The 288358-nt window shown below is 43.2% G+C and overlaps 2 protein-coding genes across 2 annotated transcripts; both read right to left on the reverse strand.

Annotated features, from left to right (window-relative positions):
- Window positions 1-6151: 6151 nt before the first annotated feature.
- Window positions 6152-6952, reverse strand: LOC104039199 (uncharacterized). The gene has a single exon (XM_009493797.1). The coding sequence runs from the start codon at window positions 6950-6952 to the stop codon at window positions 6152-6154; it is 801 nt and encodes a 266-aa protein (XP_009492072.1).
- Window positions 6953-16399: 9447 nt separating this feature from the next.
- COL22A1 (collagen type XXII alpha 1 chain) lies at window positions 16400-235827 on the reverse strand. Its single transcript, XM_075705826.1, has 64 exons — window positions 235737-235827; window positions 231365-231931; window positions 180603-180677; window positions 164781-164892; window positions 156242-156365; window positions 153491-153766; window positions 152350-152430; window positions 151626-151739; window positions 150995-151039; window positions 145654-145707; window positions 144828-144863; window positions 120150-120203; window positions 118725-118778; window positions 113773-113826; window positions 111608-111652; window positions 106840-106893; window positions 104993-105046; window positions 104507-104515; window positions 103227-103262; window positions 100396-100425; window positions 99431-99484; window positions 98453-98506; window positions 87260-87313; window positions 78276-78329; window positions 77845-77898; window positions 76806-76859; window positions 75217-75270; window positions 74772-74807; window positions 71438-71500; window positions 70360-70413; window positions 69268-69309; window positions 67326-67358; window positions 64786-64839; window positions 64223-64276; window positions 63016-63069; window positions 60920-60973; window positions 59278-59331; window positions 58135-58239; window positions 57492-57536; window positions 55289-55366; window positions 50786-50821; window positions 49809-49862; window positions 43941-43985; window positions 43443-43490; window positions 41458-41571; window positions 41226-41279; window positions 38911-38964; window positions 38039-38092; window positions 36441-36494; window positions 35120-35173; window positions 34262-34315; window positions 33143-33196; window positions 32511-32555; window positions 31493-31546; window positions 30401-30454; window positions 28384-28437; window positions 25787-25858; window positions 23940-23975; window positions 23635-23679; window positions 23142-23321; window positions 19539-19605; window positions 17994-18176; window positions 17549-17626; window positions 16400-16587 (listed from the first exon to the last, which is right to left on the reverse strand). The coding sequence occupies exons 1-64, from the start codon at window positions 235825-235827 to the stop codon at window positions 16400-16402; spliced, it is 4800 nt and encodes a 1599-aa protein (XP_075561941.1).
- Window positions 235828-288358: the final 52531 nt, after the last annotated feature.

Genomic DNA, 288358 nt, shown 5'->3' on the forward strand with positions numbered 1-288358 from the left:
GCAGGGACAAGTGCAAGGTTACAAACCAGCTTATACAAACACACCAATACCAAAATATGACCACAGCAGCTCTGTAGCAAAGTGTGGTATCACAGTAGATGACAAGCTGAATTGCTTGTGAAAAAAGAGAAATCACCACCATACAAGAGTGAAGAAACAGGGTTATAACTTTCAAGATGTGCAGTACTCCTTACTTTGGCACTGGAGAGACTTTGGGTGCCATACTGTATTCAGTTTTGAATGTGACTGCTCAGTAAATTTGCGTAGCAATAGTCCAGAGGAGAAGAGCACTACCAGACATGCGGAAAACATGACCAGAACAGAAAGACTGACAGGCTCAGTGCTTGTTTAACTTCAATAAGTTTCATAAGAAGCTCTTCAACAACCTTAATGTATGTAAAAGATTTGTTGCAAACAGGAGTAAAATAATCTGTTTTCTAAGACTCTGGGGAACGGAACAACAAAAAAAAAAAGCTTGCATTACAGGAAGAATTTTCAGTTTGAACTTTTCAACACTGAGATTTGCCAAGTACTGGAAAGATTCCTCTTTTAAACGTAACTTTGTGCTAATGGCCTGACCCCAGCTGAACCAATACCTTTGATATGAGAGTCATTGCATCTTATTGAATGCAAGTCCTCATAAAGTTGACCAAACAATTGGATGCGGGATCACTTTGGGAGTCTCAGCAGCAGTGTGCTCCAGGCTGGCTTTATCAGATATTTAAGTCTGGCAAAATCCTGTGACTGCAAAGACTCAGTGTGGGCTATTCCATCTGGGCTTTGCTTGTGACATCAGTCTCTATCCCTCTTGCTATTTTCTTGCTGCCTGAACTGTTCAAGGAAAGTTTGTTTGCATGGCAGTGAGAATGGCAACATGTTTTACACTTTCCCTAGGGTGGCAGAAAAATAAAAAGCTTCTTGACAACCATTGAGATCTTTAACAAACACAAGAAATCCATGGCTTGGATGTGGTATTTATTTAAGCACCATTTACTACCTGTCTCTTGGTTCATGGGCAGAACACTCTGCGGAATTAAAAACCTTTCTTTGTATGGCTTAGAGTGATCTTCATTAGATATGCTACTTAGGCTTTCATTGCAATTTGATGTGCTGAATGATATGGCACTTGCTCGTGATACAGTGCCTTTTTTCTCCTATGGTACCATTGCTCAAGTGTAGGGAAACATGTTCTGTTGAATCTGGTACCTCTGACAGTGACTGATTGTATGTAATCAATGATAATTAAACCTATCGATCCCATAGATTCATGTCAGACCTAAGCCTCTTGCACTGACTCAGTGTTGCATCACCAGAAAATCATCATTTCTCAAGTCAGACTGTCAAGTTCTGAGATGAGGCTACAGAGCACAGAGGAAGACAGAAAGGCAGGTGGTGTTTGCGTCCGTCCAGCTAGCAGGAACAGTGGCCTCTCTCAGTGATGATGGCCTTTTGATTGTGTACCCTCCTGGACTAGGGAGCCATAGAAAACATCTGGAAACAGATCCCTAACAACTGCGCATTCAGAAGCTCTCCTTTCAGATATCAAATATGTTTGTATTGTATGTAGGACACTAGCTGCAGTGTCTTTTGTTTTCTGGGGGGCCTGCAAAGTTGTATTTCCTTTGATGTCTGCTAATATGGAATATATTTGATTGATCAACCACAAGACTTTCAAAGACCCGAAAAACTGGTGGGTGCTAAACTCCACTCAAAGTGAACTCAGGACCAGTCTTCCATTTGTGAGCCTGGAAATCTGCTGCCGACTCCAAAAAGCATGAGGAGAACAGCAACTGCCACTTCATTTTTGTTTTGCCAACTCATAGACTCCACCACTGAACATGAGAGCCCTCTGATCAGTGCTCCTGGTTTGGTGACCTTCAATTCTTTAAACATTGCTCATAGCCATTGAAAACTAAAAAGCTAAAGTTCACGCAGAGGCAAATTGAGGGAGAGCTAAGTAAATGCTGGGATCTAATATCTTAGATTTATGGTAGCCATAGATTGTAGCCATATACTTTTAAAGGCAGAAGGAGTCTTTATAACTTTCACTTTGCATAAAACAAGGTGTAATGTTATAGTCATACCTTTGGGTGAGCTAGAGTGTGGGTTTTACAGACTTCAGGTGGTGGAGAATCTGTCATATCCTCAGGTGAACTCTCCAGCATTAAAAATATGCAGCTTATCTGTAGTCAGAACTTGTCTGACTTGAGCTACCAGCCTGTGAAGTGTTATGCATTTGTATGTTAAATTAAAGAGCCCTCTGCCCTTATATATATTATTCTCCTGAATTTCTATTTGGAGCCTTTTTCACTCACTGCTTTTACATTTCATTACTGTTCTGCTGCAAGAGTTTGAAGTTTACAAATGAAAGTCCTATGCAATTCCAGGGCACAAGGCTCTTCTCCTACGCCAGTCTGTCTGCAGTACAGTATGGGATGAAGGGAAATGCATGCACAATTCCCATCAACACTGAATGTCAGCTTTAACAATTCTCCCCTCTCCCTCCTCCCGCCTACCCTCTGAGTATGGATTATACCTAGGTCTTTTTGTCAGGGGCCTTGTCCTGGTTTCAGCTGGGATAGAGTTAATTTTCTTCCTAGTAGCTGGCATAGTGCTGTGTTTTGGATTTAGTAGGAGAAGAATGTTGATAACACACTGATGTTTTTAGTTGTTGCTGAGTACTGCTTATGCTAGTCAAGGACTTTTCAGCTTCCCATGCTCTGCCAGGTGCACAAGAAACTGGGAGGGGGCACAGCCAGGACAGCTGACCCAAACTGCCCCAAGGGCTATTCCATACCATATGATGTCATGCTCAGTATAGAAACTGGGGGGGGTTGGCCGGGGAGCAGCAATCGCTGCTTGGGAACTGTCTGGGTATTGTTTGGTGGGTGGTGAGCAATTGCATTGTGCATCACTTGCTTTGTATATTGTTATTATTATCATTACTATATTGTTATTATCATCATTACTCTTTTACTTTATTTCAATTATTAAACTGTTCTTATCTCAACCTAGGAGTGTTTCTCACTCTTATTCTTCTGATTCTCTCCCCCATCCCACCAGGGCAGGGGCAGTGAGCGAGCGGCTGCGTGGTGCTGAGTTGCTGGCTGGGGCTAAACCGTGACAGGCCTATATCCTAGCAGTTTGCCATTCTCTGATATTAACGCTTGAAGTTTTAATGAGCACAGGCAAAGGAGGGTGCTTAGCAACAATTCAGATAGTACAACAAATACAGGATAAGCAGTTTGAGATTAGATTTTAATGCCATCTTAATGACAACCCCAAGATCTAGTTATTGCTCTGTGTAACTGTGCCATTAACACAGATGCCAGAATACTGCAGCACATATGCACTCTTGGGGTTTCCACTTTGGGAACTGGGATTTCAGAAGCAACAAGGACAAAGGGAGAGGAAGAGGTGACAGACAGCATGGTGTCAGGATGGAATTTCTTCTAGCTGAATAACATATTCAGTCTGCTCAAGCAGCTTAGTGGTATAGTCAAAGTGCCCTCACTTGCATTAATTTCTCAGAATTTCTCTTGATCTCAACAGACTGGAGAATTACAGCAAAGGTATTGGTACTATTTATTAAAGATTACATTTTCTTGCAGGCTTTAACCCCCTTTTTAGCTCCATTCACTCCCAGGAATGACAGGTACATTATTAACAGATACAATGAGGCTTCAGAAATTATGTCTGCATTTTTTTGAGAGACGACTAGTTAAACTAAGTGTGTGAAACCTGGTTGGCCAAAACCAAAGTGAAAGCTGTGAGATGCTATAAACTCCCTAAACAAGCTAAAGTCAGCTTGCCTTTTGGGAATCACTGGCCAAGAAACAGAAACCAGAGGTAGACAAAATTGGAAACAGATCCTCAAGCCCAAACCCTGCTCAACGTAGAAGAAAAACAGTGAGATAGGATCTGAAGAGTTTGACATGGGACATGAGAAATTGTCCCTCTTACCTCTTGTCTAAGATGATGCCCTGGAAGGATTCGGTGTGTTAGACACAAGCCTCTAAAGACGACCACTATTACTAGAATTTCATTCCCTTACATGTCCCAAAACAGGGGAATAACCTTGTCTTGACATGTGCCCCACTGCTAGTACTGCCTTTATACCATGCCCTATATTAGACAAGCTTTAGAAAGGCAGGCTGACTGCACATATTGAATGGGGCAGAGGGAATGGGGAAATAAGGCAGCAGACCTGTTTGAGTCCAAAGAATGGATCAATGGCAGAACAGGAACAAACCCCCAGTCCTTCAACGTCTTTAATGTTGCCACCTTGATACACCCTCTGTCTGACCTAGCACCAGCTTCAGCAGCTTCTTCACACACAGTCTCTTATCATGCTGTAAATCTCCTCTGAAAAACAACCAAGTGCAAAGGACTTACAGTTCCTTGTCCCGCTCTTCCATCTCTGATTCTCCACGCTGCCACAGAAAAAGCTAAGTAAGCAAGGCACCATGGTCCCTTTATTCCCTTCTTTCTTATGTCACACATCATAGAAATAATCAGCAACAGGAAAACCAAACAAACTGGTGTGACGTTATTGCATGCCCATTATTGCCATGTGGTGATTTATCACTATGTGATGTACCACTTCTATACTGAATCTGGTTACTGTACCACCAAAAAGTGATGGCTTTCGAAAGCTTCACAGAGGTCAGCGGCAGACTCAGTGTCAGAGCAGTGTAAAAATCAGTTCACGCTAAGAATATCTGGAGTTGTGCTTTTGTCACCCAGTAAAATTTCAGCATAGTTCAGATCTCTTATTCTCCTTCTGCTGTTCTTTGCTACAAGGAGAATAAAATGACTGAACAAGAGACTTAATGGTCCATGCATCAATGTCTCAAACCCTTTCTCTCTCCTTTCCTCTGTGAGCCATGGAAGCACATGTTCAAATCCCAGCAGGCCTGACTCAGGCCCTTCTTCTTTCCAGGAAAGACACAAAGTTGCAGCTTTCTGTAGGTTGGCCAAAGGCGAAATAGGAAACAAAGGAGACAGAGGGCAAAGACAAGCATTTATAACTGAATGAGAGGCTTTTGATAAGAAAATACTGAAACAGGAAGATAATGTCAGAGGGAGTAGCCACAGAGAAAACATCCACAAAGAGCAAAGCTAAGGAGAGGTGGGAGGAAAATGGTGATGAGAGGCTAAGGGGAAGAGAGAGAAAAATGAAACAGAAAGGAGTCTCAGCAAATTTCCATAATGTAGCACTGATGAAGCCTTTTATGATTATAGACAAGGACTGTCAGAAATGTTCCCTTGCAGAAAGTTTGCATACCCATATTTTAATATCTCTGAACACTTTCCCAGCCTCAGTAGAAGTGGAAACCTTTTTGCTAGTGCTGCATGCTCTAAATATGGGCTACCCCTGTGCATCACCAGGCTCTGTGGAGCAATATCAGTGAGGTCTGCTCTGGAGGGACTGGCACATCAACTCCAGGTCCATGCTGCCTCCAAAGAGTGTGATAGCCCTGCACTGAAACTGCTCTTCAGCAGAAGCAGGGTAAGAAATACGCTACGTCCTGCCAGAGCAAAGGAGACATTGCTTGCATGGTACCATGTGGGACCTGGACACAGCTTGGTTGTTATCCACAGCTAGACAGAAGCCTGAGCTGATTCAACCTGTGTAGTGGATGTAAAACACCATGGATTCTGAGCTACCTGAAGCAAAAGCAAATCCACAAGTCTGTATGGCCTTAAATTCTACCAGAAATCTCAGCCTGCACATACTTCAAGTCCAGACTCAAGCACTGACCCAGTGTGCAAAGAAACAGTACGCATTATTGCTATTTATGTACCACCAGTTGTTTACCTGACTCTATCCTCTCAGACTAGCTATTGTTCATTTTCTCAGACTGAATATTTGGCCACAACATTTCCTGAGATAGATCTAAGCAACTATAAATAACAAAAAGATTATAGTTGTCCCTGAATGGATTTTTGAAAGGTGCACACTGCTATTCAATACTAGTGTCAAAAAAAAAGACTGCCAGAGAAATCACCTTGCAGCAGAGAGGAAGCTTTTGAGCTTCACAGAGTGATTTTTACCAGACTTTTCCACCTGAAACACATTTTGCTTGTGCAGTTGATTTGTACAGAATAAATCCATCTCAGTCACTTCCTGAGGACTGACACCAGTTGTCTAGTCTCTCTGAGTCCTACAAAATGACAAGAAATAGTCTCTGATCTCTTCAGGGCCTCTGCTGCAGACTTCAGGGGGAGGACTTTCCAGTGGATTCCCCTCAAAGTTGCATGAACAGTAATTGTATCCCCAGTCCAGGTTCACCAGCTCCCCAAAGCTTGTTGGAAGGGATCGTAGATGGTTGTTTCCCAACCAAAGCGTGTGCAGATTCTTTAAAAGACAGACATCCTCTGGCAGACTCTCCAGTGAGTTGAAGAGCAATAGCAATGTTTCCAGTTTCTCCAGATGCCGAATACTGGAGGGGATTGTGCCTATTTTATTGTCACTCACATCTAGAAAGGTGAGGCTCCTCAGCTGGCAGAGGGGTGCAGGCAGTTCGGTGAGGCTGTTGTTGGCCAGGTGCAGGCTGTGCAGCCTTTGAAGTGCCCCCATTTCTGGAGGCAGCGAGCTCAGGCTGTTGTTGCTTAGAGTGAGCCTCTCCAAGTGACTCAAAGTTCCAATTTCGGCAGGGATTTTCTTCAAGTTGTTGGAGTCCACGTAGAGGCAAGTTAGGTTCCTGAGGTGGCTGATCTCTCGGGGGAGCAGCTCCATCCGGTACCTCAGGCAGCTCTCTCGTTCTGGGCTCATCTCCAGGACCTGCAGTTGGTTGAAGCCAAAGACCTGTGCAGGAACCGACACCAGCTCTCTGCCTGAGATCTTGAGTTTCTTCTTCCCTTCATACCTCGGATCATGCTCTGTAAGGTACCTCCAGAGTGGATCAGGACCTGTAGAGGTACACGCAAAGGAGGTGGCTGTGTCCATTGACCCACCAGAACCGTGGCTGGTTGAACTGAGACAGTCGCTGATGGTTTGTTGCACGCTCTGCAGACAACCTTTGAGGTTCTCAGCTTTCCTCTCTGCCAGGCACGTTACCAACACACATGCAGAGTGTTTGGGTTGCTCAGATACATCCCACTGAGTAAACACTTGGCATTCTCACTTGATCAGGTGTTTCCCTACCAGCTCTGCAGCATGCACAAAACCCAGCTCCTGGGCTATGACATTACCTCTCACGGTTGCAGCCAGTGAGCTGGTGGCAAATATCTGTTGGTGTTTAGAAAGTGAAACACCAGTGCTGTGCCTGCACTTTTCAGCAGATTGGTTCAAATACTTGTGTGTAGCTCTGTCCTTCTAGGAGCACCTAGGGTGCCATTCTTTGAGGAATTCACATTGGTCAGTCCCAAGGGATTGTAATGGAAGCAGGAAGGCTGGGTAGATGAAGCACATGGTAAACAGGACAAGAAGAAGACAGACTCATAGAACCATAGAATCGTTTAGGTTGGAAAAGACCTTTAAGATCATCCAGTCCAACCATTAACCTACACTACCAAGTCCACACTAAACCAATCAAGGGTAGACTAGACTAAACCATGTCCCAAAGCGCCACATCTACCTGTTTTTTGAACACTTCCAGGGACGGTGACTCCACCACCTCTCTGGGCAGCCTGTTCCAATTCTTGACTACCCTTTCCGTGAAGAAATTTCTCCTAATATCCAATCTAAACCTACCCTGGCATAGCTTGAGCCCATTTCCTCTCGTCCTATCGCTAACTACATGGGAGAAGAGACCAACACCCACCTCACTACAACCTCCTGTCAGGTAGTTGTAGAGAGCGATAAGGTCTCCCCTCAGCCTCCTCTTCTCCAGGCTAAACAACCCCAGTTCCCTCAGCCGCTCCTCATAAGGCCTGTGCTCCTGTGCTCCAGACCCTTCACCAGCTTCGTTGCCCTTCTCTGAATGTGCTCCAGCACCTCAATGTCTTTCTTGTAGTGAGGGGCCCAAAACTGGACACAGTATTCCAGGTGCAGCCTCACCAGCGCCGAGTACAGGGGGACAATCACCTCCCTGCTCCTGCTGGCCACAGCATTCCTGATACAAGCCAGGATGCTGTTGGCCTCCTTGGCCACCTGGGCACACTGCTGGCTTATGTTCAGCCGGCTGTCGACCAACACCCCCAGGTCCTTTTTGGCCAGGCATCTTTCCAGCCACTCTTCCCCAAGCCTGTAGCGCTGCATGGGATTGTTGTGCCCAAAGTGCAGGACCCGACACTTGGCCTTGTTAAACCTCATACAGTTCACCTCGGCCCATTGGTCCAGCCTGTCCAGGTCCCTCTGTAGGGCCATCCTACCCTCGAGCAGATCGACACTCCCACCCAGTTTGGTGTCATCTGCAAACTTACTGAGGGTGCACTCAATCCCCTCATCCAGATCATTGATAAAGATATTAAACAAGGCTGGCCCCAAAGCAGAGCCCTGGGGAACACCGCTCGTGACCGGCTGCCAACCGGACTTAACTCCATTCACCACTACTCTCTGGGCTCAGCCACCCAACCAGTTTTTTACCCAGCGAAGACTATGCCCGTCCAAGCCATGAGCTGCCAGCTTCCCGAGGAGAATATTATGGGAGACGGTGTCAAAAGCTTTGCTAAAGTCCAGGTAAATGACATCCACAGCCTTTCCATCATCCACCAGGTGGGTCACCAGGTCATAAAAGGAGATCAGGTTGGTCAAGCAGGACCTGCCTTTCAAGAACCCATGCTGGCTGGGCCTGATCCCCTGGTTGACCTGCACTTGCCTGTTGAGTTCACTCAAGATGAACCTCTCCATAATCTTTCCTGGCACCGAGGTCAGGCTGACAGGCCTGTAGTTCCCCGGGTCCTCCTTCCGGCCCTTCTTGTAGATGGGCGTCACACTGGCAAGCCTCCAGTCATCAGGGACCTCCCCTGTTAACCAGGACTGCTGATAGATGATGGAGAGTGGCTTGGCAAGCTCCTCTGCCAGCTCCCTCAGTACTCTCGGGTGGATCCCATCTGGCCCCATATACTTGTGAGCATCCAGGTGGCATAGCAGGTCATTAACTGCTTCCTCCTGGACTATGAGTGCTCCATTCTAGTCCCCATCCCTGTCTTCTAGCTCAGGGGCCTGAGTACCCTGGGGATGACTGGTCTGGCTGTTAAACACAGAGGCAAAGATGGTGTTAAGTACCTGGTGGTTTCGCTGGTGGCTTTGGAGCTAGGAACCATGAACAGACCCTGTCCTCAGGTCAGTTAGTGACTTTAACATTCAGCAAACACAATAAAGAATAAATTTTGAAATCTGCAAGTCCTTCTCCCTCCTGCTGAGTGTATGAACCCCTACACCACAGAGATACTGTCTTTCTTGTGCTGCACCTGCTCTGGCATATTCAAGAGCTAATTTTTACTCCTTGCTGGCACAGCTTTTGTAGGAGACATGTAAAATGCCAGGTTTATCACAAGCCACTCAGCACAGCATGCAATGTAGAGAGCAGGGCATTTTCCTGGAAGGAGAAAATTGTGCATTTGAAGCCTCAAGCTGAGAGCGCTCATCTCTTTTACTTCATTCTCTAATCCTTAAGGCTTTCAGCTAAAAAATGCTTAGCACAACCATTTCAAATACTTTTCAAGGAGAGGGGGTCTCCACAGCTTCCCACAGGCTACTAAAGGTAGAAGACAATGTGTTAGAGGTATGGTGTAAGCAGGTCTACCAGGTCAGGTCTTGTGAAGGCAGGGCACATCAGCTCTGCCTTCCAACCTGCTCAGTTCTGATCTCCAGGATGGTGCTGACTTTCCAGGGAACCTGTGTTCCAGCACCAGGGGCATGTGTGGCTGCACAGATGAGTGGTGAGTGCTGGGAGCCCTCTATACAGAAGATGCTGACAAGAGGATTTGGGGATCATTGTTCAACCCTCTCAACTTACACTTTAGGTTCTGCTGCTTTTTAATTGGGTTTTGCCCTGAAATGCAGATTTTCAGGGCTGTTGCATACTGTCTGTTACTCTTGGATTCAGAGTGCAAACACCATAATCCTATTGAAATCAAGCCTTGAATTTCCTCTAGATTCATTTTCAAGCATCTGTAAGAGAAAACTATATCACTTGCCTAGTATCGAGCAGTGTTGTGAGGCTGATTTGGCACTATAAGCTCCTGGGATGCTGGTGGCTGGAGACAGGCCTGCTGGGCTCCCCAATAGGGACTGTGCAAGCTGTTGAGCTGGGGCTACCACAGCTCAGTGCACAATGGTATGAGCAGACCCTGGGGACACTTTAGGGTCCTTTAGGGTCACCATTAATGTCAATATGGTCTGAAGGCTGTGCTAGCTTCATCAAGAAAGGGTGGACATTTTACAGGAAAAAGATTCAGCAGAACTCAAGAAAGTCTAATCGTTGTTCATAAGTAAGAACGGGTACAATAACTTGGAAAGATATGTACATTGGAGATGAATACAGCAGCCAAGGAAAAGTGAGATTTTCACTCACAAGAGAAAGCTGCTTACCAGAAATTACAGACCTCACAATTAACCACAAAAATAAGGCTCAGAGTTAAACTCAACTCCCATGAAGAAAGTGCTGAAGAAGTTATTGCAATGACAGTCATTTCAGGCTTGGATGAAAGCCATCTTCCACATTACTAAGGGGAAAACTGTATTTCTAAGAACACATTGTCAAATACGTCTGTCCTGTGAAATAAACTGAATTGCTGTGTGTGCTGCCTTCTGCTTAAACATGCCTATCTCTTCAAATCAAAACCCGAGTCTTTCAGACAGCATGTCATGCAGAGCCACAGCCATGGTCAGAGTGAGGTTTTTGTGATGTTGAGCACTCTTCTCCTGTTGCACTTTTTCAGGGCTGGTCTTTGACCCCGGGTTTTCCTTTACCAAGGTGGCGGGTTCTTTTCTGCTCCATCTTGTAGGACTTCCTTCTTCCTGACGCTGATCAGGAATGTCAGAGTATGATAAATGTCCCTCCATCAGATTGCTCCCTCGTGCTTTCTACATAAGGCTCATGATCCAAAATGTAAAATAACAAGAAAGAGACCGTATTTTCAACACATGATCCCGCTAGAGACTCAGCAGGATATTCTCATTCCCATTTCAGACAAACCCCTATGAGAATATTGCCAGCATTAATATTCTTGAGTCAAGCTATGCAAGGTATTCAGAAGTTAGCCATTACAGCAAAAATCTGCTTCGTAAAGCAACTCTGAAAACCAGTCTCCTGTTCGTCATGTCTTCATGCTTTTCTAATCAGTTTTTCCCATTTCACAATTAAGACAAAAATCTATGTTTGTGACTTCCAGGTTTAATGCAGATTGATGAAGCTAAGCAGGCTTTCTTTTCTTAATTCAACTTCACCATTTACAAAGGCGTTGAAAGGAAAGTCCAGACTCTGATGGACCCTTATTACCCTAAGGACCTCAGGCAGGTACTGAAATTGAGACGTAGGAGGCAATTTGGTGGCTGATGCAGACTATTCCCCCAGCAGCGCTGGCTCTGCAGAGGCAGCAGCGAGGAGGACTCCTCATGGTCTCTGATGGGTGCCCGCCCCTATGCAGGGCTGCAGACTGGGGCCAGAGCCTGCCTTCACCCCCAGGCTGGCTCTGTCCTGCTGCTGCTCTTCCTCCCCATGCAATGGAGCAGCAACCTTAACCCTCAGCAGCAGTGGACTCCAGCTCACGGAGGCTGAAAGAGGTGGTAGTGGATTTTTTTCAGTCTATGTTGTTACTGTTGAGTTAGTGCAGTCATTTTAAGAAAATTTTCCTGTTATTCCCTGGCACAAGGTCAGTACAGGTTTGTGTCATAACCTTGTCCCTCTCCCTCTGAGTTGCCTGGCTGCTAGTCACGTAACACCCAACACCTCGCCATCTGTCACACATACATCCCCACAGCAGCTCAGTGGGAACGTGGGTCAGTAATGGTGGAAGATAAAGACAGCTACCAGAAGATTTTTCCACAAAGACCTAGTTAATGTAGGCGATACAGCCCAGAGTGCTTCAGCTGACTACTTCAGAATGAGCTGAATCGCTCTCCAGGCTCCACAGCTCACACTGGAGCCACCAAAGCACAGGTGCCATGGCCTGACACAGTGAATCCCACTGTGAGAGACTGAGCGTGGGATTCAGGTACCTAGACATAAGCATATTACATCATTAGACGTTACACATAATCTATCCTAGGGTCACCCACTGCAGATCTGGAAAGACTCCCCTAGGTCCTACATCATATCTGCTACTCCCCCGTTGGTGTCTCTGGCACCCAAGGCATTGTCGGATGGTGACACCCAGCTGTGCCTAGGCATCAAGTCCTGCTCCAGAAGCTGCCAAAATGCCATCTATAGTAGGGCTGAGCTTGGCCAGTTTCCACATTAAAAGACCGAGCCATCAGTAAACTCTATTTTTTTTTTTAAATAATTTTAATTATTATTTTTTTAAAATTGCCCAGAATGTAAAAGCTGTGCTCATCTCCCAGCCAGTTTTGTGGTCAGAGCACAGAGCTTGGGCTTAGCTGCTACAGCATTTTATTGTTTCTCTGGAAAAAAACACAAGCATTTGGTTTAGTCATGAACACAGTAGTCTTGCTTTGATCACACATCTCCAAATAAACATGCAGAACAGAGTTCAGCCTTACACAGTTTAAATATCCCATATTAACAGCAAGAGGTGGGGAAAGGACAGCTCAGGAAAACAATCACAAGGCTGTACTGAGAAGAGCCACTCACAAGTGGCAAAAAAGGGAAATAATCTGTTCCCTGCTACAGCTTCCAAGAAGCAGCTAATTCAAAACTGTTTAGAAAGCAAGTATAAATTGTTAAATAATTTAACACAAAATATATTCCTCAGATGGTCCTGTTTTGGGGGGTTTATTTATTTATTTATTTATTTGGCAGGCAAAAATTTTAATGGAATAATGGTCTGTTTGCTATAATTGCAATAATTTACACACTTGATTTAAAAACAAAAAACAACGCACAGTGATGCCATAAAACCCATGTGTCATTAGCACCTTTTTAATATGTAAATAATACATTGTCTGGCTCTCTAATGCAACTTTAACAGTATATCCTCTCTTACTACAGGACCAGCCAAAACAAAATCCAACAAAACTATCAGCGTATTCCTGGGTTTAAACCTCAGACTCAGTGAACAGACGTTATGGTGATGTACCAGCCGCTTTGCTGCAGAGACAGAAACATTGAGATGCAAAAGCCAGAGCCCTCCCTTATTCAAGAGCAGTCAGAGGAGAGGCCATCAGCACTGTCCCTGCCCTACCTGCCACCTCCTGCCTGCATGGGCACCTGGCAAGATGCTGGACAGGCAATACATGTCTGCTTGTCACCTTCCAGCACACACAGTCACCTGCTCAGGCACGGCGGCATCTGCATTTTCTGGAGGGCAGCTTCTGACCATGCCCAGGGCTGTACTTGTAGGTTTACTGTATGCCCAGATGGCAGATCTAATTCGGAAAGTGATCTCAGGCCACCTTTCCAAAGACTGCAAATACCCATGAACAGACTGAGGCAAAAACTGTTGCAGCTTTCAGTGTTTGAGCATGCAGGGCAGAAATCCTGCAAATACACCCTCCTTTCTTACCTTTTATTGCAGGTGACGTTTTAGGCGCGTTCACATAGGGCTTGCTTCTATAAGAGGTGGCAGCTATAGGAGCCGCCCTTTAATGACTATACCCATAGAAACTGGGTGACTATAAACACAGGTGTTGATCTGGGTCCTCAGCATGTCTTGTACTCCCCTCACTAGCGACAGATTATGCTTGGTAAATGCCATTTAACTGGCTGGAGAGAAAAGGAGATTTAAGAAGAAGCAGGGAAATGGCACCCACCGAATTCGGGGCACAGAGACAGTCTGGGGTGTCTCCAGGAACAGACTGAACAGACAACCACATGCTAGGGAATATGCTGGAGCAAAGGGAATTAGGCTGCATCCCCTTTTCTGGGTGGAGAAGCTGCAGAGCCGTAGCCTGTGCCTAACCTATGCAGACCTTTCAATTGCTATTAAAGATACAGGTGTGTGTCCCAGGTTCCTAACACAGACTTGTGGTAATGGCTCCAACAGACATTCAAACGAAAAGGGTTATCCAAAAAAACCCCCTAGATCTTCTTCAGCTACATACCACCACACCATCTCACCCACTGGGGGTTGGGCTAGATGAGTTTAAAGGTCCCTTCCAACCCAAACTATTCTATGATTCTATGAGTCTCTGATCTCACAGGGATGAAAGACCCTGAAATTTAACAGAACTTTGTTATGTATCTACCCTTCACATGGTGCGCTGGAGGGTATTAAAGTCTATGCCATGCATGGCACATGATGAGAGACAATCTACAGGGGCTGAGGAGTCATTGTCATGACAGGAATTAAATGTCACATTAACGTGGCCCAGTTAACAAGTTTGACCTCCATGGAACATGCTCATTGCTATCACATTTATTCAAAACAATGTCTCGTGACATGTTGGGAGGTATCTCTTGCGTAGAAAACCTGTTCTGCCTCACCACTGGAGGCATGAAATTTCATTCAGCCTGGACTAGGAAAAATGGTGCTGTTAAATACAATGTGATCAACATGCTTGCTTAATACTGAAATATAGCAGGCTGACCTAAGATGCAGTACCGTAACAGATATACCACTGAGATTTACTTAAAAGTGGTTAGCTTTTCACTTCATGGTATTTCCACTTTGATTGGTCTTTCCATAGCAAGAAACATAGTAAAATCAAATCAAAGAGTTTATTTGCATAGGAAGTAGCAAAAATAGCACCACTGAGAACCACACAGTAAAGACTTTGTTTAACCCTGGCATGTGAACATGTTATTTAATTTCATTTTTCAGTAAAGCAGAGGCAAATTTTATCTGCTGCTGGGTGAGAAAAAGACTCCAAGGCTGGCAAATGGTTATCTCTGAGTTTTAGCAGTGGGGTCTGATTCTGGGGTGGTTATAGACAGCTGTGGCTTATGCTCAGCTTAGCCAGCTTGGAAGCACCATGCCATATGGTGAACATGCCAGCAGGGCAGGGTGCCTCTCTTCTGTCTCCAAAAGACCTGATGAGATTTCTAAACACATTCAGCACTTAGTGCAGAAGAGTTTTGAAAATGCAGCTGCTTTGCTGGCTGGTGCATATGTCTGAGGCCTGATCACCTCTCAGATCTGCACCTTTGTGGGTGGGATTGTCTTGGTCAGAGGGTTAAAATCACGAATGGCCTATTGTGAAGGTCTTTTCAGGTCCATCCCCTCTTTACTTTTTCTTTGCATTCTCAGGTTGATTTTGGCAATTAGCTGAGAGGGGAAAAGGGAGTGTCTGACTTTTTGCTTTCACCCTCAAACAAAATTGCCTCTGGGTTTCTGAAGACCTCTTTGTTCTGACCCTTTCATCAGAGATCAACCTTCTCCTAGACCAGCCTGCAACTTCTCGCCTACCCTCTAAAACACGACCCTGCCAAGTTATAATCATAGTGGATCATCCAAAACAGTGAACTTGAGTCACATTTGGCTTCCTGAGCTTTTTAATGCCAGGTGATTTTCTACACTGCCCTGGCTGATTTTTGGGTGAAGCAGTAGTAGGGAGCTGTGTGTGCACTGACAATGAATAGGGGATTTGGCATCCTTGAGCTGATTGAGGACAGCATTGTGGCTTTTTGCAGAGGGACAAGACAGAAGGAAGCTAAACTCCCTCTGGTAGGACCAAACCCTCCAAGTACTGAAGTTCTTGCACAGGGAGCAGTGAGGAGGTTTAGATCACCTCTGCAGTTTCTTCAGGTTTTACTGTGACATCCCACATGGTCCCATAAAAAGTAGCTCCTATAGGATGCAGATTCACTTATGGGCAGAAGAACATTAAATTTATTAGGGAATTTCTGAGAAACACACATTGGCTGTTCACAATGTACCAGAGACCTCTTCCCCAGCTTTGGCATGGCTTTGCCTTCCTCCCCTCAATGTGGATGGCAGATAGCACCAATAATCCTGCAAGCAGCCTGTGTCTCACTGTTAATGCCCCGGGCTGCACAGTGCAGGGTTTTATTTCAGTTTCAAGGGTGAGGGGTAAAGCTTTGGAAAGAATTAACCAGATAACAGGCAAAAATTTTGGCATCGGAATGGTTTTGCATAAACAGCTACACAATGCATCAATACTGTATGCTCTTCAAAAGAGGAAAAAACCACTTATTTTTAATATGTTGTAATATGCCCTGATGTTAGAGAAAACAAAAACAAATTCACATATCACATCAAAGGTAATAACAATAATAATTATAATTCATAAAAATAATCTGACCGACCGGCAGCATTTGTTGGCTTTAGAAGGCCTCCCACGAAAGAAACAGTTGAAGACATCTGAGACCTCTTGGCAGGCGTGATGAATTCAAGTTTTAAAAACAAGTCTGGGGATAATCCCTGCATGCTAGGGCCCCTTGACGTTGGCAGGTCTGGCAGCCAGGCTTGCATAGTAAGCACACTGAGTGGGGTCACACTGTCCATTGGCTCCGGGAGGTCCCTGTGGCCCCGTGAGGCCAGGCACACCAGCTTCGCCTTGAGGGCCGGGTGGTCCTGGCATCCCATCTTTGGCATAGCCAGGCTCCCCTGGGAGTCCTAAAATAAAAAAAAAAAATGCCCTTGGTCAGTGACACCCCCAGGGTGCAGTACTCAGCAGTGTAACATCACACGAGATGGCTTTGCTGCCAAACTGGGATGCAGACATCAGCTTCCACAGATTTGGGTCTGGCTAGCATGTATCTACAAGGATGTGACAAGTGTGTCTCCTCTGAAAGAAATATTTCCACCCCCTATGGCATCCTCGGGCTGTACAACTCTGCTGTGGCTGCTCATGCTCTAACACCACATTGAAGTTGCGCAGCTGCACTAGCCAACTTAATGACATATAGTCCTCATAGAGAGGAGGTGAGGATGGGAAAGCTTGAGGCAAGAGCCAACTTTGGGACATAACTCATTGATGCAGAGCATAGTGTGTCTGTTGTTATTGTAAGGCAATACAGGGCCAGTATGCCAAATGCAGTCCATGGAGTTATGAAGGCTTCCCATAGTTTCCTTCCCCAACAAAGCAGGGTGAAGGCAAAACAGATCAATGGCTCCTAATTTCAAATTAGAAACAAAATATATTTGCTGCTTCTTTGTCAGCAAAGGTAAAGCATGAGCTCTATGCCTGAGGCACAGGTGTTGGATGTGACTTTTTATACCATCTGAAGCTGCCTGGATATCTGGGTTCAGCTTGGTCACAACAAGATTCTGGCAAGGGCAGACAGGACACTTCACAGTGTATCTAGTAATTAAAGCTTCACTTTGGATTCGTCCCAAAGGTCAGTTAGCCTGGCTGTTACTGAGATGGATCATTATACCTGTCAATCAGGCTGAGGAAACAAAGGTGGCCAGATATGATGCTAGTGATATATTTCCTCCTTTTGGGCCACTTTCTGCAGAACTTGTGTATGCTGTATTTACGTTATTCCGATCCTCTGTCTAAATATGGCAGAGACCTGTGTCCTTGTAGCGGTTCCGAGTGATGTGTTTTGTGGGGTGTTCTTAATAAACACACCTGGAATTCCTGGAGGACCTATTTCGCCTCGTTGGCCTACGCCAGTGTCTCCTTTTTCACCCTTTGCTCCTCTTTCTCCTGTGGGGAGGGAAAGAAAAATAATGAACTGATGAGCTTGATCTACGGTACTGAAGAATACTACCATAGGTCTTCTGTCCACACTGAAGGACTTATATTTGCTAAAAATAGTTCCTAATTGTAGCCAATCCTCTGAGATGGGACCTTAAGTGGGAATGAAGACTCACACCACTCCAGTTCTGGCCAGAGGTGGAACACACCAGCAACTGCTGGTCACATTCACAACCTCTGGTTCAACAGACTGAGGCTGCTTCTAACACACGCATTTTGAGGACCACTTAGATACTACTAACAGGAGAGGTGGGTGCCAAAGTGTGGTGGACACATCCCTTTATCGGACTGCCCAAACACACCAAGTGTCACTCACCTTTGGGACCAACCGGTCCAGGTGGCCCTTCAGACCCAGTCTGTCCAGGCCGGCCAGGCTCTCCCGGAGGGCCAGTTCTTCCTGGGAGTCCTTCCTTCCCAGGGGGACCAGGAGGTCCTGGTCTGCCATGGGACGCTTTTACATGTGCAGGCTGTATCTCAGCCAGGAGATAGGCTAACCTTGCTGTGAAGAGAGAGAAATAGGATTGTTAGACTAGAAAGTCAGTGCTCCAGTAAAGTCCAAGTATTGTCACAGATCAATTTTTCAGGGCCACCCATTTGTTGTCCTCATGCAATCCTTCCCCGTAAGCCATGATTGTGCCTCCCTGACCCTCTCTAAATTATTTAAACCTCATTTCTCAGTAGCTTTAAACTTCTCATTAATTTCATACTTAATCCTAAATACTTCTCTCATCCTCTGCTCCTTGTCCACCAAGGATCTGAGATGTCCTTTTCTTTAGCTGTACACCTGGTTGATTTCTGTCAAACTGGAATCATTGCTGCTCTGAAAAGAAGAGCCTATTTCCACTGCTTCCGCTACATAGAGCGAGATGTTACATGGCTGCTCTGTAGGGACAAAGCTTACTTCTCTTGTTCTGGGCTGTTACACATGTGGAGTTAAAGCTAATGTATCCATCTCTGGCTGTGAAGTCAGAAACTATAACTAAGACAGCTCCCTGTGTCAGCATATTCTCCAATTTCTAAGCAGTCACATTGCTTGCCACTTCCATATTAAGACCCTGAACAGCCTAGAGAGCTCTTAAGACATAATCAACATCACAAAAACATCCTACAGCACAGAGGGAGAAGGGCTTTCTGCCTTCTCCTCATTGATCCAAAATCTTGAATGCTTTTAGATTGGCATGGAATTTGAAGTCTGAGAGTGTGAAATCCTTCAAATAAATCACTCCATTGAACCATGATCTTTAGAATGAAGGAAAATGCCTGCACCTATATGTCAGCTGCACCAATAGCTGTCTGAGAAGAAGCACTACAGCTCTGCATTTTACTGTAGATGGGGTCAGTAGTGGTCTGCAATTCATGTACTTTGAGAGAATCAGCAGCCCACATCCATTCCACCCCCTCTTCTCATACTGATGAGTATCAAATGCCACAGCCAGAAATCGGGAACATTTCTCCTCCAGCTGGGACTTCAAAAGAAAGTTTATGTCCTACTCTGATTACTTTCTCTTCCAGGGCCCCAAATTAATCTGTTCAAATTGGTATCTTCTCTTGTCCCACCATCTCAGCTCAGGCATCTGCAGGAACAAGTCTGCAGCAAAGCTGTTTTGGTAGCAAAATCCATGAGGTGCTTAGCACAGGCAATGGCCTTGTGTTCAAGAAGACAGAAAGCCCCTCTGCTATTGCTGGGAAAATCAAGCTTGGGGAATGGTAAAGCTTGCTAAGCACATTTCATTTTACACATTCCTCCTTCCAGGCAGGCTTGTTGCAACATGGCATTCCATAAGCAGGAGAGGTTCAACTATGGAAAGTATCTTTCATACTCTCAGAAATATCTTCTGGCTTCCCAGAGCTGATTACTTACCATCTAGCTGCTTGGCTAACTCCTCTTGGATGAGCCTTCTCAATGTCTCTAGAGATGGGGGTTCCCCCTAGAGAGTAATAATCACAGCAATAACAAGACACAATAATCACAGCCAGGGGATGTAGATCATGGAACAGATCCGCCTAGAAGCTATGATCAAGCACATGGAAGACAGGGAGGTGATTTGAGACAGCCAGCATGGATTCACCAAGGGCAAGTCCTGCCTGACCAACCTAGTGGCTTTCTATGAAGGAGTGACTGCATCAGTGGACAAGGGAAAAGCAATGGATGTCATCTACTTCGATTTCTGTAAAGCATTTGACACAGTCCCCCACAACATCCTTCTCTCTAAATTGGGGAGATATGGATTTGACTGTTCGGTGGATAAGGAATTGGCTGGATGGTCGCATCCAGAGGGTCGTGGTCAATGGCTCGATGTCCACATGGAGACCAGTGACAAGTGGGGTCCCTGCGGGGTCCATACTGGGACTGGTGCTGTTTAACATCTTCATCAATGACATAGACAGTGGGATTGAGTGCACCCTCAGCAAGTTTGCAGATGACACCAAGCTGAGTGGGGTGGTTGACATGCCAGGAGGATGAGATGTCATCCAGAGGGACCTGGACAAGCTGGAGAGGTGGGCCTCATGAGGTTCAACAAGGCCAAGTGCAAGGTCCTGCACCTGGGACCCCCCGATCGGGCAACCCCCGATATCAATACAGGCTGGGTGAGGAAGGGATTGAGAGCAGCCCTGTGGAGAAGGACTTGGGGGTACTGGTAGATGAAAAGCTGGACATGAGCCAACAATGTGCGCTTGCAGCCCAGAAAGCCAACTGAATACTGGGCTGCATCAGAAGAAGTGTGGCCAGCAGGTTGAGGGAGGTGATTCTGCCTCTCTACTCTGCTCTGGTAAGACCTCATCTGGAGTACTGCGTCCAGCTCTGGGGCCCTCAGCACAAGAAGGACATGGACCTTTTGGAGCGGGTCCAGAGGAGGCCACCAAAATGATCCGAGGGCTGGAGCACGTCTCCTATGAGGCCAGGCTGAGAGAGTTGGGGTTGTTCAGCCTGGAGAAGAGAAGGCTGCGAGGAGACCTTATTGAGACCTTCCAGTACTTAAAGGGGGCCTACAGGAAGGATGGGGACAATCGTTTTAGCAAGGCCTGTTGTGACAGGACAAGGAATAATGGATTTAAACTAAAGAAGAATAGATTTAGACTAAACATAAGAAAGAAATTTTTTACAATGAGGGTGGTGAAGCACTGGAACAGGTTGCCCAGAGAGGTGGTAGAGGCCCCATCCCTGGCAACATTCAAGGTCAGGTTGGACGGGGCTCTGAGCAACCTGATCTGGTTAAAGCTGTCCCTGCTCACTGCAGGGGGTTGGGCTAGATGACCTCTAAAGGTCCCTTCCAACCCAAAGCATTCTATGATTCTATGATTCTATTAAACCCTCCACAAAGGGTTTAGGGGGTGGCATTTCATCACCCACAGCATACACAGGGCTGCAGGGACTGCCTGAAAGAATAATGTAAAGGGACTCAAAACATCCACAATTCCCAACCTGCTGGCAAGCCACGGGCTCAACAGTGTAAACAGGGAACCTGGTCAGAGGGCATAGTTGGGCCACTGTCCCTACCTCCTTCTTAGAGAAAATCTCGTATACACTCATAGGAGAAGTAGTAGAAATCGAATCAGGACACATCCTCTGCCCTACTAGATCATAGTGGAAAGCCTACCTCCTTTTCCAGCATTGCACCTTTCCTTGCAGAAAGAAGCATGCGTGGCCCCAGGGTACCTAAGGTGGGTACCTAGACTTGCTATAAACACTGATACTGAATGCACTGCCTGCCAACAGGCCTCATCTTGAGGAACAGAAGCCAGTTTACACATACGATGCCCATTCTTCCAAATGAGTACAAGGTTCTGCCTGATTTCAGGCTGTTGAAGAGAGACAGGGGATGTGGCTGCCTGGCCTTGGTCCCCTACCCAGCCAAGGGACAGTATCTTTCATCCCCTCTCTCAGCTCTTTTGTGCGACGTTGCTGTTGAACAGCTGTAATAGCTGTCAAAACTCAAAGCTATGTGAACAGTAAGTCTGGATGATGCAACTGAAAAAAAATGATGAAAGCATTTTTGGTAGGTGGAAGGAGAATTTTTTAGGTTTTGGCTTTCCAAGAAAATAAAAAAGTGGTTTTAGGGTAACCAGACTCTTGTCTTTGCATAAACTCAAAAGGAAAAATGTAGCTATATTTAAAGAATAAACCATTTTGAACCAGCAAGATCAAATGTTTTCCTTTGTAAATCATAAAGTGAGATGTTTCACTTGAAATACACTTTCCATTCTTTGGCTAAAATTATTCTTTGTATTTCTGCCAGTTTTGAAAATACTTCTGGTCAGCCTAAAGACTGCATACTTTTGTGTATGAGCTATTTGCATGAAAGTATTGCTTTTCCCTCACACCAATCCTTTCAACGTACAAGGATGCCTGTGTCCTCTATGTTCATAAAAACCTCATGAGGTCTTCTGAATCTGAAGTTACTCTTCATTAAGAAATGTAGATTTTATTAAATAGCTAAGAGACATTTCAATTTTAACCAACAACATTGCTGGTAAGTACAGAGTTGGTCTATTTGCTGCCTTCTTCCCAATACAAATTTTGCATGAGAAAAAGATGTGTTTGTTGGTGACAAAAGAAAGAATTTTGTCATTAAGTACTAACCATTTGTGATGGATCTTAGTGAATATCTCAGTAAGTAAACATGACTGTGGAACATACTTTGAAGGCTTACAAATTATGTTTTCAAACTTTAACCCTATTAGTTGCATTAAGTATCCATAATCATCATTGGATTTCATCAAATCTCTGTGTTCTTGAGACACACAAAGAAATGCTTTGTCTAAAATTCACCCAGCTTTTATATCAGAGATTATTTCACTGTTTATTCCCCTCTGAGGTAATATCAAATTCACCCTCAGGATGGGCATAGCAGCTTCACTAGTGTTGGTAGTTTTTCTCATTCTTCTACATACATTACCCTCAGGCACACTCAGTAGAGAGATTGTTTCCCGTTAGGGGAAAAAAAGAAAAAAAAAAAAGAGAGAGAATATTAAACAAAAGTAGGATTTCATGAATTCTGATGAGCTGACTCCAGGATTTCCAGGAATAGAGCAGTGACCTTTCCACGGCTCAGCATTTTGTCTCTCATAACAACCAGCAGCAGCAGAAGGCGTAAGACCTCTGTATGAAATGCTACACATTAACACCCTTATAGAAAGAAGCTTTTTCAGACTCCAGACCCATGGCCATAGTCACATGACCTGATTTAGGCTTTTAGGGGTATTAGGTGTCAAGGCCTGGCCACCCTGGCTGTAGGTCTGGATTGCTCAGCTCTCCTGAAGTTCAATCCAACACCCCCACAACACGTCCCTGAGATACGCTATAGTTCTCTTTTTCATATATCAGGAGATAAAAACAGTGCCTCCCCATTATAACACACACTTGCTCTGGTTTCTATCAGCCTTCCTGTTATCTTAGGTACTTTTCTGATCACACACTGTGGCAGTAAAATTACTGTACCAAGAACTTCTCTGGCAGTCTTACCCTTGGTCCTGGAAATCCTGGCTGTCCTGGAGGACCAGGAGGTCCAACTTGTCCAGTGTCTCCTGGGGGTCCATGGGGACCCATCAGTCCTGGATGGCCTTTATGACCAGGTATCCCAGGATCACCTGGAGGGCCCTTTTCTCCTTGAGGGCCTTTTTCACCTTTGATGCCAGGCTCTCCCTAAGTGAAAAAAACAACATTACCACCACAAAATAAGAGGCAAACTTCTGATTTCCAAGGACAGTGAAATGCAAACAGCTGAGGTGGCAAAGTTACTGAATACAATGTCTGGTGCATTACAAATGCATTTTATTACAAGTTGTTATTATTACAAGTTATTACTGATGGAGAATGATTAAAGGGAGGGTGGGGAGCATGGCAGATCTCTACAGGCTGTGCTTCACTCTTGAATGACCCCTTCCTTGGCCCCTAATTCAAAATAGCTCTCTTTATTTCAATGTAATGAAATAAATAATAATATTCTCCAACCTACCCTCTCGCCTTTGGAGCCAATTTCACCTGGTTTCCCTGGTGCACCCTGCAACAAAGTAAGGGCGAGCATGAAAGAACTATCCATAATAACAGTAAATAATAAAGCGCATGCCTTTGCAATGATTCTTATGACCTAGGGAAAATTTATTTTCCTGTCAGTCCCACAGATTCCTGAGAGCTCCCTGTTTGCTCTCAAATATCAGCAAATCAAGAAAAACATCAATTTTTTGCAACACAGGTAGCATCCTTGATGTTTTTTTCCCAAGACACCAGCCCTACTTTGAAACAAGTGGGAATTTAACTTACCTCTTTTCCGGGAGGACCTTTCTCTCCTGGTTCTCCCTGAGAGATACAGAGAGTGAATTTAGCACCACACTGCAAGGAGTTGGAAGAAAGACCCTACCTAATAACCACAAGTCCTGCTTTCTGTTTAGAGCCCAAGTTTTCTGCTACACAGCAGCAGGTTTGGATGATTTATCTGTATCCTACTGCTATAGGTCACTCCTGGAAAGACACATCCTTCTATTTAGAAAGCATTTTTTTAGTAAAGCTGCATACTGTGTAAACGTTTGTAAATAAAAGGAAGTAATTTCTACCGAATCAGCTGAGATCAGTGCAGATGTTTTGTTGAAAGTGTGTTCCTGTTTTCAATACCATTTATTCCTTTTTCTTACAGATGTTTCACAAAGCTTGATACACTTTATTTGGACTGGTTTAGCTTAAGCAGTGCCAATGTTACAGCCGTAACCATCTAAAGATGTAAATGAAGGAAATTTTGTAAGAAGAGGTAGCATTCTGTATTACACCAGCTGAGATAATGGATACAGAGCCAGCGATAAAGCAAGTTTGAGCCTGAAAGCTTGTCTGTGTTTCAGAACTACATCATAGAATCATGGAATGGTTTGGGCTGGAAAGGGACCATTAAAGGTCATCTAGTCCAACCCCAATATCAAATAATGGCAATGTAAACAAGCACCCTATTAGGATTTTTTTTCTATACTCTGCATTTATAATGTGATAATTAGGCAACACCGTCTTTGCATTTTAGCATTTCAGTGAAAAAAAAGTCACTGCAGTCCTGAAGTGCACTGATAAAGCAAAGCAAACATTAAACTCATTATTGCTAAAATTCTGCCCACTTTCCCATATCATGAATGGAAAAATTCATCTTTACAGTTCATTTACAATCCACACACATGATCATCTATAATGTGTGCATGCAGGTGGTCTTTTTCCCATAACCTGGAAACACATATAACAACTTTGACAGTCCTAGCATACATGCATGTATGCATGAGCAATGTAACTAATCACAGATGTGTGATCACATCAGCTCCAAATTAGGCAGCATCAGACTCACTCGAGTATTCCTTAGGGCCACTTCAGTTTTAAATGGCCACCACGTTTGCTACTTGAAATTAATTTTCCAGAGAAATATTTCTTTCTCCTCTTTTCATCATGAAACTCCCTTTCCAATCATAAAAAAAAAAAAGAAGAAAAAAAGAATCATCCTGTGGAAGATTGAGCTCTGTTAGATTCATATGAAAACCTTTTAAATCTCATTTTAAGTCACAACAGAGCTAGAAACAAAATTATTTACCTAACGTTCACTTTTTCCATTCTTCCAGTGGAATGTAACATATTTTACTGGCCTTGGAAGGGCTAAAAGTATCGGATTTCAAGGCTGTGATATTTTCATGTGTATAGGTATTATTTTAGCTCACTTTGGGAGATATACGAATGCTTTAATTGCAGTGTACCTCTGTTGCTGGTAAAATATCTATATTATTATCAGCACTTAAAATTTCCCTATTTAGCCCTTCTGGGGTCCATGCAGAGATATAGTCTGAGTAACTTAAATACCCCATACCCATATTAAGAAGACTGTTGAACCAGCTTGATTAATGTGCACATAACCAGGGCTGACCAACAGGTACCAGCTCAGTAAATGAGATTATGGATGTTGGTCCATAAGAAAAATGCTATTTTTGCAGTCCAGTTTCCTTTAGAAGTAAAGATTTTGGTTTCTGGATGTGTCAGATCTCCTGCCTATGTTTTTTACCCAATTTAAAGATGACTATGTTCCACCTTCATCAGTCCAACATTTAAAAGCAGGCCATCAGTGGGTCTAATCCATCCCCAGACATACTTACAGGTGGTCCTCGGGGTCCTATGAAGCCAGGGAGTCCTGGGCTGCCGTTTTCTCCTTTATTTCCTTTAGGACCCTTAGGACAGAAATGAGACAGACACTAGCAGCCCTTTCTCCAACATCTCTTTTCCAGAGCATGCATTTACAGATACATTGGAACTGGGAAATTTCACTGTAGCAGCAGGACTCCCAAAACTGACAAGGAAAGGAAGAACAAAGTCATTTAGAAAAGCAGATTGCAAACACCATATTTGCATTATTAATAAGCTATGTGGGGTTCCTGTAAAAAGATGAAAAGGAAGTGACAATTATGGAAGTGACAGGAGGTATGTTGAGTGGTTATTCTGGCGCTGCATGGTTTATGAGGTGGTGTTGCGGAGTGGAAACGCTGTGATGTGCGATGACAGGGAAACATTGCAGATGGTCGTACTGCTCGAATCTGAGAATACAATCAACAGACAGCTACCGAGTTGCTCTTTTGCCTTTATTTCCAGATTCAATTTAAAAAAAAGTCTTCCTTTTATTTACCTCTTGTGATATTCTGCCAGACTATCCCTTTTTCTTACATATTTTTCTTACAGATTTCTTGCAGCTTAAATGGCAGTTCATGATACAGAGCCATTTCATGTACACTTCTGATTTTTTTTTTCACTCTTATTTTAACCTTTTCTTTCACACTTTGTCCCCTACCTTCTAATTCAGAACACATCCCTTTTTCTTCTTACAGTAAACTTGTCTTCATTTTAAGCCCGTCTTGTGTGAAGCAAGCACCAACAAACCTGACAGGCACAAAGCACATGGCTTTCGGGTATGCAGTCAGCCCTGGAGGTTTCAGGGGCTGGGCTGCATTGCTGTGTGCAGGCTTAAGCATGAGCACTGTGAAGCGGGATGGGCACTGGCAAACAGCAGATGCAAAAGGAGAAGGCTCCTGGCAGGTTTTACTTTGTGATTGCAGGTCAGCAACGGTGAAGGTGGAAAAGAAACCTTTATTGCCATGATAACTTTTCTCGCTTCTCCTTTTTTTCAAAATAGAAATATATCAGCTTGTCACACCACATTGTGAAGGAAATTAGTGCATTTCCAGACAAGGTTGGAAATAAATGGACTTGTGTATCACACAAGGAAATACTTCCCATACTAACCTTTATGAAAGGGAGGGGATTCATTTTAATGACAGAGGAGGATATGATGAGATGATTGTCTGTTCTGCTGACCAACACTGTCTCATTGACTTTATCCTTTTTCAATGTCTTATGTTATTTTTGGACTGTAAATCCTCTGGAGCAGACTGCTGTAGTTCTCTGTGCAGCAAGCTGCATGGTGGGTCCCTGGGTCACTAACTGACTGTCTAGGTAATGTGATAACATGATGACGATTAAAAAATAACCCCCATTTGGGTTATTGCCCTCACAGGGCATCCCAAAGTCACAGTGACCTGGTGAAAACCCAGAAAGCCAAAAAGCAGTAACAGGAATTGGGAACAGGGGTGGGCACGATGAGAAAAATAAATGAAGGTTGAAAAAGCCAACAGTGGGGATCCACGGGGTAAGAAGCAATGGCAATGGTCCCAGGAAGGTAAGAAGAAGTTACGTCAAGGAGAAAAAAGCAGCAGCACTAATTCTTAGCTGCAGAAAGGCCGCGAGACTGCGCTACTCCTACCCCACCTGTAATCTGCGAGTTATCACGTCCCCATGCAGAAAGGTGTTGCTTGCTTCACTGAGACCACTTAGGAGGAGACATCCCTGCAGCAAAGCAATACGTGCTCAGGGCACAAGCCTGCCATGAGGCTGAGGTTTCTTTATGGCATTGCAAGGGCCACAAAGAGTGCGGTCCTGCTGCAGTTTTTCAGATTCTCCTGCTCTGCCTTTGTTTCTATTTGAATGTAACAGCCCAGCAAGCTGTAATGTCTAGGTGGACAAAGAGAGGGAAGAGCCCTGCATTGCAATAGGTGCTACTGGACACAAAGGTACATTTGCATGGATTTGCTGAATCCTGAACAATTTTCAGCAGCAGAACAGAGAAAAAAAAAAACATAAAAAACCCCAAACCCCTCCTTACTGTCTTCCTTACAGCTCTTCATTACCATGCTGTTCTTCCACACAGGGTGGCCCCTGGGGGCTTCATTCTGCTTCGTGATCTTGGTTTACTGCCCATTGTCTGCTCTTTCCCCAAGTGCCTAGGGGGGATTTTTCTGCTGCTGCTATTCCTCAATGGCAGTCTGCCAACTCCCGGAGGCCCTCTCCTTCCTTGTGACAATTCCCTGCTGGCTGCACAGTCTCTGCTTGGCAAAATTAAATGTACTGGTGAAGATGAGGCATGCCAATCTTTTTTCTATACCAGGTAATCAATCATTTCCTTTTTCTGTGAACACTTAACTTTTGCTAGGAAAAATGATCACCCAGCTAGCAGCTCAATTCCAGGAACATAGCCAAACCCCCTTCGATGTCGTGGCTAGCCAATGATTTTCAGATCACCTATCTTCAGACATGGCAACTTCAGGGACAGTAAGCAGCTACACATAATCGACTCCATCTATACTTCATCAGTCACCTCTCCTTGACATAACTCCTTGCTGCACGAGTTTCCCTTTGTGGTACTTACTGGGTTACCTGCTGGTCCAGGTTCTCCTGCAGATCCAGGCAATCCATTCTTGCCCTATGTCAGAAGGAAAAAGGTTAGTGAAGTAACATATACTACAATTAAAAATATCCACCCTACTGCTACACCAGCAGGGATTTCTTTAGCATTGTCCAACCTCCTCTTGTGGCAGACTGCAGAGTAAGGATCTCTTATTTCCAGTTGACCCCACAACTCCTGCATCCTTGATTGCACAGCTGACCCCATCTCAGGACAAAAACTGAGAGATGTGGACCCAAATCCCCTAGTCCGAAGAGGACCAAACCAGCACTCCTCCTCTTCCTTTTCTTCACCCTTATCCCTATCATATGCAGCATCCTCCTGGACAGATGGAGCCATCTACTATGGCTGCTCCAAGTCACCAGTGTTCAGACAAGCCCCTTTAGTCCATGTTTGAAGCACGTCTTGGCAACTTACTGATCAATGTTAAAGTGCTCTGCATGAGCTGGTAGATATCTCCAGATCCCCCCACACCCTCCTGTGTTAGAAAACTTCCTCTCTCCAGTGACTGAGGTAGGTCCTGCAAATTACTGCCTACCATCCTCTTCTCAGAGCTATCATCTGAATCAGGGTCAAGAGGCAAGGCATCTATTTTTTAATCATCTCAGAATTCCTCTTTTTGGGGGAATGGAGAGAAACACTTGTCCTAAAGCCTTGAGGCATTTGATATTTGCCTGACACCAGACAACTCAGAATGAGCCAAATCATCCTTTAAAAGGACCTGTTTCCTATCATTCCTTATCAAAGTAGCTGAGCTGACCATCTACACTGACTAAAGTTTGGTGAGATGAAGTTCTACACCCTGCTACTCTCTCCTCCCAATTCACCATGCAGAGATGTTTTTCCCTGCATTGGATTTGACCAAAAAGACCAGCCCTTTTACTGGCAATATTCAAAATGATGCCTCACCGTCCTTATTACAGAAGAAACAAAGCAGAGGAAGAACAACAGAAACTGATACTTTGCCCTCCAACATACAAAACCTCAAGTATCTCTTCTCCAAAAGAATGTGGCCTGCAGTTATGATAATTTCTGTCTCCTCAAGTCTTTTTATTCATTGCTAGTGTTGTGCAGGGGCATGACACGTTAGTGAGTAATGCCAGCAGTACAGGAATAATGAGATAAATTACAAGGTAGACAGAGGAGCTCTCCATATGTTCCTGCAGTCTAATTTAAACCCCTACCCTCTCTGCTCAGAGGGACCTGCCGCTCCAGCTCCTGGCATTGCTGGCTGAATCAGCATTTTGCCCTGATTATGGAACGTGTTGTAGAATCTGTTTCACTAGCAGGTTTTCCAAGAAGGAAAAGAAATCACTCATTGCAACATATTAAAGACATGCCTAGGTTCAGCAACAGAGACCTGCATTCAAATTTGGAAATGGTTGATTTTTAAGAGAGAATGAAAACCCCCTGAAATTAATAAAAGTAATTTCTCAGCCATCCCAAATGACACTTTCTGAAATGTCAACTCAATTGGCATTTCTCCACTCAAGTTGTAATAAAACTCTACAGGTGTTCAATTAAACAGACCTCTTCCTAAAATTATGCACTTTTTTTTCAGAAAAAATTACAGAGAGCATGACAAAAATTAATAGTATCACAGCTGTACCCCACATATCTCAAACTGGGCACCTGTAATTAGCGTCTGCCTTTGAAAACTGAGGCCATGTAAGAAGCAAGTGAGATGCCAGAGACAGGACTGGCATATGAGCCCTTCTGACACTGCAGTCCCTGCAGAATACATGAAACTATTCCTCCCACCAAGTCAGCAACCATCACTCCACTGCACTATTGTAAGGCTTCATCAGTTTCTGGCAATATCATTCTCATTTGTCGTTCTCAAAGTAGGAAAAGTGTTTTAATCAAACATCACCTGAATCTTGCTTAAGAGTCTTCTCCCAAAACAGAGTTCTGGACCGCAGGACATTCCCACTATACACAATGTACCTCCAGAAATGGCTTGTCAGGAGAGAAAACTCACCGGCTGCCCTCTGAGTCCTCGAGGGCCCTGTGGTCCTATAGGACCAGTATCACCCTGAGATGAAGAAAAGTATTCTGGTGAGTGAGAAAGATCTGACATGGAGGCAAGCAAGCAAACAAACATTTTAAAATGTTCCTGCTGAGTTACACTGTTAACATATTACGGGGAAACAGCATTAAAGAAGTCTCACTACCAGCTTCCAGTGATATATGAGGAAGACCAACCTTCTGAATTTTAAACATCTATCACTAAATGCAGTCTGATTACAGGCAGAAACCTTTATCATCAGGTTATCTTAAAGCTAGATTTCTCACAGACAGAGATTCTCCAGTATTTCTCAAGAACTAACCTCTTTGTTCTCTCCTGAGGGAGGCTTAAGACCTGCTTCTATCTTCTCTGAGGGGTTCCCTTAAGTCTATCTTCCATTTTACTTTGTAGGGTACCATTTATAGCACAACGGTTTTCCAGTGATACAAGGGGGTGCAAATGAGAAACTGCTTCCCCAAGTCCCATGGCAATGGCACATCAGCCACTTGGTGCATTGCTCATCAGCTGCTGCAGGATCCCACATCAGGTGCACTCTCCCAGGGCTTTGTGATGTGACTGCATTTGGCACTAATAATGTCAGAGGATCTGTTTGTACCATCTCTCTTTCCTCTCAGCAGCAGCGTCTTATTCCATAGGTATTTCACAGATTTCAGTGGAGCCATGCACGCAGTAAGGTACAGCTTTTGCAGAGGAAGTGTGACAGAACCTGGCCCAGTGGGAACTGCAGCATGAAGCACTGCTCGGAGAGGGGTGACAGAAAGCAGGTCCGTGGCTATGCGGCACAGCCTGGGATTCAAACAATGCAGCTTTCTCTGCTTTTCCAAAGATATAGCTGGCATTTAAGTGTCAGCAGCTGAGCAGTGACAAAGGCCTTCAAATTCTTTGTTACCCTAATGATCTTTGCACAAATCACTCCCTGTGCAGCGCTGCAGTAATTCACCCTTTATTGCAGTTTCTGCAGCTGTTTTAGGTCAGGGTTGCTGTGAATTAAAATCTTCATTTGACAGGGAGAAGATTAGTTTCTGCTCAAAACGCTACACTTACATCCTTCCCTCGTGGCCCCTCACGCCCAGCAGGACCTGTCGCACCTGGCTCCCCCTGCAATTCAGCAAAAAGGAAAGAGATATCAGCTCAAGGTCAAAGACAGACCAGTAACACCACTGTAAGTGGTATGGAGTTTCTGCAATATCGGACTGAGCTCCGTGAAAATTTGTTAAAGCCAACAACAGCCTCGTACATCATACGTGACAAACAGCTTATAAACATAACGCAGAAGCATCTTCTGTAAGTGATGCACAAGGCAGTGCACTGCTTTCCAGCAGAATATTTGCTACTGCTAAAGCAGTCACTGAAAACCACCAACCTATTAATGATACAGAAACTACCGTAACAAGGAAGAGATGAGGAACTCTAGCACTGGATTTTTCAGCTAAGCTCCTGTAAGCAGAGAATTTTATTTCCCTGTAAAAAGCCAGAATTAGGCAGAAGGACATTCAGTTTTGTATTCCACTTTCTACACCCAGGAGCTTTTTGTACTGCATTGCTCAGAACTGAGAGGAGACCAACTTTTCGTACAGGATTTGAGTTTTGGGTTTTATGATCCAGAGGCAACTAAGTCAAAGGGCTAGAGACTCTTCTACCTGCATTTCTGTAAGTTTTGTCCCTCAACTTACTTCGCACTTCTTAGGCATTTTTGGAGGAGAGCTGATACTTGTCCAGCAATTGCAGTAGGGTTCCCCACCTTGTATGTCAGCATTTGTACCAGACAGATGTGGTATAGCGGCATCCTTGAAACTTTCTCACAAAGGGCTATCTCAAAGGGAGCATCAGAGGACTCAGCTCTACCAGCTGCCTCACCTTACCTGGAAGCAGAACTTCAGCAAAGGGAATGAAGACAGCTGCTGTGATTTTACCATGGCTGTGGCCCATGGAATTGCAGTTGAAAACAGACGTGTTAAACACAGACCTGTCATCACTTTTACCTATTGCCTCAGATCGGTCAACTTCAATTCACACAATCTTTTTCCACAGGATCATCATGCATGAGGTATGTGTTACTTACCCGGGGACCTGGGGGACCTGTATCTCCTCTCTGTCCTTTGAAACCCTACAAAAGAGAATGAAAGCAACAATCACCCATTACTCTGATGCATGAAACACTAAGAAAACTCTAGCTTGAATGTGCACTTAATAACCTTTCCAGTTTTGCCTCAGATTACTGGGGAATGGTCAGCATTGAGCTGCTGTGTTCCAAGGAGTGATTAGGAAGGGCCATGTGACAGGGAGAGAAAAGCCCCTTCCATAGGTCCTTAGGCTGCAAGACCAAGACTGTACTGTGTGTACTCCTGGTGTGACCAGCCCATAGATTATTTAGCCCTGAATTTCATTGTCACCATCCTTTCAGAGGATGTGTAACAAAGCACAAGGGCTACAGCTGTGGCCATGACTTCTGGTTATGTGCTTTAACTTCTAGGTAAGGGACCTACTCTTCTCCAAGTGCGAAGGATTTGGAAATGCCTATGTTTGATTTTTGTTGACTATTTATTTATTTATTCACAATGCCATGACTATTCTTAGCCAGCCCAGCTCTTTAGTTACATGTTTGCATCAGTAAAGGCCTTTATATGCCCAAGAGAAGCTTCCCAGCTACAGTACGGAAGACTGACTGATTGAACCCCTCATAGCAGCACCTACCGGTAAGCCTCTTGCACCCTCTTGGCCTGGAAGCCCTGGTTCTCCAGGCTTTCCCTATGGGAAACAATCATGTTCATATTAGTGGGAGTCTCAGGTCCATCTCTCTGCTGTTGAAAACCTCCTACTCTTCTCCCTTAGATGTAACAGCACTGAGAACGGTCATTGCCCAGGGTTTCTCCAGCAATGCTGGAGTCTGAGCAGGCAAGGAGGACAGCAGTGACAGACATTCTTATACATACCCTTACCCACACTGTCACGAACACGGCCTTTGAGGAGCAAAGGCAGCTTAAACCTTTGGACTGGTGCACCTTTACAGTGTTTTCATGTCAAAGGTGTAATGCAGAGAACTGCACAAATACCTAGTAAGCACATACAAAATCTGCATGTAGAAACCAGGTGTTTTGATGCAAGCACACAACCATCTGCAGCTGCTGTGACAAGGGCTGCTGCACATACCAGTTGTCCTAATGACTGGGGACTTGGCTCTTCACAGAACCGCTGTCCCGTTTCACAAGTCACAGAAAGAAACTGGCAATGCCAGATACTGGAAGAACATTCTTCATATAACAAACACAGCTGAAAGGAATAACATTCACTGCCCAATTTATTAACATTTCCTTTTGGCTGACAACATCATGGCTCAGCTTTTTTCCCCTCAACAAATGCAAATATAGACTAAGTAGAGAAAATCAAGCATAAAACCTCTAATCCTGGACAACTGAACTGTCACAGAGCAATCCAAAAAAAGGCTTCTTTAAAGACACCTCCTCTAAACTTTTTATGCCCCATCATCTTTTACCTAAAAAATAGGTGACTAGGTTTAAAGTTACAAGACAACCTTCTTTCTCTGCAATATTGACGGTAGCTGTAAAAGTGGAATCACTAAGTTTTAGTGTATTTATGGTAGCTGTAAAAGTAAAAGAACCCAGTTTCTTTTCAAAATTGCTAGTGTGTGACTCTTATAAATTGCTCAAGACAATATAGTCCTTCTGGTGTTAAAAAAAGACGTGTAAATAGGCTCCCTGCCCCTCCTGAGGAGTCCATAGATAGGCAGCTCCAAAAGCAATAACTGGATGCAGGCTCTGATTGCCTGAATGAAACAGTTTTAAATTACATTACCGGTTCCCCAAGAGATCCTGGCTTGCCATCTTTGCCGTCATTCCCAGCAATGCCCTGTAAATGAAATGCAAGACAGGGTATAAGGAAGGAGTCGATAGGGAAGATTTTAGTGGTATTTGTCAGTGTGAGAGTTTCACAGTGACAACTCTGCTTCATTGTGGCATACCTAAGTTTGCCTAATCGTCCAAAAACTACCTTATTTCAACAGCTTAGCCATAAACCTCTCCTTGCCACACCACTGTAACAGCATAAACTCTTTCCCTTTCCAATATGGCAAGTCTAAGGGATTTCCTCATTTTCAGCAAGGCAAGCACTCCAACAATCTTAAAACAGGATTTTAAAACCAGCTGTTATAAATCATTATAATGCCATTATCTTCATTCAGCTAGGACTGGAAATAGGTCTGGCCTTATCCCTATGACAGGTTAAAAATACCCAAAATGTTGTACTAATACATTTTCCAGAAGAGAAAAGTCTATAACCAAGACACACTTGAACTTGAGTCAGTGCAAAGGAATTATTGTGTGGATTCAGATTAAGACAGTATTGCAGTCTATGAATTTTTGTGCCCTTACACTGGAGCTATTTTTGTGCTCTGTGTAAGAGTATTTCTTCCCATGAGGAGGCAGATAAGGAACAGACCTGATTCACATTGGTAATTAACACTTAGCTTTAAAGTGATCAAATACAGCACTCGCACGGTCCTGGACCAAGGACATAGCATCAACATGACAGATACCATCACAGATCATGCACAGCTTTCAAAGCACCTCAGAAATTCCACCTCTTTGTTTTACACACCTATGTGTTTATGAACAGTTTAATGTACTGAATTAGAAGGAGCTGAATTTCACTCACTGGAAGTCCAGGCAACCCTGGTGGGCCCTGTGGACCTGGAGGGCCATCTTTACCCTGCAAAGAAAGCAGAAACACTGTGGGTCTAACAAGCTCCTCAGACGTTTCTATCAGATGAAGATTTATCAAATGTAGAGTCTGACAACTATGAGAAGCTGGTCTTGTAGCCATGTCACACAGTGTACGAGGTTTCCTTGAATTCCTTCTAGTTTAAACTGGAGGGCTTTCTTTTCACAGAAAACATCCCGTATTAATTATAAGTTGTTACAGACGGAGAAACCACTGAAATCACTGGTAATTTTTTTCTGGTTTAATTATATTGAATATTTAGTCCTTAACTTCCTGCATGAGGTGTCCAGCCAGAGAGCAGAAGATCTGTATTTTATACCCATCAAATGAGTAGTTATGAGAAATGCCTTGCTGGCAGTGCCAAGAAATCCCCATATTCTACAGGACTGAGCAGTAGCATCCCAGGTCTTTCACGGTGTCTCAACCTTCATCATCCATTTGAAAGGGAATTTCAGCCAGCCTGTCCATGTAGTCTCTGGCCTCTCTGCTGAGAGCGCTTACTGATTTCATAACAGACATCAGAAGGACCATCACTATTCACTTTATGATGAAGTTCAGGTTGAAATGGATCTGCAAAAGACACCTTGCTCATTAGGAAACCCTGCTCTAGAAATTAATCACAGAATTACACAGTCTTAAACTGTTCCAGCTCAACAGCATGCATGACTCAGAGAAGGTTCATTTTTTCCTTTTCAACCTGAAATTGATGCATTACCATAAAGTAGCATCTGAACACCCTTCAAATGAAACAGCAGTAGCAAAATTCTTCATGGGCTTCTCAAAGGTTACATCTGTATCATTATTTTCAGTGGTGCCAGGGAATGGTCTCAGGCCCTGGCATCTGAGCAGTCTGTGCTCTGACATCCTTCAACAGGTTGCTGGTTTCACTTTGACAATCCCCACGCACAGTTCAGGTGTTAGCCTGGGTCATGAAGCGTACTAACAGATTTAGTCAGCCTGTTCTAGATGTTAATAGCAAGGACAGGCAGACAAGAGGTACAAAAACCTCCTTAGAGGTCCCATGGACTGGATTGTGCTCTGGCTAATTTGGAGTTTCTTTTGGTGAGTAAACAGAACTGCAAGAACAGAGTAATCTGTAGTTATCTGTGGAGGTCCTACTTGCAGGTGTAGAGTTGATTCAGGCTAAATAGTTTGGGGAGTTTTCAAAGGACATTAGATGGGTTCCAGCTCAGCTTTACTTCACAGAGCTAAATATAGGTGAAGCTGGTGGTGAAACACACAGCTTAGAGCTTACTATGTCTCCTGGGTTTCCTGCTGGTCCTATTTGTCCTGGTGCCCCGTCTGGTCCCTAAACAAAATAAACCAGCAACAACATGAGTGATTAATGCATTTGGTACATTTGTCAAAACACTCCCTACCACAGCTGGCAACACTGAAGTTTTATTCAGTCACTCAGTTCAGCATTCATTCCATCATTTCTTCATTCATCACAGAAAAGCAGTGCCAACCTCTGCCTTCAGTCAGCCTCTGAAGCTAGAAATAGTGAAAACAGAAAAAATTTGAGTTTGGTCCTGGCCCTCCCTTATGAAAATAGGGGACAAATAGGAAAAAGCGAATCTTGTGACAAAAATAACTCTGAAGAACAGAAATGATGGGAGCAGTCTGAAGCACAATCTGTGGCAGGCAAACTCCTGGAGCCACAGGTCAACGCACACACAGGAAAAAGTCAGCAAAAGTTGAAGAAAAAAAATATCTGGGGGGACATCACATTTTGCTCTGCTCTGACAGGCTGTTTTACTTTGCACATTTCCTTTGACTGTGAGTCTATTCAGAGGGTCTCATAGGACAATTTTAAGAGTTTTAATCCTACTGGTGTAACCCTATGGCTGCGGCAGTATGAGGTTAATACAGACACAGTAAATGTGTCTGTGTTATTAGCTTCTCCTAAAATAATGCTCACAGGAGCACGAATGACCCACAGAGCAGGTCCGCATGCTGGCCCCGTGGCAAAGCACTCAACATCCTTCAGGCACTGCTCCCATCTGAAAACAGAATTTTAATCTAATCCTCTTTTCTGGTGCCTCTTGTCATTTAGTCAGTGCGATGTAAATTCAGCTTTGAAGAGACTGTGCTGATCCCCAGCACAGACGAAGGCTGCATGCCCTTAGCATGGCAGAGACAAACTGCACCGTAAGCAGCAATGAGTGGTGATGACTGTGGGCAAAGACAGGCGGTTTGGAAAGAAAAGCCCTTTGCTCAGGAAAAGTCCCAACTCTTGGAGGGGAAAAGCAGTGATACCACAAGCAGGAGAGCCAAGTTATTTCAGCCCTGCTTCTGCACTGTCACCCCTTTTTAAATACAGAGAAGCATAATTGTATTCACAGAGAGAGTAGAGCTAGGAATGAGAAGGACTGTGATGGAGAGGGACACATGTAAAAGGCCTTTTAATTCAAAAGTAACCCACAGGATATTAAAATTGGAGAAAATCCAGTCTCATACCACTGTGTAAAATTGAGAACTAAAATACCCCTAGATCTGCTGGTTCTAGACTGACAACTTATGCCACATGTAAGAAAACACCTATACACATATTACTAAGTAGTCTCTGTGGAAAAGTTTTCATGATCATTGCCTTGTATAAAGAGAGTGACTGAAGCTTAGCATCAATTTACAGAGTGAGTTGAAGCAATCATTGAAAAGTGGCCAATGTATTAAATAGCAATTATCATGAGTGGGGAACTCTATGACACTCAGGGGACCATTAGGAACCCACTGGAAAATGCAAATGCAATGCACAGACAGGTGGGAATGGTCCTTTCTTCCATATGGAGCTCGCAACAGCCTTTATTAGTACGGAAAATACAGGACCATCTTTGCAACAGAGGAACTTACAGGTGGACCAGGGTTTCCAGGAGCCCCTGAGAAGCCAGGTATTCCAGGGTGGCCCTGCAGAATGAAAAGAGAGACTTTCTTTATGCATTATTCACATATCTAGCTGTATAAACGTTAACTGGTGATTGAACATTGTGAGGTAACATCAAAATGAGACAATACACAGAGAGCAGGTTATAAGGAAATAAGGAACCATGGCTTTTTAAAGCAAACCCTTGGTTTTCAAACCATGCACGTCAGAAATAAACTGTTCAGTTTAAGGTGTACTTTAGTCTATACTAATGGGAGATGAGAACAGATATTGTGGAATTGTACAAAGCGGAAGATCAGGCAGGAAACCAAACCTGTTTAAAATATCCTACAAATCTCATTGAAAAGGTGTTGATTTGCACCTTAAACTATTGACTCTGCCCTTGGCAAAATTAACTATGAAAGTCTGCTCTAATTTAGATCATTCTCCTCTTTCCTGTGCCATCTCAGTCCCTCCTAAAAGAGGTCAACCTTGCATTCACCCTCTAGGACAAACACTGGCTTTTTCAACCCAAAGACACCTGCCCTCCTGGATCTCATCTAGGCATTATCTGGGGAAATGACTAAAGGTTAGGTAATGTAGAGAATTGCATGCATCCAATCTAGAGGCGAGGAAACAGATCATAAGGGAAGTTTTTTACAGGAGATGGGGATGCAAGCCTGTGGATGACTGCTACAGTTCCACTCTTCAGCATAGCCCATTTGAGGTTTATCAGCGATGAAGAGCTCCCATCTTCCTCTTCTGCCTCTGAGAAGGGTATTCCTCTACTGACATCATAGGAGTTATTGATGAAGGAACAAACACAGTGACAACACTGTTGGAAACCACACTCTGTTTTTACCTGTTCACCTTTTTCTCCTGCATCCCCAGTCATACCACGGTCTCCTTTAGCACCCTTATAATGGGAAAAAAAAAAAAAAAAAGCCATTGAAAGTCACTTAGATTCAGTATTGTATCAGCTTTTTGACCTATTTCATAAAGCACTTGGACATTTGAGCATAAAACACATAAATTAGGACTGAGTCCTACTTGCCCTCCTCTTAAATTCTTCCTTAGACTTTCACTGCTAGTGTTGGAGCCAGGAATATATGTGAAGAATGGCCTTTGAGCAGACCCAGCATAGCCCTTTTTTATGTTGTAGTCGCATGGACATGAAGAGGATTTCCACATCCTTAGGAAGTAGACAGGTTGTTAGGAACTTCACTACATCAGATCTCGGTAAGGCATCATCTGGCCCAACAAAGGCACCCACAGTATAAGCTAGTAATCTCTCCCTTCAGGGACAGCAGCAATAAAAATGGCATTTCTGAGGTGCAGTTAGAAAATTCATATCCAGAAAGTGCCCCCATCTTTCCCTCTCTCTTTCTGTCCCAGTGACATAGAACAGAGGCAGCTAGCTCAAATGTAGACGTCTGTATTATCAGCGCTTAAAAGTAAGGCAAGATGAGTCTCACACAGTGAAAAATACTGAGATGATGGGGAACAAATTATGAACAATGCACAGAACAGTAATGAGTTGCTGGCCATGGAAACAATACTCTGGTTTACTACATCAGAGCTAGGAGACAAGTTGGGGAGTGAGGGCTGCTATTTATTAATTAAAAGAGGCCTGATTCATATTGCCAGAAGGCATGAAGCTGCTCATGAGCAACTATTTGCAGTTCTACTGCTCTGTTTCAGAATGGGACCTAATACCAGTTTGGATAGTGTTGGTAAGGACAATATACTACATCGTCACAAGTGCAGAGCTCTTTGGGTCTTTCACTGAGAGGACCCTCCTAATGTATTTAGAAAGGAGTCACAAAGACTGTCTTTGTGATTGCACCTTCTTAGGGATCCTACAATATTTTCTTTTAACATATGCAAACTCTGTGAATCTGCCTTTCTACTGAATACAAGTTAGACTATTTATAAATGACTTAATTTTATTTTATGCACATATGCAGTTTAAAATTGGTCCTGTTACTTCACCTAATCATTCAGTCTTGCTGCCCAAATCTCTGCTTTCTCATAGCATACAGGCAAGCAGCAGATGTGGTATGTCTCAGACTGCTTGGCATTTCTGCCAGTTATTGTCTTTATGCGCTACTAATTCTTTTGCAAATTTTATCCTGGAACATACTTTCATTTTGATCAACGCTATATTTACTTTTAAGACTCTACTGGTCTCCCCACCACACTTTTAACTGCAAGATATAAAAATAATTCATGAATCTCTACTAGCTTGTCCTACACTCAAGTAAGTGCAAATACAAGTATGTTAAAATAGCAGAAGCTGGTTTAGACAGTAGGTAAGTAATGCAGGGAAGTCTGGAGGAAACTGTGGTCCAGCATGAAATCACCTTCTCTCTCACTGATTTGTTTTGATCTATTTCACATTAAGCTTTTGTAATGGTTTTGATTGTGACGAGGCACTGGCATTGTGAGCAGACTGATGACAGACCTGTTCATGGGAAATGCTTGAAATGTGACATTATTGGAATCCTTCAGACACTGGAAGTTTTATGTTCGGCCTATGTCCCTAGACAATTAGGCAGAAACATATAGCTGAGACAAGGAGTTCTTCATATAGCGTTTCAGGAAACTGATTCAGAGTCTGTGGATAAAACCACCGTGGCAGATAGTGGATATGGAGCCCAGCAGCCCATTGAATCACCCTTAATTTAAGTGATTCAAGCATGTAAATGTTAGGTTAATGGTTGGACTGGATGATCTTGAAGGTCTTTTCCAACCTAAACGATTCTATGATTCTATGTAGGATTCAAAGAGGAGAGGAACAGGCAGGGTGGCTACTGCTGAGGCTTTAATTTCTTCCTTACCTGATTTGCATTGAAACTTACTCTCAAGTCCTTATCCATCATCAAAACACCAATGCACTGAAATTCAGTATCAAGAAACAGGCCCTTACCTCTGTGTGTGTCTCTGTGTGAACAAAAGGATGGTAGAAGACACTATTTAAGTGAAACAGTGTTCATGCGGGGAGGTGTGCAGTTCTGTGTGCATGCGGCACTCCAGTGAACTGCCAGTACAGGGCCCACCCAACAGGTCAGCCCTACCTTTTTACACAGAGATGGATGCCGTCAAGATCCTGCTTCAGCTAGCGTACAACTAGTCACAATTAAGTTTTCATTAGACAACTAAATAAAACCAACCAACCTTTGGGCCATCCAGCCCAGGCGGACCTGCAGGACCTCTGGGACCAGCATTCCCCTGCAACGTAGAAGAGGTAGAGGTAAATACTAGTTTAGTCCGTTGACTCCACAGATATCTAAAAAAAGATTCAGTAGGTTGTTGATGGGAAAAAAAAAAAAAAGTCAACCATCTGAAAATGTAAGAAAAACAATGTGACACCTCATTCAAGGCATGGTCACTTCCCCAGCTCTCTTACCATTTTCCCATCCTGGCCATCTCTACCTGGTGGTCCTCGGAGACCTTTATCACCTTTGAAACCTGGGATTCCTGGCAGCCCTGGTGGGCCAGGAGGGCATTCACTGCACACGTCCTAGCAGAGAGCACAGATAAATAAATTAGCAATAAACTGAAGGCACTTAGCAGACCCTACAGACACCCACTATGAATGCAGCAGCATGGTGCTAGTATAATACATAAGCCCTTGCAGTTTGGCCATGCTAGGTAGGATCTGGGTTACTTTGCCTTACAGAACTGAAATAAGTGCAATGTGGAGCAGAGTGATGGTCAGCAGCTGAGCTCACACATGCTCGCATGGGGAGTTTCCTACCAGTACTAGTTGGACAGGTCCTAGCTGATCATCCAGGATCAAGAAACCAAGGAAAAGCTTTCCTTAAGGGGGAGGTCAGAGAGCTGAAAAGCAAGACTACCAAGAACAACCTTGTTTTGAAGCTACAAGACTACTAGAAAACTGTGTCTACACCAGTCTGAAAGAGCTGGGTTGCTGCTCAGAGGGCAGATTGCTAGATAAAACCCAGGTGCAGCACAATGTCAGAAAGGGTGTTCTGCAAAGGAAACTGTATTCAGCAGCTAGCATGGCCAAGGAGAACTCATCCGATGGAGCTCATGAAGACCAACAGAAAGTCACAGTGTCCTGGCCAAATTCTGTCATGGAGAATTACTACCTCCTTCCTTACAAAACTCTTTAAAGCATCATCTCAGTAGTCTTTTTATTTCTACTGTCCTCAGGAAATTAAATACCATGGGTATGACATTTCCATTTCAAAGGCAGATTCCCTTCAGCAAAAGGGGAGTGAATCCTGCCTATAACAGACAGTGTAGCACAACAGACAGATTATCAGGCCAAGAATTAGGAGACCTTGCTCCAACACCCAGCTCTGTCAATGATCCGTTGCAAAATTGTGGGGTAAACTGTCTTTCTAAGTCTCAGTCCCTATGTGTATATTTATCTACTTACAATGTAAGTGCTTGAGAAACACTCAGAACAACAGAGCCCTAATTTCATCTGGGATTTCAAGGTGCTGCTTTACATAGGTCTGTACCAAGCGTGGAGTGAAAAAATACCAAGCAGAAAGAATATGCAAGGCATGTGAGTGTGTTTAACCATAACATAATCAAAGGAAGAAAACAAAGGAACATCAAAATGACAGCCGGTACCCAAGAATCAGTCTCTTGCTATTGTCCTCATCAGAAATCCCAAACAATACCATGCAGTGAAATCTCCAGAAAAATACTTGGCTCCATAAAAAAACCCAGCTCTTCAATGAAGGCATTTCACAGTAGCAATCTTAAAAGGGTCCTTTTGTTAATGGGATGGGTAAAAAAAGGTAATTCTTTAGTTTCTTTTAATCAATAAGAAAGGATTTCTTGCCATGTCCCAAGACTGCTTAAAAATCTACCAACTCAGCCCATGTAAAAAGAGAGTAAAAGCAAACAGACAGATCATTACTTTTGCAACATGGGTGCATCTGGGGTTAATTACCTGCATCCTTTTAGATGCACTATGCAAACTGACTTTGCACCCACAGTTCAAAACTACTCCAGTCACTGTTGAAGGTGTATGTGAAAAATCAGGCATTTTATTAAAACAGTTTCCATTTTCTGCTGTAGGTAATACAATTTGACAATGTTTATTTCTCCTTGGGACTGCATGCCTCAGAAAGAGCTGAAAAAGTCTCAGAGCTTTTGTAACATATGCCATGTTATAAAGACCTTTGTAGGTCATTTCACTGCTGGGCATGGTCAAAAGGCATTGGATTTTCATCTCTAGCATGTGCTCTACTGTCCCATACCAGTGCAAGTAGGAGACCTGCAAGTTTCAAGCTCTGACAGAGTGTTTAAAGGCACCTTTTGCACTTGTAGCACACTTTCCCATCACAGAGTGTTAGTCAGTTCTGAATCAAACATATAGTTAAACTCCCACCATCACCAAGGGCTGATTACCTTTACTAAGAGATTTATGTCCTCTGGAGAGAGCAGGGGTGAGGAACCCTGTGGAATGAGAAATTCATTATCTCAGTCAATTTTAAAAGGCATCAAGTATAAGAAATTTTTCCGAACATGCTCTCATTTCCTGAACCAACTCTTCCCTTGCCCTGCCTAGGACTCACTGGGCCAAACGCATACTTCCTGCCCTACATTATCAATGCACTTCATCACACCTGAGATGAGTTCTTGCTGAGAGTACTGCATAATGGTGCTAAGGAAGTGCCTTTAAAATTTTGGCTTTTATTTACATGCAGGATACCCAGTTATTTTCATAGTGTTCCAAAGCCATCACAGACATTTTTATCATAACCCCTTAGTGGTTCTTAGTGTTTTCCTGGTTGCTCTGCTGGGAAGAGCAGCAGTGGAAATACACTGAAGTGCACTTCTGAGGTGAGGTATACAGGTGGAAACTGAGTTAAAAGTAAGATGTAATACAGAAGTGAAGTTACATACTGGTTTTCCAGGAGGTCCTCTTTCCCCTGGATTTCCAGGTAGACCCTGCAGATCAAGAGAAATAAAAAATTGTGACATTATGATAAAATACCCCCCTGGTTGCTCCCACACTCTGCTGGCTGCACACATTTTACTTTCTGCCACTGAGCACCACTGCTTCTTGCATGTGACAAACAGTAAACTCCTTTAAATATCTGCAACTTTCACATCCTCTGAACACCTCCTAAATCTCACTTATCTACCATGTGACCTTGTAAATTTGAGTCACACAAAGACTGAAATTGCTTTAGCTTGTCTTCTGGTCACAGGAAACACTACAAACTGCAATAATGTGAAGGATGAAGCTTTAAATCCCTGAAGACACCTGTAACGTGCAAAATCAAGACCTTGCTTTGCATGAGCCTTGCAAACAGGTCCCTTGCACCTGAAATAGCAGTGAGCCTGTTTGCTTGTGGGGGTGTATTGGTATCAGTTTTCAGGAGATGAAAGCATAGAAATGACCAGCATCCTTAAAATTTAAGGTCCAGGAAGTCATGGTTTGGAAAAGGGATACCCACCCCCCATAGGCATCTCGTGCCTGTCATTAGCAAGTCATTAGTTTGTTTAAAAAAAAAACAACACAACAAACAAAATAAAAAAACCTAAAGATTATTTTTTAATCTTTTCATAAAGCAATGCTCACATGGGAAACCGAATCTATTAATAGGACAGTTGGTTACTGTCCAGATGGTGACAGAAATCTGCATTGCAAGGATCGTTGCAGTGGTGTTTTAAGTTGAACTGGGTGAGATTTCCCCAAACCATTCTCTGCTTTGGACTCCGCTTCCAGTTGCCTGATCTCTGATAATGCAACATGCTCAAGTGCCATCATCCTACATCTGGTTTGTTCATCTCAGCTCAGACAAGCATTCTTCAAAGGACGGTCTTTTTTTACACTCTTGTACCTTTCAATATTTGACTTTTCCTGAGGATGCAGTGATTTTCAGATTTGTCAGCCATGGCACATAGCTTAATTTCTTATCCTGGCTTATTTGCACCCTGTTAAAGACATCGCCACCTCCACATCACATAGCATTCAAGAAAACAGGTCTGTCCCTTTTGTCTCAAGGCAATCTGTACTCTGGTTTGGGGTGTATATACCCTAGAACAAACACAAAGACTCCTTGGAATTGTCCTTCTAACTGTATGGGAAAAACAACCCCAGAACAGAAACCTCTGCTTTTCAGATCCAATGGCAGTAATGTATGCATCCACAAAGTTTTTGTAATTATGAAAATAAATGCAGGGGAAGATTAACTTCCCGGTAATACTGGAACTTAGTTATCATAAATAATTAACATAATTAAAAAGTGATTAATTCAGTGTTTATGTTAATTAAAATTATCATAATCAAAATACAGAAAGAGCCTATTAAATGGGTGCCCTCACTGCTAATAGTAGGACAAGACAATGTCTCATTCAGATTGTTTTCTAATCTAAAGGAACTAAGTAGGTAGTTGAACATAAACATTTTATCTCCCAGCAGACAGTCAGAGGAGAGTGGGTGCTTCCTGAAAAATGTGTAGTATAAGGGTATTTGGCCAGAGAGTTACTGCTCCTTTAGGGCTATCTGGTCAAGGAGTTTTTTCAATGCAACAAGGGAAAATAAGGAGAAAGCTATAAGAAAGAACATACAGGGACACAAACCTGACCAACAAATAAGGGAGGCAGTAATGGGAACCAAACCTGGTCAGTCACACTAATTGATGAAGGGAGTATGAGGTTTATTCCAGCAAGGTTATCTGATCTGGGACCTTGACAATTTGGAAACTAAGGGAAAAGGAGGAAATCAGAAACAAAATGTACCAAGACACAGACCTAACAAGAAACAAACCTTGCCACTCACACTAACTGATGGGCTATCAAGAAACCACAGGCTGCAATTCCAGGAAGATCAACCTGGACTTTGCAAGTGATAAGACTGTAAACCAAGGGGAGCCTGAACTGGGAGGGATGCAGGAATCGATAGACCTGTGGGGATGCATGAGGGGACGTGCAGGGGAAGGGGGAGCAGAGAGGAACAAGCAAGGGGCTAGACAGAAAAGGACATAAAATGGGACTGGTCAGTGCACTTGTCTGGCTGAGCCCCACACCTGATCACCATGGTTTGTCCTATCACCTTATATCTTCTTATCAAACCTGTTCTTAACTATCTCTCTGCATAATGTGTATGTGTGCTGCAAGTGCTGGCTACTGGTGAGACCTGTATGTACGTGTAGTGAAAACTGGTGCCAGTGACTGGAGTCAGACCAGGGCTGTAGGCTCCCCCAGCCTCTGTTGCAGCTGCTGGAGTGGATGCAGGGGTCTTTAACCTCCAGCCACTGGGGTGGGAATGGTGTATGTTCCCAAAACCACCTACTGGGGGGACCAGCATGAGCTGGGATGAGGTGAGTGTCTGTATCTTCCTCAGTCCTGCTGTGTGTACAGGGAGGTGTATTCATCAGCAAACTTCAAGCTGGACCAGCTGGCAAATAGGGGGACTTGGGTCCAGGCTGAGGTATCAGTTGGGCAGGGGGTTCCTGCTGGTATGCCCATGGGGAACTGCGAGCGTGGAGAGCATGAGGGACAAGTGTATGAGCGTTGCACATTTGCAGTGAGCGTCAGGCTGGACCAGCAGGTAAGTAGGGGACCCATGGGGCGCGTAAGGGGGTCTGGAAACTGGGCAGGGGTGCCAGGACAGAGGGGCTGCGCCAATGCTTGAAGGATCTGCAAATATGTGTGTGTTTGAGAGCCTAGAGAGTGGGGGGGGGTGTGTGTGCCACCACCAGTGACCTTCTGTCTCTGCCAGCTGAAGAGAAGGAGGGGACTTGGCTGTCCGTGCTTGTGTTGTATGTGAGTCCTGTAAGTAGGTGCTGCTGAAGGCAGTGCGTTGTGTATGGCAATCTGTGTGATCAGCCATGTCAGTGTCCTCAGCGTCTCTGTGTCCATGTCTGTATCTCTCAGATTCACGCGCAGCTTCATTACTGGTTGAACCTGCAAATGGGAAAGCAGCAGCCACATCCCTGCACCTGGGCAGAGACCCCGAGTCCTTGGCACCAGAGGCCAGGCAGGAGGGACCTGGTCTGCAGCAGCTGGAGGAGGCAGCCATGCACATAATACCACTTAACATGTAGAAAAATTTTTCTCTAACTCTCAGAATATGAGATTGGCCAATTTCTCTGAAAGAAGGTACTTGACTACACTTTTTTAATACTCAATACAGGAATACTGCCAGCTTAAAATGTGATTTGGATCTTTTTTTTCCAAAAGCAAGTGCAAGTAATATTTGAAGTAATTGAGGGCATGCAAGTAGGCACAATATGTAGTAGTGCTGTTATGGAAAATTAGTCCTACTATAGGGAAAAACAAAGACCACAAAAAAGCCTAGAGAAAGCACTTTTCAGGCTTTAAGAATTGGAGCATTAGTTAATCAGAAAAAAAATGCAAATTTAAAGACAAGAAAATAATGTGTATGGGACAAGACGATATGTCCCAGCTTTGTCCCAGAAGAGGAGAATCTGTAAGGATTTATGGACATAGTGAACTCTAGAGGACAAATAAACACCAAGCCTTTTTTCTAAGATGAACAGAACAAAGCCAAACCAGCACGACTGTACTGTAAACCTGGACAGGGATTTTCAAAACCTAAATTTTAATAAAACAAGACACTGTCCTGAGAACTCTTGATATTTGATTGAATTGCCAACAGATGTTTCAAAAGGTGACCTTGGGCAGTTATTGCAAAAAATATGGCACATGCTTTTAGGGCACTAGAAAGATGCTAGAATGTAGTCATGTAAAAAAACCCAATCTATTCAGCTATGGGAGATAATTCTGGCCAGAGCTACTGCAAAAGAAGTATTGACTCTTCCACCTCTCCAAATACAACTATAAATCTGATTTGAAGTATCAGGGAATACAACAACTTATAGCAGATACTTCCAAGAGCATCTGATGCATCTGCAACTGGAAAAAATAATGCAGAGAAAAACATACTGGATGTAAATGTGATTTAAAAGAATTATTCAGTCTCCGAAAAAAACCATGGAGTACATTTGCAAAGGACACAGCAAAAAACAAGACATTGAGGCAAGTCATTAAGGCTATTGACACTGAATGGCTTGGGAGTTGCATGGCAAAATCATATTAGCAATTCAAATCAGAGCTTTCCTAACTGATGACATACTGTTTAAACACAACAGACTACAAAAATGGGCATGCTTCAGAGAATACAGGAATACTACACTGATATACAAGAGTGCAAAAGCAGAACAAAACCCCCTTTGTATTAGTCATAAATGAAAATGGAGATCAAGAAACTGCAAATGCATGATCTTGTCAAAATAGGGATCCCTGCTGTTATACCAAGAAACGTTGGAATGTGCCCTGTAGTTACATTTACACTTCCTGAAACACAGGTATAATTGCTTAATAGGTGATGAACCAGAATACAGAGAGCTCCTGAAAGACATATTGAGTGCAATTAAAACAGTTAGTGTAATAAAGGATGTGTTTTATAAGTACCATAAGGAATGGTTCTATTTGGATAATTTTCTGTGGGGAAAGGGAAAGATGTAAAGACTGTAGTACTGCCTCTCCAAGAGCTGACCAGTCAATGCTGATCTGAGTAAAGCCAGAAAGAGACTCCGAAAAGCTGGCTCTGGCACTATCCTCACACAATACAGTTGTAGTAAACCCATCCATTGTATCTCCTGTTTAAAACCTCTTGATTAAAAATCTAAAACTTCTGAGACAAGGTGAGGAGATCTAGGGGAAGTCAACAGGACACAATCAATCCTGAATCTGTGGCTGCTCAGGGACACAGGGTGATGGAGGCAAAGGACCATTTCTACTATCATGGGCTGTGGAGGAATTCCCTGGCCATAATCATTTGTCTTGTGACAAAAGTAGGTGGGCAGAAAACTTGACCTTCTTCTCCAAATACTGCAGGAGGAAAGGAGATCCATCCCATAGGAAAGTACACCCTTTAGGCCAGCTGATGGACCTCAATAAAGCCACACTAGGGTTGAAAAAATCTCTTGCCATGGACTTTGTGAAAACTGGTATCCATTTCAGACATGACAGCATCATAAACCAGTGCTGAGAAGGAGAGTTACAGAAGGCCACTGCCCCCTCCCCACCGCGTTCCCTCAACAGGCACAAATCCAAAGATCAAGGCTTTCAAAATCTTCATAGCCTCCTTGCTGGTTTTCCTCCAGGACTGGTTTCCACATTACAGAGCTGGCTGACCAGCAGATTAAAAAAACCACTTCTCTTTCTGATTCAACACTGCGACAAAGCTAGGCTGTGAGAGGGGTCAGCTTTCCAGCTGGGAGTGTGCCACGTTTCTCTCTATCCCTCAGCTCTATGACTCATCCACTGAGACGGCAGGAGTGAGGACAACGCACCAAGAGGTTAAAATGTCATCTCTCATGCACAGTAGCAGCAGCAAAATGAACTCACAAAGAGCTTTTTAACAGCTGTGGCCCTGTTTTCATAGAAATATTACAGGTTACTTATCTCAGCAGCTTGAAGTTCCTAGACAGCTTAACAATCATCCTTTTCCAGTGTGGGATCATTCCCCAGTGTAGGCTGCCAAGTCCCTTCTCCAGCATAATTTTAAAATGGTTCAGTGGTAAAGTCCAGCACTTTCCTCACAACAACCCTCCTTAGCCTAACTGTTTCCCCCCTGGCATCCTAACTTGTAAGAGCTCCACTTCTGTGAATCATCTCCCTTGGGCCATCCTAGTAACACTCTATGACTGCGGTTGAATATGAGCACAATTTTTAGGGAAATTAGATTCAAGCATTGGCAAATTTCTTGAGCACTTACACTTTTATTTTACTTACATCCTGGCCAGGAGGCCCCTGTGGCCCAGGGATACCAGGTATACCGCGGGGACCCTAGTAGGGAGAGAACAGATAAACCCAATAATGTGAACAGTACTTATGAGGTGCTTCTTAGCTGAAGAGAAGAAATCCTCAACCCAATAGTTACTGGGAAAAAAAATAACTAGTAGTTAAACAACTATGAGAGAATTTAAGAAAAAAAAAAAAATCTCATATTGCACTATCACCATATCAGTCATTTCTGTGCCTCAAGGGACTTTACGTGCACCATTAAAGTCAAGCCTCACATACCTTGATTGGAAAGGTAATAACTACTATTTATAGGAGGCAAGTTTATGAACAGGGAGAAAATATGACTGAGCACAGGACTGTAGAGGAGAAAAGAACGTCCAGCTCCTCAGTGCCAAGCTAGTACACTGGATAGGAGTGGCTGTCATGCTGGAAATTCATGCCAGTGTATACTGAGACCATGGTACACATTTATTTGTTTCACACCAATGGATTGCTTCATTGTAAAACTGCCCTGTTGAGAAACTAAGTGTGTTTGGTGAATGCTGAAATGCAGGGTTTTCTGTAATATTTAAGTAAGAAAAAAAGCTTAAAAATGGTTTATTTTAAACCTTTGAGGCCTTGGCTATAAGGTATATCAGTGTGCCTTGAATGACATGCCTTGAAATACTTTTTTTGAATGAAGGGTTAAACAAGTGTTAAACAAGGGTTAAACAAGTTCTTTTGTAGGTAAGGAAAAGTTGTCACCATGCCAAGAGTCTCCATCAACTCTCACAACTCAATATAGCAGACAAGTAGCTGGTAATGCACAAGACCCTTTGGAGGGTCATCCACCCTGTGACCCTACCATCTGTGGGCAAAAAAGAAACTAATTAAACATGCCTTCATGAAATCACCAGTAGAAACACAATTAATGTGGTTTTCCCTTCCCCATAAAATCTGGGTGTAGTTAGAAAGACATACTGTACCAATGACCCTTTGTCTCCTGGGGGTCCCACAGGGCCCTGCAAACAGAAAAGACACAGCAATCAAAACACTTAAAATTAACACCCCCCCACCTTGGCTGATCAGGATGGGTCCTGAAGCACCAAGATAAAAAAAGTTGGAGAAGGAAGGGTGAGGAAAAAGAGCAAGTCTGATAGGCAGCTCACACAGACATTGCTGGAGTGTGCAAATCTCACAGCAGGACGTTTAGGGAAAGAAACAAAGCCAGAGTAAGGAAGAAATTGAGGTGGATCATGGAGGAAAACATGTGAGGAAAAAAGAGAGAAAAGAGACCAGAGAGATCAGCTGTATGCTAACATGGTGCTTGTCTGAGCCCTGCACTTCATCACCAGAGTCACAGAATCGTAGAATCACAGACTCATAGAATATCTCAAGTTGGAAGGGACCCATAAGGATCATCAAGTCCAACTCCCTGCTCCTTGCAGGACTACCTAAAACTAAACCATATGACTGAGAGCATCATCCAGCTGTTCTTTGAACTCTGACAGGCTTGGTGTCATGACCACTTCCCCGCTGAGTCTGTTCAGTGGCTGACCACCCTCTCCATAAAGAACCTTTTCCTAATGTCCAATCTGAACTCCCCCTGACACAGCTTCATCCCATTTCCTCAGGTCCTATCGCCGGTCACCAGAGAGGGGAGATCAGCACCTCCCCCTCCGCTGCCCCCCGTGAGGAAGCTGTAGACTGTGGTGAGGTCACTCCTCAGCCTTCTCTTTGACCTCAGCCGCTCCTCCTAAATCTTGCCCTTGAGACCTTTCACCATCTTGGTTGCCCTCCTCTCGACCCACTCTAATAGTCTGGTGTCCTTCTGTTGAGGATCCCAAAACTGCACACAGTACTCGAGGTGAGACCGCACCAGTGCTGCGTAGAGCGGGACAATCACCTCCCTTGACCAGCTATCTATGCTGTGCTTGATGCACCCCAGGACACAGTTGGCCCTTTTGGCTGCCAGGGCATGCTGTTGCCATATTCAACTTGCCATCTACCCAAACCCCCAGATCTCTTTCCACAGGGCTGCTTTCCAGCCTCTCATTCCCCAGTTTTTACGTATAACCAGGATTACCCTGTCCCAGGTGGAGAATCCTGTGCTTGCTCTTGTTGAATTTCCTACAGCTGGTGATTGCCAAGCTCTCTAGTCTATCCAGATCTCTAAGGCCTCTCTACCTTCGAGGGAGTCCACAGCTCCTCCTAGTTTAGTATCATCAGCAAACTTACTTAATGTGCGTTTGATCCTTGTGTCCAGATCATTTATAAAAACATTGAAGAGCACTGGCCCTAAAATTGAGCCCTGGGGAACCCCGCTGGTGACTGGCCGCCAGCCTGTTGTAACCCCATTTACTATATTCTCATTAAATCCTACTTGTAATGCTCTTCAGCGTGGGTAAGCTCATGAATCTGATGAGCTCGTGTGGTTGAATGTCAGTGAGCTTCAAGCCAGAGGTGGTGGTGAGTAGGAGAGGTCTGGGTGCCAGCAACTGGGCTGTGAGGCCGTGAACCCAGGGGACTCACAGGTCTGGGTGCCAGCCACTGGAGGACACTGGGGTGCAGAGGCCTGAGTACTGGGCAGAGTGGGTGTCCAAGACCAGCTGCTGGAAAGATCCACATTTCATGTATATATTCCAACAGTGGCCTTCAAACCTTATCAGCCAGAGAGGAGGAGAGAGATTGAGACAGTCTTGCTCATGGTTCTGAGTGCTATTTAGGTTTGTACGAGTGTTGATAAAGGCATTACTCTCTGCATTGGTCTGTGTGGCCGCATGCATGTGTGCGTATGTATGTGCATTGCATATGCACATGCCCATTGGCAATCCGTGCTCAGCCTCGCTGCTGGCTGGACCTGGGGACACAGAACCACAGCACCCTCACATCTATAGGGCTGGGACAGGACAATTCCCCCAGGTCCTGAAGACCACTCTATTCAGCTACCTCTAACACAAGGAAAAGCATCCCACAGAACCTGTGTGTTCTTTAAATGAGGTCAAAGCAGGGAGTCCGTTGCCCTTGTGTATGCTATTCATTTGGGGATGCAACTTCAAAAAGGTGCAACTGAGTGACCCACTAGAAGTTATCCGATTCTATAAGAACACCACAGAAGTGACGCAGTACCCATATCCAGCATGGATGAGTCAATCTGGCATTCCAAACACACCCAAAACAAGGCTTGACCTCACATATCTAGGGCTGTGTTTGAATAAATTGGCTCACACTATGACTTCTCTCCCTTTGGTTTCTATTTCTGGCACATTAATTCACTAATCCTCATACGGTCCCCCATGCAAGACGCCTTAATGCTCTGCTCAAGCAAAGGCTAAATACATAATTCTGAACCCATAGTAATATGAACAGGGCAAGGCACAGCAAGAGCAAAACCCTTCTACTTATGCAGCACACGCGTCCATTAGGCAACTTCAGCATAAGCATATGAATTCACCCCATTCCTCCAAGCAGTCCCCTCTTCTGCTTATGGTTCAGTTGGGAAGAACACACTCTGCTAATACTCAGTTTATGGCTCAGTGTTATGTAAATAGTAACTCAATACTTTAGCAGACAAAGTAAAAAACCCTCATCTATATATATCTTTTATGAAGGGAGCAAAGCCCGAAAGAGGTTAAAGGCACAGGAAGAAACAGGGTGAGGACTCCAATTAAAAAGAATTGCTGGCTCTCAGCTCTGAAGCTGAAAGTATTATACACACAATTTTGTCACATCGCTAAAAAAGGTATAGGCTGACACATTTAATTCAGTGTGTAATATGCACTGAAGCAGCTCCACTGACTTTATTCTATTTTTTTCTGTGGGACTCAGTCTTTGTGAAAGTCTGACGGATTCAAGGTTATACAGTGTTTTGTCAAATTTCAGAGTTCTTGCACTAGAGCTGAGGTTATGATGAATCTACAATGGAGAAAACCATCATAACAGTTGTTAAAAAAAAAGTATTTAGTGAAGCAGATCAAATAAACAAAACCAAATCAATCGGGAATGGTGTGGCATGTAGGTGGCTACTCGTCCTGACAGTGGTCAAACAATGATGACACAGAAAAAAGTAATCTTCCAGTGTGAGACAAGTGATGTCTACATTTGGAGTCAAGTCCTTAGTCATTTGTGTTCATGGATATGTGGATGCTTAAGACCCAGTGAAGAATAACTTTGTCATCTGGTGTACATCAGGATGCAGAAGTGAACTCATCCACCCCTGTACTGAATCTAAAAATCAGTAATTAAAAACTAGCCACAGCCTAGTGACTTTCAAGCAAGCCAGATACTCATTTGCTAATTTCATTTTAACTTTAATATTAATGACTGAACATTAAGAAATGCACGCACATCACTGTTCCTTAGATAAATCATAACAAATAACACCCAGCAAATCTTCAGTCATTGGTAACCCTGTGAGGACCATGAAGGCCATGACACAGTCACAGTGTGAAACGTGACTGACCCAGTCTGCTTTACCTGATAGAGTATTCAGCATGGTAAAAGCTGTGGAGATATATTAACTGGAGGTATACCTCAGAAAGCTAGACTTGTCAACCAGTATTACACAGCAATATGACTTATCATTTCAAGGTATTTTGCTGTACTAATTGGGAAACTCAGATGTAGATAACCAGAACATGAAAACATTGCCTGTGATTGGTACAGTATCATGGCATGTACAAGGGGTCGCAAAGGAATGCAAGGTCTCAGATGTCCTCTAGCGATTACAGCTAGGAATAAAGTCTGCTTCCTCCTAAACATATTTCACTTGCAAACTGAGTGCATATCTGGAGGACCCTGAGCAGGGCTACAGTCAGAGCACTCCCAAATCCCCCTCACCTCAAGAGGACTTGTACATGATGAGCACTGGAATGATCAAACCCCAGCGATATGAAAATCCAAACTTTCCAGGGCAGACTCCCAGACACACCTTGTGGCCTACTGATAAGCAGGAGGTGAGGGCAGAGCTGGATGAGCTCCAACTAAACATTTGTGGGAAATTATGGGGATGATGGCTCTCTTGGAATGCAGCAATTTAAGCAATCTGATTTTATATTTCCCTATCAGAGTGCTGACTATGTCACTGATGTGGGCACGTGTGTCACACTTATCCCTTCTGATAGGGTGACAGCAAGGTTATGTCTGCCCAGTAGACCACACCGGCTGGATCAGCACCAATCTCGATTCACATCCACAGCCAATGTGTCAAGATGATGCAGAAAAGTCAGGAGTAACAGCCAGTGGTATCAATCACTCCTATTGCACTTCTCTGCCTTTCTCTTTCAACTAAAACCAAATGCATCAAGAGCCCTCGTAACAGACGTGTAGATATCTGAGCCACAAATGGCAGCCTCTGGACTAGTTTGCATCTTCAGAGGATAAAATGTCCCACTGGCTCTTGGCACAGCTGAGCCCGGGGAACCCATTCCGCAGATGGCGATGGGTAAGCTTTCACCTTGTCACAGGTTGCAGCAGCATCTGCTACTTACAGGGGGTCCAGCCAGACCGATTCCTGGCACGCCTCTGTCCCCTGGCTGTCCAGGAAGGCCAGGAGCTCCCCTCTCACCCTGAAACAAAGGAAGAAGTGAAAAGCGTAGTGCACTGTTGAGAAAATGTGCTGAAGTGCAATCAGGTTTTACAAGGTGACATACCACTGATAACATCCTGACCTGATCCTGCCCGCAGAGGCACGGTATCGGGTTGTGGCAGCGTGGGGTACGGCACGGTTACTGTCACAGTATGCAAAGAAAACTGCCCCCTTCCTTCACATGAGCCCAGCCCACCTCTGTGAGCTCTCACACAGTGTCAGTGTGTGCCACATCACATAACTGAGAGGGAACACAGCCTCTACAAGTATTTCAATTTATTTTAGTGCACAGCATCCAATTTCCGGCATTTGTAATTGCCTGCAGGGTATTAGGCACTCTCCTTGGCTTGGGGCAACACTAAGCACCATAATGGGCTTTTCTTTTTCCGTGTTCCTATGGTAGATGGCTAACTTGCAAATGTGCTAAATACCAATTATTTATCCAGGGAAGACAGAATTAGGGATGTTTGGTTACATCTTAATACACTCCCTTCCTTTACCAGCACAGCCCTACTCACAGAAGTGCATGAATAATTTTTTGTAAAAAAACAATTCAGCAGTTCTACCACTCTCTCTAAAGGACTATACTACAAAAGGAGAGATCTCCCTTCTAGAAAACAGGATTTTCAATAGGAAAACCTGCAGAGCACAGACAGCTACTTGACACTGTTTAATGGGCATTGCAGACAGAAGGTTAAGAAAGAATTCAGCTGCAATGCTTAAATTTAACTTCGGCTCTCTTGTTATAGGGAGAAATCAAATAAGATTTTTACGGATTATATTGCCGTTATGAAATTCAGTCTCACATTGGCAGTAGACTTATAACAAGGAATCTTATTTATATTATTTATTAATACACTATTTCCAGCTATGTAGAAGCATGACAGAAAAATTGTTACCTGTGGATTCTGCCCACCCAAAATTCAGTCTGCAATATGTCCTAATTTTTTTCCCTTTCTTTTTTTCGTCTTAAACTAATCTTATATTACAAAGAAAAAAATACTGCAAGGACAGTGAGAGAAAATGTATTCTGATTAGTTCAAACACTCTGGCAGAGCCTTTATCTGTTATTTTATTCAATAACATAATTTCAATACAAAAATTTCAATAGTATTTCCCATGCACAATTAAGATTCTTACCATCTTGTGTTGATATTGAATAGAATATTTCATGAGATTTCTTTTAGTGTTTTTTTTCTCACTTTTATATTAATTCTTAGTCTATTATTGTGTGTGTGTTCTGAACTGTCAAAGATATATACAACAGGCTACAATGCATTTATACACAATGCAGCAAAACCGAAAGAAAACATTTCATAGCAGTTTCGTTATTTCAAAAATATGGGACCTAGATGGATCTAGTCTCATACTGCTGTATTCCTACTTATATCATTTACAGAATCAATTTCAACATCCTATTCTTATTCCAATCCAGATCAGGACACAGTCATTTCAAAGAGGAGATTTTCTGACATATTTGATTGAAGATTCAATCAAGCACAATCCAGATGCTCCCAGAAGCAAAGGTTTTTGCTGTTTTATTCCTTTCTTTATTTGCTGTGTACTATTTTCAGCTTAAATTAGTGTCATTAACTTAACTCGCTACTCTTTGCCTTAACTACAATATAGGAGGGCTAACCAGGACTATCTGGTCCCATTGGAAAATAATTCACATACTCCTTGAGAGAGGTGAAGGAAATGAGTGCTATGGAGGAGTGCTCTTTGAGGGGCTGACAAACCATCTCAAGAGTAGGTCATCCTTTAGCTATGAAATGTCTCTGCTGAATGGATTAAAGGTCTCCAGTCACAGTTTCCCTGAAAAAGTGTGCGGTATTTAGTCCTTAGTCCATGTTGAATTCACATAATGTTGGAAGAAATTTTAAACATGGAAAGTGAGCACAGCTAATTCATATCTCAATATTTACATCTACACCCATATTAGAATAAGAAACAACCTCCTAAAAGGCTAGAAGTCCATTTTTGAGCGAAAGTTTCACAAACTCTATATGCCAGTGAAAAACAGACCATGTTTTCACCATAACTTTTTCTCTGGTTCCAGTGATGGAGAGAAGTAGTCCACAATGAACAATAAAGCCTATGCTCACCTTATGTCCAAAGGGTCCTGGCAAGCCTGGTGGGCCTCTTTGCCCCTAAAGTGACAGATCCAAAACCAGAAAACAGTCACCATACAGCCAAACATGAGCCTGGACTTTGACACAGTCAAGGCAGCAAGCATCCCCACCCACCACCCCCCTCTTTGCCTCACAATGTCCTGGCAATATTTTACTGATAACATGTAAGCAAATTAAATAATCTGCTAATTTGGCTAGAATTAAATGATTTTAGAGAACTTCCATCAAGCTAAGCGATTCTGAGCTGGTCACAAGGACTATAGTTACTCCTTGTGGAGGTCTCCATTTTCAATGGCCACCACGGCACACTGAAAGGAGTTTAATGTTCAGAAATACAGCTTCAGTTCTCTCTGCATTTTTAGATGCAGCACTATGATCTGCAGCATTTTGCACAACCAGGACTTTCATGTCTTCAGTAGATAGCCTGCGAGCACTTGTGACAACGCAGCCTAACTCTGCCAAAAATCCACCGTTCTCCTGCAGAAGTCATGCTCGTCTAGAATCATAGAATCATAGAATCGTTTAGGTTGGAAAAGACCTTTAAGATCATCCAGTCCAACCATGTGTCTATCTCACATAGAACTGCTCAACTGCAGAGCATACCAGCAGTACTTACCTGTTCTCCATCTTTACCCTTACCAGGCAAACCTGGCTCTCCAGCAGGCCCTGGCTCACCAGCAGGACCAGGTAAACCCACTTTTCCTTCTTTTCCAGGATCACCCTGTAGAAGACAATCCAGCAAAACTCCTAGTAGCATACCAAAGACCATTCCTGTCTCAGGTCTTTCTTTGGGACTGAAAGATGTGTTTTTTCTAGCCTTCTCATCTGAATTTCTCTCGGTATCATAGGAAATCCTCTTTTACAGGAAGCCTTTTCCTTCAGTAATCTCAAGGCATTTGTAATTTTCTTTAAGGAAAGTAAAAAGAGACTTCAAAATGTTTTGGGAATCAGCTATATGAGAGCGCCCTTGGTCCACACATCACCCTGAGGTAGATCTCAGTAATCTGGAAGATTATTTGACTGAACACACCCCCCCCCCCCCCCCATATATATATGCATACATGGGGCCATGTTTCTGATTAACCATTCCTACTCCAGCAAACAAAGATCCGGACTCCAGCATGCTGGGCACTGTGCAACATATGAGCAAAATTACAGACCCCTGACCTCAGAGAGCTCATTGCCAAGCTATGAGATGGGACATAACAGGCAAGGCAGGCAGAAGGCCAGCGAGGGTGCACTGGAAAGCTGAACTAATGGTCCAGTTACAACAGCTTATCAGGAAAGCAGAAATCTGTTTCCTAACCATGAAAGCCAGTTTTTCTTCCAGCTTTGGATTTACAGCGGTGAACATGAGGTATTTAAAACACCAAATGCCCAATCTCATCAGGCAGTGAGGACAGTAGAAGATCATCATCACATAAATGTGTAGCAGTGACCTCACTGTATCCAGTTGTATCTCAGTGGTTTTATTAGGTAAATTATAAAGCTGCAACAGGGTGAAATCATAGAATCATAGAATCGTCTAGGTTGGAAAAGACCTTTAAGATCATCCAGTCCAACCATTAACCTACACTACCAAAAAGTGTAAAGCCTTATAGCATGTCTAATGGAGGAGGTCAGATGACATCTAATGAGCCCATGTGTCTTAACCGTCCACAAACCTATGAAATCATTTCCCAGTTCAGACTGCTTCTGTCCCAGGTTACTTAAAATGCCCAAGAAGGAAAGAAACAAATCCATGAAAGAACAAACTCACCTTTTCACCCTTTTCTCCCTCCTTTCCTGGTAGTCCACGGTCACCAGGCACACCCTGGAGAGAAAAAAACTTTAAAGCTTAAAACTTTATTTTTAGGTGTTATTTGATCCTAAACCAAATGGATAGACCTGTGGGTTCAGTACAATCTATCTCAAGGATTAGTATCAGTTTTACAGTTCCCAGTACAGACAACCTGTAATCCAGAGAACACCACAGAAAAGCTGTGTGCCAAGTGTTTAAAGCTGGGGCGGGGGGGGAGGTTCAATATAAAAAAGAGCTGAACAGCAAAAGCAGAAATTGAGCTGATCCCAGATTTGTGCATTCTCTTCCTACCAATAACTATTTTTTTCATTCTGTGAAATCCTTAGCAGTTCCAAATCCATTACCAACAAGCACCCAATCATCACCTCTGTATCAGAGAAGCCAAAAGTCTCACAATATTAATTTTTTAAGGTTACTGCTCTCCAAAGCTATGCATTGGAAAACATAGCTATGTTCATTTTACCCTCTGTTTCAGTTTTCAATCCTTTTCATGTCTTGGTAGATCTCAAAGGATTCCTTGTCAAAATATAGACGATTTAGAACTCCAGATTAAATACTGTAACTTCCTAACTCACCAAAACATGAGTTAGCATTATGGTGTGCTACTCCATTTTAAGATGTGAAATGGTGTCTTGGCACCAGTAAGTTTGAATTGACCTCCTCACAGGATGGATGTGATAATTATTTTCTTTTTTGCATCAGTAAAGATCATTTCCAACTACATTAGCTTTTATAGGTAATATATTGGTATTACTGATATAGAAGTTTGCTTAAAGGAATATGAAATTGGAAAAGGTCTTCATGTCTTATATCATCTTTCAGTTTGAAATTAAATCACTACGTTAATACAATTAAATCAAATGTATCTTAACAATTAGTAGAAAGGCAATTTAAGATTTCTTGGATTGCCCAGGTAATAAACTCTGCCTTAAAGAGCCCTCCATGCTAAACCACTGTGCCTGAAGACATTATAACATGGGGTCTAACTGCTGTTTTTTACTTAATCTGGTGTAAACCCAGAGAACCCCCAGTCACTAGAAAGAAAATTCCTGGTGGAGCAGGGAGTAGACTTAGTCCAAAGATTTTTTTGCAAACATGAAAAGCTGTATCATGCACAACTTAGTAATGGTGATGAACATCTACTGAAGTAAGGACACTGTATTGATTTCAAGGCTCTGATTGTAGGATCAAATACTTACATGCTTTCATAATAAAAATGGGGGTTTACCATGCAATTTTTGTATCAAAAAGTTATGTTTTCAAAAGGAAAGGACAAACAAAAATAAGGCAAAGGAAACAAAACCAGAGACAATAAATATTGCAACTTTTCTCCTGAAGAGCTGGCAGCAAAAATTGCTTTTGACAATTTGGTGAGGAGTGAAGCAGCTCCATGCCTCCCTCTTGCTACAAATGAATATAAGAATGTTTCATAGATACACCACTCCCAGGTGCCTCCAGATCTTTCGATTCAACCATAAAAAAAGTGTAATGAAACACGCCTTTTGAACCTGATAGTAAAGCCCGCGGAAGGGAAAACTGAAGATATTAAATGAAGAAATCAGGCACAGATGGGAAAACAAATACACTGGTGCATACATACCACATTTCCTGGCAAACCTCTTGGACCTGGGGGCCCTGCGGGTCCAGTCACACCCTGTTTTAAGAAAATGAAGTGTGTGTGCATATATAATTCACAACTTGTACCACCACAGGAACAAAATGTTCCAAGTGAGATTGGAGCTCATGTCAGACAAGGTGTTGTACAAGCACAAAGCAAAAAAAAGCATTTTTGTGAAACACTTTGTAGTGTAAAGAAGCATGAAACAATACAAAATGGATGAAGACTCTCTTTGGGAGCTTAAAATTACCCTCCATCAAAATAAATCCTAAATCTAGCTGAGATACAGGAAGAAAAGTCTGGGCCTGAAACATCAAAAGAACAGAGGAAGGTATGTTGATTTATCATTAAAATAAAAATCTAGGTCGACAAAATATGCTTTGTTGACAATTCTACCTTTCTCTCCTCTGGGGAACAAAACCTGAAAACACTCATTTTCACTAAATAGCTGAACAGCTCAAACCATTCAGAGTGTTATAGTTCGGAATTGCAGGTAATTTCTGTCTGCAAGTGAAAGCTTTTTAGGGTGGGAAAGCCCATGTGTGTCCCCAAAAACGCATGGGGGCCATGAAAGGACATAAATCTGGGGACTTATGTCCCCACAGAGATGTATGTTTGGGGTTACCAGGCTATGTTTAGACATTTTCCTCTATACCTGACCATATCAGGTTGAAGTTGCTACCTCTGTAGTTGCTTGGCACCCTGCACTGGCCAGGGTTCACCTGTCATCACAGCTTTGCAAGGAAAAGGATTTCTATTAGCATACCTAATCCATTTAGGGCTAAACCAGACAGGTTATCTAAAAACATCTGCATCAGCAGACTGAAATAATCTGTCTGACTTGAGAGTAGGGTACAGAGAACCCCTTCTAATGGGAGGGCTGGGCAGTAATATCTTGCAGAAGGAAAATGCAAAGAGATGATGACAATCTTCCAGAACACAGCTCTTCACAAAGTGAATGTCTATCTGTTGTCTTTGGCTTACTAAAAGAGAATTAAAGGTTTCCTCATTTCTATGTTATTTACAGTCACTGGTCTACAAGCCAATAGAAACATTTGGAGCAGTGGCAGTCTGTGAAGAGATGGCAATAAAAAGGATGCCCGCATATGTCTGCATTTCCATATCATTAATATCCTCCGAGCCACTAGGTTGTACAAAGAAATAAACCCAACGGATAGGTTTGGTGAAAGGGGGACATTTTTTGCCTTTTTTTTTTTTTTTTCCTCTCCAAAAAGATTTAGGAGTCCTTCAACAAACAGTGAAAGAGAGCTGGGGACAGGCAGTTCAGAATTTAGGGTCAAAGCACTGCTAGAGACAACGTCTAAGCAAAAGCCCAAGAATGAAAACCATGAACACAAAGGTGGAAGAAGACATTTCAGTGCTCTAGGATGCTTAATTTGGATTTTCTGTTCCCTCCTTCTCCCAGACACGGCCGTCCTCTCTCTCAATAGTTATTTCAAATAGTTCTTCAGTCTTCTTTCTCTGTTTGCAAAGAAAGTATGTGGCCTTTTATTCAGCTGCAAAGGGCTTACACACTCTCACAGTAATAAACCAGGACTTGAATCCTTTGCTGTTCTTCAGCACACAGTCAGACAATAGCAGCACACCCTACAACACATGCCTCAAAAAGTGGTATGTGATGATTCCTCTGGTGATGAGACTGCATTAAAGAAAGCAGAATTGACTAAGAAGCCTAAAACCAACTGTGATCAAAAACTAATTCAGGCTGCTGATGAGAAGTGAGCTCCCTGCACCAGCTGGCTGCCTGGGCTTGGCTGATATCGCAGTGCAGTAACAAGCTCTGCCGGCACCTCACCCAGAAAAGAGGGCATTTTCTTAGAGAGGGGGAGACTTGGCCAACAAAAGATGCACAACTTAGGGCTGGGCTGATTGGGGCATTGATCTGTTTGGTGCAGCTGTGCCTGTTTGCCCACAAGCAGCAAGTCTTCCAGCTGCAGCTTAGGATGAGCCCTGTGCCCAAGCAGCCTGGGACTGTGAATCTGCAAGGCATTGACTTCAGAGCCCCTTCAGGTGTGTTACTGTCAGGGAAAAATGCTGCAAGGGAAGCAGTTACTCACAGTCTCTCCAGGGGCTCCGGCTTCACCTTGGGCTCCTTTCTGCCCCTTTGTGCCCTGTGCAGAAAGAAGAGAGATACCAGCTGATTAGAGATGGGACAGGACTGCCTGCCAGAGAAAAAGATTTCAAGATGCCTGAATGTGCACTACACGATGTTTTTCATTAATCAATTCACAGAGGAGTTTAACAGCTGAGGAAATGGCTCCCAGTTCTCTGTGCAGTGACAAAATGAAATATAAAAGTAAAACCCTGAGACATAAGAAGAATTACTAATGACTGATCAGCTCAGAGGCTGTTTCTCAGCACAGGATGCTGAAACTTGCAGGCATTCATTTGGGTGAAATTCCTTCCTATCCTCAGGCTTACAAGCTACTTCATTTCCAGCTCAACTCTGAAGGTCTCCCTGCACAGAGGAAGTTTTGCCTGCAGTTCTCAAATACAAACAACAGCCATTTAGAAATGGTCAAAATACGTAGTTCAGAGGGTTTGTCCCAGCCCTACATACCACATAGCCCTTTATTAAAGATTTTGGCAGGGCACAGTCTACTCACTGAACAGTCCTCCATTTAGCAGATGTTAGTTAAAAGTTGCATGGAATTACTGGTTTTTTTCATAATGCTAAGACTGCTGTTAACCTGGTTAAGCTGTTGATACCCAAGTAATAGCTGACTATATGGCCTGGACACAGCACAGTTGATGGCAGAGTGAACACCCTCCCATGTTGACATGAAAACATACCTAGATGATTCCTGGAAATAGTATACGTGAACCAAGAAATTTTCAGACGATAGCTGAGACTATAAAACCATTTCACATGAGCCATAGTGCATTCAGGGTCAAATGGGCTGAGGTTGAATCTGAATGCTCTGCAATGTTTTGCCAATGTACTGCAGTAACTTATCTGTGAGACCTGTGGTTCAGTAGCATCAATACAAGAAGCCCTCTTGAAGGATCCTGAAGTTGGAAGGAGTGTCTCAGACAATACTGATCATGCTACAAAGATGCCATGTTTCTGCTTTGATTTTCATCATGTTTTCCTGATGTCTAGCATAAGAAAATACTTCTAGAGAAGTCCTTTAACTTACAATGATAAGGAAGGAGAAATGGGCCATTGGTGTATAGGGGAAGAATTACTTTCAGTGATATAGACCTTGAAGGCACCCCTCTCTGTTCATGTCAAAGATTTTCTTCAAGGCTGGGCCCTCTTACCTGTGCTCCTGCAGGTCCTGGAACACCTTGTTCACCTGGGACCCCAGGTAATCCCTGCAAAAACAGAGTGAGAGGTGAAGGAGCTGAAGCAAACTGCTCCTTTCTTCTCCTTCCTCCCACTGAGAGAAGAAAGGGTGGTTTTTACAGAGGCTGTGACTGTACAGGACTCGTCTCTCCTGGGGGCTCTGTCCAGAACAAGAGCAGTCCAGAATACAAATGGAGTAGCCAAATGCAGAATTTAGCTGGGCCACATCACTTCAAAAGCCCTTAATAAATCCTGTACAACCTTACTGTCCGCCAAGCTCTGTCGAGCAAACCCCACAGTCCCCTTTTCCACCACAAAGTCCCAGAGCTATAAATTAGGTACTTAAATTCATATAGTCATGTAGCTTCCTCTACAGTCAGTACAAAGCCAAGCACCACTGTGGCTATTTCTGATGAGAGAAGCATTCCAGCTATGGAAGGAGCATGTCGTGTCCCCCGCCTCTCCAAAACAGGCAGCTCTTATGTCCTCTCCCTGCTAAAGTTCAAAATAAACTGAAGAAACACTTGGCTGTGCTTACAGGTTCTCCGCTTGTTCCTTGATCTCCTTTCTCCCCTTTTGGTCCAGGCTCACCCTGATATAAAACAATAAGATGAAGAGAGAAATAAAAGCTATTTCCATGGATGTACATCACACTAGTCCTGTTTTGTAAGAGGGCTCTTTCAGTCAGATATCAATTTCTAATATAGAGTAGCTTCCTTAAAGGACTTTGAGGTCAATGAATCAAAATGATGATATCACATACTAAGATTTGGAGATCTTTGTCTAGACTTCTTGGACTGTTATGATAGTAATTGCAAAAATGTTCAATTTAAAAAGAGAACAGTTTTCCCTCATAGAGAATAGTAGTTAAAGACTCTACCATTCCAAAATTTGATCAGTTCATCTCCAATGCATTAAAAGGCCAGATGATATGACCAAGAGCAAAGTGTCAGTGCCACTGCACTGGCTCTCTGTAGGACCACAGACCTAATAGCATCCTACAGCTGGGGAAATTATCCCACATACAGACAGTTCCCTATTCTGCCTTACAGGTATGGGGTGTTCAGGGTCTCATCTTGTGCACTTCCAGAGATGTGCATTAGACAGCTTTTCTTGACCTCTAGTTCTGTTAACATCTCCATACGTCCATGCAACTTCCCCTCCCTTCTGCAATGTCAGTACATTATTTCATGCACCACCATCATTGACTAATAGGATTAATTTATTCCTTTTCTTCCTCCTTACAGGAAATTGAAGATGCTTTCAGACAGTTCAGCAGCTTTGTTCTGAGCTCTAGAACAATAGTCAATAAGTCCATATTTCTGCTTTTTATAAATTGAAAAGGAACAGCACACAATTATGGAACTAGCTGGAATAAACCAGGCACTACGTGAATACTCACATTTGTATATTTATATGAACATATGTATTCAGGCAACAGCAATCATTACTTATTCATTATTTATCATACAAGGTGTTTCAATTATGCAATCAAGGAAGAGTAAGAACATGAGTGATTTAAGCTACACACACGCAAGGAATAGTGATCAGTCAAAATGCAAAGCCCAAGACAAATCATCTTGAATTTTATTCACACCAGCTATTTGCCAATCATTTCTGCAACACCTGGGAATTCAAAGTCCATTTGCAAATGATTCTTTAGCAGACAAAATAAATGTAACTGCATAAACATTACTTATGTCTGTATTTATTATGCATTATGAATAAATATTGTCATCTGTGATAAATAATAGGAGGAATTTTACTCTACAAGTAGCACCCCATTGTATCAACTTTTAATCAGGTAGTCCCTTATGCCATCTAGTGGCCTTCAGAAAGGTAATGGGACCACCTAAAGTGCAAGCACAGGGTCCTGTGGAACGAACCTGTATGGTTGTGCCTGGAAGTTTTTTTGCATAATGACATTTCAAGCTCTGAAACCCTTTTGAGAGAGCAGAGCAAAAAAGCACAGGCATACCGTAATACATTTGTAGGCAGGGAATAAGGGCACATTTTACCAGGGAAAACAAGACTGCAAAGGGAAAAAGTAACTCAACAGGTAAAGGGAGGAAGCTTTTTTAATATTCTCCTTTCTCCCACTTTTTCCTTGATACTTGACTTGCATGTTAGCAAAATTCCAGTCTAATGTCCTTGCACAGCCACAAACATGGGTAGAAGCAGCATTTCTTAACCCAACCTGCCAGCAAGTCTGCTTGCGAGTCCTTCCAAATTTGCCGAACCCACGACTATCTGCTGAGACTGTTAACACTGTCTGATAGTGCTGCACACTGTGGAGACCTCTGCCCCCAGCAGCAGGACTTAATCCACTGCCACCCATTTCTTCCCTACAGCTCAATGAACAGGAATGATGTGGTGACAGCTAACAGCTGCTACCAACCTGAGCCAGATCAGTGCTTACAGCTGTCTTGACCTGCTCTCGGCAGTGTCCTCCTGTAGTCTCAATTAACGCGTTAGTCATTTCTGTGCCACTTAAAGGAGAGAAAACACAGGAGGGGCTCAGCTGTGCCCAGCTGCAGTGGGGGAGAGAAGGCAAAGTGAGGAGTCATCTCCTGTTTTACTGCACTTGCCTCTTCCCAGCAATCATACCTGACCCCCACTGTGGCTCTCACACACCCTGTCACCAAGAAATATTTAATGATTTTAACTCACTGGTCTAAATGCACTTTATTTTCTAATAGCACTCTTACAGCCTACGTCTGCCATTAATACATGCTGTAAAGCCTCCTGATCCTTAACAAGCTTATTCACATACCAATGGTGTGAACCTATATAATGTCAGATATTTCCCACTATGTGCTGTAAGCACTCTTCATTTAAGAGGTGGGGACAGCATACAGCTGTGTCCCAGCCACAGCTGGCTTGGATGCTGCTGTTAGCAGGACAGCCGTGGGCTTCTCATCGTGGCTGGTTACAATGGTGAAGTTGCCCAGAACCATTCTCGAGCTGGGCTCTTTACTGAAAGCATTTAAATAACATGGGAAATAGTAAGGTGTTGTGTGTCTATCAGATACAAGAGGTAATAAGCCAGAGGCCATGTTTATTAGAGATGTTACTTACAGGAATCCTAGGGTGTGGGGTGAAGAAGGCTGTCTGGAAGAGAAACCGGAGTGTAAAAAGAAGCATTGCTTATTTTCCTTGAAATGCAAAAACTTATGTATTCTCCTTGTCATTACAGATTACACATTCCGTATATCCATCAGTAAGTTTATAAATGAGCAACTCATTGTAACATCTGGCTGTTTGGAAAACAGCCCACAAATATCAGACATTTCCTCGAGTATTTGAAATATGAACATAAACTCAAAAATGTCCTGTATGTCCCACTGCTTTGAAAAACCAAACAATCTTTAACATTGCTAGCAAGTTTACTGTTAGCAATCTCCAGCTCACTTTTCCACCTGGAACCATCTTTAGTATTATTAAATTTCCTAACTCCATGGCTGAGCTTGGTGTGTTCTTTCTCTGCTTTGGACCACGTACAAGACATATGCACCTCAACATAGCTGTCTTAGGATTACACAGTCATCCTGAAGGACTAACCACACAAAAAAGGATCATAAAACCACACAAAAAACTTTGTAGAGAAAGGCAGTATCTTTTATCAAGTGATAAAATTAGGAAGAAAAATTTAATCCTTGATGAAACAAGGATATGTCAAAATCATCACCTACTTTTACAGCTGAAATAGAAATAATTTCTCCCAACAAATACAGGAAGCTTGAGCAGTTGGGCATATCTTCTCTACATTTAGCCGTGTTGTACTGTGTAAGCTGCCTTCTCTGCCTTGACTAATACAGATTTATCCTTGGTGTTGTGACTGGATCATTCTTGTGTGATAGACATGGGGTCTTCCTACATGATACCATAAAGTACCCTTTGGCACAGAATGAAGAGGCCCAACTAATGGCAGGGAATAAATTATAATACCTCCTTCATTGCTGTATGAAGGTCTATAAGCACTTTAAAGTCTGTAAGCCAACAGACTGATTAAAATTCTCTCCATAATTTGACTGTGGCAGCTGTAACTAACCAGTGGTGGTGAGCAAAGCTGAAAAGTGGATAGCTGCCATTTTTGGAGGATCTGTGGCTGGAACCAGCTCTCCTGTGGCAATGATAGGCTTGTTCCTAGTGCTTACTCCAAGTTCTTACTCAGATTTTGCTGGAGGGAACTGTGAGGTTTATGTATTTACATTCAGTGGATGCTGGTTTAATTGCCTGTAGTGAATTTTGTTGTAATTTTGCTCATGGTCCCAGAAGTAATTTTGCAGGCTCATTTTTAAAACAATAAATTGATGTTTTCTTGGTCTTTTTCTTTTATTAGCAGAAAGGGTACATGCAATCAGGTATGACTGGTTTGCGTGTTGGATCCAGTGCTGAACCCACAATGAACTCTGGCATGAGAGGGTCTTTCTGGGCACACAGCACAGCATGGCACTGTATGTGACGGAGGCTCTGGGAGGCTGCAGCATCACTGAAGATGAATGCTTCACCCCATAAGTTCATGTCAATGAGAAGTGGAACCCTCTGCTCTTCCTGGAGAGAGGTGAATTGTTCCCCAAGAAGACAATTCTTGGGGTTGTTCACCGATATCTGTTCAGAGCCAGTCTTATCCTGAGGTCTCAGTTGGAAAAGTCTAGCTCACCCTGGAAAATCTGTAAGAACAAACTCCCTGTTTTCAGCCATGACCTTCTTCGGACAGCTCCCACAACTGCTAAACAAATCACGAGTTCAATTGAAGTGCTACCACAAGGCAAGGGCATACAAAAATGCTGTTTGCAAGGAGGCAGAGGAGGACACAACCTGCCCCAAAAGTAAAAAGGCCAAATGCACCTTGATATTGCTTCTCTGAAACAAAGGGAGATAATCTCAGAGTTAATGGGTCCTAAAGTTTCTGCAGAGAACTAGGGATCTTGAAAAGCTTTGTTTCTGAGGAATTTGTGTGGAGGAAGTGTGATAAAGCCTTAAATATTTTTACAGCAGAGAACAGAATCTTACTTACTGTTCCAGGTAAGCCTGGTGGTCCAGGGGAACCCATGTCACCCTAGAGAGAGGAGAAAAATATAACTAAGGATATAAAAAGATGCCCCAAAACCCCCTCAATTTTATCAGCTAGCAGATGCAACATTACCAGACGAAAAGTAACTCAGTGACAACCTGTCAGGTCAGCGACACTGAAAATCCCATAGCACTTCTCAGATGGGTGGAATTTACCCCATTGCTCTGGCCAGAATTTCTGCTGTCCTTGCTTTGTTGCATACAGGATTCTCACTTTGTTGTCTTTATCACTTTATGACTTTATCAGTGATGTGACTTGTCAGGTCAATGAATTTCTAATGTTACCCCATCCAGTGTAGGAGTGATACAGAGTTTAATTTGCATTTTAAGTTAAAGTTGATGAAAACTCTTGATTGAAAAACATGTTTTAGCTGAACTTTGTGGATCGAAAAAAAAATCCTCTGTTTTTCATCAAAAATATAAGTTTCTAAATCCAGTTCTCACCCTCTATAGATGGTGAATGTCATTGGAAAACTGAGGGCTGATGTATCCTAGGAAGAAGAACAAAGTAGTACCCGCTTCCTGATGGCTATTGCCACTATAATGAGGGCAAATTTCTCACTATATGACCATAGGCATCTGCAAGGTCAGTGCTACATCTTCACCTTCATGTTCACAGTGGTTGAATGTAAATTTTGGTGGACATCACCTTTGTCTACTTCTCTCATTTTCACTAAAATTAATAGTACTGTGATGGCAGAAACCCAGACCATTCCTTAAATTATTGTTCTAGCACATCACAGGCAGGCACAGAAAAGTTCTTTAGAATTTAATTCCAGGTTCATTTCTATCAGACAATTTTAAAACAAAGAGTTTCCTTGAATTAAAGAATCTGTCCTTAGATTTCATCAACTGCTTACTATTCCTTGCATATATTTGTCACTGTCCCACACGCAGCTTTCTCTGCTGTTTCTCGGTAAGGCTCAGCTAACAGACTCCTAATCTTCCTCAGATATTCTCCTCTGTCACTTGTCTCTGTGCCCTTGCCTCTTTTCCTCTCTTGTCTAAGGAGGAACATGCTCATTTCATGACTCACCTTTTCTCCTCTTTCACCTTTCAATCCTGGGAGACCATCTTTTCCTTTTTCTCCCTAAAAGCAGAGAAAAGAAAGCAGGAAATATGCATGTTTTGATTTGACTGCATCTGTCCCACTAGAATATTTTACACTTTCAGTTGATCTTACCTGTCCTCCAAGATGTAGCTCAAGCAATTAAAAACATAACATTTTGGAGATGGCTTCATAAAATCCACACTATTTTCAAAAGCCAATGAATAGCAACTAAGTTCATGGAAAGGAAAGCACCAATCCTAAATCAACTTTCATGTAGAAGGTCCTACTGCCTGATGCAGTTATAAAACCCAGATTTTTTTCTAGTTGGACAAGAGAGGCACCAGAACAGGAGTTAAGACCCGAAGTAGACATTCATACTACCAGTTTTGTTTATGGTAAAGATTTCTGAATCATCCATTCACTAGTGCCTACCTCTCTATTTTGCCCAGGTAACCTGGTCATCTGAATGGGAGATGCTTAATAAGGATGATGTGAATACTCCTCAAAATGCATACACAAAACGTATTTATCCTGTATTCAGATAGGACCTATCTGACATACATTTCTCTGATTTTATGTATAGAGAGAATATATTCTATATCCTGTGCTCTACAATACATACAATATAGCAAACTGCACAGTAAGACTTCAGTTGATTTTAGATCCTTCTTGCATACATTCAAGCATGCAGTCAGTTATCAGGAGTACAGGCCTCATTTACATGGCTAAATTTACTGTCAGGCCCCTGATCAAACTATTTCCCAGTGTGTAAATGCCTCTGGAGGTCTGGAGCTAGCCAGGAGAAGCAGTAGACACCAGGACTTGGATGGAAGTTAGGCCATCAGAAAATGATCTGACCATCTGGAGCCTTCTCTGGGGCTCATTGACAAGGGGGATTTGTGATTTGTTGTTGTTGTTAATCTTTTAGTTAGCTGCTGGATGCTTAGCAGCTGCTCACCACAGCAATCGCACTAAGAGAGAACATCACCTGTGGATGCTCAAGATAAGACCTCCTGGCACCAAATGGCCCAAAAAAATCAAGCTGTGGTTCAAAGTCACTCACCTGGTCTCCTTTTTCTCCTCTCAGTCCAGGTAAACCCCGAGGACCAGGAAGACCTGCTTCACCCTGAAAGTAAGACAAAGAATTGTGTGATATCTAGGAAGAGGCACGAGGCATAGCTTCTATTAATAAACCCTGTTACTCTCAAATATAATTAAGAACAAAAAGGCAGAATGGTGGACCAAACTCTTCTCACTCACATCAGTTAAAAATGCATCACATCTTCTCCTCAGGGTAGGTTAATCTAGCCACAGTGACCTTAGGCTGGGAAGGATGAAACCTTGATTTAGCAGTCTATCTCTTTTTATGTCTGATACTAGACTGATTTTTTCAGAACTCATAATGACTGCAGATGTTTTCTTCTTGATACCTAGTGACACTATGGTATACATGGTCTATGCTGTAGGCCAGAACCTGCCCCAGTTTTTTCGTGGGGCGTATTATAGATGCAGTTTGCTGAGAGAGATTAGCTTGATTATCAAATGATTTCTTATTCTTGAAAAATCTTGACTTAAAACAGCAACTAAGACCTCTCTTTTTTTGCTGTTACACTGTTAACTGACACCATGGAATTTAGGACATGTTTTCTTCATGCTGCTCTGTAGCAGGATCAAGCAAGCAAATAAAAGCAGCTTAAAAAATGAAATCTAACTTTTATTTTCATTTTTAATGATATGGTATAGTCTGGAAATGCAAAATCTGCACTGTATTAATCTGAATGGTATAGATGTTGCCTAATGAACAGATCTAGAATTTTCTGGATGCACTAGTGCACATTTGGATTTCTTTCTGTTTGAACCTTACGTTTGAGTTTCTGCTTTATAACACTTTCTATTGGAGTAATTACGATCTCTGTGTCATGTGATTTGTTCTAAATATATCAAGTATTCTAAAATTTAGCTACAGGTTGACCCAGTTTGTCATCTGTAAATAACCATGTGGTTTCCTATTTATAATTATTCTGCTGTCTGCATTTGTAGTGCAATATCACAAAAGATCTCAATCATAGACAGGACCCAAATGCACTAAGTGCTGTATGAATACTGAACGAAGAAAAGGTGATCCCTGCTTTACAGATATTATCTCTGAAGCATGGGAAAAGTTGAAACATTATCATGATATGGGTTCAAGGAGTCTGCAGAAGAAATCAGGTGAGGAACAAGATGCTGTGGTGACTGAGTATGACTAGGGACATCAGGGTGATGTTTGGGGAATTCTGAAGACAGTGACATGTGGTGACAGAGGGAGTGGTGCTTTATGAAAGCCACTGCAGGATCCTGGCTGATGATGAGATCTGAGAGATCATGAGGACAAACAGAGGGCCTAACATTAAAGAAAAAAGGAGAATTTGGAGGAAAAATAAAAACATGTGGTGTAACTTTGGCCTCTGGAAAGGTACTGAAGCAAAACGTCTATGAGTTTGTGTGAGCACAAGGACAGAAAGATAATACAAAACAGCCAATGTGGATTTGTTAAAAACTAATCATATCAAACCCATCCAGTTCCCTCCCTTGACACAATAACTAAGCAGACAAGAAGGAAGCATTTGTATGATGTATCTTGACATTAGTAAGACATCTGACACAGGCCAACATGACGTTCTCATTAGCAAACTACAGAAATGTAGTGTAGAAGAAGGATCTCTGGAGGATGGTGTACAACTGACTGAAGAAACTACATTCACACACCTGTTATTAGCTGTTTCCCGTCAAATTCAGAGGATATATGAGGTGAAGTCCTCTAAGGGTCTGCACTATTCAATATTTTAATTTATGACTGAGGTGGCAGAAAAGAGAATATTTATGAAATGTGTGGAGAACACCACGCTGTGGAGAGAGAGGCAAATGTTTTGGAAGGTGGTATTAGAATTCACAACAGCCCTGTGTGGGGAGATGATCCAAAACCAAGTGGCAGTGCTTTGGTCGGGGGTCCGCGCCTTCATTGCACTGAGCCTGAGCTTGCCTGGTAACTGCAAGCCCAGCAGTTTTTTTGCCTGGCAACAGTGAAATGACACCGCTGGACAGTGACCACGGGAACCACCAAGAAAGGGTATAGAAACCGCTCCCTGAGAGCCTGATGCAAGCGCTCCTGAGGAATGGCTGGCCCACGCCATGGTGCTTTCCCCTTACTTGGGACAGCAGGTAAGCATACTTTCCTGGGAACTGAGTCATACCTATCAGGCAGATTACAAGGAATTTTAGAATAGAAATAGAATAGTCCCCACTTGCAGGATGGTGTAATTGTTATCCACTCAATAAGTGCCTTATCCCAACAAACCTCACTTTGTACCTCAGACTCGAAACCTTATTCCTTCAAGGGGAAGATAGCAGCAGGGAGTCTGACCACAGCACCCTGACAAATAGGAAAAATAGTCAGCAATTCCTAAAATTTAATGGTCATGGAGAGACTGCCACGGCTTATGGAAAGCTCCTATATGAGACTCCTCATGGACAGCTTCTTCCCTTACTCCCTCTAAGTCCAGTTTGTAGTGCGTGTTCTGCGTTATTGCACAAGACAGCATGGGAGCAGAGGTCAAGACCATTCTCCCATTTAATCTATAGCAGTAGATTGGACTGAGACTGGTAGGAGTAAGAGAAGACTGAGGCTCTGAGACTCTTCCATTGCTGGCATATACTCTGTACCCCAAAATCCTAAGATGTATGCCAAAGATAGAAGACTCTCTCATACAGATTTCTCTTTCTACAGATTTTCATACTACAGTTGAAAAGTTGGCATGCAGATGACAACGTTAACATCTGTGGTTAGTGGTCCTGACTCCTCTAGACAGCTGTGTGCTTTAGGAAATTGCAGGACATTTCCCTCGTTCTTCACCGAGTTCAGCAGTTGTCTGCTGAAACCCAAATCCCAATACAAAAAGACTAAGATAACGGTGTAACATCTAACAGTCATCTGGGGTTATTTCCTAGCAAGCATTTACAACTTAGAAATGAAAGCATCACCCCTTGCATCACATAGTTACAAACAAGTTCCTCATCTTCTAGAACCAGCAGCCTGCGTTAACATGAGGTGAGGTGTGAAGGAAAACAAACACTTTTAAGCCACTCTACCTTCCTTTTCTTCCCCATCCACCAGGAACAAGATGATTGAATTTTCCAGGATACAATCAAAAGTTGGATTTAGCATATTTTTCATCTGGAATTTTTGCATTACTCTGTCCAACCATGAGTCTCATCCACTTATCTGTTGCATCTTCAATCGCAGATGCAAATGATATGCACAGATCTTGTTATTGGCAAATGGCTTTGTTATTGCATCTGGTCACTTTATATCACTCTGACAGGTAGACCTTGCTGCTAAGACTATTTTTCCTGCTCACCTGCTCACCACGTTTGCCACGGCTCCCTGGTTCACCCTGGAAAAACAAAAGCAAAACTTTAACATTGCAAGGACCTGACCCTTTTGTAAGACACTTTCTCACTAGTAAAGTGCGTCCCCTATTGTCCTGGCCCGTGTTGTTCCACCTACTTCCCATAAGGCACTGAAATTGCTTTCTTGATGGCTTGGGAACCCAAACCACAGGGAGCCAATGCAAGGGCCAGGTCAGATCTCCCTACACATGTAGACTTGAGAGAAGTGCATCAAACAGGGTTTGGCATTTTGGAACACCATGAACTCTGAAAGGCAATGAACTGCATCTGTTCATCCTCTTATATCTGCAACTTTAGAGGAATCTTACTCTCCTGACTTCAGTATAAGACCTTCTAAAATCACACCTTGATTGACACAATGGCTACAGCAAACTGTGAATAAAAATTCCTTACCATAGGGCCAGCTTTTCCAGGAAAGCCTTCCTCACCCTTTTCCCCTTGTTCTCCCTGAAGGGAACACAAGAAGTTAATACACAAACTCCTCTGGTAGTGCAGCAATGTTTGCAGGCAACGGCGAGGAATATTTTGTCTCATATCCTCAGTATCAGCCTGAGGATGTAAGTGGAGCCATGTGAGAATATGTTTCCTGGAATGTTTTTCTATTCTAGTGCTGTTCGCAATCACATCTCCAGCACCGAACACCCTACTGGAATATTTCTGGAATAACACAAAGTCAACCACTGTTACGTTAAAGATGTCCATTTATGTCACCTGAAAAACAAAACCTCAATTCAATTTCTTCAAACAATATGTGGTTAGAAAATCTACATTATTTCTGTTAAGAACAATAAATAATTGTGGGATTGGGACCTTGGCCACTGGGCCTCTTAGGTAAATACTTTGAAACTGATCTTTCAGTGCAGGTTATGTCAGCATGGAGAGCAGAGACTGCACTGGATTAAGAGCTGAAACGAGCTACATAGCTGTGAAGGGCAGCAGGTACTACACAGGGCTGTGGGTAAAATCCAAAGTTTATTTAGCCTCAGAAATTTGTTATAGGCTCCAAATTCCTCACTTTTATTCATCAATAAATGGGAACTGGGGACTCTGCTAGACCTGGGCTTGAGCACCCAGTGCACTCAGTTGAGAGAGGCAAGTATAAATGTAGTGTGTTACTGGAACAAGTAGGGGTCATAATGCTCAAGTATCAGAGGCAAGAAGACCGCTGCCAATGCAATCCAAGGTGGTAGATGGTTAAGAGCTGTTGTCCTTATTCCAATATAGTGCCGTCATCCTCAAAGCCTAGCTTGGCCTTCATAGTCATCATAGAATCATCATCATAGAATCATCATAGAATCATCTTCATAGTCAAACTATGTCACATTTCTTTGACACCTACTTACATAGTGATGGCAAGTCAACCAGTGTGTCTCCTACCTCTGAGACTCCTATCTTCCTTCTCCCACTGCAGAGACAGCAGAGGAGACAACTTTTCCCAATCTGTCATTTGTAGAAGCTTTCAAATGGGGCATAAGAAGTAGAAGATAATGAAGAACCATCTTTCTGCCATACAGACCTACAGAAGCCTTAGGGGGATGGCATCTCTTCTTTCCAGCCCTTTAGGGAGGAAAAAAAGGAACATCTTTGGAGCCTGCCATACATCTTTGTTCTTCTTCTTTGTGCCTTGGACACATGCCTTGACTTGCCAGTGTCACTGGCTTTCCTGAGTGACAGTAGAAGCTTCTCTGTTTGCAATGCTCAGCTGTGTTTGCCAAATAGGATGCAGTAGTTGAAGACTGGAAGAGGATCTCTCATCCCTGCTGTATTTACAACCAGCTCCATCTTCCTAGCAGCTCAGTACAGTGCAATCACACCAGCCAACTTGGCCTTGGAGCTTCACTGGTGGCTCAGTGATGTGGGACTGGTGAGGTGGTGGTTGGCTCTGGAGATGTGCCCCCTTTCCTGCTTACGCTTGCTAGCTCACCAACATAAGCTGCTCAGGTTAGTATCTTAATACCAGTGTATTAAGTGGTGTCACTTGCCTTTTGACCTGGAAGCCCAGGAAGCCCATTGAATCCATCTTTACCAGGCAACCCCTAAACAAGAGAAAATCATAAGCTGTAAGCGCCTGCTCTTTAAATCATTAACAGCAAGCTCAACATAAGCACACTCAGTTTGTCCCTCTTGCCACTGACCTAAATTCAAGAAAACAAGAAAAACCTCCTGCATTTTGTTCTGACTTTTTCCCTACTGTAACTCAAAATATACAAAAGTTCTCACAATGCACTTACCTGCTCTGCCCTTTTTCCAGTATCCCAGTTTTGGTGCATGACCACTGGATGTCAGTGTTGTTACAGAGAAACAACAGTGTAGTGCTTTCAGGCACTGCGGATTCTTCAATAGCTTTAAAAATTACTTTTTTACTTATCGTTCTCTAGAAGTCTCTATTATCTGTAGCTATAAATATGATTTAAAGTCTATTTCTCCTTTCAAATATTGGTACTTTCTTATACAATACATAGACTCCTAAAGTTAAATTATACAGCACACAGTGGCAGAATTGTTCAGCAAGATAAGAATTAAAATTACTTCCTGTAACGCATTTAAAATGATGAGAAAAAGTTTTATCCCCTTTCTGAGTGTCAGTCAATCCCCAAACACTGCAGGCTGTAGGTGACACTGCTTAATACTTCATAATTCACCTTTCTTGACTTAACAGCCAACAGAAATTGCTATGCTCTGCTAAATCTGAGATTTTAATTTCAGTTCTTTGGCCTAATTCAGGGAACTCCAGGTTTGGAAGAACAATATCTTGCCAAATGCAAAATGACTTTTGAAAGGTATCATAGAAAGAAAACATCGTGGTCCCAGTGTGTAGGAATAGCGGAGCTGTGACTGGTAAAATTCGTGTTCAAAAAAGCACCAAAAGCTAAGGTCTGCATTAAAGGCCACAGTGTTGGAGCCCACATTAAAACCTTGCATGCAGACAAACTGCAGGAAAGGAGGCAAATACTTGAGTATTAAAGTATCTGAAGTCATGAAGAGCATGGAGGCAAAGGGAAGCAGTTCCTCAACACTTACAGCGGGTCCCGGTGGTCCAGTTTTACCAGAAGCTCCAATCTCTCCTGCCAGTCCCTGAAAAATTAGATCAGAAGAAAAAAGAAAAAAAAAAAAAATCGGTATTTCTGTCCTTTGCAGCAACGTCACTGGAGGTTGCTGCTTTCAATTTAAATGCAATTTTTCCTTCCATGGCAGTCAGGTCTCTGCCGTGGGGAGTCCTGTAGACATTGACTTATCCCCAGGCAGCACCGACTTGCTTTCAATGCTTGGCACAGAGAAGCTGTCCTCTAGGATCAGCTGGGGCTTTTCAGTGAGAAAATATAAGAGAAAAACACACATTACCAGAGGCCCTGACTCAGTTCCTACAGAAACCCATGGCCTAAAATTCTCCCCAGCTGTTTCTTCTTCTCCTTGATATAAACAAAAAAAAAACCCCAAACTTGTTTTCTTACTGGTGTTCCCGGTAGTCCAGGGGGTCCAGCAATGCCTGGGGGCCCTGGAGGTCCCTGTAAGAGAGGAAGGAAAACCACTTTATCAAAACCTCTAATAGTGGCTGAAAGCCTCAGGACATTCCCTGTGCAGTCAGGGCCCTATTCAAAACAGGCAAAAGCACTGAGCTTTATTTCGTTAATTTCTACCAAAAAAATACAAGAGGCCAAACGGAGCTCCAAGGGAACCATGCTCATGAGCAGAACAGGATCTCCTGCTTAAGCCGCTAATTACTAGTGCTGCAAGGTAAGCTCCATCCTCCACTCCACTACAAGAGATGGAGGAGTTCAAGGCCATCAATGGTAACGTACAACACAAAGTAGAATCACGTGTAGCATCCAGCCTAATTTAATCTTGATCAATTGTTGTTTCAAAGTGAACAATTTACCTCTGCAAAAAGATCTCTAAAGTAACTAATTAATGGAACAGGCTTGTGGTTTGGGCTTTTTTGGGGGATATGAATCCAAGAGTATGCAGAAAGAATGTAGTGGATCAGGTGTTTTAAAACAAATGCACCACCATTTTAGTGCTCTGCACTAACTTTGTTGATAGTAGAAGGTCCCCACAAACTCATACTTCAATGCACACATTCAACTGGAAATGTCCTAACAGTCTTTCCTGCACCAGCTGTTTCTTTTAAGGAAAATATTCTCTCAATAGCCATCCAATTTTCAGAGGGATTTGTTGTTGTGTATTGAGCAAATTGTTAAATTTGGCTTCCTAGCTGAGAAACTTGTGTCCATACTTGACAGATCTTAACAGGTTGCCTGAGATGCACAGGTGTTTGTTACTTCCAGCTTCCACTGTAGACAAGATAGGATTTCTCCTGTGCTCAGAATGAAGCATGTGTTCATGTATTTTTTGGATCAGGACCTAAGCAAACAACATGAGGATGGATGTGAGAAATGGATATATGACTGAGCTGAAATTTTACCCTGGCTGTTTCTTTCTGTCTTTCTAACATGATGATTTTATTAATTTTCAGTTTTCAGCACAGGGGGAGTTCTGGTGTGTTTGTATTTAAAAAAAAACAAACCAACAAACACCACCCCCGTACCCAAACCCTATGTAAAGAATTGAAACTGAGCAACTGATACAAGACAGAAAATGGCCAGTCAGCAATTCCTCAGCTAGACCTGTGTCACCATTCAATATCACAAAGCACAGCTTTTGTGATTAAGGTATTATGAGTCAGTATTAGCATTTCACATTAAAGGAAAGAATGTAGCTGAAGAGAAGAAAATGGTGTAAAAAAGTGAGGACAAGGAGTTATTTGTGGCATGGTTTGACAGGGAAGGTAGCAGATAAGCAGTCTTTTTAGTATACTGGTGTAAAATCGAGCCAGAAGAGAAGACAGCCTCTCACCAATAGATGGGGCAAAGCGACCAAAAAAGGGACCTGCAGATGCACTTGGCTCCCATGATCTGCTTTCATTGCAACTCAGAACAGACATGGAGTCATCTCACTAACAACATTAGCATTTGCAGAGTGCCTTAAATGTGAGCACAACTAAAAAATACCTAGAAAAATGTGCCTTGAGATGCACTGATGCTGCTGACATAATTCCTAGGGAGCCCTGCATCAGCTTCTGGGGACGTTGGTTTAGCTGCTATTGCAGAATGGTCCTGCAATAGACCAGTGCCATCAGTAGATACCTGGTTGAGACCATCCATCACTTAAAAAAGGCTTTGCCATTCAAAGAAAAGAATCAACGTACAAATTAGCCCAGCACAAAAGAAAATACCCTGCTGCAGACACAACTGGATGGAGTGACCTCAGAGGCCAGGGACCTGGAAGTTCTGCTTGGCCCTACTCCACCTCTACAAGGATGGTATTGCTGAGACACCCTGCAGAAGATATGGGCTCCAAGAAGGGGCTTCTGTGAAGAGTGCATGCAGTGCTGGGAAAGAAGGCAAAGGTACTTAGAAAAACAACAACAAACTGATTCAGCGGCAGAGTGGACTATGCCTAAGTGCAAGAAAGAAAGTGCAAAATTTACCTTTGCATATTTTCCTTGCCAATTCCATTGGTTCCTCCCTAATAGCCTAATTTTGCTCTCTCTCTGCCAATAACTGAACCACCTCCCACCATCAAACACATATTCTCCAAGACCCTACATGGAGCTTCTATCAAGAGGTTAAAAACCCCAGCCAGGACCAAGCCTCAGCCCAAGCATCCCCAAGCATGATGCAGGTTACCCCACACAGTACAGATGGGTCAATCTGACCTAAAAGCAAAGTGTCACTCAAGCATCTGTCAGCAACCAGCTTGATCCCTGAAACATGAGGTGCGACATCCTCCTCATCCCAACTATTTCTCCTTATAACTCTTGCTATTCTCACTATCCAAGACAATTTCTAATTATTCTCTTAAACTTTCTACATTCTGGACCATAATAACCTTATGCAACCCTAAGTCTTTAAATGGAAGCACACCGATCCTTACCCTAAATTGCCACTAATAATTCTGTTTCATTGCTCGCCATAAGAGCAATCATCCGGGACATCATGCCCAAGACTGGTTTACTCATGTAGCTTCACCACATGTTGCATCAACAAACGTTACACCCGTTAATGGAAAGCTCTTCTGATAAAAGCCTCTCTGAGATGGATGCAGAAAGAACAGTTTTATATAATGACCACCAGTATCCCTGGGAGATGCATGGGATACTGGTGGCCTGCTCCAGCTGACTGTGTACACCAGTACATCTACTGTCCTACTGGATTTCTTGCTTTCTGCAGCCTGGGCTACAGCAAGTGACTGGGACACAGAGAAATAAAATGGCACGATCACATGAAATTTGCAAAAATACATCTTAAATGTCCTTTATAGAGCCCTCCCTTTTGCTACTGTCCAGAGCAAATCAGTTTCACTTGTATATAAATTTCTGTTATTGTAGCCCTTCTCCTGACTTCTGAGTATACCTCAGAGCAAGGACTATTCTTTTGAAGTATTTAAAAAGGACAAAACTGACAGCATTTATTTGTGATTTAAAAAAAACCCATAAAACAGCAGCAGCAGGACAGCTTGTAATACTTAACCCAAAAATCTCACGCCATCTGTTTTCTTTGCTTCCCTTTTTTAACTGAATCCAGATGAAAGTACCTGATTTAAAGGATCACCTTTTTCAGAGGTCATTTGATGAACTGTACAGATGGGAGTCCCTGTCCCAAATCCAGTCCCCAGTGTTGTCCCTTTAAAACTCTGATCTAGAAGTAAATATCATGGAGTGGTTTTTTTCTGTCTGGTAAAGACTCTGATGTGTGCTTCCTAGATGCTGAAGCAAAAACTGATATATGAAAACTTTATTCGAAAACAGGACTACACAAACTCAGTTTGGAAAACAAATGCAAAACATGGATCTTTTATCAAAATGTTTAAACCAGAGTATTTTCAAACTGTTGTTTTGAAATAAAAAGATTTCAAATGTTCACTAAAATCCAAATAGTGTGTAGAGGGGGCTGTGTGTGTCGTGGGGTGGTACATCTTTAAAAACATTGGGGGGGGGCATTTTTTCAGGCTTGTGTTTCATCCAGCTCCATTCCTTAGACGATGTAATGCAGGGACAGTTCTCAGGAAAGAAATCTGACACTCTACGTATTGGAGGAACAGCTGTGCCTGTCCTCCAGGATCCACTAAAGGATGCTCTCCTCTTCCACTGTGTACCTTGCTGAAAGACAGGCTGGAAAAGGCAGAGCTATTAAGAATTAGGTTCTGCACTCCCTAAGGAAGCTCTGAAAAGGAACAAAATCTTTTGTCTGTGACTACATCAGTAGGCTCCTTGGACTAAATCTCTTTTCCATGAAAGAAGGGATGGCTATGTTTTAGAGGGAGGTGAAAAAATGCCATTCCAAGACGGAAACTGAAGTCTGATGGCTTTTCCAGATATCTGCCTCTGGAGGCAAAGCTTTCACAGACATATTTTCTGTATATTATTCCATACTGATGACTGGATTCTCTTACACTATAAGAAAGGCTTAGATAAGCCCTTAATCCATATAAAACCAGACTGTGGTCTGGGCTTTTTAGGCAATGTGCCAGCTTTATGAACAAGAAGAACCTCTGGGACATGCAGGATCATCCTGTCTGCTGCCATAATGATAGCAAAATGCATAACTACGGTGCTGACAGCCTTTTCCCCTCCAGTGTCTGTGCTTGTCTCCACTTCAAAACCAATTACTCCCTGCAACTTCGCCTCTCAGAAAGTCCCCACAGCCCCTTCCTGTTGGCTTTGCACTGTCTCCCCTTTATTTCCACTTCTCTCCCATCAGAAATGAGGCTGTTGCAGACAGTTTTGTGGAGCAGTCCATGTGTCTCACTATGTCCCTTGCTACTCCAATTCTCCAATTCTCCTCTGCTGCATCTGAATGGGTTCTGGGATCAGCTCCTCAAATCTGCTCTTCATTTCTCACCCCAGGCACTACAGTATCCACCAGCACAACCACTGTGAATTATTTTCAGTAATGCTGTGTTAGAGCACCATATTGCTCTCTGGTGCTTAAATCCTACCTTACAAACCAAGACAAAGGTAAGAGGATACAGAAAAAGGCTGTTGCTGGTGACACTGAAAACCAAAAGCCTAAAGAGCCAACAGATCTGAGCATTTACCTATGATGCATGCTCTATAGTCAGCTTCAGTGACAGTGCCATAATTCATAAGCAGATGAGGTCTCCAGTTATTTCACCAGGTGGCATTGTAATTGGAGTACCAACATTATTTTTTAAAATAAATATTTTTCAACAAAAATTCTCGGAACTGTCTTTCTGGCTCTGCAAAAGTACTGCATAAAGTTGACTTTGTGCATAGCAGTCTCTCCAGAAGAATTTCTTGCTCCCAGTGAAAGGCAGTATTTGTTTAATTTCATCACTTAGTGTAAGATATGGACATGATCTCTTTTGTCTACAGAGGAAGATTTATTTCCCTATGTGTTTGCTTTGAGTTTGTTTACTGAGTCAGTGCAGCAGATGAGAAAAACAACAAAAAAAGTCCCTTATGGTCTTTCATTTCAGTATTACTAGTGTTCTGCACAGGTGAAGACCTTTTTTTAAATTTTTGTTAAAGGTACAGATATTATTAAAGATAGCTCTGAGCAATATCTTCAACTTTCAAGCAGCACTGGCATGGTTTGAATTCAATCTGAGCTTTGCAGCCGAAGCCTATATTCTTTTCTTACACTGTGCAGTATTAACTTGCATTATAAAAAGGACGTTAAGGACACCATGCATTCAAAGGATATAATTTATCTCCGGAATTACTTAAGAAAAGCTGGTCTTGAGCTCACACCCTACAGACAAGTCTATACTAATTAAATCACTGCCAGCCATGACCATAAAAGGCACAGCTTGTACTGGTCTTCCTCACAGGTCTTCATTATACCACCAGGATATCCAGCATAAGGCAAACCTCAGTAACAGCCAAGAGATGCTGTGAGTGTGAGGTATGGCATTTTTGTTTAAAACACTAAGAGTTTTGATTTGTTTTGCTATCTCACAGGTGGACAGCATGTACCTGCTCTGCTCAGGGAATCTAGAGAGCGGCCCAGTGGACAATTTGTTGGTACGTGCTTTAGGAGAGCTTCAGGCTCCACTGATGATATTAACCGGATCTTCACCAACAGGAGCTCAGACACCTGCATCCCCATCCTTAACCCAACAAGTGCTTCCATTTGGAGCTGAATCCCAGCCCTGGTAATTCAGTGATAGACATCAGAGTGTCTGAGCCCTTGGTTAGCACTGGGGCATCAGCTCCCCTCTCTGCTGAGCCTGCAAACACAGCTCACAGCGTACACTGCCTAACTGCAGATCTCCTTCCTCCTCAGTATACCCCTCATGCCTAGAAAAGCATTTGCAAAGGTACCTCATCAACTGCCTTCAGCCCCTTCTCTGAACTCTTGCTATCAACAGATGATGGGATAGGCAACGTATACCGAGATCTTGGGCGACCATGCAGAAATGCATAGCCTCGTTGTTTCCTGTGCTTGGTACCCATCCATCTATTTCAACTGAAAGTGCTTTACAGAAATGCTCATTTTTCAGTCTGCATTTGAACAGTCTACTGCAATAGAAGTTTGGCCCATGATTAAGGTTCCTGGAAATGAAAATAGTACAAATAAATAATAACAACATAAACACATTATGAGTTCAGATGTCTGTGTCCTTGCTGCAGGAAAATCATTCATATCCAGAGGGGAAATAAGACCCAGAGTGTCTACTCCATGGCTTAATGATGTTGCAAGATGCACCATTTCTAAAAGTCCCTGGAAAATAAATACTCATTTTTGGAGGTGCTGACTGGACAACATGGAGCAAATAAGCACATGGACTAGTTTACCACCACAGCTGATTTAGAAGGAAAAAACCATTTTAAAATCTTTTTGGATTAAAATTTAGTTTGAGTCGGTGTGTTCAAGGAGAGAGGCAAAACTAGGGCTACCCTATTGTCACAAAACAGGCTAGCTGAGAAGTTGCCTCCTAGCTGCTGCTTCAGGATCTGACACTTAAATTAACTCTCAAATGTGACTACACTCAGTCAATGGCCCTTGAGAGTCAGACTGACATGGTCTCAACTGCGTTTCATCACTGGATCTGCTGACCCTGCTCCAGAGTAGCCCTCAGGTTGGTTCCCTTGTACAGCTGCCTGACACTTCTGTGGCTTCTCAGTTGGACTGAGCATGACAGCAACTGTTTTTCTTGACAAAGTCCAATAATAACTTCAGACGGTCTTTTCTATGTCTTTCAGCAACAATGTACCATCTACAGCTGCTGTATCCACTCCTTCCTTTTGCCCGTACAGCTATCAATGGGGGGGAATCAGGTCAGAAAACAAAAGTATATTTAAATTTAAAATAGCAGAGGAAAGGGAGGTTATTTTAGTGTTCTAATCTAGTTCATGTATGGCCAACTCAAATCAGCTGGCCCTCAACACCATGGAGATAGCACAGGAACAGGTGACACAGACTTCCAGACATGACTTGGAAGAATATCCACGTAACTACAGCATAAGGAAACTGCTTTTCTTCTTGGCTATTTTTGGGGCATAGTCTGATTAAGAAAAAAAAATGTTGACAAAGTAAGCATTTTCTCCAAACAGAAATATGGAAATCTGCAGTAATATGTCCAGAACAGAGTGCCACTGCAGGAATAGGAACAATATTTTTTCATTTTTACAGTTAGCTTGGAGGAACAGTCAGTTTAAGTATCCCTCGATGGGGCTAGCATTATATGCGGTTTTAATTAACATAAAATTTGCTAACTTTATTTAGCCTGTGCAGAAAGGAAAATTACTTAATGCTATGTCAGCAATTTTCTCAGATACATTTATAAAATTGCTAACACATGCACATATATTTTTTAAAAGTTGCAGGGAACCTGAGCTGAGCAAGTGTGACATTGTTTGGATGGATAGTGTTAGATATCTGAGAAATAATGCATGGAGAAAAATCTTCCCCAAAAGCAAGGAAAAGCCTCTCCCAGTGGTTCAGAAGGCTTGAGGGGACCTTTTAATGTTATCCAATGGCAGGGGGGAAGAAATCTTTTAAATCTATTAGAAGTACTGTCTTCATTCCTCTTGAAGGCTGTTGATTAAATACTTGCAAACCAGACACTGTATCAAAGGAAAAAGTCTTAAAAATATGTAAACCAGTATCAAGTGGTGTTTTGCAGGGTAAGGTTCCCAGCTGGACGCAGGGGCCCTCACCTGCACAGAGTGGCAAGCCCTTGGATTGCCTCTCTGACATCCTCCACAGACATGTGAAAAGCTCATTACAAAACGTCTGCCACAGAAACCATTTCTAGATCATGCTTTCTGGTTACAAGGGCATAGCTTGCCAGAGGAAATAAATGAAAAAACAGCATCTGCTGTCCAGCAGTGTGCTGTTTGTTGCAATACATCACCAACAGCTGTAGTAATGGAGGCTTTTCATTCCTGCCCATAATTTAACTGATTATTGAAGCAAAATCCCAAAGCCAAAGATCCAGTTTATTAATTTATTATTGAAAAGGGAATGAATGAAATGCTCAGTTTTATCCTGAGTGGTCAGTTTAAAGTGAGGTTTCATCTTTCCTGCTTGAGGATACTCCCGTAGATTTTTTTTTTATTGCATGGTTGACCTTACAAAGTGACTTTCGTCAGCTGAATTTGGTTACAAAGTTAGCAAGAAACCAACCCAGAGGCAAGTGGCAGTGTTATTATAATACAGGGCAGAATGGGTTGATCCAAGGTGGAGCCAAATCCTCTCTGACGACTCTTAACACACACAGCACTATTTTGCCCTTATGATGTTACAGATGGTGCAATTTGGAGCACTAAAGCCAAAAGTTTTTAAAAAAAGGAGCTAAGGAGTCATTAACTTAAGACATCCTTCCTCACGGGAAGAATAAACATTTAGTTTTAAACCCCTGTCTCTACATTCCCCAATAAGCCAACACCTATCACTCTATAACAAGTAGAAATGTGAGTATCAAAGCCACAAAAAGAGTCTTGTGCTCAAAGACGTGTGCTTTCTGAATAGCAAATACCTTTTAAACTGCTTCTTCCCTCAAGACTGCAGCACAGGAGGTATATCTGCAATTGCCAATTCACACAGCCAACAATTAACTGAGATACTGCCCTAAATATTACAAAACACAAATCATTGTTTTCCCTCCAGAATGATACTGCTCTATACACAAACAATGGGGAAATCACATACAAAACAGCTCCTTATGTCCCTGTTCAAAGATGCTGAAAAACTGTGGAAGGTAAAAGTAATTGCTGCCAGACAGGCAGACTTCTCTCAATCACAACAGGATAAATTAGTTTGGCTCTTAAAGGAGAAACACCAACTTCAAAGACTGCGAATTGGAAGAGAACAAGGTCACGGCATGCTGCATTGTGGTTCCAAGTCACCTGTTGTCACAAAATATGTTTTTCCGCATGTTATATGAAAATGAAGAGATCATCACTTACCTGAGGGCCGATCAGACCATTGATTCCTGGGAATCCAGGTTCTCCCTTTTTACCCTGCGTGTTCAACATAGAGAAAATATTAGACACCAGGGCAAAGACTGCTACTGACTTTCCAAAGTCTTTCACCCCAAAACTGGTAAATCACCATAATGTGGGCACACAAAACATGAAGGCTAGAAACGAAGGCAGCAGACACCAGTTGGATGTAAAACTCCAGTTGACTTCGGCAGGTCTGTATCTCTCCAGATTGTGATAACAGCTCCCACAGATGAGCGTTTGTCTCATGCACGTCTTGGCACCTCTTACGCTCTGCAGCCCCACCTGGGTGCTGCCCACAGAGGGTCAGAGAAGCCGCAGTGCTGAGATGCAGCCAAGGGAGGTACCACGTGTAGACACGCTGAGAGGCACTTTCCTTGCTGCAGTCTAGCCCTTCACACCTCCCCAGCAAAGCCAAGCAATGCCCCTTGTGTTCCTTGCACTGCCTCATGCATTAAGAAAGAAAATAATTAACAACTCTGGTGCATGGGTGAACATAAAAGATTCACAATCTCTAAGCCAGAAAACAGGAATCCATGAGGCATCTCTAACGAAGGCTGGCATTACCACCAAGGGACAGAGCTCACTGACTCCTCTGCAAACAAAAGAAGATTCCTCCAGATGAACCAGAGAGCTTCACCGGTGCAAGGGAAGGACAAGCCAGGACCTGGAGTATACCCTTAAGATAAGTTCACCTATACGGATGCTGCGGCACCGGTGTTCCCCATGGGTTTGACCTCTAATAGTTCACAAGGAAAAAGTCCTACATAACAAACAAAGAGGAGAAAGGATGTAGTAAGGATGCCTGAAGCACTGAAGTCAAGGCAGAGGTTGGATTTGCTTCTGAACTCAACAGATGACTTTCTGCGTTACTTTGGGCAGGTCACATATTTTGCGACTCAGCTTTCTTGTAAAAAGAATCCTTCCTTCCCTGCCATTTAATAGGCACTGAATCATTAATACTTCTGAGGTTGCTAGTAATATACTAGCAGGGTACAAGAGGAGTCATGTAAAGATCTGAGAGACAGAGAAAAGTGATTTCCCCCCCCCTCATTTCTACTTCTCACCCAAACTAATTTTCTTTTTAGAAGGATAGTAAACTAAGCAAGTTTCATGTCACTGGTGATGTGATTGGTCATACGAATCAGATATATAATTTTCCCTTTATTTTTCTTTATTAAAATATGTCCTGAAACAATTTATATTATTCCTTCTGAGGTAAATGAGTGAAAAAAATAAAAACATCATGAAACCCCTGAATTTTCATCATCTTTTCCCTGGTTTTGACTGAATTTCATTACCTGGTGTGTCAGTATCTGATCTTTTGCTTATTTTTCTCATAACAAAAAAAGCAGCTGTCATATACAGAAGAATTTAAGAAAAAAATTAAAGGAGTGATTATAAGGCCCTTGGATATCAGAAGAATTTTGTAGTCATTTCCAGGAAGTGACCTTTTTTTTCCATTTCCCTAATACCAATAAAAATCTGCATTATATACTCAAGTACATGCACTATGTGCATGCACTCTTGTACACTCATGAGTGCTCCTACTTTTTCAAAATCCATCACTTCTTTGCTTGTCAAAGCCAAAAGGAGCCCATTTTTAACCTGAAGGACTCACGTCACCACATGATTCAACATGTGTTTCCTAGTTAAAGATGCTCATTTTGCCAACTGCCAAGGTGACCATGCAAGGGACACTGTTAAAATCTGCATTTAAATAAATAAATAAGCTTATGAATAGAGCATGCAGGGTGCAGCGTGTGTGGCCAGACATGGGAGATGAGTATGACTGCATGCCACCTCCAGCTTCAACATGGGAGCCGTGCATTAAGGTGTCTGGTTCCACAGCTACAACACTGAGGCCAGCATACAACACTGTGTAACTGATTCCTCCATGTCCCACCAACCTCGCTGGTCACTGGGCATAATTACAACCCGCCTTATACCTCCCCTTGTAATGTTTTTGCACCTTCTTAGACTAATTCAGAGACTGCACTAGAGGCAGGAATTGGATATACACACTTTTGATAACCCTTTGAAGGAACGTAATGGAATTAGCTCCGCAAGTAGTCACACACGTATTGCAAGTTGGAGAGCATGAACACACGCTGTTGTGTACTCTACACAAAACCACAATGGGTGATACATACATTAGTGTTCAGGGCACAAAATCTCAATGAGCCTTGTAACCTTGCAAGTGAAGAGACGTGACTAGTACACCTAGACCTTATTTTGGAAGTCCACAAGGGTGTGGCTTTAGCAGCTTTATAGTTTAAGGGCATTATCTTGTTACAGTTTGCTGAACTGCTGCTTTTTGGAAACTTGGTCCCACCTGTAAAACAGTATTTGGGGAACCTGAGGAAGGTTGTAGCAGCACCACCTTCTCCCCAAACCCATCTCAAAAGCCAAGAAGGTGGAGGAAGGACATATTTTACCTCCTATGACAAGCATATACTGTTCTGTTTCCATACTGATGGCTGGGCACTCTGCTCTGCAGCAGCAATGAGACATGTGAAAGGAACCTACCCCTTCCTTGGGTATAATGCTGAGAAACTTTGGTGCTCTTCAAAACACTGAGAAATCCCTTAAAGCAGCATATAATTATACGGACAGAGAGGCTGAGAGTGTAATTTCCCATTGTGAAGGGGACATTTTGGCCACTCAGACTTTAGCCAAAACCAAACTACAACAGATAGATGCTCCATAACATTACAGCCTATCTGTAAAGTACAGAAATACTTGCTGGGAGAAATTATACCTATGAGAGCAAAGCTCAGCGAAATGTCACATCACCTAATAATATGACAGAGAAAACCAGCAATTATGCTCTGTTACTTATAGTAAGAATCAGCTAGATATGTAAGAATGTGTACCCTTTGACTATATGAAATATATGTTATTTGCCTTCATCAGCAATTCGAACAATAGCACAGTTAAAAATGTGTGTTGGAAATGGATATATTTACCTCACTGACAATTACAGTTTCACTCTGGGTTTAATCTACACCATCAATCCCTTTTTCCTTCTTTTTGTTCATTTGCTTACGTTTTGATTTTTGCACAGCTGAACTTTGCCAGGGCAGGCAATGTCATGTGAACATGTCAAGCACACACAAATATATATGAATACAACCATCCATCAGAAAGGTCTCTACCATACAGAAGACAGGAAACCAAGGGAAAATGTTGGCTCCACTCTGCTAGAGGGTAAATTTTGAAAGGTATCATAGCCCAAGACTGTTTCTCATCTTGCTGTCCAATAGCCAGAAGGGCCATATATTTTCATAGCATGTTTTTCACTAGGGTTTGGCCCCAGGAACAGAAGTGGATTTGGTACAAAGTACATAGGAAGCATCCTTAATTGTGAACGAATATGACTACTAGCATAAATGCCAACTATTTCCTCTGTAAATGAGGTGGGATACTAGGATTGTCCCTTTCAGCCCTGTCCTTTTACCTCTGCATTACTAGAGAAGCCAGAAGAAATCCAGCAGTGTTAATCAATGTTTGAGCTCTGTGAAGGCACCAGCCTTTTACAGTCTCCATATGTATTAGATAATGACAGTAAATTATGAAGTGAGAGCATCTCCCTAGCTTGAGGATGCAAATACCATCAGCGTTGGCCAGCTGATGGCTGATCATGGGGGCTCTTGTGACAAAGAAAAAAAAGGGCTGTAAGGTCTTCTGGACATTAAGAGAGATTGCACCTTGGGACTGGCTTCTTCCAAAAAGTCTACCTAGTTTGCTGGGCAAACTTATTCTCCTCTCTCTCCTGGATTATTTATGCATCTGCCCCTGGAGATACCAATCAACTATCTCCTTCCCTTGGACCCTGAGAGTCTGAGGTTGTTCAAATCAAGGGGAGTTCATACACAGAGAAATAAGAGTTGAACCAGTGTTGACTGCCCATTTCAAGTTGTGACTGGCCAGAACAGCAGCTTCATATGCAACAACCCAGTTAGACAGGAGAGAGATGAGTCAACAAGGGGAAAGTCAAATACCTGTATTTCTGTCCCACCATCAAACGCACAAAGAGCTCAGCAGCCCTCCAGGGATCTGATAAATTTATCTCCCCCATGACAGCTAACAGGGATAAACCTTTCATGTATTGGCAAGTGCTCTTGACACATCTCTTCTGGGTGGAGGGTCTGCCCTGAACCCAGTAGTCCCTAGTTTTAACAGGACCCTTTAGACTCTACTGCAAAACAAATACGTAGCACTTACTGAGACTTATAGCCTCCTAATCTAGTTGTAAAGAGTTGAGAAAGGTCTGTTAAGCTTTTGGTGCAGCTCTGACTTCGGGGATAAACATTCAGGGGATGTGGACACATGAACATGAAAACCTGCTGAAACATGACAGCTGAATTAAAGATGCAGAAGACATCCCTTTGTAACTCACTCCTGGAGGTGCATCTGTTTGTCTTCCTTCCAACCTGACAGACTGCAACACCAAACTTTGCAAATAGCTCACAAAAAAAAGGGTCTTGCAGTAAGATATTTCTAAGTTATCTCTGTTTCTACAGTCAACTCACTCTCATTCTGTGCTTTGCATACATTATTTGGTGCATGAAGTAAATTTAAAAAAGGGGAATTATTATTACTTATCTGCCTGACTCATGTACATTGGAGTCTTAATCATGGAGAAGGATATTAATTAAAGGTTACTATTTTAAAAAGATATTTTCCAATTTTTTTTAGCCATAAGACTAATCTTACTATCCTATGGGACTTCTGTTTTGTTTTGGTTTGGTTTTTTGTTTTGCACTTATTGTTCTTTGATCATGGAAAAATTTTGACAATGCAAATTTAGAAAACTAGGCTGCAGTGCAACACATCAAACTCAAAATGGATCTAGGTGACTGCTACCTCATGCCTATGTGGAAAGTACTGCTATAGGATAAATAGATGTTTTCTTTTGGTTTCCTTCTGAAATTTCAATCACTTGAATGAACTTGCATCATTTCAGTAAGAGGCAAATTCTTGAAATCCAAGTTATGTGGAGCACACTTCAGAAGAACCCTACGTTTAGGCTAGATTACCCAAAGATCTGCATGCTTTCCAGGAGCATGTCATACATCTGCAGCTTTTGTGTCTATCATGCAAAAAAAGTTGGGTTTATTTCCAACAGATATTTGAGTAGATCAAATGTCAAACACCTTAAGAGCAGAATCAAAGCACTTTCAATTCTCTTCAGTTTCACAGAAGAAAGAGGAGGACAGGAAGAGGGGAAAAAATCCCCACAAAACCACCCTAGAATTAAAACAGACTTTCAGAGTGCTACCTCTTTTCAGGCAGTTTTAGTAAAATCAGAGAGACAGTATTGTCTATCACTCAAAGGTCTTATGGGACAGATGAGAACAGCAAAGCTTCTTTCTTCCCACTGTGTGCTCTTGATATGAGGGTATCGTTGTCAAAATATAGATGTCAGGTGCCAGGCACTTGGAAGAAGCTGGCTAACAAAATGAACATAACCCAGTTGCCTGGTTCAGGTTGGAATCTCCTGCCCCCAGACAGGATCAAAGGACGGACGTGAATTGTCAGATTAGCAGTTCAGCAGATGTACTGAGGAGACTGCACATTTCTTCTGTGCCCATAAAACACTTCAAGACCTGCAACTAAAGCAGGCTAACAGAGAAGTGCTTTAAAATGCCCAAAAGATGATCTGCCTTCCCAGTTTATGCTCGTATGAGTGTGTTTCCACTACTGAGCCACTCCCCAAAATGTAAGCTGCCCTCCAATTAGCTTTCCACTTTAAAGACTATGTCTGTAAGTGTACATTATTCTAATTACATTGAAAACACATGCTCCTTACTGAAGCTCCTGGGAATGGGCTGCAGGAGGGAGAGGTTCATATGCAGCAAGATTAGCTTATGATAAATTTGGCAATCAGATCTCTATAATACCATCAGCTCTTTTTAGAGCACAATACCCCCTTCACTCTCTGCCCCCAAACACATCTCGTTTAATTTTTTTCTAAATAAAACATTAGGAAGACGCTCTAGCACATTCTTCAGTTATCTCAGGAGTCTGTCTTTTCTAATGCAAACTATGGTCCTGTAACGTCTTCTTCAGTCTGTCCTCTGCTCCCTCAGACCCCATCCTCCTGCACAGCATCAAATCCTAGCCTTCAGGCACACTTTCTGTGACTCACCAGCAACCTTTATGCTTTTGAGAACAGCTGTGAGCATGCTGCTTTCTTGTCCACAACTTCTGGAAAGTTGTCTGAGAGTAACAGAGTGGTTACTCTCTAAGCTCTAAACTGCTTGGAGATGACCTGCTGGGTATGGCTGGGCTATTTCTAAAGTTCTCAGTGCTTGCAGATAGCAAGCCCTCAAAAGGCAACAGAGACGTAAAATAGAATAAATAGAATCACTGAGGTTGGAAAAGACCCTTAAGATCATTGAGTCCAACTGTTAACCTAACACTACCAAGTCCACCACTAAACCATGTCCCTAAGCACAACATCTACATGTCTTTTAAACACCTCCAGGGATGGTCACTCAACCACTTCCCTGGGCAGCTAAACCTCCCCTGGTACAGCTTGGGGCCATTTCCTCTCGTCGTCCTATTGCCAGTTACTTGGGAGAAGAGACCAACACCCACCTCACTACAACCTCCTTTCAGGTAGTTGTAGAGAGCGATAAGGTCTCCCCTCAGCCTCCTCTTCTCCAGGCTAAACAACCCCAGTTCCCTCAGCCGCTCCTCATAAGGCCTGTGCTCCAGACCCTTTACCAGCTTCGTTGCCCTTCTCTGAATGTGCTCCAGCACCTCAATGTCTTTCTTGTAGTGAGGGGCCCAAAACTGGACACAGTATTCAAAGTGCAGCCTCACCAGTGCCATGTACAGGGGGACAATCACCTCCCTGCTCCTGCTGGCCACAGCATTCCTGATACAAGCCAGGATGCTGTTGGCCTTCTTGGCCACCTGGGCACACTGCTGGCTCATGTTCAGCTGGCTGCCGACCAACAACCCCAGGTCCTTTTCTGCTGCTCAGCTTTCCAACCACTCTTCCCCAAGCCTGTAGCATTGCCTGGGGTTGTTGTGACCGAAGTGCAGGACCCAGCACTTGGCCTTGTTTAATCTCATACAGTTGGCCTCAGTCCATCGATACAGCCTGTCCAGATCCCTCTGTAGAGCTTTTCTACCCTCAAGCAGATCAACACTCCTGCCCAACTTGACGTCACCGGCAAACTTACTGAAGGTGCACTCGATCCCCTCATCCAGATCATTGATAAAGATATTAAATAGAACTGGCCCAAATACCAAGCCCTGGGGAACACCACTTGGTCTTAAGCATGGTTTTAAGCAATCTGTAACACAGTCTTAAGCAATCTGTAATACCAAAGCCAGAAGAAGCCTTGGCTCATCAGAAGGGCTTGACGACAGGGCTTCTTCACCCCACTTGGTTATTCAGCCATACTTGTACCACACATCAGCAGAAGCCTCTGCAACTGCTCCAAGAAATGTGCAGTCTAAGCAGAGGTGATGGAAAGATTTTTATGCAAGTATAATGAATGCATTTAAATGAAAGACTAAGCTTTCAGTAGGCATCCTAAGAAATTAAACTGATGCTTTCTTTACTATAACTCAAATGGTGACTCTATAAAGAATATGCCTTCTTTATTGGCAACTGTACTATCCCATGTATTCTTTTATTTCTTCAGCAATACCAGGAACAGCAACTTCAGGCTAAAAGAATATCATACTTCCTCTTTTCCTAGAAATCTTCCCAAAATGTATGACCCTATTCCTGTCAGCCAAACTGTCACTAGGGTATTTGGCACATATGTCATCTTCTGTGAAATCTACACACTGTGTAGGTGGCTCCTGCATCGTATTTCTAACACCAGCCAACATTGCCTCTGTCCTTGCACAGCTCAGGATCCTTCACTTCCAGTTGTCTGTATTATGAGACATGTATTCCTCTATGAAATGGTTCCAAACATCTTTATTCCATTAGTAGTTTGTGTCAGTTGCATTACATCTAGCTGAAGTACTGCAGGCTTCTAAGAACTCCCAACAAATGGTCATATCTGCATCCCTGAGTCAGGACAGGGGCTCTGTACATGTGCCGACTTCATTTACATCTTGGTTGAGGACCATAAAGCAAAACTGAGGTTGAATCATACTGCACAATGGTGACTATTTTACATCAGCCCCTTTGCACCATGATGCTTAAGAGGTTCCTGAAGTCAATCTTGCATTGTAATCTGTCCCTTATGTTACAGGATATTAGTGCAGAAGAGTTATAAAGTACCTCAGGAACCAAATTTTCCGGAGATAGAAGCTGGTGTAGCATTATGTCTGAAAACCCTCCCCCTGTATAAAACAGCAGAGGGACCAGCCAAGCAGACGGTTAGTGATCTTCATCTGTTCTGCATAGGTCTGCTAATAATACTGAAAAGTAGTCCCAAATCTGCCTCTAGCTATGTCTGATTCTTCTGTCCTTATCACAATGAAGAAGGCTACATGTATGCTAAATGGGCTTAAGCTGTGCCAGGGGAGGTTTAGGTTGGAAATTAGGAAAAATTTCTTCAGGGAAAGGGTGGTCAAGCATTGGAACAGGCTGCCCAGAGAGGTGGTGGAGTCACCATCCCTGGAAGTGTTCAAAAAACGGGTAGACGTGGCACTTGGGGACATGGTTTAGTCTAGTCTACCCTTGATTAGTTTAAAGTGGACTTGGTAGTGTAGGTTAATGGTTGGACTGGATCATCTTAAAGGCCTTTTCCAACCTAAACAATTCTATGATTCTATAAATACAATGGGCCAGGGCTCCACGTGCAAAAAGCACAGGAGCTTGTGTTCATGCAGCTAAACTCTCCTTCTCACAAAAGAAGACGGCCTTTGTCATCCAGCCTGCCAGATCAGTCAGCCTGCAATGCAGGGACATTTGTGGGAGACAACTACTTGGCATGATCCAAAGGTGTGCTGGGGAACATGCTCAGGGCTGAACAAACCCACGCTTACACCGCTGCTCTGGCTGTTTGGTTTGCTCACATACTTGTATAGCCTTACAGTCCTACCCCTATTTACAGGGGGCACAGAGGTGAAAATATGTGAATGTCTCAGAACAGAGTCATAGAATCATTTAGGTTGGAAAATACCCTTAAGGTCGAGCCCAGTCGTTAGCCTAACACCGCCAAATCCACCACTAAACCATGTCCCTAAGCACCACATCTACACATCTTTTAAATACCGCCAGGCATGGTCACTCCGCCACTTCCCTGGGCAGCCTGTCCAGTGCTTGACAGCCTTTCAGTGAAGAATTTTTTCCTAATATCCAATCAACAAGCTAGGTGTTACAACAAGCCAGGGCTGGAGCCACAAATGAAACTGAGGCATCGTGACCCCGGCCACGCCCTCATCACTGGGCTATGCTGCTGGAGAGCCTTCTTGTTTGGCTGTGTGCAAGGGGGTTCGCTACAGCTCTGAGCTGTGGCTTCCAAGCCTGCCTTCACCTCACATCCAGTCATTTAAAACTAGACTAAAACAAATATTTGAGGAGATCTCTGCTCTTGGCATTTTAACTTCTACGCCTGTCTAGAGAAATGCTTTCTGCAGCCAAATTTATGTAAGATGGTAATCAATGTCTGGATTTATATTTGTGCTTTGTCAAGAACTGTACTAATGGTGAATCAGTAGTATCTGCTAATCTGTTCTCTCTCCCACATGTAGATTATCCATGTAGATCCACCAAACCCAGGACTTTGATTCATTTCATGTATTCAGTAATTAAATAATGAATGGCCTTTAATTAAAAAAAAAAAATCTATCTGCCTAAGATGTCTGGTGAGTAATAAAGACCCTTAGGAGAAGAAGTCTAACTAGCTAGACACAACAGAGTCTAGGGAAACATTCAAAGACAGTATGGATCAAATGACATCTCTAATCAAATGATCATTAACAGGAGCATTTTGTGTCCTGTTGCAGACCCTGACAGATCACTGTCCTTTACCCAGCTAATATGATCTATTAATCATTCAAGAAGCAATGTTTCACAGCAGGCTTTAAAACCAGGACAATTCAGAACTTGTCAACTCATAAGTAAAGCACAGCACAGTTATTTGCTAAAGTGGTAAGGTAAAATTTTCTAAAGACTGGAAAAGTACAAGAAAACAAGTAAATGCCCTTTTCCACCATGGCATTAAAATGAGACTGCATGCCCCATCTTCCCAAGAAGACTCCTCAAAGCCAAGCTTACAGCTGAATTTAATATCATGCATTTCAATGGGAAGTCTGTAGAAAACCACCTACCAAAGAATATATTTCTTTCCTGTACTGTCCTTTGCCCATAAGCCTCCCATGCTCACAGGTAGCTCTTTCACACCCACTCTTCAACAGCACTGGTGCTGACTCAAGTGCAAAGCATTACAGGCAGCCCCCATGATCTCTACGGATTAAGCTATGATCAAGTCTCTGTGACTACTTAAAAAAGTAGCCCATCAAACAGCAGTACTGAGACTCAAGTGACTACCTCCACAAAGGTTAAACAGGTATCTCAATTCCACTCTTACCTGTTGTCTAGTGAGGTGTTCTTCATACGAATGGGCTGAAGCAAGGAAGGGCAGGTTCAGAGCATTCATGCAGTGTGATCAGGCCCACTATGAAATTTACTTTTTGTCAGTACTTGAATATTTCAAGACATAACTCTGAGTCAGAGAAAACCTAATCTTTTTTCTAACAAGAGGAAACTATCTAAGCTCCTGCTGGTGAATGGTACACCATCCCGTTTTGTGGGAGCTTCTGTCTGAGTACAGACCAAACAGAAAGTAATAAGCATTGCAAGTGTCTGCACTTATTTGACTTCCAGGGCAACAGCATTTCTCTGAACTTTCAGCCTGTCCATATTATTCATGGCTTTACACGCTCAGAGTCATATCAAGAATCCTCTTGGCAGCAAGGAGCAGACACAAAGACAGGAGAGCAAACGACAAGAAAGAAACTTTCCTAGGGTCCCGCAGGGTACTGCATACAATCTGTGGACTCCAAGAGGTACCAAAAGTTGCTGAACCATACAAAAGGAATAGAGGAAAAGATCTGGGCCTCCAGGATCCTTAAATAAGTAGAAATGTATATGTAAAGTGGGTCAAACCTTATTGAGCAAAGCTGACCCCAGGCTCTTGAGATTTACTTTAAGTCAAAACAGCAACTCACCCTTTGACCTGGTAAACCAGGGACTCCAGGCTTGCCTTCCAGACCAGTCTCTCCCTTTAAAAGTGAAGAGTTTTAGAAAGTTAACTGATTAAGAACTAATGAACTATATAACCACTTCCTAGCTGTTCTGTGCTACCATTACTGCATGGCTACCTAGACAACTCTTACCTCGTAATTATGTTGTCCTGTGAGCAGAAGAGAATAAGAAAACAGGACAGAGAAAAGTGACAATGCCCTGATTAAATACAGAGCACACAACTATATTACATAATTTAAACCAGATTTACCTATGTAACGCATCTTCACAATGTCATCAATTTTATAAAACCCAATCAACAGTGAAACACAACAAATAATTCAGAAGTGAGAAAATACAGAGTATTTGCAAGTGAGACAGCAGTGACAGTCTGAACTGAGATATCCTGCAGAGTTGGATTATAAAATATAAGTAGAATAAGCTACAATTAAGTCAAAAGTAAGAATGCTGGCATGTCTAAATTGTTACAAAAATTGTGTTGAAACACAAACACACATACCCAACTCTTACTTTTCATCAACAGAATATTTTAGCCAGGACCTTGTGGCATGAAGCCAACCCCTTTTACAGCAATCGTTCTCTGACTTTCATTACATGAAAGCTTGCAAGTTACCACTGAGTGCCTCTCTGAGATGTACTGAATGCCCATACAGCTCTTCAGGACATTAGAAATAGAAAAACAATCAGGTTCTGCATGACAAGAGCCTTGAGGCAAAGTCTGCCTCTGTGCAATGACTGCCCACGTCCTGGGTGCCTTCTCCGTATGTTCAGAGTGGCTGTCCACAGCAGGAGACCTTCTCTCAGCAGTGAAGAAAACAGGAGGCTGGGGACACTGTTTAAGTTCTTAGTGCCTGAGTAATGTATAAGATTTCACATGTATGCCTCACACCAGTCTGAGTTCCAGTTTCTGGGAACTGCAAGCAGTGAGAGAAACAACTTACCGGAGGTCCAGGAAGTCCAGGCTGGCCTTGTGGTCCTCGTGGCCCAGGCTCTCCCTACAGAAAGGTTTTTTAAAAAAAAGTGTTAAAATATCTGTATGAAAAATTATATGGGCACATTACTCATCCTGGCCATCTTTACAGGACCTATACCACTGCTTTCCTCATAGGTCCCAAAGAACCAGTGCAGAGACCAGCTGGTTTTCTCCTTAACCCTTCAGCTACTTGAATTAGCAGCACTCATTAGACTGCACACAGACTGATCCACCCACACTCAGCAGGCATCTATCCATAACTGGCTCTTTGTTTTTTTAAAGGCAGCAACTCTACTGAAGACACTGGGCTATCCTGGATATTCCAGTACAACACTGTGGGTTAGGGTTCAATGGTGGAGAAAAGGAATTCTTGCAAAAAAGGCTTCCACGGGCATTTCCCCCAAGCCAGCACAGCTGTGAAGGGCTTTAAAGTATCATTTATATGATGCATATCATTATATTAAATAACAGTAAAATACAAATTACACACGGACAAAAAATAAAAAATTAAATATATTTTATTTATATGCAGCACTAACAGACTGAAGCAACTGGTGTTTTTCCCCTATTTGAGTGTCCATGTTCAGAGACAAACTTAGCATAAAGCTCAAATACAGTTTAACTTTTGTATTAATACATCCCTGGACTTAAAGAATGGCATAGCTGACTCTTTCTAATTCATACTTCTCATTTATGTTAGCTCCACCACACCTGAAAAGGACATTGCCCTTTTGCTTTCTGTTTATTTTCTCCTATTTTCCTATTGTAAACAGGAAAACTTGTTGCTGACAAGTCCTGACAATGCTTCTACCCATCTTAATTTTGAAGCATTATTTTTGAAGCATTATTTTAAAACAAAATGTAATCTATCAGGCAGTTGAACTACATAAAAGCATCCTTGCAAAGGAAGAATAGATATTAAATCTCTCTTACTTGCTCTCCTTTCAGGCCTTCAGTATGCACCTGCAATAAAAACGCAGAGTCATAAAGGGGAAAAAGAGGAAAGACAACGCAAAAGGTGCCAGGGGTATGGTGGTTCCCCACAGTGTAATTTTCTCCCCTTGCCATTCCCTCGAGATGCACACTAACTGCTACAGCTCCTCAATTCCCGCTGCAGGCTGGGGGATACTTTCTATTTAAACAGCTCTGACAAACACAAGGTTTGCTCACTCAGTTACCTATGAAGTGATTTGTGTGGCTGTATGAACAGTGAGAACTGAATTCATTATCTCATTGGTATAAATGTTAATAAATTCCCTGGCTCTTGTCTTATTTTAAATTACAAAGTCATACTGAATGAAGAAGGCATCATAAAAACAGCAGGCTGACTTTGGATATGGTGCCTGATTCAGACCTTCCTTCAGCTCCTCAATGTAAGCTACCATGGCTGTGACTGACAGCCGTCAGTCTTCTCAGCCTGTTTTCTACCCACCTCCTGGAAATTTAGGCTCATTTTCAGGTTTTATACATATCTTTCAAAATCTCTTGGCAACCACTGTCGCAACGTTAATGTCACATTTAGGCAGGACAGTAAAAGGCTCTTACCCAGAGTCACAGAATCCTAGAATCGTTTAGGTTGGAAAAGACCTTTAAGATCATCCAGTCCAACCATTAACCTACACTACCAAGTCTACTCTAAGCTACTGAGCTCTCCCTTTCTCCCTCCTTTGCTTTCTACCACATTCTGGGTGAGGAAACTGCCTTCTGCCTTTCTCTTGATGAACAGGGAGCTTCTCATTCTTGTCTTTAGCACCCAGTCCTTCTTTGGCACAGTGCTAAAGTTAATGTTGCTGGTCTCAGTGGCCCTTCAATACTTTCCACCAACAGTCCAAGAGTGCTGTTTCCTAATTTTCGTAATTTTAATCCTTTTTTTTTTAAAAACGTATTGGGTTTGCATGGCAAGGTTTTGGTAGTGGGGGGCTACAGGGGTGGCTTCTGTGAGAAGCCACCAGAAGCTTCCCCCATGTCCGACAGAGCCAACGCCAGCCAGCTCCAAGACTGACCTGCTGCTGGCCAAGGGCGAGCCCATCAGCGACAGTGGTAGCGTCTCTGGGGCAACATATTTAAGAAGGGGAAAAAACTGGTAGGAAACAGCAGCTGGGAGAGAGGAGGGCAAATATGTGAGAGGCAGGACTGTGCAGCCCCCCAGGTCAGTGCAGAAGGAGGGCAGGAGGTGCTCCAGGCACCGGAGCAGAGATTCCCCTGCAGCCCTGGTGCAGCCCATGGGGAGGCAGCTGTGCCCCTGCACCCATGGAGGCCCCCGGGGGAGCAGAGATCCACTGCAGCCCGGGGAGGAGCCCACGCCGGAGCAGGGGGATGTGCCCCAAGGAGGCTGTGACCCCGTGGGAAGCCCTCGCTGGAGCAGGCTCCTGGCAGGAGCTGTGGCCCCGTGGAGAGAGGAGCCCAGGCCGGAGCAGGTTTGCTGGCAGGGCTGGGGACCCCGCGGGGGACCCACGCTGGAGCAGGCTGCTCCTGAAGGGCTGCACCCCGTGGAGGGACCCACGCTGGAGCAGGGGAAGAGTGTGAGGAGTCCTCCCCTGAGGAGGAAGGAGCAGCAGAGACAACGTGTGATGAACTGACCCCAATCCCCATTCCCCGTCCCCTGCGCTGCTCGGGGGGAGGAGGTAGGGAATTCAGGATTGAATTGAGCCCGGGAAGAAGGGAGGGGCGGGGGGAAGGTGTTTTAAGGTATGGTTTTATTTCTTATTACACTACTCTGATTTTGATTGGTAATAAATTAAATTCATTTCCCTAATTTGAATCTGTTTTGCCTGTGATGGTAATTGCTGAGTGATCTCCCTCTCCTTATCTCGACCCCCGAGCAAAGGGGGTCATCATATTTTTCTCCCCCTTTCCAGCTGAGGAGGGGAGTGATAGAGCAGCTTGGTGGGCACCTGGCATCCAGCCAGGGTCAACCCACCACAGAAAGTAAAAGGGATACTCCCTGACTGCTTTGTTACCAGCCCCTGCACAACCCAATTCTAGACCTCTCCTCTGCAGACTTTGCGGTAAATCTTTCTCCATTCACTTGGAGATGACCTCTTCATACCAACAACGCTAACTCTGAACATCCTTATGTCCCTGCTAGTGATGCACCTGGAGTCAGTGAAGGTTTGCTGAAGGCAGAGGGATGCACAAAGGGATGTAAATTTAGAGCCACAGGAAAGATCAACCCCCCTCCCCTATTTTCTCAGTTTGCTTTTTTATCACTGCTTTCCTGATTTCAGCACATCAGTTCCTAGTTGTCTCATATTCCACCAGGACTTTTTCAGACATAATACAAGGAAAGATCATTCCCCCTCATCAGAATTTTCTTTTTTCGTCTCCCCTCCCAACTCTCACATCCAGCCCATGACACAAACACTCAGTAATTCAACTTAATTCTGAACTTTCATTTGCTTTATAACTTTCACAGGCTCTACTTTCCAAGGGCCACTAGGCATCAACTCAACAACTGTCCTGGAAAACACACAGTCCTGTCACAGTATTTCTTTCTCTGATGCACATGAGGCAATGCTTTCGTTGCCTCGTCAAGTCCTAATCTTCACAGTTCAAAATCTCCCAAAGTTGTGGCAGTGATTCTCCTTGTTGGAACCCACCACTTGCCTTCTTAAAAGATCTTCACTGCCTTAAACTTCACTTTTTTTTGAAAAAACTTTTAAGAATATCTCTCATTTAGTAAAGTCCTCCCACCCCCAGCTTCCACCTTCTCTTCTTATGCAATAATGCCTACAATGTTTGAGAAAGCTAAGAAAAATTCTTACTGAAGAACCAGGCAGCCCTGGAAGTCCTGGTTCACCCTGCAGGGAAACACAAAAGAAATGAATAAATGTAACATAACACAGAACACAACATAGCACAATACATAACATAACACAAAACAAAAGCAAACCTCTGAGCACGTTTTCCAACTGCTGTTGTACATTCTTGTTTTCAATACCAGCCCGTAATTAATAGCTATGAACATGCGATCCCAATTAACTCTGTTTTCCCTACCCTGCAGATGAATACATGCAGAAACTTGTTGCGCTCTGCGTTACTGTGATGTTACACATTGATTTTAATGACATTTAGTGACTTAAAATGAATGATGCACTGGATGCACCACAACATTAAATTTGAGCTTCAAAAGCATACACATACCACACAAATAAATCTGACTGATGCTCAGATCCCTAACAGAGTCTGCAGGATGGATATTTAGGGGGCAAAATGTGTTTGTTTCTTAATGAGCAAAATATCTTTGCAAAAAGAAAAAAAAGTGAGAAATTGTACCATTTTTCCCAAGTCATTTTATAGAGCAGAATCACGCTATAAGTATTTGCAGGACACTGAGACGCTACACACTCTTTACATGATTTATTGCCATCCAGGCTATCAATTTCTTCCAGCACATTTTTTTCCAGCAGTGTCCACTATTTATTATGCTTTAAGATTAAGCCTCCAGAAGGTATCTCCTTTACTTTAGGTACAGACTAATGCAAAAATTATCATATAGCTTCCTTTCACACTCTATTTATTCATTACTCATGTAGGTCTCTGAATGACCCAGAATAGCTTTTATGCTATTTCCTCTTAAGGCAAGTTTAATTACTGTTTGTTATTTATTCTAAAGAGACCCCATACTATGGCAGAAGGACTGAAGAGACACACATCAGCAGCACTGAAAGTAATGGAGCAAGGAGCTAAACATCTTCTGGAAGCACCAAATGCAGACACTTCTGAGATACAGATGAACTCAAGACTGCTCTCTACTGCACACTTGTTGGAGCACAAAGATCTTGTTGTTGCTTATCACCACAGTGGATGGGCCCTGCTTGTAAGTGCTTCTGAAACCCCACCTGTGCCTGTTGAATCTGAGTGGGAAATTAATGGGAAATAGATTTGCCTCTGATCTCTGCATTCTTGGATAAGGCTCACTGCCTTATCTGGAGGAGGAAAGGAGAAAGAAAACCCAGAACCGGGCATGCCTTTCTACTCATGCAAAAGAACTAGGTAGGAAACACCAAAATCACAACATCACCTCTAGCAGAGAGGGAAACACAAGGCTGCCCTGGAAAGTCTAATAACTCTGTAAAATAATGAGGTCAAAATTGCCACTGAGAGCAGTGAATAATTATTTTGCAGGTAGGAGGGTTAGGCTTGTTTGATTGGCACTTTCTGAGTCAATTCTACATCTCCTGTGTCAGAAAACCAGCATCTACACAAACATATTGACATTTCTACTCATCTTTCTTAGGTGAGGAAGATTTCCTGAGCGAAACTACTCTCTACTTCCTTCTACTCCCACTATGAGGGTTAAACCAACAGTAGAGGAGCTATAACCAGACACAATTTAGCACTCACTTATACCCATTTCAGACTGAAGCAACATCAGAAAAGTGAAACATTTAAATGCATATAAGTTTCACTTATAGACAAATGAGATCAATATTAGGCCAACAGCCCTGATATTTCCAGCAATGGCTGCCCAAGGAGGAACTAACAAACGTGCGTCCAAACCCCTCTGGTTCATCCCATCCCAACTCACCTTTTCTCCTTTGGTCCCACTGGCACCTGGAGGGCCTGGGCTGCCAGCAGGGCCCTATAAACAGGTAAAACAGAAAGAAAAATCTTTGTTTTACATACTGCAGGTCATCAATTGCAATTCCCTTAAAGTACAGGAGAAACATAAGGCTGCAGGTTCGAGTATCGGCAGCACAGTTATTCCCATTGCACTGGGGTAGGAGCTAATAAAACACACAAGGCTGCTTTGGCTCTGCTGCATAGAGAGGAAGGGGAATAAGGATGGAGATGCCACAGCAGCCACGACAACAGCAATCCAATTTCCAGTGGTTCAGAAGGATTGCAGTTCAGGGAGCACATCAGTGTCAAACACAAAATTTAGGATAAAATTCAGGCATGAAGATTTGCCTGCTGCTAGGTGTCTAGACATGAAAAAGGCAAAAAAGAGGCAGAAAACCCCAACTTCTGTAATAGGGTGTCACTTGGAGAAATTGTTCCCTAGAAGTAGTAAACAATCAGCATCCACCTTCACACCCCTCTGCAATTTCTCACTTCATCCACATTTGCTGCAAGTATAAACCAGTCCTGTAAACAATGTAATGGGCATAGTGAACATAGTTCATTGTGATTCCAGTGCTGCATCGAGCACCGGAAAACATTTCCATCTTATAAGGATAAACACCAGCTAGACCAATACTTCTCAGACTAGGGTAAACGGTGGCTGAGGAACAGAGCAGAGAGAAAGGGATGACTGTCAAATCCCCCATGGACAAGCAGAGAAAAACTTGGTGCAATAATCTTTATCACCTCACAGAGAGGAAGGTGTAGATTTAACAGCGATTAAGATTGCTAATGACACTATGCCTCGCCATCTAAATAAAAAAAAACCATGTCTGGTATGGAAATAAAAATACTTCCCAACAAAATCAAGTTGAAACTCCAGCTGCTAAAAGAGCGAGAGCAAGGCACTCGGGCAGCACGTGGCTGCTGTGCTTGTAAAGCGCATTCAGGGCAGACCCCAGCAGCCGCTTTGCCTGTGTGAGCAGCAGGATGAACCACCTGAAGACGAGCTATCCTGAGGATTTGACGTGCAGCTCCTCCAGTTCTGCAAATGCAAAAACATGCCTCCAAATGATCCTTTCTAGAGAAGGAAACAGCAAGGGCTAGTGAACAGGATGCAGACACAGCAGCCTGGAGGCTTTAGGCTCAGGGGTGGCAATGATTAGCTTTTGGCAAATCACTTTTTATCCTCTGCTTCTTATTCTGTCCTTTGTTATTTAGACCAGAAGATCCTTGGTAATAAAGGATGCCTCTCATTAGGTATCATACTCTGAGTAACACAAACAGTCTTGTGGGATCTACAGATAGCAATTTTGGACAAAGCATCTGTCTAATCAGCAGAAATGTACTGGTCTTTTAGACCATTTTCTGTTTTCATCTTGTCTTAAAAATGTAAATAATTCTAAGTCTTTCTTATTGAAAACAACCCAAATATATTAAATCCAGTTCTCCCCCTTTCATGTTGTGGGAGGGAGAAAAAACGTTTATAAAAATCAGGCTTAAACAACTGAATTTTCGTATGTGTTTCCTTATGTCTTTAATGAAACTTAGGACAAATGTCTAACCCATCATGTTTAAAGGACTGGCTTTTCCTTTAAGTGTATATTGCATTACAATTTAATTCTAAAACCAAACAAACCAAAAAAAGAAAACTGTGCCAACAAAGATCCTTAGAACAAGGAGTACAAAACCTGCCAGTGCAGCAGGGTCCTGCCATGACTCAGCAGCCACCCAGGATAAGTCTCAGTTTTAGAGTCAAACTTCCACTTGTTCCAAAGAAAAGCCTCCAGTCGCCGAGTATTTGCCACGTACCTGTTTCCCCTCCAGACCTGGCTTTCCAGGGAACCCATCTAGGCCTTGTTCTCCCTGGAGAAAGAAGAGAAGGAACCACTCTAACTCAAATCCATGGTGTTTAAGTCACCATTCTGCAAGAGATTTCCATGTTATCTGCTCCAAGAGTAAGGAATAAGGAGAGAAATTCAAACCAGCCCAATAGAGAAAATGGCTGAAGTCCCCACATCTGTACGATGAAAAGTTGCTGGGAACCTCCATCCAGTAACAAGGAGGTGAAGCAAGTGTAGTCAGTACAAAACTTTTATTCTCTCTAACTTTGCTAACGGTTGGCACTTGTCTATCTAGAAAACCTAGCACCAAATACCTGGGATATGAATTTAGAGATGAGAAGCAGTTGTATGCCAGCTTTCCATGTGGGCATCCTTCCTCTGCCTGCTGAGGTGGGTTCATGTAAACTGAAGAAAGTGCAGAAGGGGAACATCAGCCCAGAATGGCTCTTACAAAAATAATGAATCCACAATCCAGTAATAGCTCATTTTTACCCAGTTAAGAAAAACCTTTCATTTTTCACCTTTGCCTTCCGTAACCTAGGGGAACAATTAATCCATTCCTATACATCTTCAGAGTTGGACAGTGCACAAAGTCCACAAGCAATCTGTTCCACTACTTTAATACCTGAAGATACATTTTTTTCCCCTGTACCTAAAATCTGACTTTTTCTTGCTACAGTTTCAGACTAGTATGTCTTTCCCTAACCCCCCACAGAGAACAGACCATTCCCTTCATCTTTACAATGGCCTTTTATGTACTGAAGGCTTACAAAACTCCCCCTTCAAATGTCTCTAGACTAAACAACATCAATATTTTCAACTTTTCTTCACGGGCATCTTTTTCAGACCCCTGATCATTTTTGTTGCTCTCATTTGTGCACTGACCATTTTTTCCATGTCTTCACTGTAGCTAGGTGCACAAAGCTGGACACAGCCAAGGCTAACTTTGAGCAGAGAGATTATTTCATGTTTTATACAGTATTCTTCTGTATAAATCTCAGAAAATGTTTACTTTACCCCAAACCCCCTTCTGCAGAACGGCTCCTTAATCAGTTGTTCCTAATCTGTAGCAGTGTGCAATTTGTTGTCCTACACGTATAAAGCAGCTTGCAGTTGCCCCTTCATAATGTCATTTTCTGCTTTGCAGGATTATGTTTTCAAGATAATTTTGAATTCTGACCCTGACCTCCACCGTACTTGACATTCAAACTTAACATATTCCATATTTTATAATCCAGGTGCTTGATCAAGATGATGACTAGATCAATGACAACTGCTGAACTTCACTTCTCTCTTATGGATTGTGGCCCTTGCCCATTCCAGACTTGTTAGTTTAAAACTCTTTGAAATAAGAACTTTCTCTTGCTCTGTAAAATGCTTAAGCCTCTGTAAAATGAAACGCTGATTTTGCTTGGATCCTGCACACACAGCTGAACATAAAGCATCAAATACACACATGCAGTGCCACTGTTAACATAAATGTGTATGTAAAAACAAATTCTACAAGTACAAGGAGTGACAGCAAAATACTAGTTTTACTCTATTTTTTTAATGTTTCAGACATTTTAATTCTGATTACTATCCCACAGGATCCCTGTTAGACCTCTGTTCTTATTTGCAAACCCACACTTACAGCATTGGATTTATTTAGCTCCTTTTGAAAACTAATTGATTCAACAAGTCAGAAATGGACTTGCAAATCAATTTATTTCTTTTTTAAGAAAGTCAATCAGTCTTGTAGCATAAATGTTATTTGAAAATTATGTATCCAAGGAATAGAATTAGAGAGACCTGTACTCTACAGAAAGCAGCTGAAAACCAGTGTCAAGACATCCAGATCTACTTGTTTTTGGGGCAATAGTTTCCACATTAGTGGTTTCTTTTGCACTGACTGAGCTACGAGTATCCAGAATTTGAGACTTTCAGTAAACAACAGTCTGGGGGATTGCTGACAAAAAGTGCAGTGTATTCTCAGGAGAATTTTTAACACCAATACACTGTAGCAACAAGTACTTCACACATGCTGTTTTAGCTGCCAAAACTGAAAAGTGTCAATGTTCTTACTGCTAGTAATGGGGGCTGGGAAAGGCAAATGTATTATTTATACAAATGTATACAATAAAGCTGTTTGAAAACACTCCAAATGATTGTGCTTTCAGTTGTTTCTTCAGAAAAATCTATCATTATAAATATTTTTTCCCATTCTTTAAAAAAGCCTAGAGAAAGGCTTTTTTTCCAAAAGAAAGAGAAAACACAATAAAAGTTTTATTCTCAAATTTTCACTTCATGACTCCATTTCCTTCCCCGTGCTCTACAGGTTTTTCTGCTTTTAACCAGTAGAACAGAATGGTGAAGAGTCATAAGCAACCAGGGGAAATCCCAATTCCACAGAAACTTAGTGCTGTTTTCTGACCTCTGCCAGTTAGAAAGTGTAATGATTTATTGGAAAAATTATTTCCCAAGAGTCTGCAGGGCCCTGAGAAAGCCTGGAGGAGAGCAAACCCACCGCACAAGGGAACCTGGCAGCAGCAGACCTGCCCTGCTGCCTCCTTACATGAGCTCTTCTCCAGTACAACAAGACAAGGATTTACTGGACGGACACATGCTTATGCAGCAAAAGCAATGCCCCATGTCATGTTGAACTGCTGTACGTGCCTAAATTAACATGCCAAGTATCACATACATATACGGCTTACGATGGCAGGGAAGCGCGTCATGCTCATCCCTGCAGAGGCTGTCCTGGGGTCGACAGCGAGCCCACTGGATGCTGAAGGACATGAGATATCACTCATATTGTGCAGTGGCTCTCTTAAGCGCAGGTGTAACTGATAACACTGGATTTGGGAACCTCATTATAAAACCTCAACACTTACATCTGAGGTTCCTGTATATAAGGTATAGCAGCAAGATGTATTATGGGATATTTAGCCTTTTTTTGATATTAGGATGCAGATTTGATAGACCAGTACTCAGTGCATGGGCTAGTGCTCTCATCTGATATAATAAACACTTTTCTCCTCAGGCACAAAGAAACACAGGCTGTGTAGGTGTCAGTATTCAAGTTACAGACTGAAGAGCGGACAAGAAAATATTTGGCCCGCCAAATTTACGCCCACAGTCTTCACAGTAGCACCGACTGGTAGAAGTTAAAGCAATGGCAGTGGGTGCTCTGAGACTATCATTCAAGCCTGGGAAAAATCAAAGTACAATTGTTGTAGCAGAGATCTGGCTGCTCCAGGAAAAAAAAAAAAGGGGGGGGGGGGGGGGGAGTTCTAATTGTGCATATCCTTTTAATGAAACAAAACCTAATTCATTTCTTCCCCACTTTAATCTTCCTCTAACTTAGTCAGCTGCCTGCCCACACACAGCTCCAGCTTCCTCTCCCATCACCGTGATGTCAGAAAGATGGATTTTCTTCCCAGAGCCAAATATTCCAGCAGATTAGACAACCTTGCCTCCGGAAAAGCAGAGGAGGCACTGGCTAGACACAACACACTGAGCCAGTCCTGCAAAGGGCTGAGGCAAAAGCATGAAGGAGATGAAGTACAATCCAGCCTTTTGCTTTAGCTGCAGCAGCAAGGATAGATAATACGAAACATGGTTGTGGCTGCTTCATCATAAACAATAAAATGGACACTGGGAATGGACACCTTAACACATGGTAAAGCAAAACACGGCCTCTCACACTAAGGGTCTATTGATCATTTTTCCCAGTAGGCAAAAGCTTGGTGTAAATCTCTGGGTTTCTTCTCCAGAAGGAGATGGAGTGTGAGAAATGGGAACAAGGCCATGCTAGCAAGCTAATATCTCCCTCCTTTGCACAAGTACCTACAGCCAGATATCATTAAGGCAGCTTGAACACAAGCAAAGCTGCCAGACCAGCACTGAGATGTTCCTGTCTCAGGACCAGCTTGAGACATAAGAAAGACAGGCCATTGCTCAGGGCTGCAAGAAAGGCTGTGCTGCCTCCTATGCCTGCATGAGAAAAGGGGTCACTTGGGTCCGACTGACAGCCTGGTGATGCCCCATCTCCCACTGTGTGTCAGAACAGGAGCAGACCAGCACCCAGTTCTCCTGGCAGGGGCAGCAAAATGCATTTTTGGAGGCTTTAAATGTTTATTCCAGCTATAATAGGCACTTGGTCTCTTTCTTGAACCATGAAAGTGGTTCAAATCCCAGAGTGTCTTGTGCTGTGTAAAACAGCTATTCCCAGACAGGAGAGAGCAGAGAACTGGGAAGCAGCACCAGCTGGATGAAGCCTTTAACAGAGAAACTACCTGGCCCTCATTAAAAACTGAGTTTATGGTGATGGGAGAAGACAGAAACATAGGAAGCTGGATAATCTGAGCAACTGCAGTGAGATGGGGAAATGCTGGATGCAGATGCGGTCAGCAGCAGTCAGCCGTCAGTCACAACTCTCAGGTGGTGCACACAGTGTGAACACCCTGCTAGATCTCCTCAGTGCCATACCTTCATTCCACTCCTCCTCTCTCTCCTCCATCCCCAGCTACACACAGACAAGAAGTCCCTAAATGTGTGCTTAGCAAACAGAAGAGATCCGTAAAGCCCTCCTGCACTCCCATGGGAGGTCATTCTCAAATGGCAGTGGGAGGTGCAGCGCAGTGAGGAAAACCCATCGTCAATCACCCTCCAGAGCTGCTGGCCTGGAAGCCCACCCCACCTGAGGCGCAAAGGTGAAGAGCAGCCGGGCTTGTCCTAGCATGCAGCAGGAATACCTTGTCTCCTCGTGTTCCCTTTTCTCCTCTTTCTCCTTGTAGACCCTAAAAATAAAGAGAAAAAAGAGATAATAAAACTCAGTCCAAGTAGAGCCATAGTTATCTCCTCTAATTAGTCACCAAATCACTGTGCACATCTGCACAATCTATTCAAGTGAACCTCAAGGACATTTTCCACGTTTCCAGTCCTCAAAGTTGGCCACAAGCATGGTCTAAGCAGACTCACAGAGCAGGGATGACCTCTGGGCCCAAGAACGTCTGTAATATTATATTGCCTGCAGACACACGACCCTTCTGCCAACAGCAGTGTGGAGGGACAGGGAACGCACCACAGCTGCAGATGGTCTGGAAAACAACCAATGCTTTGCATTTTTCATGTTCCTTGTAAACAATGAGGACTTAGGTAGATGACAATACTGATGGAAAAACCTATTGCATAAACAAGCAAGAATGCCCATTCCTGGTGGTTTTGGATGCGGTAGCTAGGCAGACAGCAGGTACCTCTGAGAACTGGCAAATGCTAGATAATCCTTGTCCTGCAGGCCTAAGCACATATCTGCACTGTGAATCCAATGCCAGTGTTCATCTGGACTGCATAATTCATCTCCTCCCAGGTACACCAGAACCATTTGCTGGGGCTTAGTCTGATGAAAGACAATGACGCTAACGCAGGCGATCGACTCAATGGGCAGGAACGGATTCCACCCTCCTTTGGCACAGGAAGCACCTTATATTTTACCTTTATTGTAGCAACCGGGCAACCAACTAATGGCTACAGGCAGACAAATATGCTCAGCCAGTAGTGATCTCTCTAAAACTGCCAAAGCTTAAAATGCTTCTTATTCTAATAATACATTTGTATTTAAACTTCAATTTACTTTACACTATAGTGGAGGCTTACCTCCAAGCTAATGAGAGCTACATGTCTGGGTATATTTGGCCCATAGGATGATTTAGATAATTACTGAGATCTTCAGATTTCAGGCTATGGTTGACTGTAAGCAGACTCTATACAGCCCTGTTCATCTCTAACAACCCAAACTGAGCCTGCACAGCTTCCCATGCTGCAAAGCAATAACCCCACTATTTCCAAAAACCAGATGGCAGGAGGTTTAAAAATATGACTCTTTTAATGCACTGATAACTACGGGGCCCTCATGTACATTGAGTAGATGATTACTGTCTTGCTCCGCCCCAGCAGCCCAAGCCAAATGTCAATCTTATGACAGAAATGGATAGGATCTTCAGTAACAGTGCACCACGTGAGTGCTTTCCTTCTCACCCAAAAAGGTGACTCAAAGAGCAGGAAGGAAGTGTCCTTATAGCTTTGTCCATTTATCTCATTAATATTGCAAGGATCTATGGCATGGACAGCTAATGCCACCCCCATATTCATTTCATCATCTTCAAGACTAATACAACTCAGCCTTAGACCATACAGGGAAACAGCATGCACCTGGGCAAAGACAAAAGTGCTCAAGCTGTTTTGAACACATTGGGCCTCTTTATAGTGAGTTGTAAAGCAAGTCCTCAGCTGGCACAGCGAAATCTTTCAGTGCATGAGCACGTCTGGTACGGCACTAAAGCACACTGATGTACAGTTGGGTCATTAAACCTCAGAAAATCCTATCAGCCCTTATAACACTGACTTAAAGGCTGCCTCCATAATTACCAAGGTGAGACCACAAGAAAGAGATGCTAAATTGACAGAATCTGATTTATTTTGGTCTTGCTGTCCGTTCATTCAAGGCAGGTTTGTCCCCTGAGCCCAAAGGCTACTCCCGGACAGTTTTGAAAATTTTATTGGAAACTTGCTGAGAGGTGCTAATTTTTTGTTGGTGTTATGATGAAGTATTCGAGCACCATATAAATGGTACATCAACACAGACCAAAGCAATTTCATTACAGTGGGAGCATCACAAAATCACCAGCTGTTATCTTAGTAATCAAGTAATTTCTACTGATATCTCTCTACTGGCTACAGGTCTCTTCTCATTTAAAGAAGTCAGAAGAAACTCAATGAAGTCAAGAAAATGTCACTGTCTGGACACAGTACAGGTAAGTGGTCTGCTTAATAAAAAAAAAAAAAAATAGGTGGGCAGAACACACTGGAAAAGTGGAAAAGTTTCTAGAGTGTCAAAATTTGAATAAGAACCGTGACTTACCGGTGCGCCTACGTAACCTTTAATTCCTGGAGGACCCTGTTTTCCCTCGGATCCCTGGCAAGGAATTGAGATACAATAAAACACCAGAAACTGTTTCACATAAAAGACCAAGAATAAAAACAGTTATTCAGAAATGTAGCTTGCAGTCCTGGGCTCATGGGGAGCTGTTGAGACTTCTCGACTGTCTCAGACCTAATACAGAGAGCAGTGTCTGACTTTCTGGCTAAGTACCCAAAGTGACACCCCAATGTTTTCCTCTGTCCCCATATCTCAGATATTAGCAAGTTTATTCTTCAGCTTTCAGTCTTGCCCTACAAAGGCAAACTGTCCCATGCAAGTTCCTCTACAGGTTATTTCCGAAGTTTTGGCAATGACAGTCGTTGCCTGCCTGCTGTGCGCAGGGTGACTGAGCTCTGTCTGGACTCCTGAACACGATGTCGGTGGCGCACAGCACACGTGTACATCGCTGCAGATGCTGCAGCAAAGGCTGTATCCCAGCATAAACAAACCACAGACTTCAAAGTGCTGTATATTTTGAAGAGTAAATGAAAAGCAACAGATCAGAACCCTATTCTCTGATGTTTATTTTCATCATACATGAGAGAAATGCAAGAGGATCAGGTACGTTTCAGCAGTTCTTTACCTGGTTACATGCTGACTCTCTCCCTGAAGGTAAACTGAAATGGACAGCACGCTCACTGTGTGCTTTGTGTGCCTTACAATGCCTGCAAATGGTCTGGATCCTCAGCTGAGCAGGATCAGCCCTCAGAGCCATCCTATGGAGACAGCCTGGGCCTGACAAGGTGGCCATGAGATCTATTCTATCACCTGTTCGGCTGATTATTTTGTTACTTATCTCACTTTCCTTTTCTTTCTCCTTTCTCATCTTATTAACTCCTGTATTGGGCGGCTGTAGTGGACAAAGCTTCAAAACAGATCAAGATTTAATTTTAAATAATTTCTATGTTTCATATTAATAGAAGTTTCTTATTAATAAAAAATTAAAGATACAAGATGTGTTTGCAATGAACTGTTAGCAGAACCAAGGCTTTTTTGTCCCGGTGCAAGTGCCCAGGAGGCTGGTCATGTCACACTACTGTTTACACTTGCCTTAGCCCAAATGACAATCTCATTTGGAGCAGTCATTAAGCACAGACCTGGCAGGCTGGCTGGACTGTACTTGGCTAGTGTTTCACCTCCACTTTAAGCAATGCATTGCCAAAACCATCCCCTCCCTCTGCCAGAGAGGACTTGACTTGTTAAAGCAGATGAATCGGTGCCCTGAAGCTTGTGACCAGTTCATCAGCCCAGCTGTAAAGTGGTTGAACTTGTGTTAAGTATGGAAGCAAACCACATAGCAAACTCGGGGGGGAGATTCACAAACAGGTTAACAAGAGCTGGGCTTAGGCACAAGCAAAGGTGGCTCGGGGATTTCTACAACATCAGGCATCTGAGGACCTCTGCAAGGTCAGGAAGCAGTGCAAGTCCTCTAATGGCAGAGGGAGAGCAGCAGGCATGCATTTAAATCTCTGCTTTCAGCCCGCAGAAAAATACTACTATCAGGGTGTAGGCAAAACCCCTACAGAAATAAAGGCCTGCTCTGAGTTGTCCAAATTACCGAAGTCCAACTCAGTACCGTTACACAAAACATGGTTATAACACTCAGCAAAAATTATAGATAGAGAAACTGGGTTTGTCTGGATGACCAGACTTTCTGATCCCACTCAAGGCCTGTGCTGAGATCATGTCTGGTAAACCAGAGAAGAATGAGACCTTAGACAGCTGAAGCAAACAAGAAGACAGAAATTTGTCAAAATGAAATTCTTACCTAATACTTTATATTTCAAAGGCTTGATTTTTTTTCTGTCTCCCTCTGTTTTTCCTATTAAGTGCAGATAACTGTCAGTTCAGATGGGAATGCTATAGCTATGTCAGTGCCACAGCAATGACAGCCACGAAAAATCTCTTTAATTTTTTATTAAAGATACAGAAAATAAAGAAGGAAAAGGTTGAATATTTGTTGCAGCATTTTACAGGCTAAAGGGCCTGGTCTCAAAAATTCAATCTTTGTTTCACTACTATAATGTCATACAGTGAGGGACCTGAGCTATGGCCTTTTTTCTCTGAACCCACTTACTCAATATAAATTAGCCTGCCAGGTCCCACATATTTATGTGGGAGCTTTCTCCTCTGACCAGTGGGTATTTATTGCCACCTGAGACCACCATGATATTTTCTGTAACCAGAAGTTCCAACACGGATTAGCACAAGGCTGGCTTTGAGAGCTCTTTGCTTCCACGAGCTCGTAGCCAGCAAGATCATACATTCTTCTTGGAGAGCCATGAAGCTTACCCACCAAGTCTGATGAAAAAGAAAAAAACCCAAACACTAAAAAACCCACACGTTTTTACGATGAAGACATTGACCTAGGAACAATCTCCCCTGGAGACTTCACTGAGCAGCAAAAGCAGTAAAACCGGAGATGACATACTGAGGCCATTTCATTCCTGTAACCCATACATGTACCCTAATGGGCTCATCAGCCATTACGGCACCTCTGTGGGCTGAAGTCCTATTACCAGAAGTCTGCAGGACCCTTATCTGTGCTACTGGAAGCTTCACAGAATTAATGAGGTCTGTAAAAGCTGTGAGGCACCTCCTTAAAAGAAAGTGCTGGCAATTCCCACTGAGGCAAAAGATTGGAAATCCCTCAGCCAAGCAGATAAACAGGGGGCTGAATTTCCCTGGGTACACGTAACAGTTGCTGACCATGAACTGCGCTTGCCTGGCTTGATGCAAATTAAGACTGAGCCAGGAAGGACTTCATCTCAACCGGCCAAAGAAACTGCAAGGTAGCTCTCCATGGAGCCTGGGGTAGAGCCCAGAGCTGCTGTATTGGTGCTTATGATTTTAAATAAAAATAAGTGATCTGGCAAAAAACAATCATTACAACAGCAATTGGAGATGTGACCTTTCTGATTGCTCCACCTCTGCCCGTCTCTACACACCCCATTCCCCACCAGCAAGGTGGTTGGGCTTTACACTGAGGAGTAAAGGAGTGTGGATTCATATTTTAGATTTTAAAGCCCTGTCAGCAAAGTCAGGATTGTTTCTTAAAATAGCTCAGGCCAGAATCCAGCTCAAGGACACTGCATATAGCCAGCACATCCGCTGAAGTAAATAAAAGTCACTGTGAAAGCACATGATCATTTTATATTTAGCCACTGTAGCTGAGAGGCTAGGGTTAGCCAAGCTCGCCTCTTCCCCGGGAGCACTTGGCACTGCCTAGTCATATGTCTTCAGGTCCAGCCCCACCAGCACCTATCCTGTCCAGTCCATAGTGCTGAACTTCTATTCAGCATTGCTTTGTTACTTGGGTGAACTATATGTGCCTGATGATCCTGGTTGGTAATATGGAGCATTTTCCAGGATCAAACCCTTCTGGAGGTAGCTGTAGATGCCTCAGTTTAGCTTGGTTTGTAAAAGCTTTGCAAAGCAAGAGTGAGGAACCTCATACCACAGGGAGCATCATATAGCCTACCGGTTTGTAATTCCACTACGGGAAACGTGCAGGACAGAGAGAAAATGTGCATTTATTTATATAATAGGAGAGATGCAGCTGACAGGCATTTGTGGGTGATGAATCCAGTTCATTTCATTTACTCCCAAATCCCACTGAAGGGCAAAATGATATCCAGAGTGCCTCCACTCAGCCCAGCCCAGCCTTGCTTTGCAGCTGTCATCTGTCCCCTGCTGAACATGCTGCCATGCAGCTTCCACAATCAACCCCTTCATGTTGCTGAAGGCAATACGGCTCCCGCAGAGAAACGTGGGATGGCTGCCAAGTATTTCCGCTAATCCACGAACACACCATTAGTTCCGAAACCCTCCTGATGAGACTTTAGGAAGTGATGAACATTTTCCTCTATGAAAAAAAAGAAATTTTGGAGAGGAACCCAGAAGGACCTATATAAATGAACTGCTTCATAGAGTCCTCTCAGACACAGCCAAGTGACAATCAGGACTACACCTGGAAAGGTGTTCAGGTACTTAACTCCTATTTGAGGACAAAGGCATCAGTGAACTCAGTGGGAAGTTTAGATGACTAGATATGGCTCTTCCAGAAAGATGGATGCTCAAAGGTCTTTGCTTGTACAGGAACAGAACTGGGTGAAGTAAATTTGGCCAATCGATGTGTTGTCCTTGCAGCACCTTTCATAGGCTGAGCTGAACTTGCTGTCCATGATGCCCTTGAAAACACACTTGTCAATCTAGTGTACCATCTTCTTTTTGTGTTATAGGAACAAGACTGAAACCACCTGAGTGGTAGTTATCCCTTCAGTAACCAGGGAACGGGGCAAGGAGAGCTGAGACTTTGAAAGGAAGTTAAAGAATTACTCACGAGAAGGGCTTCAGTTTAGTCACATTTCTGACACTCAGCTAAATCTCACCAGGTCCCCATTCAGAATCATCTTGTTTGAAGCAAACCCAGTGATACAAACATTGGCTCAAGTTCTGTATCACTTTGCCACTGTCTACTGGTGCAAAACTTGAGGCTGCCAAAATAGGCAGAAACATCCAGGCTAGGATCTCCCCATGACTAGTTTTTTTTCCAGTCGTAGAGTAGGGATAATAATTGTCATCTGCATCTTTGTGAGAGTTGGGAAGGCTTACTGAAGACATGAAACAAGGATTATGTGCCCCAAAACATGTTCTCTTCACCTTCTCCAGCTATGCTGCTGATTGAACAAAAGGTATTTCTTCTTTTTACATACCTTGCCTAATTGCCGATACCTTAGCAGACCCATGATGAAAATGAGCATTTTGAGTTTCTCATTCACCAGTGAGAACATCAAAAGTCATAAACAAAAAGTAATTCAAGCAATCCACACATATAAAAAGTCAGTGAAAAAATTATGCCTGTCCATGTAAATTAAAAATGGAAAGCTTACCTTTGGACCTGCTGGCCCAGGCAGTCCAAATGCTCCTGGCTGTCCCGGTTCACCCTGCAAGTAACAGCAATATCGGTGGTAAATGCTAATCTTGCGTATATAAAGGCTAGGATGGCTCAAAACTCAAAACAGTCACTACATAAAGCTTTAGAAATGGAAATTCTATTCCATACCTACAGTCCTGAGTACCACTATCCGGAGATCTGAAAGGTTGCCCTGTGCTTTCTTCGTAAAAATAAAAGCAGAGACAAACCGAAAACTGAAGTAGCTACTCATCTGTTCTACAAACACAACCACCTAAGTAGCAAGAAATGAGTTCCCTAAGTTGTGAACAACTTGCACAAACTACAGTCTACAAACATGGATTCCTTGGAGATAACATAATACATTTGTTCTTGAATAGTGACCTTTTAGTGCAAAAAACACATCTATAAGAAATTCTGCAAGTCCAACTGCATCACTGTCTGATGCCAGACTATGCCATGTGTGATGTGATGAAGTTGCATCAGTTCTGGAAGCTACATGGGAAAATTATCACAGTTTTTCCAGAGCAGGCCAGTATGGCACAAGGCAGAAACAGGATGTAAGTGACAGGAAAAAAAGAGCTGTTCTGCTGTATACCACTACTTCTGCACGTGCCTGACCTTCCAAAGAGTCCTTTCCCCAAGTTCCTCCAGTCACCACCAAATGACTGCCACAAAGGGACAGTGAATGAGATGATAAAGGTCCACCATCATGGTGAAGATAATTCAAAGGGATGGTCATCAAGCAAGGGAAAGGAGGGAAAGTGCTAAAACACACTTATATAAGATTCTGGAAAATGCATTTGTGGTTTTATACCTCAACTATAGTCCTCTTAAAGGCAATATTTGGTATGCTTCATCCTTCTTTGAGCTAACCCTGCACCTCCTCCTTTGCTTTTAGCTTTTAGCAGTGCACAAGAGGAGTTCAGGTCCTTGTTTCTGTGACTGATATTATATTTCTGATATTATATTTCTCCCACCCCTGTCTGTTGTGCAAGCAGAGGATGGTTCCCTGCACCCCCTTCCATCTCCACTAGCCGATGACTCTTTGCCAGACGTAAAAACAAATGGCCAAGCTCTGCAGCTGCAGCTATTAACCAACACAGCCGCAGCAGTGGATCCCAAACCACAGGCTGCCATGACTGTCCCCTTCCTCATCTTAATGAATGGTAACAGACCTGCCCCGGGAGCCTCTCAGGATGGCTAATCCATACGACACCTGCCATCGCTGCAAACGTGCGAGGGAGAGTGCTGGGGCTATTAACCTCCTGCCATTTGTTTCTGCTGCTCCTAAAATGGCCATGCAAATCCCCAAGACATGTTCCACTCAATACAGATTGATTTGCACTGCCTGCCTTGCACTGAAAGGCAAGGATTACATGGGAGGAACAAAAAGGCTTACGGTTTCTCCTTTTGCTCCATCCTTCCCAGGGGAGCCAGGTGAGCCCAGGGACCCCTGTAACAAGAACAGAATTATCATCAACAAAATATTAACACCCGTTGCAAGTGCAAGGTCATGAGTAATGCATCAAGACAAGAATAAGGAATGAGGAGAATTGTTTCAATGCAAACATTTATGATTTACAATCTTCGGAGGAGCTGTTGCTAACATTAACACACTATGGCCGATTGATGAGCTGTTAATGAGGAACTAGGCACTCTTGGCCACTTAACTCATTTAAGAATAAATTAATATAAAAGCTCTGCAGCTAATTAGACACATAACCATTGAGTCATCTTAATATCATCTCCCCCCAGTCTCTCTGTCCACCATTCCATTGTCTCAAAAAACTGCTGTTTTGTCACTAAATAGTGATTTTTTTAAAAAAAAAATTTTTTTACTCCTTGCTACAGCATCTATCCCAAAGCTCAGAAGCCTCTAGGCACAGCTATAATGCACGTAAGTAATGAGCCTAAAAGCAAACAGAAAAGAAGCCTTGAAAAACTCAAGCGGTCCTCAGGAACTGCCCTGGCCACCAGGAAGTGAGACTCAGAGCTGTGAATGTGCAAAGCCATAGAAAACAAAGAAACAGAAAACCAGGCACTACTTTTCCTATGCACCAGGAGGAATGGAACTAAATATGTTGAGGTTGGCAGCACCGCAGCTAACAGGTGCTGCAGCAAGTGCAAGGAATAGGCAAGTTTTGCTGCATGCAGCTGGCAATTTAAAAAACAAATGGAGAATGAAAAGACAATAGACACGCTACAGGCTGGCCAAGGTACAAGGTGAGGAACTGGTTTGGTGTTTTTACTTCTAGGCACTGCAGCACTTTCTTTTTAAGTGTATTGTAAAAAAGGCTCAAATGAGAAACAGACACGGGCACTGCAAACTGCCTCCCTGGGCTGTGATTATACTGAGCTGGTTTGTTGTGTATTATTTGGAGGCGGATCTTGCCTTGCAATCCTGAACATTTGCTATTTTACAAGAGGTGGAAAAATTTTAAATTCCTAAATTCCCTCCTACTAAAGATGTTTAAGGCATTTCTGACAAATGTGTCCAAAGTAAATACTAATCAACAGAGCAAGCTCGGTGCAGGATAATTTTTTTTTTTTTTTTAAGATGATGACACAGTAAGCAGGTAAAGGCCATCCCAGTCCAAAAGTTATTTATGTTCAGTGCAAGAAAGGACATGATAATCTTTGGCCTTCCATGTCTCATATTGAAGAAATACTGGTGTTTCTGTATGTGGAGGCATTAGCACTGAACTTCTCTTCTGTTTCACTTTTCTGTTTTGGAGTTTTACAAAGTTTAGATGAAGTTCATGCCCTTGAGATCTCCACACATTTGTCAAATGTGGCTGAGCATCACCAATAAGTTTAAAGATTTTAAGGTGCACTTTGCCAAAAAATAGTACAACAGCATAGTCTCCTTTTCTTAGCACCTTGCTAACAGAAAACAAGAAAACACAGAGGTAAAACAAAAGACTTAGAAGGCAGCCTGTTTTCAGTAGCCTTCCACAATAGCTTTATAAACTTTTAAACTTTTCACAGCATAATTAATAAAGACTTGGACTTACTTTTTCTCCTTTATCCCCTTTCAGTCCAGGAAAGCCAGGGGCCCCTTCTTCACCCTACAACACCAAAGATAAAAATACCTTATATGAAATGCCATACCACTCTGTGGTATATTTGTGTATTTTAGACAGCACAGTTATCATCTGCTGAGAGTTGAGGCTAACTTCCTGTCCTCACTGTAACAATGCTGTTCTTGGTCACCTGTAACCAGCCCACATTTGAACGGGTTCACTTTCAATTTTCCATGCCAGTGTCTTCCTCTGGTTGATCCCTCGCTCCCCTCCTTTTTGTAAATACCATCCAGAATTAGTGTTTTTCCAACAACAAGATTGGAGACCTATCCTTGTTAAATAACAGTCTTTGAAGCAAAGAAACATTTCACTGAGAAACGCTCCTGTTGCCACATTTCAAAGCATGAGGACTTCAAATTTGGTATGGCCAACTTACTGCCACACCAAATTTCCAATGGCATGGAAATTTTTGAAAAAACCCGAATGTAGGAATTTTTTCCCCTTTATCTGCTCACATTAGGCCAAAATGTAACCTTGGAAGCTACTCCATTTAGACCTTATCAATAGGTACTTCTCATAGTCAACAGGTAACTTCACCAAAGATTCAGAGTAGGTTTCAGCCAGAGCTCTGTGAATGGAGCAGGATTATGCCTGCTGTTCTGGGGTACCTGGTCATGATCTGGCAGCCTGCCTACGTCTGTCCTGCATGTTCATGCTCTGACTGATAGCACCCAGGTTCCAGCATTGCTGGATTTTACAAGAGATGTTGGCATATGAGTCCTTTAATGGACTGTTACCAGTGTCTCTTCTACCTGAAACAGTGGACAACCATATGTGGGGTGTAAAGCCACTTAGCACTGCTGGCAAATGACATGCTGCAAAGCAGAGCTAACTCACTGAGAGCTTTTTCCCCATCTGCTTTTGTAAAGACCCAATAACATAGAAGAATCCTGTTGAAAGAGCATTAAAGTGGCTAAGCAATTGACGCATATATTTCTAAGTTGCCTGTATATGCATAAGGACTACCTACATATGCAGATAAATTCAGGTGAAATTCTGCCACACTCAGTCTTATATGTGATGTTTTTTCCCTGCTTGAGTAGTCCAGCAGACTTAGATGGATGTATTCCTAGGGCAAGGTTCCAGTCAATGTCAGACAGAGCGACACAATCTGGCCTTATTTATTCATAGGTATATTTGGCACTTAAAGGTTAATAAAAGATAGTATCTGGAAAGTATCTGTGCTGTATATGAAAATTAAAGTCATTAGATACCTTTATAATCACATTTCTTGCTAACTGAACTTTCATGAACCATTGTGTCTAGAATTTGCAATGCAGCTAGTGGTAAAAATCAGATCTGCTGTATTTGAATGGCTCCCTAATGAGACAGAAAACCCCACAAATAGCAAATGTGATTTTTAAGGAAATCATTCGCTCTGTCCCAGTTTCACTTATATAGAGTTAATTTTCTTCCTAGTAGCTGGTATAGTGCTGTATTTTGGATTTGGCATGAGAATAATGTTGATAACACACTGATGGTTTAGTTGTTGCTAAGCAGTGCTTAAACTATCCAAGGACTTTTCAGCTTCTCATGCCCTGCCAGTGAGAAGCTGGGAGGGGGCACAGCCAGGACAGCTGACCCAAACTGGCCAAAGGGCTATTCCATACCATATGACGTCATGCTCAGTACAGAAAGTGGGGGGAGTTGGCCCAGGGGCAGCGATTGCTGCTCGGGAACTGGCTGGGAATCGGTCGACGGATGCTGAGCAATTGTATGATGCATCACTTGCTTTGTAGATTATTATTATTATTATTATTATTATTATTACTACTACTACTACTATTTTACTTTATTCTACTGCAATTATCAAACTGTTCTTATCTCAAGCCACAAGTTTTCTCACTTTCACTCTCCTGATTCTCTCCCCCATCCCATTGGGGGTGGAGGGAGTGAGCAAGCGGCTGTGTGGTGCTTAGTTGCTGGTGTTGTGGTTAAACCACAACAGCTCTAAGAGGTCAATATAACTTGAAGGAACTGCTGTTCCATGGCAAAGTGTGCAGCATAGGTAGGAGAATGACTTGGGTCTTTTCTATGCAAAGTAAAAGAATACAGTTAATTACCTCCCTCTCATGACTTCTTTTTTTTTTTTTCTTTTTTTTTCTCCATGACATAGCAACTCCTTGGTAGAGCTGAATGAATTAATCCTAGCATCAGCCAATAAGTTTGATGCACAGTACTCATAGAGCCATTCATGCTAGACAGGACCTCGTAAGGTTTCAAGTCCAGCCTCCCACTCAATTCACCATCAACTGTGAATTCAGACCAAGTTGTTCAGGGTTTATCCAATTTGGTGTTGAAACCTTCCAACAATAAGGTTACTCCTCTTCCCAGATGCAAATGGTAACTTGCCTCTTATGCCAATAGCATCGCAAGAAAAGAAAAAGTCTTTTCCTTCTGCATTTTTGCTAATTAACTAAAGCAATGTGACTTTGTCATTTTGATTCTTAACAGATTTCAAGCAGCTGCCTACAAATATGTGAAGCCCAGAGCAGATTTGTTGGCCCTCACAGCCAAGAAACGGCATGCACATTTGCAGGAAAGCACTGTAGACTCTCTTGGTGACCTTACATGCCAAAGGCAGCTGGTCAACCCAAACTGCAACCCACTGACCAGCTCCAGAGTCACCAAGCAGGGGAGAGGGGCTTCAGGGTTGCATCATGCTCAGGAATATGTGATCCAGCAAAGCCCAGCACTGCCATACATCAGACAGCCTGGCACAGAGCTGACCCTTTACTGGAAGTAAAGCTAGAGAGTTTTACCAGCTTGCAGTGGAAATCTTTGAGTATCCACCAGCTTTACCAGTTCCTCCCCAAGAAGAAAACTGCACAGAAACAACCTGGACTCTAGAGACAGGTTTAACATCTCCTGGGGAACCACCACTGAACCCCTCCAGGCTAAAGAATGGAAAGGGCTCCTCCTTCTGCGTCTTTCACTGACTCCTCATTAGCCTTGGCTAGCTGCTTTATATCCCTCACTAAGCAGAAAACCCTGTCAGGCTAAGGGTAAGTTCAGCAGCTGTTTGAACCTCAGTAAAAGCACAAGAAGAGATTGTATTGCCTGCGTCAAAACTCTCACGTTCACGAAGTAAACTGCATAACCTACAGGAGTGAGCAGTGGAAGAGAGCAGGAAGCAGAAAAGCATTGATGCTGCTGTGCTTGCATAGTGCCAAAGCAGCTGTGACAGGCAGGGATGGGAACACAACCAACACAACCAACAGCTTGCACCCTTAACTCATAGCCAGCTGCCAAAACCCCCACTGAGGATGCAGCTAACTGGAACAGAGTCCTGTTGCCAGAGCAATTAACTTCACTAAGCAACTCTTTTTTTTAAAAAAAAAAAAAAACCTACCCAACTTCATGAACTGCATCACAGAACAATCACCTTTTCTTTTCACTTCTCCACCAGATTTTTTTAATCAGGTGAAATCCCAAGCATTGTGCTCAGCATGCTGCTAAGACCTAGGGAAGCACTGGTGTACCCAAAAGGTGTCTGTTCCCTCCCCTCAACCCCTCCAATTAGGTCAGCTGGGTTAGCAAAAGAGCTCACCTCTCTCTCCAGCACTTGTGGATTGAGGGGCTCTGCCAGCGCATCTATCCTGGAAACCACTTTCTAAAGCCAGGGAAAGTTGCAATTAGAGAATGACAAAATTGGCCAAAGAAGAAATCACAGGGGCCTGAAATAACATTGTTCAAGAGGAGTTCTTGCTGGGGAAGTTGCAGGTCCAGCAATTAAAATCAAAAAGAAGCCAGCAGATTTTCCTGAGTAGTTTCCCCTTTTCAGGCTCATGGGTGTGCTGTCCTTTTCTTACCCACTGGAAAGCCAGCCAGCTATGCTTAGTTTCATCCTCTGCGCTGCACAGCCAGTGGCCTTTAATCAAACATTTCCACCAAAGTTAGTAAGAGAATAAACACGTTCATTAGCTCACCGTTGACAAAATATTTGTCAAAAGAGCCTAGATTTGGCAAGCTGCCATCTGCTCTAAAGCAACCAGAGGACTTTTCTTGCAGTATGTTTGTGAAGTGCAATCAGTCACATGGAAGCAGATACGGCCGAGCAAGAGAGGGCAAGAAGGTACTGCAAGCACTGAAGTCACATACTGACACAGACTGTCAGTATACAAAGGTTACATAGCACACAGGTAGCTACATATTTCTACAAATGTCATTTTTCACTTTTCAGTAGTTATTCTATGATTATTTACTTGAATTACAGCAACGCTTCATTTGTTCCCTGCTTGGTCACTCTCCTAGACACTGTACGAATAAATATTAAATTACAGTCACTACGCTCCAAAACTCAGTTAAAATTGCAAGCAATGTGTAAATATAATAAAGAAACAGCAGAGGCAGAGGACAGGCCAGTGAAATAGCTGCCAAGCAGACATGGTCTGCAAGTGCGCTGGGCTGAAGGATCCAACTACCACAGTGCGAAAATGGGTAGGCTTTGGCAGCTGGCATCAAGCCCTGGGGAAGAAAAGCTTATGGCATTCCTTGCGCCAAGGCCAAACCTGGTTGTGCCACTGAGAGGAATAAAAATAATGCTATATACCCACAGGCTGGCTGCGCTCCCAGCTGCAACACAATGAGATTCTGGTGGTGACATGTAAACCACACATATGTGTTTATGCCATGCATTTCTACTGCCACCCATCTACTTTATGGATATCTGAAGTTTGAAGGCTGTCCCTTTCTGGAGAAACATCTGGACAAGAATATGAAGGTAACAAGGACCAGGGCCCCCAGGGAACTGAGAAGGAGCAGCAAAGGCAGAAGAGACTATTGTTAAGGAGAGCAACAGTATATATTTTCTAAGGCAGCTTCCCTTAGGCTTAGCCTACACTTTCTGGAGTAGTTTTATGCTGTAGGTGGGGTGACCTTTTGCTTCCTTAGTCAACAGTTTTGTGAACAAGAACTTGAATGTGTAGGTAGTTGTACCTGTGAGGAAGTGCATTAACAAATACGGCAGCTTGGCTTAGGAAGTTCCTAAAATACCAAATACTGCAAACTCTGGGGATGTAGCAGTAGAGGAATCACTCTGAAAACTCCATCTTTCATTCCTCAAAGAATTGATATAAATTCTGCAAGCAGATTAGGAAGGTTTCCCGAACCATACTAAAAAAAATGTTTAGGCAGAATTCAGTATAAAGGATAGAATTTTGAATTTGCTTGTATTTACTTTTTAATGGAAATGTTCAGAGCCAGAATGGATACAGAGCAAGGCCTAAGCACTACTTCTGTCCTTCCTGGGGGGTCTCAAAGCAGGCTTACGTGGACACATGGTTTGTCCAGACCCAATGGACAAAAGGAAATGCTGCATGATGAGGAAATTCAGAGCACAGGCAACTCTCAGCTGCTGCAGACAGAGTACTGGAGTAACGAAGAAAAAAGACACACCCCTTGCCTTCAAGCATATCATCCCTTAAAAATACAGAGGTGAGCTGGGGAAGTGTAGCTACACCCAGACAGGTTCCTTTATTAGCTTGTGTACGTGAGCAGAGTTATCCAATTTCTACATTTGAGCAAGGATGTCTTCCCAGTACACCAGTGTTACATGGATTTACCAGATCACACCAGCTCTAGGTTAGTGATCCCTCCATGGTCATAAAGGTGGGTTGTTTTTTTTTTTAAACCTTCCATTGCATGCTCATGATATGCACATATAGCTTAATTTGTTGCATATCATCCAATGATTCACTTCACTTGGGTTATATTGAGCCCCACTACCCCACAGAATTGTCTGAACATTATGTACACGGCCTGTGACCAAGTTATATCTACATCCTATGTAAGTCCTCAGATGGCTGAATGGAGATAACTGTGAAATTAAAAAGCAGATAATGTATATTACTAGTTTATATGTTTCCTCAGATTGGGAACAACTAATACAGGGATTTTGCCATATCCAGCCTCATAGCAGAATTTCTCTGAAAAGAAAGAGACCTAAAATGGAGGAGGAAGGGATCTGCAGGTATATGGAAAGATACAGAGATAGAACAATTCAGTATTACCTGATCCTAGAGAGACATCAAAAGCACACCATGCAATAATCCCTCAGTGATGTTTTTAAGCAATCTACTCAAGTTTAACTGCTTTTCTTTCCTCCACTTGCAGCTCCTCCAGCAGCTGCCAAGTTTACAAATATTTCTTCTGACTCGAGAACAGCTGTGGCCTATAATCACATATTTTATTTCAAACTCTGGGCTGTGGCCTACGTTAATGGAAATGAGAGCAAACTAAACAAGAAAATAATGGGGAAAAAATCAGTCCAAAACACATGGTTAGATTCTCATTTGCTTGTCAAATTCAAGTAAATCACTGGACCTTTTCCTTCAGCTTACAGAGCAAATGACAGAAGAGAGATCATTCTAAGGTGAATTCTATACATTTTCTTTATTTTCTCTTCCAAACTGGTCTACATCTAACACAAAAGTACCACTTTTCTAATCCTAAAATGAAAAAAAAAAAATTCTAGCCCTGTCACAAATGTCAATAAAGGTGTCATTGGGAAATCTTCAGAAATCTGCTAAGCAGAACCCCATGAATCACACTCTCAGCATACTGACAGCTGCACAAACTGGGCGATCTATATCCAAGGTAGGAGACAAAACAGCAAGAGCTGAAAAGAAACAGAACAAAATGGGCACGATGAAATGGAAACAGAAGCAAAATTGAATTGTGTAGTGATACCTCTTCACCATTAACATAGCCCTTTCTCCTTTGTTAATTAACTTCACAGCATCCCTGTGAAATGAGAAAGAAGTTATAGCAACTGTAATATTGCTTTCATCTCACAAAGGTGACGAGTCAGATGTTCAACTGAGCAGAAGACATACGGAAGATCACAGATTCTGGGACAAAGATAGAAACTCACTCCAGATTTCCTGTGTCCTAGGTCAGTGCCATAACTACAAGTTTATTCTCTCTCTCTCCTGGCTCTTTGGCCTGCATTTAACTTGGCAACCTGGGGTTCACAAAGAATAAACTAGAAGACCATGAGTAAGTGGCCTGCTGCTGATCCATGGTTACACACTAAAATGTTTTCACTCTTTGATGAGAAAAGTGAAGAAGGAGAACAGAAGAGATATCGCAAGTTGAGTGTGGTTTTCAGGTTCAAATGTTTGAGAACAATTCTAAGAGACTGCATGGTCTGGAAGGATGCAATATCCTTTTCTAGGTTTTTCTGATCAGGAGCTACCAACTTGAGGAGGCTGAAATGAAAGATTTCACAACCTTGTCTCCAGCAGCCATACAAAATAAATATTTTCTTGAAAAATATTGTAAATTTTGGGTCTGTCTTTTTTTAGAGCGGTGAGGCAAAGATTAAGATTTCACTAAAGCCAGGGATGATCTGCAGATCAACTGAGAGGCAGAGCTGCAGTGGGTATATGTCACCCAGCTCCATTTTCAAAAGCTGCTGACCTGACAGGCAGCACAAATGACTGCCATTCTCCAATGTACAGATGCAGGCTTCTATTAGCTTAATGATGCTAAAACCTTGTTAATATCCTGGCAAATTTGACACCAAAACTGGCATTATCGTCTGCTTCCACAAGAAATAAGACATTCATCTCAACTTGGAGTTCACTTTAGTTCATTCTAAGAAATTAAAAAGATCTCTGCTGGGACTCTGTATTATATTCTGATTTAATAAACAGAAAGGTCATGTGGACTTGATACACAAGGGTCAGTAGAAGTCACAGGTTTGGTTAGTCTATCAAGAAACCCAGCCCAGTATGCAGACAGCTGGTTAAATGATACTTAAGGGCATTTTTTGTACTGCAAACATATCAAAGATTTTATTTAATGCATTGCATAGCAGTTAGTTGTCCCCAAAAGGTACTTCCCCAGAAGAAATCCAGGGGACCTTGTCTTTCAAGGGTCTCTGAACCCTTGAACCTTATCATGAACATTATGGACCCTACCATGAGACCAGAAGGGTCCTTCTGACCCTTCATCATATGATCCTAGTCATTGTTCTTCTGGGAAGAGCAGGTGCATCATTTTTCAGGAATGCCAACAGATATCCTTCTCTGAAGAAACCTGATACTCCACCTTTGCATCAAAATAGGTAACACAACAGCTCTGTAGCAGCTGATTTAACACATGGTCACCCATAAACTTGGCACTGCAGGACAGAAGATGCATCACAGCTTACTGATGTGGTAAACAACTATACCCTAATCAAGGTCACTGTAGAGTTCAGAATAGCCTGGAAACATCCTAAAGACTTCAAAGCTGTCATTGGCACTCCAGATCCTGTTCATTAACTTCATATTAGCGGCATCCCCACTGCAACACTCCTTCACTCACCACATAAGTAACTGCCGAAAGACTGGGGTGGTCAGACACCTTTGACAACTATTGAACTGCTGGTTATTCTATAATCAAGACTGCCCCAAGTGGAGTACTTACTTGAAGAAAGTATCTACCTCTGCAACAGAGAGAGCACAGGAGAGTACAAGGGGAAGCTGTTGTGTTTGAAATACTTTTGTTCAACATGAACATACTGAATAGGAGGTAGAAGGTAACTGGAATCAGCTGGTACCAGGATCCCACTACAAGGAGGAATAACCTGAGAAAAGAACTGGGCAATGGGTTGGATTCCCAGAAACAGGACCTGTAGTTCCTGAAATTCCAGTTTTTCTTGTTTGCAGTGTTTGGGCAAGAGGGGTCCTCAATTAAAAATACATTTGTCAGATACTTTGAAATGTGAAAAACATAACAGCTCTGCTCAAGAAACTTCCTTGTCTCGAAGTACAAGCTGATGCTGCTTGCTGACATCTGCCACTGCTCAAGACCAGACAAACAGCTTGCCAAGTGCTAGAGGGGAAGTGTTCATTGAAGTAGAATAACCCAGTCATGTATCATCACATTGATTAATTTATGTTCTTACATCTATAAATAGCACACAAAAAATAGAATCATAGAATCATAGAATGCTTTGGGTTGGAAGGGACCTTTAGAGGTCATCTAGCCCAACCCCCCTGCAGTGAGCAGGGACATCTTCAACCAGATCAGGTTGCTTAAGGTCCCATCCAACCTGACCTTGAACATTTCCAGGGATGGAGCATCCACATCTTCTCTGGGCAACATGTGCCAGTGTCTCACCACCCTCACTGTAAAACATTTCTTTCTTATGTCTAGTCTAAATCTATTCTTCTTTAGTTTAAATCCGTTATTCCTTGTCCTTTCACAACAGGCCTTGCTAAAAAGATTCTCCCCATCTTTCCTGTAGGCCCCCTTTAAGTACTGAAAGGCCACAATAAGGTCTCCTCGCAGCCTTCTCTTCTCCAGGCTGAACAACCCCAACTCTCTCAGCCTGGCCTCACAGGAGAGGTGCTCCAGCCCTCGGATCATTTTGGTGGCCCTCTTCTGGACCTCCTCCAGCAGGTCCATGTCCTTCTTGTGCTGAGGACCCCAGAGCTGGACGCAGTACTCCAGATGAGGTCTCACCAGAGCAGAGTAGAGGGGCAGAATCACCTCCCTCAACCTGCTGGCCACGCTTCTTCTGATGCAGCCCAGGATACGGTTGGCTTTCTGGGCTGAGAGCACACGTTGCTGCCTCATGTCCAGCTTTTCATCTACCAGTACCCCCAAGTCCTTCTCCACAGGGCTGCCCTCAATCTCTTCATCCCCCAGCCTGTATTGATATCGGGGGTTGCCCCGTCCCAGGTGAAGGACCTTGCACTTGGCCTTGTTGAACCTCATGAGGTTCACACAGGCGCACCTCTCCAGCTTGTCCAGGTCCCTCTGGATGACATCTCATCCTCCTGGAGTGTCAACCACACCACTCAGCTTGCTGTCATCTGCAAACTTGCTGAGGGTGCACTCAATCCCACTGTCTATGTCATTGATGAAGATGTTAAATAGCACCGGTCCCAGTATGGACCCCGCAGGGACCCCACTTGTCACCGGTCTCCATGTGGACATCGAGCCATTGACCACAACCCTCTGGATGCGACCATCCAGCCAATTCCTTATCCACCAAACAGTCCACCCATCAAACCCGTATCTCTCCAATTTAGAGAGAAGGATGTTGTGGGGGACTGTGTCGAATGCTTTACAGAAATCCAAGTAGATGACATCCATTGCTTTTCCCTTGTCCACTGATGCAGTCACTCCTTCATAGAAAGCCACTAGGTTGGTCAGGCAGGACTTGCCCTTGGTGAAGCCGTGCTGGCTGTCTCAAATCACCTCCCTGTCCTCCATGTGCTTGAGCATATCTTCTAGGATATGCTAGGATATGCTCCATGATCTGGAACATCATCAGAACAAAATAGTTCTGGTCTTGTGGATAATTCGCCACGTACTGGTTGATATTTTGCCTTGTAAGAAAAATCTATTAATTCCTTTTGCTCTGCTTCTGGGAAGTTCCTGAATCTTCAGATTTCCACACACCGGTCAAAAATTTCAGTAGCTTTGAGAAGAGCACTTTAGAGCAGGGGAGTACTGTGTCAGAGCACTCAAACTCCATTGCCAATCTGGTCTTAAACATCTGCTGCTAGTGACATTCCCCATTAACCCCTTAGAGTTTATTCCAGCGCCTCACTGAAATATGCAGGAAGCTTTTCCTCAAGATTAACCACATCATCTAGTCCATGATTTCTCCCCTCCTTGCAGAGCCCATTCCTTTCAATCTCTCCCTGCTGGTCAAATTTGCAAAATCAATGATCATTCTCATTGCTCTCTGCAGTGAGGAGCATCTCTCCACATCTGTCTTTAAATGTCATGCCCAAACTGGTGACAGCATCCTGCCTTAAGTCTTACCATCACCTATGTATAACTTGCAGTGACATGCCTCTGTTGACTGCCAAACATACCTGAGGCTGCTCAGTCAAGTCTTTGACAAAATTATAAATAATTTTGGTCCAACCGGACATATTTGTTTATAAAGTGATGTTGCTTCCTAGGTCTTTTTCATCTCAGAATGCCTTACAAAGGTCATTATCATTCTCATTTTACTTGAACACTGAAGTACAAGAAGGGGAAAAACTAAGGCCAAGATGCCTATGGAGCCAATGATATAGACCCACAAATATAAACTGAGCCTCCAGAGACCCAAACCCACTCACAACACCAAATGCATCAGATTCTTTTGAAATAGCAACCACTAATGGTCTATGTACCATTTTACCAGGAAAATAAACATTTGCCATGAAAAAACCTCATCTGGCACTTGTTACTATGTGCACGTTCATTACCCAGCAGGGTCTGAGTCACAAATCATCACCTTTCTGTCAAAGCTAGAGACAACAGGACTTGTGGACTTTGGGAGACATAAAATCTCTAGGTAGTGCTTAAGAAAAAGGGTGAGAGACCCAAAAGGAGAAATTAAAGTTGTTCAGGGTTGTACTTGGGCAAGTAAAGAACAGCATAAAACACAGCGCTGGCATGGTCTCACCTGCCCTCACCTGCACCTTCAGAGAGCCTGTGAACAAGGCACCTGCACCTTCTCAGACATGAACAAGGAAACTCAGCCTGGCAACAGCTTTGATCAGTGGAAAGGGGAAAATCAGGCTGCTTAACTAGATAGATGTGAAAAAGTGTAGCAGGGAGAGGGGCAGGGAACATTTAACATGCCTTTGATAGACCAGTGATGGCAACTTGTTTCGTGTAATGCTTCAGCTCTCTGTGATTCATTAGGCTATGAGATCCACTTCAGAGTGTATGCTCCAGACTGCTAGGAAAGCTTTTTTATTCTTCACCTAACAGGCAGCTAATCCATACCTATCCACTGCAATATCGCTCTGGGGAGCATCCCACATTCGAGCAACAGTTATCTATGACAGAATCAAGGCAATCTGTTTTTCCGACCCCAGCTCTTCCATAAGAAGAAGCACAAAGTTGGCAAATCTTTGTCACGTGCTTCCTTTCCACACTGCCAGTGGATCTTGGCAGAAAAATCCTCTAAAGAAACAAGTACTGGAGACTTTGCAAACCTCTGGTTGCCAGTAGATGTCATTATATACCAGCAATGGACCTGCCAGCCAGGGGCCTATGCTGAAAAGAAAGAAACGTTTTCTAAGTTTATGTAAGGAAAAAAATCCAAGTTACTAGTATTCTTGCACTGCTGGGAATTAAGCTGTCACGATGCACAATTAGTATGTGACCTGGCTTCGAGTTGTTTATTACAATCTGCAGCTGTTATTCTGGGTCACACAAAACCACAGAATTTATCTAAAACCCTCTAATTATTGTTAAGAAAAAGAACTCCAGAATGTACTTTAACTACAGTTAAGAGGACTCAAAAATACTCAACATACAGACTGAAATTGCCCTCATACACAAAAGGATTCAGAACATACTCAGAGTAGTAAGGCAGATACTAACATTAACACACCTCACCTATTAATGAGAAGATTTGGAAAAGAAATCACAGATACGAATGACTCCAGTGAGCTGCATGACAGCCTTATAAAGTAGATGAGGTGTTATTATACAGATGTTTAAGTGCTGGACTGAGAGGTTAAGTGCTGAGTGACCTTAACCAGATGAAGTCAGTAGCTAAGAAGGGTTCCCGAGAGATGTTTCCCAGCACAAAAAATAATAAGAAAAAAAGCTGCAGATATTGCACTTTCACTTTTCATTACCAGGTCAGTTTGAGCTATGCTCACATTATTTTTTATTCTGCAATAAAGTAAGAAGATCTGAGTGGTAAGAACCAAAGCCTGAGAAGGCAATGTTTCCACAGCCACTGTCTCCAAGGAACACCAATTACTGGGCAGTTAGGGTGGTTTTTTTTTTGTTTTCAAATTTCAAACCAAATAGTATTTCTAAACTTGGAGATGTTTTCCCATCTTGTTACTGTCAAGATGTCCTCACTGAAAAAACACTGCCTGCCGACCTGGATGCTGATGTGCAAAGGCTCCGGGTGCCTGCTGCTTCCTTAGGCTCTCGGAGTCACCCTGCAGCTCACCAGCCCTGGGTAAACTGGGTGGAGTTTTCGGACGTGATGACAATGTCTGAACACCACAGCAGCCCAAAGAAGGCCTGTAACTGCACTGGAGCACCTTCCCTGCATCGGGATCAAGGTTTCAGCAGTGAAAAGGACACACACATCATCTCTTGGCGAGATAATTAGTTTTGTTTGGAAGCTGCAGGAATAAGGACTAATTCTTGGTTTGTGCATGCTCAGGCTCCACATCGTGTAGGTGCTCAGAGAGCACATCCTGCTTCTAGAAGTTCAGACGGTTGTTCCTCCTCCTTTGTATCGAAGTGGTGTTTAAGCTCTCACCTTTGGCCCTTGCTTGAACTACACTGCAGCAGCCATGCAATGCATACTGCTAATCCTGACCCTGACTTGCAGAATCACTTTCCTGGCTTGGCGTTAGTCTTGCTTCATCAACAGCAGTCTGGTGATCTGGACTCTCGGCTGAACGTGGCTACCATCACTAACCCCTCCTGCTCCCTTGCTGGGCTGCTATGGGATAAGGTCCCTGCCCTGCCAGTCATGCTATTGCTCCCAGCTCCACCTCCCTTAGGCCACAGCTGGTCCTTGCTGCACCCTGACACTCAGGGATCTGACTCTCAAACATTATTATAGCTCTGTGTGTCTAAAATACCGCTTCCAGCCTGAGCCTTACCTGCAACCAAGTCACATACACAGCCCTTCATGTCCTAAAATGCATCCCTTAAAAATACCCAAGAAAAGCTCTTCTTTGCCATCAAACCAGCATGCAATATCAGACTCCAGCTATGTCTGCGGCACCTTTTGCAGGCGGAACTGCGCTCATTTTCTTATGCCCCAAGTTACTGGATGCTAGCCAGCCCCTACCCAGAGGCACTGTGCTTGTGCTAATTTGGTAAGCCCTGCTGACAGCACAGCACTGGGGTAAAAAAGTTACATGGCTTTCAGGTCAGACCTTTCTTATATTCAGCTGCCTCAGGGCAAAGACAGAGAGCATAGGGCTCTGTGTGGATAGACTGCATCTAACAGGGTAGCTTTCCACAGCTTTTCCAGAAGCCCTAAAAATGGCAATAGCTCTCATTTGGAAGACAAGTGAGGAAAGGGGAAGCAAAGCTTTTGTTTGAAGGATCTAGCAGGCAAGATATACAAAGCCTGGAGGGAAAGAGGTTCTCCAGCTTCATTTTACAGGAACAAAGACTAGCTGCTTTGCCCAAGGTCAGCAGATCTGTTGGAGCCAAGTTTTAAGCCTGGGTCTCCTGCAGCCTAGCCCAGAGCCTTAACTATCTGCCTGCTTTTCTTTTCTATGCTTAGGCTCTTGCAGTCACTGCATCTCTAATAAGCCAAGCCACTTCAGAGGTTTTATTCTCATTAGAAATCCTATAATAATCCTTCTGCATTTTTATCAGAGCGAGCCATTACCATGAAAAAAAACATTGTTAGAGAATATAGACTTAATCTACTAAAGTTGTTTCTCATATTCATTGCTGCATATGTGATTACTAGCATGAAGGGAAAGAGATAAAGCACAAAGGGAAAGCTCAGATACTCTTGGAAACACATCAGCGATGAAAGTCCCAGCATAAACCATAATGAAACCTTCATCCACCACCTCTGCAGAAGGTGGGTGCTCCTGGTTAGAGTTTTCTCCTCCATCAGATTAGTTTGCTGTGGAAAATCACAGTAGTGATCACTTGACCCAATTGTTTCATGACACCTTTCTTGTGTTTCCTACTCTTCTTCAACAGCTATAGACAGTGTTGGTCCAAGCCCTGAGTGGTCTATGGAAACTTCTGTCCCCTTCTGGGCAATGAGGGTGTTAGGAATATTCAAGAGTTGTACAAAAGTCTAAGAATAGCTACCAGCAGTCAGGCCAAAGGTGTAGCTAGCTCCTATCCCATCTGCAGCAGTGGCCTTATGGGAGACTTCTGCAGCCTACTGGCCTGTATCACCAATCACAGTTTGCAGAGACTTGCTGATGTCCTGAAGCAGAGATAACGTCTTTGTACTGACTAGATGTTTGCAGATGTCTCTCTTTAATTAAACTCATACGCACTTTTTTAAACACACAAATTTTAAACCTCCAGAGCAGACTGCAAAGAGGAGCTCCAATATCTACTCTATAAAAAGCAACTTCATCTTGTTCATTTTAAACTTGACATCAGCTAGTTTCAGTTGCTTCCCCTTAGCTTTTGCAACAGAAGAAACAGTGAAAAATAATTTCCTGCTTCTATCTCCTATGAAGATATCCTATGGATATCTCCATACCACTCAAAGTTTGACAGATTTTCATCATATCCTCTCCAAAGTCATTGCTTTTCCAAGCACCTTCCCACCTGCAGAGCCTTCTCACTACCACTGGCCTTTAGGATGCTAGAAGGGTGGCTTAGCACCATTGCATAACACTCTGTACTTTGCAGGACAAGGGCATAAGTTTTTGAAAGACTCTAAGTTAAACTTTGTATGGAGGCATTAGAAGGGCAGGCTGCCTCATGATGTGGATGGCTGTGCCCCAGGAATGCAGTCCTCATACTGTACAGAACCTCCCTTGTCAAATGTGATTTCCCTGACTTTGATCAAGAGTCACTGAAACACCGTCTTGCTTGAATCATCCTCAATGCTCTACAGCTGCTCCTTCTGCCCTCAGGCCTCTCCTGCACCTACTCCTCTTGGATCAGCAGAGGTTTGAAGATTTGAGTTATAACCCTTGCAGGACCAGGCCATCTGGCCTAGCAAATATCTATTTGAATAACCTACAGAATAAAGCCAAAACATTGCCTTTCATGGTGATAATGTTATAGAATTGGATATTTGCCCATGTATAATAATCAGTTCAATAGCATAACTGTGTGCAAAACAAGTGAATGAACACACAGTAAAGGGGCACACATTTATGAGCAGAAATATAACAGACTATATCTAATGCCACAGGGATTAAACACTCCAAGGGCTGAAAGATGACAGTCAACAGTGGAAATTTAAGACCTGATACAGAACAGTGGCAGCTGAATCACACCTAACCAGGAAATCCACTTGAGAGCACTTTACATGAGCACCTGTAGATGCATTATGCTATTTTCTTTTTTTATATCTGTGCACAATTACTTGGTTTGCACATGCATGTTTCTGCACATAAAAAGCATCCTCTACCAGGCTGAGATATTTAGGCCTGGCAGAACATGCTGGGCTTGAGCCATCACAGTGAATTTCCTGGTTTTCAGAGTCACACAAGACCTCACGTCGACATGAATTAGGTTTTTAGCCACAGCTGCTATTATCTTTTGGTTTACCACTAATGATGTGCTTGGCATGTTACGTATTCTAATACAAGCATCATTTGGGCTTTAACTTAGTGATATAAACTGAGGTAATGGCCTGGAGAAGCAAGGCCAGTGCCTCTGCTGTCCTGGAAAAGCGCAGGATTTGCCCTCCAATAAATGCCTCAGACCTCACATAATTACCCTACACACAATACTTGGCAAAAGCATGATCTGGCAGGTGTTTGGCACTAGCACAGCTGAAGAGCAATACTGTAATAAGGGGATAATGTTAATCTTGTCATCTCAGTCTTTTCGAAGGTGAGACAACTTTATTCTATCAACAGTTAGGATGTGAGCCTTGTGTTTATAAAGGAGCCCACAGCATGTGCACAGCAATGATTGCACAGACTACAGCAGTTCAAAGTCCAGCATCTCTGATCCAGTTTCCTACCTCTGGCTCATACCCACAAAAATCAAGGAAACATAAAGCTGTCACAGCCAGAGTAAAATAAAAACAATTCATGCTCATGCATCCATTGCAGCGCAGCAGGCAAACAAAAAGGAGCCATGTGAATCCTCTCCTTCCAGGTGTTCTCCTATCTGGGAAGGATTTCATTTCATAGGCTCTCCTCTTTTTTTCAGGAGTATCGATGGCAACTAGCACTGTAAGCGCTTGCATCCCGGCTCCCTGTGGTTCTGGCTACTTCCCTCTCATAGGCACTTCTTCTGACGCCAAGACACAGACATGCTCCTACGTGCAACAGTGACCCATCATATGCACACTGCCTGCATGGCTGATCCCCCCCGCTTACAGTCCTACCACCTTCTGCTGCTGAAGGCTCACCTTTGCACCTGAAGGCTGACCATGGAGATGATCTTTTCTGTTTGGGAAAAATTATACACACAAAACACATTGCCGAGGCGAGCCGCTCCAGTGTCGGCAGGATTGGCAACGGAGCACTCTAACACGGTGCACAGAGGGGTTTCCTAAACTGGGGGGACCTGAGTGGAGCAAAGAGACATGCCAGGTGCCTGCAGCTCACCCCACAGCAGCTGAGGACACCTGCGTGGGGCCAAGAGCAACAGTGGCCAAGATCCCCCACATATAAAGGAAAACCTAGGGAGGCGAGCAGCAGTTCATGTGGCAGGGCATGCAGGAAGGGCATTGTAACCTTGCCAGCTCGGCCAGGGAGCAATGGTACCCACCCGGCAGAAGGCCATGGCCTCTCTAAGCTCTGCACCCCCACAACTGCTGCAGCTTCCCAGACAGAGCTCTGGAGGGAACACGCTGCTGCCCAGGTGCTGGGCTGCAGGCTGTGCCCTGCTCTGATGCCAGTGCTGGGCAGCAGCAGCGAGCACACCTGTGGGAGGGTGCCCAGGTAGGGGAACTCCTCCTCTTGGTGACAGAGCTCCGGGGGAGGTGAGAGGTTGGGGGGGTATCAGGGGGTGCGAGAAGGAGACAGCCTGCTGGAACCGCACCCTGCCTGCCCTGGGACAGACCTGTCAGGCAGACAGGACACACGATACGGAGGGTTCCCTCTCCTCTCCCCACCCAGCAGAACACAGTGACTCAAGGGATGGGGCAATGGTGACAAGTTCCTGCCAGTGCAGCAGGCGCATCTTCTCCACGACTCCCCTACCTCCCCAGGTGCCCTTGCACAACAGCTACGAGGCTCTGCAAGTGGAACCGAACAATGATGAGGATGATGGTCCATCTGGGTTGGAGGTTTCACCAGGGTTAAGTTGGCCTACACCCTGCATCAAAACCTCATCCATAAATAAAGAAAGACAGGTCATTGTCATAGGAGACTCTTCTGCTGGGAACAGAGGCCCAATATGCTGACCAGACCCACTTCTTAGGGAAGTCTGCTGCCTTTCTAGGGCCTGGGTTAAAGATGTGACAAGAAAACTTCCTACCCTGGTACGGCCCAGGTGGGCAGTGATGAAGTTGCAGTAAGAATTCTGAGGGCAATGAAGACAGACTCCAGGGCCTTGGGATGACCGGTTAAGGGATCAGGAGCCAAGTAGTATTCTCCTCTATCCTTCCAGTTGCAGGGAATGATGATGGAAGACACAGGAAGAGCCAGCAGATCAATACCTGACTCCAAGCCTGGTGTCACTGGCAGAATTTTGGGTTTTTTGATCACAGGTCGTTCTACACAACAGCAGGCCTGCTGGTGACAGATGGGGTACACCTGTCTCAAAGGGGGAAAAGGATCTTTGCACAGCAGTTAGCAGGGCTCACAGAAAGAGCTTTAAACTAGATTTGAAGGGGGAAAGGGATAAAACCAGGCTCTCCAGAGATAAGCCTGGGGGCGGCACATCAATGTTTGAGGGATGGTGTGCTAGCGAGGTCCTTCAGTCTGCTCCACCATGTGCTGAGTACACTGGAGCACATCTGAAATGCCTCTACACTAATGTGTGCAGCATGAGGCATAAACAAGAGGATCTAGAAGCTTTGGCCCAGTCCCAGAGTATGACATCGCTGGCATAAGTGAAACCTGGTGGGATGAATCCTGTGACTGGGGTGCTGCGATGGATGGTTCTGGGCTCTTCAGGAGGGACCCGCAGGGCAGGCGAGGTGGGGGGTGGTGCTGTGTGTAAGGGAGGGGTTGGGTTGTACGGTGCTTGCAGGTGGCAGCAACACGGTTGAGATTGACTGGGTAAGGGTGAAGGGGAAAGCAAATGAAGTGGATGTGGTTGTGGGAGTCTACTCAACCAGCTGTGAGACCTCCCAGCCAGCCAGGATGATGACACCGATTAATTAAAACACTACAAGGAATTAAGGGATATCTCTATATCCACTGCCCTTGTCCTTATGGGTGATTTTAGCTTCCCAGACATCAGCTGGGAATATCACACAGTGGACACAAACAGGTCCAGGAAATTTCTGAAGTACACTGAAGATAACTTCTTGGTGCAGGTACTAAGGGAGCCAACTAGGAAAGGTGCCCTCCTAGATTTGTTGTCTGCAAACAGAGAGGGACTTGTGGGCAAAGTTGCTGTCTTGGTCACAGTGACCACGAAGTAGTTGAGTTTCAAATTGTTGGTGATAAGAGAAAAATTGCCAGCAAGACTTTGACCCTGGACATGGGGTGTCCTGGTTTTAGCTGGGATAGAGTTAATTTTCTTCCTAGTAGCTGGTATAGTGCTGTGTTTTGGATTTAGCATGAAAAAAATGTGATTACACACTGATATTTTAGTTGTTGCTAAGCAGTGCTTATACTAAGTCAAGGACTTTTCAGCTTCATGTACTCTGCCAGCAAGGAGGTGCACAAGAAACTGGGAGGGAGCACAGCCAGGACAGCTGAGCCAAACTGGCCAAAGGGTTATTCCATAACATATAACATCATGCTCAGTATATAAGCTGGGGGGAGTTGACCGGGGTGCAGTGACTGCTGCTCAGGGACTGGCTGGGCATTGGTCAGTGGGTGGTGAGGAACTGCATTATGCATCACTTGCTGTGTATATTATTGTTATTACTACTATTATTTTATTTCAATGATTAAACTGTTCTTATCTCAACCCATGAGTTTTCTCACTTTTACTCTTCTGAGTGTCTCCCCCATCCCACTGGGGTGGGGAGGGTGAGTGAGCAGCTGCCTGGTTGCCAAGTGGGGTTAAACCAGAACAGGGGAGAGCAGACTTTGGGCTGCTGAAGGAGCTAGTTAGTAAGGTCTCCTGGGAATCTGCTTTTGAAGGTGTTGGGGTCCATGAATGATGGTCACTATTTAAGAGACATCTCTTAAGAGTGCAGGAGCAGGCAATTCCAAAGAATTGGAAGTCAAGCAAGCAGGGCAGAAGGCAGGCTTGGCTGAGCAGGGATCTTCTTCTAGAACTTAGGTGGAAAAAGGAAAGTCTATGAACATCGGAACCAAGGACAGGTGACACAGGAGGACTACAGAGATGCTGCTCACCACTGCAAAGAGAAAATTCATGCAGCCAAAGCTCTGTTAGAGTTCAAGCTGGCAAGCACCGTGAGGGACAACAAAAAGGGATTTTTTAAGTATGTTAACAGCAAAAGAAGGATCATAGATAACATTAGTCCGTTGCTTGATGAGGTTGGTTACCTCACAAATAGGGACGCAGACAAAGCAGAAATGTTTAATGCCACCTTCGCCTCTGTCTTCAACACCGATAATGGGCCCTGAGACCCCCGGAGCCCTGTGTTGGAAGACCATGACTGCGGGGGGATGATAAACTCCCAGCCAACTCTGAACTTGTTCGAGACTTGCTGCTCCAGCTGGATGTGCATAAGTCTATGGGGAGCGATGGGATTCATCCCAGGGTACTGAAAGAGCTGGTTGATGTTATCACGGGACCTCTCTGTTATTTTTTAACAATCTTGGGAGTCTGGAGAAGTCCCAGTTGCCTGGAAGCTGGCAAATGTTGTACCAGTTTTCAAGAAGGGAAAGAAGGAAGACCCTGGTAATTACAGGCCTGTCAGTCTCACTTCAGTGCCTGGTAAAATTATGGAGAAGGTTATTCTGGGAGTTATTGAAAAACACCGGAGTCAGCACAGGTTTGCGAGGGGTAAGTCCTGCTTAAGCAACTTAATTTCCTTTTGCGACAAGGTCACCCATCTAGTTGACCAAGGGCAGCCAGTACATACGGTTGGTTTTGGATTTTAGCAAAGCCTTTGATACTCTCTCTCACAGTATCCTTCTGGACGAAGTGTCCAACACACAGCTAGACAAGTCCATAATACGCTGGGTGAGCAATTGGCTGATGGGTTGGGCTCAAAGGGTTATAGTAAGTGGGATTACATCAGGCTGATGGCCAGTCACCAGTGGCGTGATCTCTCTCTGGTGACCAGCAATAGGACACGAGGCAATGGGATGAAGTTGCATGAGGAGAAGTTCAGACTGGACATTAGGAAAAGGTTCTTCACAGAGAGGGTGGTCAATCACTGGAACAGACTCCCCAGGGAAGTGGTCATGGCACTAAGCCTGTCAGAGTTCAGGGAGTGTCTGGACAATGCTCTTAGTCATATGGTTTAGTTTTAGGTAGTCCTGCGAGGAGCAGGGAGTTGGACTTGATGAACCTTATGGGTGCCTTCCAACTTGAGATATTCTATGACACCGTTTCTTCAGGCTCCCTTTTTAATCAAGCCAGCAATGTACAGCTGTTATACCTTTGCTTTACATGAGCAACAGCGCTGGCATTCAGCCATTGGGCAGACATGGGGCACAAACACACTGGGTACCAAATACACTTCCTCCACAGCTGAGGACAAGCTGCCTCAGCTGGCATGAGTACCGAGTAAACAAAACAAGCTGGCCATAAACTCAGGGATCGCTGTGCCTACACATTCATTTGGACCAGTCAATGTTGTTTGGCTGTCCCAATCAAAGAAGTTCTGCACATACTGTGGGGCACTTTTACTTTTTCTCCCTCCAATCCAGATTTGCAGACCTATTTTTCTAGGCATGACAATAATACAGATGGAGTGATGTTTTCCGACACTTTTCTGCAGAAACCAAAACATAAGAAAACAAGAACTTGCTTAAACTGCAGCACAACTCATATTGTAAACATCATGTTTCCCATCAGACTGCTGACTTTCACCACCTGCCAAACACAAGCTGGTTTCCAAAGGCCGAATCCCAAGTCTAAAAGGCTGAATAGCGGCTGTCAGTGGGAGGACTGCAGGAAGATGGATGCAGAAATGTGTGCTTTATAACCCCCCTGTCTCTAGTCTGGCTCAATAGTATTTTGTGCCATGAGCAACCCTCATTTAGGTTGTAATTTCATATGATGCATTACCACTATATACTATCAATATATCATAATCATAGAAAGAATAAATGAGAAGATACAATGGCCATAAATGTCATGTTCTCACTAGTGCAGCATTCTTCCTTTCAGACCGCAATCCAGTAGTATTTTAAATTCCCTGAGCAATCAGGTAGCCACAGACCCCCTGGAAAACAGCTCCACAGATTCTTAATCCCATTTTCAGTATGAACCATGACTTCTTCTTTAATACATCCATCTATCTCCTAGACCTTCTTGTCAATCTTTTTCCATTGTTCTCCACAACTTGAAATTTCATTTTGGCCATAAGGAAAACACCCGCAACTAGGTGTGATATGAAGCTACAGACAGAAAAAGCTACTTCTCTGCAGTCTAGGTCTGCAGCCTCATTTTGTTGTGGGTAATGGAAAGTTTGCAGCCAGAATTGCCTGGAAACCAACATCTTTTTTCATGAAAATTAGTTCAGTCATGCTACTTGTTTCACATTGTTGGTCACCATTGAACATATTTTCCAAGACAGATAACTTAGCAAGTTTCAGTGGTTATTCTGTATCCTCAATTTTAACCTCCAAGTCTTAATACTCTGCCCTGCCTAATATTTGCAGCAAGAAAATACTCCAGCTTTTGTCCTTGAGGTTATTAATGAAAATATCCAATGAAAAGAAACAGTGTGGCAGTCTCATCATGACCCAAATTTAATCCTGTTGACAATTCAATAAACTCAAAATTGTACTTTCCCTTTGTTTTTCATCCTTCCAGCCAGTTGCTTTACTGCATTATCCTCCACAAACTCAGCGCTGCTTCCACAAAGCAAAGATTATCATTTCAGTTTGATAGCATTTTACATGGCCAATGCACAAAGGAAGCTCAAAGAACGTGAAGGGGAAAAGCAATGAACACTCAAAAGCTTTTCTGCAGAAAGAGCCATAACACAATATAAAAGTTCCCGACAAAGATCCAAATGTATCACACCTCTTGCACCCTGTGCACTCCCAAAGCAACCTCCGAGCTACGGAAGGCAACAGCAAGCAACTCTCATTTAATTAGTCCAATGAAGGATTAGATCTTACCTTTTCTCCTTTTTCTCCTCTGCCATAGGCTCTGCCCTAGAAATGAAAGAAGAAGGGAAAAGGTACATTTGATAGCAAGGCAGTCAAATGACACTATACATATATATTTCGTGTTTTCCTTGTTATATATCTGAGATATATCTATCTATCCATATCTATCACATAGAGAGAGACACACACAGAGGTCACCGGACAGCTACTATAGGGAAAGTAATTTTCTTTGGGCATAACTCCTTGATAATAATTCAGTGACAAATTAAAATAGAAAAACCTATCCCCAATTCTCCTACTGCAGCCAGGAAAACATCTTATTTTCTATTCAGAGCAGAGTCTGAGATTACATTTCCAAAATCAAAGATGCCAACAACCTTTATTAGAATGAATTTTACATAGGGTTAAAGATTTTTCTCACCTAAAAACTCAGTCTGGCATTTGCATTAATTGCAGCTGGAGAAAGCTATATCTTGGTCATCTCAACGTAAAAGAGTTGAGAGAGATTTACATCTTCCTTGCATTCAGTTGCCTCATACCATCCCCACTGGATGTGCAGCTGTGCTATAATCAGGTACACCCAAGTTACATATTTTAATTTTAAGGCCAATACTAAGTCAGTTATCAGCTGTATTCAGGGATGAAGCCACCCATTTCTCCCCCTCCAAGAAATTGTGTTGGGTACCAGAAAGATCAGCTTTCCCCTGGGTTAAAGCCCCAGCAGAGGGAACACATTCAACGTTGACATTGTGAGCAAATTCTCAGCATAAAGGAAATACAAGTAGTTGTTTTCTCCATCTCCTTATGTAAAATCATTCTGGTATTTCTTACTTACTGACTCTCCTTTTTCTCCTCTGAGTCCAGGAAGCCCTTGGCTGCCACTTTCTCCCTTGAAAAAGAAAGGTTGTTAATACCACAGACTTCATTCATTCTTTTCTTGACAGGCATAGAAATAACAGACGAGATTTCCTCTTACACCTCCATGCTGGACTCATTTGTGAGGTGAACCAGATTAGTGTTTGTATTTTGTGGTCAGCTTTCTGTTCCTTTAATTTTTTGGGAAGCAGTGCAACAAGGGTTTGACTGAGATTGTGGACACTTCTAGTCCCACCAGTCTCTACTGCCAAGATTTCAGCTCCCGCCCGAAGGACTGGGTGTACCTCATTGCATTTATACTGACTTGAAAGTTCAAGTTCCCAGATTGATTTTATATTCTATTTTACATAAGAAAATACTGATAGAAGCCTTCAGGGTGCACTGGCAAGAAAGCAAGCTTTCTCTTGTGAAGTACTTCAAAAGTCCTTATTTTCTATTAAGCCAGGAAGGACTTGGAAGGGTGGTTTGCACAAGACCTAAAGGGTGCACACCTAAAACATGGAAAAAATAAACCTGTAAACATAGTCAAGATTTTAGAGCTATTTTTTAAAAAATTCAAACCCCATTGTTTTCATTCACGCTAAATTTTCATGATCAGCTAACTCCTCCCTTCCCTCGCAAAAATGTGCAACACACACAGAGTCACCCTCCTTGCTTGCTCCTGTGGAAGAGAGGGAACACAGAAAAAAGACAGTTGAAAACAAATAAATTATGATGGGTAGAGGAATGAAAACTGGAGAAGCAAATATATAGGGAGGAAAAGAGAAAAATGGTTAATCAAAAACCAAACAAAGCTTTTTCTTCACTTGCCTCCTGAAAAGGACAGGGGTGAAAGGGATAAAGAACCAAAGATGATGCATAATTTCATAAATATTCATCTGATACAGAACTAAAATTGGTGCCAAAACCAGCAAGTGCAGAAAAAAACCCTGCAAATCATTTTCACATACTGCTCCACGGTCACAAAACTGGAAGAAGGACCAGCTGAGGATCTACCCATTAGTAAGACTAGTTTAAGGCTATGTGCAGTGCTGCCAGCAGTTCCTTCCATTCCTCTAGCACCAGGAGCTGCTGGAGAGCAGAGGGCTCTGCCCGCACACCTCTACCTAGCTCCTGCCTGATTCTCACCCAAAAGGTATATCACAGAAATATGCTGTGCTGAGCTCCCCATCCATCACTGACAAATACAACGTCCTTACCTATTTGTACCTCCCATCATCTTTTGCTTGTAGGGAGTTTAGGCACTTTGGACTTCAGTGTAGACATGGCATCAAGCAGAACAAATCTCAGACCTGGAACAGGACCCTCCAGTACCATGGCAGCAACAAGTCCAATGACCCCTCTAATCCCCAAATCTCTATGATTCTATTCAATTTGTCCCTAACTATGCCCCAAAAAGCGTGCTTAGCTGCACCAGACACTGAAACATTTGTCAGGATAATGTTTTTTTTTCTTCAGATGAAGACAGACTTTTGAAAGCACAGGAAATATGAAAGTTTCTTTCTTCAACCTTTATCATTTTTTTGCCAAAAGATGATAGAGCAAGTAGCATATATGCAAAAAACTATGTCACTGTCAATTCAAGTAGGCTGTGGCAATATTCATAAAAGTTTTTATGCAACTGTCTCTTAAATCACTTAAGAGTACATCAAAACTCCTTTCTAATTTAGAGGAAAAAATGCATCCTGCTAGAGCACGTCTCTTCACACTGGACTTCACAAACTTCCCAAAGGCTGGTAAGCAATGTCATTTCTATGATGTGGACAAAAACAGATCCCACAGAGAAGTGATCTTCTCTAAACTCAGATTGATAGCAGTGCGAGAAGAGAGCAGAAGCTTGTTGACCATCAACCCAGTGCCCCAACCAGCCAGCCTGGCTGCCTGCAAACAGCACAGCACACAGAGAGAGCATGGAAGGAAAATGAAGTAGACTAGGCTGTCATTAGCATCTAAAATTTATCAATAGGACACAGCTTCAGGCACGTTAGCCAATTCTTCCAAAGCTGTTTCCTGCCTCACTCTTCCCCAATACCATCCTTTACTGTATCCCCTTCCAAAACACGTACACTGCATCTCCATGTATTACCTTCAGTTTGGCAGCATGGATGATTGAGACAGAGGTATTAATCTTTGAGGGATTTTTTCACTTTTTCTAATAACTGCAAGTGCTTCTGGTTTGCCCTGCCTTTGGAGACTTAGAGAGGAACAGAAACTCATTATCTTCCTACACTAGTTATACATTTTGTATATTGCCACTAGTCAGATGGTACCGTAAGAAAAGCCTATCCAAACCTTGTCCCCTAAAAGAAGGAATATGTTATGGGAGCTCAGGATGGCAGACCTTGAACACCAGTCTCTCTGTCTTCAACTCAGACAACAGCCACATTCACTTTGCTTAACAGACCTTCAAACGGACTTTTTTTTTTTTTTTTTTAAAAAGAAAACAAAGAACCACATAGCCATTATTCCTTCTTTGGATAAAGAGGGAAAAAGCCACCACCTACTACAGGTCTAGGAAAAACAAAACAAAACCCAAGAATTGTCTTAGCTTAGAGAAGGAGCTTTACAGCCCTACTTTTATCAACCTCTCCAAAGATCCCTGTTTTGGGGCAAAGGGGGATGGTTTGTGTTTTTTAACACTGACCTCTCTCCCTATTAGTATCCCCTGGTGGGACTCGTTTCTCAGGTGACTCCCACCACCTGTGTGCTGTTTTTCTGATACAGCAGAACCAACTGCTTTCCTGGGTTCTTATAGGGCCTTATAGTTTCTCACAGGGAATTTCTCACTATCAGCCTGTAAAAGTTTTGGATAATGCTCAAGTACCTGCAGCCTACCTAAATATCCCTTGGGTTCCAGTTATTTTAGGGGTACATTGCAGTTTTGCAATTCATCCCAATAAGAGATGCTCAGTAGTGATGATGTCTATAGAGAAAATCATGAGTTTCGACTCAGTCTTGATGTCACTCTGTATCCACTTTTTCCTCATAATTTTTTTCCTTGTTTGTTTACTCCCACCTCTCTGTTTAGTCAGTGAATGCTTGGTCTTTTCTTATGCTGCACTTGCTTGTTAGCCTGTTCTAATCAAGTATAGTAGAGTATAGTAGAGATCTTATGATTTTTTTTTTTTAGTGTTTCTTGAAGCCCTAGCTCTTGGATTCAAGTAACAAATGGAAGTCTTTGATATTTGTTACCTTAAAAAAACTTTACAGCCCTCCTCTTTACACAACAACAAAGCTTTAAAACACAACCCTTACACCTTAGAAATGAGGAGCCAAGTTGAATGATCCTAAAATATATTATGGACACTTACAGCCACATAATGCAGAAGCCACTCATATTTTTGTGGGGCTTTAGTCTTTCCTTAATAAAGTACCAGGCGGTAATATTGGGGAGTTGCATATAGCATTCACTTTCTTCCTCATGGCTAGCATTTTAGCCTGGGTAGCTCAATAATGTTGCAGAGAGAGAGAGGAGGAGAGAGACATTAGTTCCTGCATATATAGCAAGGACTGTGACAAGCTGGTCCTTGGCAATAGAGATGCAAGAACTGCTGTCAAGGGTGATATACATTATTTAATCACAGCATCTTTGCAAGTCAGGAGCAAAATCTATTACTTGCCTTATTTAGCAGATAGAGAAGCTAAGTAATTTGTCTCAAATCATCATATTTGTACCAAATTGTTGTCGGAGCCTGGATTTAAATGGCATCGTCCCCCGCTCCCTGAGACTGTGACACAGTCCTGCCATGGCTGTATACAAGTCTCTGACTGCTACAGCCAGGGAAAAGTCACACACACCTGTAGAGCTCTTCAGCAACATACCTGCAGTAGTAGGACATCAATTTTAGGATCTGTTCCAGAAAACCTGCAGATGTGGTGCTCGGATATACACTATTTTGTGTTTGACTAGTCTATCCTGCACCCCAGCAGCATGCCATGTTACATAGTACAGACATCCTCACCAGTGCGTAGACCTTGTAAAAGCGGTGAAAGACAATGGGATGTTGCTGCAGGGTGCTTTTATTATTGCCATTATCATCCTTCTGCAACCTCCTTATAATAGGCATGGCTCTGCCATTCTTCAAAACAGCCCATCATTATTTAAGCTGTCACAGATTAAAATAGAACATTGCTATCTATATACATGTGGAAGCATAAGGAAACGTTTTCTGCAGTTTGTCATGCACATCTGAGCATTAATGCACCCATGTTCTTTCATGCTAGCAGAAAACATACTCCAAACCACATTTCCTTATCATCCCAAACTTCTTCCAGCTGACAGCAGGCCAAGCCTTGCCAAAAAAACCACAACACATGGCTGAGGATGTCTGACCTTCCAAGACCCAAAGATTTCTCCTTTCCCCTCCCACAGTGTTTCATAATAACTGAGTAACTTTTGGTGGGATGCAATTAGTTTATTCACCAAACACAAATTCAGTGACCGAATTTGCAGAAGTGATTCAGATGCACAGAGTTTTGAATACAAATTGTTCTGAAATATCTTTTTAATCACACAGATGGTGAAACTGGGAACCACCAACACCACCACCTTTCACCTGCTCAGCAACATTGTGAATCTTTGTTTTCTTCTGGTATAAGTGCTCTCTTTAAGTCAATTGTCTCACAGCTCTATTTGTAACCAAGCACAGAAGGAAAATGTGTGTATGATGAATGTCCACATGTGCATATCAAAGAAGCTTGCAGAATATGCAGGATAATACAGAGGTTGCACTGTGAAACTTGAAGCAGAGATCACAATCACTCTCCTACCCTATTATCTAGGAAGAAGAGTCCTGAGGAAAGTGGCCTATATTTAAGATCAGCTCATGTCTCAGACAATCTTGCTAAAGATAACAGATTGTGGCTAATCCTTTACCCTAGTCTCAGGAATATTGTAGAGTGTGACTGGGAGGCTGCTACCTAACCTATGGGTATCTAGTACTGCTGATCAAGGCACAGCACAGAAGCAGCACATGGTTTTCCAGGTGACTTATGAAAGGTGTGCATGACCTAGTGAATAACACTAATTTGCAAAAATGCCAGTTTAGAAGCTGCAGGAAAAGATTTTGGAACGCACTTACTCTAATAATGACATAAAGCAGCAACAAAGCCCAAATGCAAGCCTGGAGCAAAGATGCAAGATAGTAAGATTCTCCTGCACTCCTAGGCTCATCCAAAACTGAACTCAGTCATATGCCAAATTGACTCTTACTTCTCAAAATCAACTCCTCAACTTACTCTGAAATTGTTTTCTTTGTTGTTGTTTTTATTGAACAAATGAACTAGCACATATTACTGACCTTTTGACCTTTAGGACCTTCAGGGCCAATTGGACCTCTCTCCCCCTAAGACAAAAAAAACATGATTAGTCAGACTGATCTTCTCATTACATAACAAAGCAAGGGGCCCAATCCAACAGCAACTGAGGACAACAAAAATGTTTTCATGTTTTAATGGGGAACAGACTAAAAATGACATGCCCTCAAGAGCAGCGACAGTGAAGCTGGCTTCTCAGAGGTCCCAGTCACAGCCAATATAAGCAAGCACACCAATTCTGAAAGCTATGCGATTTTTTCAGTGTGCCTGTATTTACCTCCAGAATCCTTTTTATTTGAAGAAGAACGCACATAACTGGACTGGATAAGAATAACCACTTTGTTTTCAAGGTTGTTACCAGGACTACCAGCATGATCAAAATCACTGAATCAGGTAAAGAGAAACACCTGGAAAGACTGCCGTTACCTCTACAGACATCCCACCTGTGAGTAACACATGCCTCATTCTTTCTATGAAGTGCTTTCCACCACTAGGTCTTAAAGTGCATCACAAAGAAACACAGCCCTTCTTAAAACTCACTTGCACAGTGTCATATCCATATTTCCAAACCCATCCAGCATGTCCTAAATGAAACGCATTCATCTCTACACTCACCTTTTGTCCAGCAGGACAGGAGCAGTTGACAGTCTTGAGGTGGCCAACTTGCTCGTTGCCAACAGTGGGCCTCACTTCCAGGGGAGGTGCTTCCGTCAGGACCGTGACCTGGCACTACACCCAAATGCTCAAGGTCATGATGAAGCCTTCAATGCTAGAAAGCTTCCTCTTCCACCCGCTTTAGAGAAACCGCATAGGCATTACAGCATAACGCATAGTTAAATGAGTCGTAGTGAGGAATGAAATCCCACAAAAGCCTTTCATTTAAGCAATAGGGAAAAACGTGGCAAAATGAACAATGAATCTCTTTAACCAGGATCAAGGGGAGAAGAGTGAAAGGAGGGTGGAAGTTTCTAATGAGAGCTGGGCACAGGAAACTAAGCAGCAACTGGCACCATTTTAGCTCTTCCCAAATAAAACCAGTGGGAAACAGGTTGAATATTTCATGCTGAATTTCTGTTGTTCCATCATCACTTCAGGGTTTTGTTTCCCCTGACAGTCTGACAAGGAAAGAGCAACTTGGAAACCTCAAATTTTTTATACTCATCCCTCTGCAGCGATCCTCTTCTGGCACTGCTACATTACCAATTATACACTTAGATTTAATTCACCGTCATTAAAAAAAAATTATAATCCCACACTGTAATATATTCCCTGATTTATATAATAGATTTGAATGAAGAGTGTTCGTGTGAAAATGAATAAATGACAAAAAGAAGCTTACTGGTCCAGAAGGAATGTCACAGCAGGTCTCCAGCTCAGCATGCCGAGAATCACAGTAAATAACCATCCGCTGAAGATCAAACTAGAAGACAAAGTGGGTAATAGTCTCAGAGACAGTAAATTATTAAAGACCACATGTCCTTTTGCTTGGATACAAACAGTGCAGACTAATACAAACAAAAGCCATAGGGGGTTAAATTCACAGTGATTCTATGGATCCTGTAGTCCACATCTATCTCTCTGTATCAATAATGGACCAATATCTCAGCGTGCTTCAAGAGTGCTGAGCTAATGAGACCCGGAATATGCCTATTAAAATTCTGGTGCACGTTTTCACACAAATAAGGAGGCATGCTAATCCCCATGTCCTGGCCAAATTTCTGTCTGAGAAGACATATTCTGACCACCTCCATCCTTCCTAGAATTTTGCCTAGACATAAAGTTTGTTTTTCTCCTGTTGTGCCTTGCATCTTCTGACCATTTACCCCTCCATGAGAAATCCTATTAGCACATTTAATATGCACATTCCATCCATTTTGCATAGCAAAAAGATTACACAAGTCTCAAAACACCAAACAATCATGATAAGTTATGTGGGGTTAACACTCTTACTGGACAACAAGGTCCAAGCTGCAGGTCTCAACTTCAGTTCAACTGGAGCAAGGGTGATTTAATATCAGGTATCTTTTCTGAGGAACTGAGAATATATCATGACTTTCCTGAGTTAACAAGCTTCCTTTTTTCCCCCATCTCCTCCTATCACAGGTGGAAACATTCATAATGCCAAGATCAGACAGCAAAAGACCTTTACGTGTGTAATGCAGTACTCAGTCTGATAGTATTTGTGGATGATTTTGTCTCTGATTTTAACTATAGAACATTCTGGGACTAGACAGAAAGACTAAATTAATTTCTCATTTTAATCCCCATTATGGAGATACTGACAGTCTCGCATAGAAAGGCAGCAAGTCTTGCACATAATGAGACGCCAATCTGTCTTATCTATGTAACACAAGTAACGTTTCAATGATGCTACTTCAGGCAAAGGGTCAATTATAACATAACCCCCAAACCCCCATTCACATACTGCAAACCCATTGCTGAACTTTACCGCAGCTCTAATCAGCACACGTAGTACTTACATCAATGGGGACGCTATCATATAAGCGTTTGCCAATCACAGTCTTCCCTTGAATATCAATATTTTCCCTGTCTTCAATAGGCAGCATCTGCACCAGTCTGCAGTCTATGTAAAGTGAGACAGCCTTCGACTGAATGCTGAGGGCAATTTTGTGCCAGCTGCGGTCAAAAAGATCGCTGACTCGTGCATTTCGGAAGACCACTCTCACGGCGTCCTTGGTGAGCCCAATGGCATTATACTCCACAGCTTTGTTCTCTCCGTCCAGTCGGATTGAGACCTACAGGCAGAGAGAAATGATTTTGCTAATAAAAAGCCTCCTCCTTCCTCCTGCCTGCCTTCCATCGCAACTGACACCTCAAAGTCAGGGATGGTACAGCATGTGGTGAGAAGCCCAAGTAAAGAGCGGAGGACAGAGTTTTGTGTGAGATATGAAGTTAGACAGGGAGCCTACACCTGTTCCAGTAAATAAGACAGGGCAGGGCACAGCCTTGGGTGCAGACCCATGACGATCTAAAGGCTTCTTTCTTGAGTACAATCCCTGGCATGGTTTCAGCACATCACACCTTCATGCCTCCCAGGCAATGCTTGGGCATGGTTGGGTGGTAGCACATGTCAGAGGCTTCTACTCAAAGGCAGATAGACAAAGCTGAGACTGTTTTGGATCCCTCTGTCCTGTGCACTACTTCCCAGCAGGCTCTGTGCTCTTTAGTACCCATCACATGTCCTCAACCATCCCACAGGACATGGACAAATCCCTCGTTGCCTGGTATGAAACCAGTCTGCTGAGCTGCAGCACCGCCCCCACTTTATTTCAGACACTTTGAAACACACAATAATGATTATGCCTTAGGCTCAGAGGAGACCTAGGACCATGTATTACACAGTGTGGACACAGCCAGGCCATGCCACTTAAAGTCAGTGCTGAACACTGGTTCCTGGCCTAATCCAGTTAATTAGAAATAGAAGAGACGATACCTAGGGATCCAGGAAAGTTAGAAGGGTTTAAGGACAGATGGCCTCAAATGTCTTCCTTTCTGACTAAAATAATCAAGTGTAACACACAAGAAATGAGGTCCTAAGTGACCATTCTTAAGCAAAGTATTTTCAAGTGAGCGTGAAAAAAAAGTCCATTTTAATTCTTTAGTAAATCATGTCACTCCACTTGATCACTGCAGAATCAAAATCCCACCGCTGCCTCCCTCCATCTTTCTCTCTCTACATGTCTCTGCCTTCCTCCCCCCACAAGCCATTCCTAATGGCAACTTGCTACACCCCCCCCACCGTGTTGCAAGCTATGGAGCAGGGAAAAATAGGTTTTCAAAGACATTATACTTTTAATTCATTTAGAAATCGATTTCTTCTTCTACCAAAGTCAGGCAGCTACCAGCAAGCAGCAGGGAACGGAGCAAAGTGCAGAGCCAGGGGAACAATGAGTGCCTCTGCAAACTGCAGAGCTGGAAGTTTGGCAACATCAGCACCGAGCCATGTCTGATGTAAGCAGCCCAGGGTAGGCTGACTCCAGATCTGACCCAACATCTCCATGCAGCTGAGCACCATGCCGGCTGGAAATGCCAGCTTGGATCAGCGTTAGCTCAGAAGCGTCTGCAGTCTGTATGCTATGCAGCTCTGCAATGTAGTGGCCAAACCACTACCGACTTTACATGAAACAAGGCTCATGAGTCTCCAAGGCACTTTTGGCACCACAATTTAAGGCACTTTTGAAAATATTACTGAGAATCTTGAGTGCTTTTTTCTCTCCACACCTAAGCAGTTCAAGTTTTCAGCTGTCTCCAGGAAATACTGAGTGATATACACATTCTCACCCTGCAGGAGTTAGGGAAGCATGTAGCACAGTAAATCATGTTTCATTTAACAAAGTGCAGCTGATAGTAATTTTCATACGAACCTTTTACCATTGCCTGAAATTCCATTAGCAAAGTCCTCAAACCGCACCTATCCTCCACTGTGAGTTCCCCAAATCCTTTCAAATACCAGTCCCAAAGCAGCAATACTGCATTACATGGCTACGTGAGCCCATGCCGACAGCTCAGTTTAGAGACACGGGCAATACCATCAGCACCATGTTTGTACTAAGCATACAGCACATCCAAACTACTCCCTCCTCAAGCACACTCTAACCCCTAAACTATAGCATGCTGTGCTAAAAACATGCTATATAGGAACGGACAGCCCTTTATTATGCTCTTACGGTATTTTTCTTCTGAGAACCTAAGAGTACTTGACAAAAATTACTAGATCAAACTCTGCAGCAGCCAGGACTCAGGGATGTGGACCAATAATAGGTGTTACACCTACATCCTAAGTAGGGAACCCATAATGTGTTTGCATGATATCTAGAAGTCTGTGCAAAAACTTGACATAGCTCACTGCTCTGTGGTACCTCTGTGTGGCTATCTTTTTCCAAAGAGGAAAAATACGTTCCCTAAACAGAACTACCTGAACAAAACAACCAAAAATCCAGAAGTGGTTTCAAGAGCAAGGATGGTATATTTTTCTTCCCCTTTCCAACTAATACATCCATCTGCATGCTACAACAATCAAGGTCTATGCAAACCTTCCTCCGGCATTTGAATTAAAGGTAAAGGATTTTTGGCAAAATTAAGTTGAAGACAGGCAAAGGGATTTTTACTATTCCACAAGGAAAAAAGAGTGGGACGTTAAGGCAAGAAAGTTGGTTCCTGCAACAAAAGAGAAACAAGGCTGCTCTTTCTGGCTGCAAAGGGCCTCGTACCTGTGGTATGCCGTACTTGTCAATAATCTGCCAAATATACCAGTCTTCTTTCCTGGAAGCCTTCCTGAATTTGAAGGTAGTTACAAAGGCATATTCATCAGGTAGACCTTGTGGAAACACATCCCTGGAATGAGGAGGGAAAAAGAGAGCAATGTGTCAGTCTTAGCAGTGAAGAGCAGAACTTCTAAAACTCTCTGCATGTCCCAGCAACGCTTCCCAAAAGTATCACATAGTTCCTACAAAATCTGCTGTATTTGACAGCTTGCAGAGAGAGGAACCTGAGTTTGTGCCCTCCAGGTGGTTATGTCCTTGAGGAGTCCTTTTTGGAATAATGGTGAAGCTCTCAAATGAAATAAGAAACAGTGAAAATCTGCAGTCTAATATCCATCATGTCAAAGCAGTTGTTTTTCACCTGATGCTTCAGTTCATGCGATCTGTAAATGATTCTGTTGTTCTCTAGATGCACTGGAGACCTGTGATATCTGGCAATGGGCAGGCACACCTGAAACTCTCTATCAATGTACAGTTATAGCAACAAATATTGTAATATTTGCCTCAAAACAGGCACTACACCTCATGCCTGCCCAAGATGATGTTCCTTGGCTGATGGCCTGGGAGAACAGAAGAACCTTCTCAAATCAAACATTACAAACACGTTAGGCAGAAATTAACTCAATGTGACACCATGATCCACACATAAGTCTGAGGTAACCAAAATCAGCACTGTTTGACTCAGCCCCAACATAAGAACATACCACAACATGAGCATGCAGGGATGGACAGAAGGGACAACTAACGAGGTTTTTTTTTTTTTTTTTTGTCAGTCGCCATTACTGGATGCCTAAGAATGAGAATGAACAGAACAAACATACCCCCCTACCTCCAACTCTTTGGGATGCAGGGGTCAAATTCAGAGACAACTACAATTTCAACATTAATAACTTCTATGGATTTATCTTGTATGGACTTCTCCAGTCTCCCCTTGAACTCAGGTAAATTTATTACATCCACAACATCTTTTGGCAAGGAATCACACAGATGTACCACCCACTGTATAATGAGCTTCCTCTTGTTTGTTTAGGACCTAGCTCAGTTCTTATAAGGGACAACACAATGAACCTGTTCTTTTTCTGGTTTTTATGACATTCATGATATTGCAAACTTTGCTTATAATGCCCCTAAGCCATCTCTTTTTCCAGCTGAAGAGTCCCAGTTAACTTCATTGTTCCTCATGCCCAACCCAGCCTGCTCCTCTGATTATTCCTAAATAGGCCCTTCCTAAATATCATGTCTTTGCTTCCAGACATCTGAGCAGTCAGGCATAAGCACGCATTAGAAAACAAAACACAACGGCAGCAATTAATGAAAAGCAAAACAGTGAAGACAGATTCTCTTAAGGAATATTTGACATAGTCCATCACTATGCAGAAACTGGCGCAGTCAAAGACACACAAAACTAGAGGCTCTTAATAGCATTTAAAGCAAAAAATCCTCAAAATTTCCAAAATACTTTGTTTTGCAATTACAGCAAAGGTTGAAAGCCAGTCTTTCCTAATGGCAAAATATTCAGTCATCTTTTAGTCTGTGCTTTGAATTTCCTATCTAGCCAAGTTAAAAATTCAGAACACTGTGGTTTCATCCACTACTGTGGCTTTTGCTATATAAAATGCCCACACAGGCTATACGCTATTATAAGCTGGTCTCCCCGCTGGCGACACAGGCACCCTCTGAAGTCTTCCAACACAACAGAAAACTGAACTGGGCTTTGACTAGCTCCTTTACAGAATCATTCCTTTAGGAAAGCAGACAAGGCTGTCGCACTTCTTGGTATTAGCTATTCACAAACTAGCCCTCCCTGGTCACAGATCCACCTCACCCCAGCACCCATCTCTCCCATGGCACACAAAATAGCCAGACACTCTCTCCCTTCATGACAAAAAAAGAAGTGTGTTGGTTGTCACTCTTGTGGCAGAGTTGCCATGGAGGATATAACTGGCATGACTGGGGCACTGAAAGCCACCAAGAAAATCTACAGGATGTTTGGCAGGAGACAGCTGGGTCAGTCACATCAGCCCTCCCAACAGGGCACCCTGCCAGGTCTCCTTCACTGTTGATATGCCTTAGTGCAAATTTTCTGTCAAATGGCTTTGTACACTCATTGTGTCTGAGTTTGTTAGAGAAGAAAATTCATGTTTCAGCTTTTAATATCCACCCCTTCAAGAAACTTCAGCAAGGTGGCAATGTTGATGATAGCTGAAAAGGCATTGCTTACCGCTCCATCCTCTTGAACAAAACCCATGGATATTTCTACATGACAGTGGTGCCAGTCAGGGCATTTCCCTGTGGCTCAGCTCCTCAAACTCTGTCATTTCAGCATACGTGCCTAGTGTATTTACCTTCACTTACTCCTCACCACCTATCTTCACCATCACAACTGAGTTTAATGAGTTCCCTCTCTGTCCTGCCCTTTAGGATTCTGACTCGCATTTTGGGCACACACAGGGCCCAATACAGAGTATTGAACTACTCTCCTAGCTGCAGCCCACCACCAACTCCAGCTTCCTACTGAATGAAAAGCAAGCAGATGGTTCCTCACTTAATCCAGTGGTGGCACAAGTAGTGGAGTTACAGCTCTAGGGGTGCTTTGCTCTACTCCTGATCCATAGCATGTTTGCTATCATCACATCAACAGCAGCAGGACACATGCTTTCAACACTCCCTTTCCCTAATGGTTTTTCAACTCTGCATATGCAGGTGTGCTTTGTTCAAAGTACAAATTAATGTCAGTGGCTGTGACTGTGGCATCACTGCTTTGCTGAGCAGGGAGGTATAGGAGCATGTGGTTGAAATTAATTCCCCAAGATATCACATAGAGCCTTTGGCCTGACAACCTGCAACCAAATCTTGAAGATCCAACTGCTGGCCTCTGTGCTAAGACAGTCTTTCTGGACACCTCTGACCTGGGAACAGGAATATCACCATGCAAGCTTAAATTCAAAAAGGGATTTCAGATGCTTAATGCCCACAGAAATAACTGGGAGTTAGGTACCTAAATATCCTTGTGAGTCTGGCCACACCTCATCACACAGGGACTGAAAAATGGCCCATCAGGTAGATTTAAACTGATAGAAAGCTATTATGACCTATTACCTGTCACCCTCAACTGATTTTTAAAGGTGCCGAAGAATTGACTGCAAGTTCCCAACAGAGAAAGGCTTCGTGCCAAAAGCAAATCTAAATACACTCTCATTGCTCTGAAGATATGATAAAAGTTGTTTCTGAAGTCCTTGGTCCCTGCATCTTTTACAGAGATGCATTACTGCATAAATAACAAAAAACTTTATTTATGAGTTTTCATTTATTTCCTCACTAAAAAGTGATCTCCATCTAGAAGGTCAGTTTTATTTAGGAATCCAAGGGCAGGAATTGCTGTCCCCAGAAATATTTTATTTCCTTCTTTCACCCAAGGCTGAACTGAACTGACGATCCATATTATGGAGTTTTACTGGATGTCTGGTACCTACAGGGAGCACTCTGCCAGCTCCTTGGTCTATAATTCTGACAACAGGATGGATAGCAGAAAAGGAAAACTCCAAGACAAGAGAATTCCCTGGTGCTGCAGGTTAGTCTAAGAGTTAATTAACCCAACTCCAAGGTCAGGTGGATCACAACTTCTACAAAGAAAAATTATAATAACCACAGAGGAGATTCTCTTAGCCATTGCCCATTTTCATGATATAGCCTCCTTACATGCTTTTGTTTGGCATAAGAGCCTAAATCTGTGACAACCAGCATGAGGTTCTATGTCTATAGTAATAACATAGTGCAGAAAAATAAGAGTATCAGTTCTCATTTCAGACACTGAATGTAACAGTTAATAAGGTACCTGTATTTGGTGAGGAAGGGCGTAATTAATCCATTTGGGAAATTTGACCACTTCTACAATTAAAAACCACTAATACTCAGTGTAACTCATTGACTATTAGTGGTTTTCATGCCTGAAACAAGGCTGGAGAAAGCCAACTCATGTCCATGTGCATCATATCACCAGAGGCTTTTAGAATGACAGGGAAAAAAAAAAAAAAGGAAAAAGGAAATGAAAGGGCTATAGAAGGATTGTCACAACACAGAATCAACCCCACCCATACATCCTTGGCAGATATTTCTCTGGCCTCTACTTCAGAAATTGCGGTGATGGAATAGATACAACCTCCCTAGGTAATTTCTTCCTGTGTTTCACTATTCTACATGCTACAAAAAAAGCCTATGCTAAATCTCACTTGCTGCAGTTTAATCTTCCTAAGATAACTTTTTTCCAGAAGGAACCATAAGAACAAGTTGTTCTCCCCTCTTGGCTGCAGACTTTTGTATGTTTATCAGATCTCCCCTCAGTCTTTTATTCTCTAAAAGACAAAAAAAGCCTCCAGCCATTCCACCTCAGCCATGCTTCATCTCCTTTACCTTGTTAGAAGTAGGAGACTCTAACCACACTAGTAAATAATGGTCAGGGTCCATTTCTAGCCATGAGTGAAGTTCAAACAAATGCTTCTTTCCCAAAGAGAGTGATGATATCTAAGCTGCCTTTGGGGAGCAGTCCCTGGCATGCTCCATCCTCCACACCAAACCCAGGCATTGTCTGGGGTAATACTGCTTGACATCAGCCAAAACTAACTTGACATGAGCACACAGACAGGTGAAGAGTACAAATGATATGATCCTAGCACTGGGGCCCAGGAATTTACCCTGTTTCTTTGGTTAGTAAAGCAGCCTACAAGGAACTCCTCAGGTGTGCTCTTAACAGACATTCTCCTACTAACTTGACAGCAGATTTGGACAGACACATTTCTTCTAGATGACAAGCACCTGTCCAGTGATAGAGGTCATGAGATCAGATAGGGGTCACAGCAAGATCCTTCAGCTGGGAAGGCTGCTCTCACCACTTCCTTAGAGCAAGGAGCCATGTCTCTCATCCCTGACTTCAGCACAGCATCTTTGCCTTTTTCCAACTCCAGCACCATGAGAAATTTTGGAACAGGTCACAGACCAGGCCTAACAGCTGCCTCTGGTATGGGAGAAGAGGGGGTGAAAGGGAAAGACAGGGCTGGCAGAGAGTGGGAGAGGGTGCAGCACTGAATCACAAATACCAGAATTGTTGAGGGTGGAAGGGACCTCTTGAGATCATCTAGTCTAAAGAAGGTTTTTCTTGTGTTCAGATTGAATTTCATGTTTTTAATTTGTTCCAATTGCTTTTTTTCCTGTCACTGGATACCACTGAGAAGATTCTGGTTCCATCTTCTTTGCTTCCTCCCCATCAGGTATTTATACGCATGGATAAGATGCCCCCCTGAGCCTTCTCTTCTCCAAGCTGAAGAACCTTAGTTGTGTCTGCCTTTCCTCATATGAAATATATGTTTGAGAAGTAAGGAACAAGGAAGCATTCAACAGGTTTCATGCTTAATGTAGGCAGTCTTCGGAGCTTTGGGTAGAATTTTCTTCTCTGTGGAGCAGAACAAATTATGAGACCAGGGCAAGAGCTCATGGAGAAACCCAAGGCAGGTAACTGAGTCAAAGTTGATTTCAGAAGCCGAAGTCTCCACACAAACACATCAAGGTATACATGCCCAAAAAAACATGAGACTCAGAAACTGGAGGACACAACACTGTACCAATATAAAGAACAAATAGATCATGACTTGAAGCTAGGCCAAGCATCAGGAAGTTCTGTGAGTGGCAGCTGGGATGAGGACCAAGCCAGGCTGGAACCAGATCAGGCAAGAGAAAATTGAGGGATGGACATGGCAGGAGGAAGTCTCTGAAGTCAGGAGTGGGAGAAGTAGATGGAGAACACAACAGGATAGTGAGCCAAAAGCTTGGCATTAGCCAAGACAATAGTAATGAGAAACAAGCCTGAGTTCCCAAAACCAGAAATCTGGGGCACAGCTTTGGCCAGAAAACTGATTGAGGAGCCAGAAGCAAACTGTAGGACAGCCCCAGTTACCTGAGGAGTGGCGAGAAGCACCAGCCAGATTTAGGCACTAGCCCTCAGCCAGCTAGAGAGATGTGTAAGTTCCTCAGTGACCAGCACATTGATTGAGGCCACTTTCCTGGCTGCTGTACTTGCTTGTTCACAGAATCATCACATCAAAAATGGGAAGAAAGTTCATAGTTGTAGGCTCCAGATCGGAAGATGAATAAGCGCATTTCCCAGGCGGCTAAGCTGGCACTCTGTAAAAGTACTAGTGCTTATATAAAAGGACAACAAACCTTTAAGCAGATAATAAAATGAATTACATGTATTACTCAGTTAATGATTTTGTATCTAATTATGAGATGTTGCTATCAGTTGCTAAACATTGCTTGAGGTTATCAGCAAGACAGGACAGATGTTTTTGTTTTGTTTATTATTCCAGTTATCAGTTTTGTGCAGCTTTACAAGATTGCATTTTCTGTGAGCAATGACTCTATATGCATCATCTCAGAATCCTGACATCCAAAGGCTAAAATGAACCAAATATGCAGACACCTTCCATGGTGATATATCCATCTGGGTTCATTTCCAAACTGCAGGAGTGTGGAAGTTAAAATACAACAGGATGAAAATATAAAAGTTCTTCTTTAATTCCATGTTTCAGTTAATCATTCAAAAGGAAGCTTAGTCATTTCAATCTACTAATTAAGGATGTTTTACTTCTAATTGTCTTGGGCAATAAAATATTCTACTTATTTTAAAAACAACAACAAAAAATAAATGAGTGCAATCTGAGCAGAAGGAAAGTCATCATCGGTTGGTCTGGTTCTTCACTCCCTCAGTCTTTCCGGGAAAACAACAACAAAGTACTTCAACCCTTAATTTGAAAAAGGAATGCAAATGGACAACTCTCTGTAATCTCTGCTAACTTGTTCCAGTGGTTAATTATGTTCATTGTTAAAAGCATGCCTTTCTTCCATGCTGTTTTTCGATGTCATTAACAGGTAGCCACTGACTTTCAGTCTACCAGTATCCTGAGCACCAAAGACCCTCTACTGAACTTTGATTCCCCAGAGGTTCTTACAGAGAGCGATCACCTCAGTTGCTAACCTCTTCTTAATTTTACCTGACTACACTGCACTTCTTGAATTTCTCACTGTTAGACTCGTTTCCCAGTTATTAAAACTTTCATTCACTCCATTCCTATCTACTGAGTTATGGAAACAAAGACTGGACATAGCACCCCAGCAGTGATTGAGTTGCCTGATAAGGAGATAGTCAGCTCATACCTGACAGTTCCTCCTTATACACCCAAGGACTGCACTAGTCCTGTTTGTCATAGTATCACTCAGAGCTCAGATTCAGTAAATGATCATTGCCAGAATTTAAGTGCAAACTGGACTTCTTCACTTCAGGGTTTTTTTCTGTGTAGTCTTGGTGGTAGTGCTTTACAGTGATAAAGCACACTACCACTATCTGTTACAAGCTGCAGCAAGCAGAGATGCTATACAGAGACTGCTGAGAGCCAAACAAAATAGGTTTATTCCCTTCCTCATACACACCAGTTATGTATATACTACTTATCAAGACCAAGGTGTCTTTAGTTGGCTTGCCTTCTCCCAGATCATGAATTTACTTACCCTGAGATTTGATATCAATTATGGACTTTAGAATAAATGGTTTTCCTTTCAGTGTATTTTTATTTTTTTAAAGACTGTGTGCTTATATGGAGAAAGAGGGGGAGGGGAAAAGGGCAAATCAATCCAGGTTGGCTCCAGGATGAAAAAAATATTGTGAAATCAAGCAAATGTAAGTCACAGGACAATCTCAAAGATGCAGTGAGCTGAGTAGAAGAGATAAAACAGAATAAAAAATAACAGCCCTCATCCACAAGAAGGAAAAGAATTACTATTGATTTTTTAAGCTGAAGTTCAACCCAGCACAGAGAAATTCACTGCAAAAATGTTAATGATGACAATTCAATCTATGGCTCATGGTTACTCAGTGAAATTATGCACTCACTCTTTTCAAGGCTAATGCTAGCAGGACTCAAATGACAACCCGAAGAGAAACCGTTCTGATAGACTACAACACAACCGGCAGCCTCAGGTCATAAAAGGCTCCAAGGACTGAATCTGTGTTGACACAGGATTAAAAATTACTCATTCTTTTAGGAGGCCAAAACTCATATTATCTAACTGATAACAACATCTACTAGGAACTGATCTCTTGTGATTAGCAAATATATATCTCAATGGGAGTGCTACCAAATATTCCTTTTAGAAGCTATTTACTAAGCCTTAAGTTCTTTCATTAATTTCTTGATACTTCTCTTCACAACCATTGAGATACACTGAAACCAGCTCATACTCTACCAGGATGGAGCCTATAGTTGGTGTGGAGGCTCCCAACCGTGTTGTATAAATTCTGTGCCAGCAGAACTGAAAAAGCTGATTGAAGCAGCAATATAAGTGTAGGTACTAGATAACTACTACAGGGTTAACCTAGAGGAATCAAAGAATGTAAAGCAGAGGCTCAGATGAAAATAAAGTAAAAAACCAGGGTACTCACTCAGTTTTCTGAACAACAGGGAAGCTTCCAAGTCGTACATAAGCACTCTGAATTCCATTTTCTTTCATTCCAAAAATCTGTTTCACACTGAACGAATCCATCAGGTCAAATCCTGTCCATAACGGAAATATAAATATGAGACATTGATCAGACAGTGGGACATGTCTTCAACTGTACTTAAGTAGTTATCTTAGCCCACAAGCACAGCACTTCAGAGGTTAACCTTGTTCTTGCTGGGAAAAGCCAGGGCAAAATTCTGACATGGTCTAATCTGCTTAGTCCAAAAACTCAAAAAGAATTATAAATTCAAACTGTAAGAAGTCCTGGAGAGATTAGAACAGAGTTCTCCAGAAACCAATCGTTATTGTTTGCATTGCCACAACACCTTGAAAATGCTGTATAATTCATTAATGCCTATATAGAAAAATGCACAGGTGCAGACTAAAACACTCATTCATAGAATCATAGAACCATAGAGTCATAGAATGGTTTGGGTTGGAAGGGATCTTCAAAGACCATCTAGTCTAAACCCCCGGCCATGAGCAGGGACATCTTTCGCTAGATCTGGTTGCTCAAAGCCCCATCCAACTTGACCTTCAACACCTCCAGTGATGGGGCATCCACAGCTTCTCTGGGCAACCTGTTCCAGTGTCTCACCACTCTCATTGTAAAAATTTTTTTCCTTATCTGCAATCTAATCTAGTCTTTTTCAGTTTAAAACTGTTGCCCCTTGTCCTGTCACTACAGGCCGTGGTAAAAAGTCTCTCTCCCTCTTTCTTATAAGCCCCTTTTATACATTGAAAGGCCACGATAAGGTTTCCTTGGAGCCTTCTCTTCTCCAGGCTGAACAAGCACAGCTCTCTCAGCCTTTCTTCATAGGAGAGGTGTTCCAGCCCCCTGATCATTTTTGTGTCCCTTCTCTGGATCCACTCTAATAGGTCCATGTCATTATTGTCCAAGACACTTGACTATATACACTTTTCATATCATTTTAATACAACTTAGTCTTAGACTAATCAACTCATCATTATCATGAGCTATTAACCTTGACTGCAGACATTTCTGTAAAGTTTCTGAGTTTGTTCTGACAAGGCTTATTAGCCCAAGCATAAACCACACACTTGGGTCTACGCACCTCCAGAGTTAAAATGGTCCCAGCCACAATGAACCCATGCTTTTGTGACAAGATGTCCCAGCTGCTAAACCATGCCAGGACCAGTGGGGGTACAATTGTGTCATGCTCCTGAATGCATCCAGTTCCTGGAGATGTGGGACTGTGTGGATGCAACCATCCTGCTTTCAGCTCCAAAGTGGCTCCACAGGATGCACATCCAAACTAACAGGTGCTCCCAGAACCAGACACACTGTGGAGTTAGAGGCAAAGACACTGCAAAAGCCAGGCTGAGAGTGACTGAGCAGAGAACCTGTTTTTCTTTTATTTTGGCTATTCCAACCTCTTCTCCCCCTCACATATTCACAATTACACAGATTAACTCCTGTGGGTGTAATTCCAGCACACAAAACTGATGATATTATAGTAGCTTGTTTTGATAAATTGATTTTAATCTATGGCAGTGCTTTTAACTTTGTTCAGTTAGTGAGCTCCTAAAACTTTTATAGGGTAGATAAAGATTTTTGTGTGGTGAGTCCCTAAGATTTTTGGGTTTCTTAATTGCCCTAGTGAACTTTTCACAACCCACAGGCTGAAAGTCACTGCAAGGCTTCAAAGCAGCTGCAACAGGAAAAGGCACCCACCTAATGATATTATTCTTCAAATTTAAAGGAATAAATATGTGAAAAAAAAGCCTGTGCAGCCCAGTCCCAAGACAAATCAAGATGTGACAGCAGACAGCAAATAAAACATAAAGCTTCCATCATGGAGCTTTTTCAGAAGAAATAGCTTTTTCTGAGGAAATATAACCTTAATTGTTTGCAAAGACAGAAATGGTTGTCCGGTGCCAACTTGAGGCCTTTTCTATTACAGTAACTTTCCTGGCTGTCAACAGCTTTTCCCTCCTGTCCACTCTATTTTCAGCTATTACTGGAAATTCAGGAGGGCAAATAAGGCAGTTAAGATGCTCCAGGGCCTCATGGCTCCACCTCATAATCACCTCTGCAACAGCTCCAGTGATACACCCTCCTGACATACTGTAATCAGCCACGATTGCAGCTATCAATCTTAGCAAATAGACCCTACCAGAACATGAGAGCTCCCTTCTGGCTATCACATAAAAAACAGTATGACCTGTCCATATAAACCCTCCCATAGCTCATTTCACCATGCAGTACATATCCTTCATCTACACCAACCACAGAAATGTGAGGAAGGCAGTTGAGTGTTGCTGGTAAGAAAGACCACACTGACTGGCAAGGGAAATTGTTACCCATTCACAGCAGCTGAGCTGTGAATGGTGAAGGCTGAAATGCTGCCCAAGTGACGTCGTAATGTCAAGTCACCAGAGTCCTCAAGCTGTGGAGTATTGCTCATCTAATGGAGCTCATAAAGTTCCATTGCTCAAAATACACAAGTGCAAGACACAGTGCCAAGAACTTTTTGCTTAGTTTTCTCACCATTAGCTCAGACCCAAACTTACCCTCGTCTTTCCCTGACAACTCAAGCTAGAGTTCACATCACGAGCAACTGTGAAGGTGTGCACACTATCATGCTTTTCCAATGGAAACCAGTTAAGAGCCAGATTTAATCAATCTCTTTTTCTTTTTCTGATTTCCTAACAACATGCAGTTTAGAGAGCCTAAATAACACCATGAAACATACGCAAGGTTATTAAAACTATTTTTCATGCAGAACTTGCAGTAATGAAAATAAGTTACACTCATAACTTAGACTATCTCATTTGCATTCAGGATTGAATAAAGCACACAGGTAAATCATAATAGGACTTGTTTTACGCAGGTTACGGATTGGCAAATTGCAAATTTCTTGAAATATTTTCATTAAAGACTGAATAAGGGTTGTTCTTTTAAAAATGTCATTAGGTCCACTGGGAAGTTAAGCCCTAGATGTGTCAGAGTCCACACTCAAAACCAGCAAATGGTTTTATTAATCACACTACTAATTTGTTCTGTGTCAAATTGAGATATTGCCTCCACTTTCCTTAGAGGGAGCCATGAAACAAAGTAATTCAGGTTTACAGAGCACTTCACATGGGGTTCATCTGGCTAAATGTCAGCTCTCTAGACAGGGTAATAACAGAGACTCTCATTCAGTTAGGCACAGAGAGTCAAATATGGGCGCTTCTAGGGAAAGATTAATCTCATACTAAAACAGATGCCAAAAGTGCATGTTTCTGTCTATTGACATAAAGAGAGCTTAGGGTGCTCAGGTTGCATGCTAAACCTCACCTAGTAAAGGTCCATAGCTGGTGAGATAGCCTCCACTCTTAGATACTCCACTGCCAACCAAAGCCCGTGGTGGCAATGGACACTTTTGTTGCTGAAGGATTTCACTTGCATTACAGAAAACGTGGCATCAGGCCATACACTAAACAACAAAGAATTGTGCTGAGGATGAGATGCATCTCTCCTAATTTTAGCTGACTGAAAAGGAGACATCTGATGTATGCAGGTTGCTTTGGTTCCCTTGCGGGTCAGAAGAGAAATATAGGAGTCTCTAAGACGACGATTCATCGCATCTCTCTCAGACCTATCTAAAGACAGGCTGAATCGCTATTTGGCAGTGCCTACCTCCTTCCATTCAGCAGAAAGGGAGCCCATGCGGACAGCAATTTTCAGACTGCTGAAATAAGGTGGGATATATTCCACTCATAGGAAATGCTATCCATTTTGTGCAGTGAATGAGGCAGAAGTAAGGAGAAAAAAAATGTTAACTAATCACACATAACTTATATTTACACTGTAACATTTGCCTCCAGGACTGAATAAAAGTTGCAGATTTTTAAATTCAGACTAGCAATATCTTAAGTTTGCTATCCTGATTATTTACTCTAAGAGTATCCTTAAACAGATAGCATTCCATTTCTAAGTGGGAGAAGAAACAAGCAAATGCAAAATGTTGTCATTTGAGCAGAGAAATTAGTCAAGGCAGATTGCCCAGGTGGGACTGGAAAGAAGACATCTAGGGAATTTGTGCTTTAAAGTAACCTCTAAGATTATTTCAGTGGAAGGACAAGAAAATATATACAGTACTACTTCTTCTTTTTATTATTATTGTTAATTTTGTTTACTTCATATGCTTGGAAGAACTTTGGATAGAGTCATAGAATCATAGAATCGTTTAGGTTGGAGAAGACCTTTAAGATCTTCCAGTCCAACCATTAACCCAACATCACCAAGTCCACACTAAACCAATTAAGGAGTCTGTTCCCTTGTTGACCTCAGGACTGGAACTGGGATTGTGAGGGAGACAGCATGATGTTTTTAATTTAGTCTTGAACCACAACATTAGTGTAAAAAATAGGTGATGTTGTAATCACTTCTCCAACACTGGAACAGGATTTTTCACCTGGCACTGTCTGGCTGCTAAGAGAGCAGTGGAAGCAGCTCACTTAGATCTTTCCCCAGACATCTCACTGGCCATTTAGTCTGTCATACAGCATTTCTGGGCTGGAGTGACAGCAGAAATATGGGCTGTCCATTGTATCTTCCACCACCAAGGAGGGACCATGCTGCCAGTGCCATAGGGGAAATGAGATTCTACATGTAGCTTCCCAGTCCTCTCCAGAAGTGAAATGGGAAGGAACGTAGCTGCCTAAATTAGCAAGGACAAAGCTACTGTTACCCAGTCATTGCACCATGCTTGAGCACAAGTTGAAAGGGTGGGACTTTCTTGTTCGCAGTTGCTTTGATTTAAAAGGTGTTTTTTTGTGTACCAGGGCAGGTGTGGTTTCCCGGTTGGCTTATAAACTATTTAATCAGTAATGCCATAAATATGGCAATTAATAAGATGAATAATGCTCTTTAATCTTAAGCCTCCTACTTCATTATAGCTACTAAAACAATATGGGGCCACTGAAACCCTCTAACATGATTACATCTCCTGAAAAGCAGCACACTCTAGTCCATTAACATTAAAATTAAAATAGTGACCTGAAAGAGAAGCTCAGACTCCTAACAGCATACTTGGCTTGAAAAGCAATTTCTTATGCTCTGCTCTGCTGATCAAATCAGCTGAATGTCTCTTTACTTGCGAGTAATAACTGCCTTACAGGAAGCAGCCCATTCTTCCAGAATCAGAAAACACACCCAGATCTGCCTGTTACAGGGAAAAGATGGGCAAAACTTGGCACTGGACAATTTCTCTATCATCTAACTGTAATATGCAACCAGATTCTCTTTTACAGGAAAGATGTCCACACTGCACCCAACCGCACCCTAAAGCATGGCCAAAGGATGATCAAACAGCTCTGTACTTGTCCAGTGGTCCTATGACATTTGTTTCAGGATAATTATTTCAAGACCAGACTAAAGGGGCCATGGTTGGTTGCCCTGAGTATGAGCTGGACTTCTGCCTGGCTCACTTAAGGATCTGATATGGACAGCATGGTGGCAGCTACTGTGCATGTTGATATTTTCCTGTCCTGTGTTCAAGGGAAAAAAAAAAAAACCTGAATTAAAACAGCACCCAAACCCAGAAAAACAGAGCAACAAAGGGAAATTTTAATAGCCAGAAAACAGAGCAGTGTGCACATTTGGAAAGTCTTCTCCAAGTAGGACAGAGCCATTAACTTCTTCTGCAGTCTGAAGAAACCTTCTGAGAAAAGTCTCCTGCTTTGCATTCCCAAGGAGCCCAAGGTAACCACTGGGCTACTTCTAATTGTGAAAGTTTCTGGTGAGACAATGGCCTGGAGGGGAATGTGGAAAGCAGGTGAGAGAGGAATCAGGAAAGGCACTGGACATCAGAACCTCAGGTGATATGTCTGTAATATATTTATTATGGAGGATTTCCAGCCACAAGCACTAATACAAAACAAAGCAGCTTTTGCAGAAAATGCTTCATACTCGGGCCTTGTTTAAACTCTCAGCTGAATTATCAGCCCTGTCAATGTATTGATGGAGTATCACCAATAGCCAAGGTCAGGTTGTCATCAGCTACTGGTTCTCTGAGGCTTCTGAAAATAGCAATCTGTATTTCCTGTGATAAAACAGCATATGTTACTTTTTCTATAGGGAGGTCAATAGCAATAAATTTTATGGTAGACTAGAGGAGTGTATAAATTTCTAGGAAGAACAGTATCACTTGGGAGTCTTTCAGCAAATAAAAGATCTTATCAATTTTCTTGCCTAACATTTCCGCAGTCTTGAAAGTTAAGCTTTCATGGATTGTGTGTGCTCGCTAGATCCTGAACATCCCTTTCAATTCCTCCAGTATGGTCTGCAAGGTTATTACTACTATAAAAAGCCCTCATTTTTGTTACCTGTCTTAGTTACTTTCTGTGCTAACATACACTTTAAAAATAACAGAAAAAAATACATTATCATGCCATATGCTAAAGTTAAATAGTTCATTTAACCAGCTATGTCTGGCAATTAGTCACTTGAAGTCAGAGTGTAGATGAGGGATATTTTTCTTCTACTGTATCTAAATCTTTGGCATCTTTATCTTCCAAAATGTTCTAGGCTGAAACCAGCTATTTCTGGACAGCCAACATGCATCTCAGTTCAGAGCTGGGACAGAAGTAAAAGTGTCCAAGCCATGAAGGGGAGACCTGCTACTTTATTTAACATGTGTTGCTGTTACTGTTATAGTATCCATCATGTGCTACAGCAATTTTGCTGTTCCTGACATTCCTTCCTTCACAGGAAAGGAAATCCTGGCAAGAGCTGACAGCATCAGGTATTAGGGATATTTTTAAGAGCTCACTGAAGTCTCTGTCTCCAAGGCTCTTCCACCACGTTAAAATTACCAGCATCCATATCAGTATATCACTGCCCCATCCATAGTTCCACTTGGCAACAAGAAGTAGTAGAATCATAGAATCATCATAGAATGCTTTGGGTGGGAAGGGACCTTTAGAGGTCATCTAGCCCAACCCCCCTGCAGTGAGCAGGGACAGCTTTAACCAGATCAGGAGTATTGAGGAGGGGGTGAGGTGCACACTGATGCTATCATCCTTCAGTGTCCTAGTCTTTCTGGCATGCTGGCAGGAGGCAGAAAAGCCCTTTTCCTCTTTTCTGATGACCAGCTGCTCGGGTTGGTGAGATGTCTATGATGACAACACCGGGGTCAATGTCAGAGCAGCCAGATGCTAAATCTCCACATTGTCCCAGCATCCTTGTGGGGCACACAGGCGTCACTTGTTTGCTCATGCTAATCTAGACAACAGGTAAGGTCAGAGTCCTGCAGTTCAAATACTGTTTAGACGTGCTTTATTGCAAATGATTGTAAAAAGGGGTTTGAAAGAAAGTCTTTTGCTGGATTAATTTTTTTTTAACTCTCTCTGGCTGTTGAAAGAAGTGATTTCCAAAGACACAATGGATAAGAATTCTGTCTCCTTGCCGTGTTTTATTCATCCCTAGTTCACCTCTGCAGCAAAGACAGAAAAAGCAGCAGCTTATTTTTTGCATGGATAATTCACCCCATGTTTAGCGCTCCCAGCTCAACAGTTTGATTCAGTAGCAGCATCCAGCAGTAGTTATCTGACTTATTCCCAAAGCATTAAGGACTGCACCTCTGGAGGAACAAACCAGAGAGATTTACTGTCTGCCTACAAGCCCTGCATGAAGTAGTGTGGTGACTAAAGGGGCTGCACAAGTCATTAAAAAAATTAATTTTCTATACTTTACAAGCAGCTTGCAAGGGAATTTTTGAACTATAAAATTTTCCAAAGCTATAGATTAAAGGGCCTCAAGACTGTTTTAAAGAGGTTCTTGCTATTAACCAATTGCCCTTTTTTTTCCACAGGTGTTAAGGTTGGGATTTAAGCAGCATTTCATGATGGTCTGACTTTCTTCTCACCAGATCCACCGGACTTCAGTGAGGACAGCATAAGAGCTTAACCTAATAATGAGGCTTTGTTGAAACGTATGGAACAGCTCTTATACCAGCATGAAGAAGGTATCTTCCAGCAAGACTACTACCTTCTAGGTGATACTCCATAAGGTGGCTTAGAGGGCCCTTTAGATGGTCTCAGTTTTATAACAATAATAAACCAGATATACCCCTGAACCATGATACTGCCACTCAGGCTGTTGGTGTACTGATCCTGGTTTGCTTCTTCTGCATCACAACAAGTGGGAGATGCAATTTCTACTTTTCCTTGGCCCCAGCAAAGCAGAAAGCCACAAGAGTCCCATGCAGATCACAAAAAGGGCTTGATCTCAGCTCAAGCACCAATCCACATTTGGGATTATGAGAAGCAGAAACCTTGCTTAAGGAATATAACAGAGTTATACCTCAAAAAGGAGCAAGCTTTGGGAGGCAATGAGTCAGGTGAGCAGGCGATGACCAGGTTGAACTACGGGGCCACTCTGTTTCAGAAACATCACCCTAAAGCTTCAGTCAAAAACAGGGGACAGATACAGCATTGGTAGCCTTACACAGGAAAGGAAAGATAACACTTCAGGAAAGATAAAAGTGATGTAAAACCAATGAGGAAATTAGGCCAAAGAGACAGTATGAGAGAGAGGTCAAAACCACAAGCAAATAAGTGAATACACAGTTACAGCCATCCTACCTGGTGGAAAAGGCTGTTGTAATTTAACCCCCAGCCTGTTGTAAAAAGAGGAAATAAGTACATGTCTACAGTGGCTGCCTCTGAGGCAGCACCTTTCAACACCTGATCCATGTTAATAACACACCACTTTATGTATGTGATGCATTGTCCTGTTTATCTACAACAGTCCACTCATTCTTTCTTACCCGTTTGCCTCTTAGTTTTCGGACAGTTGCAAGTGGCATATTGAACGACACTGAAAGCTGTTTTTGACACTGAACTCTTTGCCTCATTACTGAAGGCTTTTCTGTGTTGAAGTCATTCTTCATTTTCTCAGTGATGGACGTTTGGCTTACTGCCACAGTCCCTCTTTCAGCTCCTTTCCTGCTCCAGTGATTTACAAGATTAAACAGGGGTTCATTATTCCTTTGATGTCCTTGTATGCCAGATAGGCTTGCACCGGCTGAACTTACCAGGGCTATTTGTATGAGGTTCTGATTTTAATTATTTCCTCTATTTTGAATTTGCTTTTGAGTTCCTCAGGCACTAAGGTGCTCTGTGTTCCTCTCGAAAGCCGTAAAATGGCATAACTGCAAACTCACCACTTGGTAAAGCAGTGGGGAGGGGAGGACTCTACACTCCTTTGAATAAAAGTTTTGTTGGTAGCACAGTCGGCCCAAGAGGACACTATGCATATAGCTGAGAAAAAATGACAGTGGATAAGTGTTTATAAAAACAGAGTGGCAGGACTGATGAATTCAGCATAACCGACAACAATTCCTACTGCTTGCTGGTATGAGAGGCTAGTATTATTTTCAGGGTAAGAAAATGTATTTGAAGAAAAACACCTTACGAAGACATAGCCTGCTAGGGTCTCCTTGTAATGCTACTATCTGGGCTATAGGAAAATCCCACCAACATGTTGTTCATGAAAATAAAAATATTCCCATAAATTTTAGGTGCTATGAGCAAGGCCTAATATGAAAGCAGGTAGGGACTGCTCTCTAAGAGACTGGTTGTTGCTTTATGCCAGATGATCAGTACAAAACAAATTAAACCTACAGGCAAACCAAAACCTGGCCACAACTGTCATCAGAGACCATTCACATCAGAGATTTAACTCCAAGTGTTCAGAGGAGTTTATTGAAATTATATATGCGCCTTCTTCCCATCATGTGTGCACAATGGCCAAAAAGCTCACACTGATGAAGAATCTTCAGGCCCCTCTTTTGCAGCAATCTCTTATGGAAGTAGATTTAATCTAAAATATCTGGACCAAAAATATCTGGAAGCACCTCATGGTTAGCCAATCTGTTAGTGTTTTTATAGCCAAAGGGCTGGTTGCTTCTTGGGCTATGAATAGTCAAAAATCAAATTTATTTCCTTTTCATCAACCTCAAATGCACTGGAATAAGAAAAAATCCTGGCTTGTTTAACTTCTGGGAGAAAGCAAATACTACAGGTTTGGAAAAAAAAAAGCCTTTAGGGATAGATTTGTTTTTAATTTTTAATACGCAGGTAGATCAGAATACTTCATGTGCACATCCCTGTGTATGGTTAACCCTTGTTAAGTCTTCTATGTGAATGCAGAAGTCAGAATTTGCCACTGCTGGGATTCAGACCAAAGAAAGGCTTTCACAGGGACCACTCAGCTGTTACCAGTTTTCTTCCTGCAGTTACAAATTCTAAAGTAATTTCAGCATTTGCCCTCCTCAGTTCCCTGATGTCTTTGAGCAGCTCAGCCAGGCTACCTGCTCCAGCATAGATCTGATGCCTAGCATCGGTCAGGTCATTCAGTGCCAGAAGTCCACTGAGATCCATGAAGTTGGGTAATAGCTACATCTCTGACCATATTAGGAAACAGATTCATTTAAAACATGTGGTTTTTATTCAAAGGACTCAACCCAGCTCTGTTAGTAACAGTGTGGTTATGCATACTCTGCAGGATGTTTGAGTGTTTCCAGGTTCCTAATAATCTGGATGTACACTTTGGCAGCACCCTACCCCCTGTTGGGGTGACTGCACACTTTCACATCCCATTTTTTTTAGTTTCTGTAGAAAGGAAATTCCTTGGTATGTAAGTTCAAAAGAAACTACCACAGGTCCCCACGCTGGGTAACTGGGGGATCTGGACACTGGGCATGCCACAGTGGACATCTAATGCAGAGGTTAGAGATAGCCCATAGGACTGCACTTAGAAGTCACAGATGACTTATTGGTAATTAGTTCCCTGCTTGACCTAATTTTCTTGGAGTTACTGGGTATGAAAATGTTCTTCAACACAGGTGAATCATTTGGCAACCTCTGAAAAACCTCAGAGATCTTTTAAGTGCAATGATCTAGGCTATAATGTTAAGATTAGCTATTGCACAGTACATAGACTCTTAGAAAGCAAAGCTAAAAGGGACTTGCTAAGGTCACCTGCACTGAAGGTATTCCACCTACCAGCCCATAAGACAAATCCACCCCACAGCACAAGTCCATCCATTTTCTCCAGCTCACAGGAGGCTGAAATGACTCTTGGGACTACAAGTACAGGTTAGCTGCAACCTTCACCATATAATTCTCGTGGATATACAGCAGCTATAGCCAGATGTAGGTGTCTCAGGAACCAGGCTTCAAATTCAGCTCTCCAGATCTTTAAAGAATGGAGAATATTAGCACTCAAGGCAGTGCTAATCACTTTTTATGAAATTTTACATGGGAGACTTCCTAGGACAAGTGTCAGGGGAGGATGAAATAAGAAGCCCCTTAGCCCTTTCCCCCTTTCACCATTTGCCTAGTGAGGTGTCACTGAAAAATGTGACAGCAAGGTGGCTATGCCATGGCACAGCAAACCTTCACCCTTCTGCCCCATCTCCCATCCACATCATAGGTGTATCCAGTCCTGCCTATACAGGTATAACACTGAGGATGGAGAGGAGAGTGGCTGGTGTCCACACTAATAGCCAGCTTCACCTTTGCTGCATACGTGCAGTCTCTGCTGGTGACCCACCGTGCCTGGGCATCTACTGTCTGAAGACAGTGATCCGTTACAAATCTCTGCAGCTATTCATGGATTTTTCACTTGCCTCTCAGGGGCTTCCAAAGGAGACTATGAGAGGGACAATACGGACTGCCAAGTGCAAAAGGAGGGCAAAATGCCCATCACACAGGCACCACAAAAACGCTTTTGTCCCCCGGAGGACATCAGCCTAATGTGCTCCTTCTGCAGGTTCAACAGCCTGGACACTCCAATTTCCTCCTGCTACCACGTGTTTTAGTGGGGAAATATAAATAGTCCCAGGGATATTATAATTAGCTGGTGAGTCACCGGCATCTCTGGAATGTGAACACCCTGCAAACCGCAGGACACTGGAGACACGCTGACAGTTAAACCCAGCCACTGCAGTCTGTAATTGTAGGGTACTAGTTCTACAACCAGTGCCTCTATTGTAAAATGCCCAAACATCCTTTATAGAGCTACAGAAAAACACAGAGGTCATAAATACGCTGGCATTTTACTCATTTGTGCATGGAGGTTGCTGAGATGGGGAAGAGAGTTAGAGGCTGAGGTCAATCTGTGGTACAACCCATAATGCAATTTCTGCTGTTTTTCATACACACTGCCTTTGTGACTACTTAGGAGTTAGAGTCAGAGCTTTTATGTTCCCTCCTTACCCCATTAACACTATCCAGTGTGGCTTATATGGGATGTATAATGTGATGTAGTGGTTGGAAGTATCCCTCCCCTGGGTTGATTTCTCTTAGCACTTATGGAAATCATTGCAGGTCTTCCTTTACTTCTGTGGCAGATTCCCTCTGAAAACAGCACTCAGTATCTTTTGGGGACTATTGTCTCCTCTGGTGGATAATGTTGAGAACTAGAGCTCAGCCTATTTTTAATTCTAGGGATGATCCAGATTTCTGCAACCAAATCCCATGTCCCGCAGGTCTAGTTTAAAATACAAATAATTCAAATGTGAAGTTTTAAAACCTCAAGAAGTATAATTCATTTTCAGTAACTTTCACGTGTTGTTTTGATGCAATATAATGGTTCATAAAAATACACAAGGGGCACATCTTCAGGGTACAAAATGTTATCATTGTGTTTTCCTGCCCAGTCATGATTAAGAGTAGGCCATGATCCTTTCGTAAATGCTAATGGAACCAAAATGACAATTCAGCAATATAAGAGATATTAAGTATTACAACTGGGGTTTTATTTTGAATACCTCATGGCAGATGAGTTAAACCCTCTTTTGTCTTCATTTCTCTTCTTGATAGAAAAAAAACCCATGATACCCACAAGGATGCCCTAAGAACTTTTTTTAAAGTATCATTAAGCATTGCTTTAAAATAGCAGACTTTCAGGAAGAGAAACAGCGTTCATCCTGGTATTCTAACCACATTTCTCCCTTTCTTTCAAAATCCCCTATGTGATTTCTAATGCATGCAGCAACATTTATATTCTGAATTCACGTGTTATGAACTGTTAAGCAGATGCTGCTTCACTTCACTGCCAAAATTTGTATCAGTTGTAGAGTAAAGCTGCCTAGATATTCTTACCTCATGCAATCCTATTTCACTGTGGCAGCCCTTACAGAACACTACAGATAGTGATTTTTTATTTAAATTATATGATACCAGAGGGTCATGGAGTACAATCTTCTGCTATGAGAGGGCTCATGACTGTCCATCACTGTTTATTTGCCTCCATTACTACTGCTTCACTGCTTGCTCCAGTACTTCGTATCTCTGACAGTTTGAAACCTTCTTCTAATGTCTTGAATGTATCTCTTAAACAGTTGATACCCATTTCTTATTATACTCTTCATCATTTAGCTTGAGTGATTGCCCTATCTCCCTTCCACTATTCCCCTGATCTATCTGCAGAAAGCAATAGTATCTCCCCTTTCCACCTGCACACTGCAAGATTAACCAAACCAGGTTTTTAATCTCCTGTTTGAAAATAGCCTCTCTGGCGCCTGAACACACTCAGCTCCTTGAGGCTGAATTTATCTTTCCTGAGCTAAGGACGTCTGAGAACACTTTTCTAGATAAGCAGTAACCAAAGCCCTGTCCACTCTCATGAATTCTTCCCTATCTCTACAAGACCTACTTCACCTTGTCAAATAATGTCCTTTGCCTTTTTCCCCAGCTGTACAGCACTGTGACTTACAAACCTTTGCTGACTAAGACATCATCAGTTTCCAGAGTATGAGTTTATAGCACAAAGTCCTGTTATTGATCCACAAGTACCATAACAGGCCTTTTAAACTAATAGTCCCAAATCAGTTGAAAAAAATCCCAGTTTTTTGAGGCCAACCAGTCCCTCCTTCAAGCATATTCCACTCCCAAACTATATAGTGGTAACTCACAGAGAAGATTAGACCTAAAACTGGACCCTGAGAAGGTCCACTACTGTCTGCCCCCTGGCTTGTTATTCCCTTTCCTACAAACTTCATCATTACCTCCCTGCTAGCCAGTTTCTGGTTCCCTTTGCAACTTTCATTAATCCCTACCCTTTTTCACTTTAGCAGTGTTGCCCAGAAAACCTGTGGAATGTCCATCTTTGGAGACACTCAAAACTCAACTGTACAAGGCCCTGAACAACCTGTTCTGACTTCAAAGTGGACCTAACTTCGAAGTAGGCCCTGCTCTGAGTAGGAGGTTAGACCAGATGATTTCCATAGGACCATTCCAACCTGAACTAGGCTACAGATCTAAGACAGCAAAGTCATCTTTTAAGTTAAAACGCTGAATATTTACTTGCTTTCTAGGAGGGAAGTGGGATTTGAAGATAAAAGGAAAAATAAGTAAAAAACTTTACAGAAGAGCATAAGAATATGTAAATACATATATAAATATACATGCATATATGCATCTACACCTCACTCTACTCAAAACCTTTGCTCCAGACCTGAAGTGGGATTCTTGTCCTTTACATTGCTCAATGGAAGATACATTTTTTAAGTTAGATAGAAAAGCATAGAGACTATTAATTAGCACTCAAAATTCAGATAAACATGAACTAGACATAGGCAGCCATTTGCAACTCCATTCTTCTGGAAAGGATCACATAGATGATCATCTGAGGAGGGGCACAATCCTCCTACTCATTTTGAGCAGCAGCTTCAACTACAAATAGGTTCATTCAGAATCAGTAGGGCTATTTGCTGAACAGCTCTACTGTTTGCGCAGCCCAGTGACAGGAGGACTATCAGAACAAGTTAATGCAAGACCTAGCAACAGACAGCATTTGAAAATGGGTGTTTGGGGATTATGAGTTTGGGTCTAACAATCAGCAAAGATGTTACCACCAAGCATTATCACAGGCTTGGATGTAATCAGACTGCAGCCAAAATAAGCTTCTGACAGACAGCACAGTTGGAACTGATATTTTGTGCAGGCAGTGAAAATCCCCCAATGAAAAAACTCTGAGGGAGTAGCAGAGCTGTCAAACCTTGACCATTTTTACTCATAATCAAGTTGCAGAAGAGCCTCCAGCCTCCCACTGCCATGACTTATGTTCTTGGGTCAGTCACAGATATTCCCAGTACATCCCTGATGGGCAGGTTTTCTCTGCCAACAGCTGAAACAGTCTTGGGGGGCTAGAAAAGAGGCACAGCCCATGCATATATCTGGCAGATTAAGTCCTTCAGCTGGTTGGAAAGATATATCACATCTCACAGAAAAGCAGAGATATCACCAGTCTGGCTTTCCTCTTGATTTTTCTCCAGTGTTTCAGAAAGGATGGTTCTTCTTGGGACTTTTTATATTTTTCTTTTTTTTTCCTTATATACACATATATAAGTATTTCTTCGGTGGTAATTACCGTTGCGCTTGGACATCCCACAACAATCACAGATCAAATAAATGGACATTCAAACTCACCAAAAGTGGAGTCTTTAAAAAAAAAGTCATCTCCAAGACTTACTGTATTCCTCTATCTACTACACTAAACTCCACTGGCTTTTTAATTTGCTGTCATACCAAAAGAAAGCTTATGATTAATTTGCTGTGGACTGTCAACAGATAACTCTTTTCCAGCCCTGTGGTTTCTAATGTACTTCTCCACCACTGAATATGTGTTGGATTAAGAAAATATCAACTAGGAAAGGTGTAATAAATCAGAACATCACACTAGAAATGTACAGTTACACTATTTCAATTCCCAGACGTACAGCGAGAAAGCGTGTCTCTTTACCTGGAATCTCATCAGTCCCCCCATTGGCATGTTTGAATCGATCTCCTTCCACGTGGACATTTGGACACAGGACATCTAAAAAGCAAAAGAACCAGTACAAAGTTATCACAGGTCAATACATCATTTTGGAAGCTATAGAACTAACAAAGGCTGAGCTCCTGGGTTTTGTCCAACATTTGCACATGGTTCCACAGCAATAATTCTGTTCCCTGTCTCTGCATGCCCAAAACACCCTTCCTCTATCCTATCCCCTAACCACATGCTGAGCAAGAGACCCAATACACTACATCTGGTTTCAAGACACTTTTTGATGACTGGCCAGCCAAGAAGCTTAACAGAATAGATGACCAGAGCCTTTCCCTCAGCTAGGACATCACTCTGAGTTTTTCTCTTTCACTAGTCTGTAAATCTGAATGCAAGTGATAAAAACTGAAGAAAATTGAAAATATGATTCCACTCCCAGATCTGTTGGAAGGAAATTGCTGAAGGCCTAGCTGGCATTGGGCTGCTGTCCAATGCTGTCAGAAAGGACAGTTCCTACGCAGAAAAACCTCAAACCTAAAGTACTAAGACAGGAAAGGGAATCCAGAGCACAGAACAATGAAGTGACTTTAGTCACACCAAGGTCCCATCACAGGCTAGTGTCAGAGACAAAAAGTGAAGCCCACTCTCCTATATATTACTGTATTACTTGTGATTCCCGTTAGCACTCCTCCAGGACCATGACTATTTATATGTCTGCTCCTTGAGTTTGTTCAAGCAGAAAGTAGTGTTAAATATGTGTTGTGGTTTAGCCCCAGCCAGCGACTAAGCACCATGCAGCAGCTCGCTCACTCCCCCTACCCCGATGGGATGGGGGAGAGAATCAGAGGAGTAAGAGTGAGAAACACTCCTGGGTTGAGATAAGAACAGTTTAATAATTGAAATAAAGTAAAATAGTAATCATAATAACAACAATACAATAATGATAATAATAATATACAAAGCAAGTATCAGCACAATGCAATTGCTCACCACCCGCCAACCGATACCCAGACAGTTCCCAAGCAGCGATTGCTGCTCCCTGGCCAACCCCCCCCCCCAGTTTCTGTACTGAGCATGACGTCATATGGTATGGAATAGCCCTTTGGACAGTTTGGATCAACTATTCTGGCTGTGCCCTCTCCCAGTTTCTTGTGCCCCTGGCAGAGCATGGGAAGCTGAAAAGTCCTTGACTAGCATAAGCAGTACTTAGCAACAACTAAAAACATCGGTGTGTTATCAACATTCTTCTCATTCTAAATCCAAAACACAGCACTATGCCTGCTACTAGGAAGAAAATTAACTCTATCCCAGATGAAACCAGGACAATATGACTAAAACCTTGAAGAATATTCACCCCTACACACAGGTTTCAAAAAAGTTATGAAAATATCCAGTCTTTGTCAGCCATTTCTCATGCTCCCAATTAGTGTCAACACAATCACAGGTAAATGATTTTCTGCAGAGAACTGTCTACCTATCCACCTCTTTCCTGCCATATCTCTGAAGTAACATTTATTTATGCTTTGTTTTCTGAGATCAATAGCTAATTGCACACTCGTAAACAATGGGGACAGCTAGCTCAAGGCATCAGTTTAATGAGAATATAGAAATGAACCCTTGACTTTTCACTGCTTGCACAGCCCAACATTTATGTCCTTTGTCTCATTTAAAGAACCAGGTGAGGACAGCCTTCATTTGCCCAGTTGCACACATGATAATACACACACCCTCTGCAGTTGCAATAATCGATGCATATGCTATTTAGCATCATCTCCACCTGGTGTTTAGTACGCTATTCCTTCAGTATCCTTAATTGTTGTGCTTGTAAAGGAGCAGCAACAGCCAAATGGTCCCTAAGGGATGGGGACCCAGGAGCTGAAGGTGACCCAAGCCCAGGCAATACCTTCACCAATGGGGCACAATCTCATAGGGCTCTCTGAAGACTTCCTGCAGCAGGTTAACCTTGAATTGTTTATGAATCATAGAATCATAGAATCGTTTAGGTTGGAAAACACCTTTAAGGTCATCCAGTCCAACCATGAAGCTACATCAAAAATCATGAGATAAAAATTACTTTTCTGAGGACATTGCCAGCAGGCCCTATAGCTCTCCTCCTGCTTCCTGACTGTCAGTAAAAAGTCCAATATTCCACAATGTTTGGTTAAGCCTACCAATGAAATCAGGTATTTTTCATGCTTTATTGTGCTAATGAATTTACTGTCCAGATTATCAGCTGCAGGTGAGGCACTCTCAGCTCAGTGGAAAGAAAGGAAACTGTAAAAGCCATTGCCAGAAGCCCCAACGGCCAACTCCACAATCAAAAGCAAACACATTCAGCCACCCCTTTGCTGCAGCAGTGAGGGATGCCAGAGACTGATTACTCATGCAAGTGTGTGTTGTCCAGGGCATTTCAGATATTCTTTGGACTGTCTTTAGGGCTGCTGCTTCTATAGATAAAATTCAGAGTAGTCACTTTTTTTTCCACCACACCAGGAATGAATACTGATTGATGCACAGGGTTACTTTGTGTAAATTTTAGCCAGAGATCTCTTGTGTTCCCTGAGGCCTGTTGGTTTGAAAGCCAGGATACTTCACTCAAACCTGCTTATGTCTTAACATTAGACAGGTGAAACCATGTGGTAGGTTCCCCTCCATCAGAGGTCTGCACAGCTTCCCAACACAACAGGGAACCTCTCCTCTTCTAGGAGAACTCAGAGGAAGCAGTTAACAACCTGCTATGCCACCTGGACGCTCACAAGTCTATGGGGCCAGATGGGATCCACCCGAGGGTACTGAGGGAGCTGGCAGAGGAGCTTGCCAAGCCACTTTCCATCATCTATCAGCAGTCCTGGTTAACAGGGGAGGTCCCTGATGACTGGAGGCTTGCCAACGTGACGCCCATCTACAAGAAGGGCCGGAAGGAGGACCCGGGGAACTACAGGCCTGTCAGCCTGGCCTCGGTGCCAGGAAAGATTATGGAGAGGTTCATCTTGAGTGAACTCAACAGGCAAGTGCAGGTCAACCAGGGGATCAGGCCCAGCCAGCATGGGTTCACAAAAGGCAGGTCCTGCTTGACCAACCTGATCTCCTTTTATGACCTGGTGACCCACCTGGTAGATGATGGAAAGGCTGTGGATGTCATTTACCTGGACTTTAGCAAAGCTTTTGACACCGTCTCCCATAATATTCTCCTCGGGAAGCTGGCAGCTCATGGCTTGGACGGGCGTAGTCTTCGCTGGGTAAAAAACTGGTTGGGTGGCCGAACCCAGAGAGTAGTGGTAAATGGAGTTAAGTCCAGCTGGCAGCCAGTCACGAGCGGTGTTCCCCAGGGCTCTGTTTTGGGGCCAACCTTGTTTAGTATCTTTATCGATGATCTGGATGAGGGGATTGAGTGTACCCTCAGTAAGTTTGCAGATGACACCTAACTGGGTGGGAGTGTTGATCTGCTGGAGGGTAGGATGGCCCTGCAGAGGGACCTGGACAGGCTGGATCGATGGGCTGAGGCCAACTGTATGAGATTAAACAAGGCCAAGTGCCGGGTCCTGCACTTTGGGCACAACAACCCCATGCAACGCTACAGGCTTGGGGAAGAGTGGCTGGAAAGATGCCTGGCCAAAAAGGACCTGGGGGTGTTGGTAGACAGACGTCTGAACATGAGCCAGCAGTGTGCCCAGGTGGCCAAGAAGGCCAACAGCATCCTGCCCTGTATCAGGAATAGTGTGGCCAGCAGGAGCAGGGAGGTGATTGTCCCCCTGTACTCGGCGCTGGTGAGGCCGCACCTGGAATACTGTGTCCAGTTTTGGGCCCCTCACTACAAGAAAGACATTGAGGTGCTGGAGTGTGTTCAGAGAAGGGCAACAAGGCTGGTGAAGGGTCTAGAGAACAGGCCTTATGAGGAGCGGCTGAGGAAACTGGGGTTGTTTAGTCTGGAGAAGAGGAGGCTGAGGGGAGACCTTATTGCTCTCTACAACTACCTGAAAGGAGGGTGTAGTGAGGTGGGTGTTGGTCTCTTCTCCCATGTAGTTAGCGATAGGACGAGAGGAAATGGGCTCAAGCTATGCCAGGGGAGGTTTAGGTTGGAAATTAGGAAAAATTTCTTCACGGAAAGGTAGTCAAGCATTGGAACAGGCTGCCCAGAGAGGTGGTGGAGTCCCCATCCCTGGAAGTGTTCAAAAAACGGGTAGATGTGGGACTTTGGGACATGGTTTAGTCTAGTCTACCCTTGATTAGTTTAGTGTGGACTTGGTAGTGTAGGTTAATGGTTGTACTGGATGATCTCAAAGGTCTTTTCCAACCTAAATAATTCTATGATTCTATGATTCTAAAAAAAAGTTGAAAAACTTTTAAACCATTAAGACTTGCAAGAGCCAAAGTTAGAGTTAGGGCACCTCTATTCCCATTCAAAACTAAGCTCTACTGACAAAAGAATTGCTTAGAAGTGTCAGAAGCCCTGTGCAGGTATTATACTGATGCTTTGAATTTTGTTTTTGCTAACAACAAATGCTCTTTTGGTTACAGGCACTGAGTCAGTTCAGTAAACAGCACTTCTGAGCCTGTCAGAACTGGAAAATATATGGCCTTGCAGTAAAATAAGCAACATAAGAAATCAAAATGAGCAAAATTCCCCCAAATAAAGAGTAAACAAATGGAAGGCATGAATAAAATCATGAAAATGTCAGTCACCTTTGCTGCCCAGGACTCCTGAGAGATACATAGGCAAGACTAAAACATCTCAGACACAGCACTGTACCTCTTCATTCAACATGGAGGTAATGTCTGCATTATAGATATATAAATTATCATTCCAATCTTTAATGACATCACACACTCTCTACCAGGTCCAATTAGAAAGAACGATGGTTTCCTAGCAGGGAAGTATGAGCTAGCAAAATCTTCCTGGTTTTAGCTTTTACTTTGGAACCAGGACTATACAGCAAACTCATGCACTTGGCCTTGGTACAGAACTGTCTTGTCACAAAAAATAGAAATGCCAATGTTAATAAAATGATTCTTCCAGCTCTGTCCTTTAAATCTTCTACTGCCTTTTAAGGAACTGTGGCCTCATTTTGGCCTTCATTTTACAAATGTCCTGTGCTCCTTTTGGCTTCTCCCTTCCTGTCTGCATGTAAGGCACAATCATGAACAGCCCACACGGGAAAGAAAACAATTGCAATTCTCACTTTCCAGCTACAGAACAATTCACAGAAGCACAAGAGGTTACTGCTTTACCATCCAAGTTAGTGGCACTGCTACTTGTGTCCAAAGGAGCAGTGTGCCAGACTGATAGCATGTCAGTCAGTCCCAACCAGCAATCAGGTCTCATTGCTACACCCAGGGGTGCACTGATAGGAAAGGCAAGACAAAAGCTGTTCCTCTGCTTTGGAGCCTTCCAGTGAGATGCCTGATACAGATAAACATTTTAACATCAAAGATGACTGTTTATGCGTACTCTTTCTGCTACTGCCAGGCCAAACTTTGAGCAAACACTCACAGTGCTTGGAGCATTTGCAGCAATGAGCATCCACTGCAAATGGCGGACAAAGTAATAAAATCTGCTCTGAAGCTACATCTCTACTAATTCATAAACATTTAGAGATTTGCAAAAGAGAAGATGCAACTGACTGACCTCAGCTTTCAGCCACTGGTCCTTGTTATGTCATCTCTGGCCATGCATTCAAATCTATATGAGCTTGCAGTTGCTTTTATATACATATTGTTTAAAACAACTTCCTTGTCCTCAACTTTATGTAATATTCTGTCAATCCTTTGCTTTATCCACAAATTTTATCAGGAAAGATTTTCCATTTATGTCCATGCCGTTCATGGAAAATTTTAATAGCACCAGAACTGTTATATACCCCTTTTACCGTTGCACTAGAAATAATGACTTTCCACTGACACCTGCTACATGAGATCAGTCAGCTCTTAATCCATTGTCGAGTGTTGCTTTTTAATGCAAATGTCATTCAATAGGCAATAACAATGCCTAAGAACAAATGTAATATATCTAGGTAGTTACCATATCAACCAGACTGTAACTCTCCACAGAAAGAAATTAGTTTTGTTAGAGATGACCTCTTTCTCATAAAATTGTAATTCTTGAATAGGAATACCTAATAATTCCCATTCTGTAATATTTTATTCACTGGCTTCAACGTCAATTACTGTTTTTTTGTCAGTGAGATCAGGCAAACTGGTCTATAGTTATATATATGAATCATTTTTCATTTTTTAATAACAGTACATTACCATAATTTCAAAGTCCCATAATTAGTGTTGTATTAGGAAGCTGTGTGTTTTCCCAGATATCTTTCTTCTCTTTTACTATTGTTATGCTCTAGTAGTCCAAACTTGCCGAAGACGGCTGTGTTTTGTTAGGATGGCTGGTGAATTTATCCTAGAGTCACTTGCTTCTTACAACCATAAGGTCCATCCAGGGCTGTCACCTGAAACCTCATTTCCTTCCTCTAGAGACAGACTCCTCAGCAGATGATTTGCTCAATGCAGGATAACCGTTTCATTCTTGTAGCCTCCTTTTTCACTCCTTTTTCACAGATCTCCAAATTGTTCAGAACTGTTTGTGGATCCCACATCAGTGAGAAAATAGAGAATCCAGTTGAGCCTCACACAAGCCTTGGTGCTAACAATAGCTTTCTACCTGCCCTTCTCCTACGTTGATCTTTACAGATAACCACAGGCACATATGACTGACAGGAGATGTGTCACATCCAGTACTCTGTTTGTCCACCCTGACGCCCATCCTCCCTACTCCAACATAAAAAGTCCTTGGGAACAGAGGGGCATTTGATAAGATGTCTGCTGCAGGAGCTGCTTAAGTACAAACAAGTCACAACAGAAAATATTTGGAAATAATATTGTAGTTGTAGTGACCATTGAATCTCCAAGAGAAATGGACACTGTATATCTTTCAAAGAAGCATTCAATCATTTCCAAGTACTGGGGACATTTGCTTATGGAAAATGCATCCTGAATGCTTTCAAAAGATGCTCACACATCTTACAGTGACTGTGCGCCTGGTAGAGTATTATTGGTTTTGATGAAAGAAGATAGTTAGGACTGGCATTTAGAAAGCTTAGCTTTTGCACAGATGCTCTCCCTAGATTTCCTCTTCAGTCAAAAAAGAGAAATAATGTCTGTTTATTTAGAAAGTGGTGATTTAGAGAAGAAACATGGACAGAAACACTTAAAATTACCGCAAAGGGCTTTGTATTCTCCAGCAAGAATACACTTTCAGGAGATGCCCTTAGTTAGTCAGACTCTGATCTTTGGAATGCTTCATTGCAGAGGGAACACACAAAGAATTGATGCTACACATAGGGCGCTGAGAAACTCTTACTTAATCTGAGCTTTCTTAGCATCCTCTACAGCTGTCTTGAACACCAGTTTTAGGATTGGAGGCACCACTCTCTGTCTGCACTGAATATTGACAGAACTTGAGCATCTCTTTTGCAATAGATGTTTTACTTTAAAGCAGGTAAAGTTAAGTGAGGCTTCCATCACAAATATACTTAAGAACCTGAAGGATCTGGGTTCTCTGTCCTGCTTTGTATGACTGTGAAATCCTGCTCTGAATCCTGCTCATCACTGAATAGGCTGACTTGGTACGTCTGAGCTTCTTGGTTCACGGAAGCACAATGCAGTTTTCTGAAAGTGATCTAACTGCAGATAACACCCTTTTCTTTAAGCAAATCACACTGAGATCTGTTTGATGATGAGTGACTTAAGACTCACTTTTAGATATCATCCTTTAGAATATTCCCTATGAAAAAATCCCAAAGCTGTCAAATACTTCAAAATTAAAAGAGACAGTAAGTCTTACTGAGTATATGCACTGTAAGACATGTCAGAAGAGCATGTCAGCCCAGGAACTTCCACTAGCATTAAATTAGCGTTAATAACATATTGACGTGAAACTGTAATAATAGGTGCTGCAAGTTTGGAAAAGAACAACGTGAATGATCTGTTAGTTTAAGTATCTTTGCTCCAAGCCATTTCAAAAGAAAGTCAAGGAAAAGGGATAGGGAAAAGCAAAAGAGAAAGAGGTGGGGGGGGGGATAGAGAGAAGGAAGGAAGGAAGGAAGGAAGGAAGGAAGGAAGGAAGGAAGGAAGGAAGGAAGGAAGGAAGAAGGAAGGAAGGAAGGAAGGAAGGAAGGAAGGAAGGAAGGAAGGAAGAAGGAAGAGAAAGAAAGAAAGAAAGAAAGAAAGAAAGAAAGAAAGAAAGAAAGAAAAGAAAGAAAGAAAGAAAGAAAGAAAAGAAAGAAAGAAAGAAAGAAAGAAAAGAAAGAAAGAAAGAAAGAAAGAAAGAAAGAAAGAAGAAGGAAGGAAGGAAGAAAGGAAGGAAGGAAGGAAGGAAGGAAGGAAGGAAGGAAGAAAGAAAGAAAGAAAGAAAGAAAGAAAGAAAGAAAGAAAGAAAGAAAGATAGATTAAAGCTAGAGAGGAGAGAAGAGAGGAAAAACAAAAGAGAAAAGGAAAGGCAAAGGTAAAGGCAAAGGCAAAGGGAAAAGGGTTAGTTTGACACACAAAGATTCATTCAGGGTCTATAAACATACAAACAGAGAAATGATTTTGCACTGTAGGGGGCTATCAAATCTGCCAAACTCTGTCTTGAAACTGAAGTGAGACAGATTGAAACCACAAGGCACTTTTTCCTTTCTGACATTTCCTGTTTCCACCTCTGGACTAGCCTATATAAGAAGGACATGAGGCTCTCCCTCCGCTGAGAACCGCAGATCCAGCCTGTGCACACATCTGCCTCGGGCCGAGCACTGACGCAGCCGGACCCGACGGGCAGGTAACGCTGCAGGAGCTCACGCTGGCGGACCATGGTGTTCCCCCCTCACCCCACAAATTTATGAATCTCCACTTCTATTTGTACTGTAGGAAGAGCATAATTATTGGAAGAACTGCCTTCTCCATGAGTCCAATCTGAGTAGCTGTTTCCTAAAACACCCTTTTGAAGGCAACTCCCTCAATTGGAAAGTCTGGTTAAAGTCACGGCATCATGTCTGTTATAGTGATCCCTGACCAGGAATGGTGCGATGCTGCTGCCCGTTAGGGTTTTCTATTAAGAAACCTTCCCTGTAAAGTGCTAAACACAAACCCCAGTTGCCAGTGCTCCATCCTTTTGTCCTTAGGACTCTGCCTAAACAGTTTCTTCATTTTCATTTTTATTCTTTCAAGAATAAGTAAGCCCTCAGCTGCCAAGGGCTCCTCCAGGGACTTGTGTATAATGAATGCTGAACACATGTAGCTGTCAAGATACACAAGAATATAGTGGAGAGGTGAGAACAGAAACACAAGAAGGTTAAAGCAAACAATATTTATTACCGTTTCCTTGTTTTTCTCACTGAAACGAGAATTTTAGGATTGCCAAATCTCAGCAGCACCCAGTGCATTGCCAGATGTTCAGCTACTCTCTGTATCTCTATCATTTTTCCATTCCCCCAACAGAAAGTCCCCACTTTCTGTTAAAAAGCATTATAATCCCAACCTAAACATTTGAGTTGTCTCATCCTCTGACACCAGTCTTTAGCCCACCACAAATTCTATCCATGGATAAAGAAATAGTCTGGCAAATGCAGGCCTCATTAAATGCTGTCTTTCAAACCTTAGACCAGAATTCAAAATAGAATCATAGAATTGTTTAGGTTGGAAAAGACCTTTAAGATCATCCAGTCCAACCATTAACCTAATATTACCAAGTCCAACACTAAACCAATTAAGGGCAGAGCAGCAATTTCGCGTTTTCTGGCTTGGTGGCTGGATTATTTTTAATGAAAGTAAAAACTAGGAATCATTAAGGTTGGAAAGGACCTCTAAGACCAACAGTCCAACCATATTTGCAAGGAATAACTGAATGCATTGGGTTTGCGTGGCAAGGTTTTGGTAGCAGGGAGGCTACAAGGGTGGCTTCTGTGAGAAGGTGCCAGAAGCTTCTCCTATGTCCAACAGAGCCAATGCCAGCCGGCTCCAAGACCGACCCGCTGCTGGCCAAGGGCGAGCCCATCAGTGACAGTGGTAGCGCCTCTGGGATAACATATTTAAGAAGGGGGGGACGGGGACCCGACCCAGCACAAACTGCAGCTGGAGTGAGCATATGTGAGAGGAAGGACTCTGCAGACACCCAGGTCAGTGCAGAAAGAGGGCAGGAGGTGCTCCAGGCACCGGAGCAGAGATTCCCCTGCACCCCTGGTGCAGCCCATGGGGAGGCAGCTGTGCCCCTGCACCCATGGAGGCCCCCGGGGGAGCAGAGATCCACTGCAGCCCAGGGAGGAGCCCACGCTGGAGCAGGCTGCTCCTGAGGGGCTGCACCCCGTGGAAGGGACCCACGCTGGAGCAGTTCATGAAGAACTGCAGCCCGTGGGAAGGGCCCAAGTTGGAGAAGTTAATGGAGGACTGTCTGCTGTGGGTGGGACCCCACGCTGGAGCAGGGGCAGAGTATGAGGAGTCCTCCCCTGAGGAGGAAGGAGCAGCAGAGATGATGTGTGATGAACTGACCCCAACCCCCATTCCCCATCCCCCTGTGCCGCTTGGAAGGAAGAGGTAGAGAAAATTGGGAGTGAAGTTGAGCCTGGGAAGAAAGGAGGGGTGGGGGGAAGGTGTTTTAAGATTTGGTTTTATTTCTCATTACCCTACTCAGTTTTGATTGGTAATAAATTAAACTGATTTTTCCCCAAGTCGAGTCTGTTTTGCCTGTGACTATAATTGCTGAGTGATCTCCCTGTCCTTCTCTTGACCCACAAGCTTTTTCATTCTATTTTCTCTCCCCTGTCCAGTTGAGAAGGGGAGTGATAGAGCGGCTTTGGAGGGCACTTGGCATGCAGCCAGGGTCAACCCACCACACTCTTCTTTAGCCACCATCCAAAGACGAATTCTGGATCTTGTGTGACTTTCAGAGCTAAACAATAACAAGAAACAAAGATTTGGGCTAGGGGTGTGAGGGCACCTGCATAGAGCAAGCTTCATTTTTTCTGGAGTTAATATTGCAGATTTTTTCTACGTAGAAACAAATTTTCCCATTGAAGCCTACACTTAAGGGGAAAGGGTCTGGTGAGAAAATTTTTCTTAAAGTTAAGAAGATTTCATGAAAGTAGTTTCTCAGAGGAGCTTTCCCAGACCCCATTAGCTCTGCTCTTCAATTACTTAGACAGTTTGCTGTGCAGCAGTTCCTCCAGCACACTTAACTCCTTGCAGTCACTTGACGATGAAAGTGACTCCTATATATATAGTACTGCCTTTATTTGTTCTTCTTTTTCTTTTCTAAAACATTGTACATTGTCTATTAAGAAGCCTCAACATTTGAGAGTTTTTTTCCCCCCATGCTTTTAAAAATACCTCTTCTTTTAAAAGAATACCTCCACGCTCTGCCCATATTCACTAAATACTTTTTGCAAATGTTCATTGTCAGATACTCTTTCCCAGCAAATGAACCAATCCTTAATGTGCCACCCACCCTTGGAAACAAATTCATAAGGAAAAAAACTGGCACATCTTTCAGCTGTGGTGGTGGCACTGACAGTGTAATGATACTGCAGTTGCTTCTATACTAACATTATAATTTGTAGCAAGGTGTAGGTAAAACAGAGCATCACAGCAATTATATGATTCCACCCAGCAGTTTAATGCCTTATGCAATTCTCACTTCCTCTCTGAAATCACACTGTATCTTCATACTGTGAAGTTTAAAGTCCATCAGTAGCAGGAAAATCACCCATTCATGGCCACTGCAGCCAAGGTGGATTCTGCCTTTTACCCTTCAAATAATGCCAACATTGATTCTGGATGAGGTCTTCATATTTGCACACCAAGGTGCTCTGTCACCACAGTGATGGGCCTCATAAATGTATACAGTGAAATGGAAAGGGAATGGCAAATAATTCTCCCCATAGCACAGCTTGTAGACTAAGCAAAAACAGCCACGACCCACCCTACTCCTCATAATATCCCGAGGCTGCAGCATTGTCACTTTTTTCCACTAAAACATTATTCTAAAAATGCACCAACACCCAGCTGCATCGCTCTCCAGACTCCCCTGGCTGCTGAGTGGGTCTCAAGTGACTGCAGGAGGAGTGTAGATACCTGCATTTGCAGGGCTCCCTCCCCCTTTATTAGCACAGCAGCCAGCAAATGAGGTTCTTTGAGTAACCACACGTTTAGTGCCCTGCACTGTTCAGTAGATGTTCTATTCCACACAGAGGGCAAGCAAAACTATTACTAGGTATTATACCCAAGACAGCATTCATGCAACATACATTTAAGGTCCCAGGCAAGAGGACACTCTTCTTTGGCTCCTTCTAAAGGAATAGAGAAGCAGGGCTCCTTCAGAGGTCAATTCAGAGCAGAAACCCAATTTAGGGCCCTGATTTACCCCTGAAAAAGCTACTCTCTTCCTACTGGTTACAGGGGGAACATAAGGACACATGGTTCCCAAGTTAGTCATGTATCAAAGGCACCACAGGTACATCCATCCAATGTAAAACAAGCATGGTTGGGTGCATGCCTGGGCACTGAGGCCAAGGCATGTTCAAGTCCACGTCTATGCTAGCAAATGGTCTTAGCCTCCAAAACAAAGCAGCTGCTGAGCATGAAAACTCCCTGGCATGTTATAAGCACCCATCTGGGCCCTAGAAATGTTCTGACAGAGTGTTAGCTCGCCTGGGCCAAAATATGCCAGACACCGGCGCAGATGAATACATTACATTGCCCAGGAATGCTTCTGGCTACATTTACGATTACCAGTTTAGATACATACAGCCCATAAATATCATCCTTTGCTAAGAGCTCTGTAATGAGGATCAAAAGGAGCCGCTTGGACAAAAGTGCTAAATTCATTTTATCGTCACAGGTCACCAATTTTTAAATGCATTGAGTTCAAACAAGAAAGTGGGAAAGGGGCTGAGTGCACAGCCGAGAAATGTTGTATCCTATTTAAGTCGGGACAGGGGAAATGCAGGGAGTTCTGGCATTTGAAAAACACCTGAAATCCTTTTGAAGGTGAAAAAAGAACGAAATTGTTAAATTCTTTTCCTACACTTTGCTTCCTGTCCTGCCTCACTTACACCGGAACTCTTCACATAAATGTGAAAAATACTGTTTTCCCCACAATGTGGCAGGCTGTGCTATACATTTATGCCACCTTCTCACCCTGGATCCAAGCTTCTCTTTCTTCTCCTTTTGTCACCACTCACTGCCTTTTTTATTTCTCATTTCTGTCTGTCCCATGCTCTGGATCTTGATTGCAAAAGGGACCATCCTACTCCAGGTACTCACACCCCAACACCATACATGAAGTGACAACTACACAACCCCACCAACTCAGGGAACGCTGAACAGCCCAACAGCCCTATCTCCAGGTTGATCCCATACTCTAACGGTTAGCCTATCTTCAATGTCCTTTAAAATTTCCTAGAGAAGCTCCTGAATCTTAGTGAGGACTCATCTTTCCAAGAGATACCCACACTGCAGGAATCACTGATAGCCTCTCCCTCTCTAACACACCCACACAAATGCAAGAAACCTGTTGGATGGCTGACAGCAGACATATATTGTCAAGAGGACTGATGTAATTAGCACCATTTAAGTGAGCAGCATACAGAATTAATTTGCACGTGCTCCCACAGGGAATAAATGGCACTATGGGAACTATGAATATAGCATCAGGCCTCGGCACTTCCAAGCTAATTTGCTTGTGTCTGCCCCTAAACAAACACACAGACTGTGTGCCAAGGAGCTTGTCGGCAAACAGCACAAGGTTTTGAGGAAAGCAATTAGCAGCTGCAGTGCTTTCAACCCAGGCTATGAGCCGATTGCCACGCTGGGTCATGAGTCTACCCCTTTCTGGTTCTCCCATCTTGGGAAAGAGGTGAAGCTTCACCTTGCAGAGTGTGCTTGATCTCAGTGAACTGCAGGGTTTCTCCTGAGTGGCTGATCATTGCCTTAGCAGATAAATTGCCATGAAAATGGCTTCATGCTGATGACCTATAAAATATTCAACAGAATGACAGTATGGAGTTGAGCACAACCTCCAGAAGCCAGCAGCCACGGTCGCAAGCCCTTCCCCAGTGGCTGCTCTATGGGCACAAATGGACCATGTCACTCCTGACCCAGCTACTGGGCTCCTCAGGGCAATTTTAGCTGAGTTCACTGACTGCTTCGCAGGCTGGAGAGAGCAGGATGGTGCTGATAAAGTTTCCTGCTTGCCCCTGTATCCCAGATGAAGAACAAGGATTAAAGATACTGCTCACTTGGCTGTGGGCAGAGAAAGCTACACCACCTACCAAAGTGAGGATTCCCGAAGTGCAGAAAGAAGAGATCAGCAAACAGATCTACATCTCTAGGGATGTAGATGAGGATGAATGGTCCATGGATGGCAACAGAAAGCACTCCAGGGAGACTGTCTAATCTGCTGACCATCTCATGGTGGCAGAACTGCCAAGCATCCAAAAATTTCATTGTTTTCTCTCCCCTTCTCACTCATGAAGTTTTATAAAATAAGGCTTTTCTCTTCCTGGATTTTGCACCATTGGCTATGGGTCAATTCCAATATCCATCAATGTAATGAACAAATGAGACTTCTATGGTCTGTAAGAAGAGCTGAGCTGAAACATCTGTGCTTTATACTCATTTAAAAACTTACAAGGATCAATACTACATGTTCAAGTGCTGATTGTAGAAATAAGAGGAAAAGCATCTCCACTAACAGAAGCGGATCTCTCTTATCTTTTTTCCTATGTTATTAAACAAGTAATATGGAAGCAAAAAAATTTTGCCAGCAGCAAATTTCACAATGGGGAGATGATGGCAACAGCAGCAAAAAAATGCTAAATCTCTTATAGCAATGGCTGGTTTTAGAATGGACTCAAATGTTGTAAAACGCTATTGACACAACAGAGAAGGTGGTTTTGTTTCATTTGGTTTTTAAAGTAGCAATTCTGTGTTAGTCCTGTAATTGAAACAACTGAGATTAAAAATAAACTCAGTGTGAAGCTTTGGTAGGTTGGCTTTCACTGAATAGGAACATTACAATATTTTTTATAAAACTCCACCAATCTCACTTGCACTCGGCATTCGTGAAAGGCACATTCCCCAGATGAGCCCAATGGAGCAGTACGGCTACAGATCCAGAAGCCATGAGTTCCTACTGCCAGCTGGAGGTACAACCCAGTCTGCCCATTATCCTCCCATGTGTCACAACACGGAGACAAGAGTACAGAGTCTCCTAATCTGAGTACGGTCAAAATGGTGAGATGCCAAGTTAGGGTTGATAATTGATTTTCAAAAAGCAAATCCTGAGAAGACTGAAAACATTATTTTATTTGTTAAATTGCTATAAAAACAATGACTTCACCAGAACAATAACAAGAAATCCAGGTATGGCATACTGTTACTACACAGTAGCTCCAAAAGTGAATTAATTAGAAGCAACTTGATTCAAAGCTGATGCCTTTTCAGCTGATCAATAAATACACACTGGTTGTTCTCAAATAACTTTCAAGAGAGAAATATAGCTGAAGGACATGTTTAAGAGAGCCTCTGACTGGCATTACTCTTCTGGTGTAATTATACAGCTGTAAATTGAACAGGATCATCTTCCATGTGGGTATTTTCGGGGGCTACCATAACAGTGGCTCCGGGACTTGAACCAGCAGCAGTATAATTATATCAAAAGAGAGAAGCAAGGAAATTTCTGTATAAATACAAGGCTTGACTCTGGTTAAGAGTGTGTTTTTGTTTTGTAAAGGATTGTAACATCACCTTTGCAAAATAGAAGCGTTTTGAAGACAAATAAGTGACTTTCGTTTCCTCTTAGAAGAAGAGAAAGAAGAATAAATTAACATCCTGGCAGAAGGGCCTGAATGCACCTCAGCAAACTCAGCAGTCCGCATCCTTCCCTACCTGAATTTGACCTTTCATAGGCGAGACACTGAACAGGCCACACAGAGGCAGAAGGTAGCTGAGGGCATGTACAAGGCCCCATCACCAACTAGAGAAACCAATCTGGCATTTCTTTGCTGGTAAAGCTCTTCAGAAGAGATCCTTTAAAAGCAAACCATCCCTCTGATAATCCTCTCAGGGATAAACCTTGGGGACGTCACTGGAAACAGCACAGAGATAAAGTGGCTGATCATGTGAGAACAAGGGCTTGTCCCAGACTGGGTACCACCACAGGCTGTCGGCTCTCAGAGCTCAGTAAACTCTCGGGTTCTGCCTTCTTGTATGCTACCGAGTCCAGCCGGAAAAAGACATAATTCAAAATGACTGAAGGATGGCAGAATCAAGCCCAGTGCCTGCTTCCTTCCTGCCTTCCGATTTACAGACTTTTAAGGGACTATTTGGGTTTTACAGCTCCCAAACACATTTTAAAAAGACAGACCAAAAGCACTGGGTTCACTTCTGACTTACGTTTTTAAAGATAACTTCAGTCCAATATTAATTTTATCTGAATAGCGTTATCCACCTGCTAGTTCCCATACATGCCAGGAGGCCCTTACTTTCTAAGGAGGTTTGCATGGGATCTGGGCACTTCACTCCCATGGGCACTTACAGGAATCTCTCCTCTGAAGCCTAAAAGCAGCTGAAAGAAAAGCAACTAAGCGGGAAGTGCTTTCGAGGGCATCTTCCCCCTCCTCTCTCTGCTACACAAAGGATGTTACAACTGGAGCCTGGACAGTAAGCATTTGGGGGCTATAAATCAAAGCAGGCACAACCCGAGCTCTGTTCCGCGAGCCAGGTGCACAGAGTTCAAATGCATTCTTCCTCTTCCTTTCCCTCCCCAGAGTTTTCCCTGCTCAAAAATGTCAATCACTCATTTTTAAGGAGGAAAAAGAGGTCTGAAATGATGCTTCAGACAAGACAACTCTGCAAGAAGGGGAGAGGGAGACAATCAACCCAGAGTACAAAAAGGAAACAATTCAAGAGACAGAAAGCGCACAAGTATCAATCAGCAGCTACAGCCCTGCCACTTCTGGTTATCGAGGTCTTCGTTCCCCCCTAAGAGCCTATCTGTGCCAGAAAAGGTCCCATTTATCAAGCCCTGTGCCATAATCCAGGACTGCCACACTGGGCGATACACCTGTGCCGTCTTATTCATGTATTTGGAATCAAATTGTGCTGTTCTTGTGCTAGCCTGCCAGCAATACAACCCAAGCCTCCACACAGACGTGCCAGGATGAGTTAATACTGTAACATTTTCAGCTACACAGCCACAAAATGCACACCATAGTGTGAGAGAATCAGTGCCTCCAGAGGACCTGTAAGCTCGGAGTGACTGTACCCGTCCCAACAGTTCCTCTCTAGGGAGCCAAGCACGCTGACTGTCTGAAAGGGAACATGGTTTGCATTGATTTTTTAAAATATATTAAGTAATTGACATTTTGAACCAAAAACAGAACTTATTCACTTTGCAAAAAAAGATCAAAATAAGACATTTTAATAACATCAAAACTTTTTTCCAATCCCTCTCCATCACCAAAAACTTATCGAAATTGGCTTTTCCCAGGAAGTTTCAGTCTTGAAGAATTAGCATTTTCCCTGTGACAGGCATTTAATTAAGAGGTCCCAAACAAATTCTGAGATGTTTCTTTTCCTACACAATGTAATGTCCGCAAGCCCACTCACGTAGGGCTATATGGTGCGGGAGGTGGATAATTTTGTCTGCTGCCATTTAGGAAAGAAAGATTTTAAATTGATGTTTAAATCGGAAATAAAATAATTGCAGGCAGAAGTACAGTATTTCAGCTCGAGAGCCTCTGATGAATCCTGAAGGACAACTTTCAGCAATTGCTCATCCTGCACGCTCCTCTCCAGTCTGAGAAGAAAAGCAGATTCAGAAAAGCTCTTGTGGACTCAGGAAAGGACACATTTGCTCTCATCAAATGCCTCAGCGGCAGTTCAGCAGAAGTGGTCTGTAGTGAAATTGATCTCCAGAAGGTGTCCTTGCAGAGTCACTGCACATTTTAAAGCACTAATTCCCAGAGGTGGTTGTTGTGTATTTTTTTTTAATTTGCACACCCTTATTTCTTTTTTCCAAGGACCCCTGGAACCTGCGTTTCAAATTTAGGCCAAGTAACAATTGCTTTTCTTCCTTTTGGACTTTTTTTTTTTTTATCTGAGTGATGCTTCTGCAGAGCATATACTGGGAACTGCTGGCTTAGAGAATCATCAGGCAGGGCTATGTAGCTGGGAAGTGGGATTTCATAGTAAGCTCCCCATCCTTGGTCTGCATCACCTGGCATGGAGATCCTCTGTGATCCTCTTCAGCACAACCCACCATATCTTTCCCTGGGCCAGCTTGCCTCCGTTGGCTCCAGTACGGCCTCTAACCCCCCACTAGCCTTTGTACAGTGCTAAAAGGAAGATGCTCTCTTTGCACTAGAGGCACACAGGCACTGAGAACTGGGCAGACTCTACTGCTTTAATTTATGTTTCTCTATCATATCTATTATCTCAGACACTGCTTCCCCTTTCTGCATTAGCATAGAGGCAAATTACTGCTAGTGCAGTCAATACCTAAAAAAGTAATTCTTTGAGTTCTTTAGTGGTTATTTCCCATGCTTTATATAGACTGTGTTAGGCACAAAACAAAATAAAAGCAGGGAGGAGCAAGGACAGAGTTTGGCTGGGATGTTCATGTGTCTCTACACACAAAGAAGGCACAGCTAGAAGTGCTCACAAACACCTGGCAAAGAACAGGGCAATCAGCGTTGGTTTTTATCACTACGGAAGAGCAACCCTGCAGACAGCTCCCTGAGGGTCATTCCCAGTTGCCCATAAGATCCAGAAGCAATGGGGAAGGTGTGTGGGTGCACGCTACAGAGTTAGACAGCTATGCAGCTACTGATAAATGCAGAGCTGTTATTTGGGCTGGATCATAGCGTCTGTCCCTCATGGGCTATGGGAAGAGAGTATTGCAACTTTGTTTACCAGGGAAGTTGCCTATTCAGTAAGGTATGGCTTGCAGCTATACATTACTGATGTAGAGGGAGAACTGGAAGAGGAGCTAAGGTCATTGTAGGGACTGCTGTGCCTAAGGAAGATACCAGCTACCTTTTGCAGGCTGGATTCCTCCCCTCTTAAAGACAGACTTGAGCCTTAACTGAATGTGGTGAAGATTTGTGCATGTTTACCTGATCTAGCTTGCAGAGGTACAGCCTTGGGGAGTGGATATTTTATGTGCTGACCTGAAGAAGAAATTGTTTCTGGACAAGGATCACAGGACAATGAGTTTGTGCTTGCAGAAGTGCATCAGGGCACATACTGGGCTGGGACTTTGTATGTGAAGGAAGTAACAGTGGTGAAGTCTGCTACAGGATTACGGCTAGACACATTAAAGCTTTTCATTAGCACTTTCTAATAAGATTATAAATATTCTGTATAATTACTGTTAGCTAGAGTGGCCAAAAACATGAAGTGGCAAAAAGTGTAAGTTCATTATAAAAATTATGCAGAATACACGAGAGGGGAATGCAGAGGATGGAAAACAGAGCTGAGGAAGTTAATCCATTTCCTAAGAAAAACTTTTAATAACTCCAGAACACACCCACAAGTCCCAGTGCGGACCAGTTGGCCCTTTGCCACCTTCTACTTCAGGGCAATGGAAATGGGATCCATCAGCTCAGCAAATACCGCCGGTGAACAAAGGCTCCACTGCCAGGACTTGTTGGCATCGGCACCATTCCCACGCATCGCCCCACATCCCCTCCAGAGAGCAGGACTGCATATGACATGCTTAGTCCAAGTGTCCCTGCCTGGCACCAGCACCCGGAGCTTTGTCTTCTTCCCCTCCCCGTTTCCCCCTGGGTCTTTCGGAGGCCTGAGCCTTCTGAACCATCCAGGGGGTTCCCTTGCACACTAAGCCGACCTCATTGTGCTCTGCCCCAGTGAGCACAACTAATAACCACAGCTCGTCTCCTTTAATTGAGGCTCTGAATAACCAAGAGCAAGTACCAACCCCTCCAACAAAGGCAAAGCTACCCTTTCTGCAGAGCACAGCTGCCACTCACACAGGTCCATGCTGGTATTTCACAAAAGCTGGTCTATTTGCATGGAAAGAGGCTATCACAAAAAACAGCTACGAACAAATGGAGGCCAGCATGAATACCAGGAAAGACCCCATGGAAGAGAGCATGTCTAGCTTTGTGCACCCCACGTTTGCTGAGCGCCAGCAGCTTGGCTAAATTACTTTGTCCTGCAACAGGATTTTCTAAGCAGCTGTGGAAGCCCAGAGGAATGACATACATGCTGGTGATGAAAATTACTGCAAACCAGAGGGTGTTTTTCAGCTCAGAATACAAAACAGATCAGCTTTTCTGCAGGCACTGGTAAAAAAAATCCTAATTAGTGCTAAGTGTGGTGATAGGCCAACTCTCTTGCTTAGTTACTCATTCATTAAAGTGAAATTAATCTGGATTTAGATCAATGTAAATGAGTGCCGAATGTAGCTGGGTGTTCTGTTTTGCGAACACCCGTCTGCCACTGTTGCTGATAGCAGAGAAACAAAGCTAAAACATAGGATACCACAAACTAAGCCCTATCCCTAATGACCAAGGCCTGCTATGAAACAGCAATGTGCTCTGTTACGGCTACTAGCCCCCAAAACTCAATTTGAGGATGCAGAGACATTCAGGTGAATCTGATAAGGCTCACACAAAATTATTGGGGAGCAAAGGAAGGAGGCAGGAAAGGCAGCATGCCTCAAGTTTGCCATGTGGAGAGGTCAAAGACAGCCTTGGTTTGGTAAACAGTGAGAAAACCTTCTATATAATACATCACATTCTTGGCTTGGACCATGAGGTTGCAGAGCTTCTGTATTTCACTGGGCTCCTCGTCCCAGGAAAAACACCTCAGATTAGACTTCACAGTTCACTGTATGAAAATCCAAATCCACATAGAAGAAGACACCATGAAGGATGTGATGTGCATAAGGACTACTTACAAACCTGATAGCTGTGCCACTAAAGGAAAGACGATGACAGCATTCAGGACTAGCTGAGAGAACCCTATCTATGCCCCAAAATAGTGTAGTATGGCCCAATGCTTCCACACTCAAACATCCCATCTGCTTTATAGTGCTCAACACTTCCATGTTTCTATGCAAAACAAACTCATTCTTTGGCCAGGAGGGCAAGAAGGCAGACCCAAACTATTCTTCCCACTCCCATCCACCCAAAAATAGGATGCCACATTCCCACTGACTGTTAGGGAAAGGTTCCTGGCCCTGTGTTATTCCCTGAACCATGTCTAGTCATTAGCACAGAGTGAACCCATCCCACCGAGTGTCCCATGGAGTGTGGTGGGACAGTGCCAGGGCCCAGGCCTTGTACTGGCAGTGGTGTAGCTTCCAAGGGCCTGTGTTAACACAACACATCCCTCTGGGTTGCATTTCTCCTTGGTCCACCATGTGTGCGCGTGTAGAGTCAGGCTCTCCATCACTGCTCCTCAGAGAAGGATGCCTTATTTAAAGTGACTGGCTCAATCCCAGAGCTCACTCTGAGCTATCTAGAACCAGCAAGGATGGGGTTGAGTTACTCCAGCACTGGTTACAATGGAGCACAAAGGAGATAAGTACATGTGAAGTCCTTATGTACCAGTGGTAGCTTAAGCTTCACCAGGACATTGCCTTAAGCTACCAGTGGTAGCTGTCCTGGCAGACAAGGAGACACAGGCAGAATGCCTTCCAGATGGCAGTGACTCCATCCTACAAAGGTCTACACAGGGGCAGTTCTTTGGGCAGGACATGTTTTTATATGACATATGGCGTTACAGAAAGAGGGAATTTCATATGAGAAGTAAGACAATGCAGGACTGAGTCCTTTCAAAGTTAGACTTGATCCATCCTGGATCTTTTCATTCCTAGCCATCCACTAGCCACCAGACCATTAGCTTCACAGTAGAGCTGACTGTCTTTACAATGATCGGTCCCAAGGCCAGTTCCTCTTGAATTGTTCTGCCACTGCCTCTCTCGGAAGCAGACAAGTCAGGGGGAGCGACATGGACCCGGCCCTCCTGGTGGGAAAGTGAGAGCTTTCTCTCTGCAGTGATCACCAGCATGAGCATATGCCCTCTTTCCCTTTTAGTGTCAGATATGTGGCGTTGTTTTCTGTGCCCATAACCAACTCAGGATTAGTTACTGAGAAACATCTTGGCAGCCTTCCAGGCCACCACACAAGAAAACCACTCTATTGCCTTATGGACAAACAAAGTCTTCAATTTGTCTCTAATCATCTCCATTAGAGCACAGTTTGCCTTCTAATCAGAGGATATGTTTTCCTTTTTTTCCTTCTTCCCATCTTCCACCCATGCCAGGGCCAAGATGCTGCAAACAACCCTATACATATAGACACTTATAGGTTTAAATGTCCCTCCCACCTGGGTCTGAAAGCTCAAAGTCTAAGACAGACACATTCTGGCTCTTCTTCTGGGAGAAAGCATAAGGTGAATATATTGGTGATCTCTCAACAAAAAGTTTTTTCAGCTCACTCTGCCAGATTCATGATTTTACAGCTACAGAAAACTATGACCACCATCAAGGCCTCTTGCACAGGACATCAGACTCATCTCCCGCACCATCTCATGTCCCACAGCAATATCTGTTCCTTTGGAAATTAATCTCTCCTTTTTCAGAAGAAAATGCTGCTAAAGCCAGCATTTTGAAGCTGAGCTGAACAAGACTACATCTCTTACAAAGGCATTAGTCTGCATTTTAAAGAAGCCAGAGGAACACACTCTACCATCACCCTTGGTGATCTTGTTCCAGTGATTAATTATCCTCAGAGTTAGAAGAAAATGAATCTTACATGCCCCTTGAGAAACAACCTTTAGTTTCCACTTTTGTCTTGCTGAAGAGATTCAGACAATCAGTGTGCCATATTATTTTTCAGAGTGTTTATAGTCTGGTTTGTCTTGCAGAAGTTACGGTCTACTCAACAGTTCCTGTAAGTGCAACAAGTTTTAACATAGCTGATGGGCCCACTGTTTTCATGTTTCCATACTTCTCCAAAGGCATGATGGGCACTGACGGTCATAGCTCCTAATATATTATTCCACAGGTGGTTTGGGAAGCTTGATCATTAGCAATACCAGTGCTTAATGAGGTATGAATTTTCTAAGTCAGTGCAAGGTCATTTACAACTCCAAATAAAAGAGTAATTTAAAGGTAAGACTCAGATTCAGCCCAAAGCAGAGAGTGATACACTAAACAGACTGGCAGTCTTGTTCTAAGGGACGTATATTTTAAACTGTTTTCTTAGACTAGGATAACTAAAAATCCCACAGTGTCCATTCTTCTAATCAGAGTATGTTACTGAGATCATGTTTCTCCAAATATAACAAAGGTGAGAGACTATGCAGTCCTTTTAGTAAACATTGAGAACATAAAGAGAGAATGGCAGTAATATCTCTTAGCAGTGAAGTTCTGATGAAAGGCCAGATTCATCCCTGGTCAGAAACAAGTCTTGAATCATGAGGCAGATTCACACCTGCTGTAGCTACTGAGCAGGAATGAATTTGGACATATACATAGAAAACAGAGACACAGGACTAGACTATACAGAGACACTAGACTAGACCTCTCCTGATTTGAAAGGAGAGCTGGGCAAGCAACAGCTAAGGACAGGACAGTGTTTTGATGGGTTTATACTGGAGGCAGTGTTGGTACCATGTCCACAGTGCCATGACTCTCTTGACATCTTGCACAAATACTGAGCAAGCCCAAGTTTTCATCACAAAGTATCTGTCCAGACAAACATAAAGCTGAACATGTAGATCCAATCTATTATTTGCATTAACTACTTTATACATGTAGATAAACTGCTAAATGTAATTGCTTTTGAATTAATGTTGCCATGGTGTACCTTACTAGAATCACTTCCCAAGCTGGCCCATTTTAACTGAGAGAGTATACACCTCCCACAGTTGGATTTCATCTCTTTATGCTTCACCTTCATTGGAAAGATCTGCCATAGCAGAAGTGTATCCAGCAGGGAAGATTAAATGCAGCTAGGCAGAATTGTAGGAGAGTAAGCACTGTGTTACAGTTTCCTTGGTGAAAGATAACATTAAACACTTCACAGTATCACCCTAGCACAGTTCCGCCCCAGCTACAAACCCAAAAGTGTAGGGAGATTCAAACTTAGCATCCAGCCTGACATTGCGAACAGGACGGGCAAACAGGGCGTGGCACGTCAGGAGGGCGTGGCGCGTCAGTTTGCGCGTCAGTTCGCGCGGTCAGGGCGCGCAGGAAAGGCTGAGTGTCCCCCCCTCCAAGTTCCAAAGGGGAACCCAGGCAGTGGTCACCGTCCTCCCAGGAGAACACCTGGCAGCCATGGTCACCACCCGCCCGAAAGCCGCCGCCAAAAGGAATGTGGCGACCCAGACGGAGCTCCCGCACAGACACGCGGCCGTCCAGGTCACTGGCTGCAGGGAGTGCCTGGGCCTGTCGCTTGTGCCAGACGGCAGCGGGGACGGCAAATGTCTTCGGTGTGAGCAGGTGGATGATCTGCTCAGCCTGGTGGCAGAGCTGAAGGAGGAGGTGGAAAGGCTGAGGAGCATCAGGGAGTGCGAGCAGGAGATAGACTGGTGGAGCCGCACCCTGCCCTCCCTGGGGCCAGGGCAGCAGGCGGAGGCCCCACAAGGAGCAGAGGATCCCCTACCCTCTTGCCGGCAAGCAGAAGGAGGGGATCCAGGAGACGGGGGGGAATGGAAACAGGTCCCTGCCCGGGGAGGCAGGCGAATCCCCTCCCGGCCTCCCTCACCTCCCCAGCTGCCCCTACACAACAGATACGGGGCTCTGGAGGTTGAGGGCCAGGCAAGCGGGGAGGGAGGTGAAGGGGAAGGTCCAGCCAGGGGGTTGCCGAGGGTCAGTCAGTCACCCCCACGGATTACGACTGCCCCTGTTAAGAAAGAAAGGAGGGTGATTGTGGTGGGGGATTCCCTCCTGCGGGGAACTGAGGGCCCGATCTGCCGCCCGGACCCATCCCACAGGGAAGTCTGCTGCCTACCTGGGGCCTGGGTTAGGGACATTACGAGGAAACTGCCTGACCTCGTGAGGCCCTCCGATTATTACCCACTGCTGGTTATACAGGTGGGCAGTGACGAGATTGCAGAGAGAAGTCCTAGGCCAATGAAGAGGGACTTCAGGGCACTGGGGCGATTGCTCGCAGGATCGGGAGCACAGGTTGTGTTTTCCTCTATCCCGTCAGTGGCAGCAAGGAACACTGAAAGGAATGGGAAAACTCACCTGATTAACAGGTGGCTCAGAGGCTGGTGCCATCGCTGGAATTTTGGGTTCTTCGATCACAGGGAGGTCTACATGGCACCGGGCCTGCTGGCGGCTGATGGAGATCGGCTGTCTCCAAGGGGGAAAAGGATTCTCGCCCAAGAGTTGGCGGGACTCATTGAGAGGGCTTTAAACTAGGTTTGAAGGGGGAAGGGGATATAAACAGGCCCGCTAGTAAGGAGCCCAGGGGCGGCATGGCAACATTGGGGGCAAAATCGACAGCCCAGCTTAAGTGCATGTACAGCAATGCACGTAGCATGGGCAACAAACAGGAGGAGCTGGAGGCCCTTGTGCAGCAGGATGGCTATGACATAGTCGCCATCACGGAAACGTGGTGGGACGACTCTCATGACTGGAGTGCTGCACTGGAGGGCTATAAGCTCTTCAGAAGGGATAGGCAGGGTAGGAAAGGCGGTGGGGTGGCTCTGTATGTTAGGGAGTGTTTCGACTGCATAGAGCTTGACAGTGGTGATGACAAGGTGGAATGCTTATGGGTAAGGATGAGGGGGAAGGCTGGAAAGGCGGATGTCCTGTTGGGAGTCTGCTATAGACCACCCAACCAGGAGGCAGAGGTAGATGAGGCATTCTATAAGCGGCTGGCAGAAGTGTCGCAATCGCTAGCCCTTGTTCTCATGGGGGACTTCAACTTGCCAGACATCTGCTGGAAATACCACACAGCAGAGAGGCAGCAGTCTTGGAAGTTCCTAGAGCATGTGGGGGATAACTTTCTAATGCAGCTGGTAAGCGAGCCTACCAGGGGAGGTGCCCCGCTTGACCTGCTGTTTACCAACAGAGAAGGGCTTGTGGGAAATGTCGAGGTCGGAGGCCGTCTCGGGCTTAGCGACCACGACATGATAAAGTTCTCAATTTTGGGTGATGCTAAGCGGAGGGGCACCAAAACTATTACCATGGACTTCCGGAGGGCAGACTTTGCCCTCTTCAGGACCCTGGTTGGGAAAGTCCCTTGGGAGGCGGTCCTGAAGGGCAAAGGGGTCCAGGAAGGCTGGGCCCTCTTCAAGAAGGAAGTCTTAAGGGCGCAGGAGCGGGCTGTCCCCGTGTGTCGTAAGACCAACCGGAGGGGAAATCGACCGGCCTGGCTGAATAGGGAGCTTTTGCGGGGACTCAGGGAAAAAAGGAGAGTCTACCGCCTTTGGCAGAAGGGGCGGGCAGCTCAGGAGGAGTACAGGGATCTTGTTAGGTCCTGCAGGGAGGAAATTAGAAAGGCAAAAGCCCAGCTAGAACTCAATCTGGCCAGTGCTGTAAAAGACAATAAAAAATGCTTTTATAAGTACATCAGCAATAAAAGGAGAGCCAAGGAGGATCTCCATTCTTTGCTGGATGTGGGGGGGAACATTGTCACCGAGGACAAGGAAAAGGCTGAAGTACTTAACGCCTTCTTTGCCTCTGTGTTCAACAGCCAGACCGGTCATCCCCAGGGTACTCAGGCCCTTGAGCAAGAGGATAGGGATAGGGACCAGAATGGAGCCCTCATAGTCCAGGAGGAAGCAGTTAATGACCTGCTATGCCACCTGGACGCTCACAAGTCTATGGGGCCGGATGGGATCCACCCGAGAGTACTGAGGGAGCTGGCAGAGGAGCTTGCCAAGCCACTTTCCATCATCTATCAACAGTCCTGGTTAACAGGGGAGGTCCCTGATGACTGGAGGCTTGCCAATGTGACGCCCATCTACAAGAAGGGCCGGAAGGAGGACCCGGGGAACTACAGGCCTGTCAGCCTGACCTCGGTGCCGGGGAAGATTATGGAGAGGTTCATCTTGAGCGAACTCCACAGGCAAGTACAGGTCAACCAGGGGATCAGGCCCAGCCAGCATGGGTTCACAAAAGGCAGGTCCTGCTTGACCAACCTGATCTCCTTCTATGACCTGGTGACCCGCCTGGTAGATGATGGAAAGGCTGTGGATGTCATCTACCTCGACTTTAGCAAAGCTTTTGACACCGTCTCGCATAATATCCTCCTCGGGAAGCTGGCAGCTCACGGCTTAGACAGGCATACTCTTCGCTGGGTAAAGAACTGGTTGGGTGGCCGAGCCCAGAGAGTAGTGATAAATGGTGTTAAGTCCAGTTGGCGGCCGGTCACGAGCGGTGTTCCCCAGGGCTCTGTTTTAGGGCCAGTCTTGTTCAATATCTTTATCAATGATCTGGATGAGGGGATCGAGTGCACCCTCAGTAAGTTTGCAGACGACACCAAATTGGGTGGGAGTGTCGATCTGCTCGAGGGTAGGATGGCCCTGCAGAGGGACCTGGACAGGCTGGATCGATGGGCCGTGGCCAACTGTATGAGGTTCAACAAGGCCAAGTGCCGGGTCCTGCACTTCGGTCACAACAACCCCATGCAACGCTACAGGCTTGGGGAGGAGTGGCTGGAAAGCTGCCTGGCCGAAAAGGATCTGGGGGTGTTAGTAGATAGCCGGCTGAACTTGAGCCAGCAGTGTGCCCAGGTGGCCAAGAAGGCCAACAGCATCCTGGCTTGTATCAGGAATGCTGTGGCCAGCAGGAGCAGGGAGGTGATTGTCCCCCTGTACTCGGCGCTGGTGAGGCCGCACCTGGAATACTGTGTCCAGTTTTGGGCCCCTCACTACAAGAAAGACATTGAGGTGCTGGAGCGTGTTCAGAGGCGGGCAACGAAGCTGGTGAAGGGTCTGGAGAACAAGTCTTATGAGGAGCGGCTGAGGGAACTGGGGTTGTTTAGCCTGGAAAAGAGGAGGCTGAGGGGAGACCTTATCGCTCTCTACAACTACCTGAAAGGAGGTTGTAGTGAGGTGGGTGTTGGTCTCTTCTCCCAAGTAGCTAGCGATAGGACAAGAGGAAATGGGCTTAAGCTGCGCCAGGGGAGGTTTAGACTGGAGATTAGGAAGAATTTCTTTACGGAAAGGGTGGTCAGGCATTGGAACAGGCTGCCCAGAGAGGTGGTGGAGTCACCATCCCTGGAGGCGTTTAAAAAACGGGTAGATGTGGCACTTCGGGATATGGTTTAGTCTGGTCTACCCTTGATTAGTCTAGAGTGGGCTTGGTAGTGTCGGTTAATGGTTGGACTGGATGATCTTAAAGGTCTTTTCCAACCTAGATGATTCTATGATTCTATGATTCTATGATTTCAGACAGAAAGTGACATGAAAAGCTCAGCCTAAAAGCAGGAAAACACCCAGACACTGGTTTCTCTTTACTGACTTCAGCTGCTTTTTCAGAGGTCCTACCAACCCTAGGAAAATCATCCACAATGTGTCAAAAAAAACCCAACAACAAAAACCCAACAAAAAATATAGAAATTACTATATAATTATAGATACATTGCAGATGCATGTCTACATTCTTCACTTTCCCATCCAAAACTATATAATTAAACATCTACTGATTTAACGAAAACTCAGTCTGTACTATTCTGAAATTAGGACACTCCACTGCCCCCATGGGAGCTCAGATCCACCCAGCATGAATAGCATGTTTAGCCACCGCTGTGGTTTCCATTCCTGAGATTTTATTTGCATTTACTGAAAGAAAATCACTTGATTCACTTCCAGTTAAATATATATATATAAGTGTATATATATACACATTAAAAAAATAGAGGATGCTATAAAAAGAACTGAGTGCCAAAGAGGAGAAAAGAAAGAATGCTGGATAGAGCCTGTACTCCAAGAAGCTAATTTCAAGGTAGGATTGTAGAGGATGCTCAGGTCCTTGGGAGACGTGGAGTCTCCCATCAGTGACCACCAGGAAGGGCCCACATCCACAATCAGATGACCAGCCAGCACCTTCCACTTAGTGACTGGATCAACACTTCACCTCCTGCTCAGTTTGAAACCATCCAATCGCTGGCAGTGGCTCCCTCGGCAAAACAGATGAAGCAGGGAGTGCCCTTGGTGCCCTCAGTCCCATTGCTTTCTGATGACAGCAGGTTACTTGGAAGCTTATGCTATAATGAAGTGTGGGTGGGGGGAGAAAAACCACAGATGAACCAGCCCGTGTGACTGTGAACTTATCGGCATAAATTTATCTGCTCTTCTTGGCATTTCTCCCTCTCGTTCCACCACAGCACAGAGTTACGGGTAGAAAACACTTTTCCTGAAAAGCTGTTTTTCTCCTGTACGTTTTGTGGTGAAGGGAAGACAATTATTGAGAAGAAAAAAGAAAAGAACAGAAAATAAAAGGGCCAGCCTCGCACAATTACAGCCTCAGTTGCTCCTGCACCACTCCTCAACTGCACCAACATAGCATCGCCCTGGCACAACGCTGGCAATGCCTGTCAATCAGCAGTAAAAGAGAGAGGAGCAGAAACACAGAGCCAGGACAGGCCCATCTTGAGTGCTGGACTGTGCTGAGCAAACTAGGAAGATGTAGCAACATATCCCCTGTATGCAACACCTCCATATATATCCAGGAGTGAGGAACAATCTGCTAAGAAGAATTTCTACATTTGTTTCACATTATCTTCTCTGCTAGTAGGACAAGACTTATTTTAGGACTGAAGAGGTTGGATTTGACACCAGGATCTCTAAGCCCCAGCATGCACCCTCTTTATGTTTGGGTGCACCAAACTTCTCATGGAAAGTGTTCAGAGTTTCCTATAAGGAAGGGAACTGCACCGCATGTAAATCAGGTCAACCAAGGTTTTTTTCTGAGGTCTTTTACTGCCCTGCAGTGTGAGCTTAAGAAAACCATTGGATTTACTAGAAATAACTCAGAATTGATATAAATAGCTGTACAAAGTTGTGGCAAATCAGACAATACTTTATCAGATGTTTGGTTAATTAAATAATTATTAGCTTGCTACATTACTAGTTCATGGAAAATAATTAGTAGTAAAATATAACTGAGCATAAACAGATGAGTGAAACTACTCTGTCTCCAGATAAGAGTTCCAAAATAAAACTTACTCCTTTAGTTATAATCTAAACTAAGACCATTAATGTTAAAAGAACTAAAAAAAAGGAAACAATGTGCAATAGGATCTGAACAAGGAAAAACTTTCTTGTCCCTGTGAGACCAAGAGGTGGGTTTGGAAATTTCAACAAGGTGTAACATTTTATGACCAAGGCATGCACCCATGAAAATCAAAGAAAAAAGCTGAGACTTTTCTTTATCACAGACCCCATGCTCTAAAACAAATAAATAAATCCACCTCCAAAGCCAAATTACTTGAGAGACGTAATCATCTCAAAAATAGTTTGTAGAGCTGAACGTGGTGGCAGGGTGTAGCAATCCATCCACTAATTCCATTTGTTTAGCAGTCCTGTGCTGTATTCTTTTTCTGTCAGCAGATACCCAGGGCAGTATTTTTAACTAAATAATAAGACACAAAAGGATTTACAATGAAAAATAAATCCCATGCACTGGGATAAGCTGCTAATTATAGATGATAAAAAACCTTGATTCTGAACCAGCCATAAATTAAAGAGATTCCTGTGTACCATCTTACACTGTGGGAATCCACAGTGTCTCACAGCATATAAAGCTGTGAGCATGTAAATATTCAGTTGGTAATAAATACATTATAAATATAATATTAGCCCAAGGAAATTAATTTTTCAGGATATTATCAAGGCCACTACAGAGTCAAAGAACAGTTCATCAGATAGGTAAACAAACCAAGCATCAGCTGCTATGCTTGCTAATAGAAATAGGAACAGCTAGTGGAAACGGTGTTGAATTTTCGAAAGATTTGTAGCTCTGCAAATTTTATACTAGTCCTTAAACAGCTCTGTTAAAAATCAACATGCATGACTCACTATTCCAGCACAGAGCTCTGATAGCTTGGAGGAATACCTCCAAGCAGATACCTCCCCAAATACATTGATTTGTAACTAACACAGTAAATTTTCTAGGACATTTGGCTTTTTATATGAGTTGTTATACACTCAAAGTTCAAGTAAGTCTCATGGCCTATGTGATACAGCTAAGATAATGATGACTTCCTTCTGGCTTTATACCGTGTTAGCTTTTTCATTGAGCTTTCAACTAATAGGGCCACAAGTATAGGAAGAGGGTCATTTCTCTGGAAGGGGAGTCATGATTGCAAGTCGTTGATAAGCTGGACTAGGGCAGGAACATTATGCCCAGTATTTGCTCCCTAACAGGACTCCTAGGGCTGGGCACTGCCAAAATATATAGGGAAATACAGTGTTAGGAACTGAAAAAAATGGATATCCAAGGTTCTTAATCTAGGCATGTGAGTGACTTTCCTTCCCAAAGTGTCAAGCAGACCCTTTTACCTCTGCTGGAGCTGTGCAGTGCGTTGCACCAGAGCGCACTGAGATTAGGTTTCAGGAATCAGACTCAAAGGCCAGCCTGGATTTTTTAAGTCCCCTGGGATTGCCTACCCTGAGCACATCCTCTATCATGATCCTTATTACGTGTGGCATGCTTATACACAAGAGTCAAAATATTTAAAACAAGCCGTGCAGTCTTCTAGCAGAGCAGAGACTACTGCAGAGCCACCATTCATGTAACACTTCTGCAAATTGCACCTGCAGTGAACTTGTCGAAAACTTGAATAAAGATTTTTTAATTACCTAAATCCATACTTAGGAATTCCACTGGTTCAAAGTAACTTGCCAGCTTTCCAGTCCCATTTATAGCCCCAAACCCACAAGACGCACCAGTAGTTCTTCCACAGGGTTTTTTCACCAGGTCCTACAAGTGAATTCTTAGCTTGTCTGTATGGGAGGACAATCAGTATGGACCAGTAACACAGACTTAGTTAACATGCAAGCTGGTCTGAGCTGGCATCCTTCCCATTTTGATTGCAGTAGTTTGTTTTGGGATCTGACTTTGTTACAGTGAAAACTGGAAAGACCATTAAGCAAGAGTGGATTTGTGGGCCTGTCTCAGGATGCAACCTTCATGCTTCAATTAACAACAAAAAAAGGCTATTTGCAGCAAAGGTGTCTTTCAACAACATTAATTTAAAAAGCTGTCTCCTTCTCTGTTACTCTTAATTGTATTTCAGCCATTAGTTGTTTTTTAAAGCATTATCTCCTTGCTATAATGAGTCAACAGACTGCAGCAGGTAGTGTCACAATGCACTTTACTTCAAGGGCCAATTTATCACAACGTTTAGGAAGAAGCCCAAGATAAGGGAGAGGGACCCATTCGTCTCCCAGGAGTAGTCCCTTCGGTACAATTTAGCAGTACAATGTTTGACCTGAAACATATGGCAATACTTGACAATAGTTCTCTAAACTGGCATTGTCTCCTGCGACTGCACAGGTAGCTAGATGAGAAATGCAACGCACACATCTGAGCTTGCAACCACACTGGCCTATATATGCATCAGAATGTAAATCCCAACAGACTGATTTACTGGCATAAGGAACCAAATATTATTGTATTCCCAGAACACAGTGGGGAAAGATTCAACTCTCTTGCTTCTGGCTGTCAAAGTGAGGAATCTGGTGCAAGGAAGTTATCTAAGCTCTCTCAAAAGTTAAGGAAAAGAGATAGGGACTCAGAGGTTGAATCATGCCACCTTGTCTTGGACAGTCTTCTTCGAAAGGATGAATCACTCTCTGGAGGTGCCTATTCCTTTCCACTGACTATCAAAAGAGTCTAGACAAATAACTTTCAGGCCACTGCAGTTAGGCGATGTGAATCCCACTGAAGATACTTGAATATAAAGATACAATATTGTTTAATTCAATTTATGGATCTCAGTTCTGATCGAACATCTGTTTTAAACTCAGAAACACCCTCAGGCTATTAGAGTCATTTGCCAGAAAGTGTTAGCACTAGAGACTAAAATTCTGCTGCACCATCCTACTTGTGTCATATTAGTATTGCAGCCTCTCACGGAGATGTTATGTCTTCACTGCCAAAACTGAGAGGTTTTTATAGTAGATAACTAATATATGCTATCCATCTTGCTATAAAACCCTGGGGGAACAAAGCACAGTGATTTCTACTGCAGTGTAGCTAAACGAAGTCTCGCCCAGAGGTGGTGGATTGGGTTGATCGTGTGTAGTTACACTGCAGTAAAAATGTCCTGTATTTCATCTTCACTAGGGCTTTAATGTGTTATGGCTTTTTATCTACCTCACTGTTAAAAAAAGGCTGATGCTTCAGGCTCAAAGGACACAGCTTTATTTTCCAGAGTTTATTTATATATATATGTACATATAAAAATATATATATAAAAAAATAAATATATGTCCTATACACACACACACGTTATACATAAATGTCTTAATTTCCTAGAGTAAAGATCAAGTTATAGCCAAACTGACACTAAATGTTGACTATTAAGCTGTAAGGAAATGACCAGAGTTTTGAAACCTAACATCACACGAGGCTGCTATTCAGCAGTTCAGGACAGCAAGTAACAAAAACCACAGTATCCAATTGAGCTACCTTCCTTGATAGATACCCTCCCTACTTCTGGTCAGCATTAGCAGTAGTACTCAGAGTTCCCAAAATGGAGAGCATGCCGAAAAGCGTGTTATGCAGAACTCTGAACTGTTCTCCATCATTTGTAACTATATTAATATAGCAGAGCTTGTTCAATCTCTTATTTGCATTTTAAAGAATCTAATTAGTACTTTATCAAAAAGCAGTTCTCCTACGTGTTCAAAATGCTCCCACTGCTTTTGTTTCACACTATAAACAAGATTACTGATTTGAAAAGAAATTTGGTATTCGGGTGTAACTTGTAGGGAACTTGATGGGATTGAAACACTAACCCTACAATTTACTAACAAAAATAGCCCACCAGCTAAACCATGCTGCAGGTCTACCACTAGGGAAGAAATATTCTCAGCAGACTGCTACATTACAATTCAATTTTGCCTGTTGGCTCAGTTCATCTGAAAACAAAATGAGAAGTTGAAATTCAGTGGCAGAAATGGCTGATAACCTTTACAAACTTCCACAGAAGAAATGATGCATGAGGTCGTATCACCAAAGGATGAGAAAGGAAATGGTTACGTCATTTGAGTTTGAACTCCAGTAGTAACGTGAAGATCTCTTCTGCAGAGAGTCCACGCAAGGTCTACATGTATCAGAAATCTACCTACAGCTTCAATATAAGCCCTTAGAAATTTAAACGCCAAGCTTTGCTTCTGTCCTGGGCACAGGGATAAAAACCACAAGCTTCTAAAGACAGCTCAGCAAGACACAGAACAGGAAGCAATGGTTTCACCCCAGATCTTAAAAACAGGTGGTCCTGCCTGTTTTGTTTTGGGTGTTAATGTGACAGCTTATCTAGGTCTGAGCACAGTTTTGTTTTTACAGTTCACTTCTGCCTGCAAAATTGTTTCCAAAATCAGTTTAACTTTCAGGTGATGCAAAGACCTTGATTCAATACTGCAAAAGGTCACAAATTTTCCAGTGAAGCTATTTGATGAGAAAGTGGCTATTTACCCAGGACAGAGTTTTTGTGCTAAACTTTTGCCCAAGGCAGCCTGTGACCAGCACCAGCTGTGTCCCTCCTGCGAGACCCAACACCCTTCATGGTACCTCCAAGCTCCCTCATTACCTGCAATATTAGGATCTGCAGCTCTCTGCAGTTATTCATCACAAGACTTTGAGGCTTGAACACATGGAGCCAGGAGCAAAAAAAAGAACAACCCAGCCCTGACAGACCAAGCTCACTGTTGCTGTAGGAGGTTTACTGAACATTAATTTCATAAAAAGCTGTGGGGTTCAAGAAACCCACTGGGTTTCAGGAAAACTACAATATGCTATGATGGGACCTTTAATGCTTTTCACGGGGTTTTGCATGCTCTGACAAACATTCACGCTTCTCTATCATTTGCAGTAAATTCTACCTGCTCCATCAGCAGAAGTAGGACTAAATCTCCATAGCACCTTTCCAGACTTGGCTTTCCCTATCGTAAATAGAAGTACATTCCGAAATCAAGGGAGAGCAGAGGAAATCTTTAATTTACACGTGCACCGAACCAGGGCAGGTGATGGCCTAGCTCCATTTATAGCCTGTGCTGAAAGATACCATTAGATTTTTATGGGAATAGCCACATAAAGTGTGAAAAAAAAGGCAGGCCTAGAAGATTAAATAGGTGGTGTCCTTTCAGTTTGAGGTCAGTTTAGGGGGTGTTAATGAAGGAGGAAGAAAGCCCTGACTGCACAAGAGCTGCTGAGGTTTAAACCATTTTAGGTTTGTGAAGGACACATGGCAAGGGTTTTCTCCTCATCTCTGTTTTTCTTGGACAGAAAAGCCTGTAACTAAACTGAAACCTCAGAGGGGTTCTTGTGCCTTGCCCCAGTCTTCTGCTGAGTATCTGGCCAGCTTCAGGGGTTATTCTTTCTGGTGAGCATTCCTTGTCTGTTCGGCAGAAAGCAAACAGCAAGACAGACAGTGCTGCCCCAAGGATGCATCCTCTCTTTTACCCCATCATTTGGACTCCACCGGAGCAGACAGAAAGCCTCCTTCTGATTGCAGCTGGATAGGTATTGGGCTCCACAGCCTAATTTTGAAAGTGCTGAGCACCCACAGCTCCTGAAAATCAATGAGGGCTGCAGGCGGTGTTGAAAAACAAGCTACTAATAACTTTCAGCACATGACAATATGTTCCAGCTTTTTGCCTGTTCCTATTTCTGTATTTCTCTTTCATTCCTACACTATTTAGAAATGGCTCCCATAGTCACCATATTTTTCCTCTTTTTGTTCTCTAAACGGCACATTACTTTTTCATAAGATGTAATTTCTCCTGCCACTGAGACTCATACTTTTCCTGATTGTCTCAATGTTTCTTTCTAATGTCTGGGACTTACTTTTATTTGTCATGAGTCTAATCTTCTCTCTGCCTTTACAATTAGTTTTACTGTACATCAAACATTGTTCACAAAGATTTCTTGTCTGGAATGCAAGAAAAACTATTACAAGCTAGGGGAGATGTTATCATTCAGCTAGATTCTGTGATTTTGGACAAGATGTTGGCAGTCCAGAGATGCATTTCTTTATGTAAAGTGATTGTCCATGTTTTATGATGCTACTATTTGTACGTAATTGTTAAAGAAAGAAACTAGAGATAAGAAAGGCAAGTGCAAAAGATTTAATTGATCTCATTTTATTATACGTCTACCTTGAGTCCATTATTAAGGTTCCCAGAGGGCTGTATGAAGCTGCAGGTTTGGAACAGACTCCTTTTCTCAGCTGTATCAAAGAAGACTAGAAGTAACACTAGAAGTAACACCATTTTCTGTCACAGGGCTATTTCTAAAACTGTTGTTTGCACGACTGTTGGATTCATACCTTTGCTCCCTCAGCAAAAAGGAGAAATCGGGCCACAGCTGCTGCAAGGCCAAATTTCCTCCTCACCTGAAGGCATTGTCTGAGACATTGCTTTTTCCAATGTACAAGGGAAGAAAAGAAAAAAAAAAACAAATCAATAAATCACTTTCCAAAACTGCAGCAAAGCTAACATCCATTCTGGGGGAGAGAAGGTCCCCAGGTGCAGGATCACATCTAAGTGCTGCCTGGCAGGACTGACAGACAGTCTGTATCTAAGTGAAAGTGGTGGTCAGCTTGATCATCCCACCTACCGGTGACTCCCGGCAAGATGCTCCCAGCCAGACACAGTGCATGTCTGAGGTGGGAATGCTCTGTCATTACAGCTACCCTCCCAAATAACCAGAAGCTAAGTCAGTAGTAAAGCAGCAATAATTATGCATACTGAAAAGCCTATTGAAGGAAAATGGAAACAGAATCTTGGAGGGATCCGTCTGCAGTGGGATATTTTTGTTAAACGTAGTTTATTCAAGGCAGGCAAGCTGTGCTGAAGCCTAGAAGTGGCGTTTGAATGGGAAGAACCCGCTTAGCAATCCACTTTGTGCACACTTAAAGCAGAGGGTAGCAGAGCACAGGCTCACATTTATGGTGGGAGCACATGGAGGATTCTCCTCAGCTTTCTGAAGTCCTGAGCTAATGTTCATCAAGCTGACATGAACTAGCACTGTACCAAAGGACACAATCCAGGTCTTCCTCCCGCTCCTAGTTATTTCTTCTCACCTTGTGCCAGTTCCTCCCCTGGGACAGCAAATATCCATGTGGCTGCATGGGGAACTAAATCTGAGTAAAAACTAATCCAGGAAAGAAAATAAGAACATTCATTGGCTCCCTGCTGTAGTTCATGGTGGGGCCACATAAATGCCTGTGCTGGCAGATGGGAGAAGGAAGTTAGGAAGAGTAAGACTTTCTTTTTCAGCAGTGGGGCTGGCTTTAACAGGTCATAAAACAGCACTGTTGCTAATCTCAGAATAAACCTATTCATTTCAGAGTCCCAAGCAAAATAGGAAGTTATTTAAATTATATGGGATTACACAGTGGAAGAACAAAACTGTAGTCATGATCTGGGAAAACAGTCACTTCTGCATGATCTGTGGAGGAACTGAGGAGCAACGAGCAACCACTGCGCACTCCCTGAGCTCACAGATTTCTGTCTGTCAGATACCAGCTCTGGAACTGTCTTTCTCTAAGCTGGTGATGACTGGACCAAGTGGAAAATCAAATCTGAGAGTTTCAGGCTTATGATTTGAAAACAAAGAATGCTGTAAGAGGAAAAGAATATCTTTTCTGTGCTTCCTGGAGCCATAATACAAGATACCAGGCTGTCCTTTAACCCACCCAATGGCAGAAGAAAGTTGCATAATGTCATCACCACTAAGCCCATCAAATATTTTACCTCCTCTCAGCACATCATCCATGAAAAGTGAATTTTTTTCTTCTATTTAAAGCGAAAGATAAATCAGTTGGAAATTCTGTCCCAGGCCTTTTATGCCTTCATAGGAAACCACAGTTAGCCAGCAAATGTGGTGATGAAAGGATGTGCAATGCTGTCATCTGTGATCTGAGACATTGCTGGAAGCTGGAGATGTTACAGAGTTTGAGAAACCACCACTGCAGCTGGGGGAGAAGAGCATCAAGAATCAACAGGAGATATCAGAGGTGATATCAGCTGGGTCGCTGCCTAGCTGCAGCTTTTAAAAAAGCAGCAGTTGTCTGCTGAGCTTGTAACAGACTTCCCAAACCATCTGGAAGTGACTAGATTCTCAAGTGAGAATCAAAATGTTAGTAGCTGCACTTAGCCTGGACATACTCTTAAGCAGCCAAATGTGGAATAGTCCACTAAGAATGTTGCCTGTGGCAGACGTGATGTATACATGAGCTAAAACCACAAGAGTTAGATAATCTTCTAATCAGACTTTAACCAGTCTGTTAGACATCAGTTATTACTCCACAATACCTCAGCCTTCTCTGCATTCAACATGGAGCTGGTACCACAGATTTTTCCAAGTAAACATATAGGTGCACTTGTGGCATGTACCAGGTTCTGACAGATGACAAGAAGCTATGTTCACGTTTGTAAGAGGTCTCTACAAGCTATCACAACAATGAAAAAGATCTCTTGTGGTAAGACCAAGCAAGACTTGGAACTACTGCTAAGCTGAACTTTTGAAGAACCCAAGTAAAGTCATACTCCAACTATGAAAGTAAAACCAGTCTACAAATTCCCAAATCCACAAATTCTGCTCAACAAACTAGAAGAATTAAAACTACTACCACAACTGAGTTCATTAAAATACTTTAGGATTCTCACTCCTGCCAGCTTGTTGAGTTCCACCTCCTCCCCTATTCCATGATGTCTAATGCAAAGCTATCTAGAAAAGAATGTTTTTACAGTGAAATCCCAGAGCTCAAGAGGCAGTATAAAATGGGAGTCAACAGTTAGGCAAATACTGTTAGGTGCTGATTTATTCAGATATTTCAGTAGTCATGTGAGATTTGACTATATTGGTAAGTCTCTTAGGAACTGTCACTCAAGATACGGCAATTCAGACGCCTACCTTTTGTCACGGTATCTATGCATGAGATATTTTTAACATTGAAGGCCAGGAAGAAACAGCTTGCTGTTCTTCTGAAACATACCATGAACCTGAGCAAAGCTGACTTCAAACAAAGACATTTCTGAAGCCTTTAGAATATTATTTTGAATGGTGTTCAAGGTGTTGCCTTGAAGGCTAGAAGCTCTTTTGCATCAGAAGCAGAACAGTGGTAGCATAAGACTTATATTTTCTGCACTGCATACACAACCCAAAGTCAACAAAGACATGTACAAATAGAAAATTAAATCATAGAATCATAGCATACTTTAGGTTGGAAAATAACCTTAAGACAATCAAGTCCAACCATGAACCTAGCACTGCAAAGTCCACCACTAAACCACGTCCCTAAGCACAACATCTACATGTCTCTTAAATGCCCACTCAAGCACTTCCCTGTGCAGCCTGTTCCACTGCTTGACAGCCCTTTCCATGAAGAAATTTTCCCTAGTATCCAATCTAAACCTACCCTGGCATAACTTGAGGCCATTTCCTCTTGTCCTGTCACTTGTTACTAGGGAGAACAGACCAACACCCACCTCGCTACAACCTCCTTTCAGGTAGTTGTAGAGAGTGATAAGGTCTCCCCTCAGCCTCCTCTTCTCCAGGCTAAACAACCCCAGTTCCCTCATCCACTCCTCATAAGGCCTGTGCTCCAGACCCTCCACCAGCCTTGTTGCCCTTCTCTGGACACGCTCCAGCACCTCAATGTCTTTCTTGTAGTGAGGGACCCAAAACTGGACACAGTATTCCAGGTGCGGCCTCACCAGCGCCGAGTACAGGGGGACAATCACCTCCCTGCTCCTGCTGGCCACACTATTCCTGATACAAGCCAGGATGCTGTTGGCCTTCCTGGCCACCTGAGCACACTGCTGGCTCATGTTCAGCCGGCTGTCGACCAACACCCCGACGTCCTTTTCTGCCACTCTTCGCCAAGCCTGTAGCGTTGCATGGGGTTGTTATGACCCAAGTGCAGGACCCGGCACTGAGCCCTGTTGAACCTCATACAGTTGGCCTGAGCCCATCGATCCAGCCTGTCCAGATCCCTCTGTAGAGCTTTTCTACCCTCAACATTCCTGCCCAACTTGGTGTCATGTGCAAACTTACTGAGGGTGCAATCAATCATAGAATCATAGAATCATAGAATGCTTTGGGTTGGAAGGGACCTTTAGAGGTCATCTAGCCCAACCCCCCTGCAGTGAGCAGGGACAGCTTTAACCAGATCAGGTTGCTCAGAGCCCCGTCCAACCTGACCTTGAATGTTGCCAGGGATGGGGCCTCCACTACCTCTCTGGGCAACCTGTTCCAGTGCCTCACCACCCTCATTGTAAAAATTTTCTTTCTTATGTTTAGTCTAAATCTATTCTTCTTTAGTTTAAATCCATTATTCCTTGTCCTGTCACAACAGGCCTTGCTAAAACGATTGTCCCCATCCTTCCTGTAGGCCCCCTTTAAGTACTGGAAGGTCGCAATAAGGTCTCCTCGCAGCCTTCTCTTCTCCAGGCTGAACAACCCCAACTCTCTCAGCCTGGCCTCATAGGAGAGGTGCTCCAGCCCTCGGATCATTTTGGTGGCCCTCTTCTGGACCCGCTCCAACAGGTCCATGTCCTTCTTGTGCTGAGGGCCCCAGAGCTGGACGCAGTACTCCAGGCGAGGTCTCACCAGAGCAGAGTAGAGAGGCAGAATCACCTCCCTCAACCTGCTGGCCACGCTTCTTCTGATGCAGCCCAGGATACGGTTGGCCTTCTGGGCTGCAAGCGCACATTGCCAGCTCATGTCCAGCTTTTCATCCACCAGTACTCCCAAGTCCTTCTCCGCAGGGTTGCTCTCAATCTCTTCATCCCCCAACCTGTACTGATACCGGGGGTTGCCCCATCCCAGGTGAAGGATCTTGCACTTGGCCTTGTTGAACCTCATGAGGTTCACACAGGCGCACCTCTCCAGCTTGTCCAGGTCCCTCTGGATGACATCTCATCCTCCTGGAGTGTCAACCGCACCACTCAGCTTGCTGTCATCTGCAAACTTGCTGAGGGTGCACTCAATCCCACTGTCTATGTCATTGATGAAGATGTTAAATAGCACCGGTCCCAGTATGGACCCCGCAGGGACCCCACTTGTCACCGGTCTCCATGTGGACATCGAGCCATTCACCACGACCCTCTGGATGCGACCATCCAGCCAATTCCTTATCCATCGAACAGTCCACCCATCAAGCCCATATCTCTCCAATTTAGAGAGAAGGATGTTGTGGGGGACTGTGTCAAACGCTTTACAGAAACCCAAGTAGATGACATCCATTGCTTTTCCCTTGTCCACTGATGCAGTTACTCCTTCATAGAAAGCCACGAGGTTGGTCAGGCAGGACTTGCCCTTGGTGAAGCCGTGCTGGCTGTCTCGAATCACCTCCCTGTCCTCCATGTGCTTGAGCATATCTTCTAGGAGGATCTGTTCCATGATCTTCCCAGGCACAGGGGTGAGGCTGACAGGTCAATAGTTCCCAGGGTCCTCCTTTCTTCCCTTTTTAAAAATGGGCACAACATTCCCCTTTTTCCAGTCAGCAGGGACTTCACCAGACTGCCATGACTTTTCAAATATCATGGAGAGTGGCTTGGCAACTACATCAGCCAATTCCCTCAGGACTCTGGGATGTATCTCATCAGGTCCCATAGACTTGTATACATTGAGGTTCTTCAGGTGGTCTCGAACCTGATCTTCCCTTACAGTGGGAGGGGCTTTACCCCCCTGCTCCCCATCTTTTGGTCCATTGATTTGGGAGGGGTGAGGAGTGAGGTTGCCGGTGAAGACCAAGGCGAAGAAGTTGTTGAGTACCTCAGCCTTCTCCTCGTCCGTTGATACAAGTTTGCCTTTCTTGTTCATCAGGGGAGGTACGCTTTCTTTAACCTTCCTTTTCTGGTTGATATACCTGTAGAAGCCCTTCTTGTTATTCTTTACATCCCTTGCCAAATTCAGCTCCATCCTCGCCTTGGCCTTCCTGACCTCCACCCTACACAACCGGGCCATTTCCCTGTATTCCCCCCAGGACACCTGTCCCTGCTTCCACTGCCTGTGCAGTTCCCTCTTAGTCTTTAGTTTGACCAGCAGGTCTCAACTCAGCCATGCCGGTCTCTTCCCTTCCTTGCCTGATTTTTTACACTTACTTATTTTACGGCAATCCCCTCATCCAGGTTGTTGATAAAGATATTATACAGAACTGGCCCAAATACTGAGCCCTGGGGAACACCACTTGTGACCAGCCACCAATAACTCCATTCATCACAACTATTTGGGTCCAGCCATCCAGCCAGATTTTTACCCAGTGAAGAGTATGCCCATCCAAGCCACGAGGAGCCAGTTTCTCCAGGAGAATGCTGTGGGAAATGGTGTCAAAGGCTTTACTAAAGTCTAGGTACACAACATCCACAGCCTTTCCCTCATCCACTAAGATGGTCACCTTGTCATAGAAGGAGATCAGGTTGGTCAAGCAGGACCATAAACCCATGCTGACTGAGCCTGATCACATGGTTGTCCTGTATGTGCCACATGATGGCACTCAAGATGACTGGCTCCATAACCTTCCCTGGCACCGAGGTCAGACTGACAGGCCTGCAGTTCCCTGGATCCTCCTTCCGGACTTCTTGTAGATGGGCGTCACATTTGCTAACCTCCAGTCAACTGGGACTGCCCCAGTTAGCCAGGACTGCTGATAGATGACTGAAAGTGGCTTAGTGAGCACTTCCACCAGCTCCTTCAGTACCCTTGGGTGGATCCCATCCAGCCCCATAGACCTGTGTGTCTCTAAGTGCTGTAGCAGGTCACTAACCATTTCCCCTTGCATTATGGGGGCTTCCGGGTTAGTTCAGTTGGTTAGAGCATGGTGCTAATAACACCAAGTTCACAGGTTCAATCCGTGCTTACTGCAGGGGGGTTGGGCTCGATGATCTCTCAAGGTCCCTTCCAACCTAAAGCATTCTATGATTCTATGATTCTATGATTCATTCTGCTCCCTGTCCCTGTCTTCCAGCTCGGGTGCTGGGTACCCCAAGAACAACTGCTCTGACTACTAAAGACTGAGGCAAAGAAGGCATTAAGTACCTCAGCCTTTTCCTCATCCTTTGTTACTGTTTTCCCCCTGCATCCAATATAGGATGGAGATTCTCCTTAACCCTCCTTTTGTTGTGAATATATTTATAGAAACATTTTTTATTGTCTTTTATGGCAATAGCCAGATTAAGTTCCAGTTGGGCTTTGGCCCTTTCAATTTTCTCCCTGAATAGCCTCATGTCGTCCTTGTAGTCCTCCTGAATTGCCTGCCCCGTCTTCCAAAGGTCATGAACTCTCCTTTTTTTCCTGAGTCCCAGCCAAAAGCTCTCTGTTCAGCCAGGCTGGTTTTCTCCCCCACCAGCTCATATTCTGGCACATGGGGACGGCCTGCTCCTGCTCCTTTAAGATTTCCTTCTTGAAGAATGTCCATCCTTCTTGGACTCCTCTGCCCTTCAGGACTGCCTCCCAAGGGACTCTGTCTGCCCTCCGGAAGTCCAAGGTAGCAGTTCTGCTGACCCCCCCTTCTTACTTCTTTGAGAATCAAAAACTTCATCATTTTGTGATCATTTTGTCCTTCTCTATTCACAAACAACAGGTCTGGTGGGGCGCCTTCCCTATTTGGCTCACTCACCAACTGTGTCAGGAAGTTATCTCACATGCACCCCAGGAACCTCCTAGACTGTTTCCTCTCCATTGTATTGTATTTCCAGCAGACATCTGGAAAGTTGAAGTCCCCCATGAGAACAAGGGCTAGCTTAGAGAATATTTTGTCTGCCTCTTCATCCTGGTTGGGTGGTCTATAACAGACTCCCACCATGATATCTGCCTTGTTGTCCTTCCCCCTGATTCTTACCCATGAACACTGAACTCTATTGTCACCATCATTAAGCTCTAGGCAATCAAAACACTCCCTAATGTACAGGGCTACCCCACCACCTCTCCTTCCTTGCCTATCCCTTCTAAAGAGCTTGTAGCCATCCATTGCAGCACTCCAGCTGTGCAAGTCATCCCTCCATGTTTCCATGATTGCAACTTTGTCATAGTTTTCCAGCCATACAATGGCTGCCAGCTCCTCCTGTTTGTAGCTCATGCTGCGTGCATTGACGTAGATGCACTTCGGTTGGGCTATTGATCCTCCCACTTTTTTGAGGGGAGAAGCCCTAATTCCTGTGTGACAATTCTCAGGCACTTCTGTGGTTTCTAATACATCAGTAACCCTTGCATCTTTGCTGCTTCATGGATCTCCACCCCCTACCTCTACTGAGACAGCGGACTGAAGGACCTCACTAGCACACCATCCCTCAAACATTGGAGTGACACCCCCAGGTTTATCTGTAGCTAGCCTGGTTTTATCCCGTCCCCCCTTCAAATCTAGTTTAAAGGTCTTTCAACGAGCCCTACTAACTCCTGTGCTAAGATCCTTTCCCACTGTGAGACAGGTGTACCCCGTCTGTTGCCAGCAGGCCTGGTGTTGTGTAAACTGACCCAAAAAAAACCCAAAATTCTGCAGCTGACACCAGTCACAGAGACAGGTATTGGCTTGCTGGCTCTTCCTGTGTCTTCCTTCATCATTCCCTGCAACTGGAAGGATAGAGGAGAACACTTCTTGTGCTCCTGATTCCTTAACCAGTCATCCCAAAGCCCTGGAGTCTCTCTTTATTGCCCTCAGAATTCTTACTGCAACTTCATTGGTGCCTACATTAAAAAAATCAATAACAGAGAGCAATCTGAGGGCCATACCAGCGTAGGAAGTTTTCTTGGCACGTCTTTAACTCAGGCCCCAGGGACGCAGCAGACTTTCCTAAGAGTGGGTCCGGTCGGCATATTGGGCCTTCTGTTCTGAGCAGACGAGTCTCCTATGACAATGACCTGTATTTCCTTTCTTTATGGATGTGGTTTTGATGCAGGGCATGGGCTGACTTAACCCTGGTGACACCTCCAACCCAGATGGACCATCATTCTCATCATTGTTCGGTTCCACTTGCAGAGCCTCGTAGTTATTGTACAAGGGCACCTGGGGAGGTAGGGGAGTCGTGGAGAAGATGCGCCTGCTGCACTGGCAGGAACTTGTCACCATTGCCCCATCCCTTGAGTCACTGTGTTCTGCTGGGTGGGGAGAGGAGAGGGAACCCTCCGTATCGTGTGTCCTGTCTGCCTGACAGGTCTGTCCCAGGGAAGGCAGGGTGTGGTTCCAGCAGGCTGTCTCTCTCTCAGACTCCCTGATACTCTCCAACCTCTCACGTCCCCCGGAGCTCTGTCACCAAGAGGAGGAGTTCCCCTACCTGGGCAGCCTCCCACAGGTGTGCTCGCTGCTGCCGCCCGGCACTGGCATCAGAGCAGGGCACAGCCTGCAGCCCGGCACCTGGGCGGCAGCGTGTTCCCTCCGGAGCTCTGTCTGGGAAGCTGCGTCAGTCGTGGGGGTGCAGAGCTTAGAGAGGCCATGGCCTTCTGCCGGGTGGGTACCATTGCTCCCTGGCCGAGCTGTCAGAGTGGCAGCACCCTTGCCGGGCACCCTTCTGCGAGAAATGCCACGCAAAGTGCCACGCCACGCCCTTGCTGACATGCCATGCCCTGTTTGCCCTCCCTGTTCACACGCTCCTGGTCACTAGCGCTCCCTAAGGTCTTCTTTTATACGTGCGGGGGGCTTGGCCGCTCCTGGCCCCACCCAGGTCTCGTCAGCCGCTGTCGCATGAGCTGCAGGCTCCTGGAGGCTCCTGAGGCTCCCTGAGGTTCCCCTGCTTCAGGAAACCCCCACGTACACCACACTGGCGCGCTCCACTGCCGATCGTGCCAGCCCCGGAGCTGCTCACCTCAGTGACTGAGTTATGAATGTTATGAATCATCTGACCATGTGACTGCTTTTGATATTTTATCACAGGCCCCACTACATCGGCTGAAATCAATGACAAACCATTGGTACCAACCCATCATTGAAACATTTCAGGTTCATCTCCTTGTGTTTGCAAAGCACTTGAGATTCATATAACATAGTCCTTTGGTCTCCCACACATTTGCAGAGGAACTCGTCATGGCAAGGAGCTCATCAAGCTCAGAGACAACTAAAAACTGTTTGTACAAAGGACTACATTATACATGAAAGTTACTACTGGAGATAGACCAATGCCAAGCACAATACTCCTGTAGTACTTCCTTAGGGAACATCTGCTTGTGTTTCTCCTATTACTAGCTGTAGAAAAAAAAACGCAAATCTTAGAAGAGACTGTACCTCTAGAGCCAAATTTATTTTCAAGCTGTGAAATCTGACTTTTGCAGTAGAGCAGAGGCTTAGTAATTGCACATACACGCCATGTACTCCGAGGGTGCCAAGTCACAGGCTTCTGCTTTATGGAGCCAGTAAAGAGTAAGAATGTTTTTGGAAAATGTTTTTATTCAGCTTTGTAAACTGTACCTTATCACCTGCCTGGCTTAATGACAGAATAAACGCAAATATTACAGCACCCAAAGCACTGCAGTTAGTGTTTTTAAGAAACAATTACCTCTGAGCCGGTCTGGGTGTTTTAGGTCACCATTGCAACATCTCCCCGCATTGAGGCTTAAATGTCAGATGACAGTGTTAAACCCCAGTGCTACCAGATCCAAGCCAGCTTGACAACTTTGTACACGCACTAACTCATCAAATCCAGCTTTAAATTAAATCTGAAATTGAAGAAATTGGCTCTCTTCGACAAACATAAACCTACTATTTACCTACCAGAAGCACATGTTAGTATATTTTTAAATATTTCATAGCTGCCTGTTGTTATCTCTACAACATATAAGCAGAAATCCTATTTAGGAAACATGTGGCATCTCTGGAATTTTTAGCAGAATGCATCTCTCCCGCTTTCCTGTGAAAGCATCACCCCTTTTTGCCTGCTAACTATAGTCCAGAATGTAATGGAGATGTTTGGCAAAAATATCTTCCACTGCCACAATGTCCCACTGAGCAGACATGTTATTTTTCGATTCTGCTATGCTTATTTCCAAAAGATCAAATGAGAGCTAAAATGCTATTAAAGCACTTAATGACATGTTCTTAGCAATAAATTCAGTCAAATATAGCAAGATGGAATGGCTGAGTCTAGGACAGATTAGTGAGACCAGAGACAAGTGATTCTGAACAGCTTCCGACATGAAATTCCGTATTTGCAACACTGCACAACTCTTCACATTTTGGTACTAGAGCAGTACAAAGACTGGAAGACTCATCATTGATCAGTACAACAAAAAAACTTTCTACCATTTCCGCTCTTTGATTCCTGTGTCTCCCAGGAGCTCACAAAGGAATATGTCTATTAAAACACTACCTTGGCTGTGGCAATATATGCTTTTGTCTTAGAATGTGCCTGAACTAAACAGCAGTTTGGTGTGTGCCCTCATCACATCCACCACCCACTCGGTGGTTTGTATGTTCTTGTTTTATGCAGTGCTGTCATATTAAAATTACAGAAAGTAAACTACAACAGCTATTGAAAGTTCTACCTTCTAAATATGTGTAAGCCGTAGCCCTTACAGTGAACTCCTTTCCTGTTCCTATTGTGTTAACATGAAATTTAAAAGTGGCACACACACTAGGAAAACACTTGGTCCTGTTCTCTGCCAGCCCTTTCCCACCTCCCAAAACAGTTCCATCATCACATATTCAGATAACAAGAGAGTTACCTGACCTCTACATTAATACTTCTGCTAATGGTGCTCACTGTCTCATTCTGTATTTTAACAGTCAGCTTCAGTGACAGCAAGAATTTCTTGTTTGCTTAGATCTGATCTAAACATCATGCCCATTAATAACATTTTGCATGCAAACCAAGAAATTAAATAAATAAATATGACAAGACTGCCAAAGAGCAGTTTCCCTGCTTTAAATCTAAGAAGAAAAGACTGAGGAAAGATATGTAACATCCTTCAAAGCAGAAAAGACTGATGTACAGAGGAAGAGAATAAATTCTTTTTGATACCCAGTGAAAACTGGGCAAAACTTGGCTCCAACTGCAGTGCGAGGGATTGAGGCCAGACACTAGGAAGAAGCAAGGCTCCCACTACCATCAAGGCTGGAGTGAAGGATCTAAGGATGTTACAGCATCTCAGCGGAGTCCTTGGATCTAAAGAACCGGTCCCAGGAATACCTATGGCAGACCCATCTTCTATAACTGCTGTTGCTGTGGAAATCAGTCCATTGCACCTGTGTTTGCTGCCTTAGTTGATAATGTCTCTTTCTATCCTGCATCAACTCCTTCAAATCCACCTGCATTCACTGTGTCCCATGTACCTGGATACTCAATTCCCCTTGCCACTGTTAACTTCCTTACACCTCATTATTCTGCCTCACTATGTGCACATTACCTACTTGATGTTTGTTGAGCTAATTCCTTCCTCTCTGCTCCCTTCCTTACCCTTCGTTGATGGTAGTCTGATTGCCTTTGTTCTAACAATCAATCCAATCAATTTAGCAGCCTGTTTGCTCCTTAAAAGTTCCCTGTATCTAATAAAACCAAACCCTTTCCTTTCATTTACTCTTGTAGAGGCTTTATTTCTCCCCACCAAACCCAATAGTGCAGGTGTAAGCAAACACCTTGGAGAGTGACTGCTATCACACTCCCAGGATGCTCCCAGTAATCCTTTGTGACCTAACGAGGAGCGGTATGCACACACGTGTGGACATAGCATGGGCTCAGAAAGCCACAGACAAATCACATTATACTCTGACAGATGGGTAAATGATTTTTTTGAGAAGGTGGCAAACACAGACTGAGGTACAAAGTGGAAACACTTGTTTTAGAAATAGAACATAATAGAATTTCAAAGGAAAATCACATTTTGGGAGTTCAGCAGCTGCAGTAGGAAGTTGTTTGAGTTGATTGAGTGTGTCCACCAGAAGGGTTTACCCTTTATTCTACCCAAGTCGTGTGTATGATTATATAAGATTTTAGGGCAAAAAGACCCAGCTCCTTCAGTCTGCATGGTTTACAGTCAATACCCACCATGACTTTCACCTGTATTGGGATTACACTACCCATCCCTGCTTTTATTCAGGCTGAAAAAAAAGCAGTCACACCTAGATATTGTTGGGCAGTGTCAACTGATTTATGCCTGCTTGTGCTAGTCACTCTTTAAGAAACATACGTAAACCCAGAACATTATGTTAGCACTTTTTTCTTGCAAATGGAGGTCACAGAGAGCAATAAAGGAGCCTCACAACACCACCTACAAGCCCTGGCTGTTTTCAGGCAACTTATTGTCACCTGATGTCTTCCCCTTGGTAGCCAGTGACAGGATGCGTGGGAATGGTTTAAAGCTGCACCAGGGGAAGTTCAGACTGGACATTAGGAAGCATTTCTTTACCATTAGAGTGGTCAAACACTGGAACAGGCTCCCTAGAGAGGTGACCAATACCTCATGTCAGTGTTAAGAGGCATTTGGACAATGCCCTTAATAACATGCTTTTAACTTTTGGTCAGCCCTGAAGCGGTCAGGCAGTTGGACTAGATGATCACTGTAGGTCCCTTCCAACTGAAACATTCCATTTCTTTTCTATTCTATTCTATTCTATTCTATTCTATTCTATTCTATTCTATTCTGTTCTGTTCTGTTCTGTTCTGTTCTGTTCTAATTCTGTTCTGTTCTGTTCTAATTCTGTTCTATTCTACCTGACAGTAACACAAGTCCCTGGCCTGCAGACCTGCTCATTGTAACGCTGCAATGTGTTACAACATCACACAGGGAGTCATCTGTTGTCTTTCAAGTTCAGACCTAGGAACCAGAGCAGTGTCTCATGATTTTGACCCAAAGAACTCACAGTAACCACAACACACACTGCAAAAAGCAGCAAAACCAGGTAACTTTTATGTAGTCACCAAGAATGAGAGAGTGATTTATCAGTGGTGAAAGGAGAAAGGGATATGTGATTGCTGTTCCCATTAAAGAGCTGGGAGATACCAGCCATAATGCCATTACAGTCCTCTTCACCAGGGTTCTGGAAATTCAAAGTTCATTTATCTGGTGTGAATTTCACACCCTGCTCTCCATTAAAAGTCATTCAAAACATCACCAAGGTTTATGTGGTTGATAGCCAGAACACTAGTGAAGACCAGTTGTCTGTACAGTTGGGATGCTGAAAAGCAGAAAAGCACAAGAATCCTTTTGCAGCATCCATAGCACTCTTTACACACTCTAATGCCAGAAAATAAGGGGAAATAAACCAAATTCTAGGTATAAATAAGATGTCAGCCTTTATATTCAGTAGTCCAAAACATTATAAAATAACTGAACTATATCAGAAGCAAAAGGGAGTTCACTTTTTGGTCTCTAGTTGACCACTGGAAGCTGACCTATAGTTAATGCTGACTTTGGCAGAAGAACCCAGACGTGATCACTTCATCACGGTCCAGGTAGTAAAACAACTTCTTACAGAGTGGAACAGAGTGGAAGACACTAAAATAACAAATTATCAGCATAGAATTAGAAACATGAAAGAAAACAATCACAGCTTTTCATACCTATATGCTAACTGAACCTATTCTAATTGTGGAGAAGAACTGGGAGCTCTACTTACTTTCACAGAGACGTCTTCTCAGCTTCCCCCGAATTTTATCGATGGCATTGTAATCGGAGACATGAAACACATGAGCAGACTTGGGTTCTGAAGCAATCTCATCGAGTTCCTCTTTTAAGGCTTCGCCAACTCCCACAGCAAAGATCCTAATCCCAGCCTGATGGGCTGCAGTGGCTGGATCCAAGACATAATCCTGGCTCCTTCCATCAGTCAGAAGGATAGCCACTTTTTTAACTGTTCGATCACTAAGTCTCCCACCAGCTTCTTTGGAAAAACTGTAGGTGTTGATGTACCTGAGAGCATCTCCAGTGTTCGTGTTACCCCCATAATACTTAATTTTTCGTGCAGCCTCTTTGATTTCCTCACGGGTTTTGTACTTTCCCAGGTCAAACTCTGTGGTTGGACGATCACTGTATCGCACCACACCTACACGGGTTTTGTCTGGGCCAATCTCAAAAGTTTCCACCAAATTAGACACCCACTGCCGAACTTTCTCAAAATCTTCTTTTCCAACGCTGGAGGAGGCATCCAAGATGAAGACAAGGTCATAGTGAACATTCTTGCAACCTAGAAGAGTGGCAGAAAATATCGCTAAGGGAAGCTGAAAGATGAGCATCAGACATACTAAATATTCCCTAGGCATAGCTGTCTAGTGAGCAGTTTGGAGGAGGCAGCAAACGTTCTCCCTATCCTGTAGAGAAAGTGCAGATTCTCAGCCTTTCTTCCTTGTGATTCATCTCATCTGTTTCAGGACATCTACAGTAGATCAGCACACACTTTGCTTTGAAATGCAAACCCTTTTTCTTCCTGCACTACTTACTGCCTCTGCTCAATCTTTCACCTGTATCATCTGCATGCATATGAAGCTATTTTTCTCAAACTTCATTGCAGTGCCTTTGCTCAGGCAATGCTCTAAAATGACCTTGGCAGATCAAGAGACCTGCCCTGACCTTGCCTCTGCCAATACTGACCGTGAGTAGTGAAGCTTTCATGTTCCCTCTTGCATTAACATTATGATTTATTTATGCTTAGCTAGAAGCAGTTCTTTTGCTCAGCATGATATCTTGGTGAAGCAAGTTTATAACATGATTATTTTCATTTTGAGGCTCTCTGCCATTGAGTATTGACTAAAGGATGACTCACTGAATACTGGGTGGCTTCCTTGACAACAAAGGGCAGTTGCTTTGTAAGGGAAAAGTTCACTTATCCCCACAACCACCCTTTTGGCTCCAGCCATGATATTTGTAATCTGAGGCCTGTGTAATCCAAAAGGCAAATGTATTTTAATTGCAGTTTGCTTGCCCTATGAAGCCAGACTGGTTATATATTTGTCAGCTGCTTGCCAAGAAAGTAGATCTCCCAGGAGATGTTTTCTAGTTCTTTCTGAATATATGCAAGCCAAGAGGCAGTATATTCATAAATGTGCCACAGATGCCAAAGATTTATCAACTTAATGCCCCACCTGCAGAAAATGTATATACATACACGTTTGTTTAATTCACTATCACAGACCATAGTTCCTAAAAAATTATGACTTTCAAGATTGAAAGCTGCTCTACAAAGTCAATTTATCTATGGTCACAACCACCAAACATTGTTTCTCCAGTAGTTCTTGTCTCACATTGTTTCACAAAGTACAACTGGCTGCCATCCCCCAGCCTTCCCTGCTGCCTGGCTGGGGGTGGTAGGACAGGCTGTGGCTGTCAGGTGAGACCCTGCTCTGCCAGCCCAGGGGGACCCCCAGCTCCTGGCTCCCCATCCCTTAAAAAGTAGTCTGTTCTTGCTGCACTCCTGACCAGAGCTAAAGCACTGATGTAGATACACCCAATGTGGATGTTAGCTGAGAACTAGGATGTTTCCCCTGGAACAGACCAAAGAGTATGGAGGTATCATACACAGTTCATCCAGTCAAGCATTTGCTTGACAGCCAGCTCAGTGAACAGAAATATGAATCATGCTACCCAACGGTGGGGGGAAATGATGCTGTTGCCGTATTTCCTCACTGAGTTCCAGCATTTGAGCCTACAGGAAGGTCACAAAGTCTTCTCCCACACCCAAATTTGACCTTATGGTTCCTAAATTAGCTATGATGCTTTTGATCATCCTGGGGCTGTGCACTTGCCCTGAAGAGGACAGGAATCCCAGAACAGCCCACTGCAATGGAAAGGAGAGTGTGGGTGGCTCAGCCACATGAAGAGGACTTTCTTTCAGATAAAAGTAAAAGCATTATAGGTAGGCATTATGCTGTAGGGCAATGCTCATGGTATTGCATGATGGCCATGAGAGTGGTTGAATATACACCCAGTGTGTTGAGAGTGACGATGAAAAATGAGCATCATCTGTTGTTAATTCCCATAGCAGGGGACATCCCAGAGACCTGACCCAGGTGCTGCTGTTCCTTCGGTGTCTATGGGAATAACCTATGGACATGGGATTGGGATGACATTGCGAAAAACCCATCCACAGGTGATTGTGTTGGAAACAACCTGTCCACATCAGATCATGTTCTATGACAGCATTTTGTGAGTGAGGGAACACTTATCTCTAACCACAGAGCAAGAAAGGTCTGGCTGGAAACACACAGTAACTCTCTCAAAGGTAATCAAAGTGTGGAGATGACTGAATATATCATTTTGTATTATCACATGTAAGTTACATTACATCTGTGTAGATCAGCTAGACTGCCAAGTGTAGTTCTGCTTGATTTTTGCAGAATATAAAGGATATAATATATAACAGTAAAAGGTAAGCAAGAAATCTCCACTCTGCCCCCTCCAATTCATTATTATATTAATCTGTTCTGTCTAAAAGAGTATTAATTAAGTGAGACTAACCAGAGAATATAAAAGTTTAAGTACAAAATCCACAAGGTACAGACCTTCCTGTTGCTTATTTTAATGACTCTCAGCAGGTGAGATGACTGCAATTAAAAAACAGAACAGACAGAATGAATCCTGTTGGTGTTCAAGGGCAATGAGCCTTAAAACAAGGGGAGGGTTAAGGTTTAAAAAGTGATGCCTGTTCAGGCAATATGCAGGGAAGAAAAAGATGGTCTTTCAGGAACATTTTCCTAGAGTCAGTGATTCTTTGCTTACAGACCTGATGGCAGTGAGATTAAATGCTGCAGAAAAGCTTTTAGTAAATATTAATCTGCATTTTTAACACCGTAATGTCCACTGCCAGACAAAATTGATTGTTTTCCAAGAATGCTATAATAATATTGTTTACTGGCAGAAACAGTTCACGTTAAGGGAATATGGGAGATAATTCATAGAAAGTGAACTTTCAGTTTTGCAATTACAGGAATACTCCCTGGAAGCATAATTCCAGGAGTTGTATTCATCCACTCAGACACTGAGTCAACCGTTTTACAATATTGCCATTAAAAATAGTTCACAAACAAGCCATAAGCCCAAAAGTATTTAAAGTAATCACAGAATGAACATATCAATGGTACCACTATATCCTTCCTATGACTGATCCACAGGCAGAAAAAAGATGAGATTTTGCTTTATTTTGTTACTAAGTACTTACTTCTGTTAAACTTTACCCAAAAAGCCTTGTATAGATCACATAACAAAGCTGTAAAGCAGATATTCTTTCAACTGAGAGAAGGTCTAAAAAATCTTTTTATTTCTTATAAATTACCCAAGGCTACAGAATAGCATCTTTCCTAGAAAAAGAGACAGAAAGCCTCCATCTCAAAGTACCTTTGGGCTTTTATACAAATAAAACTGCTTGGTTCTACAACTTTTTTCTCGCCCTGAGGTATAGCATCATTCACAGCTAGATAACTCAACTCTTCCTACTGCCCCCCAAAAAACAACATGTCCGTGTCGAGACTGCCTATAGGAACAGTCCCTCAGCTGTAGCATCCTCTAATGCATTCAGTGGCATTTGGGAGAGAGTGCTCATCAGCGCAGGCCAAAAGCCATGCCAGGGACCATGCTAGCAGCATGAACCAAGAGAGGGGATGAACAGTGCCCCGGCCCTGTTTAGCTCACTAGGGAAGTCCCAGACAGACAGAAGATTCACCAGATCTAATCTGAAACCCACTGAAGGCAATTGAAGAAGTGATCTCCGTGCCAGTGTGGGATAGATGAAGCGTATCCAGAGCAAACTGCACACTGCTGCCCTTGCTCCGGGTAGCTGAGCTAACCTTTCCGAGCCCGCAGCAGAACCGGAGACCCTAGGCAAATCATAACCTTGATCCCTGAGCTGTCTTCATCCCTAAGGTCCATTTTATGTCTTTTCAGCAGTAAATGTCTTGCTTGGGTTTTACATTGTTTTCCTCCTAGCAACGATAGCTTCTCAGCCACCTAAAAAGCCCAGCAGCTATTTAGCACGAGGCAGCAAGCCGAACGGCACATACCTGCTCTTTGTGCCTCAATTCTCCCCCTGCTGAGCACGAATGTGAGAAGAACCAGGAGATGGGGCACGCGGCATCTTCCCGTAACGGACATATCTCCTGTCTCACTTCAGCTTGTCTTTTCGCCGTGGTGAGAAGCTTTCTAGAAATCCAATCCGTAGCCTAAAATAAAGAGCAAGTGTTATCTCATAGAAACACAAACAGAAGTAATGATGTAAGTCATGGGAGCAACATTTTGGGAAGTTGTCTCTTCTGCCTGTCATTTTACTTGACTAGACACAAACTGCTCAGACAAAGAGGCAGGAGTTCACCTACTTTTCAAAAGCTATAGCCTTTCACTGGCTCTATTCAGTGTGCAGCAGCCTGAATGGAAAAAGGAGACAGATTACCAGATTATTATACTTTAATTGAGCCCACTGCCAACTACACAATCAACGCACTGGAGTGGAAACCATTCCTGACCTGGCCCTCCCACACATTCATCATTAGGAGATACACAACGCAGAGCAGAGATACAAACCACTGCAAACCACACACAACTGCGTGCTACTTCACCCGCTGCTGCTTTCAGTTCCTGAGCCTCAGAAATGACAAATGCTAAAAATACGTGGCTGTCTTCATATACATATTCGTTGCTATCAGTCCTTCTCTATAGGAGTAAACTCAGCAGCTGCAAAAAAACATCTTTCACCTGTTTAGTTTAAAGGAGTGCAAAAGCTCAGGTGCATGATCTTCAGTTTAAGGTCATTGGTTTGAGTTTACCTTGACTGAAGCCACTGAAGTCAGCTGGTATTGTAACAAGCCAGGCGAAGTGGCTGGGCTGTTAAAAGTTTAGCTATGTTGTCTAACACTAGATCAACTCCTTTTTAAAACCAAAAATTATTATTTACTTACTGCTGTTGTTTTATTATTTTTTATTAGATCATAAAATCATTGCAGGTCTCTCTACTGTGTATACACACACAGGAGAAAACAGTTTCCACTCTGTAGCTCTTATGCCTAAGGAATCATTTTGGAAAACTTTCTCCCAGCTCCTGAATCCATCTTTTCCTCTTTAATGCACAGATTTCTTTGTTCATTTTCTTTGGTAATTTCTGCTTCCTCTGTTTTTTAACATGCACATCAGCTTTTTGCTGTTGATAGCCGGGTAAAAGAGGCATGCAGCGGACACTGTATGTTGTAGATCATTGCTGCAGCGTCGATTATGCATTCTAGGATATTTCTTTTCAAAGCAATAGGGTTCTGTGGGAATCACAGACAAAAAGAATGGTGGTGTCAGCATTTGTTCAGAACCAGTCTTGATCAGTCAGCTGTTGGGCCTAGCTCTACCATGTGTCTCAGAAATAAAGTGCACATCATTGTGGTTTATGAAATAAAAAAGGGGAAAATCTTATGTAGTTGTTCAGACGTAGCTGTAAATCTTTATTCCCAGGACAGAATACAAGGTCCTATATTTTCAAAAGTCCATATCATATGCAGACAAGAAGAAAAGCAATACATCTGATAAACTCTGCACCCTGCAAATAAAATTTGGAGGTATCTGCCTGTAGTGTGACTTAAATGTAAGAAAGAATTTAAAAAAAAAAAAAAGAAAATAAGGCATGCTTATCCAAGTACCATTCCTAAATCCAAAGGGCACAAGCAGGTGCTGTAGTTTACACCTCAGCCAGACGGTGTCCCTATGAGACAGTGAGGTGCTCAGGTTTGAGTGAGCTGGAAAAGTTTGCAGGATAAAAAGGGCACGAAAATAACACCGTGCCCTACAGTGGTTAGAATTTCCTTTTAAATAAGTACATTACTGAAATACCAATCAGGCAGCCGCCTGCAGAGGGATCAGGACAAGCATTACTTAAAATAGCTATGCGGGCCTTCAGCTCAAGGTTTTTCCTCCCATGTATTTTTTAGGAAACATTGTTTTCTGACTCTGGTGATGGGAGAGCAGGTTAGTGGCGGCAGCGAGAGATGGGAAACGAGATCTGCCATGCGGCATTCTGCACCTCCCGTGCTGAGAGCTCAAAACGTTCTTTCTCTGTGTCTGGGCTTGCACGGCTGTGAAGTTTTATAAATACATTATTAAAAACAGTCTTTGCCAGCTGCTAACCCACATGAGGCCAGGATAAAAGGAGCAGAGCACCAGCTGGTGTCAGTCAGCAGAACGGCGGCGGGATGGACCAACGCTGGCTCAACATTTAGCAGACGCGGCGTGAGCAGAGAGCTTGGTGGACGTGGCTCACTCGGTACATGTGTGACTTCTGCCCCCGCAGAAGGGCTACCTACATGGCCAGGTCTGAGAGCTGCGTCTCTACGGCATCGTTACTCTCCACTCTTTGCCAAAACACTTCAAGAGCTCATTGCTGCATTATGAATGCTGAAAGGTGTCTCAGAACAGCCATTTAGGCTAAAAATAGTGGGGGAAAAAAACCCAAATCAAATCAGAACATCTGCTTAAAATCTAAAATCGTAACCTGTGGTGGCTTTAATACACATTTGTGGTTCAATATTATTCTTGCATTCAGGCCAAAATACATCATTTTATCCATTTTTATAGCATGAAGAATTGAACCAAGTCTCTTAACTTGCAACTACTTTATGTATGGATATATCAGTGAGAGAAAAATGCCCCATTCATATCAACAGGACTCATATCATGGCAAGGAAGTCTTCAGGGGTATTAGAAGAAGGTTGGAGATAAAGCATTTCTAGTGATGTGTTTTCCACACTGATTTCTTTCCCACCTCAGTCTGTCACTGTGAGACTGAGCCCAGTTTGAGATTACAGCAGCTGATCAACATTTATTTCCACTTCTAGAAGAAACTTTAGGTTTCAGAGTGATGCAAGAATAACAAATTCTGTTTAGGTTACACTATTTCTAAATGGCCAACATGGATTTTTTTTATTGATATTATTTTTATTTCAGCCTATCACGTGGGAATAAGTTTCCTCAAAATGGCCTAAGTCAATGTACACCCTTTAAAAATACCTCCTTTTTTCTTTCTATCTCACAAACATCACTTTGGGATTCCCATGTGACACATTTAGATGTATTAATTAATATTGCAAAAAGAACTGACAAATGCTATCACGTCCAAGTTTATTACCAAACTGTGGACTCTGTGTCTGAGGCCCTGTTTTTAATAGTTAAATGGGAAAAAAAAAGAGGTGAATAATTCTGGCTACATGCAAACACAATGTGGGAATGGCATCCAGGCTGAAAAGCGTGCTGGTAAATGTTAAAGTGAGCTCTCTACACTTAAAATACAGGCATAGTACTAAGCTATTCATACTGCCTCACAGCTGAACAAACAATATGCAGAAGATAGACACAAGCTCTATATAACCTTCAGCTTCAGTATGGCTTTTTCGGGGGGGTGGTATAGAGTTTTACATCAGTGAGCATCCATGGTAAGGCCTCTCTACTTTTGAACAGTAAGTAAACACTCTTTGGGAAACGCACGCTCATAAAAAGCAGCATTAAAAAAAAGAGCTGAAGGAGAACTGGGTCTTCTCATCTCAAACAGATTTTAATATTTTGCTCATTGTTGAGCTTTCCTTGCACTCCTGCATTTTAAGGGACACTGCTTTGTCTCCTCAAGCTTTATCCCTTGAGGCTGGGAACAGAGCTAGGGCTCTCGCTTTCCAAAGATTCACATACATATCCAGAACGGAACCGCATAGCTGGGCTGCATTTTATCATGGGGTTTATTCCTGATTGAACCAAAGTAAAAAAATATCCTGACATCAGTTTATTTAGAAAATGAAACCCCTGTCCACTGTGAATAAGACAATGGTGTTTTCTATCCTACCCTCTCTGTCTTTGTCCTCCAGAGCCTGATCCTGAAGGGACATATAGTGACTTTGTTCTAACATTGCTTCTCCCATAATGCTGTTGCATCATTGTAATTCAGGGGACAAGGAGGAAAACCTTGTATGAAAGAAAAGAAAAAAACCTGTTTGTTTAGAAATGGCATCTTGAAAAAATAAAGGGGAAAGAAGGGGCAGATACAAAGAAAGTGGTGGAGAAGTAAACTTCACAGCATTTCTAGGACAAGCCATTTAAGCACAAGCACTGGATATTCCCTATCTCGGCCTCTCCAGAGACTGTTCTTCAGTCCTGGTTTGAGAGGTGTCACCAACAGCAAAAACCACCTGAGTTAGAGATGGAAAAAATCAGAACGCTTTCTGTGATCTCTTTCACCCTTCAGAGGAGTGATTCAGTCACAAATATTAATAAAACAAAACAAAACTGGACTCAATAGTAAGATGAGCATTTCAGGACTGTGATTTACTAAAACTGCTTCTACCTCATGCAAGCAAAAGTTCAAAGACCCTACAGGGACAGTACAAAGATCAGTGATTCAAGGCTTTTCTTAAAAAGTATGTCCAGTTATGGACTTTAGTCTTCTCATTAACATATTTGAGCTTTTACTTACATTTTACTAAGTTATACCACTGAACTGTTCATCTTACTGTTACATTCAAGGGGGCCTGATACTATTATTGTGCTTAATTTCATCCATTTGTCTGCTGCCACTGAACTTCACCATATGACATATAAATGTTCTAACTATGCTGTTATTCATAATGTGATTTTAAATGTCTTTGGTATGCTCCTCTGAAGAAGAGGTTAGCCTGGGGTGAAGAAGACAGGGTCCAATTATACAGCTTTTCACACAAAAAAAAAAAAAAAAGAAAAACAAAAAAAAACCCCAGAACACTAATACATCTGACATCTTAGTAGAGTCAGCTTGTTGATCATGCCTCTTCCAACTACTGAACTAAGCAATTTAATTATCTAAATTATTGCTGATATGAGCAGGAAGCCAACCATATAAAAGAGAGATGGGACTTGCTTCCCCCCCCAATCTGCCCATGCAGTCGTATATCTTTGTTCGATGCTTTTTAAAGAAATCATCCGATGGCATTTCTGGAAGATATGCATCTTCCCAGGCCTGATCCAAAGCCAACTGTAGTTAATGAAAAGAGGGCCATTGATTTCAGTGGGCATTATTTCAAAACCCATGTGAATAATAGAGCAGAAAATTCTCTGCTAGCACCAGAGTTGTTCCTGAGGTACTTTGTTCAGCTACAACTGATCCGAAGTCTGCTGAAATCAAGGAGGAGACAGTCAGCAGCTCCACAGTACGTTGGATGGGGACATTCATGCACCCTGCTAGCAACAGCTCTCCAACATCTGCTCTAAGTGCTGGTGAAGCTGCAGGGCCTGAGACATCTCTTCTTTTGCAATATCACGTCTCAAGAGCAACTTCTACCCCAATCCCTAAAAAACTGATCAGACGCAGAGAGATGGTTAGCATGAATGCTAGCCAAAGCAATCTGTCAGCTTTACAGGAGATGAAATAGGGTGGTGGGAAAGATTAGCAGACCATTCAAACCCATCAATTTGTTTGCCTTAGCTGAACTGTATTACTGCCGTGAAGTACTTGGTGCTGGAACTACCAGGGCCCATGAATGATTAATATCGCTGCAATTGGCAATAAGTTTGATTGTTCAAGACATAAAGTCCATACTGAATAATTAGGAGGGGAAAAATAATAAATAGCTGTTTCCTAAGTGACAGATACCTGTCCAGGAGACAGAATGAGACAGGAATCAAGTGGGAAAAAATATCATACAGAGGAGCGTAACCAAGAGTCTAGAGGGCCATAAAGCATACTCCAAGGGGGACTGGATTAACTCAGCATGGGCATTTCCTAATTTCTGTGTGCTGCACTTTGCAGCCTTAGAAATGTTCTTTTAACCTCTGTGGTGTTGCATGTTCACGCACAAGGAAATCTGAGAGAAGGTCAGAATTAGAATTCATCCACTCCTGACTCTTTAACCTATGCTTGGATCATGCACCCCTCAAATTGACCCCTTTGTAAATGCATCTACCACGGACGCTTTAAAACAAGCTCTTACTGGTTGCCTGCCAAATCGCTGCAATTCCAAAATACCCTAAGTACTAGACGAGGACTTTGCAATGTATTTGTGCCAGCTGCAGCCACACAGTGTCTGCAGGCTAAAACCTTTATGCAATACTCCCAAGTATAACTTTTCAGTGATTTGTCCAGAGGAAGTAACTCCAGATTTAAACTGTACTCTTGCATGTCAAGCTTAGAAATCTTTCTACTGGTTAGCTAAGAAAACCCAAAACTAACCTGCAATAAAAAGTCTCTATGACAGAATCTCCCAACTCCTACAGTCTGTGACTAGGGTACTACCAAATCCACACCACCATTGCCAAATTAATTTTGTTACCTCTCCTACAAATAAGCTGCACTCACTTGGTGAGACCAGTTGTGTGCTGCGTCTATATCCCAGCTCCCTGATGGGACGAGACATAGCTGCACTCCGTTCTGCAGTGCCCCAGCTGCTGTGCCTGGGAAAACAGATGCCACAAAGTGATGCTCCAAACCTTTTAGATCTGTCCAAATGGCTAAAGCAAGTCTTAAGGGCATGCCACAGAGTGCAACTGTCTCTCGGTCTCCCAACATAACTTACCAGGAGCTAGAAACAAGCTACATCCCTTGCTAGTGCGGAAAAAGCACATTCTGAAGCTGTTTGAGAAAGGTACGCCCAGCAGTTCTTTGGCTTTGGCATCATCAACCAGTCTGTAAGGAAAATCCATACTGCACCATACGAACATGTTTTATTGACCAGCCTGGTGGTAACCCTGTCTCACTTCAGCTAATAAGGACTATGAATTTCAAAAGAAATTCTACATCTCAAATGCTGGCTCTGTATAAAACACTATTCTGCAAGCATCTTAGTTAACCTGACTGAAATAATTATCAAGGAAAGGACTCGCAGGAAGTGTCTCAGAGCATATGTGGGGTCCAAGGGATTAGGAGAGCTGATAAGGGGAAGCTTTGCCTATCTGATTTGGGAAAACGATGCCTAGAAAGCAGGGTTTGCCCAAGAACCAGGCGCCAGCACCTGTAGTGCTCGTACTGACAGCTTATTTCCCCAGGTTTATTTACTAGCTGGCAAAACCAGGAAGAATATCTTGAACTTGAAACTCAAACATTGGTTCAATACTGCTAGTTACTTTTTTCTTCATAGTAAAGTAGCCTCTCAGTGCTGCATTTTGTTTGAATCATTTTTTTTCCCTTAATTTTTACTTGCTTTCCTTTGGAAAGTACTAGCCTGAACCTCTTTAGCACAGACCAGGGAATTAGGAACAGAACAAGAGACCCAAAGGTCAGTTAACGTGTCATAATCTTATTTGGGAGCTATCCTTTCCTACTCCGAAATATCCCCAAATATATAATTTGAGTCACGTAGGTTGCAAGTCATTCACACAGCACATTAGTACATATTATGTCTCTGCAGTGGCTCATCCATAGGGGTACAAATGTATTTGAATCCTGCAGATATTAATACAATGAAATGATTACATACATAATAATTTATGAATGGTGATGGACTTACTGCAGGGGAACACACACTCCAAACTACATGACTCAGCAGCAGCTGCACAGCTCACCATCCTAATAATGACTCTATTGCATCCTGGCTAAGTTAGAAAACTTTGTCCATGCTCCCTTGCCTACTTGTTTTAAACTTTATACCACTCTGAAATGTCTCTAACGTTGTCACTGAAGCAGGGTTTGCAGCATACACATGTCCTAGAACTGGCAAGTCCACCACCTGCATGTAATAGAAGGCACACTGGCTATTTAGGGTAATAGATAACATTATTCACTGGCCTTCATAGGAAGGGGAGCCCAATTCATATATCTAAATTAACAGCCACTGCTGGCTGCAGGATACCGAGATTAATGAGGAGTGATGTAAGCAAGATAAAGATCAAAATTATGTCTACAGAGGAAGCCAACAGTTCAAACTGTGGAAATAATTTGCTGTGGAGTGGTAAATCCTGAGATTTGTCCCCAGTACTGTCCTTACTGCTCTATGTGCAGAGCATGTTGATTTATTACAGAACACCAGTCCTTTGGCCTAAGCCCAATAACCTGTATGGGGAAAGTCCCACAAATCCCGTTTCCTCTCAGGCAAAGGCAGAGCTGTTCCAGCCCATATTAACTCTTAGGAAGAAGCCTTTAACATTGAGCCCCTCGAGGCTATTCAATATGAGAGTGCTCTGCTCTTACAGGGCCCATTTCCTGCTTTTTATATCCTCATGGAAGTTCTTCCAGCTCTTGGAATGAAACTTAATATTTTCTTTTTTAGTACAGTAGAGGATTATGTCAGTAAAAAGTCCCATATGTCATGGCTTTATATAGTCAGCTAGCAGAGCTGGAGCAAAGAATCGGGATGGGGTAACAGCCTAAATCTGTTTGGAAAATAGGCAACATACTTTCTAACAAAGAGGAGACTGGTGAATACATTTCCCAGAATGCCTACTGGGGCCAACGTAAGGAAGAATTGCTTTGGATTCTTTGCCCTATGCCTTATGATAATGGCCTGGATAAGGATTACCAGAATCCCTACAAGCTCCAGAAATAAGCTCATACCAATTAATTGTCTGTCACTCTCAGGGTTATTAACAGGGGTCTGCTAATTTGAAATGTACCACGCACTCACCCACCACTTCCCCAACACTTCTGCCGAACTGTCCAGATGACAGAAAATTTCCCACATACAGGAACATCAGTGCCTCCTACTTGCACTATGTGGGTGAATTTCTCCTCCACGTGTTCCAACTGGTTGATGGTCATCTAATGTCATGAAAGTTTGTTCAGAAACAACAACTACATTTGATTAAGAGATTTAGTACTGCAAAGTCTTTCCATGGTCTAATTTCCATGGTCTTGGCCTTTGTAATGAAACCCAGAACTCTACTGTGGACACCAACACACCATAAAAAGTGAAAGATCTGTGAAGACAGGCCTTGAAAACAAGAGATAGCTGTTGTTACTTCAGGAGGTGCAGATAGCAGGGTTATATCCTCAGCCTTGCCCCTTTCTGAAGCTTTCCCCCGTTACTCAACACTTGCAGGAGGCATTGTTCCCTGTGCAGTATCCACTGCCTGAAATCCACCCAAGTTGAATATCTCCATGCTCTTGTCTACTGAGAACAAGCATTGCCACTTCTCTTTTAAAACACAAGAAAGAAAAAGGACAGCTGAACGGATATATGCAGCTTGCAAGCAACCCTTTCCCACCAGGTATTCTAGAAAAAGGCCATTCTTTGCCTCCTTGTTGCAGCAGGGCCCCAGGGTAGAAAGCAATTCATGGTTATTTGACATTGCAGCATGGCAGCAAAGCATTTGGGGAACTGACCTGAAACACAAAGTAGGACTGGAACCCATATAGGATTGCTGCTTTGATTTCTCATAATTGCATAACTCAAATCGTTTAAGGCAGAGGCAATTCTGGGAAGACAAAACAACAGAACTCTGAAGTTAGACAACTTAACCAGTTTAGGTGTCTGCAGAGTGGGGAGGTTGTATGGAGGATTTGAGACTGAAAATCTTGAAAGCGAGTGCCTCAGGTCTTTTTTGGCTCTAACTTCAAATGCTTCTCTCTCCCATGAATGGAGCTTCAGCTAGCAGGAGAGAGGAGGACTCATCTTCTCTGACCATAGAGGTCTGCATTGTGGATGTTTTCACCATCAACATAGACTCCTTTAAAAGAAAAATAAGAAGTGCAGCCTTAATGCAGCACCAGCTTTGAGTGAAGACAAGTTGGATAGCATATCCTTGATGTCTCAGCCATCTCTGCCCAGCACCGTGGCCACCATCAGCATAGGACTAGCAGGTAAGGGGAACACACAGGAGTCAACAGAAGCAGAATTTATTCAGTGTCACAGAGATCCTAAGTCTGAAACTGAGATAAAACACACTTTACTCCTCCCAATTTCTGAATGCAGCACACAGGAAATCGCTGCCTGTGAATCCTTCTGTGATCTTGCCGTGATCCTGGCAGTGGGAGACCTGAAGCAAAGGTCACTTTTCTTGGCATTGCTGCTTCCAAGGCTGTGAGTAAGATGAAAAACAGGAAGCTGATGAAGACGACACTTAAAAGAAGTATAGCAAAGAAGGGTCTGAAAGCTGTAAATTGAACAGGAAAAAAACTGCAGCCAGAGAAAGCATGCAAACTACCCCTATTTTCTACCAGGAAGGGCTCTCATCACCACTGTCACTCGCATAGAAAGGATAAGAAACCAAAAGTTGTGCTCTACAGCCCATACACAGCTCTCATGCCAGGCAACTGGCAGACGCAGGAGTCCTATCACTTAGTAGCTGATGATAAGAAATGTCACTACCAGCTACCCCTGCACAACAGCTGGGTCTGCCTGTCTGTGCTTAAGGCAAGGGGTGGTGCAGGTCAATAATCCTGATATTGGCTGGAAGGGTTTTGAACCCTCTCAACTTGCACCCCTTCTCATCCTCTCCACTCTGCTTCCTTCCTTTTAATTCTTCCCACAGGTCTCAGAAACAGCAGTGGTCACTCTGTGGCAGGAAAGAGAAAGCAGAAAGGGAGAGGGCCATGAAAGAAATAAAGGAGTATAAGGAATCACATGGATGAAGCATGGAACAACATCAAACTCAGGTCTTCCTAATACTCTCATTTTTTTGTATCTCAAATTTTCATAATAAACTGTAGGAAGAAGTGTGACACCAAGCTGTCTCAGAAAGACCTGAAACTTAAAAACTTACTTGATTCCCTTTCCTTACCTCTTCATATGTAATATCCTGAATTTGTACCTTAAAAGAAGAGATAGCTATTGGGTAGGCAATAGTAGATTTCAAATATTTTATTTCATAGTTGGAGGGAGGATATTTTCAAATGGATAAGGACTCAAAAATTGTCAAAGTTCCCATTACTTCAAAAACTGGTGACAACCTTGCAGACTGAATTGTTATCTCAGCAACAGGGATTTGATCTCTAGGTATAGGTCTTTATGATACTATATCTTTATCCATGTGCTCTGCTCAGGTAGATGGCCAAGGGCTGTGATGACATCAGGAAAGCAGTATTTCCTTGAAAACAGAGACAACTGAAAATGAGAGAACAAGGATCAGATGGCAGGACGTACAGCAGCTACCAGGAAAATAACAGCAAATGCAAAACTGGAAACTTTGGTGGAGGAGAGAGGACATGGAAAAATAGTAGAAATGGAAAAGAGATACCCACTTAGACAGCAGTGCTAGACCTTAAACCAAATTACATCTGTGCCTTTCTAGACTTTAAAGATGAATTTAAGATACTGTCTCACACTAGACTATTTCCTAAGACGTTGCAGAGCTTTGGCTGGGATTTATCTCATTTAAATTTAGACTGTAGGTCTTGAACTAACCTTGTATGTGGTTTTATAGTTGAGCTCCTCAGGATGGGTACCCTTTCCAGTTCATGGTCAAAAAAAAAGAAGAAGAAGAAAAAAAATCCACATGGACAAAAAAAAAAAAAAAAGAAAAAAATCCATAGCCAGATTGATTTTATCTCTTGCTAAGGCGGATGAGTAAAATAAATGAACTACTTATAAGAAGTGCTTATTTTCCCCAGACACAATAAAAGGAGCCTAGACAAACAGCTAACATTTAGATATTGATATTTCAACAGACATTGATATCTCAACATATGTCTATCTGGTCAAGGTGACATAAAAAAGTCAGCCAAAATCAGCAAAGGCTAACAGATGCTAATGGTAATAGGAAACTTTAGCAACTTCAGAGGCAGAGGGTGAAAAGACTTGAGTATAAAGTCTTTGTCTAATGGGGAACAGAAGAAGCACAGATCTAAACAGACACCCCTTCCTGAATGATGAAATTTTCTTAGAAAAGCAGGTTTAGGTAGAAGGACCAAAATGGAGCTAGGAAAAGCAATATCTTTTTGAACTTTTACACTAGATTACACAAAAAGAGCTTAAGAACCTCCTGTGCAGGATTTAGTCTTTTTGGGTGAATTATAATGGATATGGGAACTAAAACTATGGGGCATTCATGGAATCCTGGATTGCCTAAAGGGTTAAACTTCAGTCTGAGTTTTCTGTTTCCATAAACTGCATTGGATGAAGTCAGCCCTGACGTTCAGCTGTCCTAAATGCCAGTGGGTAATGCTTTGCTCTCACTGACTCTGCAAGCAGGCTCAGGAACCTGGAGGCCTGAAGACAGTCCTCGCCAATAAAATAAAGGTTACAAAAGGTGCTGAGTACCTTGGCCTTTTCTACATCTTTTTTGTCGCTAGGTTTCCTGCCCAACTGAGCAGCAAGCAGGTACTTTGCCTTGCTTTCCTTTTGATGCCAAGGAAAATGCCAAAGTAGTAATACACCACCATGATGGGCAGAGATGCACATGAATTTACCCCATATACAGATAAGCAAACATTTTAAAGAAACATAGTTTTTCTCTGAAGAGTACCTGTTTTAATCTATCTTTTGCCAATTAAAAAAAAAAAAAAGATGATGGGATTGTGCTGCTTCTGGTTTTTTGTCTCTGTTAGCAAGACTGACAGCCTATTCTTTGCTAGATAAAACCAGGTGTTATAACTCTTGTTTTCCATGGATACATATAAGACCTAATTTAATGTACGAAAGTTTTTCATATTCATGTTGATGTATTCAGGGAACAACTCTTATTTATAGATTATTACAGATTAAAGGGACGACAGTCTGACCTCCTGCCCAACATAAGTCCAAAATTATTCTTAATAATATCAGTATCTCAATCTATATCTCGTACAAAAGCTGCAGTACTTTTCCTGCTCCAGAGAGCCATCAGTCTTGATTTATGACACAGAATATTCCCACACCAAAACTAGAGTTTTTCAAGTGCTCAGTTATGATTGCCTCAGGTACTTGATCTCTAGAATGAATGCATTCATCTTCTGTTTGCAGTGTCATGCTTTAATCTGAAAACTTTCCCTGACTTCTAGGGCCCAGAATGAGTTGCTAGGCTGGTGGTTAATAATTAAAGAATTTGAATTTTTTCCCTACTAAGGTAAACATGAAACCCACAATACTATTAGCTATTCCTTAGCCTGAAAAGAACCCCAAACAGACAAACGAATAAGAAATGAAATAACACACTAGCTCAGCTACATTAGCAATGTTTCACTTGTGCAATAAAGAGAAAAAAAAAAGAATTCTCAAGATCAGCATAGCACCTCACCTTTTTCTAGTCTCTCCAGAAACTCTAAACACTGCTGCTGCTTATCAGTGGCAGTTTAAATGCTTTAGGAGAGAATCCAAACACAAGGTGATGCGGAATCCTCAGACTAAGAACAACTATGCATTTGTGTACAACTAAACAGTAAGTACCTCAAGAAGTTCTCCACAAAACCCTGCTGGTAGCTATAGCAACTGCATTCACTGTATTTTTACTAGAAAACATTTTTTAAAGCTACTTAAGAAAGTACATTTTTCAAGCATTATTTACATATCTAACTTTCAGGCCTTTCGATGCAATCCTGCTCTCCATTCAGCTTCCATCCTCCCGCTTACACTTGGCATGCATGGCATGTAAGTTGCTGGGGTGACTCCCAAATTCAGGGAAGGAATTTTCTCTCCAAAATTCAGCAGGCTTAAATCTAAACTGCTGAACTGTGGCTTTCATTTCCAGTGAAATGCCATGCTGGCACAAACACTTACATCTCTCAGGCAAATCGAACATCCAAGGAGAATTAGACTTAAAGCAATAACTGGTGTAAGTCCCAAAACACTATAAAGGGGATGCGGAAAGAAATAATCTTTAAGAGCCCTAAATTGCTAGATCTGGAGAAATATTTGCTGTATCAGAATTCCGGCCTTGCTACATTTACTTACTAGCAAGTCCTGTAAAGCAGCAAAACTTCAACACTACTTGGGATATGAAAGCCTTGGAGAGCCACTATACTCAGTTTGTCTTAAATAAATTACGCCTTTCCATGGCATGGTCTTCCCCATATGATTGGCATCACACAATACAATAGCCATGTTTGATATTTATCTGTTGAAGGGGATTTCCCCCCTCCCCCCCTTGAAATAGCTGTGTGAGACCAGATGAGAGTGCTGCTGGTTTCCTGTATTCCTCAAATCAACCACCTGAACAGATGACTGCTGTAGGCTTAACTCTTCTCTCTGATGCTCCCATCTGCATGAACAATAGCTTTCATTCTCAAGTCTGAAAGAAAAGTACACTAGCACTTCACATTTGGTCTCCTCTTTGAGAAGACAGAATTTTATCTCCCCCTGAGGTATATGAAACAGAGAAAAGATTGAAAGCATAATGCAGGTCTTCAGTCTTGACACAGACCTTCCACTTCTGAAGTCTGTGGAAAAATGTTTGCCAGAGCAAATTGCAAAGTGTATCTGCTCTCACACTCCCCAAGTCTTTTCTCACTGCCAATGGACCACTTCCTGCTTTTCCACGCCACTACATTAGTTTGATGTGTTGATTCATTTATTCACATGTAGCAGCTTGACTAACTGGCCCATGACTTCACTAATTATGAAGAGTTCACCATGAAGAACAAAACAAGCCCCACAAAAAAATCCTTCATAACATACTATTAGATTTCTTCTAAAAGCTTTGCTTTGGGATCCTTTTTATAAAATCTAGTCCATTACTTTCATAAAGCATTCATATCTATGCACAGAAATGCCACTGGATAGCCATGAGGCCAGTGTTTTCCCTGTTTTTGTGTACTTTGTAGGTGAAGTCCCTGTAAGGTTGAAAGCATTAAAAGACAAAAAACAACGTTAAAAGCTATAATACAGGTTTCAGCATTAAGACTTTTTGATGTCCACCTTAAGCTAGAACAAAGCTGCAATTCAGTGTAACAGAAACGCTAATTCTTCTGTCACACATTGCTGTGATGTTATCACCAATATTATTCAACATTCCAATATATTAAAGTATTATGATACCTGGAAAATATTCACAGGTTGTCATCTTGTTCCTAATAACATCCTAGAGGCGAAAAGATTTCTTCCCCATATACCACTGTACAAGAGTGTCAGCTTTATGACTCCTGCCTGTGAATTACACCAGGAGGACTCAGTTTCACTGGCAACAATTCAAGAACAGGAAAGTCAGGACAATGAAACGACTTCAAAGGAACATGAGTTATTGGAAAAATCATGCAAGTGCAGGCTAAGTATTCAACCTTAACACATTGCAGTTTCATCAGATTCCAAATAGCAGGAATCAATTATTTTTTCATGGCAGCAAATCTGTGGTATCTCAGAGCCTGGCTCCATTCTGATGTGCAGCTGCAACCTATGTATTAGTGTAAATCAAAAAGAAAAACTGAAAACAAAGCCAGCAACAAAAACCCCCAAGTTCCAGTGGAATTACACAAGTGCAAAGTATGAATAAAGCTACACAGACCCTGATGCTGAGGCTGACCCACCTTTCTGCAGAGGACAAGCTCTTAAAATAAATGTTACCACAACATTTAAATCCATTCAACAGTTACTCTAAAATGACTCTTCTACTTAATGAGAGACTTCTCTTCAACCACAAGTTATAAATAGGAGCATTGCCTTTGCATAGTGTGAATCTCACAGCAAATGGAACATTTCTAGGGGAAATATAAAGATTTAATCTAGGACTGGATTATATTATCCTATTTCTCATATTAGGAAAAGAATGAGAGGAGGGAAAAGTATTTTTCCCACCAGGTGGCTCTCAGCCATGTTAAGACCTACCTTATTTCTGAGCTCTGTCCTGCGGCAGAGGAATGCCTTTCTTGCAGGCTACAGCCCTGCAAGTAAACAGGCAGGGAAGGGCAGGATGTGGGCAGAACTTGGGATATACTCTACCCCTCCCAGGGACCAAAGTAGCCTCACAGCCACCACAAATGCAGAAGAGAAGGATGGTAACGAAGGGCTATCCCTGCTGCAGTGCCTCCCACGATTACTGCTTGGGCAACATCTGCTCTCGCCTCCCGCCTGGCCCAGGACAACACACGAGCACTGCTTAACATCCCTTTCGTCTGCAGACAGAATCACCAGTCTCTGCGCTGGTCCCAGTATCGACACTCACGTACCGGGGAATGCCCTGGTATTTGCAGATACCCATTTAATTCAGAGTGCTGCTTGGCAATCAGAGGTTGGTGGCTTCTAGTCTGCGATTTCAAGCATTTTCTGATGCAATTGCCTAGCGAGGATATTGCCAGAAATGTTCTAGCTCACCTGCTCAAACGTCCTAGCTCACCTGCTCTTGCTGTAGAAAGCAGTCTGAGTGCATTATTTTTTGTAACTTGTCAGCAATAGTGTGGCCAGCAGGAGCAGGGAGGTGATTGTCCCCCTGTACTCGGCGCTGGTGAGGCCGCACCTGGAATACTGTGTCCAGTTTTGGGCCCCTCACTACAAGAAAGACATTGAGGTGCTGGAGCGTGTCCAGAGAAGGGCAACAAGGCTGGTGAAGGGTCTGGAGCACAGGCCTTCTGAGGAGCGGCTGAGGGAACTGGGGTTGTTTAGCCTGGAGAAGAGGAGGCTGAGGGGAGACCTTATCGCTCTCTACAACTACCTGAAAGGAGGGTGTAGTGAGGTGGGTGTTGGGCTCTTCTCCCAAGTAGTTAGTGATAGGGCGAGAGGAAATGGGCTTAAGCTGTGCCAGGGGAGGATTAGGCTGGAAATTAGGAGAAATTTCTTCACAGAAAGAGTGGTCAAGCATTGGAACAGGCTGCCCAGAGAGGTGGTGGAGTCCCCATCCCTGGAAGTGTTCAAAAAACGGGTAGATGTGGCACTGTGGGACATTGGTTTAGTCTAGTCTACCCTTGATTGGTTTAGTGTGGACTTGGTAGTGTAGGTTAATGGTTGGACTGGATGATCTTAAAGGTCTTTTCCAACCTAAACGATTCTATGATTCTATGATTCTCTATACAAATTTTAAAAAATATTTAAGTCATAATTTTAAACATACAGGTTTTGACAATTATTGAAAGCATTTTCAAAGTTATATATTTGAAAATTTATGTATTTTTAGTACTTCAAGTGTTCCTACTGAACTTACCACATCAGTGGAAGCCAACACAGACAATTTGGGTTTTTTTTAATACCACACCCTGAATTACGAGATTCTGAAATTACTATAGTCCTTGCTAGCTCTGCTGATTTAGTAATACAGCTTGCAAAAAGTTCAATGTTCAGACAATCCCACTGGTATCTCAGCGTATCTCTTAGCAGATTAAAGCACTCCATAATTTTTTTATTGGAATGACAGACTCTGCCTCTAAATAAAGACACCATGGTAGAAGCCTCTATAAATTAGGAGTCATTTTCTACTTAAGTCTATATAACACCAAACACACTGTTGAAACCTTAAATCACAGATAACTATTGATAGTGACAGAGCCCTTCTTAGACTTCATGGATTTATTCCCAGAAAGCAATAAACCTATGGGAAGGATTGCATTAATTTTCCCATCTCTATTTCCCATTCTGTTCAGATATCATTTAAACCATATCCCAAAGAATCGATTTTTACTAAGAAAGCATCAGCGTGAACAAGGTCAGAGGCCCTTCCCTCAACTCAGGTGACAAATAAAAGAACCTGGATGGAGAAAGGGACCCTGTGCCTTAAATATAGGTTGGGTATAAAGCAATTCCCGAGTAATCCCCGAGTTCCCACCCATCCAGAAAATCTACTTATATTCATCACCAAATTTTCTCATTGAAAGTTTGGGAGTTGGGCTCCCACAGCCTGTGCATACAAGCAGGCACTGAAAGAGAGATGCACACCACTATTTTTATACATGGTCACCAAAGGAAGGAGCTTGCGTTTTCAAATGCATCTTAAAACTTTCACTTCAGTGGAATCATTGAAGGAAGGTTTAAGTGTTTATTCTCCTTCAAGTGTCAAGCTAATTTTTCTATTTAATAAGACATCGCTACCGTATTTCTCCTTTCTCCTAGAAAATAATAGCACAATCTTTTGAAAATTTGCCCCAGTTCCTAATACCTCACAACCCCTTTTTGCAAATTTTAGCTTTTAATTCCCATTCTTTTCAATTTTTGCGGTACATAGCAAAGTGATTTTATACTTCAGGGGCTGGAATTGATAGTGTCTTTTGTGATTCAGTTTGACTTCTCCAGAAAGGCCAGAAGCTTGTCTTTTGTGCTAAACCATAAGCTGAAAAGGACCATCTCCAGTAAAACACAAGACTGCACAACTCGTAGGTCTAAAGGACTGTGTTGCTTCAACGTGCGTCCTTTAAAAGCATAAAGCAAGCTCAATAATCCAGTTGCCTAAGAAGAAGACTGTGCTCTTGGCAGCGGGCAACACACCTGAAACAGCAGCAATGCCAAAAGCCTGAACAGGTAATAACTGACTCTCTTTAAAACCCAGTAAGACAACAGGGAGTCGTGAGACCTATGTAAAACCTACCAGACCCTCCTGGTCACTCATCCTCAGGACTCTGGGTGGTGCTCGTGGCGTTATCACAGCTCCCAGGCAACATAAGAAGCTACCCAGCCAGAGGTTTTCAGGAAAAAAGGGGAGTTAGTCAACGAATAAACACCACAGGCAGGTGGTGGGACAAATAGGGGATAGGTTGGACAAATCCATTCCCCAAATCTTTTAGCATGCTTAAGTCTCCTGAAGCATAACTGTGTGTATCCTCACTTCAGATCTTGTTTCAGTGACGGTCGCTGTTACAGCAGCTTGGAGAATTTTGGCAGGGGAACAGTTCAAAGTCAGGCTTTGCCGTAAAGAGTTACCCATGATTTACCCATGGTAGCTCCTCCAAGTTTCTTTATCCTGAGTGAGCCTTTTAAAGACCTAAAATAAAATCCTTCCTCATCTGATCCTTGAGATGCCATCGTGCCTCAAGTCTTCCACCTGGATACATCTCCCAGCAAGTCTCTGTTACAAACTGAATTAGAAACAGGTCCTGGAGGGATGACAAAAGGGTTATAACCAGGCTTCTCACCTGTCACCTGGTCTTTAAAATACCATTTTTCCCCACAGGGGGCTTGGACACTGAAGGATTTGTTTTGCATAAGGTTCCTGTGACAGAATGGGAATTAAGCTCAGTCCAGCAGTCCAAGACTTGCATGAAAAGGAAAGCCCTCCTCTCCCACATTATCTCTGCTGGGGCAGGAGCAAAGGGTACCCTGTTTACCAGACAGGATCCCTGTGCCAAAAGAGTTTACAATCTAATAGACAAGATTTGACAAATCCTTTGAGTACACAGCCATAAAGGACTCAAAGGGGATTAACAGACTCCTCACCCTTCCCATTCTTAAGGGGAGTATTTAAGGAGAAAAACTCTCCTATCAGCTTTGCTGCGATCCAGCACAGCACCATGTCACAGAACAGAGAAGGGATTAGCACTTATCATCTGATCAGGCAAACAAGTTAGCTAAACAAGAAGAGCTGGTAATGAGGCAGAAAAGCTGTATGCACAATGGCATGGATCCTCCCACCTAGGCATGGATCAAGAGTATTCATAATACTGTTATTTAATTGAGAGACTGCATAGATAAAGGCCGCTTTTGCAGACAGCATAGGACTGACAATGGAAAAATCCATGCTCTGTGGAGCCTTTTAATGACAAATCAGAATTAATAAACATTATCCCATTTGTAACAGGAATAAGTGAAATGATCATTCACATCAGTGTTTGTTTCACAGAAAATTGTCGCCATGTTCCAGCAATTATTTTTGCTGGCTGGTTTCAATGCAAGAGAAACACTGTCTTCATGTCAGTATTGTCTTAAATTGACTACAAGTGGCAACTAAATCAACCCAAAGGCTAGTATTCCCCAAAGCCAATGTAACCCCTTCTGCATGTGCCCTGGAGGAGAGAGGGAAGAGCTTTTTTACGATAACGTGCAGTCCAAGCCTAATACTTCCTATATCATCTATACATGATGGAGCACTTAGCTACATGACATCACTGTCACATCGCATTATGTCCTGAAAGATCCTAAATCTGATACCTGCGATAAAACTGTCACATCACCCTGGTACAGCTATTCCAGATCCTCCTGCTCACCTAAACTGCTCTGATAGTTTTAATCAATACAAAACTTTTCTGCGGTGCTAATTTATTGAGAGAGAGAGGCCACTGTGTGTTGGTTAACAGCCACGAGCCCCCCCAGCCTGCCTGTGGGGAACACACTCCTGCGAGTTAACTCTGCTGAGCGATGCACTGAGGCTTTATTGAAATTACGGGGATTAATCTGACCAAATACAGAGATTTACAGTGTAGTTGTCTATATCTGAGTAAACCACCTACCAGCCCTTTATAATCCATAAAGAGGAACAGACACTTCTAGGGAGTAATACATTTCAAGCAGGTCACATAAATCATCCTGCAAAACCTCCTGTTTTTCTTCACCAGCTCTCAAGGCGGCGAGGGGTGTCTGGCTGAGCAGGAGAGTCTCCAACCGGCATCTAAAACTAGGTGAGGTACATACTCGGCCTCTGTGCTCAAGGCAGACAGACCCAAGAGAGGTTAAACGCCACCCAAACTAGTGGCACAGCCATTGCCCTGGGGCTGTGCCCATCCATGCCACGTGCTATAGCAATTATTTAATGGAATTTGGCCCATGATACAATGAATCTTCAAGTCATTAATGAAGAGAAGGACAAAGCCGTACAGCTAAGGGCAGAAGTGACACTGGTTAACAAAGAATTGTTCCTGCTTATTTCTGGTGGGGTTTTTTCTTATTTTGGTTTGTTTTTTCCTTATGAACCCTGAAGATCTACAAAACTGCCAGCAAGTCCTCCAACTAGGGGGACAGACTCCCCAAAACTCAGTGTACCTGCAGGCTCCCTCTGTGGCTTCCTCGGCTGGCTAGGACCTGCCTTATGGGTTATTACCTTCCAAAATACTCTCTGGGAGAGAGATGTGGAGCAAAAACATAGACATGGAAATGAGGAGAAATTGAAGTAAATAATTTTAATTTGTTTATCATACCAGTGGAACCTGGCATAAGGGTACTTTACGCTTTATCTGTTTTGCTGCGTGCTGTTACCAGTTGTAGCTCAGAAACTGCCGAAAGAAAGGTGATCTCTCTTTACGTTAGCATACAGCTCCATCGGACGGTGTCCTGGAAAGCAACATTTCTCCGACTTCCCTGTATCGCCTAAAATAAGCAACAAAATACCCCACTCATAACTGCCACAGCATTGTTGGGGTTGTGGCCTGTAGTCTGGGAACAGCTGTGAAGGGAAATGAAAAGGATGCTAAGGGAAGAAAATATGACAATAGAGATATCTACTGAAAAGGAAAAAATGTCGAAGGCGGCAATAAAAAAGACAGAACAGTGAATTAAAAAGAAGAAAGTAGTAAAATAAGCCCACTTGTAAACTGTTTTAATTTCAGGTATCAGTCATAAAAGTACTTACCCGTATAATTAAGAAAAGCCTCCAGAAAACATAAAAACCACTCTTAGAAATACTCTAGAGGTGGCACGACAATTAAACAGCAAAGCAAGGCAGGGGAAATCGGTTTGAAACAACTCAAGCACAAGGTGGCTTATGAAATGTCAGACTTGAACAAAGGTTGTCAACCCATCTGTTAGGAATGAGCAATTCACTCCTGCCCCAGCCTTCCAGAGCAGTTGAACAGTTTTATCACCTATGCTAAAGTGTTGTGCTTTACAAAAGGAATGATTTCTTTTTCTTCCTGCTGCATGAACGTGAAGTCACTGAGCACCCTTCTCTTACCAAGTACTGCAATGGACTGAAAACCATGCATTCCTTTGCCTTCCTACCTTATTGTTTCATTAGGGTGCTTCACTTACTGTGGAGAAAAGCTGTGTCCTACTGCTGAAATGGATAAAGGGTTGCAGGAATGCCCAGTACAAGAAGTGCTTTGAAATGGGTACCAGCTGCTGTTTCATTTCTAAGAACTGCAGTGGTAATCAATACGGTCCATGTAAATTATTTGTAGCCTTTATCTGGTGATGAAATTGGAATTACGGAAGTTCTGTCGTACAAGTGGTAATTAGTTTTATACTAAATGTGGAGCCAACAGAAATCCCCCTGGTACCTCCAGCTCTAAACTTTCCAGCTCAAAGAAAATCTTTGCAATTGATATGCAGAATAATTCTTCTTATGACAATCAATATAAACCTGGTTTCTCTGGAAAGGAATACCTGGATGCTGCCAATAGGCACATAATTCAAAAGGGTTAAGCAAACAGCACTGCAAAAATTGCACTTGGGTGATAAGCAGTCAAACCACAACTAAGTGTTGGCTAAGCTTAGATCAAAGAGCATGAGTCCAAAAATATTTAAAACTGTCAATGGTTTAAACTTCCCCTCAAATATGATGTGAAATATGGCATTTCTGGCATCTCTTATTAAAATCACTTAAGAATCACTATTCAGGACATAACAATAATCAAATCAAGTTGCCTAAACCGAACTCAAGGGATCCTTCTATTTTGCAAAGAATCAAAGATTAATTTCTAAGGAACTGAATCAATGCAAAGTAAATAGACTCTGATAAGCTGGGGAAGGATAGCTTACATCTACTGCATAGTAGATAAGCTCTGCGATAGCAGTACTCCCTGAGCAGAGGAAATCTAGACAACTGCATAATCAGGACTGACAGCACTTGCAAAATATGACCCATAACTCAATTTCATTCATTCCTAATGAATTGTCAAGGCTAACATAGCTTGGAAAAGCTTTGTGACATGTAACCAGATCAGCTCTGGGTTTTGCACTTTTTGGCCAGCTCTGCAGCCACATCCACCCTGGTGCGGGATTTGTGACTCTTCAATGGGCTCTCAGGAGGGGCTGCTTTGCTATTTCTGCAGTGCAAGGGTTTGCAAGCAAGTGCCAGGGCTCACGGGCACGCACCCTCTATTGCTAAATTTCCTCCATAAGAGGGAATAAATGGGAAGTTTTTAAAGGGTATTCATACTGTTTTATAGGAAGAAGCCTTCTAAAGTCAAAATACTTCCAAAAATCTCAGGCTCTTGTTTGTCACTGTACACAAAGATACCCGGTATTTGCCATAAAAACCTTAATATAATCAAGAACAGCAATCCAGCATGCTTTCAGTCTCCCAAGCAAATAAACTCTTTTTTTTAAAGTTGTTTCTAGCAGCACAAGGAAGCAAAAGCTATCTCACTGCTTGCATCACCTGTGATGTGAAATTAATTTTCCACTAACCAGTAGGAAGTAGCATTTCTGTTGTATATGAAAAATGTTTATTATAGAGGTGGGTTGTTTCTTTTTTTCTGCACTCCAGATTAAATCTCTAATCTATACCACAAGTCCCTAGCAGGTGATATACCCTCCATCTACCCACCCACTGCCAATTCCAAAACAGTTTTCTCAAGGCAGTAATAATGTGTGCATACTTTTTCCTTGCTAGGTCAAGCATCAGCTATTTAATCTTCACAGACCTTTTAGTGATGGTGAAAAATAAATATTATCAGTCTTCTCCCACCCTCATATTCAGACTAGGAATGAATAAGCAACTTTTCCCTCAACCAGAACTGCTGGTCCTGTTTTGCAGATCATATTCACACGATAAAATATTTCAGCCTAGTCAGTGAAGCTGTTTGTCAGGAGTAGAGTGGGGAGAAGAAATCAGCGCACACTCCCCCCACACTCCTGGCCAAGCTCTACTGCTAGGGATGTCAGCCTGGGGTTTGCAATTGCTCGTTGCAGCTCCCATGGCAGCCAGCACCAGCAACTGCAAAGGAGATCATATAAAGGAAAGGAAAAGTCCTGAGATGGAAAACAAGGGATGTAGCATTTTCAGTGTTGCATTACTATCACTGAATAGAAGACCATATCATTTATGTTCACATTTCTCAATAACTGGAGTACAGATACACTGCAAGAGTCATGGAAGTGGACTGGAAGCCCACTCAGGTAGCTTCATGCATGTGTCTCAGACACAAAAAAGTGGGGCCTGCCTGCCCCATTCTGCAGCTTCCTTACTCTTCGTGGTTTCAGAGCCATGCCACGGTAAATCTGGGCCTCATTCCTCCACATAAAACAGCTGTGCAGGGGTTTAGTCTAAAGGCTGCGCAGCCCTCCTGTGCCAGAGCAACATCCATTGTCTGCGGCCCCTGACTACAGTCCAGTGCACATTTTAGCTGTAATAACGCAAAAATCCTTAATTTCACCTGTAATTTACTGACCCTTGATGTCATTTGTTAATCAAGATCATTAGGGCTAACACCTCCTCTCCCCTGAAAAACACCCCAAAAGCTAGCAGTGTTTTTTAAACAAATTTTGAAATGGAAAACTGTAAAATAAATGTTATGATTTATTACCTCACAAAATCTCATACTTGCTTGCCAAGGAGAAAGTAAGACTGAGTGCAGCTTGAGCAGACCACTTCAAGACTTAAGACATGTAAGTCTCCCAAAAGGACAATGGGAGATCTTTGCAGAAGCTTCTCTCTCTACAAAATGCATGCCCCTGCTTGGGTCCGCTAATTGGGCTGGGACAGTCATCTCAGCTGAGCTTTGCCCATGCCAAATTCAGAAGCCTGATGTGACTTCCATTGAAGGGGATCATAAAACCTTCAGCAGCAGCTGGAACAAGCCATTAGGAAAACACCAAGCAAAATGAAGTATATGACGGAGGAAATTAGCAGAGTGAGCTTGTGTCCAAATATGACTAGATAGTTTCTAATATGTCAATTTTCCTGCTCTTTTCCTGTTCTACCTACATTTGCTACAAGAATTTCAAAGTATGTTCCAAATTCCTCCCTTACAGTGATTTCTGCAGATGCTGTCTCACTCTTTCCTCGTTCCCAAAACTGGAGCTCTCATGCTCCAAAACATCTTCGTAACAGTTGGTAGTGCCTCATACAAAGTGAGCAGTATCGAATAAGGACCCAACATTACCATCTTTAGACTCATTTGGCCAAAGAAAGACTTGCAGGAATGGCTCCTCTCTAAAGAGCTAGCTGTAAAGGCAAAAATGCACTGCCACATCTTCCTCGCTAGGGAAAACAGAGTTGGAAAGGCTGGAAGGGGATATTTCAGTGTCACGGCAGACAATACAAAACTACAGTTTATCTAAGAAAGACTGGGCTATGTGGCATTGCCTGAACAGCTGAAATAGCTCAGTATCACCTGTATTATTCAGGTATGGTGGTACAGACAAGACGTTGATATAATGCAGGTTTTTTCTTAAAGGTTTTGCTCCTCATGAGAAACAAGAAGAGTTTAAGAACGGTTTTTAAAAGGGAGGAATTGCAATCACCCAGCAGTGATTAATCAAAACAGGTTTCAGAAGAAAGTGTTACAGTATGACAAATTGAAATATCCTTTGAAGCCAAGATAATTACTGAGCAAAACTCAGAAACATATTTTAGCAAGAAAGTTATCACATGCTGGAAACAAAAGCGTTCTTTTATTCCTATTATTTTCAGTATCATAATCTCCAAAATCGAAAGCTAGCTCCGGCATGTAGCAAAGATGTTTGCCCTAAAACTGTATGAAATGCCAGCAGAAGTAAGAAAAGACTTATGTGTATGTATAGGTGCTACAGACACGCTCACCCACACAGTCTGGGTCTCTGAGCTCAGAAAAAGCTTCCCACAGACCACAGGAACTAATTCTTCCACTTAATTCTTTCTCTGTTAGGTCCCCACTGGGGACCTTGTTCTTCCACCATACTAACATGAGTCATATTCATGAGTCATACTGATACTTCCCCCACAATAAGCCTTCCATAAGATGTACTGTTCAGTCCAAAGCCTCTTCTCATTCATGGCATTGGTCTCACTCAAATTTGAGAGACAACCACTCAAACTAGAGAGAACACTATTTGCACCGATAAAACAAGCAAAATTTGGCCCCCAACTGATCCCAAGAGGGAGTCGCACCATCATCTCCTGTTCTGGAAGTCAGAAGACCTGGTTTCTTCCCTTCGCTTTGCAATGTGTTGAGGACTGCCCTTCTGCAAGTTACTTGGAATAATTCTACCCAAAACCAGATGACATTCATCAGTTGGTAGGCTGCCCGTTGCTAAGTTCAGAATGGGACTCCTAACTTTTCTGAGCCTCAGTTTCACCAGAAAGGATCCCAAACCAGCACATTGCTACTCATTAGATGCAACAGCAACACAACACACTTAACTGCAGATACACAGTGCATCTGCAATACATACTCAGAACTTTCTTTTGTAGTAGTTTTCCATAAACACTTCACTGATGTAAATTCTAGTATATGTCTTCATGTACTTGATGTGTCTTACTGGAAGTTACTTCAGAGCACCTTCCCAGCTATGGACAAAGAGCATAGTCTTTGTATATTCAGAATAGCAGCATCACGCTGGGAAATATGCATGACAGTTGGTAGAAGGATTGCATCTTCAGTAAAAACTACTAAATGCTTACTCTTAAAAAAAAAAGTAGTCATGGAGTTTCTGAAGTGGAATAAACCTTGCAATCACCTGCCTAACCTATTTGAGAAACTGCCCCTACTATTTTATCAACTAGTATTTATTTTTCAGTACTTAGACAAACTCCCCCGAATCAGATGGCTAAACAGGCATTTGTAAAAGAAAAAGAGATTCAGGCACGCATCTAGAGTAATCCTGGATGGAAATTAAGCACACAGTTACATAGATAGATTTTGCAGGTGCATCTTCCTGAGAATGATTCCATTAGTGTCCACACTGCACAGATGGCCTGTGTTATTTTAAGATCTTAATCAAAATACATGAAACAGGCACAGCACCGCGTGCATACTAATGCCTGTGAAGTGTCAGCTGTGAAGCAGTCAGTACACTTTTTTAAGAACACCAGCTATGTAAAAATACAGAAGCAAAGGAACTGCTGAATTAGGCAGCTCAGAGGAAGACTTGGAGGCTATAGCTAGAAAGTAATGCATAGCACATTTGTACTAAATATGAACTGAAGAAAGCATTACCCTGTTAACACAGCATGGTATTCCCACATACTGATAGAAATTGAAGTGTCATGTAGACAGAATACAAGGTGTTAGGTCATCAAAATGCCAAGGTATATATGATTAGGACAACCAAACCCCAAACCAGTAATTATAATGTAATCTTGCCAGCTATGAACCTCCTGTCAGCTCTGAACTTTTTCAATGGCTTTCCTCAGTGAGGACATTACCCATTCCTCAGTCTCTGCTTTATCATCTGCAGTGAAGGCACTTTGCATCAACTAATCGCAACTCGAGGGCTGAACCAGACCCAGGTTCAGAGGACAGACTGACCTAGCAGTCTGTGGTCTGAAAGTTTTGTTGACTACAGAAAAAATAAACAAACTCAGCTTAAGAATAATGTAACACAGTTCCTTCTGGATTTTCTTTTTAAAAGACAGATCCTGTTCCTGCATGTCTGCATACTTAAAAAAAAAATTTTCTTCTTCTGAACTTGAGCTGCCTCCCTGTGCAAGGGAAAAATGAAAAGGACAAAGCAAAGGTTGTGTTCAGAGTCACAGTGCCCCGGGTGCCAGGCTTGTAAACCCCAAAATGTCCTCTTACCTGCACAAACACAGCACCACTCAAAGTGGTAACTGGTGCCTGGCTCCTGAGCCGCACTCAGCACGCAGCCGAGGTGCGCTTTGCAGAGCTGTCAGCCCAGGCGAGGACGTGTTGTGGCGATGGGCGTGCAGAGCAGAAGCACACAGACAGACACACGGACAGACACACAGACACGCACAGGCACACCACGCACCCCCAACACCCTGTGCGCACACACGCGCTCACAGGGACATGCTGGTGACAGGACGGGCAAAATGCTGCATCCTCTGCCCACCCACCCCTGCACCGGTGGGGGAAACCAGGGGGAGGAAGTGGAGAGGAAGGGAAAAAGAAGTGAAGAGGAAGGGAAAAAGAAGTGAAGAGGAAGGGAAAAAGAAGTGAAGAGGAAGGAGAAGAAGTGAAGAGGAAGGAGAAGAAGTGAAGAGGAAGGAGAAGAAGTGAAGAGGAAGGAGAAGAAGTGGAGAGGAAGGAGAAGAAGTGGAGAGGAAGGAGAAGAAGTGGAGAGGAAGGAGAAGAAGTGGAGAAGAAGTGGAGAAGAAGTGGAGAAGAAGGAGAAGAAGGAGGAGAAGGAGGAGAAGGAGGAGAAGGAGGAGAAGGAGGAGAAGGAGGAGAAGGAGAGAAGGAGGAGAAGGAGAGAAGGAGAGAAGGAGAGAAGGAGGAGAAGGAGGAGAAGGAGAGAAGGAGAGAAGGAGAGAAGGAGGAGAAGGAGAGAAGGAGAGAAGGAGAGAAGGAGAGAAGGAGAGAAGGAGAGAAGGAGAGAAGGAGAGAAGGAGAGAAGGAGAGAAGATGAATGAAAGAAAGAAAAAGAGAGGGAAAGAGAAAGAAAGAGGGGGGAAGAGAGGGAAAGAGAAAGAAAGAGGGGGGAAGAGACGGGAAGAGCGGGGAAGAGAGGGGAAGAGAGAAAGAAGAAAGAAAAAGCAAGGAAAGAAGGAAGGAGGAAGGAAAAGAAGGAAAAGAAGAAGGAAAGAAAAAAGGAAAGAAAGAAGGAGAGAAAAAAGGAAAAGAACAAAGAAGGAAGGAAAAAAGAAGAAAAGAGAAAGAGAGAAAGAGAGAAAAAGAAAGAAAGAAGAGAAAGAAAGAAAGAAAATATAAAGAAAGAAAAGAAAGAAAAAAATAAGAAAAAAAGGAAAAAGGCGAGAGGACGGGAGGGAAGGACGGGGAGGGCGCAGCGCGGCAGGGCAGAGCAGAGCAGAACAGAGCAGGGTAGAGCAGGGCAGGGCAGAACAGAGCAGAGCAGAACAGAGCAGGGCAGAACAGAGCAGGGCAGAACAGAGCAGAACAGAGCAGGGCAGAACAGAGCAGAGCAGGGCAGAACAGAGCAGAGCAGGGCAGAACAGAGCAGAGCAGGGCAGAACAGAGCAGAGCAGGGCAGAACAGAGCAGAGCAGGGCAGAGCAGAACAGAGCAGGGCAGAGCAGAACAGAGCAGGGCAGAGCAGAGCAGAGCAGAGCAGAGCAGAGCAGAGCAGAGCAGAGCAGCAGCGGGACCTGGCGGCGGGCGGGCGGGCGCGGGAGCGGGCCCGGGCCGGGCGCCGAGGCGGGAGAGGGGCCGGGGCGGGTCGGCCGCGGGGTTTAAGGAGCGAGGGGAGGGGAAGGGGCTGGGCGGGCCGGGAGCGGGGGGGCGGCCCGGGGATGGGGACGGGGCAGCGTGAAGGGACAGGGCTGGGAGAGCCGGGGGCTGCGGCCCTGGGGGCTGAGGGGCCCGCGGGTGGGAGATGCGGGGAATGAGGGAGAAGTTTGAGGGAAGGAGACGGGGGTGCCGACCCAAGGGGCGTGTGGGGCCAGCTGGGCCCCCTGCCCCCCAAGAGGAGGGGCAGAGAAATGTCCCCCCGGGAGGGGATGAGAAGCTAGAGAGCAGTGACCCCAGGCAGTGTGGGGAAGAAACGCCCTTTCTGGCTTAGCAAACAGGTGGCCTCTGCTTTTACCTCCTCCCTGAGCTCAGTGTCTAAATAAAAAACCCTCGGCTGGGATATTTTTGCTTGAATATCAACTCTGGCTTGTGTGCTGGAGGCACTCGTCCTTCATCCCTCCTCCGGACGCATCCCTCCGTCTCCTCCGCTGCCGCACGTACCGTAGCTTCTCCCCCTTCGGAAGCGTTTCGATAGCTGTCCCCCGCTGTTTCGTCGGGGATGGATGTCCGTCAGGGTGGGCTGTGAGGCTCACAAAGTAGCCCAGTCAGCCCCAAGCCGCTGGTCTCAAATGGGGACCAAAGGACATAAAAGGATGTCATCAGTGCCCTGCCTTCCCATGTAGTCATTTAGCATGGCTGTAAATGCAGCGGCATCTAGGGCAAGTGTGAGCCAGGATCTAGACCAGGTTATGGAGATGTTCCTGCATCTGCTAAAATTTCCTAGTGCAGGATTGAGGCCTTGGTAACAGGGCTGAGGCTGCTCGGCTCCGTCAATGTCAACACAGATTTGGTGGCAGATGAGAGTTTTATTTTACCTGGTCTGTCCGCTACATGGTACCAACAGATGCAGAACCCGATGTCTGTTATGTTACAGCTCACCCTCAAGCTGAAGGAGTGCTACAGATACCTCTCCCCAAAGTTTTCAGCTTTCCAAGGAAAAATCGTTGACCAAATTCAGTTATTCCCAGACATATTTCAAAATTTATTGGGAAACATGTATTCACTTTATATATATACACGTGTGTGTCTATAATTTCAATTTTTAAAATACGTGCACATATTTCCAATGGTTTGGGCAAAAAAATATATATTATTGAACATAATAATTTTTACAATAACACTGTAAATAAAATAAATAAATCTTTACAATACATTATTTTAGGATTACTGTAGCAGTTGCTGGCAGGCAGGAGACTGAACTGAACTTGATGCTGTTTTTTCAATTGGCCTCTCTCACGACATGCCTGTCTACATCTGGCAAGTGCTCGCTGCAAACTAACACACAGGAGGGAGGCCCCGCTGCCTCCTGCCATCGGGATCTCTGGGGCTTTGCCTCGAATTGCTGTGGGAAGGAAGCGGAGTTACGCAGGGCAGATTATACGGCGCTCACAAACTACCCCCACGTGCTCCAGGGCATCCAGAGCGCTCGGGAGGCCAGTGGGACGCTGCGTTGCCTCTGAGGGGTTTCTCCCTGCATAACACCTACAGCAAAATAAAGCTTCCCTCCATGTGCTGCTGCTTTCTCCCGTTTATTCATACAGCTGAAAATCTTTTGACACACGCAGAGATTAAGTGCAATCACTTCAGTTTATTTCAGGTACCAAAGCCTGTGATGCATGCAGTTGAAACGTGCTTAAATGGATTTCTGTCCTTAAATAGGATTTCTGTCCTATTAGATGGCTGGGGTGGCAGGTCTCTAGTGCTTTCTGTAAACCCTCTTGCCAGTGACGTGTTATTTTCAGTCACCCCAGTCTCCTCCCTGCTACTGCCAATGAGACAAGGTATAATAATGTTATCCTTTGCAGCTTACTAAGACCAATTCACACCCATCCTGTAAGAGACCCATTTCATCTATCAGCTCCTCCCTTCCTTGGGCAGAACACATTCCTTATCTTCTGTCTGGGTATAGAAAGATTTTGCTAATGAAGACGGATCATCACCTTTGCTGTTCTCTTTCAGGTTTCCTGCAGGGATCATTACCTCCATACAAGTGAGAGCCTGATTCAGCGAAGCACTTACTGGATTTACTGAATTGGGACTTGAAGTTAGTGTTCATAGTGTGCCCGTCTAAGATTTCTTTGCAGGACTGCATTTTAGGCACAGGTTATTAGAAAAATCTGTTCAGAGATTTTTTTTTCAGAAAGAAAACATCTGTAAGTGAGTGCAGGAAGGTGAGAGATTTCTTGAGGACCCACAGCCTGCTTGAACACTGCCCAGCTTCTGGAGTGGTTGCATGGTTTATTCACAGCTCTACCCTCAGAATCAGCCTTTCGCTAGTCTACAAAAAATAGATGCAGTATCTAATTGTGCATATGCATCTATAACTCTGAAAAGGAAACATCTGTCTCAGGCTGTTCCCATTCCAGCATTCACAAACTGCATCAAAAGAAGCAGGACAGTGGGTTGCTCAACTCTAGACCAAAGCAGCAAACCAAAATTTTTACCATAGGAGAGTGCTACAGTGTCTATGCTGACAGTTGATTTTTCAACTCAACATTTGATTAAATATTATCTTTACCTAATTTCAAAATGTTACGTCTATGGGATGCTGGTGGGTTTCTCCCTAAAGCTTCATCTTCCCAAGAATTTCGTGACACTAACAGGAAAGGGATCTTTTCACCGACACATTAGCTTGATCAGCTGTGAAAGATTAAACCAAGTGGTGTATCGAAGATGAGTGTTGCATACAGTGAAGAAAACCTAATATCCTCACTCTGTATTTAACAGTGGCCTAGTATGTATTTATATTTTGCAGCAGTTAGTACTTCAGCTACTGCATGTAATAATCATCTGTCAACCCACTTCAAGCAAGCTCACTTGTTAAAGTTGTTGCTTCTCTTTACATTGTACCAAGGTGATTAACAGAAAGGAAATCATTCCTCTTCGCCAGTATTTTGTCTCCAGTGATCTGGGGAGAAACATAAACTGTTTTAAGAATATGTAGACGGTAATTCAATATGCTGTCTTATTAGGATTTCTACTGGAAACAGCACTGAAGCAGCAGCTCAGAGGGCTATGACAGCCACCGATGCATAGATACATTACTCAATTTCCCCACATTTTGCAGTTCTTTCTGTTCCGATTGTGAGCCTTTGATTTCCATTTTCACCCTGGGGTTAGGAATAAAAGAGATGGCTGTACCAGGTCAGGGAGAAGGTCTGTGTAGCCTGATAGCTTATCCTTAGGAATGGATGCCTGAGCAGGTGTGGAAGAAAACAGTAATCATTCCACAATGCTTGCCCAGAATAGCTCCTCAGTCTGCGGTTGTGGTGCGGGGATTTCCTCACAAGACATGGTGTGTGGCTTCAGCAGCTCACAGTCCTTTCTTCTTCAGTAAATGTGACCAGCCACATCTGAATCCATATAAATTGCTTCCAAACGTTTTGTGGCAACATATTCCGCAATAGTTCACTCCCAGGAATTAGCAGTCTGCAAATCACAGTGCCTTCACTGCCTGAAACTACTAGTTTGATCACAGATATAACCATAGCCATCAGCCAGTTTTTTCTGCAGTAACTTTGCAGCAATTGTGCAGTGCTTTTTCTTCTGACTGGTTAATGGTGTCTCAGGGCTCTGACAAGTTTCTTTTACAAAGTTCCTGAAAATTCTGATGCTGGCAAGGCTCAGATCAGTAGCTGTGTGTTGGCAACTCATAAATTCCTAGGAAACAAGGAATTACATCACTGGGGAATACTCCTATGCCTTTTATATTTTTATATATATTCGCTTGTACACATTATACATTATAGTCCCAAATGGCTTGCATTTCAAGGCATGAAGCAGATTCAAACGGTCTCTCTTAAAAAAAAAAGTCTATCTAGCATAGAAATGTTTTTTTCTTTCCTGCAGAATAGAATTTTCTATGCCAAAACCTATTAAAAGCAATGAAAGAAAAATATGAAATTCTGCAGTAGAATATACGTGCTGTCTTGTATTGCATGATGCATTGTGTGCTCTGTCACATTATTGTGCTATATGTCATGGTTTAGTTTGTTATAGGTTTTATATGATACATGTATGGTGACACTCTGCTATTTTGGTCTTATGTGTTGTTATCTTACTTTGATGTTGTTAGTGAATTACAGGATTTTTAATTCCCAAATTCTGACTCATAAATAATTTCTGTTTGATGAGCACTACATGCAGCACTTCATCCAGTACCAAAAGTTACAAAGTCATGAATTATGGAATCCTCACAGTTTAGTGAAAAGACTGGTAAAGTTGATCTAACAAATAAAATTTCTACTAATCCTCCAGTACTTTTTGGAATAAAACCTTAAAGACTAAAGAGAAGTAGCAAGAAAAATAGAAAAAGACCTGCACCATCATGAGCAAAGACTTTCAAAATTTGCTGCCTGGTCTTTAGAAAGATCATTCTTTAGTTGACCACTTGAGCCATATGTAATTAATTCCCATATTGATAATCCCAGCTACATCTAAATCCCATTTAATCTAAAACAGTTGTAAGAACAATGATAACTCACACAAATCATTATTCTTGTTATACTCAAAGTATTTCTTGTTTCCTGACTTATCTAAGGACAGACTTATACTGCTCCATCTCTCTAATGCACAGTGTTAACGTTTTTCCACCTCCACAGTCACCAACTTCTGACTCTTTATTCACAAATCACCTTTATAAAAATGTAACCTTTAATTTGATGAGCTAGGAGATACTGTACCTAGACCATATCACAATATTGCAATATTTAATAAGACCCCATTTGTCTTCTCCATGTAATTTGGGACAGAAAATGCTACGCTAAAGAAAAGGAGAAAAATGTCTTTATGATGGCCCAACCTTTTAAAACTCATTTTTGTAAAACATAACTGTTTTAAGCAGCTCATTGAGCTGACATATGAGCAGGATGCATAATGGAACAAAGTTATATATATATAATAAATGTGATTAATCACATGGCTCCCTCCATAATAGTCTGCAAAAGCAATGCAAAAGCCAAACATATAATTTAGTTCTAGTTAGTTATATAAATATCAAAGAGGGCCAAATATGACATCATTTACATAGGTCTGATTTAATTATTGCAAATTAACACTACTGGTGGATTTAGTAGCTTCTGTAAATCAGATAGCTGATCATAGCTGACAGTACAGTTCTATAATTAAATACTGTTTATTCTCTCTAGCTATAGGTGATAAACTCCTGTGGTGTTGAGTTCTGGAGCAAGGTAATAAATCACATCCCACTTGAAATCAGGACACCTTTAATGATAATGATACAGTGGAAGGGGGCTTCTGAATATGCCTATCACTCAGTGGCTCAGGGAGTCAATGAACTGCAAAATGGAGCTTGCCTGATGGAGTAGCACTGAACAGTTTTTCTTCCTCTCTATTGAATAATATTTCAAGGATTTGCCTGGAGTGCACTTCAACTTCCCATTTCCTTGTAATATGGTAAATCAACATCAATGTCTCTTTACTGGCATTTCAGTGGAGCCAGGCAAGGGGACATAGCTTTGGCTGCTGAAAATAAAACCTAAATACAATATCTCCATCTCTGTTGAGACAGTGAGACATCTCTCTTCCCCTCTTCCACTTACATCTCAGTATCCTTAAAATCAGCAAAGAATGTGGAATTCCAAAGTCCTAATTCATTTGCAAACACCCCTGCTCACTGAACTCAGAGGCATCACATATGCCCAGAGTAGAACTGTATGTTGAATATCAGCAATACATTATTTTGTGCAGTTCACCTTTAAATATTGGCAAAGGGTGTTTTTTCCAGCTTCTTCTTGAGAATGTAATGCAGACTGAGAGAAAAGGTACACCGTCTTTCTAGGTAATCTTACTTCAGCATATGTTCTCTATTTCTTTAAAACTTCTACTGCATTGAAATCAGTTATTTTTTGAATAGAGACAAATATAACAAGAACAGGAATTAAAGATATGATTATGACTCTAGAATTAAGGGTACCAATGTAGATATAAAATATTACAAACTGTATTTTGAATGAGACAATTAACCAGCTTCGTGCCCTTGTGGTCACTCATGATCTTGTAACAATACCTATAAGAAACAAAATTTCTTCTGATATCTTAGTCGGCACTATGACCCTTATTTGTGCTGAAATATCCTTTACAAGTAGTTGATCTGAAATGGTTTGTTCTCCAGCTTGTGCTGGTTGATATATCCTGCAACAGCTGCACATCAGTAAAACTTGTTCATGTGCTGGGCATCCTTACTTAATTCTAGAACCACAGTGAAGAAGTTAGAACTCAACTTACCAGCAGTGTGAAAGCAGTAAATTAGATGTAAGAGACTGTACGTGTCATACACAAAGGAAACGCATGAGGGTGAGCAGTACTGTGGGTGTAAAACCTTTCACAATGCACATTTGAGATGAGGCTGTTACTCATCTACAAAGGAGCTGAGCATCCTAAGCAAGTGCTAATCATACATCTCTTTTTTCCGCTATATTAGCCTGTCATCTGGTATGTTCAGTGGTTGGAGGCTGACGTTGTTTAACTTATCAACCATACATTCCCATGCTTACACCACCCAAGTGTCCTTCTCTGTGAAGCCATTTTAAAAGCCCAGAAATATTTCTCTAACATTTTTCCCCATATATTTTCAATGCAAAATAATATTCTCAATGCAGAAATAACTTTCCAATGTGAATAATTTCGTATCTTGGTACCTTCTGGGTCTATAAGTCACATTTTGTATCTCATTGGGAGGCAAAAATCTCATTTTAACCAAAGATGAAGTCAAATTTCTTCTCCCATGACTTCTAGAAAACAAAGTTCTGTAGATTTTTATATACAGAAGACAAAAATAATGACCCAGACTGAATATGGCTTATTGATGGCCTCAAGCCAAGACAAACATAGAAGGAAATTTTTAAGGAATAAGTTTGAGAGATGAAGATGATATTCTTATATAGGATAACTTATTTTAAATGGTAACTGCTTAATGTTTTTTCTAGGTTTGAAATATTATAATTAGTCTGGGAAGAAAGGTTAGAGGGTATGAGCTGGTGAGGCAGTCAAAGGGAAATAATATATGAATTTATTACGTGGATATCCATAACTCATGTATAGTATATTTACTAGACAGAGCCTTTTTTTTTTCTTTCCATTAGACTTCAACATACGGAGAAAAATCAGTGTCAGCAATGACAACAGACAACAAATGCACCCAGCTGCTATATATTTACTGACTGAGCCAGACCAAAGTTGCACTTAGCCCCTAATCTTGACTCCACTAATAGCCAATGAGATATGCCTAGAGAAAAACAGGGCAGATCTGCAATGAAGCTTTCTCAGTAATTTGTGGTTTAGTTTGTTCCTAGATGAGAAGGTGATATCTAACAACTTTCAGTGGATTTCTCCCTCATGAAATATACAATTCCTTTTTGAACCCATGCAAACTTATCCTGCAGAAAGTTTCAAAACTTTACCACATTGTGCAAACAAAATCTCCTAATTATTTGGCATCTACTCATTTTATTTGATGACCCTTAGTACCTTTATTAGACTAGAGTGCAATCATTCCTTGTTCAATGTCTCTGTATCATCCATGATTTAATAAGCCTGTATCATATTCCTCTTCTGTCTTCTTTTCTTGCAGGATGAAGAACTGTAGTTCGTTTGCTTGATCTTCATATGAAAACGTTCTCAAACATCTAACTATCCCTGCCAGTCTTCTCTGTATGTTTTCAAATTCCAGTTTATCCATATTAAGATGGGGAATCTTTTGGGAGGCAACAAGGGCCAGAGTCAGTAGTCATGATTTGGCCATGCCAGGATTTATATGGTGACTTAATGTTTATTGCTTTGCTCTCTATTCTTTTCCTCATAATTGCAACATGCTTCTTTCTTGACTGCTATTGAGCGTTTCATAGGCCTACCTCATACAATCCCAAGACCTTGTTCTAACAATTGGATCAAACTGATCACTCTGTGTATACATTTGGTATTGGTTTCCCATATGCACCCTTTTATATTTATGAGGAATTTCGTCTGATGTTTTATTTCCCAGTCCTTCAGTGTCATGGAGTCTTTCTGTCACTGAGTGCAGTTGATTTCTCTCTTCTAGCATTAATGATTTAATAGTTAGAGAGCTTTGTCTCCTTGTTATTCAGCTTTCTAGGACGAGATGTCACACCAACCCCAGTAAGACTCCACAGATGACTTCTGACCACTGTGGAGCTGCACACTGTGCTATACACTGTAGAAAGCTGTAAGTAAGGTAAAAGGCTGCCACTTGCAGTGGAGGGGGAGCCTGAATGACTGGCAGCAGTTTCCAGCTTTTACTGACCAAGTGTAGTTGCTTTCTGGGAAAGTGGCATACATTTAAAACAAATTCCTGATACCATTTGCTGTTCAGGGAAAGCTTTGTATCTTCCCAAAATCACTAAATATCTTTTCCCTGAAACGCAGGCTGAAAAAGCAGAGGTGCTTTTCAAAGCAAAATACCAGTTCAGCAAGTGAATTATGAGGGCTTGCTCCTTTGGCTGGTCTGATAATCTGTAGTACATGAACTTTTCCTTCTCCCTCAGTAACAGGGAGGCATCATAGAATCATAAAATCATTTAGGTTGGAAAAGGCCCTTATGATCACCGAGTCCAACTGTAAACCTAACACTACCAAGTCCACCACTAAACCATGTCCCTAAGCACCACATGTACATGTCTTTTCAATATCTCCAGGGATGGTCACTCAACCACTTCCCTGGGCAGCCTGTTCCAATGCTTGACAGCACTTTCCGTGAAGAAATTTTCCCTAGTATCCAATCTAAATCACCCCTGGCACAACTCGGGGCCATTTCCTCTTGTCCTATCACTTGTTACTTGGGAGAAGAGACCGACACCCACCTCACTACACCCTCCTTTCAGGTAGTTGTAGAGAGCGATAAGGTCTCCCCTCAGCCTCCTCTTCTCCAGACTAAACAACCCCAGTTCCCTCAGCCACTCCTCATAAGGCCTGTGCTCCAGACCCTTCACCAGCCTTGTTGCCCTTCTCTGAACACGCTCCAGCACCTCAATGTCTTTCTTGTAGTGAGGGGCCCAAAACTGGACACAGTATTCCAGGTGCGGCCTCACCAGCGCCGAGCACAGGGGCACAATCACCTCCCTGCTCCTGCTGGCCACGCTATTCCTGATACAAGCCAGGATGCTGTTGGCCTTCTTGGCCACCTGGGCACACTGACAGCTCATATTCAGACAGCTGTCAACTAACACCCCAGGTCCTTTTCTGCCAGGCAGCTTTCCAGCCACTCTTCCCCAAGCTTGTAGCGTTGCATGGGGTTGTTGTGACCCAAGTGCAGGACCCGGCACTTGGCCTTTTTGAACCTCATATAGCTGGCCTCAGCCTATCGATCCAGCCTGTCCAGATCCCTCTGTAGAGCTTTTGTACCCTCCAGCAGATCAACATTCCGGCCCAACTTGGTGTCATGTGCAAACTTACTGAGGGTGCAATCAATCCCCTCAACCAGATCATTGATAATGATATTAAACAGAACTGGCCCAAGTACTGAGCGCTGGGGAACACCGCTTTTGACTGGCCACCAACTGGATTTAACTCCATTCACCACAACTCTTAGGGCCCAGCCATCCAGACAGTTTTTTACCTAGCAAAGAGTACGCCCATCCAAGCCATGAGGAGCCAGTTTCTCCAGGAGAACGCTGTGGGAAATGCTGTCAAAGGCTTTACTAAAGTCTAGGTACACAACATCCACAGCCTTTCCCTCATCCACTAAGATGGTCACCTTGTCATAGAAGGAGATCAGGTTGGTCAAGCAGGACCTGCCTTTCATAAACCCATGCTGACTGAGCCTGATCACATGGTTGTCCTGTATGTGCCACATGATGGCACTCAAGATGATTGGCTCCATAACCTTCCCTGGCACCGAGGTCAGACTGACAGACCTGCAGTTTCCCGGATCCTCCTTCTGGCCCTTCTTGTAGATGGGTGTCACATTTGCTAACCTCCAGTCAACTGGGACTGCCCCGGTTAGCCAGGACTACTGATAAATGATTGAAAGTGGTGAGCCCTTCCATCAGCTCCCTCAATACCCTTGGGTGGTTCCCATCCAGCCCCATAGACTTGTGTGTGTCTAAGTGGTGTAGCAGGTCACTAAACACTTCCCCCTGCATTATGGGGGCTTCATTCTGCTCCCCGTCCCTGTCTTCCAGCTGAGGGCACTGGGTACCCCAAGAACAACTGCTCTGACTACTAAAGACTGAGGCAAAGAAGGCATTAAGTACCTCAGCCTTTTCCTCATTCTTTGTCTCTATGTTTTCCCCCTGCATCCAATATAGGATGGAGATTCTCCTTAACCCTCCTTTTGTTGTCAATGTATTTATAGAAACATTTTTTATTGTCTTTTATGGCAGTAGCCAGATTAAGTTCTAGTTGGGCTTTGGCCCTTTTAATTTTCTCCCTGCATAGCCTTATGACATCCTGCTAGTCCTCCTGAGTTGCCTGCCCCTTCTTGCCAAGGTCATAAACTCTCTGTTCAGCCAGGCCGGTCTTCTCCCCCGCCAGCTTGTCTTTCGGCACACAGGGACAGCCTGCTCCTGTGCCTTTAAGATTTCCTTCTTGAAGAATGTCCAGCCTTCCTGGACTCCTTTGCCCTTCAGGACTGCCTCCCAAGGGACTCTGTCAACCAGGCCCCTAGACAGGCTAAAGTCTGTCCTCCAGAAGTCCAAGGTAACAGTTCTGCTGATGTCCCTCCTTACTTCGAGAACTGAAAACTCTATAATTTTGTGATCGCTATGCCCAAGACAGCCTCCAACCATCACATCACCCACCAGTCCTTCTCTGTTCACAAACAACAGGTCCAGCAGAGCACCTTCTCTAGTTGGCTCACTCACCAAATGTGTCAGGAAGCTATCTTCCACACACTCCAGGAAACTCCTAGACTGTTTCCTCTCCACTCTATTGTATCTCCAGCAGACATGTGGAAAGTTTAAGTTCACCACGAGAACAAGGGCTAGCAATTGTGAGACTTCCCCCACCTGCTTATAGAATATTTCATCTGCCTCTTCATCTTGGTTGAGTTGTTTATAACATATTCATACCTTGATATCTGCCTTGTTGGCCTTTCCCTTGATTCTTACCCATAAACACTCGATCTTTTCATCACCGTTGTCAAGCTCTAGACAGTCAAAACACTCTTTAGCATACGAAGCTACACCACCGCCTCTCCTTCCTTGCCTATCCTTTCTGAAGAGCTTACAGCCATCCATTGCAGCACTCCAGCTGTGTGAGTCATCGCACCATGTTTCCGTGATGGCAACTGTATCATAGTTTTCCAGCTGCACAATGGCTTCCTACTCCTGTTCATTGCCCATGCTGCATATATTGCTGTTGATGCACTTCAGTTGATCACTTTTATTGGGAGAGAAGCCCCAATTGCTACGTGACCATTCTCAGGTGCTTCCGTTGTTCCTAATGCATTGACAACCCTTACATCTCTGCTGCCACGTGGATCTCCATCTCCTACCCCCATTGAGATGGCTAATGTGCTGTGCGCATTAGTACAGGGACATTTCAAATGTGTTCCACTGTACTTAGTGCATCATGGAGCAGACTAAAGGAACTTGCTAGCACACCATCTCTCAAACATTTGAGTGCTGCCCCCAGGCTTATCTCTGGCAAGCCTAATTTAATCCCTTCTCCCCTTCAAATCTAGTTTAAAGCTCTTTCCATGAGCCCTGCTAACTCCTGTGCTAAGACCCTTTTCTCTCTTTGAGACAGGTGTACCCCATCTGTCACCAGCAGGCCTGCTGTTGTGTAAACCAACCCATGATCAAAAAACCCCAAAATTCTGCCAGTGACACCAGTCTCGGAGTCAGACATTGACCTGTTGGCTCTTCCTGTGTCTTCCCTCATCATTCCCTGCAACTGGAAGGATAGAGGAGAACAATTCTTGTGCTCCTGATTCCTTAACCAGTTGTCCCAAAGCCCTGAAGTCTCTCTTGATCAGCCTTGGACTTCTTATTGCAACTTCATTGTTGCCTACATGAAAAAGCAATAACGGATAGTAACCTAAGGGCCATACCAGGGTAGGAAGTCTTCTTGTCACATCTTTAACCGGGGCCCCAAGGGAGGCAGCAGCCTTCCCTAAGAAGTGGGTCTGGTCAGCATATTGGGCCTTCTGTTCCCAGCAGAAGAGAGTCTCCTATGACAATGACCCATCTTTTTTTATTTATGGACACAGTTTTGACACAGGGCATGGGCTGACTTAACCCTGGTGATACCTCCAACCTAGAAGGACCATCATCTTCATCATTGTTCATGTTCTACTTGCAGAGCCTCATACCTATTATGCAAGGGCACCTGGGAAGGTGGGGCAGTCACAGAGGAGATGTACCTGCTGCGCCGGGCAGAAACTTGTCGCCTTTGCCCCCATCCCTTGAGTCACTGTGTTCTGCTGGGTGGGGAGAGGAGAGGGAACCCTCCGTATCATGTGTCCTGTCTGCCTGACAGGTCTGTCCCAGGGAAGGCAGGGTGTGGTTCCAGCGGGCTGTCTCTCTCTCAGACTCCCTGATACTCCCCAACCTCTCACCTCCCCCAGAGCTCTGTCACCAAGAGGAGGAGTTCCCCTACCTGGGCAGCCTCCCACAGGTGTGCTCACTGCTGCCGCCCGGCACTGGCATCAGAGCAGGGCACAGCCTGCAGCCCAGCACCTGGGCGGCAGCGTGTTCCTGCCAGAGCTCTGTCTGGGAAGCTGCAGCAGTTGCAGCAGGTGCAGAGTTTAGAGAGGCCATGCCCTTTCTGCTGGGTGGGTACCATTGCTCCCTGAGCAGGCAGACTTACAGCGCCTTTCCTGCGCACCCTGCAGCATGAACTGGAGCTGCTCACCTCGGCAACAGGTTTCATCAGCCTCTGTCGCATGAGCCCCAGGCTCCTGGCAGGTGTCTCCACTCCCCTGAGGTGTCCCTGGTTCAGGAAACCCCCCGGTACACCACACTAGAGCACTCTGCTGCCAATCATGCCAGCACTGGAGCTGCTCACCTCATCCTTCTTTAAAGCAGCTTTTACTTGCTAGAAGACTTCTCTGCACCACAAGGTGCAGAATACATGAAAGACCATGGTTTTGCACATTCAGGCATCTGTTCTTTCCTGACATTGCTAGCTTTAGTCCTCTTACAGTCTGCTTATGACTTGAAACATACTGCCCACATTGCTCCCAGGAAGACCCAGGCTCAAGTGGGCAAGGTGTTTCTTAGTCCTTTGCTATGGTGACCATGAAGCCTTTCAAGGAATGATTGGTAGGTCTCCTGGGATGTTCACTGGAGGACTTGTCCCAAGAATCTTCAGATATATCTCAGCTCAATCTGTATTACATAAAGCAACTGAGGTTGTCCCTATGCTGAACAGCCTCAAGATGCCAAGGTAAGCTCTGGGGCTCAGGCTGAGGAATCCTCTTTCAAAGCGCAAAGCATGGTAAACAATGTGAAAAGTAGGTAAGCTTAGTCTGAGAGTAAACAGACCCATACTTAATTGACAGCATAGATTCATAGGTTATTTCCTGTTCATTTACACTGTCTCCCCTTGTCAATGTTTTCTGGAGTGTAATGCCCAAAACAGCATCCAGTGTTCCAAATGAGGCCTCACAGGCTCTGAGTGCAATGGAATAATTGATCCTCCTGCCCATTAGTACTTCCTATAATAAGAATTTCCCTTCTCTGCAGTAGGATTCTGCTGCTTCTTGCAGGAAATCTATATCTGGGAGTTAACTGCGGTAAATCAGACATAACATGTACCTTAGGAAGACCATGGAAAAGGAAGGCAGTTAGTTGTGTTAGGGATGTACACAGCCCCATTGCAAGTCACTGGGAAACAAAATGTACAGTAAGACAAGCCCAAGAAATTCTGCAGGAGGATAAATAGCCAGACTATAGGAAAAGAAGACAGCAATGGTTTTCTGGGTTAGCCATTAGTGTTTTGTTCCACAGATGGGTGTGTGAGGACATTAATTCAATTGCCCTAAGAAACAAAAATGTAGAAATAAACAAATAATAAAAAAAAGGAAAGAAAAGCCCAGCATCAACATAAGGTAAAAAGCCTCACTAAAAATATTTCCTGTTGAAAATTACCTTTTTTTCTTTCTAGAATTCCCAACATTTTTAATGTGAAAATATTAATTTTCAGGATTTTTGCTAAAAGCTTATGTAGGGGCAAAAATTTGTGAAGCAATCTGATCTTTTTTTTAGATTCCTCACAAAACACATTTTTGATCAAGTCCTCTTAACTACTCTATTCACAGAATAGATGTCTGACCTTCAGGTACGGCTTTCCCAGGATACTCAGTTATGACATGCATGAAGGAAGGCACTGTACTTGGGGTCTAGCTTGGGCAAGATCGGACCCTTTTCTGGTAGTGACAAATGTGGTAAGCATCAGACACAACAATCAGTCATGATCAGTAACTGCAGCTAAGAAATGGGAAGGCAGATTTGACCTTTACCACATCTTTGCCCTCCCAAATGCCAGAGCAGTTAAGGAATTGCTCTTGTTTCATCAGATGGGACATTAATCTCTGTCTGGTCTTTTCAGCTTGTTATGTTCCTTTTACTGGGAAGACACTTATGTGGGTCTGGTGAAAAACCCCATCACAACAGATTCTTCGTGGTCTTTTTATAGCTTTCTCACTAGTGATGAAAAGAAATATTACAATGGAGCAAAAACTGGCTCAATAATTTTACTGAAGTGTTCAATAAGGTTTCAAAAATGTCTCCCTGTAGGATCTAACTCATGGTCTCGAAGGGAGCCTGAGAAAACATTTCCCCTGCTTCTGTCAATGCTGAGTGCTCCTCTCCTAAACTGAAAATCCTAGTTAGGTGTTATAGTTTGTGATGACTGTAAGATGTCTCACTGCCATCACAAACTAAGCAAACTATTAGCAGTGAGCACAGCAGCACAGTTATATTCTCTGCAACGCAGTCTTAGAAGGAGTCTGCAGTGTCATTTAAAAACTCAAAAGAGTGGTAATGCTACATGGTGTATCAGTGAGCTTCATTCCATGAGTGTCACCAATGAATGTGTACAGAATTCACCTCACTGTACAAAAACATGCATGTTGTCAGGACATTGAGACCAAAGACTCTTAAAGGTTTTGAACCTTCCTTACTTTCACTGTCCATTTCCATGTATTTTATCAGGCAACAATAAATTCCCCCACATAAATGAATGACTAAAATACATGCAACTCTGGGAACAAAGCTTCTGCTCAGTTCCACTAAAAGTTAGTTTTAAGTCACTTCTGAGATTACCTGTGATTTAATATGATCATGTTTTGAGGCAAATAAACAGCTTTGTAAGGTTCTTCCATTTAGCAGAGATTTGGGTGGCAAGGCAGCACAGACTGGCATCTGATAGCTTGTCCAAACAGTAAACCTGGCTCACACATATAGCTCTGCAAGTGATTTGTTTCTGAACCAATTACTATATAGAAAGTCACAGTTCCTCTAGAGTGATTTCTCTAGTCAATCCCCTATCAGTGTCATCTGGGCTCAGCTGCCTTCACAGGTGACTCTCAGTTTTGGAAGCTCCCTGGTGGGACAGAGTCACTGCAATGTGAGCAATACTCTTTGACAGCTATTCTGGGTCAAGAAATGGCTTTAACCTGCTCACATGGAACTTACTCCTCAAACTGCTCTTCCAGTCTTCTACAGGAGGAAGACTGTGAAGTAGATAGAAGTGCCTCGTGGACTGGGTTTGCCATGTAGGCCACCAAATGAACCTGATAAAGTTAGAAAGTTTTTTGTAAATGTCCTTTGCTATGAACTAAGATGCATACCACCTCTGCAGAATGAACTGGGAAAAGTTAATTGTTACTTCTTTAAAACAAAGTGATCTGATTAGACAGTTAAACAGTGCTATTGGGTTCCCCCTCAGTACTCTCTTTTCTAGCCTAAACAAGTCAGATTATTTCATATTCTCAAAAGCTTTTGCTAGCCTTGTTGCTTTTTGCTTGTACCTCTCTCATCAGCCTGTGTATTGAAGTCTATGTCAGTAACTGCACATACTTATCCATTCGTAAACAAACATGAATAAAGAGAAATAATTTAATCTCAGCTTTTTTCCACCATCATGGTGTTAGGTGTACATTTACTAAAATTCACTCTCTTCCATCATCCAAGTCTTTAATGAAGATAGCTCAGTAACTGTGGTTTCAGTACAGACTCTGCAAGGAGCCTACTCAGGATCTCCACTCAAACTAATTGGATACTTTTGGGAATGATTTTCCAATCTGTCATTCACACATCATCTTTTTCTCATTGTGTATATCTAAAAATGTGTGTTGGACCTTACCAAAAGTCAGCAGAAGTTATGAAGTATCATTATGTCACTTCCTCTGTATCTACTAATCCGTTACTTCTTAAGGAAGATGAATAAATTGATTTAATGGGATGTGACAGATTGCTAGAGCCAACAATTTAGCAGTCTGAGAACTTGAACAAGTTTCATGAGTAAGGATTATACCATGCTTTTAAAAGGGGACATAAACTATCGGATTTAAAAGCATTGGCCAACCTCTCCCTCATGGAATTAAAACACTTTCCCATGCCCGCAGCATCCCACAGTGATTGCCTATGAAGTTAATGGTACCTTCTCTAAATATCAAAGATATTTATCAATATCAAGTATTTTCTGTCAGACAGAAAATACTGCCCTGGGTGACCTATGGGTCTGTTTGTTCCTGTGATGCAGATGGGATATGAAAGAGGACCTCTGAAATACTTTTCAAAGTACTTTTTTCAAAGTATTTTTATGGGTTCATTCACATTCCAGATATAAATTCCTATACAGTTATTTGGAATACAGGCAAATATGTTTAATCCGTTTACCTCTTCACCTGGAGAGGGCATTACACCAACAAAAAAGAAAGGCACATGTTGAACTGACAACAGCCATATGGCAGAACATGTGCTTTCATTTGCAGACCAAAAGATGCTTATCCAATACTCTTAAACACTAGCATTTTACAACACTCGGTGCTGTGTTCTGTTTCAGGCCCTACGTTACAAGAATGAAGTGGCTGAACTGGACAGTATTCAGAGAGCTGGATGAATGCTTCAAAGTCAGGAAAACATGACCTAAGGAAAGATATTGAAAGGAATGGATTGTTTAGCCTAGCAAAGAGGAAATTGAGGGTGGACATGACAGAAATCCTGAAATATGTAGAAGGTTGCTGAAAGGAGTAAGGTAGCAGATTTTTCTGCATACCCATCTGGGTTAGGTCAACAAGCAATGGACTTCAGTTGTCTTTAGGGAGATAAAGATAAACTGTCAGAGAGAAAAACAGTATTCACAAGGCTACTGAAATAAATGTGAAGTCTTTATTCTTGCAAAGTTTGGGGTTTTGGATTGGGTTGTTTTTTTTTTTTTTAGAATTTGAAAAAGCACTACTAGGACAGATGTGTGTGGAGCAGGAGCATAGACTAGATGAGAGCCTCTGCAAGTCCCTTAAGCCCTGTTTTCTGTGATTCACTGTGCTACAGTATTCACCCTACAGCTGTGGCTCCCTCACCATAACTTCATCCCTTTACTGAATGCAGTGGCAAACATCTAATTGTCTGCCAGCTTAGCTATTGTAGAGATGGCAGCGATGTTACCAGTGCATCAGTTCAGGATAAACTTCCATGTATGTTATTTATGACACTTAGACTCAGGGCCCTTTTTCCACCTGTTTTACTTCAATAGTTGGGAAGAATTGGGATTTACCTACTTTTGCATGCGATGAGACTGAAAGCTGAAAGATTTCAGGGCACATTTCTGTCAGAAGCAACCTGAGTCAAACAGGTCCCAATTTTTGAAGAATTGCTTGTTTGCTGATGAGCACAGTCACTTTCTTTCACAGATCTGAATGTTCAAAAACTACAAGATCATCTCACCTGGCCTTTTTTGTTTCATCTTTCACTCTCCTACTGAGACAAATCAAATCTGTTTGCTTAAATACATTCAGCCTTTTCCCTTTGGTTCTAGGGAAGGGAAACAGCACTTATTTTAGCATGACCTAAAGAGAATCCATCCAGAATAGAATTGATAAATACTTTATAAGTACCAGTTTTTAAAAAGGAGAGTTGAATGAGGAATAGAGTTTGGTGGATTTTCTTTAGGGGATAGTGAATCTTTTCATGTCAGCAATTTACTTTGCTTTGTCATATTTGTCTTCCTTGAACTGCACAGGGTTGTTTTTATTTCCAGTTTCATTAACAAATCCAAAGTGGAAAGAGAGCTGCTGTATTAATCAATAGCCGAAGGAAATAAATCTCTGCTCTTTTTTGCAAATATGCTGCTGCACGACGTGCTTTCCTTGGGAGAGTTTTATTCATGACAGAAGCCAGCCATCTGCTGGAGTGCTGCTGCAATAACCCTTTCTAGGACTGCAGGACAGAGCCACTTGCTGATGTTTGAAAAAATCCATATTTTTCTTCAAATTTATGAAAAATCAGCAGCTTGGAAGAGAAGGTGGGGAAACTTGCAGAGATCCCTCAAAAGCAGGCCATTAGACAGGTATTAAATGCTGACGGAGGTGAAAATGTCTGTGATGAGCAGGGACAGAGCACAAAACATTAAGCACAGATTCACCATCTATCTGCATGGTGAAAACCTAACCAGTGAAAACCTAACCAATGAAAACCAGAGCACTGAACCAGCTGCTCCTCAGACCTTCAAAGGAGAAGGACTAGAACATTGTCCTGGTGTGGAACCTACCAGGAGGAGCCAACCAAAGACAGTCCTTCCCCAGACAGCCATGCCACCTGAACAGTTTGTTGCCTAACAACAAGGACTTATCATGGGAAGAGTATTTTGGGATTGTGCAAAATTTAGGATGGAAGGTTTTAGGGGGGTTATGGAAATGTGCAAAATGTCTTATGGGATGTTTAGAGGAAGAACCAAAGGTGGGAAAATGGAGGGATTGAGGTGAATCAAAATGAGGTGAACCAAAATGATCCGAGGGCTGGAGCACCTCTCCTATGAGGCCAGGCTGAGAGAGTTGGGGTTGTTCAGCCTGGAGAAGAGAAGGCTGCGAGGAGACCTTATTGAGACCTTCCAGTACTTAAAGGGGGCCTACAGGAAAGATGGGGAGAATCTTTTTAATAAGGCCTGTTGTGACAGGACAAGGAATAATTGATTTAAACTAAATAATAGATTTAGACTAGACATTAGAAAAGTTTTTTACAATGAGGGTGGCCAAGCACTGGAACAGGTTGCCCAGAGAGGTGGTAGAGGCCTCATCCCTGGCAACATTCAAGGTCAGGTTGGATGGGGCTCTGAGCAGCCTGATCTGGTTAAAGCTGTCCCTGCTCGCTGCAGGGGGGTTGGGCTAGATGACCTCTAAAGGTCCCTTCCAACCCAAAGCATTCCATGATTCTATGATTCTATGAACTGGGGAGAAACAAGAGCAGGGAAATACAGGGAAAAAGAGCTGGACATGTGTTACCATGTGTCCTGGTTTCGGCTGGGATAGAGTTAATTTTCTTCCTAACAGCAGGCATAGTGCTGTGTTTTGGATTTAGTAGGAGAAGAATGTTGATAACAGGCTGATGTTTGTAGTTGTTGCTGGGTACTGCTTATGCTAGTCAAGGACTTTTTCAGCTTCCCATGCTCTGCCAGGCGCACAAGAAACTGGGAGGGGGCACAGCCAGAAGAGTTGATCCAAACTGACCAAAGGGCTATTCCATACCATATGACGTCATGCTCAGTATATAAACTGGGGGGGGTTGGCCGGGGAGCAGCGATCGCTGCTCGGGAACTGTCTGGGTATCGGTCGGCGGGTGGTGAGCAATTGCATTGTGCATCACTTGCTTCGTGTATCATTATTATTATTATCATTATTATACTGTTACTATTAGCATTACTATTTTACTTTATTTCAATTATTAAACTGTTCTTATCTCAGCCCAGGAGTGTTTCTCACTCTTACTCCTCCAATTCTCTCCCCCATCCCATCGGGGTAGGGGGAGTGAGCGAGCGGCTGCGTGGTGCTTAGTTGCTGGCTGGGGCTAAACCACGACACCATGTTACTGGTGAGTACATTTGTCTCACTGGACAGGCAGTGCTTGATCACTACAGTCTATCCTACATCCTCATGAAATCCTATTTCCAGCTACCATCTCTGTTCTGTGTGCATGTGTCAACACTAGTGAGATGCAAGGTGGGCTGGCTGGTGACTAAGAGGTCTGCATGCCAGCAACTGGAGGAGACCGTGGTCCAGGGACTGGGTATTGGGCAAACTGGGGGTCCTGACCAGCTGCTGGAGAGACCCACATCATGTGTGTATATTCCAATAGCAGCCTTCAATCCGGATTAGCCAGAGGGGAGGAGAGGATTGAGCCATCTTTGTTCATGTTTCTGTGAGTGCTGGGTTTGTTCATGTGGATGTCAATAAAAAAAATAAGAGTAATCTCTGTCTGCATTGGTCTGTGTGTCTGGGCACGTGTGGAGCCTGTAGAGTGTGTGTGTATCTATTGGGAACACATGCTCAGCCTCACCCCAGGCTGGACCTGGGAACACAGAACCAGAGCAGCCCGGCAGCCATCAGGCTGAGAGAGGAGGAAACCCTCTGGGTCCTGAAGCCCAGCAGGTTGCCTACCTCTGACAAAATGGGAGCAAAATTCCAAGTCTGATCTTTTGGTAACTAAGGCCAGGAGAGAAATTATCAAAGGCACCTAAGTGACTTCACAGCATGTATTCAGTTTTCAAAGGTAACTGAAGAAGGAAGAAGGAGGCAGGTGGAATGAACTGACTACCATGTTCAGCTAGGAAACTAGGACTGTGTTTTTATTCTTTCCCTGATGGAATCTGTAGCTCCTAGTCCCAAGCTTGTCTTCACTACTTGCCACCATGGCCAGGTGAAGAAGGGATCAGGTTATCTCACCCCTGAACGCTCTGCTCTTTGCCCCACAATTCGGGTTGATATTTAGTAATGGTGTAGGAAGCCATATCTCAGAAGAAAAATGCTGAATATACTGCTTCAAGGCAAAGCTGATTAGCATCTTTACTTGGGTAGAGAGGTGTATCCCGTTAGCTAATGGGGCTGAAATAATAACGACTTGCTTAATAGTCTCTGGCAGGAACCTGGTGCAGCACTGCTTAGAAATGACAGCTTGATGATAGGACAAACTGACTTACCAAGTGAATTACCACTTGAAGTGCACCCAGACCTCAAACTGTGATTTTTGACTTAACACCAAAGTTTACTTCCCACCCACACAACAGTGGCTTGCTTACATTTTCATTACCTTCCACTGACAGATCGCTAAAATGAGAAAATGATGAACAGAGGAATCCTGGTGACGGAAGAACATTAATTGAATTATAGACATGAAAAGGGATGCTCATTTTCAAGAGGAAAAATAAAAAAATCTTCCACATCTCTGTTCCTAATACAGCAGTCTAGGGTTGTTGGGACTAAGAGGTTATTAAAGGCATCTTTACATCCTGCTGCCTCTGGATATGGAGATTGCTCTGATGGTTGGGTGACCAGAGCAGGGACTATCGCTGGGTTCCCTGTCTATGGAATAGTGGCAGTGCTTCTCTATGGGCATCCAGCTTGGCATTGCTGTGGCCGCTGGGACTTTTCATGGATGGTGGCCCCAGCGCAGGACACAGCTGAGCCCCTCAGCCAAGCTGGGGGCGCCGGCAGCGGGGAAGAGAGGTTTCCGAAAGGGCCCGAGGCGGCCCAGGCAGAGGAGGAGGAAGCCAAGGAGGGAGCAGCAGCAGAGGCAGCCCGAGGCCGCAGGAGGAGGAGGGCAGGAGGTGCTGCAGGCCCGGAGCAGGGATCCCCTGCAGCCCTGGAGAGACCCCGCTGGAGCAGAGAGCCAGCCTGCAGCCCGGGGAGGGCCCCAGGCCGCAGCAGGGGGATATTTCCTGCAGGAGCTGCGGCCCTGGAGAGCCCAGGCGGGAGCAGGTTGTCCCTGCAGGACTGCAGCCCGGGGAAGGGCCCGCGCTGGAGCAGGGAGCCGTGGCAGGAGGGAGGAGCGGCCCAGAGGGGCTGCCAGGGGCTGGCCCCAGCCCCCATGGCCGCCCCTGCGCCCCTCGTGGGGAGAGGGGTCAGGGGTGAGGGGGGGAAGGGGTGAAGGGGGGAATGGGAAAGATCCTTGGGTGGGGAGGTGGTGTTGTTTTAATCTTTTTGTCTTTGTTTCCTACTATCAGAATCTATTTTAATTGGGAAAAAATTAATTTTCTCTGTTTCGAGTCTATTTGCCCTTGACAGTTAATTGGTAAGTGATCTTCCTTTCCTTATCTCAATGCAGAAAGTTGAAATGGAAACATAAGAGGAAAAGCTCCCCCCAGACTTTCATTTTGCAGGAAATTAACAACAGGAACTCCACACTTCCTTCTCCACTAAAAGATCAGTAATCAAGCAACTACTTTTCATCATTTTTTTCCCCCCACACTCTCATGCTAAGCCTGCACCTACACCTTAAAATGAGCAGCCTGGATAAAACAAACACTAGCGAAGCAAGTTAGCTGAGTCACCTGAAGTCAGGATTGCAGAGAGGATGTAGCTTACACGACACGAGTGAATTTCACCTAGGACATTTTGGGTTTTGCTTTTGAGGTGTTTTCAGTGCCTCTGGTCCGAGCTGAGCTATCTTTCACTGTGCATTTGACTCACCTCTAACATACAATGTAGTACTATTAGAATAAATCCCTGTTCAGGTATCTGTCAGGAGTTGGATAGGTGTAGCTGCAGGAGGCCTAAGAAAAAAAGATTGCCTCAGAAATTCACTGAAGTCCTGCTGATAGATTCCCATTGAGTATAAAACCAAATAAAAAGTCTTGGTCACCAAGATCTCATGTGTTCTTTGCTCATCTCAACTTTATTGGACTTTTTGGGTCTTTCTTGCTCTGCAAACTTGGCTGATGTTTTCACAAGGTGCTTGCATGCTGCTTTCTGTTCCTTACAGAAACACTCAAAAGGCCTTTCAGAGCTTCTGTTCCTCTTTCCAGCAGGAATCAGCAAGAAAAGAAGTATGAGGAAGAAAAATGCTCTATGTGTTTTGTACCTCTAACAGCTAGTCATTTGGGTTTGCTTCTGGATTTGGCTGGAGCTCCACATATCCTTTATTTTAACTGAACCTATTTCAACTTCCATTGCTACAATAAATTTCTGGAGACAGAAGAAGTGTCAGCAGCCTGCCCAGGGTAGACAAGGAACAAAGTTAAAAGTACTCTTTGCTAATGATTTTCCAGCACTGCTCCTTTTATTGACATTTCTGCTGCAATTGCCTGAAAGCATGTCACCCCCAGGGCCTCAGTGAATATTCACAGGAAACGATTATGTTTAAAATCATGTCTCTCACAAACTGAAAATTAAGGCAACCTGTTGGTACAAATGGCCTGAGAGCATTAGCACATTGATCCCAAAGGCAAGCATGGTGCCAGCTCATTTCTGAAGTTGTGAGGCTGTTTTCCAAGAGTTTAATGTGCCCAGGTTACACGAGCAGGAGAAATCAGAGCCAGTGTTTGCGCTCTCCCAGCCCCACACTGACAACCAGAAATCCCACTTTAGAATAACAGTATTTTCCCTATTGCTGCTAATTGCTGAGCTCTTCTGGAAAGAACCCTACTGCTGCTTAAACTCCAAGTCAGTCAGTACCAGGGGGATCACAGACTCTATTGTGGAATCCTACTCCCTGTGATTCACCCCAGAGAAGTGCATGGACAGAGTCTA

The sequence above is a fragment of the Pelecanus crispus genome, chromosome 2, assembly GCF_030463565.1.
Source record: "Pelecanus crispus isolate bPelCri1 chromosome 2, bPelCri1.pri, whole genome shotgun sequence".
Taxonomy (NCBI): domain Eukaryota; kingdom Metazoa; phylum Chordata; class Aves; order Pelecaniformes; family Pelecanidae; genus Pelecanus; species Pelecanus crispus.

Coding starts and splice junctions, on each gene's coding strand:
- LOC104039199 (XM_009493797.1), bottom strand. CDS start 6,952: ATGGACACAGCCACCTCCTTTGCGTGTACCTCTACAGGTCCTGATCCA.
- COL22A1 (XM_075705826.1), bottom strand. CDS start 235,827: ATGTCCGTTACGGGAAGATGCCGCGTGCCCCATCTCCTGGTTCTTCTC. Junction 151,740..152,349: donor GTGACATTCCTTCTGGACCA/GTAAGCTTCTTT, acceptor ATTTGGGTGTAG/TGCCAGGTCACGGTCCTGAC. Junction 63,070..64,222: donor CAGGACCTGCAGGAGCACAG/GTAAGAGGGCCC, acceptor CTTTCTGCACAG/GGCACAAAGGGGCAGAAAGG.